The sequence below is a fragment of the Eurosta solidaginis genome, chromosome 3 (assembly GCF_040869045.1).
Source record: "Eurosta solidaginis isolate ZX-2024a chromosome 3, ASM4086904v1, whole genome shotgun sequence".
NCBI classification, from domain to species: Eukaryota; Metazoa; Arthropoda; class Insecta; order Diptera; family Tephritidae; genus Eurosta; species Eurosta solidaginis.
Genome location: NC_090321.1, coordinates 138,172,054 through 138,460,411, shown reverse-complemented (window position 1 = coordinate 138,460,411; position 288,358 = coordinate 138,172,054). Strand labels below are relative to the sequence as shown.

The following is a 288,358-nucleotide window of genomic DNA, read 5'->3' as shown; positions in this document are numbered from 1 at the left end:
ATTACAAAAATCCTCTTTTTCTGAAAAATCGGTTGTATGGAGGATATATGCTATAGTGGTCCGATCCGGTCGGTTCCGACAAATGTCTAATCGGACACCCAAATACACCTGCTCACCAAATTTTATCAAGATATCTCAAAAATTGAGGGACTAGTTTGCATACAAACAGACAGACGGACAGACGGACAGACGGACATGGCTAAAACAACTCAGCTCTTCAACCTGATTATTTCGGTATACTTAATGGTGGGTCTATCTATTTTCCTTTAAGGACTTACAATTTTCGGTTTCGTGACGAAATTAATATACCATTTCATTTTCATGAAAGGTATAAAAATAGGTAGGTAATCTGTGTGAGGATGCAAAGCTTCACGTTTTTTGTGGTCTGCATGTAAAAACTATGGCTACGAATCACGTATTTCAAAAATATATGACGTAAACGTAACTTTTTGATGAAATTTGATGAATCTTGAAGCTTCTAGCCGTAAAAAAGGGGTCAATATGACAGTTTATATGAAGTATATAATATATATACCACCGATCTCTATGATTTTTTCAGACAACAATATATGCTATATACGAAAGCATTTTGTGAAATTTGAAGCTTCTAACTGTTAAAACGGGGCAGAAATTGCGCAAAGTTTCTTATCTGAACAATCGGTTGTATGAGATATATACTATGTATATCACCAATCTCAATGATTTTTTCAGACATCAATATATGCTATACACGTAAGCAGTTGGTGAAATTTGAAGCTTCTAGCTGTTGAAATGGGGTAGAAATTGCGAAAAGTTTCTTATCTGAACAATCGGTTGTATGAGATATATACTATATATAGAACCGATCTCTATGATTTTTTCAGACAACAATATATGCTATATACGTAAGCAATCAGTGAAATTTGAAGCTTATAGCTGTTAAAATGGGGTAGAAATTGCGAAAAGTTTCTTATCTGAACAATCGGTTGTATGAGATATATACTATATATACAACCGATCTCTATGATTTTTTCAGACAACAATATATGCTATATACGTAAGCAATCGGTGAAATTTGAAGCTTATAGCTGTTAAAATGGGGTAGAAATTGCGAAAAGTTTCTTATCTGAACAATCGGTTGTATGAGATATATACTATATATATAACCGATCTCTATGATTTTTTCAGACAACAATATATGCTATATAAGTAAATATTCGGTGAAATTTGAAGCTTCTAGCTGTTAAAATGGGGCTAAAATTTGCGAAAATATATATATATATACTATATATATATACTATATATACCACCATATATATACTATATATACCACCGATCTTTATGATTTTTTCAGACAACAATATATGCTATATACGTAAGCATTCGCTGAAATTTGAAGCATCTAGCTCTTAAAATAGGGCAGTAATTACGAAAAGTTCCTTATCTGAACAATCGGTTGTGGGGGATATATACTATATATACGACCGATCTCATAAATTTTTTCAGGCAACAATATGTTCAATATACGAAAGTATATGGTGAAGTTTGAAGCTTCAATCTGTTGAATTGGGTAAGATATTACAAAAATCCTTTTTTTCTGAAAAATCGGTTGTATGGAGGATATATGCTATAGTGGTCCGATCCGGTCGATTCCGACAAATGTCTAATCGGACACCCAAATACACCTGCTCACCAAATTTTATCAAGATATCTCAAAAATTGAGGGACTAGTTTGCATACAAACAGACAGACGGACAGACGGACAGACGGACAGACGGACAGACGGACATGGCTAAAACAACTCAGCTCTTCAACCTGATTATTTCGGTATACTTAATGGTGGGTCTATCTATTTTCCTTTAAGGACTTACAATTTTCGGTTTCGTGACGAAATTAATATACCATTTCATTTTCATGAAAGGTATAAAAATTAAACAAATAATAAATAAAATTTTAAAAATATATAGTTTAATTTAAACTGATAAAACGGTAATAGATAAAGAAGGTTTCCTTTTTAGTATGCATCTCCAAGTTGAAAATATACGTAAAATTGTAAACGATATCAAAATTAACAAAAACAATTTACGATAATGGATATGTCCTATAGCATGGAAGACTTGTACGAAAAGTGGGCGACAAACTCCTTTGGGTTGTACCACGAGCACTACGATACAGGGTTGTTCAAGATTGTCATACGAATGCAGGGCATTTGGGCGTCGAAAAAACGTTGGAAAGATTAAAATCGTATATCTGGTTTCCACGGATGAGAAATTTTGTTAAACAATTCATTTTGTCTTGTATGGATTGTGCTTATAATAAACGTAAGGGGGGTAAAACAGAAATACAATATTACGATAACATCGAACCTATTCCATTTAGAACCGTCCACATGGATCATTTAGGTCCATTTCCGTAAAGCTCGAAAGCAAAAGAAAATCTTTTGATTATTGTCGATTTTTTACAAAGTTTACGACTTTATATCCTGTTAAAAATACATCGACGAGATATGTAATTGAAGCTCTAAACGAACTAAGCTGCTGTGTTGGTATGCCAGTACGTATTGTGACGGATAGAGGTTCCGCTTTTACGTCTCGTGAATTTGAAAAATACTGTTTCGAAAATGACATAAAACACATACTTACAGCAGTACGTACACCGAGAGCAAATGGTCATGCTGAAAGAACAAATCGCACAATTTTATCTATTCCATTGCCAATAAATTCTGTCGACAAGAAATGGGACGAAAACATACGGTGTGTACAATGGTGTATAAATACAATGAAAAACAGCACCACTGGTTGTACAGCTCATGAACTTTTATACGGTTACAAGCCACGAGACATTTTACGTAGTATAATCATTTTAAGTTTACACGGAAACGACGAAGCATTAAATTATGAACAGCTATTGAAAAATCTCGTTTCGACGCAAAACATGCACTCACTAGACAGAGTTTCCTAGTATTTTTATGTAAAAACACCTAACTGAAGTTTGAAATATTGTGGAAAAAATTCGAAATAATTATTTAAAAGTGCAGATTATAAATATGTAATCTATTTATACTTTTTTAATACTAGCTTTACCCGGCGTACGTTGTAACGCCCGAGATCGAATGAATGTGGCGTTATTTTTTCTGTTTTGTTTGTTAATAATTTAATTTATTGTTCTGTAAATTAATTGAATTTTGTACTCATATTTGGTGAAATCTTCTGTTAAAACATTTTATTCTTGTATCTTATTGTAATGCATGTGGGTACACAATAGTTTTGGTTTATTCGTTCGGTGCAAAGATAAACATTTTTTTTGGTGTTCCAACTCTAGAGCAAGCAACATATAGCTGGCCATGGGAAAAGCACGGACTCTAAATTTAAGACTGCAACAGTAAGCGATTGTCCTTGTGCTTTGTTGATTTTAATTGCAAAAGCAAGGCGTACAGGAAACTGTAAGCGCTTAAAATTGAATGGCAAATCTGTAGGAATCATTGGGATCCGTGGCATGAGCACATCTTCACTTTACTTTTACCGCTGATAATTGTTGCTTCGATTACATTCGCCATTAATTTCTAAGCGCAAAGTTTGGCTCCATTGCACAATTTTTGTGGGTTTAAATTCCGAAGAAGCATGATCGGTGAGCCAATTTTTAGAGTTAATATATGCGCAGGCATTCCAGGTGGTTCTAAAGAGTTTAGAAATTCAATTGGATAATTCACAATTTGATCTTCATCTGTAGCTGTGTCGATCGATTTATATTTCGCCACTTCACCAGGAAATTGGTTTTGAATGCGATCATTCATTTTGTTAACATGATCATTTTTAGGAGCTAGGATAGTTGTCCGCATAGCCAAAAAACAAAAAATTTTAATTTAAAATTCTTAATTCTGAAATATGAAAAACTTTCGTCTTGATCGAAGGAACCTACAGCCAAAATTTGGTGATGATTGAAGTGTGGCAAACACGTTTTCATAGGGATTTTATAGAAGATGTAGATAGACTGAAACTAAAAAATTTTTTTAACTACAGCAGATTACTAAACGTCCAAAAGGCATAACAGCCAAACTCAACAATGCAGTCAAACTTTAGGTGTTAAAATAACTTAAGTTTGTACGGAAGCCATAGTTCTGAAAAATCCCATTTATAAGGAAGGTGCCACGCCCTTTTTTCCCCATTCCATATTTTACTGGAGGTGTTAGGACTTAACGTCATATAGCTCCTTACCAATTTTCATTATCCTATCATTACTACATCCAGAGATATGCAGTATAATATATATTCCATTTGTATGGGAGGTGCAATGCCCCCTTTTTCCCAGTTCCACATTTTCTTGGTGGTGTTGGTGATTGACCTCATATAACTCCTTACTCAATTTCAATGTTCTGGCATGTATACTTTCAAAGTTATGCAGTACCAAAGATTCCATTTGTATGGGAGGTGCCATACCCCTTTTATATATCGAAATAATTTTTAGCCTAAAACCTTCCCGTTGATGGAAGGAAACTACAACCAAATTTGGTGATGATTGAAGTGTGGGAAATACGTTTCCATAGCGAATATACACACAGAATTTGATTTTTATATTCTAACGAATTTTGTGAAATTCCGCTTATTTTACACCTTCTGCTAACGTTCGTATCGCTAAACTGTTGAATAAATAACTCTAATATTCAATAATGCAAAATGGCCTTTATTAAAGTACTTCACAATAACATTGATACTTCACAACCAATAGCTTGCTTAAATTAAACTGACTGCCCATGCCTCAGCGGGTACTGCTTTTATAGTCTTCGGTTTCTCCTTCTAGAATTTACTACTTCTTTACCAGCTATAAATTCACCAGCTACAAACTACAGATGCACGTTTATAACTTATGCGCGTGTATATATGAGTGATATTTCGACCGATGATTACATACTTTTGTGAGTATCTCAGATATATGCATGTGTTAGTGCATATCTCTCCGCTTCTTGTATGTACATATGTGTAGACATAATGATTGATTTGTTTATGTAGATACAAGTGACTGCTTAGTATCTGCTTAGAGATTATGTTGTTGTTGTTGAAGCAGTGCTTCGCCCCATCCAACAGGTCTGCTATTCACAAATTGTCATCAATGTCCTCTAACGGGAATCCGAGGAAACTTGCTGTTTCAACAGGGGTGGACCATAATGAGAGAGGTGTTAGAGGCGGCGTTGGTTCCACATTACAATTGAAGAGATGGTTGGTGTCATGTGGGGACACGTAGCAAGCAGGGCATATATTTTGTATGTCGGCGCTGATTCTGGATAGGTAAGAGTTTAACCTGTTACAGTATCCAGATCGAAGTTGGGCTAGAGTGACTCGCGTTTCCCTAGCGAGTGTGCGTTCCTCTTCCCCAAGTTTGGGGTATTGCTCTTTGAGTATTGAATTCACCGAGCAATTCTTGACATAGAGGTCCGACGCCTGTTTATGGAGTTCACCAAGGACCTGCTTATGTTTTTTGGCTTCATACGGCTGTGATCTCAGGTTCCGTATTTCCTCATAGTGCTTACGGAGATGACTCCTTAAGCCCCTGGGCGGTGTTGGCTCTTCAATCAGATGTCTGTTGGGATGCCCAGGTTTCTGGGTATTCAACAGAAACTGTTTGGATAGCATTTCATTTCTTTCCCTTATTGGGACTATTCTCGCCTCATTATGTAGACGGTGTTCTGGGGGCATAAGGAGACAACCCGTTCTGAGGGCAGTATTTTGCCAGGCTTGTAGCTTCTTCCAGTGGGTAATCTATAGGCTTGGCGACCATATCGGGGACGCGTAGCATGCAATCGGCTGGACAATTGTTTTGTAAGTGGTAATGAGCGTTTCTTTATCTTTTCCCCAAGTACTGCCAGCAAGAGATTTGAGAATTTTATACAGCTCTGGATTTTTGGTACAATTGCGTCTGCATGCTCACCAAAATGTAGATCCTGATTGAACGTCACACCCAAGATTTTGGAGTGTAGGACAGTCGTTAGCGTAGTGCCATTGACGTGGACTTTCAAAATGGTCGACATTTGCGGCGTCCATGTTGTAAATAAGGTCGTCGATGATTTAGCCGGTTATAATGTCAGGTTTCGCGAGGTAAAGAAACTGGAGAGATCAGGGAGGTAGCCGTTTATTTTGTTACATAGCTCATCGATCTGTGGACCTGGGCCTGTGGCCATTATTGTGCAGTTATCCGCGTAGGAAACGATAGTAACTCCTTCTGGTGGCGAATGTAGCTTTGATATGTAGAAGTTAAACAAAAGTGGGGATAGGACACGACTCTGTGGGACCCCTTGTTTAACTCTCCTTGGTTTAGGTGCCTGCCGTCCACCCAGATAATTTGCGGTCCACCTTTTAAGACGTGGGGGAAGGGTATACCCATCCAGGTCTTGCAGTAACGTGCCATGGTCGACCGTATCAAAAGCTTTTGATAGGTCTAGCGAGTTAAGTGTCCGCGTGGAGAAAATAATAAAAAATTATATTTTTCTGAGCCGAGTTCCTTTTTGAATTTTTTTAATTTTCCGAACTAATTTACATTTTTATGCTTACATCTATTTATGCTATTTCTAAATATTGTTTGCTTGGTGATAAAGATGTTTACATGTTAGGTATAAGTTATCATAATGCTTTGTTACTTATGAGACAAACAAAGAATATGTTCTTTATTATCAGTTGAAGGTGCAAAGGGTATGTTATTGCTTACAGATATTATAAACAAAGAGTGTGTTATTGTTTACAGATATTTTAATTCGTAAACAATAACTATGTGTCTGTGTGTGGTATGTATGTATGTATATATGTATCTGTGTAGTGTATGTGTCAACGTCGTTAACTCTCCCCGGTGTTTAAAATGGAATGCCCCCATTTCAGATCTGCTGTAGTCGGAGGAGTTCGGCTTCATATGCTCTTTGGAATATTAAGCGTATCTTTTCCTCTAGTTGGTTTCGTTAATATTCGCTTAATTTTATGTATAAGTAAATTGTTAAGGTACACGTTATTATGAATAAAATAAGATACAGTGTAAGTTTTAATGGATTCTCTTCTATAGGTATAATATATTTATATAATTGTTGGATATTATTAAATTTATAATTCGAGTTTGATGCTAGTATTTTCAAGACATATAGTTACTTGTTCATTATTATGTGCGTGAATAACATTTTTAATTTCTTTTTTATGGTTCACATATGTTTTATTATCTATACTTGTAGAAATCTTAAACTGTACTAAATAACTCCCGTTTACTTTTAAACCATTCCAAGTATGTTCATTAGTTATTACAATATTGCCGTGGTCTAAAATTTGTATTGGAATGTTATTTTATTGTATTATGTTACATTGAGCTTGTTGATTTGATAACAGTGGATTTGTGCAGTTATCCTTTAAGTAATTTTTACATTTTGATACATTAATAAATTCGTTATTACATTTTGAAACTTTTTGTTTTAATTCATATTTTCCGTGTTTAAATGCTAAACGAATCACTTGATACAATTGACATTTATTTGAAACTACGGGATATTTGTATATGGTTATTATTGCGGTTTTAAACATGCAGACATGGATGTCGGAATATTCTAGAATATTAATTACACGAATATTATATATTTCGTTGTTGATTACTTCATTTATTTATTTCAAATTTAACGTTCCTGAATAAAAGTTTCCTACCTTAGAAAAATTTATTGTATTCGTAATACTTTCCAATTCTTTCAGGACTTCTGTCATATTTAGTTCCTCTGTAATATATTTAGGATCAAGAGTTTCAAGGATCTTTTCGAATTGTGAATTTATTTTACGTTGTTCATTATTATTTTCTATCAATTGGTTTAATCCTGTTTTAATTTCTATTAAGTCATCGTGATCTGGTGTCCCTGTTACAAATTTAAGTACCGAGCCTAAAAAATTAAGAGCTCTTTTAGAACGATATTCTGGTGATACTAATTGTGTTTTTAAAGTTTCTATTCTATTTATAAGTATTTCCTCTTGTTGTGATTCCTGTATTTTATAGTGTGACGACATAATGTTTTCGTATGGGGCTTATATATTAGATAAGTTTGCTATGTGATACAGGCAAGCTGTATTGTCAAACATATACACAGTGTCTGATTCTACAAGCACAAATTTCTTCCCTTTTAAGTCCGTTATTTTTTCGGAAGAGCAAGATGAAAGAATAAGTAATAATATAAATCCAGTAGCTTTCATGTTGCTTGCTTCCTGATATTGTCTTTGCGAATAATTTTCCCTTTTACTGTCAGAATCTTGTCATCTCGATCTTCTTTGACTTGATGTTTGATGTATTTTGCCGAGGTTTTATTTCTTCGATCTGTCCTGCTGTAAATCGTATCGCCTTCTTTGTAGTTGATAATCTTTCGATTTTTATTATGGTACCTTAAAAACTGGTGCTGCTTCTGTTCAAGTGTTTTACGAATATCAGGATATTTTTCGCGATTAAAAAACACGTCCTCAGGTTTATGTCCTGTACTTCAGTGAATAGTTTTGCTGTATTGGCGAACTGCGGTGTATAATTCGTCAGCGGGAGATGTCTTATTCTCTGCAGCTAAAGTTTGACAGAGTACGATAAGAGTGCCATGTAGCCGTTCAATTTGAGCATTTGATGTTGAATGGTGCACAGGCGTGACGGAGTGCGTTATTTGTAGTTGACTGTATACTGATTTTGCCACATTTCCTACGAATATGCTCTCGTTATCAGTCATAAGGTAATGGCGTTGGAGTAGACTTGTATGAGATCTTCCTCAATATACTCGTGACAATGTAATTTATTTTCTAGTTTTCGAATGAAACAGTATTTCGAGTTGCTTGTTGCATAAAATTTGTGGATCGTTGTAATATATCGTGTGTCTAAAATGGTCGGCAAATATTGTCTGAGATACGGTTTCTTTCTCTTCATTAGTTTTTATAATAATTATTTGGTTTTTGAATGAGTTGAATGGCTGTTTCACATTTTTCATTATTTCTGTTGGTGATCCTTGTGCGGAATGGGCTGAGCAATCCGTAGATGTGTTTATTTGTTGTCGAGAAAGCGCATATGCTACAAAATTTTGATGACCAGGCTTGTAAACTAATTTTTCTCCGTATTCCTCTATTAAATTTTTCCACCTTTTTAGTTTGCTATTTGGATTTTTTCCGATATAGAATAAATTAATGATTGGTGGTCTGTATAAATTGTCAAATCGGCTACTCCGTAAAAGTAATTTCGTAATTTTTGTAGTGCCCATACTATAGCTAAAAGTTCTTTTTCATTGGTACTATAACTTTGTTCGGTATCGCTAAGAAACAAAAGCGATAGGTTTTCTATTTTGGGCAAGTACAGCTCCCATAGCGAAATTACTTGCGTCAGTCCTGAGTTCAAAAGGTTTTGAAAAATCTGGTTGATACAATTCTACCTGTGCTTGTAATTCTACTTTAATTTTTTCGAAGGCCTGTATTGCAGCTTTGTCTAACAGCCCGATTCTAAACGAAAATTCCGTGCGAGCTTTTCCCCTTCTCCCATTCCTCGTATTCTAAATAAAAATTCCTTGTGAGTTTTTTCACTTCTCCCTTTCCTCCTATTCTGAACAATGTTCGAAAAAGCGGAAACCGGTTATAGAAGAAAAGTAGGTATTATGAATGAGAGGGAGAGGGAGATTTCTCTGCCATTTCATAGGAGTTTTTTCAATAGTTAAATTAAAGGGAATGCATCAAAATAGTTAAAGGAAATTGGTTCTTTTAAGAAAAATTAACTAGCTAGTCCCAAAAATTACCTCAATTCTTTTAAAGTTTTTGGTTCGGGGAACTTCTTTATTGTTTCGATTTTATTTGGGTCTACAGTCACTCTATTCTGTTTAATGATTTGTCCTAAGTATTCAACAGAATCTTTGAAAAAATGCGATTTTTCATTCAAGATCTTCATGTTGGTATTATGGAGTGCATTGATTATAGTGTGGACAAAAGGCATCCTAAAAAATTCATATTTTGAACCATTTACTGAAAATACTGTCTGTTTTCTATCTTTCTCTTTAATGAGGATTTGGTGGAATCCTGATTCTAAATCTATTGTTGAAAATATTTTTGATTACCCTAGACTTTGTATAGTCATGTTTACATCGGGTATCGGGTACCTATCTGTAGTTGTATGGGAATTTATTTTCCGGAAATCAACAACCATCCGTGTCTTGGGTCTGCCTTGGTCATCGGTGACCTTTTTAGGAACAGTCCATATAGGAGAATTATACGGGCTTTTGATTGGTTGAATAATTCCTTCTTTAAGTAATTTATTTATTTCACTTTTCACAAATTCATGGTCTGCCATAGGATAAGGGTATTCCTTAGTCCATATGGGGTCGTCCGAATGAGTTCTAATTGAAGCTTGAATTGTTGTTATGAATGGTAAAGATTCACTTATATAATCGTTTCTTTGCATAATTTGACAAATTTCCTTATTATATCTCTCATCATCTAAGGTGTAAAAAATTATTAATAAAGTGCTTCGCCCACATGCATACCGGCATAAGACCTAGGCCATGCCTGGAGATCCATCTTTCCCCACCGCAGCTTTCCGTCAACCGAAGTTGGATAACATAACCCCCCTGTAATTTCCTTTTTCACTTAGACCTGAACCCCCCTGTACTTCCGTTTCTATAGCATAGCCAACAACCACTATGGTAAATAACCACACGCTACCAACGACTGATGGCAAACCAATGCACAGTGTTTCGTGTAGAACAAGCTAGCTGGACAAAATTATTATATGAGATTTTCCGTTTCATATGCAGTCATTTATTACAACTACGTCATTTTTTTCAGCCATATGTTCTTTTTTTTAATTTTTTCCAAAATTTTACTTCATATGCATACATTTGCTTATTTCATATACAGTAACTCATGTGAATAAGTAACATAGATCCAAAAAAATTTAAAGGAGTCAAGAATATTACTTTATTGTACTTAAATTGAATGGACTACAAATCTCAATACACCAAAAAATTCTAAAAATTCGGAAAAAAATTTAAATTTTTTATGAAAATTCGTCGAATTCTTCAAACATTTTTTAAATATAATTTAGTTTTTGCTATAGATCGTGACAAATTTTCTTATAGGAAATTAGTTAAAATAAATTTGCGAAAGCGAAAATTGTAAGAATTGTCCAAAAAGGGGTGTCTACTTATTTATGTGAGTGACTGTACATATGTCCATACATGTTTTGTATTTATTTGATTATTTATCCTGGCACTACAATTTTTACAAAATTATTTTATAGTACCAGTCAGGAATGTAAAAGTGAATTACAATAATAATAATAACAATGTAAATATTTAAATTAATTGTGTGCAAATTACTTATTACAAAAACTTAAAAGTAAAGTATCATACAAAGTAGAAAAGACAATAGATTTAAATTAAATAAAACCTGATCCAACAAAAAGTTATAGGGAAGGTGATCTTTTGTTTGTTTAGAAAAAATAAATTTAATTGGACGACAATACATGGTAGAAGAAGGTCGAGGATTTTGCCAAACAATGTTACCTTTTTCATCCTGTAATTGAAGAGGAACGAAAGAAAATATAAAGAAAAACTCATCAGTGTCAGAACTGCATGTAAACTTTTGCTTATATGTACTATGGTCAGAGCTTCCATCGCAACCCCACTTGCTGATTAAAGTATACGGCAAGTTTGTAGGTAATAAACTAACAAAAACTTCTTGATTTGTTAAAACTAAACGCTCAACAGTTTTATCTAATACGGACTGGACTTTAATTTCCGTACGTGTTTCACCCATATCAATTTCATTGTGATAGCATTCTGCCTTAGCTTTTCTTAGACTATAAAATGATGGATAAACTTTATGGCCTGCCTTGATGCTCCACTTCCGAGTCGTTTTGTACCTATGAGTCGTCGACTTGCTATCTACGTAGTATGCTAAAGCTTCTACACTGCTCAAGCATATTGCATCAGGCTCACATGTCATTTTTGTTCCGGATATTTGAGTGGTTTCCTGTGATTTTTTTATAATGTTAGCAACATTTCTGTTGCCGGACATACGCGTTGATACTTCTGCCGCATAAAGTAATTCACCAGTACTTCTAGATTGCTAGAGGTCATCCACTCGACGCCGTTTGGTTTTTTCACTGCAGCTAACAAAGTCCTTCTTTCGTCTTCCGGGGCCGAGGTTACCTGAAGAAGTGGTTGGCTGGTCTGATAGCAACTTTGAATCCACCGTTATTGTAAATGTGAAGTCTGGACCCGAAAGTCACTCCGAGTTTTTATTCAAAAATCGCTCCTTATGTCTTCCAGAAGTGTTCCACTTTTAATCCAGCTTCGCCGAATATGCCGATATTTGTAAGCTTAAACTTTTTATCGAATACTCGGCTGCTTCGCTTAAATCGTACTTAAGTACAACAAAACTCAATAATTCTTTATATCTGGTTTCCTTCGAATGTTGAACCCAAATGTCAAAAAACTCCGTTCTTGGTACGGTTATAACTAAACTGCTTTGTGTTGTTGATTTTCCGACAGCGTAAATAGTTGATGATTGTTGTGCTGCCATCTTAAGTGTCGTTGATCGTTCTGATTTGTTATCAGTTGTACAGTATTTATATTATATTCAGGTATTGGCGTAGATGCTAACAAATGGGGTTGTTTTGTGTAGCGTTCCAGTGTGGTTATACTTGCATTAGGCTTGCTTTGTATGTACTTGTTTTTGTGCCTTGGTGACTGGTCCGGTAGGTTGTGGCAGGTTGAAGTCAGTGATCTTCGCCTTTTTGCTTTTGGTGTGCTCTTGTTGATCTTGCGCGTTTATTTTTGTGTGTTTTATGGCTACGTGTTTGTTCCCTGTACCTGGGAATTGGTTTTGCCGTTTGTAGATCAGCTTTAAAGGTTCAAATATCTCGTCGGAGCTGGTACGTACATACATCCTATTTTATATGTAGGGATAACTAAATCTACAAAAAAAAAAATAAAAATAGATGTGCAAAGAATTCGCAATGGTTTTTCTTTTGACTATTAGAGAATACTTCCGGCTATAACATATGTAAAATTTAGCCCGAATGTCCGCGGATGTACGTAACTTTTTTGTCCCTAAATTTAAAAATATAGAGAAAAATACCTTTTCTTCTAAATAACGGAACGCTAAATATATTGAAAATACTCTAATTGTGAAAGAATTACTATTAACAAATTTTACTTACCTTCGAGCTTAGAATCCATCAAAAAAATTATATAAAGTGTTTACTTAAAAGAAATATGAAGCTTAATATTCAACAACAATTTTTCAAATTAATCAATGCATTTTACGGCCACTCCTGCCTTCTTACTTCAATTACTCAATATATATGAGCAGAAATATCAAAAAAAAGCAAAAATCCCGTTATTTTGTTTGTTTTCTTTCATTTCTCATTACACTTTTCTTGGAATAAGAACTTTGTTTTTGTCCAGCTAGCTTGTTCTACACGAAACACTGTGCAATGGTGTGTTTCGTCAACACACTGCACGAGATAATCACAATAATGGTGTATTGGTTTCTCAACCAGTTTGCGGCACCGCCCATATAAACAGCGAATTTGCATTTTTGCAATTCAGTCCTTGCAGGTGAGCCAGCGGGAGTGGTTGCATTGTAAACTTTACCAAGTAGCGCAACTAACAGCTGATCACTCAAAATTTGCACACACACACAAACATCACTAATGGCCATATTACGGAAATCTTAGGGAACTGGCCACCGTGGTGTGATGGTAGCGTGCTCCGCCTACCACACCGTATGCCCTGGGTTCACACCCCGGGCAAAGCAACATCAAAATTTTAGAAATAAGGTTTTTCAATTAGAAGAAAATTTTTCTAAGCGGGGTCGCTCCTCGGCAGTGTTTGGCAAGCGCTCCGGGTGTAATTCTGCCATGAAAAGCTCTCAGTGAAAACTCATTTGCCTTGCAGATGCCGTTCGGAGTCGGCATAAAACGTGTAGGCCCCGTTCGGCCAATTTGTAGGGAAAAGCAAGAGGAGCACGACGCAAATTGGAAGAGAAGCTCGGCCTTAGATCGGTTCAACCTTGATGTCTGTATTTAAGTATGTACATTCTATCAATCGCTTCATATCTCACTGTTGATTTGAAGATAATTTGGAATCAATATCACATCTATCCGTAATCGTGTTAATGCAAAAAATGTCTGGAAAGTCAGCAGCACTATTGGTGATGTTACATTCATATCGGCACACAGCATAACTTTTGTTGCAAATAGGTTTACTGTTACTCGAGCCCATGCCAGTGCAAGGCGAACTTACAGTCGATAATAACATTTTTAATTATATCTGAATACTATTAATGGGGGTCAAAAAGGTCCCATCTATACTAGCTAATTTTATCTTAAATAACTTCAAAAAGTCTCGTCTTAAAATAACTGTCAGAGACATACAATAATCAGCAAGTACTTTTAATTCAACAATATTTATTTTATGATTTAATAATAAGGGATTGCCCGTATTGCTTTTTTTTTTTTTTTAATGTATGAAAACATTTTATTTGAAGCAATTTTTTAATTTTATAATTTATTTAATAATTTGGGAAAAATTCAAACAACGTGACATCAGGACGGACAAGGCGACAGCTGTTTCGATTATACCTTGTAAATCTCTTCAAAGCCTTTTCTCCCGGAAGTGGGAGTCGAACCCGCACTCCTACAATAGTTGAGATGGTTATAAACGCATTCAGCTACGTCATGCCTTAGTTGTTGTAAAGTTTTTCCCAATTACCTTCTTTTTGCATATTTTAATCTTTTACACATTGCTTACTTCGTATGCAATTATGTGTTAAAGCTATGCTTGGTACGGCGGTTTTCAAAAAAACTTTGGTTTTGTTGCTGTTTTTGTTCTATTTATAGAACTACAACGAATTAACCAATTTTGTCTGTTTGTATGATTTAATAATCGGGGATTGCCCGTATTGCTTTTTTTTTTTAAATGTATGAAAACATTTTATTTGAAGCAATTTTTTAATTTTATAATTTATTTAATAATTTGGGAAAAATTCAAACAACGTGACATCAGGACGGACATGGCGACAGCTGTTTCGATTATACCTTGTAAATCTCTTCAAAGCCTTTTCTCCCGGGAGTGGGAGTCGAACCCGCACTCCTACGATAGTTGAAATGGTTATAAACGCATTCAGCTACGTCATGCCTTAGTTGTTGTAAAGTTTTTCCCAATTACCTTCTTTTTGCATATTTTAATCTTTTACACATTGCTTACTTCGTATGCAATTATGTGTTAAAGCTATGCTTGGTACGGCGGTTTTCAAAGAAACTTTGGTTTTGTTGCTGTTTTTGTTCTATTTATAGAACTACAACGAATTAACCAATTTTGTCTGTTTGTATGATTTAATAATCGGGGATTGCCCGTATTGCTTTTTTTTTTTTTTTTTTTAAATGTATGAAAACATTTTATTTGAAGCAATTTTTTAATTTTATAATTTATTTAATAATTTGGGAAAAATTCAAACAACGTGACATCAGGACGGACAAGGCGACAGCTGTTTCGATTATACCTTGTAAATCTCTTCAAAGCCTTTTCTCCCGGGAGTGGGAGTCGAACCCGCACTCCTACGATAGTTGAGATGGTTATAAACGCATTCAGCTACGTCATGCCTTAGTTGTTGTAAAGTTTTTCCCAATTACCTTCTTTTTGCATATTTTAATCTTTTACACATTGCTTACTTCGTATGCAATTATGTGTTAAAGCTATGCTTGGTACGGCGGTTTTCAAAGAAACTTTGGTTTTGTTGCTGTTTTTGTTCTATTTATAGAACTACAACGAATTAACCAATTTTGTCTCAAACAACGGTGAAGAGCTTTGAAAAAGAAATTAATAAATTACTGAATTTTCTAAGTAGGAAGGAAAATGTATTTTTAATGGGAGATTTTAATGCGCGTAACTCTAGATGGGGTGATAATTTAAATATCCAAAGCGTACAATTTTGGCTAATGAAGTTGATAGGGTTAACTTACGATGTTTGAATGATGGATCTAAGACTTTTCCCAGTGGTGGATCGGTTCTGGATCTATCATTCTCCAATATGAATAGATATGTAAGGTGGTATTGTCATCAAGCTTATGTTGGAGGAAGTAGGCATCTTCCCATTGTAATAGAAATACCTAATATAGAAAGAAAACCTAAGTACTTTATATCTCAACATAAATTTAAAAAGGCATTAAATGAATTAACCTTCACTGATTTAGTCTTTTGAAAAAGCCTTTTGTGGTGCTAGGAAAAAATGTACTATTGATTTGAATAAAGTAAAACGAACTCCGAAAACCTGGTGGTGTGAAAAGCTTAGTACCTTATATAGAGTTTTGTTATCTAAAAGGAAAAAAGCGAATCTTACAAATAGAATAGTTGACACACAAGATGCAGTAAAGGCAATTGATGAATGGAAAGTAGCTGTTAAAGAGGAGGAAAGGAAAAATTTGTTAAGCAAAATTGAGGAAGTAAATTCAAATACAAATAGTAAAGAATCGTGGAAATTTATATCGAATATTAATGGTAGAGAAGGAAATAAATTTGATATTTGGAATGATGAAAATAATTCCAAATATTTACGCTTGTTGAAACATCAATCGATTCAGTGTATGAATGATATTGCTCCATTACTGGATACACAAATCTCTAATGATCAATTAGAGTTATCGTTTGACAACTTTATTACACATTTAGAGAAAAAGAAATCCACGGCAGGTGGGGCTGATAAAATTACATATGATAATATAAAAAATTTATCAACTGAAGTTAAATATAAACTTTTTAAACAGCTTGAACTTCATTTTCAAAATAATATAGTTAGAGATAGCTGGCGGATTATAAAAATTATACCTATTCCTAAACCAAATAAAAATCTAGAGGATATTAGAAATTTTCGTCCTATTTCTTTAATATCTGTAGTGGTTAAAAGTTTAAACATGTTACTGGAAGAAGAAATAGTTAAAATATCTGACAAATATGAAATTATACCACAAAAAAGTTTTGCATATCGTAAATTAAAATCGGCCACAATATAAATGAAATGCTTCATTTCATTGCGGACAAAAAACAGAATAAAGAAAAAGTAATTATAAGCTTTATTGATGCATCTGATGCATATAACTGTGTAAATCTTAACACACTGCCTTCTATTTTACTAAATAGTAATATCGATTTAAAAATGTGTAATTGTATTTTAAATTTGTTTTCGAAACGTGTACTTACTCTTGGTAAGCAATCCGTAGAAATAAACAATGGACTTCCTCAAGGTAGCTGTTTATCGCCTACACTTTTTAATATTTATACAGCTAAATTACATAACATTAATGATGATAATACTTTGCTTTTTCAATATGCTGATGATCTTGCAATTGTTTGTTATGGAAATAAGGAAAAAAATATTTTATATAATTTAAAAAATAAGATAAAAGAATTAAGAACTTTTTGTAACTCACTGCATCTTAGTTTCAATATTAGTAAAACCAAAATTATGTATATGTCAAAGATAAAGAAGAATTTTAATATATCAATTAATGGTACTCATATTGAACAAGTAGTGAACATTAAATTGTTGGGTACAACTGTTAGTTCTAATTCAACTATCAAGGATCATGTAGCCTATATAAAAAAAATACTATTTCTGCTAAAAATCTTATTAGAAAACTTACTACTATTAAAAATGGCATTAAACCTTCAACAGCTTTAAATATATATAAAACTTATGTTAGATCTAAAGCTGAATATGCATATACTACTTTTGAGAATCTTCCTAAAACATATAATACGCAACTTCAGACTGTACAAAATGATACCCTTCGAAGGTGTTTGGGGGTTCCACCCAACACTCCAATTTACATGAGATATGCGTTCACCTGCTAAAAGGGTCATATGGCTTACTGCAAAGGAGCTTATAAAACAATGGTTCATTAATCCGAATTTGAAATTAAATATACAGAATAACATACTCAATAAGTTAAGCTATAGTAATACATATTATAAATTTATTGATATTTTCAATCAAATTAATACTACTATAAGTTTTGAAAAACATTCAAATATTAAATTCATTGCGTCTGAGCTACACAGCTCTAAATTTCAATTCTCTACTACTGAACTTAAGTCTTTTTTCTTGGAAAAATATAATTTCTATCAAAATCTAGGTTTTCGGATATTGGCGTCGGTCACAGAAAGTAAGGTAGGTTGTGCGGTATATGATACTAACTTAATATTTCTTATTTATATAATCTCAATGACAATTATGCATCTATGTTTGGTTAACTTGTTGCCATTAGGCAAGCGATTATAATTTCAATTAAATATCATTTTAAACAAGTAAGGAAGGCTAATTTCGGGTGTAACCGAACATTACATACTCAGTTGAGAGCTATGGAGACAAAATAAGGAAAATCACCATGTAGGAAAATGAACCTAGGGTAACCCTGGAATGTGGTTGTATGACATGTGTATCAAATGGAAGGTATTAAAGAGTATTTTAAGAGTAGGCCATAGTTCTATGGATGGACGCCATTTAGGGATATCGCCATAAAGGTGCACCAGGGCTGACTCTAGAATTTGTTTGTACGATATGGGTATCAAATAAAAGGTGTTAATGAGTATTTTCAAAGGGAGTGATCCTTAGTTCCATAGGTGGACGCCGTTTCGAGATATCGCCATAAAGGTGGACCAGGAGTGACTCTAGAATGTGTTTGTACGATATGGGAATCAAATGAAAGGTGTTACTGAGCATTTTAAGAGGGAGCGGGCCTTAGGTCTATCGGTGGACGCCTTTTCGAGATATCGCCATTAAGGTGGGCCAGGGGTGACTCTAGAATGTGTTTGTACGATATGGGTATCAAATGAAAGGTGGTAATGAGTATTTTAAAAGGGAATGGGCTTTAGTTCTATAGGTGAACGCCTTTTCGAGAAATCGCCATAAAGGTGGACCAGGGGTGACTCTAGAATATATTTGTACGATATGGGTATCAAATGAAAGGTGTTAATGAGTATTTTCAAAGGGAGTGATCCTTAGTTCCATAGGTGGACGCCGTTTCGAGATATCGCCATAAAGGTGGACCAGGGGTGACTCTAGAATGTGTTTGTACGATATGGGAATCAAATGAAAGGTGTTACTGAGCATTTTAAGAGGGAGTGGGCATTAGGTCTATAGGTGGACGCCTTTTCGAGATGTCGCCATTAGGGTGGGCCAGGGGTGACTCTAGAATGTTTGTACGATATGGGTATCAAACGAAAGGTGTTACTGAGCATTTTAAAAGGGAGTGGGCATTAGGTCTATAGGTGGACGCCTTTTCGAAATATCGCCATTAGGGTGGGCCAGGGGTGACTCTAGAATGTGTTTGTACGATATGGGTATCAAATGAAATGTGGTAATGAGTATTTTAAAAGGGAGTAATCCTTAGTTCTATAGGTGGAAGCCTTTTCGAGATATCGCCATAAAGGTGGACCAAGGGTGACTCTAGAATGTTTGTACGATATGGGTATCAAACGAAAGGTGTTACTGAGCATTTTAAGAGGGAGTGGGCATTAGGTCTATAGGTGGACGCCTTTTCGAGATATCGCCATTAGGGTGGGCAGGGGTGACTCTAGAATGTGTTTGTACGATATGGGAATCAAATGAAAGGTGTTACTGAGCATTTTAAGAGGGAGCGGGCCTTAGGTCTATCGGTGGACGCCTTTTCGAGATATCGCCATAAAGGTGGACCAGGGGTGACTCTAGAATATGTTTGTACGATATGGGTATCAAATGAAAGGTGTTAATGAGTATTTTCAAAGGGAGTGATCCTTAGTTCCATAGGTGGACGCCGTTTCGAGATATCGCCATAAAGGTGGACCAGGGGTGACTCTAGAATCTGTTTGTACGATATGGGAATCAAATGAAAGGTGTTACTGAGCATTTTAAGAGGGAGTGGGCATTAGGTCTATAGGTGGACGCCTTTTCGAGATGCCGCCATTAGGGTGGGCCAGGGGTGACTCTAGAATGTTTCTACGATATGGGTATCAAACGAAAGGTGTTACTGAGCATTTTAAGAGGGAGTGGGCATTAGGTCTATAGGTGGACGCCTTTTCGAGATGTTGCCAATAGGATGGGCCTGGGGTGACTCTAGAATGTGTTTGTACGATATGGGTATCAAACGAAAGGTGTTACTGAGCATTTTAAGGGGGAGTGGGCATTAGGTCTATAGGTGGACGCCTTTTCGAGATATCGCCATTAGGGTGGGCCAGGGGTGACTCTAGAATGTTTGTACGATATGGGTATCAAACGAAAGGTGTTACTGAGCATTTTAAGAGGGAGTGGGCATTAGGTCTATAGGTGGACGCCTTTTCGAGATATCGCCATTAGGGTGGGCAGGGGTGACTCTAGAATGTGTGTTCGAGCGGGGATAAATGAAGCCGGAATTCCTCGTGAATTCCGGAAACGGGGAAACTATGGGAATCCGGTTCTTGAAACTCGCGATAATGAAACGGAAAACTTACCAGCTGTGCCTATCTGTCCAACAACAAACAGATAAATTAAATATCCAAAGATATAAAGTATATATTTATATATATATATGATAGCCTGTCGCACAGGCCTTTATTCAAAATATATGTAAATCAAAAAATAAATGATATGGTACAACACTCACCTGGTGGTCGCTGGTAAAAGAATAAGGAAGAGCCTATAGCTGTTCGTCCCTTTTATAGGCTGTAAGGAACTGATGCAATTTAATGGAACCGTTTTAAGTAGAGCAAAGTCCAAAAAAGGAAAAGAAACGCAACGAGTGTTTGCAGCGAGTTTCTACCAGCGACCTCTCCAGGTGAGGTTTAGGGATGATAAAGCAGGCTTTAACATGCCGCCCGCCTTGCAGCATCACTGCAATATAAATTCAATATTAATATAGAAACTTCATTATAAATTCAATTACGTATAAACTTCATTTTTTCTTAACGCTAAAGGTTTTGCTTGCCAGCTCAGTATGGGGTTACTCCGAATATGACAAAAACGGTGTTTTGAGCAGCCGGTCGCGTCGGGGTTGCAGGCCTAAATCCAGGACGGAGTATGGCTCCACACGTGTCTACTCTCAGAATCAGAGACACTGCGATTGAGCGGTAGAATGAGGGGTCTGCCAGGCGCAGCTTGTCGAAATCATCGGCGACACGCGCATCAATAGTACGCTCAGGGGCGCTCCTTACGAGGCTCCCAAGGACCTTTGCATGGATTTGCACCCTCTCACTCAGACCCTTCAAGATAAGCCGCAGTGTTCACTTTCATTCCGTGGCAGCAGATGGAGTCGTTGTGCAAGGCACCGAGATATGGTGGATATGGGTTGTCCAAGGTCGAGGATCGCGCGTACTGCATGAGTTCGTCCCTTTGTCATTACTTTGGTCACCACGGTAGGCATAAGGACAGAAAAACCCGTAGCGTTTCTGGCAGCTCATTGAATTCGCTCTCGAGCGTCTCTTAGCCCTCGGGGTGGACCTTGTTGTGCGACGCACCTTCGTTGGTGTCGCTGTGCTCGACGCTGGTGGGGCGAAGGAGGCGGCCGAGAAACTATGGACCGGATACCCGAAGGGGTTTTCTGAGTACCGGTGTTTCGGCGGTGACTGGCACAAGAGCATTTATCTGCTGGAGGTCTTCATCGCTGGCATCAATCTCCAGTATTTCTTCACTTGACTCCGACAGCTGTCGAGCCCGGTATGGTCGCGGTCGCTGACTTGGCCGATTTTCCACCTCGTCAAGGCCCTGTGGCACGTAATCCTCTCGCCGTGGTGTCTCCCATAGGTGGAGAAGGCTGTGATGCTGCTCATGGCATCGGTCACATCGCCCTGTTGACGGACAATTGCGCGTTACATGGCGCGGTGACAGGCAATTGGCACAATGGCGGTGGAGGAGGACGGCGCGTAGTCTATCCTCTGGTTCCATACGGCGCAGTTGGCGACAGAAGAGAAGTCGGTGGTTGTGCTGGCATAAGGGGCATCGATGGGTGTTTTTAGTATTGGCTCGGACCATTTTGGTTTGAACGACTTTTATCTAAGAGAAGAAAAAAGAAAGCTGAAAAGAGAGAATTGGTTACTTAGGGATTTCGATAGGTAGTAGGACTAATTTAACTATTGGCCGTGTAATCACACCACGGGCTGTGCGTATTTCTACCACCCGTACTCGATTATCTTGGCCTGGGAAAACCTTCACCACTCTAGCAAGTCGCCATTCATTAGCGGGTAAATTATCCTCTTTGATAATTACTAGATCGTTAACCTCAAGATTTCGTTGGGGGTGTTGCCACTTAACCCTCTTATGTAGCTCTTTCAAGTACTCTCCCTTCCATCGTTGGCAGAATCCTTGATGAATAGCTTTGAGCTTTTGCCATCGGTTGACGTTTGACATCGGTGTTCCTTGAACCTCTGGTGCTGCATTCGCGAGTATTTGGCTTCCAATCAGAAAGTGTCCAGGGGTGAGGGTTTCAATGCAGTCGGGGTTGTCAGACATCGGACTGATCGGTCTCGAGTTCAGACAGGCTTCTATTTTAGCCAGTAGAGTGGATAATTCCTCCATTGTGAATCGCATGGTAGTTGAAATTTTGTGGAAATGGGTTTTGAAACTCTTCACCCCTGCTTCCCATAGTCCTCCCATGTGGGGTGCTCCTGGTGGGATAAAATGCCAGTGGATTTCTTGATGGGCATATGACATATTGGTATGCCGAGCAGCTTCAGTCATGAAATTCCGAAAGTCTTGCCTTAATGCTTTGTTTGCTCCTACAAAGTTCGTCCCATTGTCCGAATACACCTGGTGGGGACAGCCTCGCCGAGATATGAACCGCGCAATTGCAGCCATAAATGGGGCTGTCGATTGATCGCTTGTTGCCTCTAAGTCTATTGCTTTCGTAGCAAAGCAAACAAACACGCAGACATAACCCTTCGTTACTAGGCATGCCCTGCCCGTATAATTTTTGATGTCGAACGGACCAGTGAAATCGATTCCGGTATTAGTGAAGGGTAGCGAGAGCTCCGTTCGTTCTGGCGGTAGTGCTGCCATCAACTGCTCACGTGTCCTTTTCCTGTAGATGAGACAAACTTTGCAATTATTTAGTATGTTTTTTATCAAATTTTTTAGCTTCACGATCCAATATCCTGATCGCAAAAGTCGTAGCATCAGTTGATTTCCCCCGTGTAGGGAAATCAAATGGGAAAATTTTACTACAAGCCGCGAAAACGCGCAGTCGTATGGGAGAATAATTGGCCAACGTTCGTTGTAGGATATCGTCGACAGCTCCAATCTTCCTCCCACGCGCATTATTCCATCCGCATCGAGGAAGTGGTTGAGGTTGCGGATGGAACTCTTTGAGCTCACGGCATCAGTTGAGGCTAGCATCCGATACTCTTCAGCGTAGCATCGTTTCTGCGTTAAACGAATAAGCCGGGCTTTTACCATCTTAATTTCTTCTGGTAAGATATCTGGGGTGCCCTTGCGGGGAGTTAACTTATGCACAGGATGCGTGTTGCGGTAGAACTGGAAGATCCGTGCGATGACTCTGAGGGCTCTCGAAAAGTTCGAAAATCGCTCCAGAAGATCCGGAAGTTCTTGAGCGCGGGTGGTATGAGCTCGGACAGCTCGTTGTTCTAGGTCCGTTTCCATAAGCAAGGCATCTGTTTTGCTTGGCCACTCCGATGGGGGCGCCTTCAGCCATCTGGGGCCTTGCCACCAGAGCGTGCTGTCCGCCAACTCTTGCGGAGTCACACCGCGACTGCCCAGGTCCGCTAGATTATCGCTAGATTCCACATGATTCCATCCCTCCACTCCGACGAGCTCATCAATTTTTGCGACCCGATTCGCCACGAAGGTTGTCCAACAGCACGGTGGCTTCTTCATCCAGGAGAGCACGATGGTCGATTCCGTCCATTTGTAGATGGTCGGCTGCGTAACGTCGAATTGGGGGAGCAAAGCGTGGATAAGTTCGGCCAGAAGCAATGCTCCACATTATTCCAACCGTGGTAAAGAAACGGTTTTAACTGGAGCCTCCTTGGTTTTACCTACCAGTAAACTGACATGAGGAGACCTGTTTGTTGTGCGGTCGTACACTCTAACATACAGGGCGGCTGCATATGACTTTTCCGAGGCTTCGCAAAAACCGTGGAACTCGATTTCATGCCACGGTGTGAAATGAATTGGAGGGTGGGGCCGTGTGTAGAAGTCCACGAAAGTGGGGAAAGCTTCTGACCGCCATTCACCTGGGAATGGACAGAGCGATTCTTTTGCATGCGGTTCAAGCAGCTCACTACTGCCGGTCGCTTGCGGCCAAGTATCCTCTGGGTAGCCGCTAAACACCCGTTTAGCGGTGAGCTAATGTGAGAAGGCGACAACCTGGCTAGGCCACTCTGACATAATCGGTTTAAGGGCTAGCCGGGGGAGATTTCATCGGCAGCGTCTGTACACCTCTAGGTGCGGCTGCAAGCGGGCGTCTGTCTTGGAGCAAGCGGCTCGCTATATAAACGTGCCAAGTAATATTTTCACCCACGCTGAGCGGGTTGTGCGCTGGGCTTGGGACCCGCCACATAAAACCATACTCCAATGAAATATAACAACAAGCCTCGGATAAATACACTCTCTATTGATGACGACCATGGCAAACGTTTGAAGGACAATGAATTGAGGGCATGCACCTGGAACGTCCGCTCCCTGAATGGGATTGGTGCAGATGCCCGGCTGGTTGATGTCCTCGTCAAAGCAAAATCTGACATCACCGCCATCCAAGAAATGCGTTGGACGAAGCAAGGAAGAAAGAAGATCAAAAATTGTGACATATATTGGAGTGGCCATGCGAATAAGCGCAGTTTCGGCGTCGGATTCGTGGTGGGAGAGAGACTTTGTCGCCAAGTGCTGGCGTTCACGCCTGTGGACGAGCGTCTCGCCGCTATTCGAATAAAAGCAAAATTTTTTAATATATCATTCATCTGCGCCCATGCGCCGACAGAGGAGAAAGACGATGAGGTGAAAGACACTTTTTATGAACAATTAGAACGCACATACGAGCGCTGCCCCCCCCATGATATAAAAGTCGTTCTTGGCGACTTTAACGCCAGGGTGGGCAAAGAAGGTGTTTTTGGCCCTACAGTCGGAAAGTTCAGCCTACGCAATGAAACTTCTCCTAACGGACTGAGGCTGACTGACTTTGCCGGTGCTCGAAACATGGTCATATCAAGCACGAGGTTCATGCATAAAAAGATACATCAAGCTACATGGCTGTCTCCTGATCGAAATACTCGCAATCAGATCGATCACGTTGTGATAGACGGACGGCATGCCTCCGATGTGCGAACGATGCGAGGACCTAACATCGATTCGGACCATTATCTCGTTGCAGCCAAAATACGCACCCGCCTCAACGCGGCTAAAAACAAGGAACAAAAAACACAAGGAAAGCTAGACTTCGAAAAGATTCAATCACAACAGACTGCCAATGATTTCGCAACTCGACTCTCACACCTGCTCTCTGAGGGCACAACTCATCCTGAAGGAATACAGGAGCAGTGGGAGCATATCTCCAAAGCACTTCATACTGCCGCCGAGGAAAAAATTGGTTACCAGCGGCCACGAAAAAACAACTGGTATGATGAAGAATGCCGCGTTGCAACCGAAAGAAAAGACGCTGCCTACAGGGCTACGTTAAAAGCGAGCGCGACAAGAGGAGTGTGTGAACGCTATCGTGAGTTGAAAAGGGAAGCGAGACGCCTTTTCAGGAAGAAAAAAGCAGAAGCAGAAAGGCGTGAGTGCGAGGAGCTTGAGCTGCTAGCCACCAGGAATAACGCCCGAAAATTCTACCAAAAAATACGGCGACAGACGGAAGGTTTTAAGACCGGGGCAAACTCCTGTAGGAATGAAAACGGCGACCTTGTAACTGAAGTCCAGAGAGTGCTTAGATTATGGAGGGAACACTTCTCTGCTCTCCTAAATGGAGGCAGCAATTCACCGCGCAGAGATGAACCCGATCCCGCAATCGATGATGATGGAATATATGTCCCCCCGCCCGATTATGACGAAGTTAGAATAGCAATAACCAGATTGAAAAACAACAAGGCCGTGGGCGCTGATGGATTGCCTGCGGAGCTATTCAAGTTCGGCGGCGAGGAGGTGGTAAGGCGCATGCAGCAGCTTCTTAGCAAAATATGGGCGGACGAAAGCATGCCCGACGGTTGGAATCTAAGTGTTCTTTGCCCAGTCCACAAGAAGGGGGATACTGCAAAATGCACCAACTATCGTGGAATCAGCCTTCTTAATATCGCATATAAGGTCCTTTCAAGTGTATTGTGCGAAAGATTGAAGCCCACCGTGAACCGGCTGATTGGACCTTATCAGTGCGGCTGTCTACCATCGACCAGATTTTCACAATGCGCCAAATCTTGGAAAAAACCCGTGAAAAGAGAATCGACACACATCACCTCTTCGTCGACTTTAAAGCCGCCTTCGACAGCACGAAAAGGAGCTGCCTATATGCCGCTATGTCTGAATTTGGTTTCCCCGCAAAACTTATACGGCTGTGCAAAATGACGTTGAGCAACACCATCAGCTCAGTCAGAATTGGGAAGGACCTCTCCGAGCCGTTCGAAACTAAACGAGATTTCAGACAGGGTGACCCCCTATCGTGCGATTTCTTTAATTTGATGCTGGAGAAAATTATACTAGCTGCAGAACTTAACCGCACTGGAACAATATACTATAAAAGCGTGCAATTACTGGCATATGCTGATGACATTGATATCATCGGCCTAAACACCCGCGCTGTTAGTTCTGCTTACTCCAAGCTGGAAAAAGAAGCGGTAAAGATGGGTTTGATGGTGAATGAGGACAAAACGAAGTACCTGCTGTCATCGAGCAAAGAGTCAGCGCATATGCGCCTTGGCAACCACGCTACTGTTGGCAGCCATAATTTCGAAATAGTAAAAGACTTCGTTTATTTGGGAACCAGCATCAACATTAGCAACAACATCAGCACTGAAATCCAGCGAATAATCAATCTTGCCAATAAATGCTACTTTGGACTAGGTAGGCAATTGAAAAGTAAAGTCCTCTCTCGGCGAACGAAAATCATACTCTACAAGTCACTTATCGTACCCGTCCTGCTATATGGGGCAGAAGCATGGACCATGACAACAGCAGATGAAGCGGCTTTGGGAGTGTTCGAGAGAAAAGTTCTTCGAAAGATTTATGGACCTCTACGCGTTGGCGATGGCGAGTACCGAAGAAGATTTAATGATGAGCTGTACGAGCTATACGCAGACATCAACATAGTCCAGCGAATTAAAACGCAGCGGCTGCGCTGGCTAGGCCATGTTATGCGAATGAAAGATGATGCTCCGGCCAAGAAAGTGTTTCTATCGGAACCCGCCTATGGAAGCAGAGGTAGAGGGCGGCCCCCACTCCGTTGGAAGGACCAGGTGGAAAACGATTTAAACTCCCTTGGTGTGACCAATTGGCGCCGGTTGGCGGAGCGAAGGAGCGACTGGCGCGCCTTGTTGGACGGCCATAACCGTTTAGACGGTTAAGCGCCAATTAAGTAAGTAAGTAAGTGAAATGAATCCACCGTGGAATTTTAATTTCTGAAATGTGGGTATATTTTTTTAGAAAAGTTTCCGATCGCCGGTGAGGGTCTGGAGGGAGGCTATCATCCCAATCAATCTTCGTAAGCCATATGTCTTGCATCATGATTTGGGCTTCTACTACTATGGGTCCTAACCATCCCGCGGGGTCAAATAATTTGGCAACATAAGACAAAACCTCACGTTTGGTGTAATTTGGTTTTGTAGGGATTTCCTGGACGCTAAAATGGAACATATCGTCTACCGCATTCCACCGTATACCTAACATCCTGGCTTCACTGAGGTCATCAATTTCCAGGAATTCCTCCTTTAGCAGGTGCTCCTTTGGTAACGCTGCCAAGGTCTCTTTCGAGTTTGACGTCCATTTCCGAAGGGGGAATTCAGCTCCTTTGGGAGTTTCTATGAGCTCGTCACGAGCTTGTAGTGCTGTCTCGCGGTCATGGGCACCTGCGAGAACGTCGTCGACGTACATATGCTGCTTCAAAATCCTGGAAGCCAAAGGGAAACGAACCCTGATATCGTCAGCTAACTGGAGGAGAGTCCTGATAGCTAAGTACGGGGCACAGTTTACTCCAAAAGTCACTGCGGAGTTCGTAGTCTACCAGCTCATCGTTCTGGGACTCCCGAAAAATTATCCTGTGAAACTGGGTGTCTTTGGGGTGTAACAGGATCTGCCTATATATCTTCTCGATGTCTGCATTGAACACATACTTAAAAAGCGCCATTTTAATAATAGGGCAGTAAGGTCGGCTTGTAGAACTGGGCCAGGGTAGAGAACATCATTCAGACTAACTCCATTCGACGTGGGACTGGAAGCGTTGAAGACCACGCGCACCTTCGTTGTTGTACTGTCCGGTTTGATGACTGCATGGTGAGGTAGGTAATAGGGAATTGGGGAGTTCCTGCCCTCCGTGGGCTTCACTGGACTCATATGCCCCAGCATGATGTACTCCCGCAGCACCCTATGGTACTCTTCCTTTAACTCCGGTTTTCGACACATAGCGCTTTCATTCCGGATGAACTGTTGCACTGCGCTGCTTCGCGAATGTCCAATATTGATGTCGTGAGAGAACTCACGTCGAAATGCTAATGCTACCATGTACCGTCCTTCATCTTTCCTGATCGTTGTCCTTACATAGTGGTTTTCGCAAAATTGTTCTTCGGGGGTAACGGACTTTTTGTTCGGAACTTGCTCTAATTCCCAAAACCGCGTTAACTGGGCGCTGGAAAATTCCGTATAGAGGGAGACGCAAGACTCTGAACTCGTTTGGAGGGGGAGCAGGGCTAGGCCAGTTAGGATCCAGCCAAACACTGTTTCTTGAGCTACCAAGGAGCCTAAGACATCCTTCTTTACACACCCTTTTATTACCGCGGGGTACAAGTCAGCACCGATAATCATGTCGACCTGCTGACTTTTGTGAAAGTTGACGTCGGCCAACTGCATCGGGGGGAGTTGACCAAGATAGGCTTGGTCGACAGAAAACTGGGGAAGACTACCTGTCAGTTGGGGTAGAATGAGGCCTCTTGCCTCGATTTGGAGCTGGGGGTCGACAGGTGATCCTAAAATGAATAGTGCTACTTTACGCACGTTTGCAGCGGACGTGGCATTGATGCCGCTTACCTTGGTATTTGCAGCGCGTGTTGGAAGTTTGATGCGTCTCTGGAGGCGCTCCGAGGTCCCTTCTGAACCCGAATCCAGAAGAGCTCTGGCTTCATATGCTACTCCATTATGACATACGTGTACCATGGCGGTTTCTAAAATAATATTCTTAAAATTCGCCGCGTATAACGCGTTTACATTCCCTGAGGTCGTTGAGTCCTGAGATGATTGAGTCGTATTAGGTTGGGGGGAGGGACTGGCATTGGATGGAAGTTGCCTGTTTCCATTTGGATTGCGATGCAGGAGTGAATGATGACGCTGATGGCAAGTCATGCAATTAAAGGTACTAGTACAATTACGTGCAACGTGTGAATGCGCGAGGCAATTCATACATAAATTGTACTTCCTTACTACCCTACAGCGCTCCTCTACCTTCATTGCTAAAAACTTGGGGCACGACTTCAGAGTATGGGGAACATTGAGGCACAGCCTGCAGCCTGCCTGCGAAACATTGCCGTGATTGGCTGATACCTTCCTTTTTTCGTGGGTGGATGTCGAGGACCAACAGATTGCTCCGCGGGAAACTCGACCCCCTTGAATGTCCGACACTGTCTCCAAGGTTTGGAACCTGCTCGTCAGGAAATTGTCCAGATCCTGCCACGCCGGAATCTCGCTTTTGTTGGTAATTCCCTGCTCCCATAAAGCTAGTGTTGCGTCCGGCAGCTTGCCGGATACCAGATAAATAAAGATTGCATCCCAGTTGTCGGTATCAATGCCATGCATCTGCAGTATTGAGATGCAGTTATTTACAGATCGCTGTAAATTTTTTATTTCAGTTCCTCGCTCTCCTGTCACAGATGGCAGATTAAATAATATTTTCAGCTGAGAATTGATCACAATTCTCTTATTTTCGAACCTATCTGCCACGCAATGGCAAAACCCTCATTCGTGAGTGGGGTTTTCTTCACAATATCCCTGGCCTCCCCCCGAGTTTTGTGATTTAGATGGTATAACTTTTCCACTTCACTTAACCGCGTATTATTTATATATATGGCCGTAAACAGATCCCGAAAGGATGGCCATGCAGTGTAGTCACCATAGAAAATTTCGGTGTCGCACGGTGGAAGTTTAACGCTGGAGCGCACCGTCAAATCAGGCTCGTGTGAGAGGTGATTTACCGTGGAAGATGGTTGACGGATGAGGGTGAGATTATGGATGGTCTCACCCATCAGGGCTGCGCATGTCAGATATGCTGTGTAGCAGTTTTGGTATTTAACCTTCGCTTCTCGCAAGGCCGCGAACCCGTCATCGTCGTCATTAAGATCTCGGGAATAGCTGCTGAAAGACTTTTTCACTGTATCCCAAAGGGCATTAAGTTCCTCCTTTTGAATTTCGAGGGAAAACACCGTGTGATGCGCCCCTGGAGATTCGTTGAACCGATTTTCAAACTCCAGAAGTGCATCACAAGCGCGAGAGAAATCCTGTGAGTTGGCCATGTTCAAGGACCCAGGATAAATAAATATTCGCAAACTGGTAAGATAGGTTGCAATTCAACCTCAGAAAAAGTCGGCCACTCTTCGTGGTCGTGTGGGTATGCAAGGGGGGTAAATTGCCTTTAACGCTGTTGAGGGGAGTGGGGAGCAAGAAAGGGAGTACTGCGTTCGCCGCAACGTAAGGGGCTTGCTAAACTAAGTACCTATCAGAAAAAATCGGCCACTCTTCGCGGTCGTGTGGGTACACAAGGGAGGTAAAATTGCCTTAACACTGCGGAGGGGGGTGGAAAGCTAGAGAGGGGTACTGCGTTCGCCGCAGCTTGAGGAGTTACTAAAACTATGTACCAATAAACTGTTTAAAATAGGCAAAGTTCGTGTGGGCCTTGAAAATGTTGCGCTACACAATATCTTTCCAATTCGGTGGGCCGTACGTGTAGGCCTTTAAAGTGGTGCTGGTCTGCTGAACCGATTCCAAAGCGGTGGGCCGTTCATGTGGGCCGATATCTACACAGACAGACGTGGGGAGGTGAATACAGTATAAATTATTTACCTGGCCTGTAACTGCCACACGTTTTCCTTCTATCTATGCCCGTTTTATAGCTGACCGTCTGAAATCTTGGACCGTGGCTGACCTTCTGCCTTTTGATGACTCCGTATAGTTTTACTGAATGCAGTAGGAGGGTTGATGTTGCCTGACAGCATCGTTTGCCGCCGAGTTGCCCTAGCTTCAATTTTTAACCCAACAAATTTCAATTTTTAAAAACTGGATTATCAAAAAAAAAATGCTACACTCGGTCAAATATGCTCTTGAGCGTTTTCAGTGGCTGTCACCCTCTTTTAACCACCTTTTGGGGAATCACTGCCCTGCTTTTCAGGGACTTTTGCACTCACACACACTTTTATTTTGATACTCTGCTTTTTTTTTTTTTTGGGGGGGGGGGGGTATATTCACCTCTTTTAAGGCACCTTTCCCACTTCACTGCCCTGCTTTTCAGGGACTTTGCTCACAAACACTTTTACTTTGATACCCTGCCTTTTTTTGGGGGGTATATTCAACCCTTTTAAGGCACCTTCCCACTTCACTGCCCCGCTTTTCAGGGACTTTGCTCACAAACACTTTTACCTGGTTACTCTGCTTTTTTTGGGGGGGTAGGTTCACCCTTTTTTGAAGCAGCTTTTTCAATTCACTGCCCTGCTTTTCAGGGACTTTTGCACATACACACAACTGGCCTAGTATGCTCTGCTTTCTTGGGGTATATTCACCCTCTTCTTAGGCACTCTTATCGCTTCACTGCCCTGCCTTTCAGGGACTTTACTCACAAACACTTTTACCTGGTTACTCTGCTTTTTTGGGGGGGGGGGGGTAGGTTCACCCTTTTTTGAAGCACCTTTTTCAATTCACTGCCCTGCTCTTCAGGGACTTTTGCACTTCACTCGCAACTGGCCTAGTATGCTCAGCGTTTTCTTTGGGGGTATATTAAACCTCTTTGAAGGCACCTTTTCTCACTCACTGCCCTGCTACTCAGGGACTTTGAATCACTTTCACTACTAAGGCTTTTTATTCACTGGCCACCGGTGGGGACTGTTCGCTTAACAGCCTTGTCGCACCGGTATTCTAATTGTGGTCCTGGCCACACTATTTCGGTGAGTCGGAGCGCAAACTGGTTGACGCTCACCTACTTATTGCATTTCCTTGTCGCTGACCTCCTTCCCGGTAGATTATACGGGTGATATGCTGTGGACGAAAAGCTGGAAAGGGAAATAAGCAACTAACGAGCAGCGTATGCCGTTTATGGTGTGATGTTAATAGATACACGTAAATTACAGTAGTTTTACCTTTTGTTCAGAACCAGTTACCTTCCTGTGTGAGCGGTCGTTGCCTTTACTCCGGGGTGCTTCCTTTTCTGTCCTGGTGAATTTCTAGATGATCGCGGCCGCAAAATGTCCAATAAAAACACGAATTTCTTGTGTTTTCTCCAGCCAACTTACCAAAATCGTTTTTCCTGGTGGCTAACTTCTAAATTTCAAAAACCAAATGTAAACAAGCAGCTTCTTAGGGCTCCATTACTGATACTTAACATAGACTTGACTTGGCTTGCGAACTGTCACAGTTCTGTTAAATGAACATTGCATGTTACTGATTACTCAAAACTTAACTTGACTTTGAAGTTTGTTGAATTTTGATTTTCTATGTAAGTTCTAAGTGACGTTTACATTTTGAGATGCCATTTGTTTGTTTCCATTTCATTTTGACATTTTGTCATACAAATTGACATTTATTTAAAAATAAATTTCAACGCTGATTATGATGCCAGATTTTATGCGCCAAGTGGAGTATAATCGTGGCTAAGTTGCCTAGTTTACGCCAAGTCAAGTCAAGTCTATGCTAAGTATCAGTAATGGGGGCTTTACTTGCACTGCTATTCACAATGAATTTTGGTATGGTGTGTTTGTTTGGTTTCCAATGGGACTTGGCAATTGTTGGTGGACAGGTTTTAAAAAAGCAACATTGTTGGAAAAGACAAAAGATATGAATTTTTGTTGTTGGACGCGAATAGGCAAAAGGAAAAACTAATGGCAGCTGGTTTTGTTCCCAAAAAAAATTAAAAATGTTTCAAGATCCGGCTCGAAGGACCATGTTCGAGCGGGGATAAATGAAGCCGGAATTCCTCGTGGAAACGGGGAACCTATGGGGAGCCGGTTCTTGAAACTCGCGATAATGAAACGGAAAACTTACCAGCTGTGCCTAGCTGTCCAACAACAAACAGATAAATTAAATATCCAAAGATATAAAGTGTATATGTATATATATATGATAGCCTGTCGCACAGGCCTTTATTCAAAATATATGTAAATCACAAAATAAATGATATGGTAAAACACTCACCTGGTGGTCGCTGGTAAAAGAATAAGGAAGAGCCTATAGCTGTTCGTCCCTTTTATAGGCTCTAAGGAACTGATGCAATTTAACGGAACCGTTTTAAGTAGAGCAAAGTCCAAAAAAGGAAAAGAAACGCAACGAGTGTTTGCAGCGAGTTTCCACCAGCGACCTCTCCAGGTGAGGTTTAGGGATGATAATGCAGGCTTTAACAATGTGTTTGTATGATATGGGTATCAAATGAAAGGTGGTAATGAGTATTTTAAAAGGGAGTAATCCTTAGTTCTATAGGTGGACGGATTTTCGAGATATCGCCATAAAGGTGGACCAAGGGTGACTCTAGAATCTTTGTACGATATGGGTATCAAATGAAATGTGTTACTGAGCATTTTAGAGGGAGTGGACATTAGGTCTATAGGTGGACGCCTTTTCGAGATATCGCCATTAGGGTGGGCCAGGGTGACTCTAGAATGTGTTTGTACGATATGGGTATCAAATGAAAGGTGGTAATGAGTATTTTAAAAGAGAGTAATCCTTAGTTCTATAGGTGGAAGCCTTTTCGAGATATCGCCATAAAGGTGGACCAAGGGTGGCTCTAGAATGTTTGTACGATATGGGTATCAAACGAAAGGTGTTACTGAGCATTTTAACAGGGAGTGGGCATTAGGTCTATAGGTGGACGCCTTTTCGAGATATCGCCATTAGGGTGGGCCAGGGGTGACTCTAGAATGTTTGTACGATATGGGTATCAAACGAAAGGTGTTACTGAGCATTTTAGGAGGGAGTGGGCATTAGGTCTATATGTGGACGCCTTTTCGAGATATCGCCATTAGGGTGGGCCAGGGGTGACTCTATAATGTTTGTACGATATGGGTATCAAACGAAAGGTGTTACTGAGCATTTTAAGAGGGAGTGGGCATTAGGTCTATAGGTGGACGCCTTTTTGAGATATCGCCATTAGGGTGGGCCAGGGGTGACTCTAGAATGTTTGTACGATATGGGTAAATAACGAAAGGTGTTACTGAGCATTTTAAGAGGGAGTGGGCATTAGGTCTATAGGTGGACGCTTTTTCGAGATATCGCCATTAGAGTGGGCCAGGGGTGACTCCAGAATGTGTTTGTACGATATGGATATCAAATTAAAGGTATTAATGAGGGTTTTAAAAGCGAGTGGCCCTTAGATGTATATGTGAAGGCGTTTTCGCGATATCGACCAAAATGTGGACCAGGTGATCCAGAAAATCATATGTTGGGTATTGCTAATTTATTTATATATGCAATACCACTAACAGTATTCCTGCCAAGATTCCAAACGCTGTTGATTTCGCCTTGTAGAACTTTTTCATTTTCTTCTACTTAATATGGTAGGTGTCACACCCATTTTACAAAGTTTTTTCCAAAGTTATATTTTGCGTCAATAAACCAATCCAATTACCATGTTTCATCCCTTTTTTCATATTTGGTATAGAGTTATGGCATTTTTTTTAATTTTTCGTAATTTTCGATATCGATAAAGTGGGCGTGGTTATGGTCGGATTTCGGCCATTTTTTATACCAAGATAAAGTGAGTTCAGATAAGTACGTGGACTAAGTTTAGTAAAGATATATCGGTTTTTGCTCAAGTTATTGTGTTAACGGCCGAGCGGAAGGCCAGACAGTGGACTGTGTATAAAAACTGGGCGTGGCTTCCACCGATTTCGCCCATTTTCACAGAAAACAGTTACCGTCATAGAATCTATGCCCCTACCAAATTTAAGAAGGATTGGTAAATTTTTGTTCGACTTATGGCATTAAAAGTATTATAGACAAACTAAATGAAAATGGGCGGAGCCACGCGCATTTTGAAATTTTCTTTTATTTTTGTATTTTGTTGCATCATATCATTACTGGAGTTGAATTTTGACTTAATTTACTTATATACAGTAAAGATATTAAATTTTTTGTTAAAATTGAGTTTTAAAAAAAGATACCTCAAAATTTACTCAAGTTATGGTGTTAACGGACAGACGGACGGACGGACGGACATGGTTCGATCAAATTTTTTTTCGATACTGATGATTTTGATATATGGAAGTCTATATCTATCTCGATTCCTTTATACCTGTACAACCAACCGTTATCCAATAAAAGTTAATATACTCTGTGAGCTCTGCTCAACTGAGTATAAAAAGTATATATATTTTGTGATAGTTTACAAGCCATAAAAGCTCTGAACTGTAATGTAACCACCAATTTTTTAATTGCTGAAATTCATAATATCATTAGTAATTCAAATGTTGAGGATATTGTAATTATTTGGGTACCTAGCCATGTGGGTGTAAATTGTAATGAAAAAGCTGATTTGGCAGCTAAAACTGCTGTAACAACTGGTACTACTCTGAATACTGATCTTACACCCAATGAAGCACTCATGAGAATAAGCAAAGCTCTCTGGTATGAGCTGAAAGAGGAAAATTTAGGTTCATGTAAAGATTGGCAAGTTGATATAATAAATTTTGTATCTATTAAAGAAAGAAATCCATGGTTCAAATCTAAAAAGTTTAATTTTAATACGTATGACACTAAACTATTAAACAGACTATTAATTGGACGTACATAAGGAAGAGACTATCTTAGCAAATTTAAAGCAAATATTTCAGATCAGTGTAATGTAAGTAATACTATAGAAACTGCTGAACATCTTGTTTTCCATTGCACCAAGTTTGATGGAGTAAGAAACAAATATAAAATTTTCAATAAATTTAATACATTAACTGAATTATTTTATACGAAGATTGTGGATAATTACAATGATTTGTTATCCTTTTTACATGAGACCAGGTTAGACAAGGTGCAATAGTTGTTATGGTATGCTGAAATGTATATTAAAAGGTACTAAAAGAAGTATATGTATGAAGATATATAAATAATTGGTTAAAGATTTTATAGAAATAATCAGTAACAAGTATTCTTGAAGATTTTATTTAACCTAAGTTAAACTAATATGTGAGGTTTTGCTTTCCCTGTAAACATTTTACTTTGTTTGAATTTTTTTTTATTTTTTTGTATGTGTTACTTTTGTTTTAAATATGTATTAAACTTTAAATTGATAACAAAATGTTTAAAAAGGGGAAAAAAAATTAAAAAAATAAAGAAAATTAATTAAAAAAAAAAGAAAAATTATAATCAAAAAAGATAATAAATAATTTAGAAAAAAATGGAAAAAAGAACAATTTACAATTAAAAAAATATGTATATATAACTATTATATATTAATTAAAAAAAAATAATAAATTAAAAAATATATATATATACATATATATAATTAATATGTATTCATCTTAGTTTTGATATATAAGGTTATTTTATGTCATATCAGGTTTTTTTCAAGTAAAGTATGTATCTGAGAATTTTTTGTGTTCTTTTATTGAAATATATTCATTTTATGTGTATGCCGCTCATTTTTGAGACCATCAAACAACTTTCTAATGAGGATATAGCATGCCCGCCATGCAACGTTTTAAAATCACTTCAGTTATCTACATTTTGTATATTTTGAGCTCATGTCATGCTAGCATATTGTTTAAGTACATGCATATCATATGATGTTCAAATGGCCTCGATTTTGGTGAAGGATTGATCAGCTGTTATATTTGATAGTATACACGAGTATAAATTTGAAGATTTCTCTAATTGCTGTACTTCATTATTCAATCAAAAGCGAAGAAATTCAAGACGCATTATTTAAATTGTCAACTTTTGCCTAAAACTGGATTTACAAGAAGGAAAATATCAAAGGAAACTTTTGTGCGACGGGTATTAACTTTGCGGCATGTGTTAGCTGCTTAGGCACATCTATATGTTGCAATTTCAAAAATGCAAATTGTCAAAAATTTTTGAATATAAAGATATTGCATGCGCGAACTTCGGTGGAAAGCAGCGGAGCGTAACAAAATTCTAGTAGGTCACTTTCATCACAACACAATTTTTAACATAATTTAATTATTAAATAACAAATACAGACAGTGGTAGTTTAACAAATTCTGCTGTGGTAAGTGGTGAATGTGACCTACTAGAATTTTGTGAAGCTTGCTTCACACGATTTTTCGTCTATGCAATGTCTCTATATTATATCGTTTCTGCTACCCTTTTACGTTTGTTAACCTGGCGATTTAAGAGGCAATTTAAGGGTCCTCTTGCGATTTATTGGAATTGGAAGATTCAATTCCCAAAACTAGAAAAAAAAGAAAGTCAAAAGGTTGAAATCTCGTGTCATGTGCAATTTATTCCGGAAACAGTAACTCTTAAGGTGCAAACAGATGAAAATTGTGGATAAGTATTGTATACAATGCAGATGAACTCCAAGAACAACTTTTGGACAACTTGGGCTGAGTTGAGTGAGGGAGATGAAATTGAGCAAAATGAAGAGCTTGTTGAGGATGCATTTTATGATGCAATAAATGAGAACAACACAAGAACTCAACTCCCTATTGGAAAATAATACATGGATGCTTATTGAAGGACCAAAAAACTAGAAAGTGATTGATAACAAATGGGTTTATAAGCTGAGAAGAGATGCTGAAAGCAAAGCACGTTTGGTTGCTAGAGACTTTACCCAAGAGTTTGGGATTGACTATGAAGAGACTTTTAGTCCAGTGGCAAGGTTTACTTCAACTTGACGGATTTTGGCTTTGACAGCAGTTCGTAAAATGCATCTTATGCAATTTGACGTAAAGACGGATTTTTTGAATGGCGATATAAGGGAAACTATTCTCATGCAACAGCCAAAAAGATGTGGTAATAGTCTAGTTGAGGGGTCGACTGCTAATACGCTACCAAAAATATCGAAAGAGGTGTCAGAAGACGCGTATTAATCTCGAGAACAATAATCCGAAGGCGGAAAAGAAAAATTGTATCTCTGTCCGGAGATATTTACAATTGAAGTTGGCGATTTTCATGTGGTTGTTGTTGTATTTGTACCCACAAAAAAATGCGGCGGCGGTAGCCACGGTTATACCACACACCCGGACTTGGCATGACGTAGCGCAGGGTTATTTTTTATAAGCGCGGCCGAAGGCCGCCAACGCACAAAAGTGTTCTACGTAAAAATACTATGGATCCCACCCCCGGTTTCGGAGGTACCCATGGGTCTTTTTTCGGTTTTTCGTTAATATCTTTTGAACGAGTTAAAATTTTTATTTTCCGCCTTCGGATTATTAATACTGATGTCAAGACGCGTCGTTTGACACCTCTCTCGATATTTTTGGTAGTGTATTAGCAGTCGACCCCTCAACTAGACTATTACCAAAGATATGATGACGGAAGTTGCCGTGTATGCCAATTATTAAAAAGTGTATATGGTCTTAAGCAGGCATGTCGGTGCTGAAACAAGACGTTTACAGTTTTAGTAAAAGTCTAGTTGAGGGGTCGACTGCTAATACGCTACCAAAAATATCGAGAGGTGCCAAAAGACGCGTATTGACCTGGACAACAATAATCCGAAGGCGGAAAAGAAAAATTTTATCTCTGTCCGGAGATATTTGCTGTTGAATTTGGCGATTTTCATGTGGTTGTTGTAATGTTGTCGTACCCACAAAAAAAAATTGTGAACATAAGTGTTTAGCGCGGATATAGTTTTGGTCTCCAAACTGGTGTTGGACCCACCCAGGGTAATTTTATTATAGCCGCGGCCGAAGGCCGCCAACGCAGAAAATTGTTCTACGCAAAAATACCTTAAATCCCACCCCCGGTTTCGTAGGGACCCGCGGGTCACTTTTCGGTTTATCGTTAATATCTTTTGAACGAGTTGAAATTTTTATTTTCCGCCTTCGGATTATTAATACTGATGTCAAGACGCGTCGCTTGACACCTCTCTCGATATTTTTGGTAGCGTATTAGCAGTCGATCCGTCAACTAAACTTTTACCACAGTTTTTCTTCAACATTTTGGACTTACGATATCAAAACAGGATCCTTGTGTTTTTAAGTGCAACACTAAAGACGGGAGTTTAATTTGGCCATATGACGGTTGCAGCCAATGTACAGGTTTACAAGTATGATATGTTTGAGAAGGAAACAATTCCTTTCTCTTTCTAACACACTACCGTTTGACACTGGAACCCAGTGGAACCTGCGTGGAACATGAGTTTGACACTGAACGAAGTGCCAAAATTATAGGGGTTGTTGTCGTAGAAAGCGATGCAGGGAAACAAAAAAAGGAGCGAATATCAGAAATGAGTTGCTGTGATAGTAATTTTTTTTCAACGAATTTAGTATCAAAATATAAAGTGCACTTATATGGGTCCTACAGAAAATTATACAAAGTCTTCGATTGGGGTACCTGAAGACGCGTAGTCATGCCAGCATTAAGAATACAAACACGGGTGCTAAGTTTTTCTATCCGTTGAAAAGTTTGTTATGATATCCATTGACTGAGTGTGCGATAGGCACATTCAAAGACAAAAGAGCAGCAGTGCTTGTGGCAAGGTGCAATGACCACGGCGTGTGCACTGGCGTTCAGACCCGGAGCTTCAGCTTCGTGGATTCCTTAACGTGATCACTGCACAGCACTACTCTCCCCAGTCAGTGGCCAAACAGAATAATTTAGTTTGCACACTGGGATACACTAGCATAAGGAAACATAGACAAACGCACTTGCATGCCACACTTCATCAATATGACATACCTACCTCTATGCATGGCAGCTCATTGTTGCAACGATTGGTGGCTGCCTCTGTACCCGCCCTACCATAGATGTTATTGAGGCCCCGATACATTACCACTAACTCCCGTGTCTCAAACCAAAGTAAACACAAATTATCTACCCATTTTAACAATTATTATTTTATCAAAATCAATCCATTACAATATAAGGGATCTTAGCTTAGTTTGCCTACTATTTCATAAAAATACAAAAATACAGGTGGCAGAACTGTAATGATTCCTATTGGTCTACTCGCTTTCTTTCTTTAACTTCAAATTCAATAAAAAGCTTTATACATATGTATGTAAATATGTATGTGTGTAGATGCAAAAAAACTCACTTTGCATAAACAAAATATTTATCATTAAAAACCATCGAATTTCACTTAAGTTGAAATTGCATTCGTATATACGCACATGCTTATGTACATACAATATGTATGTACAACAACAACAAAATAAATATGTTTTATGAAAAATATGTATTTAAGTAACATTAATAAAATCTTATAACTAGATATGCATATGTATGTGGTGTGCTTGAATATTTAGGGGCATCTAAAAAAAGTAGATATAGGTATATATTATATATATAAATATTTATATATATATTGCATTGCTACGTAGCATCGAAGGCCTTCACGCTTGCAGTTGCTGCATTAGGAATATTGTAAACATTCAAATATTCTTTTAAATATAAATTGCCCATCTATAATAAATTTGCGAATGACGGTAACCATCCGAATTCATACAAAATGTTTAAGAGAAATCGCAACAAAAAAATTATTTCGCTACAATTTGGGTTCAAACGACGTCATACAACTCTCTCTCAAACATGTTCAATCATCCTCATTCCTTACAATTTATATTTGTCGCATGTTTGAGAGGCTGCTGTACACGAACAACAACATAGGCATATGTTGATGAGCGATCGCCAGTTACATTACATACTCACGTTGATAATTATTATATGAGAAATGATTATGAAAATCTAATGGATATTTTAAATTTAACCTTTTTTTGTTTTCCACAGTGGGTTTAAATCTAAATGGGACTAAATCTAGGTATTATTTTAATTTAATTGAATAATCCTTCTTAGATTGATGTTTTTATTCGGAATTAATAATAATTTCAATTTCGCAACATCTTTCTCTCATATACATTCTTATTAGCAACCTTTTGCTCCAAGTTTTGTTGCATTTAATGACTCTTCTTTTCGGTATACTAACTTTTAACTTCTTCTTCTTCTCCGTACATTGTAACTATATGCCAAATTTTACATTTTTACATATTTTAATATTTATGCAAATACTTGAGAAGATTTGCTATTCATTTATTTTGAAAATTCCAAAGCTGGGGGGGAAAACTCGATCAAGCTGGACTTGGAGATAGGTCAAGAGTGGCCCTAGGCGGATCTCAGCAACTTTTGCAGCAACCCACATACATATGATACAACTTTTCTGCGGGGAATCCTCGAACGAAATCTGGTAGAATAAATAAAATACCACAGTTTTTGTATTTTTATTTAAGCTGGTATAGCATTAAAAAAGGGGAATTTTGCACGTATGGGTATATAAACTTATTTGAAAACTCCCATGTATATAAATGCGAAATTTAAAGATTAAATATCAAGGCTCCGGCTCGAAGTTGATGACTGCTTTTGTCTTTGTTGGTCAAATATACTTATGCTCACTCGCACTATTTAAATTGTTTAATTAACTTTAGAAAGCTTCACTTTAGCTTCACTTCTAACACCAAAAAAATTTATATCACCGCGACAACTTCACAAACTATGTTGCTTCCTTCAGATCTCCACAGGAAATGAAAGATAATTTTTTCAGGAAATAATATTAGACCCTTGCGTTTCCAAGATGTGTCGATAACTCAGTTCAAAACATATGTTTTTGACATGAGCTGTATTACTTAAAGTTTTGAAGTCTGAACAGTGGTGGCAAGGAAAATAAAACTATATCAAGCAAAAAAAAGTAGCTACAACTGAAACTAAAAAAAAAACGGAATTATTTTTGCGGCTTTGTACTATGGTACACATCCCCCCACCTAGAGAGCTGGTGCGGTGTGCCTTAGTTGCTATTCTGAATATCTTTCCTGTGATAAATTCCTCTTTTCCCTGTATCGATGTCCTCTAGCTCGTATATACAGTTGCCTTTTATCGCAGTCACTTTACATTTTACAAATTTTGGAGCAAGTTTCGCTGAGAATCTCTTAGAGGCATCGCTTTGGACAAAGCTGCGTCGAAAAACGAAATCACCGATCTTAAAGCGTTTGCCAGAGCTTCGAAGATTGTATCGTTTTGAGGAGTTTTCAAAGGCTGTTGAGATGTTTTCAGAGATTTTTTTCTTATGAGTTTCAGGTTGTCACTTCGTTCCAAGACGGTGTCGTCCAGGGTCTTGAGCTTCCTTAATAGTTCATAATCACCTGCATGTGACATCATCTGCTGTCCAAACAATGCAAAATATGGTGTTACACCGATCGTTTGATGATATGAACTTCGAAGTGCTTCAGCAATTTCAGAGATGTTCCTGTCCCAGTGTGATTGGTCCTTTTTAAGGTAAGCTCTTATACCTGCAATGATTGAGCGATTCACACGCTCGCTTGCATTGGCCTGAGGACTATATAGGGCCGTGTAAACATGTCTTATCCCACGGGCCGACAATAAGGTATTAAATTGTGTGGATCTAAATTGCTTGCCATTGTCACTCATTACAATTTCGAGAGTTCCGAAAATACTAAAGACGTTATCTTGGAGGAAGTCACATATAACTGAAGTGTTGAACTTTTTAACAGTTTGTAAAAGGGGAAACTTTGTCAAATGGTCTAACACTATGAATATTCCTATGTTTCCTTGCTTGGAGCTAGGGTAAGGTCCAAGGAAGTCAACATATAACTTTTGAAACGGTCGTTGTACCGTGTACTGTGCGGACATTGGTGGTCTTAGCGTAACATTGGGCGATTTGCTTTGCTTACATGTTTCGCATCGGCTAACGTAGTTCTTGACATCAACGGTCATATTTGGTCAATACAAATTGTTTCGCAATCGTTCCAATGTTTTGGCAATCCCACCATGACATTTATTTGGTGGACAGTGAGCGTTTTCGATGACCCCTGGAACTAGAGATGTGGGAATCCAAAGCTTTCAATTAAATGATTCCCTTTCAGGATTGCCATCGGGGTGTTCGGTTCTTTTATAAACCAAGTTGTCGATTACCTGAAGATCAGGCAAGCGGTTCTCATTTTGACGGACATGACTTATCAACGTTTGATAATCATCGGACAAAAATTAGGACGACTGTAAATCAACTAACGGACGGACCTCAATCTCACGGACTTCAGCTACTTCCTCAAAATTTTGTCGTGATAGACAATCAGGTACTACATTAAGGGAGCATTTCCTATGTTCTATATTAAATTTAAAACCTTGCAATTTGAGAGACCGACGCGCTAGTCGGCTGGATAAGTCAGTTTGTCGCATAAGCCACTGCAAGCTAGCGTGGTCAGTAACTATAGTGAACTCTTGTCCCTCTACATAGGCTCGGAATTTCTTCAAGCTAAGCAAAGCTGCTAGAGATTCGAGCTCTGTTACACTATAGTTACTTTGCGCTTTGTTCAACTTCTGGGAAAAGTATGATATAGGGACATCAATATTCTCAGCATTCTTTTGGACTAATACCGCACCAACTCCTAGCTTACTTGCATCACACTGGATGATGAAAGGTTTGCTATAATCGGGACTGGCCAAAACTGGTGCTGTACAAAGTTTTTCTTTTAAAGCGCAGAAAGCTTGCTGAGCGTCGTCGTTCCAGTCAAAACCTTTTCCCTTCTTTAACAAATTAGTGAGAGGACATGTCAATGCAGCGAAATTGTTAACGAATCGGCGATACCAGCCCGCCATTCCCAAAAACCGTCTAACTTGCTTGACGTTTGTTGGAACCGGATATTGCGTAACAGCCGAAATCTTTTCTGGGTCGGTACGTATAGTTCGTTGCCCACGATATACCCCAGATATTTCACTTCCTTTATGCAAAATTTACTTTTGTTGACGTTTATGGTCAACCCCGCTTTCCTTAAATGTAGAGCAACTTCAGCAAGGACGGACATGTGTGTGTCAAAATCTTCGGACACAATTAACAAATCGTCTAAATAGACGAAGACTTGGTTTCGTAAATTGGGTGGGATTAGGCGATCCATCAGGCGACAAAGTGCTTGTAGGGCGTTACAAAGACCGAAAGGCATGACAGGGTATCGGTAAAGCGGACGATTAGGTACGGTAAAACAGGTGTAATCTCGGGACTGTTCGGCTAGGGGAATTTGCCAAAAGGCGCGCCTTAAGTCTAGTGAACTTATAAATTTTGCCTTGGGTATTCTGCTAAGAATCCCGTCAATATGAGGTAGGGGGTAAGCGTCCTTCACGGTGACGCTATTTACTTTTATTGAATCATGACACAGACGGACTTTACCTGGCTTTTTCACTAACACAACCGGACTGGACCATGGACTATTTGGAGCTTCCTCGATTACACCTAACTTAATCATTTCATCAATTTCGGCATGTACGAGTTTCTCGACAGCTGGTGAAATTGGGAAATAACGCTGCTTTATCGGACGGACATTGGGTTCGAGCTGGATCTCGTACTCCAGTAAAGAAGTTTTTCCTAAGCCTTCTTTTTCGAAGCTTGGAAATCTAGTTTTAACTAAACTCAACTGATGCTGTTGCTCAACATTCAACGAAAGCGAGTTTTCGTCATTATAATTTTCATCAAGTGAAATTTCCGAAATAATATTCGGCGCAATTTGGAACTTAAGCCAGAAGTCGACATCTAGTATCAAATCCTGTGACATACTCGGTACAACAAAAAAAGTTATGATTTCTGTTTTATTTTTATATTTTACAGTAAGATCTATAGTACCGAAAACTATTTGGTTTTTGCCATCAGCTGTGCAGAGTGGAATTTGGTGTTTTCGTAAAGGTCGTTTGGAAACCTCCTTTGCTAACAAACCTCCTAGGCAGGACACCTGAGCTCCACTGTCTAGGAGGCCTAAGTGGTCGCTTTCCAATAACCTAACCTTGGCATAGGGCCTCAAATCACTTTCACTTCGCTGCAACGAACAAATAACCTTCTTCAAGTTTTTTCTATTTGTTTTAACTTTTATCCAAAAGTCTTTCATACGAGTTGAGGAACGTTTTGGAAATTCTGAGGTGTTATCATCAGGACTAAATATTCTTCTTCTAACTTCATTGTATCTCTTCAACCGTTCTTCGTATGGAATAATTTCTTTTCTTGACGGAGTTGTAAAAGTCTGAGAATCACCAGTGTGTATACTTGACGGTACACAACTGGTATATTTGTGGGTGTTATTGCTTTCTAGCGTTTGTTGTCGTTGCGAGGGATCTGTCGAGATTCCTCGCTCGCTTTGCAGTTTCCCGGGCTACACTTCGGGCATTTGGGACCATAAGTATTTGGTGCGCCACAACCATAGCAAAACAGCGTTCGCTCCTCAAGGCAGTCATAATATCTATGCCCCTCCTTGTTACAATTCCAGCAGCCAGGTTTTAGTTTGGACGCTAGCTGAGAAACTGCGTCTACCTCAACAAATTCACTTTGCATTATGGCATCATCATCGACTTCCAAGTCAAGGTAGGCTTCGCTAACCTGTCTCCTAGGCAATAGTCGAGAGCTGTTTGTTTGTGAAGATGGCGTCGTCTTCGCAATTTCATTAGCAAGACTCTCACCTTTTAAACAGAGCCTACGTAGTTCCGCCACAGAATGAATTGGTACAAAAAAAGTTGTTGCCGAATACATGGTCGCAAATTATGCTTTAAAATTTCAAGTAACTCTACCTCTGAAAGTGGGGTTTCAAGAGGTTCCGCGATTTTCAATATGGCGTTACGGAATTCGTCAAAACATTCATTTTGACCCTGCTTTCGAGCACGAATCGATTCTTTAATTTCGAAGTCACTCTTATGTTGTTGAAAATTTGTTCTTAACGCTTGGCAAAGAGCTGGCCAGGTGACACGTTCGACAGATCTACGGTATCGCCAGTACCAGTCTTAGGCTTCATTGATAAAAAGGCTTTGTATGTATTCACACAAAAGGTTGAAATTGCCGTTAAGCGTATCGATAACTAACAATTCTATTCTCGATAAGAAACTATCTACAGATAAACGAGACGTACCGTCAAACTTTACGTTCCAACTTGAAATTAATTGGGCTATTCTACCTATGTACGGTACGGTCGACATATCACTTAGCCGTATTTGGTCAATCTGGTTATGAAAATTGGTATTGGTATTATTGGGCAATGGAGGTACATCTCTAGGCCACACTGGAGTAGACCTATTTGGTGGGTGTTGAGTTGTGGACAAATTATCTGGTTGGCTTATGTCATTGCCTACAGGGACTGCTTGTGTAGGGTTAATATTTAACCGTTCTAAAAAACTGGATAAAGTGTTTTCTATCCACTGTTCTACCATTTGCCCTACGCGATTCTCTAAATCTTCAAAAACGGTTGCTGACCTCGCTAATACAATAGCCGAGACCATATTCCTAATACGAGCTTCGTCATCATTTACTGGTGGTACGTCACCTCCATGCGCTCCTTCAGTTGACAAGCTACTACCATTTGCTGCTCCTTGTTGCAGCTCTTGTTGTTCTTCCCTATTAGATTTTTGTAGGTTCCCACTTCCACTGGTATTACCTGCATTGCCCTGAGACATCGACTTCAATAATCTAGTGTTATATATATTCTGATTAAACTCCCTAGTTCGGCAAGGACCTCTACAAAGTGGACAAGAAGAATTGTTCTTAAGCCACGGCAATAGGCAGTTTCGGTGGAAGCGGTGGTCACACGCGGTAGTTAGTATATTATCCCTATTCGTAAAAGCCTTCCTACATAGAAAACATCCAGCCTGCAAAGGAGCGTGTTCGTCGCTGTGACGCAATGGCATGTTCCCACAAAAAGTCAAAAAAAAGGTATATGTATATTTGTACTCGCAAAAAAAAGATATTACCCTTTAACGCAGTGTTAAAAAAGGTAGTTTAACGCAAACAAAATTGTTTTTAAGAAAACCAAAAAAAAATCACCAAAAATATTAGAAGCTTTTTCGCTCGGTAAACGCAAAAAAAAAGGTTCTTTATCAAAAAATAACAAAAAATCATCAAAACTAAACTTGGTTTGAGACCATGGGAGTCTGTATAGTGGTAATGGGGCATAAAGGTTAAATTCGGCATATAGTCATATTGTGCTGTGACATGCAACATTTTGAGAAAGAAAGATCGGTTGTGACGTATTTGATTTACAATCACAATTTCCAAAATATTCAGTATTTCCCAAATACTAAACGAAAATAAAACAAGTAAGGAAGGTTAAGTTCGGGTGTAACCGAACATTACATACTCAGTTGAGAGCTATGGTGACAACATAAGGGAAAATAACCATGTAGGAAAATGAACCGAGGGAAACCCTGGAATGTGTTTGTATGACATGTGTATCAAATGAAAGGCATTAAAGAGTATTTTATGAGGGAGTGGGCCATAGTTCTATAGGTGGACGCCATTTAGGGATATAGCCATAAAGGTGGATCAGGGTTGACTCTAGAATGCGTTTGTACGATATGGGTATCAAATGAAAGGTGTTAATGATTATTTTAAAAGGGCGTGGGGCTTAGTCTATAGGTGGACCCCTTTTCGAGATATCGCCATAAAGGTGGACCAGAGGTGACTCTAGAATTCGTTTGTGCAATATGGGTATCAAACGAAAGGAGTTAATGAGTATTTTAAGAGGGAGTGGGCCTTAGTTCTATAGGTGGACGCCTTTTCGAGATATCGCCATAAAGATGGACCAGGTGTGACTCTAGAATGCGTTTGTACGATATGGGTATCAAATGAATGGTGTTAATGAGTATTTTAAAAGGGAGTAATCCTTAGTTTCATAGGTGGACGCCGTTTCGAGATATCGCCATAAAGGTGGACCAGGGGTGACCCTAGAATTCGTTTGTGCAATATGGGTATCAAACGAAAGGAGTTAATGAGTATTTTAAGAGGGAGTGGGCCTTTCTGGACCAGGGGTGACTCTAGACTTTGTTTGTACGATATGGGTATCAAATGAAAGGTGTTAATGAGTATTTTTAAAAGGGAATGGGCCTTCGTTCTATAGGTGTTCGCCTTTTCGAAATATCGCCATAAAGGTGGACCAGGGGTGACTCTAGAATGAGTTTGTACGATATGGGTATCAAATTAAAGGTATTAATGAAACGAAACGAGTTAATGAGTATTTTAAGAGGGAGTGGGCCTTAGTTCTATAGGTGGACGCCTTTTCGAGATATCGCCATAAAGATGGACCAGGTGTGACTCTAGAATGCGTTTGTACGATATGGGTATCAATTGAATGGTGTTAATGAGTATTTTAAAAGGGAGTAATCCTTAGTTTCATAGGTGGACGCCGTTTCGAGATATCGCCATAAAGGTGGACCAGGGGTGACCCTAGAATTCGTTTGTGCAATATGGGTATCAAACGAAAGGAGTTAATGAGTATTTTAAGAGGGAGTGGGCCTTTCTGGACCAGGGGTGACTCTAGACTTTGTTTGTACGATATGGGTATCAAATGAAAGGTGTTAATGAGTATTTTTAAAAGGGAGTGGGCCTTCGTTCTATAGGTGTTCGCCTTTTCGAAATATCGTCATAAAGGTGGACCAGGGGTGACTCTAGAATGAGTTTGTACGATATGGGTATCAAATTAAAGGTATTAATGAGAGTTTTAAAAGGGAGTGGTGGTAGTTGTATATGTGAAGGCGTTTTCCAGATATCGACCAAAATGTGGACCAGGGTGACCCAGAACATCATCTGTTGGATACCGCTAATTTATTTATATATGTAATACCTGCCAAGATTTTAAGGGTTTTTTTATTTCGCCCTGCAGAACTTTTTCATTTTCTTCTACTTAATATGGTAGGTGTCACAATCATTTTATAAAGTTTTTTCTAAAGTTATATTTCGCGTCAATAAAACAATCCAATTACCTTACCATATTTCATCCCTTTTTTCGTATTTGGTATAGAATTATGGCATTTTTTTCATTTTTCGTAATTTTCGATATGGAAAAAGTGGGCGTGGTCATAGTCGGATTTCGTTCATTTTTCATACCAAGATAAAGTGAGTTCAGATAAGTACGTGAACTGAGTTTAGTAAAGATATATCGATTTTTGCTCAAGTTATCGTGTTAACGGCCATGCGGAAGGACAGACGGACGACTGTGTATAAAAACTGGGCGTGGCATCAACCGATTTCGCCCATTTTCACAGAAAACAGTTAACGCCATAAAATCTATGCCCCTACCAAATTTCAAAAGGATTGGTTAATTTTTGTTCGACTTATGGCGTTAAAAGTATCCTAGACAAATTAAATGAAAAAGGGCGGAGTCACGCCCATTTTTAAATTTTCTTTTATTTTTGTATTTTGTTGCACCATATCATTACTGGAGTTGAATCTTGACATAATTTACTTATATACTGTAAAGATATTAAATTTTTTGTTAAAATTTTACTTTTAAAAAAAATTTTTTTTAAAAGTGGGCGTGGTCCTTCTCCGATTTTGCTAATTTTTATTAAGCGTACATATAGTAATAAGAGTAACGTTCCTGCCAAATTTCATCATGATATCTTCAACGACTGCCAAATTACAGCTTGCAAAAGTTTTAAATTACCTTCTTTTAAAAGTGGGCGGTGCCACGCCCATTGTCCAAAATTTTACTAATTTTCTATTTTGCGTCACGAGTTCAACTCATCTACCAAGTTTCGTCGCTTTATCGGTCTTTTGTAATGAATTATCGCACTTTTTCGGTTTTTCGAAATTTTCGATATCGAAAAAGTGGGCGTGGTTATAGTCCGATATCGTTCATTTTAAATAGCGATCTGAGATGAGTTCTCAGGAACCTACATACCAAATTTCATCAAGATACCTCAAAATTTACTCAAGTTATCGTGTTAACGGACGGACGGACGGACGGACGGACGGACATGGCTCAATCAAATTTTTTTTCGATCCTGATTATTTTGATATATGGAAGTATATATCTATCTCGATTCCTTTATATATGTACAACCAACCGTTATCCAATCAAACTTAATATACTCTGTGAGCTCTGCTCAACTAAGTATAAAAATGTATTAAATTGAGGTGGCATCTCGACGGTGAGTTCGAGATGTACTAACTAAAGAAAACTTGCATATATTTTTCTATCGGATTGTAGCAAACGTAAACGCCTGGTAAGTCAACTGGTATTTAGCCTTAATGACAAAAATTTCCAAAAAGCGTATAACATATTTTTGCAACAAAACCAAAAGAAGTGCTATGCTAAAACAATTCCCTAAACACGAAGTTTTAACGCGGTACGCATCTCAAGGCATCTAGCCTATAGGATGGTCAATTCCAGCGAAAATTCTTCGCATCCGTAAAAAACTGTTTGAACACAACAACAATCAAAAAAAATTCAAAAATTTATAAAATTTTAATCTAATAAAAAAAAATTCCAAAAGCAGACAGACTATTTGATTCAAGGAGTGAATCATATATATGTAGCCAATATTTAAAAAAAAACACACAAAAGTTGCTTTCCTCTATCGGGCTACACGTTGGGCGCCATTTTATCTGTTATGATATCCATTGACTGAGTGTGCGATAGGCACATTCAAAGACAAAAGAGCAGCAGTGCTTGTGGCAAGGTGTAATGACCACGGCGTGTGCACTGGCGTTCAGGCCCGGAGCCTCAGCTTCGCAGATTTCTTAACGTGATCACTGCACAGCACTACTCTCCCCAGTCAGTGGCCAAACAGAATAATTTAGTTTGCACACTGGGATACACTAGCATAAAGAAACATAGAAACAGAAAAAAAACAACAAACGCACTTGCATGCCACACTTCATCAATATGACATACCTACCTCTATGCATGGCAGCTCATTGTTGCAACGATTGGTGGCTGCCTCTGTACCCGCCCTACCATTGGCCCCATAGATGTTATTGAGGCCCCGATACATTACCACTAACTCCTGTATCTCAAACAAAAGTAAACATAAAATATCTACCCATTTTAACAATTATTATTTTATCAAAATCAATCCATTACAATATAAGGGATCTTAGCTTAGTTTGCCTACTATTTCATAAAAATACAAAAATACAGGTGGCAGAACTGTAATGATTCCTATTGGTCTACTCGCTTTCTTTCTTTAACTTCAAATTCAATAAAAAGCTTTATACATATGTATGTAAATATGTATGTGTGTAGATGCAAAAAAACTCACTTTGCATAAACAAAATATTTATCATTAAAAACCATCGAATTTCACTTAAGTTGAAATTGCATTCGTATATACGCACATGCTTATGTACATACAATATGTATGTACAACAACAACAAAATAAATATGTTTTATGAAAAATATGTATTTAAGTAACATTAATAAAATCTTATAACTAGATATGCATATGTATGTGGTGTGCTTGAATATTTAGGGGCCTCAAAAAAAGTAGATATAGGTATATATTATATATATAAATATTTATATATATATTGCATTGCTACGTAGCATCGAAGGCCTTCACGCTTGCAGTTGCTGCATTAGGAATATTGTAAACATTCAAATATTCTTTTAAATATAAATTACCCATCTATAATAAATTTGCGAATGACGGTAACCATCCGAATTCATACAAAATGTTTAAGAGAGATCGCAACAAAAAAATTATTTAGCTACAATTTGGGTTCAAACGACGTCATACAACTCTCTCTCAAACATGTTCAATCAGTTTCATTCCTTACAATTTATATTTGTCGCATGTTTGAGAGGCTGCTGTACACGAACAACAACATAGGCATATGTTGATGAGCGATCGCCAGTTACATTACATACTCACGTTGATAATTATTATATGAGAAATGATTATGAAAATCTAATGGATATTTTAAATTTAACCTTTTTTTGTTTTCCACAGTGGGTTTAAATCTAAATGGGACTAAATCTAGGTATTATTTTAATTTAATTGAATAATCCTTCTTAGATTGATGTGTTTTTTCATATTAATTAAATATAATTTCAATTTCGCAACATCTTTCTCTCATATACATTCTTATTAACAACCTTTTGCTCCAAGTTTTGTTGCATTTAATGACTCTTCTTTTCGGTATACTAACTTTTAACTTCTTCTTCTTCTCCGTACATTGTAACTATATGCCAAATTTTACATTTTTACATATTTTAATATTTATGCAAATACTTGAGAAGATTTGCTATTCATTTATTTTGAAAATTCCAAAGCTGGGGGGGAAAACTCGATCAAGCTGGACTTGGAGATAGGTCAAGAGTGGCCCTAGGCGGATCTCAGCAACTTTTGCAGCATTTTAGTAGAATTATGTTTTGATGGCGAAATGCATATGATACAACTTTTCTGCGGGGAATTCTCGAAAGAAATCTGGTAGAATAAATAAAATACCACAGTTTTTGTAATTTTATTTAAGCTGGTATAGCACTAAAAAGGGGAACTTTGCACGTATGGGTATATAAACTTATTTGAAAACTCACCATGTATATAAATGCGAAATTTAAAGATTAAATATCAAGGCTCCGGCTCGAAGTTGACGACTGCTTTTGAGTGTCTTTGTTGGTCAAATATACTTATGCTCACTCGCACTATTTAAATTGTTTAATTAACTTTAGAAAGCTTCACGTTAGCTTCACTTCTAACACCAAAAAAATGTATATCACCGCGACAACTTCACAAACTATGTTGCTTCCTTCAGATCTCCACAGGAAAAGAAAGATAATTTTTTCAGGAAATGGTATTAGACCCTTGCGTTTCCAAGATGTGTCGATAACTCAGTTCAAAACATATGTTTTTGACATGAGCTGTATTACTTAAAGTTTTGAAGTCTGAACAGTGGTGGCAAGGAAAATAAAACTATATCAAGCTAAAAAAAGTAGCTACAACTGAAAGTAAAAAAAAACGGAATTATTTTTGCGGCTTTGTACTAAGTTTTCCGCGAAAAACAGTTTGAAACCGTGGTCGACTGCAATAACCCGTCCAAAAATGTGCAAAGAGGTATGAAAAGACGCGTTTTGTCCTGATATCAATAATCAAAAGGCGAAAACATGTTCGGATTATGGAAACCATGGCCAAAACGCGTCTATTAATGGCTCCCTTGACGGTTTTGGTCGTGTTTTAGCAATCGTCACCGATAATAAAGTATCACAATTTGATAACTAAAATTGTCCAAAACATATGGATTTTAAATAGAGAAGTAATTAAGTGCTCGTTTGAAAGTAAATAAGGGTATTTCTTTGTAATTTTACAATTAAATTTTTACGGAGTTTTCATTAGCAGCTACTACACGAACAAGAACAAGCATTTTATCAGGTGAGCGTGGCTGTGTATGTGCGTGTTGCTACATATCCTACTTGTAAACCTTTACAATGGTTGCAGCAACAAATCGCGACCTTTAAAATAAAACTCTTCGAAGTAAAGTCCTTTTTAGGACTTGAAATTCAACGCACAACTGATGGTTCTCTTTTTATTGGTCAAAAAGCGTATGCCAATAAGGTAGTTACAAGATTTAATATACAAAATTCTTCTTTTGCAGTTAAACCAGCTGATAGTTTTACCATTTTCAATAGGTAGGTCACCCAAGTAGCTAATGAAAAGCCCTTTTGATGCCATAAAACCCGTCTGAACCTACTGAGTACTAAACGGATATATTTTACAACCAACCTGAGTTGTTTATAAAATCAACAATGTTTGCAATCCCTATTTCCGCTAATCTTGCTAGATCTTCCAAAAAAGGGCTCCCGAATGATCTTAAACGGGTTCTAGCTAGAGCCCGACATTTACACAGAAAATGCTCGGCAGTCTCTTTCTCATCTATGTCCTTACAACTTCTGCAGTGGCCATTGTGCGGAATACCCATCTTTTCCGCATGCGTGGCCCAGTGACCAGTGTAGACCGCTATAAGTCTATGGGTGCGGCCCTGTATCTCCCCAGCAGATACCTCGTTTTCCTTTCGTTGTAGTCCGACCAAATGGCTTTTGAAATCTCACAACCTGCGGTTAGTTTGCATGACCCTACCAGCTTTGAACTAGTGTATGGTGCAGCTATCGCCTTAATTGCTGCTTGACTGTCAGAAAGGATAGACACTTTGCAAGTTATGCTCCTGGCCTCGATCAGTTTAGAGGCCTGCCAAATTGCGAGGACTTCTGCTTGAAATACACTGCAGTATGACGGTAGTTTGAGCGACGTAGAAATTTTTAGGGAGTGCGAGAAGATACCACCTCCACCCCTAACGCCATCTTAGAGCCCTCAGTGTAGATTAGTATGCCGGTACCCACTGGAGCCGCTGCCCTATTCCAATCATTCCTACTTGGAATGATAGTGGTTATGTTGCCCTCAAACTGAAGTTTGCGGGGATTATAATCTATATCGGAATTTAGTATTCCCGTCGGGATTAGATTAAGGATGCTGTCATGCCCCTTCTGAGTATCTTTCCAACACCCAGACTGTCGTAAGTCTTAGTATATCTGCACCGCTATACATTTTATATTTCTTTATATAGTATGTGCATGTCAATCGGAAGCAGGTTTAAGATGGGGTCCAAAGCCGCAGTGGGGCAGGTGCGGCAGGCTCCGGTGGCCCCAACGCACGCTGTACGTTGGACTTTCTGTAGGCTGGTGATGTTGCACTTCTTGCTAAGAGCCTCCCACCACACTATAGAGCCATACGTCAGCACTGGCCGCACTACTGCCTCACACAGCCAAAGGACCATCTTCGGTCTGAGACCCCACTTCTTACCGAACATCGCTTTACAAGCATAGAAAGCGACGCATGTCTTCCGCACTCGCTCCTCGATGCACGCTTTCGAATTGAGTTTTGAGTCTATTGTTAGTCTTAGATACCTGGTACTGCTTGATAGTGTTAGTTGCTGTCCGTTTAACATTGGTAATTCAAAGGTAGGTGGTTTGTACCTCCTTGTGAAGAGTAGTAAATCCGTCTTCTCCGGATTTAGCCTAAGCCCACATCCCTGTGCCCACCTACTTAGTTCTGCCAACGCTCTCTCCATGATTTCACTCATCACTGAAGGGAAGGAACCCGAAATCAAGATTGCCACATCGTACGCCAAGACCTTCACACCATTTGCTTCGAGTTTTGTTAAAATAGCGTTCATGGTAGTAATCCATAGCAGAGGCGAGAGCACCCCACCCTGTGGCGTGCCTCTACTTATCTGCTTACCAATTTTTGCTCCTCCGAGCTCAGCTGTTATCTCGCGGTTGAGGAGAAGAGACGAGATCCAATTCCTTCCTCTGTCCTTCCGAGAGCTGATCTTATCGCGTCAGCCTTTACGTTACTTAAAGCACTCTCCACGTCCACAAACGCGACTAGAGTGAATTTTTTATGTATGAGGTATTTCTCCACCGTCCGCACCACCTCATGTAGCGCAGTCTCTGTAGATTTGCCCCTCAGGTAAGCATGTTGTGCCGTGGAAAGACGACTCTTACCCAGAAGTTCTCTTATATGAACATCAAGCAATCTCTCCGGAGTTTTTAGCACAAAAGATGTAAGACTTATTGGCCTAAAATCCTTGGCCAGTTCGTGTCCCCTTCTTCCTGCCTTAGGTATGAAGACCACCCTAGTTTTCCTCCACGAGAAAGGAATGTGGCTATAGCGCATGCCTGCAGAGAAAATATATTTTAGCTCCTTAAGCAAAGATTTTTGAGTCTTCTGCAGCATGATGGGGAGAATACCATCAACCCCTGGAAATTTGTATGGCGCAAAGCTGTTAATCGTCCAAGCGATTTTATAAGTTGGTCAGTAGACTCCTGCTGTTCCACTACTTCTAATTGAGCTACCTCTCCGGGGTCATCCGGAAAGTGAGCATCTATGAGAATGTCTAGTGTCTCAGCCGCTGATCCTGCCCACGCTCCATCAGCGCGCTTGAAAAAGGTCTTATTTGAATGACACCTGACAAGTGTGGACTCGCAATGTTCCCGCCGCAATTTTACTCTTGCAATGCGCATGGCTTTCTTGTATTCTCTCATGGAGGTCCTATACTGCTGAAAGTCACCCGTTGAATGGCCTACATTGAATACCTTGCTGGGATTCGACCTTATATCGCTAAGGTTCTTGTTCCACCAAGGAGGGAAAGTCTTCTTGCTCCCGGAAATCGGAAGGCAGCCCCTACCTGAAAACTTCTTTCCAGAGACAATTTTGAGTAATTTTGAGAAAAACGATACCCACCTTTTTAAGTTTCCCTATAGGGCGGCAGTTGGCAGCTTTATGTATCTGGCGGTGACTGCAAGACGAGATATAGCTTTTGCTGTATCGAATGTAAGTCGATATCTAACGCCAACTGAGGCACACATTAAAGCAGTAAAGCGAATATTGCGTTACCTAAATGACACAATGAGTATTGGCATTTTTTACAACAGTAGTAGTAATCTTAAGTTACGAGGTTACAGCGATGCACTCTGCTGGCGATACCCAGACAAGAAAATAAACTACAGGTTTGGTATTTATGATTGGTAATGGCGTAGTAAGCTGATCTTCAGTACGGCAGAAATGTATTTCTTTATCGACTACAGAAGCCGAATATATTTCTGCTTCTAGTGCAATTAAAGAGCTCGTGTGGGTCAAAAATTTTTGGTTGGATCTTGGTGGTTTAGACACGGTAGTGTTTTTTGTTGACAACCAGAGTGCTATTCGACTTATAAAGAATCCGAAGTTTCACAAAAGAAAGAAACACATTGACATGCGATATCATTATACATATACGTGATAAGTATGAGGAGAAAATGTTTGAACTACAGTAGCAACCTTTGCTTCAGTTGATCAAATCGCGGATGGTTCAACAAACGCTTTACCAAAAATAAAAATTTTCAATTTTAGAGATCAGTTAGGTTTGAGTCTGATGCATTCCTTAAATTTTTTTTAATCTTAAATATGAAATGTAACTAAAAATTGGGAGTGTTGAAATAGTTTGTATATTTCAGTTACATTAGCCGTGTTTTTTTTACACGCGTATACGTTTGCGTTTGCGCGTAAAAAAACGCTCATCCTCGCTTACCCTGCAAAAATTGTTGGATTACGTGTTTTGTTTTTCATGTTGGAGTACTCCCTGCAAAAATCGTTGGATCATGTGGGCCACTGGAGTACTTACCATTGTACTCCACTGTAATGCAGCAATGGACCAACTCATATTTCTTCACGAACACATTGTAAGCCGATCTTTGATCGTTTTTAACGATTTTAATCACTGCACGATGTTTATTGGACTGTGGGTACTCCATGAATTACTCTGATGTAATGCGGAGCTGGAGTATATGGTCCCATCCTAGGACATCGCAATGTTAATTGGACCATATTTTTTGTATGAATTGTGGTTAATTTTGGAGCAGTCGGTTGGTCCATAGCGAGTACTCCATGCATGCATGTTTGCAGGGTCTAACAACATTCATTTGCAATGCGTTTGCGGACCACCATCTGCCGATCATTGCTCGTGTCTTAACGACCGTGATGACGAACAGAGTTTGCCAAAAATAAAATATTGCATACAAATAACTGATAATAAAATTTTACTGTGGCTACTCTGATAAAATGCAACCATGCAACTGGTTTTATGTATACATACTATAGTATAGAGAAATATTCAAAGAGGATTTGTGTCGGAAAGAATTATCGGAGTGAATTTAATTTAGAAGACAATTTTATTGGTGAAAAATGAAATAAATAAAATAATTATAACCAAATATATAACGGTAAAATATGGAATACAGCGCACGTCACAAAAGACGTATTCAGAAAATGGAGAGGGAAGTTTGCGCGTAGATTGAAAAATGGAGGAAATACGACGCTCCAAATTGAAACTCCAAATTATGCCGCAGGATCAGAAGCTATGGAATTGGTCAGCTCTCCTAGCATAGCAATCATTTACAACTTTTATATTCTATACTAGGAATATTCTTATGTTATTTAGCATTTGCGTGAATAAAGAAACTAATATGATTTTTTTTTAAGCTACTATATTAGCTACTCCAAGGAGTAATGCTTTGAGAGCACTTTCTTAAGCAATCTCCTGTAGGTACTCCATTAGGTAATCCATCGAGGGTGGTTTAACGAGCACTCTTTTGCTAGTATTTCAAGGAGTAATGTTTTGAGAGCAGTTTCGCAAGTAATCTCTTGTCAGTACTCCATGGAGTAATGTTTCAGGATCAGTTTAGAGAGTACTGTTCCGCAGATACTCCATAGAGTAGTTTTTCTGGAGTACTTTGGCATATGATTCTCTGTGGGTGCTCCATGGAGTACTAGAGTGAAAGTACTTTGGAAAGTACTCTCACGTATGTACTCTATGGAATACTCACAAAAAAAGCGAGAGTGGGATCACCCACTCCTCTCCTAGGACATCGCAATGTTAAATGTAGCACATTTTTTGTATGACTACATATTAGTTTTGGAGCACTCCTATACTCCTAAAGGAGTATTCCTTACCCTATTTATGGATTACTCGCGTTTTTTGGTAGATAATGCTTAGGAGACCCATCTAGCGGCAACTAACTACATAACCTGTTGTACCGAACATAGAAAACACAGACACAAACCTCTGGTGGCCATAGTGTATAACATATAGCTGAATCGGTTCCGATGAATAGCAAACACACAATTTGTATAGGTGATACCATGACATAAAAAATGGAGGTAATTCCATTTAGTGTGACGTTAGCCACTTGACTTTTGCGGGGACAATGACAATTTCACCAAAAACAAGCTACCAGATTGAAAAAAGTTACGAATTTTTCTAATTTTGATGGATTTCATATTAACGAATACGACTAAATTACTTTCATGATGAGCCCCATGCCTTGGAAATATTTTAATACGAAATATCAGCCTAGAAAAGGTTTTTAATAAGTTTTTCGAGCTCCCGAAAATTGTTTTGGTGGAAGAAACATGGATCGAAATATGCAAAGCAAGGGAATATAGCCTTCTTAAGTGTCCGTACGTTTGCTCAGAACATTTTGACAAAACATACACGTTTGTCAATTGCTTGCTCAAAGGAGGTCCTTTTAAACCGACACCGTAATTTCTTGATAAATTGGCTACAAGTCCTCATTTTTCATTTTTATACCTTTCATGAAAATGAAATGGTATATTAATTTCGTCACGAAACCGAAAATTGTAAGTCCTTAAAGGAAAATAGATAGACCCACCATTAAGTATACCGAAATAATCAGGTTGAAGAGCTGAGTTGTTTTAGCCATGTCCGTCTGTCCGTCTGTCCGTCTGTCCGTCTGTCCGTCTGTCCGTCTGTCTGTTTGTATGCAAACTAGTCCCTCAATTTTTGAGATATCTTGATAAAATTTGGTGAGCAGGTGTATTTGGGTGTCCGATTAGACATTTGTCGGAACCGACCGGATCGGACCACTATAGCATATATCCTCCATACAACCGATTTTTCAGAAAAAAAGGATTTTTGTAATATCTTACCCAATTTAACAGATTGAAGCTTCAAACTTCACCATATACTTTCGTATATTGAACATATTGTTGCCTGAAAAAATTTATGAGATCGGTCGTATATATAGTATATATCCCCCACAACCGATTGTTCAGATAACGAACTTTTCGTAATTACTGCCCTATTTTAAGAGCTAGAGGCTTAAAATTTCAGCGAATGCTTACGTATATAGCATATATTGTTGTCTGAAAAAATCATAAAGATCGGTGGTATATATAGTATATATATGGTGGTATATATAGTATATATATATAGTATATATATATATATTTTCGCAAATTTTAGCCCCATTTTAACAGCTAGAAGCTTCAAATTTCACCGAATATTTACTTATATAGCATATATTGTTGTCTGAAAAAATCATAGAGATCGGTTGTATATATAGTATATATCTCATACAACCGATTGTTCAGATAAGAAACTTTTCGCAATTTCTACCCCATTTTAACAGCTATAAGCTTCAAATTTCACCGATTGCTTACGTATATAGCATATATTGTTGTCTGAAAAAATCATAGAGATCGGTTGTATATATAGTATATATCTCATACAACCGATTGTTCAGATAAGAAACTTTTCGCAATTTCTACCCCATTTTAACAGCTATAAGCTTCAAATTTCACTGATTGCTTACGTATATAGCATATATTGTTGTCTGAAAAAATCATAGAGATCGGTTCTATATATAGTATATATCTCATACAACCGATTGTTCAGATAAGAAACTTTTCGCAATTTCTACCCCATTTCAACAGCTAGAAGCTTCAAATTTCACCAACTGCTTACGTGTATAGCATATATTGATGTCTGAAAAAATCATTGAGATTGGTGATATACATAGTATATATCTCATACAACCGATTGTTCAGATAAGAAACTTTGCGCAATTTCTGCCCCGTTTTAACAGTTAGAAGCTTCAAATTTCACAAAATGCTTTCGTATATAGCATATATTGTTGTCTGAAAAAATCATAGAGATCGGTGGTATATATATTATATACTTCATATAAACTGTCATATTGACCCCTTTTTTACGGCTAGAAGCTTCAAGATTCATCAAATTTCATCAAAAAGTTACGTTTACGTCATATATTTTTGAAATACGTGATTCGTAGCCATAGTTTTTACATGCAGACCACAAAAAACGTGAAGCTTTGCATCCTCACACAGATTACCTACCTATTTTTATACCTTTCATGAAAATGAAATGGTATATTAATTTCGTCACGAAACCGAAAATTGTAAGTCCTTAAAGGAAAATAGATAGACCCACCATTAAGTATACCGAAATAATCAGGTTGAAGAGCTGAGTTGTTTTAGCCATGTCCGTCTGTCCGTCTGTCCGTCTGTCCGTCTGTCTGTTTGTATGCAAACTAGTCCCTCAATTTTTGAGATATCTTGATAAAATTTGGTGAGCAGGTGTATTTGGGTGTCCGATTAGACATTTGTCGGAACCGACCGGATCGGACCACTATAGCATATATCCTCCATACAACCGATTTTTCAGAAAAAGAGGATTTTTGTAATATCTTACCCAATTTAACAGATTGAAGCTTCAAACTTCACCATATACTTTCGTATATTGAACATATTGTTGCCTGAAAAAATTTATGAGATCGGTCGTATATATTGTATATATCCCCCACAACCGATTGTTCAGATAAGGAACTTTTCGTAATTACTGCCCTATTTTAAGAGCTAGAGGCTTCAAATTTCAGCGAATGCTTACGTATATAGCATATATTGTTGTCTGAAAAAATCATAAAGATCGGTGGTATATATAGTAGATATATGGTGGTATATATAGTATATATATATAGTATATATATATATATTTTCGCAAATTTTAGCCCCATTTTAACAGCTAGAAGCTTCAAATTTCACCGAATATTTACTTATATAGCATATATTGTTGTCTGAAAAAATCATAGAGATCGGTTGTATATATAGTATATATCTCATACAACCGATTGTTCAGATAAGAAACTTTTCGCAATTTCTACCCCATTTTAACAGCTATAAGCTTCAAATTTCACCGATTGCTTACGTATATAGCATATATTGTTGTCTGAAAAAATCATAGAGATCGGTTGTTTATATAGTATATATCTCATACAACCGATTGTTCAGATAAGAAACTTTTCGCAATTTCTACCCCATTTTAACAGCTATAAGCTTCAAATTTCACTGATTGCTTACGTATATAGCATATATTGTTGTCTGAAAAAATCATAGAGATCGGTTCTATATATAGTATATATCTCATACAACCGATTGTTCAGATAAGAAACTTTTCGCAATTTCTACCCCATTTCAACAGCTAGAAGCTTCAAATTTCACCAACTGCTTACGTGTATAGCATATATTGATGTCTGAAAAAATCATTGAGATCGGTGATATACATAGTATATATCTCATACAACCGATTGTTCAGATAAGAAACTTTGCGCAATTTCTGCCCCGTTTTAACAGTTAGAAGCTTCAAATTTCACAAAATGCTTTCGTATATAGCATATATTGTTGTCTGAAAAAATCATAGAGATCGGTGGTATATATATTATATACTTCATATAAACTGTCATATTGACCCCTTTTTTACGGCTAGAAGCTTCAAGATTCATCAAATTTCATCAAAAAGTTACGTTTACGTCATATATTTTTGAAATACGTGATTCGTAGCCATAGTTTTTACATGCAGACCACAAAAAACGTGAAGCTTTGCATCCTCACACAGATTACCTACCTATTTTTATACCTTTCATGAAAATGAAATGGTATATTAATTTCGTCACGAAACCGAAAATTGTAAGTCCTTAAAGGAAAATAGATAGACCCACCATTAAGTATACCGAAATAATCAGGTTGAAGAGCTGAGTTGTTTTAGCCATGTCCGTCTGTCCGTCTGTCCGTCTGTCTGTTTGTATGCAAACTAGTCCCTCAATTTTTGAGATATCTTGATAAAATTTGGTGAGCAGGTGTATTTGGGTGTCCGATTAGACATTTGTCGGAACCGACCGGATCGGACCACTATAGCATATATCCTCCATACAACCGATTTTTCAGAAAAAGAGGATTTTTGTAATATCTTACCCAATTTAACAGATTGAAGCTTCAAACTTCACCATATACTTTCGTATATTGAACATATTGTTGCCTGAAAAAATTTATGAGATCGGTCGTATATATAGTATATATCCCCCACAACCGATTGTTCAGATAAGGAACTTTTCGTAATTACTGCCCTATTTTAAGAGCTAGAGGCTTCAAATTTCAGCGAATGCTTACGTATATAGCATATATTGTTGTCTGAAAAAATCATAAAGATCGGTGGTATATATAGTATATATATGGTGGTATATATAGTATATATATATAGTATATATATATATATTTTCGCAAATTTTAGCCCCATTTTAACAGCTAGAAGCTTCAAATTTCACCGAATATTTACTTATATAGCATATATTGTTGTCTGAAAAAATCATAGAGATCGGTTGTATATATAGTATATATCTCATACAACCGATTGTTCAGATAAGAAACTTTTCGCAATTTCTACCCCATTTTAACAGCTATAAGCTTCAAATTTCACCGATTGCTTACGTATATAGCATATATTGTTGTCTGAAAAAATCATAGAGATCGGTTGTATATATAGTATATATCTCATACAACCGATTGTTCAGATAAGAAACTTTTCGCAATTTCTACCCCATTTTAACAGCTATAAGCTTCAAATTTCACTGATTGCTTACGTATATAGCATATATTGTTGTCTGAAAAAATCATAGAGATCGGTTCTATATATAGTATATATCTCATACAACCGATTGTTCAGATAAGAAACTTTTCGCAATTTCTACCCCATTTCAACAGCTAGAAGCTTCAAATTTCACCAACTGCTTACGTGTATAGCATATATTGATGTCTGAAAAAATCATTGAGATCGGTGATATACATAGTATATATCTCATACAACCGATTGTTCAGATAAGAAACTTTGCGCAATTTCTGCCCCGTTTTAACAGTTAGAAGCTTCAAATTTCACAAAATGCTTTCGTATATAGCATATATTGTTGTCTGAAAAAATCATAGAGATCGGTGGTATATATATTATATACTTCATATAAACTGTCATATTGACCCCTTTTTTACGGCTAGAAGCTTCAAGATTCATCAAATTTCATCAAAAAGTTACGTTTACGTCATATATTTTTGAAATACGTGATTCGTAGCCATAGTTTTTACATGCAGACCACAAAAAACGTGAAGCTTTGCATCCTCAGACAGATTACCTACCTATTTTTATACCTTTCATGAAAATGAAATGGTATATTAATTTCGTCACGAAACCGAAAATTGTAAGTCCTTAAAGGAAAATAGATAGACCCACCATTAAGTATACCGAAATAATCAGGTTGAAGAGCTGAGTTGTTTTAGCCATGTCCGTCTGTCCGTCTGTCCGTCTGTCCGTCTGTCTGTTTGTATGCAAACTAGTCCCTCAATTTTTGAGATATCTTGATAAAATTTGGTGAGCAGGTGTATTTGGGTGTCCGATTAGACATTTGTCGGAACCGACCGGATCGGACCACTATAGCATATATCCTCCATACAACCGATTTTTCAGAAAAAAAGGATTTTTGTAATATCTTACCCAATTTAACAGATTGAAGCTTCAAACTTCACCATATACTTTCGTATATTGAACATATTGTTGCCTGAAAAAATTTATGAGATCGGTCGTATATATAGTATATATCCCCCACAACCGATTGTTCAGATAAGGAACTTTTCGTAATTACTGCCCTATTTTAAGAGCTAGAGGCTTCAAATTTCAGCGAATGCTTACGTATATAGCATATATTGTTGTCTGAAAAAATCATAAAGATCGGTGGTATATATAGTATATATATGGTGGTATATATAGTATATATATATAGTATATATATATATATTTTCGCAAATTTTAGCCCCATTTTAACAGCTAGAAGCTTCAAATTTCACCGAATATTTACTTATATAGCATATATTGTTGTCTGAAAAAATCATAGAGATCGGTTGTATATATAGTATATATCTCATACAACCGATTGTTCAGATAAGAAACTTTTCGCAATTTCTACCCCATTTTAACAGCTATAAGCTTCAAATTTCACCGATTGCTTACGTATATAGCATATATTGTTGTCTGAAAAAATCATAGAGATCGGTTGTATATATAGTATATATCTCATACAACCGATTGTTCAGATAAGAAACTTTTCGCAATTTCTACCCCATTTTAACAGCTATAAGCTTCAAATTTCACTGATTGCTTACGTATATAGCATATATTGTTGTCTGAAAAAATCATAGAGATCGGTTCTATATATAGTATATATCTCATACAACCGATTGTTCAGATAAGAAACTTTTCGCAATTTCTACCCCATTTCAACAGCTAGAAGCTTCAAATTTCACCAACTGCTTACGTGTATAGCATATATTGATGTCTGAAAAAATCATTGAGATTGGTGATATACATAGTATATATCTCATACAACCGATTGTTCAGATAAGAAACTTTGCGCAATTTCTGCCCCGTTTTAACAGTTAGAAGCTTCAAATTTCACAAAATGCTTTCGTATATAGCATATATTGTTGTCTGAAAAAATCATAGAGATCGGTGGTATATATATTATATACTTCATATAAACTGTCATATTGACCCCTTTTTTACGGCTAGAAGCTTCAAGATTCATCAAATTTCATCAAAAAGTTACGTTTACGTCATATATTTTTGAAATACGTGATTCGTAGCCATAGTTTTTACATGCAGACCACAAAAAACGTGAAGCTTTGCATCCTCACACAGATTACCTACCTATTTTTATACCTTTCATGAAAATGAAATGGTATATTAATTTCGTCACGAAACCGAAAATTGTAAGTCCTTAAAGGAAAATAGATAGACCCACCATTAAGTATACCGAAATAATCAGGTTGAAGAGCTGAGTTGTTTTAGCCATGTCCGTCTGTCCGTCTGTCCGTCTGTCTGTTTGTATGCAAACTAGTCCCTCAATTTTTGAGATATCTTGATAAAATTTGGTGAGCAGGTGTATTTGGGTGTCCGATTAGACATTTGTCGGAACCGACCGGATCGGACCACTATAGCATATATCCTCCATACAACCGATTTTTCAGAAAAAGAGGATTTTTGTAATATCTTACCCAATTTAACAGATTGAAGCTTCAAACTTCACCATATACTTTCGTATATTGAACATATTGTTGCCTGAAAAAATTTATGAGATCGGTCGTATATATTGTATATATCCCCCACAACCGATTGTTCAGATAAGGAACTTTTCGTAATTACTGCCCTATTTTAAGAGCTAGAGGCTTCAAATTTCAGCGAATGCTTACGTATATAGCATATATTGTTGTCTGAAAAAATCATAAAGATCGGTGGTATATATAGTAGATATATGGTGGTATATATAGTATATATATATAGTATATATATATATATTTTCGCAAATTTTAGCCCCATTTTAACAGCTAGAAGCTTCAAATTTCACCGAATATTTACTTATATAGCATATATTGTTGTCTGAAAAAATCATAGAGATCGGTTGTATATATAGTATATATCTCATACAACCGATTGTTCAGATAAGAAACTTTTCGCAATTTCTACCTCATTTTAACAGCTATAAGCTTCAAATTTCACCGATTGCTTACGTATATAGCATATATTGTTGTCTGAAAAAATCATAGAGATCGGTTGTATATATAGTATATATCTCATACAACCGATTGTTCAGATAAGAAACTTTTCGCAATTTCTACCCCATTTTAACAGCTATAAGCTTCAAATTTCACTGATTGCTTACGTATATAGCATATATTGTTGTCTGAAAAAATCATAGAGATCGGTTCTATATATAGTATATATCTCATACAACCGATTGTTCAGATAAGAAACTTTTCGCAATTTCTACCCCATTTCAACAGCTAGAAGCTTCAAATTTCACCAACTGCTTACGTGTATAGCATATATTGATGTCTGAAAAAATCATTGAGATCGGTGATATACATAGTATATATCTCATACAACCGATTGTTCAGATAAGAAACTTTGCGCAATTTCTGCCCCGTTTTAACAGTTAGAAGCTTCAAATTTCACAAAATGCTTTCGTATATAGCATATATTGTTGTCTGAAAAAATCATAGAGATCGGTGGTATATATATTATATACTTCATATAAACTGTCATATTGACCCCTTTTTTACGGCTAGAAGCTTCAAGATTCATCAAATTTCATCAAAAAGTTACGTTTACGTCATATATTTTTGAAATACGTGATTCGTAGCCATAGTTTTTACATGCAGACCACAAAAAACGTGAAGCTTTGCATCCTCACACAGATTACCTACCTATTTTTATACCTTTCATGAAAATGAAATGGTATATTAATTTCGTCACGAAACCGAAAATTGTAAGTCCTTAAAGGAAAATAGATAGACCCACCATTAAGTATACCGAAATAATGAGGTTGAAGAGCTGAGTTGTTTTAGCCATGTCCGTCTGTCCGTCTGTCCGTCTGTCTGTTTGTATGCAAACTAGTCCCTCAATTTTTGAGATATCTTGATAAAATTTGGTGAGCAGGTGTATTTGGGTGTCCGATTAGACATTTGTCGGAACCGACCGGATCGGACCACTATAGCATATATCCTCCATACAACCGATTTTTCAGAAAAAGAGGATTTTTGTAATATCTTACCCAATTTAACAGATTGAAGCTTCAAACTTCACCATATACTTTCGTATATTGAACATATTGTTGCCTGAAAAAATTTATGAGATCGGTCGTATATATAGTATATATCCCCCACAACCGATTGTTCAGATAAGGAACTTTTCGTAATTACTGCCCTATTTTAAGAGCTAGAGGCTTCAAATTTCAGCGAATGCTTACGTATATAGCATATATTGTTGTCTGAAAAAATCATAAAGATCGGTGGTATATATAGTATATATATGGTGGTATATATAGTATATATATATAGTATATATATATATATTTTCGCAAATTTTAGCCCCATTTTAACAGCTAGAAGCTTCAAATTTCACCGAATATTTACTTATATAGCATATATTGTTGTCTGAAAAAATCATAGAGATCGGTTGTATATATAGTATATATCTCATACAACCGATTGTTCAGATAAGAAACTTTTCGCAATTTCTACCCCATTTTAACAGCTATAAGCTTCAAATTTCACCGATTGCTTACGTATATAGCATATATTGTTGTCTGAAAAAATCATAGAGATCGGTTGTATATATAGTATATATCTCATACAACCGATTGTTCAGATAAGAAACTTTTCGCAATTTCTACCCCATTTTAACAGCTATAAGCTTCAAATTTCACTGATTGCTTACGTATATAGCATATATTGTTGTCTGAAAAAATCATAGAGATCGGTTCTATATATAGTATATATCTCATACAACCGATTGTTCAGATAAGAAACTTTTCGCAATTTCTACCCCATTTCAACAGCTAGAAGCTTCAAATTTCACCAACTGCTTACGTGTATAGCATATATTGATGTCTGAAAAAATCATTGAGATCGGTGATATACATAGTATATATCTCATACAACCGATTGTTCAGATAAGAAACTTTGCGCAATTTCTGCCCCGTTTTAACAGTTAGAAGCTTCAAATTTCACAAAATGCTTTCGTATATAGCATATATTGTTGTCTGAAAAAATCATAGAGATCGGTGGTATATATATTATATACTTCATATAAACTGTCATATTGACCCCTTTTTTACGGCTAGAAGCTTCAAGATTCATCAAATTTCATCAAAAAGTTACGTTTACGTCATATATTTTTGAAATACGTGATTCGTAGCCATAGTTTTTACATGCAGACCACAAAAAACGTGAAGCTTTGCATCCTCACACAGATTACCTACCTATTTTTTATTTTATATTTATCTTAAAAATCGTTTAGATATGTTCAAATTTCACCAAATGCTTACGTGTATAGCATATATTGTTGTCTGAGAAAATCATAGATACCGGTGGTATATATAGTATATATCCCATACAACCGATTGTTCAGATAAGAAACTTTGCGCAATTTCTTCCCCATTTTAACAGTTATAAGCTTCAAATTTCACCGATTGCTTACGTATATAGTATGTATTGTTGTGTCAAAAAATCATAGAGATCGGTGATATATATAATATATATATGATGGTATATATAGTATATATATATAGTATATATATATTTTTTTTACGATTTCGGCCCCATTTTAACAGCTAGAAGCTTCAAATTTCACCAACTGCTTACGTGTACAGCATATATTGATGTTTAAAAAATCATTGAGATCGGTGGTACACATAATATATATCTCATACAACCGATTGTTCAGATAAGAAACTTTGCGCAATTTCTGCCCCGTTTTAACAGTTAGAAGCTTCAAATTTCACAAAATGCTTACGTATATAGCATATATTGTTGTCTGAAAAAATCATAGAGATCGGTCGTATATATATTATATACTTCATATAAACTGTCATTTTGACCCCTTTTTTACGGCTAGAATCTTCAAAATTCATCAAATTTCATCAAATAGTTACGTTTTCGTCATATATTTTTGAAATACGTGATTCGTAGTCATAGTTTTTACACGCAGACCACAAAAAACCTGAAACTTTGCATCCTCACACAAAGTACCTACCCGTTTTTTATTTTATATTTATCTTAAAAATCGTTAAGGTATGTAGATCTGTTCACTATATATTTCTTATCTTATACATCCGATTATTCGGAGATTACGAACGGGATAAGATTATTGTTCAGCCCCATTCATGAAAGGTATGAAGTCTTCGGCACAGCCGAAGACAGTCCCGTTCTTACTTGTTTTATTTATAGTATAATTCAAGCGTTGCGTATTAGGAGGGAATTGTTAAACCATTTTTAGGGAGAACATTACCCTGTAGCTCTGCAGGTTAGCCACTAAGTTATGAGAGTGTTTTTGCCCGTTGTACCAGGGGTCACATTGGAGCAGCCCCCTATATACACTTTCTGTGCCCTTTTAGCATTGACATAGATGTGCAGACTTTGGAGGTACACTTTTTCTCAACATGCCGTGAGAAATGTCCACTGTAGGGGCATGATAATAGAGCCATGCTAGAACAACAGGATTTTTCGTGTATTTTTTTTTCTGTCTAGGAGTCAAGGTGCCATAAAGATATGAGTCATTAACCTGTGTATGAGTCGTTATCCACTATTTTTCAATAAAATTGCATGTTTTACTGTATTTTCAATCGATATATATGCAAATAAATCGTGCTAAAGCATATTACTATTGTCTCAGGTGACCATTGCGTTTTCATCCTAAAGGAAATTTCCCTCTCGAAAAACCACAATTTCGCCTTAAACAGTAACGGTATGGCAACGCTTCTTGCAAAACAACAAACATTATGAAGATTCAAAAATCCCCAAATACGTCAAAAAATTTTTAGTGGAACTACCTTCTTTTTTGTATCATGGGTGATACATAGAATTAGTGTATAGGTGAAGTGAGTATAATGCGTATTGAAATTTAGGAGTATTAATTTCATGCGCAGCAATTTCAGAAGAGTACCTTCAAAAGGCGCGAGTCCTCCATAAATAGTATAAGGAATAGTCCTTTAGGAGTATAGGAGTGCCATAAAACTAACCTGTATTCATAAAAAAATGTACTCCAATTAACATTGCGATGTCCTAGGAGAGGAGTAGGTGATTCCACTCTCGCTTTGTTTGTGAGTATTCCATAAAGTACATACGTGAGAGTATTTTCCAAAGTATTTTTTTTTTTTTTTTAATAATGTTTATTTGTTTAATATTCATGAGCTTAGATACTAAAATAAACAATAGTTTCAGTTGTCTTGTTTAATATAGTTATACAATGACTCTAGACGAGTTCTCATGTACTTGACGGTCTTCATATTGATATAATATAACATTTTATTAATTTATACAATTTAAATGTTACTGCTTTAACTTGAAGCTTTTTAGGTCCTTTATAATTATATTGCAAAGAAAAAACATGTAAAAACAATGCCTGATTAGCTATTTATGGGAAAAGATAAAATGATAAAATCAGGTAAGGTAAAGTTATGTCGGATGTCCGGCATGAGTTAGTGTTTGTGGTTATATATTGTTTAGCCACCAGCATTGCATTTAAATTCTCGTGTACTTTTTAAACCGTTTGTATATACCGAGAATTTTCTATTAGAAAGCATATTATAAATTAATATTATTAACTGAAGGGGAAATTTATAACCAATAAGTCCTTTTATCCACACTTTATAGAAAGCCTTTTCTATGTCCAGGAAGGAAGCTCCTGTGACGTGTTTTTTATTCCAGTTCCAGTTTATTTCGGAAACGAGAAGGCTGATGGCATGAGTAGTTGAGTGCCCATATTTAAAACCAAATTGTTTGGGGCTTATTAAGTCATTGTTTTCAATAATTCTATTGAGATTTATATTTATTACTGCCTCGAATATTTTACTAATGTTTGGAAGCAAACTGATCGGACGAAGATTTTTAAGACTGTTTTTATCTTTGTTCTTTTTGGGTATAACTATTGTTTTGGCGGTTTTCCAAATGGATGGGAAGTATGCATTGTTCAACATATTGTTGAAAAGCGTACAATATTCTAGAATTATATCTGTTGGAAGATTTTTTAGGATGATATTTGGTATTTGATCTAAACCTGATGACAGTTTTCCCTTCAAATTCGCAAATACATCTGAGAGGTCATTAGTAAGAATGAAGAATCTTTCGGTTTGTTCTTTGGTAAGGTTATTTGCCCTTTTTTCTGCGCTAAATGTTGTTTTGGTTACCTCGATGCTATCAAATAAAGTTTTAGTCTTTAAAAACTCATTGAAGCATTCTTCAACCTGTGAATGGATTAGATTGTCAGGATTGTTTTCTTTTAAAGAGTTAATTGATTCAAGATGAACGCCAATTATATCAACTATATCTTTGTTATTTTTGTATATATACTAATGTAGCTGTTAGTTGTGAGGTTCTTCTCAATTATGTTACAATCTAGTACCGCTTCTTGTATGAGTGGGGATGGAGTAAAGGGAATACAAAGGTGACTGATGGTCTCACTCTGATTTGGAAGAAATGATTTTTTAATAGAAGACATTTTAGAGGGATCGTCAGTCTTGATATAAGATAGTTTGAGTTCGAGTTGCTTATTTATATGAATTTTGATGTTGTCCTGAATTAGCTTCTTTATTAGTTTTAGTTTAGCTTTTTCTTGTTGTATAGCACTATAGGAGCAATGTACTTGTAGGCAGTTATAATTTTTTATAATGGTAAGGGTTCTACTTTTTTCTAAAAGTAGAGATTTTAAAATGGGCGTTTGCCAGTGTGTTGGTGATGCTGCCAAATCTTCTTTTTGGCACATTCCTTTCTATGGCGGTTAGAATTATTTTGTTTAGTTTGTCTAAGTGATGGTCGATTTCAACGTTTTTCAAGTTCCTATTGTCTGGTGTCCGAGCTTGGTTTTGCAGTTCTAAACTTAGGGTGTTTTTGAATTTTTTCCAGTTGGTTTTTTATAATCCAACGTTTTTATAACGGAGTTATCCAGCATTGTAAAGAAGCTCGTGCTGTCTCTGCGAGCAATTATTTCTATGGCGTTATGGTCGCTGTCATAGTTAAAGCATCTTAGACAGTTAACCGTGTCGTTGTCTTTTTGTATGTCTAATCTGTTATCGGCAATACAGATGTCTAAAAACGAGTTAGATCTAAAGTATGAAGGAGATACGGAAGCGTACAGGTTGCATCGGTATTTTATCTCATTTGACATAAGCCAATTTCTAAGTGATTTGCCTTTAGGATTTTCTTGTGCATTTCCCCAGTCCGCATGCTTACTATTAAGGTCCCCTGCTAGTATGTAGTAGTGATTAGGTTGTTCAATATTTAGAGCTTCGAAAACTGTATTTATTTCCGTTTTAAATGCGTCGTTATTATTCCCCGCCGGATAATATGCTGCTATTATATACAAAATGTTATTTGGAGGCATGTGTATTTTAATTATGCAAGTTTCTAAGACTGTTAACCTATCAATTTTATGATTAAAAACTTTCGTAAACTTTATGTTATCTTTGATAAGTATCGCTGTTCCACCACCTATCATGCCTACCGACCTATCTTTCCTTGTTAAGTTGTACCCAAGAAACTTTAGTTTGTGTTTCGGGTTTAACTTAGTTTCATTGAGTAATAATATATCTGGATTTCTCTCCTTTAAAAATTTACTTAAGTCTAGTCTTCTGCTTAAATTTATAAGGGAGTTAACATCAAGAGAAATACTGTTTAAATTATATTTATTCAAAGTTTGTAAGGGCCTAACGCACATACAGAGTCCATTAAGCCATAAATTGCATCGACTCTGGCAGTCTGCAATTCTAATTGTTTCTGAAGGTTTGTAATTTGTTTACTTAGAGATAATATTGTATTTTTTAGTTCTACTAGAAATGAGTTTTGTAAGTTTAGGTTATTGGGAGTGTCAAAATTGACCTGCGCTACTCTAGCTGCGTTTGCATAGCTTATATTAGGATTAGTAAAATTAGAGTTGGTTGTGTGGGTAGCTTTAGCCGTAGCTAAACTTTGTTTTCTCAATCTAATTTTCTGCTGTAGCTCTTTATAACGCTCACAGCCTTTGTAGGATGCTGGGTGTCCATGCTTCTTGCATAGTACGCAGTAAGGATTTGGTTTTTCTGCAGAGTCTCGTCCAGGAGAAGGGCATTCTTTGCTGTTGTCCACTAGATTTCACGCATCTGGCTACCATATTGCAATTGGCAGCGCTATGGAAAAAGTTTTGGCAATTCCTACATTGTGGAATCTCGGGTCTGCGTAAATGTTCCCATTTGATACAATGGTATAGTATACATTTAATGGCCTTTAATTCATTCACGTTGCTGTCGGCGCTTACTTGAACCATGAATATAGGTAGCGATATGTTTTTCTCTGTCGATTTTTTGGTAGTAAATTGACTTACTTTAAGTATTTTAACGTTATCATTTTGATATTGACAAAGCTCATTAAAAATTTCTTCACATTTGGCATTGCCATTCAAGCCTTTCAGCAAGTATGTTTTAGTTTTTAAACATTTGGGTGTGTATGAATAGTATTTCACATTGGCTTCTTCAAGAACTCCGCGAACTCTTTTATAGTCTTCGAGATTTGTTAAGTAAATTGATATTTTATTTTGGTTGTGTTCTTTTATTTTAAAATTTTTTATCTTTAAACCATCTTTGATCAGCTCAATTATTTGTTTTGATTCTACATCAAATGTATTAATAGGTGGAATGTTTTTAATATTGCTTTTGTTTTTTGAATTTGTAATTGTTTTTGCTTCATTTTTGTTATTTACACTTGCAGGTGCAGCTTCGGCTGCTGCTGCGCTAGTTGATGGGTTACAGTCATTGTTTCGAGTATCAGCTCGTCTTTCTTCGCTGTTTTTGTTTAATTTGGTGGTATACACATATTGTTGAAATTTTTGGAATGCATCATTACACTCTTCCAGATCTTCATCTAGTATTGCATAGTAGTTGTTTTTGTAATTTTTTGACATCGTGTTTTCTGTCACACTATCATTTCTTCTTTTTCTTGATAAGTCATTATTTGCAGTATTTATTATTTTATTTAGCAAAGAGTCAAGCGCATTGCGCTCGCACATAATTATGCCTCACTATTTCCGCCGGTTTTAAACCACTATTGCAACTTTTGAAACAATGATTACGATATTAAATAAATTAAATTTTCTATTTTTGCACAAGGCAACAAGAAGAACTATATCCGAATACGTGTTGTTCGCTACGTAGTCACGATCAAACTCCTATTTTCCAAAGTACTTTCACTGTAGTACTCCATGGAGGACCCACAGAGGATCATATGCAAAGTACTCCAGAAAAACTACTCTATGGAATATCTGCAGAACAGTACTCTCTAAACTGCTCCTGAAATATTACTCCATGGAGTACCTACAAGAGATTACTTGCGAAACTGCTCTCAAAACATTACTCCTTGGAATACTAGCAAAAGAGTACTCGTTAAACCACCCTCGAGGAAATACCTAATAGAGTACCTACAGGAGATTACTTAAGAAATTACTCTCAAAGCATTACTCCTTGGAGTAGCTATGGAAGAGTACTTTTAAAACCATCGCTAGAGAAGAAGCCACCCAAAATAAAACATAAAATTTATAAAAAAATCATATTAGTTTCCTAATTCACGCAAATGCTTAATAACATAAGAATATTCGTAGTATAAAATATAAAAGTTGTAAATGATTGCCTTGTGGTGCTATGTTAAGAGAGCTGACCAATTCCATAACCTCTGATCCTGCGGCATAATTTGTTGTTTCAATTTGGAGCGCCGCATTTTCTCCAATTTTCAGTCTAAGCGCACTTTTCCCCCTCCATTTTCTGAATACGTCTTTTGTGACGTGCGCTGTATTCCATATTTTACTTTTATATATTTGGTTATAATTATTTTATTTATTTTATTTTTCACCAATAAAATTGTTTGTCTTTTAAATTAAATTCACTCCGATAATTCTTTCCGACACAATTCCTCTTTGAATATTTCTCTATACTATAATTAGGGGACTCATGAAAGCATATAAACTTATAAGGTGTAAAATTATATCCATTTACACATGCTGTTATATGAACGCACCTAGAAATACTCTTGATAAACTTGATTGTTTATCAGATGTATTATTGCCAAACAAAAATTGTTTGATTGTTAACAAATTAAAAAATGCCAGGATTAAGTGAAAAATCAAAACTAAAACGTCTTTACTAAGTTATTCTTGTAAATGACTTGCTGATGTTGGAGATTTCTGATAAAAATGCCTGCTGTAATGTCTGCAAGGTTGCATTCCTTTGAGTTTACCGCGTTTACACAATGAAATGTGCGCGTAAATTTATACAACATGTGTAAATGATTTTTCATACAAAATTTGACAGCTCGTGCGTAAACTAGATAAATTTATACGTTTACACACTTTATAAGGCATTTATACGGTTACATGAGTCCCCCTAATATGTATACATAAAACCAGTTGCGCGGTTGCATTTTATCAGAGTTGCCATAGGAAAATTTTATTATCAGTTATTTGTATGCAATATTTTACTTTTGGCAACTCTGTTCGATCGTCATCGTGTCGTGATCACAGTCGTTAAAACACGAGCAATGATCGGCTGAAGGTGGTCCGCAAACGCATTGCAAAGGAGTATTCTAACTCCAATATGAAAAAACTGGAACACGTAATTCAACAATTTTTGCAGGGTAGTAGTAGAGTTTGAAAACAAAAAAGAAACTAAATGATTCATAAGGATAATATTAAGGTTTACATTTTATTATTTTTAGGAACAATGTTATTGATGAATTTATGTTTTTATATATCAGTGTTGTCACACCAGATATAATTGATTGCACAATATAGATATACTATATTTTCCTCTCATTTTAGACTGTCTTGGCCATTTATTGTTCATGGCGATAATTAGTCCGATATGGTCGAAAGGGGTATCAACGGATGCGCATCACTGCCAGTTATAAGAACTCACTTGCGAAATTTAACTCTTCCTAACCTTTCGAAAGTTATTTAAAAACAGGCGAATCCGATACCAGCTTAACACGGATTTAGCATCACCAAATTCACCAAGCTATTAAAACGAAACACTAAAAGAAAATTTATATATTAAATTTAAATTCTAATTTTGCATAATTTTTTCAAAAAATTAATAAAGAACAATCAATTCAAATAAAATAACCCTAGTCGAACATATAGTCCTCAAAATGTCAAAAAAACCAAATTACCCGAAAAAGGTGCCGATTTTTTCAAAAATTCTTTATTCCGATTGGCTAAAGGAATAAGCGAAATCAGTGGTGAAGGCGCGAATAAATTGGCGGGACCTACATGCTTTATGCCGACTCCGAACGACATCTGCAAGGCAGGTGAGTTTTCACTAAGCTTTTCATGGCAGAAATAGACTCTGCTGGCAAAATCACTGCCCCGAGGCGACCCCGCTTAGAAAAACCAACTAAGTTGAGTTGTAAACCGTAATAGGGGCATAAGTTTTTACGGAGTATAAAAAAAAGATTTCCACATCTTTTAAGACCTCTTTATATGATAAAGGGAAGACCTCAAATGAGTTGCGAGAAACAGGTGGAGGAAGAAGACTTGATCTTCATTGGTCCTCCCAAGTGGAGCTGCGTGACGAAGTGGCCAAATAAGTCTAAGTCACATAATTTGCACACACCTTCATTGTGAACCAACCGCTCAAATTCACCTTTTTTCTTCTACCAATTTTATACAGTATTAATATTCCGAAAATTTTTTGATAGTTTTTTTGTTTTTTTTTTTTATAATAAGCGGAGTTGCGGTCGACTGCTAATTACTCGCTTCCCAAGGCCGTCGGTGCTATGTACCGGAGCGACTCGGGATTTTTCCCGACCAAGGACTGCCATTTCAGTGTAACCCCATTTAATTTGTTGCGTCCCTCCCACAAATTGTCATCCTCCCAGCAGCTCCTTGCAGCGGCACTGCTCCATATTCTCTTGCTCCGGGAAGGTATCGAACCCAATCTGGAACCGTCTCCTGACCCCGGTCCTGAGAAATGGTTTTGCTGCATCTGCCGGAAAAGAATCTTTTTAGGACGGTCATACTCTTGTCAGTGTGTCTCGTGTAATGGATGGTTGCATCGGACAGGTTGTTCTGGGCTAGATCCCAAAACCAGACGTCCACGTAACTTTTACAAATCTTTTGTGGCTCCTTGCTGTTCACGCCCTAGGACGTCCCGTAGTCTGCCGCGGCCTCGCGTTTATCATACACGACTCTGTGCAATATCATATATTTGATCCCGGCGTCGACCGCAGGGACAGTGTCTTAGAGCGTCAAGGCTTATCTGTCCGGTCAGGCGATGCAAACCTAGAAATCATCAACATCTACATCCCTCCTGCCACCTGTTGCCTCAGTGGATACCGCCCTAATATTAGCGCCTTACTAACTGCCAACAATCCCATTTTCTTACGCGATTTCAATGCCCATCACGATCTATGGTATTCAAACTTGCGGGCGGACAGTAGGGGTGAGATGTTGGCGGATCAAATAGAAAAAACGACGTTCTGCACAATAAACGGAGACGCCCCCACACGTATGGTAGGAAGCTGTCACAGTTCGCCGGATATTTCAATCGTGAGCGCAGAACTCGTAAACTGCGTCAACTGGCAGCCGATGGTAACATTGGCATCCGACCACCTGCCTATACTTATTTCGATCGAGCGTTCCGCCGACTTCATCGTCACAGAAAAACGCACTTTCATTAACTTTAAAAAAGGAAAGTGGGACGAATACAAATCCTTTACAGACAACCACCTTGCTGCCCTCCCTATCCCGACTGATGCCCGCCAAGGGGAGCATGCTTTCCGCAAGGTCATTGAATCCGCCTCGGCTCGTTTCATTCCAGCTGGTAGAATTACCGAAATGCGGCCCCACTTCCCGGCGGAGGCCGCAAGTTTAGCGTGAGAACGTGACCTTATAAGACAGCTCGATGCCGGCGACCCACAAAAAAGGGATATAAACCAACGCATCAGATTGCTTGTGGTTGAACACAAGCGGGCGAAATGGGAGGAGCACCTAAGAGGTTGTAACCTCTCTACCGGTGTAGGTAAACTTTGGTCCACCGTAAAGTCCCTATCGAATCCGACTAAGCACAAAGACAAAGTTTCCATGGCCTTTGGCGATAAAGTGCTGTCGCATGCGAAAAAATGCGCGAGCGCTTTCTGCCGACAATATATAATGCATTCTACGGTCGACAAAGATAGACATAGGGCCAACAGACACGCACATAAACATAAATTCAGCGCATCACCGCCAAAGAGCTTGAGGATGCCATCGGTCATGCTAAACCATCCAAAGCAGTGGGCCCAGACGGCATACCCATGCCGATGCTTAAAAGCCTAGGGAAAGAGGGTTTCAAATATTTAGCACATTCTTCAACCTGTCTCTTTCCACCTTTGTCATACACGAAAAATGGAAAATGGCCAAGGTGGTCCCGCTACTAAAGCCTGGGAAACCAGCTAACATAGGAGAATCGTATCGCCCGATATCTCTCCTATCGCCAGTAGCCAAGACGCTTGAAGCCATTTTGCTCCCCTACTTCAAAGCAAATTTGCAGCTAGCCTGTCATCAGCATGGCTTCAGAAAACTAAATAGCGCCAACAGCGCGTTAAATGCCATCAACACCCAGATAAATTGCGGTTTAAATCAAAACCCCCACCATAGAATAGTACTCGTTGCGCTAGACCTATCAAAAGCTTTTGATACGGTCAACCATGGCACGTTACTACAAGACCTGGAAGGGTCTACCCTTCCACCATGTCCTAAAAGGTGAACCGCAAATTATCAGGGTGGTCGGCAGACATCGGTGCAATTTAGAAACGAAACATCAAAACCAAGAAGAATTAAACAAGGGGTGCCACAGGGTGGTGTCCTCTCCCCACTTTTGCTAAATTTCTACATATCTAAGCTACCTTCGCCACCAGATGGAGTTACTATCGGTTCCTACGCCGATGACTGCACAATAACGGCTACAGACCCAGGCCCACAGATCGATGAGCTTTGCAACAGAATAAACGGCTACCTCCCTGATCTCTCAAGTTTTTTCGCCTCGCGAAACCTGGCATTATCACCGACTAAATCCTCCGCGACCTTATTTACAACATGGACGTCCCAAATGTCGCCCATTTTGAACATCCACGTCGATGGCTACTGACTGTCCTACACCCCAAAATCTTGGGTGTGACGTTTGATCAGGATCTACATTTTGGTGAGCACGCAGCCGCAATTGTTCCCAAAATCCAGAGCCGTAATAAAATCCTCAAATCCCTTGCTGGCAATATTTGGGGAAAAGATAAAGAAACGCTCATTACCACATACAAAGCAATTAGCCAGCCGATTGCGTGCTACGCGTCCCCTATATGGTCACCAAGCCTAAAAATTACCCACTGGAAGAAGCTACAGGCCTGCCAAAATACTGCTCTCAGAATCGCCACGGGCTGTCTTCTTATGTCCCCAGAACACCATCTACATAATGAGGCGGGAATACCCCCCATCAGGGAGAGAAATGAGATGCTAACCAAACAGTTCCTGTTGAATACCCAGAAAACTGGGCATCCCAACAGACCTTTGATTGATGAGCCAAGACCGCCTAGGGGCTTAAGGAGTCACCTCCGTAAGCATTTTGAGGAAATACGGCACCTGCGATCTCAGCCGTATAAAGCAAAAAAACACAAGCAGGTCCCTGGTGAACTCCACAAACAGGCGTCGGACCTTTATGCCAGGAATTGCCCGGTGAATCCAGTACTCAAAGCACAGTACTTGTGGAGGAGGAACGCATACTACCCAGGGAAACGCAAGTCACTCTAGCTCAACTTCGTTCTGGATACTGTAACAGGTTAAACTCTTACCTATCCAGAATTAACCCCGACATACAAAATGTGTGCCCCGCTTGCAATGTTTCCCCACGTGACACCAACCATCTCTTTAACTGTAATGTGGAACCAACGCCTCTAGCACCCCTGTCATTATGGACCACCCCTGTTGAAACAGCAAGTTTCCTTGGAATCCCGTTAGAGGATATTGATGACAATTTGTAGTCGGTCGCAGCTGTTAGGTGGGGCGAAGCCCTGCCACAACAAAAACTACAACAACTGCTAATTACTTACTTAATTGGCGCTTAACCGTTTCAATGGTTATGACCGTCCAACAAGGCGCGCTAGTCGCTCCTTCTCCCTGCCAACCGCCACCAATTGGTCACACCAAGGGAGTTTAAATAGTTTTCCACCTGGTCCTTCCAGCGGAATGGGGGCCGCCGTCTACCTCTGCTTCCATAGGCGGGTTCCAATAGAAACACTTTCTTGGCCGGAGCGTCATCTTTCATTCGCATAACTTGGTCTAGCCAGCGCAGCCGCTGTGTTTTAATTCGCAGGGCTATGTTGATGTCTGCGTATAGTTCGTACAGCTCATAGTTAAATCTTCTTCGCCACTCGCCATCGCCAACGCGTAGAGGTCCACAAATCTTTCGAAGAACTTTTCTCTCGAACACTCCTAGAGCCGCTTCATCTGATGTTGTCATGGTCCATGCTTCGCCACCATATAGCAGGACGGGAACGATAAGAGACTTGTAGAGTATGATTTTCGTTTGCCGAGAGGACTTTTCTTTTCAATTGCCTACCTAGTCCAAAGTAGCATTTATTGGCAAGAGTGATCTCATGTTGTTTCTAGTGTTGATGCTGATTCCCAAATAAACGAAGTCTTTTACTATTTCAAAATTATGGCTGCCAACAGCAGCGTGGTTGCCAAGGCGCATATGCGCTGACTCTTTGCTCGATGACAGCAGGTACTTCGTTTTGTCCTCTTTCACCATCAAACCCATCTTTACCGGTTCTTTTTCCAGTTTGGAGTAAGCAGAACTAATGGCGCGGGTATTTAGGCCTATGATATCAATGTCATCAGCATATGCCAGTAATTGCACGCTTTTATAGAATATTGTTCCAGAGCGGTTAAGTTCTGCAGCTAGTATAATTTTCTCCAGCATCAAATTAAAGAAATCGCACGATAGGGTGTCCCCTGTCTGAAAATTGTTTAGTTTCGAACGGCTCGGAGAGGTCCTTCCCAATTCTGACTGAGCTGATTGTGTTGCTCAACGACATTTTGAACAGCCGTATAAGTTTTACGGGGAAACCAAATTCAGACATAGCGGCATATAGGCAACTCCTTTTCGTGCTGGCGAAGGCGGCTTGAAAATCGACGAAGAGGTGATGTGTGTCGATTCTTTTTTCGCGGGTTTTTTCCAAGATTTGTCGAATTGTGAAAATCTGGTCGATGGTAGATTTACCAGGTCTGAAGGCGCACTGATAAGGTCCAATCAGCCGATTCGCGGTGGGCTTCAATCTTTCGCACAATGCACTTTACAGGACCTTATATGCGATATTAAGAAGGCTGATTCCGCGATAGTTGGTGCAGTTTGCAGTATCCCCTTTCTTGTGAACTTGGCAAAGAGCACTTAGATTCCAATCGTCGGGCATGCACTCGTCCGCCCATATTTTACGAAGAAACTGATGCATTCGCCTTACCAACTCGTCGCCGCCGTATTTGAATAGCTCCGCATGCTGGTTATTGCTATTCTGACTTCGTCATAATCGGGTGGGCACACATTTATTCCATCATCATCGATTGCGGGATCGGGTTCGTTATCCCTGTTGGGTAAATCGCTCTCTCCATTTAGGAGAGCAGAGAAGTGCTCCCTCCATAATCTAAGTACTCTCTGTACATCAGTTACAAGGTCGCTGTTTCCGGTCTTAAAACCTTCCGTCTGACGCCGAATTTTTTGGTAAAATTTTCGGCCTTTAATCCTGGTGGCTAGCAGCTTAAGCTCCTCGCACTCACGCCTTTCTGCCTCTGCTTTTTTCTTCCTTTGTTGCGCTCGCTTTTAACGTAGCCCTGTAGGCAGCGACTTTTCTGTCGGTTGCAACGCGGCATTCTTCATCATACCAGTTGTTTTTCCGTGGCCGCCGGTAACCAATTTTTTCCTCGGCGGCAGTACGAACTGCTTTGGAGATATGCTCCAACTGCTCATGCATTCCTTCCTTTTTACTGACGACAGAAGGAAAATTTGTAAGTAACACATTTCTTTTTTAATTAATTCAAAATGAAAATAACGAGTGCGCAACAATTCGAGGTTCTTGCAGCTGGGCTAGAAAAAATTGGAGTTATTTCTGATTTCTTTTCTATTGAGTAAGCTCCTCTTTATTATTTTCGTCACTAGAGCTTGCACTACTGTCATAATAAAGCATTTTTGTAAAATCTTGAAATGAAATATTTAAACAAATCTCAAATCGCGAAAAAGGATACAGAAATAGTAAAAAAAATCGAACAGCTGATCCAGAAATGGCAGAGATGGTATATTTTCCTTTCGTTTTATCGATAAATTGTCGTCGTCTCAACGAGCTTAGCCAAAACCGATTTGATGTCGAAGTGACGACGACGTCGATACGATGTGACGTCGACTGAAAAACGACGACGATGGTCCGAGTCGATGTTAGGTCCTAAGATTCTTGCCCACATCTAAAACACTGGATGCATGCCGTCCGTCTATCACAACGTGATCGATCTGATTGCGAGTATTTCGATCGGGGGACAGCCATGTAGCTTCATGTATCTTTTTATGCATGAACTTCGTGCTGGATATGACCATGTTTCGAGCACATGCAAAGTCAATCAGCCTCAGTCTATTAAGAGAAGTTTCATTGTAAGGGTGAACTTTTTGACTGCAGGGCCAAAGACACCTTCTTTGCATGGGCGCAGATGAATGATATATTAAAAAATTTTGCTTTTATGCGGATAGCGGCGAGACGTTTGTCCACAGGCGTGAACGCCAATACTTGGCGACAAAGTCCCTCTACCACCACGAATCCGACGCCGAAACTGCGCTTATTCGCATGGCCACTCCAATAGATCTCACAATTTTTAGACTTCTTTCATCCTTGCTTCGTCCAACGCATTTCCTGGATGGCGGTGATGTCAGATTTTGCTTTGACGAGGACATCAACCAGCCGGGCATCTGCACCAATCCCATTCAGGACGCGGACGTTCCAGGTGCATGCCCTCAATTTATTGTCCTTCAAACGTTTGCCATGGTCGTCATCAATAAAGGGTTGTCTTTTTATCCGAGGCTTGGTGTTACTTTTCATTAGAGTGTGGTTTGACGTGGCGGGTCCCAAGCCCAGCGCACAACCCGCTCAGCGGGGACTGCTAATGCGCGTCCAAATAAATCGGGAGGGGTGTCAAAAAACGCGATTTAACCTCAGTATCAATAATCCAAAGGCAGAAAAAAAAATATGTTTGCGTCTATCAAAACATATTCACGAAAACCTGAAAAATTACCCTATCTCAACGAAGCCGGGGTGGATCCGTAGTATCTTTGTGCAGAACGCCTTCCTGGGTGAGTCCTATCACCGGGGTCGGGATCAAAATTAAATCCGCGCAAAACCCCTTTCTACACATTTTTTGCCCGTGTAAAACTAAGTTACAACAGCCACATGAAATGTTTCAACCTTTATTGCAAATATCTCCTTTAACGAGCTAAAAGTTTCTTTTCCGCCTTGTCAAAGGAAAAATTATATAGGATGCTACAAAATCCTCGTCTAATGATTGATACACTCAATTAGCGGTGGTAAAATAATAAACAAAACAAAAAAACAAAAAGTTAGTTATATATATAAACTTACAAACGTCAAACCTTCGTGAGTTTTAAAATAGACAGCTATAAGGTCTATGAACTTTGTTTTTTTTTTTTCTGTTTGTTCTATATATAATAATTTAGGCTGAGTGCGAGTTTGCCTAAATTGCTACCTAAATAGAAAAAACCCCTAAATCACTGGAAATTGTCGGCAAGGCAGTGCAAATAAAAAGTTAAAATTTTTATGAGCATACTTTTCAACTTAATTCAAATGTCAAACTTAAAAAAAAAAACATTTCGATTTTTCATTTTTAGGAAGCAGCTTGATGCAGTTGTCTAGTAAAGCCTTAATGTTATCCGCCATAAAATAAGACGTTTTTTTAAATTTTCTGATACCATGTTTACACGACAATAGCGACCGACGTATTAGAACACGTTTTGTTTTTGAACCAATACAGAAAAAATGTTTCTTCACCAAAGAAATGCTTGGCTTGCGGTGTATTTTAATGTAAAATTAAATATTTCCACAATTTCTGTTTTCTTTTTTTATTTTGCGCTTTTTGAGTGAAGTTGGCTGCGATAGTTCTATATGTCAAACAATTTCCATAGTGTGTTTTATGACTTCATTCACAATAGAGCCGTTTTTTCTACTTTCAACACTACCTTTCATGTCGCTTATTGATTAGCCGACTTCACGAGAAGTAGATTAAATAAGCGAGTTAGTGTTATTGCTTTGAATGTAATCCGATGAATAAGCGAGTGTTCTTTTCAGACTTGCTTGGAATAGAATGCGCCTATAGAAAGTTACAAACGTCAAAACTTCATGAGTTTTAAAATAGACAGCTATAAGGTCTACGAACTTTGTTTTTTTTTCTGTTTGCTCTATATATGTATAATAATTTAGGCTGGTTGCGAGATTTCCTAAATTGCTACCTAAATAGAGAAAACCCCTAAATCAAAGCAAAGCAGTGCAAATAAAATGTTAGAACTTTTATGAGCATACTTTTCAACATAAATTCAAATGTCAAACTTTAAAAACAAAAACATTTCGATTTTTCATTTTATTGTTCTTAAATTTCTGTTGTGCAAAAAAATGCGCATGAATGAACCATTAAAAGAACCACATATTTGAAAAGGGGCGATGATCAATGTCCGATCGATTGTTGAGTATAGCGTAAAGGGGATCTCAAATGGCTTCTTGCTGACGCCCGCGTCATAAGAATTGGATCTTGACTATTTGGATTACGGTGGGCCCATTGGGCTAAAATAGTTATTGGCGCCATGCCCAATGACTTGAGATGATGGCAAGCGTCTGTTTGCATGTGCTCCACGACGTCTGGCATAAAAGGCCGTATAGTCTAGAGCCGCTGCACTTTCTTTCACTGCTATGTATGTATACTTACTTCTCCCTTGACCCCATAAAATTACTTGTAAAATATGCATTTTACAAAAATAACAACCTCTTAATTACAATTAAACTAACACAACATGAAATGAAATTTATTTTGACAAAAGACGTTAAGTTTATTGAAAAACGAAACTATAATGAAATTTTTTTCGTTTTTCATGAAACTAACATTAATGAAGTTTATTTTAAAATTAAAAAATATTATTCGTTATTTGTCGAGAAAGACTTATTTTTATTCACAGGTTTTAGTTTCTAACACTGTTATTATTTTGACGAGTTGTATGTTTATTTGTACAACAAACTTAAGTATCATCTTTGTCACGACCAATGTCCACCCAAGTTATTATATGTTGGCCATTTTTATCCAAATCATCAAACTGCAGATACTGCACGCTAGCGATTTCTACAACATCATTAATTATGCTATCATTTTCATTCGAAATCATTTGTGTTGCTTCATTGTAATCGCTTTTATTTGAATCTTGTGAACTATGAGAAATAAGTTCGTTTGTCTCTTCTCCAAAATCGATCAGGCTCCTCTCACTGGCCAAGGATAGTTTACCATTGTCACTAATTTGGGGCTGATTTATTATAATTCTATCATTTGTATGTCCTGCATGATTCATATGGGTTAACAAAAGTGGCTTCCGCATAAAACCAGCACCGCACTTAATACATTCATAAGGTTTTTTGGAGCTATGCACAAAGCGATGAGCATTTCGATTGGCACAACTATTAAACTCTTTACCGCATACTTCGCATGGGTATGGCTTTGTGTTTGCATGTATAAGCATATGTTTTTTCTTATGTTCGGGATAAACAAATGACGAACCACATATTTCACATTCGTGCGGTCGTACTCCCGTGTGTACTGCATTTATATGATATTGTAGCAAACGGCGCCGTTTGAAAGAACGCCCACATTGATTGCAATTGTGCAATTTTTCATTTAAATGCGTTGACTTTCGGTGTGTCATCAAATTTGAACGTTGTGCAAAGGCAGAATTGCACATATCACATTTATAAGGTTTTTCTCCTGTATGTATACGCTCATGATCTTTGATTTCAGCGCGCCGTGCAAAAGTCTTACCGCAAGTTCGGCATATAAACGGACGTTGACCCGAATGTACAATTTTGTGTACGTCCAAATTATGCTGCGAGCCGAAAGCCTTTGAACAAATATCACAAATAAAAGTTTTTTCGGCCGTGTGTAGCTTTTTATGATGTGTAAGATTTTGTAGGTTAAGAAATGCTTTGTTACATTTATCACATTTATATGGACGTAACCTTTCACTGTGAATTTTCATATGCATCTGCAAAGCATATTTTGAGGAAAAGTCCTTAGAACATATTGTACAAATATATGGCCTTCGGCCAGTATGTATATTCATGTGATCCAGCAATATTTTTTTACTGCTGTATATCTTATGGCATTCAGAGCATTCAAATTGAGAATTGGAGCTGATGTGACTTCTTTTATGCAAATAAAGCAGTTTGTTGTTGTCGAAAATTTTTTGGCAAATATTGCATTCATTTTTTTCGCTTGTAATATGTGTTTGCTCTATATGCTGTTTTACTCTGTCAGTAGAAAGAAACCCAGCTACACAAATTTCACATGTATAAAATTCTAAAGTATGAACTTGGGACAAATGCTCAGCAAATATATCCGCAGACATTGTACATTGATTATCACATAGTAGGCAAGCGAATAAGCTACCTTGCTGCTCGAAAACCATTTTGATTTCTTTGATTGGTATGTTCCCATCCACTTTATGCTCGTTGTCCAAATAGTCGAAATCAACTAGAAAATAAATTATAGTTAAAGATTATGAATGCTGACTTAAATAATACGTATAACTGTTGGTATATACTATGTATATCGACGGTCCCATGGAGTACTAACAATTTTCGTTATTCGCGAGAGAAACTAATGGCGTTTTCTTTCCTCGATAAAATGTTACCCCTCCTAAATTCTTGAACTAGATGTTGTTGTATTAACGGAGTGTTATCTATGTTGATGGGCCTTTGCCAGATATAGATCCGGCACGCGCCGGTAACAAGCACCATTAAAGTACTAGATCACCTAGCGCTTTGTAAATGGCTTTGAAGGTAAAGGAACCCCTTCTCTCAGTCAAAGCCAAATATTTTGTGAAAAGAGCATACAAACTTACTATAGTGCAAAGAACCAACAGAGTGACATTATTTTCATAAAAGAAAACGGCATAACACATTACTGTTGGTTGCTTCGAAAAATAAGTACACTCTTTATTTTGCTTGCAATTCGACGGGTTTTGGCTTTTTATACTCAGTTGAGCAGAGCTCACAGAGTATATTAACTTTGATTGGATAATGGATTGGAGATAGATATAGACTTCCATATATCAAAATCATCAGTATCGAAAAAAAAAATTTGATTGAGCCATGTCCGTCCGTCCGTCTGCCCGCTAGCACGATAACTTAATAAATTTTGAGGTATCTTCATGAAATTTGGTATGTAGGTTCCTGGGCACACATCTCAGATCGCTATTTAAAATGAACGATATCAGACTATAACCACGCCCATTTTTTCGATATCGAAAATTTCGAAAAACCGAAAAAGTGCGATAAATCGTTACCAAAGACAGATAAAGCGATGAAGCTTGGTAGGTGAGTTGAACTTATGACGCAGAATAGAAAATTTGTAAAATTGTGGACAATGGGCGTGGCACCGCCCACTTTTAAAAGAATTTAAAAGTTTTGCAAGCTCTAATTTGGCAGTAGTTGAAGATATCATGATGAAGTTTGGCAGGAACGTTACTCCTATTACTATATGTACATATGCTTAATAAAAATTAGCAAAATCGGAGAAAGACCACGCCCACTTAAAAAAAATTGTTTTTTAAAGTCAAATTTTAACAAAAAATTGAATATCTTCACAGTATATAAGTAAATTATGTCAACATTCGACTCCAGTAATGATATGGTGCAATAAAATACAAAAATAAAAGAAAATTTCAAAATGGGCGTGGCTCCGCCCTTTTTCATTTAATTTGTCTAGGATACTTTTAATGCCATAAGTCGAAGAAGGGCTTAGATTATAGGACGATAACTTTTTTCTGTGAAAAAGGGCGAAATCGGTTAAAGCCACGCCCAGTTTTTATACACAGTCGACCGTCTGTCCTTCCGATTGGCCATTAACACGATAACTTGAGCAAAAATCGATATATCTTTACTAAACTCAGTTCACGTACTTATCTGAACTCACTATGTATTGGTGTAAAACATGGCCGAAATCCGACTATGACCACGCCCACTTTTTCGATATCGAAAGTTACGAAAAAATGCCATAATTCTATACCAAATACGAAAAAAGGGATGAAACATGGTAATTGGATTGGTTTATTGACGCAAAATATAACTTTAGAAAAAAACTTTGCAAAATGGGTGTGACCCCTACCATATTTAGTAGAAGAAAAAGAAAAAGTTCTGCAGGGCGAAATCGAAAGCCCTTGGAATGTTGGCAGGAATACTGTTCGTGGTATTACATATATAAATAAATTAGCGGTACCCAACAGATGATGTTCTGGGTCGCCCTGGTCCACATTTTGGTCACTATCTCGAAAACGCCTTCACATATACAACTATCACCACTCCCTTTTAAAATACTCATTAACACCTTTCACTTGATACCCATATCGTAAAAACAAATTCTAGAGTCGCCCCTGGTCCACCTTTAGTGCGATATCTCGAAAAGGCGTCCACCTATAGAACTAAGGCACACTCCCTTTTAAAATACTCATTAACACCTTTCGTTTGATACCCATATTGTACAAACGCATTCTATTGTCACCCCTGGTCCACCTTTATGGCGATATCTCGAAAAGGCATCCTCCTATAGAACTAAGGTCCACTCCCTTTTAAAATACTCATTAACACCTTTCGTTTGATACCCATATTGTACAAACGCATTCTATTGTCACCACTGGTCCACCTTTATGGCGATTTCTCGAAAAGGCGTCCACCTATAAAACTAAGGCCCACTCCCTTTTAAAATACTCATTAACACTTTTCATTTGATACCCTTATCGTACAAACAAATTCTATAGTCACCCCTGGTCCACCTTTATGGCGATATCTCGAAAAGACGATCACCTATAGAACTAAGGCCCACGCCCTTTTAAAATACTCATTCAACACCTTTTATTTGATACCCATATCGTACAAACAAATTCTAGAGTCAGCCCTGGTCCACCTTTATGGCGATATCCCTAAATGGCGCCCACCCATAGAACTATGGCCTACTCCCTCTTAAAATACTCTTTAATACCTTCCATTTAATACACATGTCATACAAACATACTCCAGGGTTACCCTAGGTTCATTTTCCTAGATGGTGATTTTCCCTTATTTTGTCTCCATAGCTCTCAGCTGAGTGTGTAATGTTCGGTTACACCCGAACTTAGCCTTCCTTACTTGTTTTCCTTTCTTTTAATTTAACTTTAAGGTTTATATATCCGATAAAAACATTTTTTGTGGTCTGAAATTAGATTAGACTATCAAAAAAGTTTGTATAAATCTATCCACCAACGCATTTATGAGTAATTTTTAAACAGGATGACACCACAAGATGTTAATTTATAAAATAAATGTATAAAACAAAAGAAAATTTCCTCCCGTTTTACTGCTAAGAAATAAGTACTGTTATCTGAAATAAATTTTCCTATAAGTGTGTATTTTTGGAAAAGTACATTGTTAACTTGAATTAACAGCAAAATGATAGCTACTAGATCAAACGATGTTGTCTCTGATCAAGTGAACCACGCTGTATATATATTTCTTCTGTACGTGTGTTTGTGACTGAACTGCTCTTAGAGGACTGGACCGATTTTGATGAAATTGTGTATGTGTGTTCGAGAGGATGTTTCAGGCAAACAATTTGGTTTTCATTCTTATCTATCCGGAAGTGTACACATGGCCGACGTATTCTAAAAAAATGTATGGTGCGATTCCCTTGAAAATTATATTATACTAAAAAATCTAACGGTTGCTTGAAATTCGGTACAGGGGCACCTCTTTGATCAAGTTAATATTTGAGAAACTTTTCATTCCGGTAGGTCTACCTGGGGCCCACCTACTTTAAAATTTATGGTGCATTAAGCTCGAAATTCGGTACAGAGGTATTTCCTTGGCTAGCTTATTATTTGAGAAGCCTTCCTTTCCGGAAAGAAGACCAGGACATGACCTATCTTAATAATCGTATTTATATTGCGTTTTGCTTGAATTCGGCACAGGGGTACCTAGCCTAGCCTAGCTTAATATGTCAGAAGCTTTTATTTTCGGGAAGATAGGAAGTTGGCGACCTTTTTGAAAGACATTTATAGGACAAGATTAATATTTGGAACCCTTTCTTTCTTACAAGTGGATCTTTTCCAAATAATCTAATTTTTGATACGATTTGCCTGATATTTGGTTGGGGGGTACCAAGTGTTTAAAAAACTGTGTGAGCTGTTATGTTATTTGATTTTGCTTGTGATTGCGCTTTTGAGAAAAAGCAACAGTCTCAGTTCTAACACTAGCAAAAAACGAAAAGCGAAAGAAATGAAATGCCGTAAACATTCGTGCCTTCATATATTTAATTACTGATATTACTGCGGCTTTCCTCAGTGCCCACAGTCGCTGTAAAATTAATGGTTTTAATTTTAACAGTCGCAAAAATTAACAGTCTCAAAAAGCAGCAGTCGTGAAACATGAAAATCAACGCTTTTTGCAAACTGCAAGCGACTGATATTTTGCGTTTGGTTATGATTTTTGTTTCTAAGACGAGGCGATGCAGCGTTGTACGTAATACGCTGTACTTATGTATGTATATACGTATGTACATGCATTTCAATTTCAAGTATATTAAAAAAAATATAATATATGAGATATGTATTTCTGCATACATATGCACATGTGTGTATATTTTATTTTGAAAAATTTTAAATTTAAATAAAACACAATATTTATTATATATTATTATATTTAACTAAGGCCTATCAGCTCATTAAATTTTTTACAATAATAAGTACTTACAAGGCTATCAAAAATCAGCAATATTTTTAAATTTAAATTCATGTAATTGTTTTTAATTAATATATAAATAAATATTTATTATTTATTTATTCATATTTTAAATAAAAACAATTACATGAATTTAAAACAAGTGCGAAACTAAACATTAATTATCAAATAAAATTTTAGGTCTTTTTTCAATTGACTGCAAAATCATGCTTCCAATTGTTGTTACGAGCTCCCGACTTGAGTCGTTAACAATGTTTTCAGTTTTAATTTTTAGTTTCAGCCTCTGCGCATAAAAATTTGCATAGTGTAGTTGCTATTTTTGAAATTTTTGATAATTTTTTGATGATTAGCTTACCGCACAAAATTATACTAAATTTTTAAATATGTTCTTTTAGCAGCAATATTAACCTACGTACAACGCTGTATCACATCGTCTTAGAAACAAAAATCATAACCAAACGCAAAATATCAGTCGCTTGCAGTTTGCAAAAAGCGTTGATTTTCATGTTTCACGACTGCTGCTTTTTGAGACTGTTAATTTTTGCGACTTTTAAAATCAAGACCATTGATTTTATAGCGAATGTAGGCACTGAGGAAAGCCGCAGTAATATCAATAATTAAATATACGAAGGCGCGACTGTTTACAGCATTTCATTTCTTCCACTTTTCGTTTTTTGCTTGTGCTAGAACTGAGACTGTCGTTTTTTCTCAAAAGCGCAAGCACAAGCAAGTGTTCGTACTAATAAGTCGACGAACAGTAAAGTCTATGAAAATCGAAATTTTGGTGACTTTTACTATTCCGACTGCAGTTTTTTAAACACTGGGGGTACCTCTTTATTAAGCTTAATATTTTAGAAACTTTTCTTCCCGGGAAGTGTACCAGTGGAAGACCTTTTCGAAAAAAATTCTATTTGGTGTGCATTTAGTACATGGATTCCTCTTCGAGAAGCTTAATATTTGGCACACTTTCTTTGCGATAAGTGTACCAGGATGGAGCGATTTGTTTGAAATTTATAATTAAGGCAGCTTTTCTAATAATCTTAATTTTATATACAGCTGCGAGTACTGAAATAGTAGTGTGCACCTCCGGCTAACATTTTTTTAAATTACTAGAAAACCAAAATATTAGTGGCATTCATTTTATTGCAAAACTCAAGGACAATTTCATAAATAAATGTAGGGAAAGAGTTTTTATACATAGGCACTAACAAAAATAAGTCCAAGAAATATGTGTTTTCATGCAAATTACCGCGAGCAGCAAAACAGTAGCAACAAAACCTCTTAAATATGTATTAAATCGTTAATATTAATACTAAAATTAGCGTAGGTATTAAGTATTTGGTAGCATGGCCGTTATTTTAAATCACTGCTGCACATGGGTTCTCATAGTCTATGTGATGTTGACATCTTTCCTTTGGTATTGGCTGTCATGCGATGAGCACTACATCCCAAAGACCGTGGCTGGGGTTTTGGGATGCATCCTATACATCTATTTCAAGGTCAGCCTATGGGATTGAGGTCAGGAGATTGAGCCTGCCACTCCATGTCCTCAATTCCATTGCCCCGAAACCGCAACTCTGCCAACCTGCTTGTATGCTTCGCGTTGTTATCTTGCTGTAGTACCCATTCGAGTGGTATTTCTTTTTCGGCGAATGGGAGCATAACATCTTTTATTTTGGTATATAATAGTTTTTATACAAAATATTTGCCCCACACCATGATATGAAAAACATCCCGCTGATATGAAAAAAGAAATCTTTGCAATGTATCTCAGATGATATTCCATATTTGGTTGGCGTCTAACAAACTGCCGAGAGGCTTTACCACGGTACAAAACAACCTTTGACTCATCCGTTCACAAAATGTTCCTCCACTTCGAAATAGGCCAATCCAGGTGTTTTTTGGCAAAGTCTAGTCTACGTACCAAATGTTTTCTTTAAGCGGGTCCTTACGTTGACTCCTAGCATTGAGGTTATGTTCTCGGGACCGTCTCCTTACGGTATGCACACTTCATGGTATATGGGATAATTCTTCCAAACTTTAATAATTTCGCGTATGGTTTTTGATAGTTCATGCCTGCTTTCCCGACTTTTCAGCGTTATTTGATAAGTAATCGCGTTTCGTATCATCCCAGCCAAGCAATCAACAGCTTTATCCACTTCTTTGTATGTTTTCCTATATTTAATAAGGCCTTTAACAATTTCACGGTTTTCGTGAGTGCAGTGCACACTTCGTCCCACTAGAAGTTATAATAAAAATTTCTTTGTCTCTTCCGGCTAAATATATAATCAATAAATAGTTCAAACTTACTTTTTATCTCAAAAAGGTAATTATTTGTATTTGATCTTAAATTTTGTGACAGTATTTGTTCTGTGTTACAATTTCACTGCTCGCCTGAAATGCCATTCGCAACATAGATTGCTTCTTTAAAAGTTAAACCACTGCTCTTGAACGGTTTATATTTTGCACATAGTTAATGTATGCTTTAAGGTGTTATAATTTTGCATTCATTTGTTATTGAAAACTAAACATACAAATTTAATTACTGTTTTATTTTATGTTATTAACGAGACAAAAGTAAGTTATAGTGCGCAGGCAGATGTCGACCACTGACGGCCACGTCATATGCATTGATAAACGTCAAAATCCAGTGCTACATTTACATATATTTATCAGTGTTGCATTCAAATGCATCAATTCCTCCGTGACAACGAAGTGTACCCTGGCCCGTTCTCACACGATACATCATGTTGCCGCTTCTACCCTGGATAATACCAGAAATCCAAGGTGGACCTCTTGCACAATTGTTAGCATAAATGGTCGCTGAAACTGGGTACATTATTTCGGAGCGCTAGCAGTACCCGTTTGAGTGGATCAGGGTACAGTCCAAGCCAGTAATGCCCTATGCACCTTTCAAATAACAAGAGCGGGACGAGTGATTGTTAACTTTGAATTAATATTTTTATTATTTAAATTCATTATATTATTTTTATTATTTAAATTTACAAGAAGGTATATAAATATTAAAAAAACTGCGCGACGGCGGGAGGGCGATAATTTATTTATCGTTGACGAACGAGCGGGCACGATCGATGCGTTTGGGCGGGTAGTTTAATGTTAACTAAATAAGCGTATGCGCGGTGGTGGTCGGCAAGCACATCTGCGCTGTACTTGCGCTTGGCCGCACTGGCCGGGTGTTATCAGACGCAGGGGGACGGACTTAGTCCAAAAATTGGAACAACATTCAACATGCTCCCCCCAATATTAGTTAATAATTTTAAATCTCATTACATGATGTTTTTATATATGAGTATTTTTTCGGAAAGTCTTAAACAAGAAGTTATAGCAAATTAAAAAAATTTATGCATGGGAAAAACCACATTTTTACCGTTAACTCAGTTTCCTCATATTTTCTCAAACCTTGATTAATTTATTTATATAGTTAGGGTTATATACTATGCAATGTACTCGTTTTCATGGTTCGAGAAGGTTCGCGTTTTTTTTTTCTTATTTTAGTATTGCGAATCACTCTTTAATTTTGGGTAGAATTTTAAAACAGAAATATATATTTTTTTTTTTTATTTTAGTATTGCGAATCACTTTTTAATGCTGGGTAGTATTTAAAAACAAAAATATTTGATAATTCATTTTATACATTTAATTTTTTTATATTGAATTTACATTTAACAATCCAAAAAAGTTCAAATAAAAAATTTAGCTATTCCAGCTTGTTCGTTAGTTTTTTTTTTTTTTTGTTTATATGATGCTTACTGTTCCAACTTATTCGTTAGTACCAAAATAGTAATTAAAAGCAAAAATTATTCGATCGGTCAATAGTCAATGGAATCTCCAAATATACATATAGGTATATGACCAGAAAAAAAAACAACTAAAAAAAAATTTTTTATTATTTTACGTAAATGTTGCGTTTCATATTAGCATGTATATTTGTACCCAATTAAAACTGAGAAACTAAAATATTTAGTTTTCTGTATCATAGCCGAGGTTTTGCGGTAGGAGTAGTAGAGATTTCACTTCTTCGGATATTTCCTCATGCTTACTAGGTAATTCCGATCTTCTCGATGAAATAAATGGGTCAGAAGTATCTAACTAATTATTTAAAATACCCTCATTTGTGGCTTTGCTGCTAATTTTTCTTGCATGGTCCCGACGATATGCTCTAAAATCCTTATTTCTGGATTCAGCGGCTTCTTCGGACAACTTTCCAATAGGAATGGAACCAAAATGCTCTATTATTGAAGCTCCGTGTACTAAAATTTTATGCACACTTGAAGGCATGTAATACCATTCATATAGTTCGACGTAAACTCGAATGGTTTCTCTGGCGTACATGTTGAACTTTTGTACATCTATTGGACAGCCACATGAAAGTGTCCCTAATATTGTAGAGAATCTTTGAATGAGATTTTCATTAACACCAGTTATAGAGGCGGTGGTTTTAATGTCAGCGAAAAATCTTCTAGCGGTATTTCCATCATTCGTTGTACTGCGTCCTTGCTTTACCACGTCTACCAATAAACCAGTCTGATTTGTGAAAGAATCCTGTTCTGCTCTCCGCTTTTCTTCCAATTTAGATTTATTATCTCCTTTCGCTATCCATGATTTAAATTTTAATCGGTAAGATATATGAAGAATACACTACATAAACCGAATTCTGGCATGCAGAGTTCACATCCCATAATTGTAAATGTTAGTATCAACGTCTATGTTAAAAATTAAAGTGAGGTCATTCATCTCTTTACATATGTCACAACGCTGCGTGGATGTATCACTCAAAATTGATAAAGCTTTTCCATCAATCATGGTTAGTACTAATGAGTGACTGAATTTAACTTTTTCACATTTTGTTTCCGTTAAATTGTCGATTTCGAATTGAACGGCACTCATTTTTGAGTGATAGTATATTTGTTTTCTTCAATAATTTTCTTAACTTTTGTTTCATGGCCTACTATCAACTCTTTGTAACCTTTTTTATAGCAAGTAAATATAAGCGTCACTTTGATTTCATGACCAACTATTGACTCTGTATAACCTTTAAGATTCGTCGAGTTTTCGCGAATTTTGCATACATTTTTAAAATAAAATGTGTACATCTAGGTATTTTTTCCAATTTCCAGCAATTTTCGCTTCACTAAACAAATTTTTACTATTTCTCAATAAAAATATGTATCAAGGTCTAAGCTAAATTATCGCCCTCCCGCCGCACAGTGGACCGATATTAAAAAACTGGGACTTAGGACTTTAAATGTACATTTTCGTATTCCGTAATCTTTTTCCATAATTTATATTATATTATATTATATATAAAATTTTTTGGTAAAACCTAATTTAAACAAGTTATGCCACTTTTAGTAACCGGGTTTCATATCGACATACCCTAACGAGCATATGTGTACATCTAGGTATTTTTTTCCAATTTCCAGCAATTTTCGTTTCACTAAAATAATTTTTACTATTTCTCAATAAAAATATGTATCAAGGTCTAAGCTTCTGGGTTTATACAATTTTTCTTTTAGAATTGTTTTTTTAATAAACCATGAGCACTTGGGAAATGTCAAACAAAGTAATTGACAATAAACAAATCCAACATTATCAGTGTCTTGCAACAGATGACGCAAGGCTGAATAAATATGGATGGTAAGAAGGAATAGAAGTAGCAGTTTGTCAGTCAAACAAACCACCGTTGGCGTACTGATGATGAAGGCTTAGCACCCTTCGAAATGGATCTATCTGCGCAGCTATGGCAGTTTGTTTGAAAAATTTTCTACTTACTATTCCAAAAACAAAATAAATTTTTTCAATTATAGAAAAATTAAAAAAACAATAATTATTACAAAAAATTATTGTTCTGGCCTTGAGCTCGTTTCGAACCTTGAATTTTTCTTTTAGTGTTTTGAATTCTTATAACTGGCAGTGATGCGCATCCGTTGATACCCCTTTCGACCATATCCGTCCAATTTTCGACATGAACAATAAATGTCTTAGACAGTCTTAAATGAGTACAAAATATAGTACCGCGCCGGAAGCCGCCGCCGCGCCTATATTTTTAACATTCGTCGGCGGCGTAAAAAAAACGATAAAAATCGGCGGCGGCGGCGGCGTTTATCGGCACAGCTGAGCTGCACTTGCGCTTGATCGCACTGGACGGGTGTTGCCAGACGGAGGGAAACGGACTTAGTCCGAAAATTGGATCATGTCTTCAACACGATTTATTATTACTGCTGCTATGACAAGTTCTGTAATTACTGAGAACAAGTAATAAGGAATCTAATTGTCTAATCTAAATGTTGCAAACGCATTCAGCCACGTTATGCCTTAATTGATGTAAACTTATCTCAATTGCCTTCTTGGCAAGTTTTATTCTTTGCACAGTACATACTTCGTATATTATCATGTGTCAAAGTTATGCTTTTTTTGTTGTTGGCAGGTTTCTGTAGAGTTATTTACTTGTAATAAATATGCTTGTTATATTTTAAAATTTATTATTATTAGATTGTTTATTTTTAATTATCAAAAAATGAAAATATTTTTAGTTAAAGAAAAATTTCTTATGGAAATAAAGTTTAACAAGCCGGACCCGCGCGCATCTTGCGCCACCAATATAAAAGTCTCTTTTCAAATATCAACAGAAATCAGCTGTTATATCAATCAATTAAAACTTACAGCTTACGCTGCCATCTGGCGTATGATAGCCGCTGCCGGTAATGCAGTGCAAATATTCACAATAGTGCCATAGTAGAAATAGATTTCTTTTATTGTTTATTTTTAACAAATTATTTTAATAAAATATAGCTAAACAAAAGCTCTGCGACCAAAATTGCCCAAAGCTCGCTAATAGCTCGAATCTCCATCTTTACAACCAAAACTTTATTTATAGATTTGGATACCATATAAGAGCGAAAAAGGGGCCGTACATAAAAACAGCAATTAGAAATAATATATATGATTGTTTTTTGAAATATTAAATAGAAATATTTTAATTTCTATATTGGCGATCGTACCAACGGACCTAAATTTATCTGAGTCTTTTAGTGATTTATTTGCATATACTACCAATTTTATACATCAAAATGTCACAGATGTTATTACGGATGCAAGTGTCTTATCATATAATAGTGAAGATATTTACTTGAAGACTGCAAATTTCCAGGATACCGATATAACTAAATTTAAAGCGTTACAATATTCATTATTTTCGACAAGTTTTATTGAATTTTTAAGTGCTGTCTTCTTTTTCCTAACTGCCATATACATTATTAATGATAAACGACGCACTACGCAAACAACACTTGGCAATGCAACAAATCGAGATTGAAATGCACTTCCAACTAATTATACAAACAAAAGAAATAACAAATATATTTTAAGACACTTAGCACACCATAAAGCCAGTCAAGTCAACCAATAAGCAAATCAAGATTACAATCACATCCCTCACGCTCTGCTGAACATGTATGTATGTTAGCGAGGACGTATTGCTATAAAGACAAAAAACATATGACTGAAAAAGATATCAGTTTTACAATAACTAATTTTATTTTAGTAGTAATACACATACTATGTAAAGATGTATGTAAAATGAATGATTTAAAGATAAAATCATGTGTGCCTCATATAAGTGAGTGTGTTAGTAAAAACATATTTATACATACAAATTGTAAATTTCAATCATTATAAACAGCAAACTATCATATACAAAAGAAAATTCATGTATAATTAACTAAGGGAATGTGTACCCAATAAAAAAAATTATATACATATAAAAGAAGTTTTTTTCTTCAGTCTTCAGTCAAAATAATTCCATTTAGAATACTAATGTTACATAACTTAAAAATTTATATTAATTGGTTTAAAACAATAGTCAATTTATTATTTATATTAATTATGTACACTTTTTCTCCAGTTTATAATCAAAAGCATATATCATTAACACATGTAAGTAAATTTAGAACAACAGACATACACACTCCGTAATACAAATAAATTCATATTTAACCAACCTCATTTCCAATAAATTTAAATTTATCTGCCCTACAAACACGAATTTTGTTCACAAAGATGCTTTTAACGGACAGATAAACCTTAAAGTTTACTTGAGAAAATGGCCCTAAATGAAAATGGCCTAATTCATTTTAATCTATTTAATAATTTGGAAAAAAGTTTGAACAACGTGACATCAGGACGGACAAGGCGACAGCTGTTTCGATGCATTCAGCCACGCCTACAAAATTTACAATAAAATAATACTTATTGCAAACTAATAAAAGAAAAGGAGAAATACAATGAAAAATGTAAGTACAAATACAACATAAGCTTATATGTATAACTGAATCCACACAGCATTTAGGTGATTCAATTTTGAATTTCCCTAGATATCAATACAATTTGATTGCTGTTTCAGCTAAATAATGAGTTATCATATAATTGAACAAAAGAAATAATCAAATATGAATACTTCTGATGATCAAAAACTGAAAAGCATTTTTCGACCACTTTTTGGATTAATTTTTGAAATCCTTTGATGATTAAATTTTAATATTTCATAAAAATCAACAAATCATGATGATCAAAAACTGAATAAAGTTTTTCAATCACATTTTGGAATCATATTTGAATCAAATGTGTTTACTTTAGGTGATCAAAAATTTATATAATAAAAAATAAATGTAAGGCGCGATAACCTCCGAAGAGATCTAAGGCCGAGCTTCTCTTCCAATTTGCGTCGTGGTCCTCTTGATTTTCCCTACAAATTGGCCGGACGGGACCTACATGTTTTATGCCGACTCCGAACGGCATCTGCAAGGCAGATGAGTTTTCACTGAGAGCTATTCATGGCAGAAATACACTCGGAGCGCTTGCCAGACACCGCCGAGGAGTGACCCCGCTTAGAAAAATTTTCTTCTAATTGAAAAACCTTATTTCTAAAATGTTGATGTTGCTTTGCCCGGGGTTTGAACCCAGCGCATACGGTGTGGTAGGCGGAGCACGCTACCATCACACCACGGTGGCCGCAATAATTATACTCATTTTTAATTCAGCTTTCTGAATCTTTTCTGACTATATTTGTTGACTGAATAATGAATTTTATATTTGTTAAAATTTTACTTTTCATTGAGAATCTTATTTTTTCACATACACACATTTTTTCAATCATGAAGTTCAGAAAAAATATGTATATAAAAAGTGTATTATTAAGATATTCTTCAAAACAACATAATGCAAATGCTGCTCGTAACCGAAGATGTCCCGCACCATTTGTCCCAGAAAATACATAATGGTTAGACAATACAAAGGTTGTGAACTATTTGAACCCAAGGTAAGTGAAACTATCTTGACATACCTGGATACGGCTTCAACATCCCGTATGGTGTCGTATTTTAAGATGTTGACGATCATAAATGATGTTGGATGTTGCAGTCGCAGGTGTATATCGGTCGTTTGATTGCGGGTTACCTGTTTTTTTGTAGTATCGTATTTTGAATAAGATATGAAGAATAAATGCATGATAATCGCATTCAAAAATTATTCAAAAATCTCCACCAAAACGATTGAAATATGTTCACGAATATGATCAGAAAATTATTGTGAAAAGCAGTCAAATATTACTTTAAAACAATTAAAGCTCGAATTACAATGATATCAAATATGAATAAAAAGCGTTTCGAAATATGAATCATAAATGATTATTCAAGAATAATTGCATTTGGGGTACATTTTTCTCCCGACGATACATTAAGTTTCGAACAGAAAATGCTTTTAAATTTGAAGGTTTTTAATCATCTTGAATATTTTGTGATCAGACTTTTCAAAAAATGCTGGCTGGGAAAAAGAAAATGAAGAAAACTAAGATGAGAACACCATCAACTGTCCCGGTTGAAATAAGCGAGGATCGCAATATTGATCCATTCGCCAGGCGGTCAAGACTTGCGCAGTCGCCCCACGTTCCGCTCCACCCATTAGTGTGCCTTCGCATGGAATGCGCGAATCAGAGTCAGTGGCCAAAGGCGAAGCAGACAAAGAAAATGCTTTCCAGTGCCTCATAAGGCTTATAAAGGAGATGAATGAAGTTGTAGGAAGTGGGAAACGCACCATAAACCAAAATCTTGGGGATTTGGTCGAGGCTATTGCGATATCCTATGAACAAGCCACAGATGCGCTAAAGAGGACGAATAAGTCTTGCTGGGAAGTGAAGCAAGAGACTACCCCATCCTTGGCACAAAGCGTGCAACAGAAAAGTGCAAACCGAGGCCGTGAGTGCACCTCCGGGGGTACGCCATCACAAAGAAGAAAAAGAACACACAAAAGGCCTCAGAAGTCATGAGGAAGGAGCTTGGGCGACTGTTAAAAGGCATAAGCTCCCAAAGCAGAGACCGGCGATTGCTCATACTCAGACATCCTAAATGTGGTCAAAAATGAAGTCATTGAAAGAAATGAACACAATAGTTCACAAGATCCGCAAGACTTCTAAGGGAGAACTCCTCTTCCAAACTCAGTAGGCAGTCCGACAATTACCCTGCAAAACTTGAAGCAGCTGTAGGGCAAGCTCTCTGATGGAAAGCCGATGTCAACACCCTGGAACTTTAAAATGTCTTTGAAATGATATGTTTAAAAGTAATTATAAATAACGAATGCACATATTTATGTATTTTACAAACTCATACTTAAATATATGCGTAAGCAATGAAAGCGCATGTGAAAATCGAATTTGGGCTCAAGTGATGTGCAAAGGAGTTCAAACGGAATACTTTGCCTTTCCAGAGATTTCGAAGCTCATTCTCCACATCCACGCTCACAAAAGGTATATGGACTGCTTAAGATTGCGCGGATTACGAGCTTTTCGAGGCATTTCGGAAACATGAATTTTGCTAAAAACCAGTATGTATGAAAGTTATTGACAGCCTCCATACATCAACCTAACCGTAACTGTAAACAATATTGACTTTAATAATTTGATCAAGCTGCAAGCTCAAAGCCCTCGCTAAGAAACCAAATTGAACTTGAATTGACGATTCATTTCGCAAACATACAGTCTTAAGAAAACAAAGTTGTCTACTTAGCTGCAATTATGAATGGAATCGATTCTCAATTGTTGATTGGAACAAAATAATAATTCACACTGCAGGCTTAGACCGCTGTCTTAAAACAACACAAAATTGTCTTTTTTCAATTAATGCAACTGCAAATTTGCTCGTCTTTTTAGATGTGATTTATTAGTTAATATGCATTTTCCGTTCTTGATGGAAATTTCTAGAAAATCTACATATGTATGTATATCTTTAATTCAAGGCTAATTATGCACGCACTTCAACAACGAGCAGTGAATACACAAAATAATGTGACAAATTTTTTAATTCCATTTCATAAGAAGTTCATTCCATCTGAAGAAAAAATTGTTAAAAAAAGTTTTTGTTACTGTTCAAAATTGTCCACAATTCTTTTATAAAACTGACTCATTATATTTGATATAGAGGAACAAACGGCTCTAAAGAATTGCAAAAAAAATTGCCTACGACTCGCATACGCTATTCCTAACAAATTCAAAAAAGGCGTTACTTCCTACCGCAAACTGAGCTAATTATGACTTACATTCCGATCGTTCTCCAATGTTTATCGGATTTCGAGCATTTGGTCTGCTGTGATTGTATCAATATATGCATGTATATTAGACTGGACATAGTTTGTATGAAAAAAATTAAACGCTTAAGAAAATGCTGTACCGCCCCCCCAAATGTTTCCTTTGTATGTAGGTAACACAATTCCAAAATGTTGGGCAAATAACTTCAGGTTAAGGCGTGGCACATTTTCATTGAAAATGTCTAGAATCGAGCCATAAAAACTCGTTCGTTATTTCCATATTTATTTCTTCCATTTATTCAAATAATAAACTTTAAATCACCCCATGGTGCGTTTTGCGTCAATTGGAGCTTCAATCAACGGTCTAAGACAGTGGTTGTCAGCTAGTGAAGTAATGATTCGCGCTCACTTCACACATATTAGCCATCAACCTGTGTGTGAAACACGCGATATAGATGAAATAATAACGGTAGAAGAGACCTGTCTGGCGCTGAACACACAACTCGCAAGCTTCAATGGGAAGCCGTCTAGTGTCCGATATTTGCGTAAAGCATACGGCGGTATGCAGACTGCGACTATTTCTTTACCCACTGACTTAGTTCGGGAACTTACGAGTGGCGGTAAAGTTCGAATCGGATGGGTTTATTGTCGAGTACGAACGAAAGTTCAGCCGAACCGATGCTTTAGTGTCTCCAAATTCGGAAACAGAGCAAGAAACTGCGGTATCCAATCCGATCACAAAAGCGTTTGCTTTAAGTGCGGGGGCCAAGGGCACGCGACGAAATAATGCACTAACGCGCCTAAGTGGTTATTGTGCGCTAAAAGAGACCTCAGCGGCACAGACCATCACACTGGTGGCTATACGTGCCCAGTGTATAAAGAAGCGGTCCAGAAATTAGGACTTTTTTGAGATTATCGCAACTTAATCTTAACCATTGTGAAGAAGTCCATGACCTTCTGACACAAACTGTTTTGGAGTTGAAGACTGACATAGCCATGCTTACTGAGCCCTACAGAGCGAAGACTGCGAATTGGATACAAGATGAATTGAGCAAGGCTGCGATTTGATCCTGCAGACCGAATCCCCTATATGCAGAATTAGTACTCAAGGAACGAAGATACGTATGCGGTAAAATAGATGGCATTTATGTTTACAGTTGCTATATACTACCTAGCCGCTGGACGCGTTCGCAGAAATCGTTGGGAAAATAGCCATTGATTCGACTTCGCGGGAGCGTTTTGTCATCACGGGGACTTCAATGCATTGGCTATAGAGTGGGGCTCACATAGTAAATCACACCAAGGGAGGACTCTGCTCGAAGCATTTGCACGCCTTGATGTAGCGCTCTTTAACATGGGTGTGCAACACCCCTCCTCGAGAAACTGGTTCGGCTCCGTAATCGACATAACGTTTGTCAGCGCCAATTTCTACAGGTTGGCGGTGTGGAAAATCAACGAGTGCTTTACATAAAGCGAGCATTCAGCGATTGTTGTAGACATCAACCTTGGCGGGGGAGGGCGGCCCAACACACATCCACCCCTAAAAAGTAATCGTGGATATTTTATGTCAATAATATAACAACAAAAACAGATACGAGAGTTTAAGTCATTTAAATTTAAGTACATCAAAGTACATAGGTCTATCGGCGATTCCGTTGGAGCATCGTCCTACAGCGATTCAGGCTTTTTCTATTCACCTGAGTCACCTTCCCCGTTTTCCTTCATCTCTACCATAAAAAAAAATGTTCCATTAATATAAACTCTTCAGAGTTATTAATTTCCCTCCCCACAAAGAGATTGAATGGCTCCATCGGACTACAGTTTTTTTCAGCTGATGTTTTGACAGTCATTGACGGGATATAAATGTAGAGCCCGAGTGATTGAGAAGGGCCATTAGTCTATCTGCCTATTTGCTTTGGAAGGTTGAATTTTATCTTACTTGAGCAATTTGTATTGAGAGTCAATTTTCTTTCCTGTCTATAAAGCAACAACTACCTATATAGCCTACGTTAATTGAATGTAATTACAAACTATTGTAGTATAATACGTATACGCGCTAACAATGTAATTATTCTACGTGTATATTTGATATATTCTACGTCAATACGCTCATAGTATATTAGCTCTGATATATTTAAGTTGTGCCGATATGGCAACCTAATGTAATAAGCAAAGAAGGAAGAGAAACGAAAAGAATAAAAGAAGCAGTTGTATTGGGAGAAGAAGCTGCTGACATTGAGGTAGAAGCAAAAGCTACGGTAGCAGACCCACGAAAGATTTTCGCACGAAATTGCAAAAAAGCCGAGGAATTTTCATGACATTTGCTTTGGGATAACGATGATGCAAAATCGAAGGACAGCGTTTTTCAAGCAGTTGGAGTTGAAGCCGCCTTTAACGCTGTTGCTAACCATTCCGCCGACATTGAAAATATTTTCGCTGTACACCAAAATACATACACCGCAGCAATCGATGAAATTTTTAAGCTGCCGGGCAACGCACAAATTTGCTTGATGGTTACCATAGCAACGGGTAGTTGTGTGCGTATACTAAGAACCTCAGAATAGAAGCTGATGATCCCGTTAGCCACGCTGCCGTCAACGTTCATACCGCTGCCAACACCGCCGCCGACGTCGGAGCTCATTTCGTTGTACCAGAGAGGATAGATATAATAAGAGACGTCATTTCATACTTTCTGCGAAATTTATTTGTAGTGTCCCATTTGAGGGGTAATTTTAAATTGCTTCTACACATTTTCATGAGGTCTTTTTTATTGTTTTAAAGGATCTTATTAATTAACCAATTCATCCTCTTTCCAACAATCACAATATATATTAATATAAACTAAATTAATGTATTTAGCGACCATTTTGGTTTAAACAATAATTATTTTGCCGGCTTTAGGTCAATGTTAAATAAAACATATATGGTTTTGTTTATCACCAATATATTTCGGCTACACACCGGTAACCGTCTTCAGGGCAGACTGTTGACAAACATAAAACATTGAAATTATAATTAAAATCACATTTTTAACAAATATATTTAAATTTTAACATATAATAAAAATCAACATTAAAACAAAAAATTCTGTTTACATACATTTTATTTACACGTCTGCACTGCGTGAAGTGGAGTTGTGTACTGTCTGTTTGTCAGTAAATGTTTGTATAAGTGAGCGGAATGATGATCGGAGTCCGTTTTATAGTTTAATCGTCTATTAGTTGGAGTATTTATAATACGCAACATCTCGAGAGTGAAGCGCTTGCTGTATTGTTGCTCTTGTTGTAAGATCTTTGTGTTGTTGAAATCTGGCTCGTGCCGGCTGTTTGCACAGTGGGCCATAGTGCTGTTTTGTGGTTGTTAGTTTGGTGACAATATTTATAATCGGATTTATGTTGTGATATCCTAGTTTTTAGTTTGGACTTTGTTGTTCCTACGTATATACTTTGACAAGATTCGTCGTTATTACCGTTGCATGGAATTTCATACACCACATTGCATTTTTCTATTAACGGTACCGCTGATTTTGTTTGATTGAAAAATTTTTTTAAAGTATTCGTTGGTTTGTGTGCTATTTTTATTTTTTCTTTGTCTTAACATTCCGATGCAGTTAGCCGCTCTGATAATTTGGGTATATATGATACCGACTTATAGATCATGGGGTTTCTTGGTATATTTTGACTGTTATTACTTTTATATTTCCTTAACAATGTTTTGATTATTTTAACTGGAAAGTCTTTGTTCCTTAATAAATCCATTATTTCCTTCTCTATTTCTTTATGGTAAATTTCATCTGAAGTCTGCCTCATCCTTCGTATACAGCCCGTTGCCGTATTTATTATCATCGACTTCGGGTGCTTGGAATTGAAGTTGATGATTCGTTCTGGTGACGTCGGCTTCTTATACCATTTTAATTTTAGTTGATTGCCATATCTATTTATTACAGAGTCCAAATATACCAATTTTCCATCCTGTTGTTGTTGTTGTAGCAATGCTCGCCCCACCTAATAGCCGCGACCGATCACAAATTGTCATCAATATCCTCTAACGGGAGTCCAAGGAAACTTGCCGTTTCAACAGGGGTGGACCATAAGGAAAGGGGTGTTAGAGGCGTTGGTTCCACATTACAATTGAAGAGATGGTTGGTGTCATGTGGGGACACGTTGCAAGCGGGGCATACATTTTGTATTACATTGTATTTTTCTATTAACGGTACCGCTGATTTTGTTTGATTGAAAATTTTTTTTAAAGTATTCGTTGGTTTGTGTGCTATTTTTATATTTTCTTTGTCATAACATTCCGATGCAGTTAGCCGCTCTGATAATTTGGGTATATATGATACCGACTTATAGATCATGGGGTTTCTTGGTATATTTTGACTGTTATTATTTTTATATTTCCTTAACAATGTTTTGATTATTTTAACTGGAAAGTCTTTGTTCCTTAATAAATCCATTATTTCCTTCTCTATTTCTTTATGGTAAATTTCATCTGAAGTCTGCCTCATCCTTCGTATACAGCCCGTTGCCGTATTTATTATCATCGACTTCGGGTGCTTGGAATTGAAGTTGATGATTCGTTCTGGTGACGTCGGCTTCTTATACCATTTTAATTTTAGTTGATTGCCATATCTATTTATTACAGAGTCCAAATATACCAATTTTCCATCCTGTTGTTGTTGTTGTAGCAATGCTCGCCCCACCTAATAGCCGCGACCGATCACAAATTGTCATCAATATCCTCTAACGGGAGTCCAAGGAAACTTGCCGTTTCAACAGGGGTGGACCATAAGGAAAGGGGTGTTAGAGGCGTTGGTTCCACATTACAATTGAAGAGATGGTTGGTGTCATGTGGGGACACGTTGCAAGCGGGGCATACATTTTGTATGTCGGGGTTGATTCTGAATAGGTAAGAGTTTAACCTGTTACAGTATCCAGAACGAAGTTGAGCAAGAGTGACACGCGTTTCCCTGGGGAGTATGCGTTCCTCTTCCGCAAGCTTTGGATAATTTTCGTTAAGCACTGGATTCACCGGGCAATTCCCGGCATAAAGGTCCGACGCCTGTTTATGGAGTTCACCAAGGACCTGCTTGTGTTTTTTCACTTCATACCGCTGGGTTCTCAGGTGCACTATTTCCTCAAAGTGCTTACGGAGATGACTCCTTAAGCCCCTAGGCGGTGCTGGTTCATCAATCAGATGTCTGTTGGGATGCCCAGGTTTCTGGGTATTCAACAGGAACTGTTTGGTCAGCATCTCATTTCTCTCCCTGATGGGGAGTATTCTCGCCTCGTTATGCAGATGGTGTTCTGGGGACATAAGAAGACAGCCCGTGGCGATTCTGAGAGAGTATTTTGGCAGGCCTGTAGTTTCTTCCAGTGGGTGATTTTTAGGCTTGGCGACCATATGGGTGACGCGTAGCACGTAATCGGCTGGCTAATTGCTTTGTATGTAGTCATGAGCATTTTTTTTATCTTTTCCCCAAGTACTGCCCGCGAGGGATTTGAAGATTTTGTTACGGCTCTGAATTCTCGAAACAATTGCGGCTGCGTGCTCACCAAAATGTAGATCCTGATCAAACGTCACACCCAAGATTTTGGGGTGTAGGACAGTCGGTAGCGTAGTGCCATCGACGTGGATGTTCAAAATGGTCGACATTTGGGGCATCCATGTTGTAAATAAGGTCGCGGAAGATTTAGTCGGCGATAATGCCAGGTTTCGCGAGACGAAAAAACTGGAGAGATCAGGGAGGTAGCCGTTTATTTTATTGCATAGCGCATCGATCTTTGGGCCTGGGCCTGTGGCCATTATTGTGCAGTCATCGGCGTAGGAAACGATTGGGACTCCTTCCGGTGGTGAAGGTAGCTTAGATATGTAGAAATTAAACAAAAGTGGGGATAGGACACCACCCTGTGGCACCCCTTGTTTAATTCTCCTTGGTTTTGATGTTTCGTTTCTAAATTGCACCGATGCCTGCCGACCACCCAGATAATTTGCGGTCCACCTTTTAAGACATGGGGGAAGGGTAGACCCTTCCAGGTCCTGAAGTAACGAGCCATGGTTGACCGTATCGAAAGCTTTTGATAGGTCTAGCGCTACGAGTACTGTTCTATGGTGGGGGTACTGATTTAAACCGCAATTTATCTGGGTGCTAATGGCATTTAGCGCGGTGGTAGTGCTATGGAGTTTTCTGAAGCCATGCTGATGAGGGGCTAGCTGCAAATTTGCTTGGAAATAAGGGAGCAAAATGGCTTCAAGCGTCTTTGCCACTGGCGATAGGAAATATATCGGACTATACGACTCACCTATGTTAGCTGGTTTCCCAGGCTTTAGTAGCGGGACCACCTTGGCCATTTTCCATTTCTCAGGTATGACAAACGTGGAAAGAGACAGATTGAAGACATGCGCTAAATATTTGAAACCCTCTTTCCCTAGGCTTTTAAGCATCGGCATGGCTATGCCGTCTGGGCCCACTGCTTTGGATGGTTTAGCACGACCAATGGCGTCCTCAACCTCTTTAGCGGTGATGCTGATTGCAGACGCGCTGAATTTGTGTTTATGTGCGTGTCTATTGGCTCTCCGTCTATCTTTGTCGACCGTAGGATGCATTATATATTGTCGGCAGAAAGCGCTTGCGCATTTTTTCGCGTCCGACTGCACTTTGTCGCCAAAGGCGATGGAAACTTTGTCTTTGTGCTTAGTCGGATTCGATAGGGACTTTACGGTGGACTAAAGTTTACCCACACCGGTAGAGAGGTTACAACCTCTTAGGTGCTCCTCCCATTTCGCCCGCTTGTATTCATCCACAAGCTATCTTGTTTGGTTCAATAGATATGGACACTTATCCCTTTTAGTCGGTTAACCCCATCCACTTTGACGTAGAAATTGAACCGTTAACGATAGAACCTTGTATCAGCTTGTGGATTAATATACACATACAAACCTACCATCTGCAAAAACAAAATTCTATCTTGCTTGGTTCAATAGATATGGACACATATCCCTTTTAGTCGGTTAACCCCATCCACTTTGACGTAGAAATTGAACCGTTAACGATAGAACCTTGTATCAGCTTGTGGATTAATAAACACATAAAAACCTACCATCTGCAAAAACAAAATCGATTCTATCTTGCTTGGTTCAATAGATATGGACACTTATCCCTTTTAGTCGGTTAACCCCACCCAGTATGACGTAGAAATTGAACCGTTAGTGATAGAACCTTGTATCAGCTTGTGGATTAATACACACATAAAAACCTATCATCTGCAAAAACAAAATCGATTCTATCTTGCTTGGTTCAATAGATATGGACACTTATCCCTTTTAGTCGGTTAACCCCACCCACTATGACGTAGAAATTGAACCGTTAGCGATAGAACCTTGTATCAGCTTGTGGATTAATACACACATAAAAACCTATCATCTGGAAAAACAAAATCGATTCTATCTTGCTTGGTTCAATAGATATGGACACTTATCCCTTTTAGTCGGTTAACCCCACCCAGTATGACGTAGAAATTGAACCGTTAGCGACAGAACCTTGTGTCAGCTTGTGGATTAATATACACATAAAAACCTATCATCTGCAAAAACAAAATCGATTCTATCTTGCTTGGTTCAATAGATATGGACACTTATCCCTTTTAGTCGGTTAACCCCACCCATTTTGACGTAGAAATTGAACCGTTAACGATATAACCTTGGATCAGCTTGTGGATTAATATACACATAAAAACCTACCTATGGCAGTTTGTTTGAAAAATTTTCTACTTACTATTCCAAAAACAAAATAAATTTTTTCAATTATAGAAAAATTAAAAAAACAATAATTATTACAAAAAATTATTGTTCTGGCCTTGAGCTCGTTTCGAACCTTGAATTTTTCTTTTAGTGTTTTGAATTCTTATAACTGGCAGTGATGCGCATCCGTTGATACCCCTTTCGACCATATCCGTCCAATTTTCGACATGAACAATAAATGTCTTAGACAGTCTTAAATGAGTACAAAATATAGTACCGCGCCGGAAGCCGCCGCCGCGCCTATATTTTTAACATTCGTCGGCGGCGTAAAAAAAACGATAAAAATCGGCGGCGGCGGCGGCGTTTATCGGCACAGCTGAGCTGCACTTGCGCTTGATCGCACTGGACGGGTGTTGCCAGACGGAGGGAAACGGACTTAGTCCGAAAATTGGATCATGTCTTCAACACGATTTATTATTACTGCTGCTATGACAAGTTCTGTAATTACTGAGAACAAGTAATAAGGAATCTAATTGTCTAATCTAAATGTTGCAAACGCATTCAGCCACGTTATGCCTTAATTGATGTAAACTTATCTCAATTGCCTTCTTGGCAAGTTTTATTCTTTGCACAGTACATACTTCGTATATTATCATGTGTCAAAGTTATGCTTTTTTTGTTGTTGGCAGGTTTCTGTAGAGTTATTTACTTGTAATAAATATGCTTGTTATATTTTAAAATTTATTATTATTAGATTGTTTATTTTTAATTATCAAAAAATGAAAATATTTTTAGTTAAAGAAAAATTTCTTATGGAAATAAAGTTTAACAAGCCGGACCCGCGCGCATCTTGCGCCACCAATATAAAAGTCTCTTTTCAAATATCAACAGAAATCAGCTGTTATATCAATCAATTAAAACTTACAGCTTACGCTGCCATCTGGCGTATGATAGCCGCTGCCGGTAATGCAGTGCAAATATTCACAATAGTGCCATAGTAGAAATAGATTTCTTTTATTGTTTATTTTTAACAAATTATTTTAATAAAATATAGCTAAACAAAAGCTCTGCGACCAAAATTGCCCAAAGCTCGCTAATAGCTCGAATCTCCATTTTTACAACCAAAACTTTATTTATAGATTTGGATACCATATAAGAGCGAAAAAGGGGCCGTACATAAAAACAGCAATTAGAAATAATATATATGATTGTTTTTTGAAATATTAAATAGAAATATTTTAATTTCTATATTGGCGATCGTACCAACGGACCTAAATTTATCTGAGTCTTTTAGTGATTTATTTGCATATACTACCAATTTTATACATCAAAATGTCACAGATGTTATTACGGATGCAAGTGTCTTATCATATAATAGTGAAGATATTTACTTGAAGACTGCAAATTTCCAGGATACCGATATAACTAAATTTAAAGCGTTACAATATTCATTATTTTCGACAAGTTTTATTGAATTTTTAAGTGCTGTCTTCTTTTTCCTAACTGCCATATACATTATTAATGATAAACGACGCACTACGCAAACAACACTTGGCAATGCAACAAATCGAGATTGAAATGCACTTCCAACTAATTATACAAACAAAAGAAATAACAAATATATTTTAAGACACTTAGCACACCATAAAGCCAGTCAAGTCAACCAATAAGCAAATCAAGATTACAATCACATCCCTCACGCTCTGCTGCACATGTATGTATGTTAGCGAGGACGTATTGCTATAAAGACAAAAAACATATGACTGAAAAAGATATCAGTTTTACAATAACTAATTTTATTTTAGTAGTAATACACATACTATGTAAAGATGTATGTAAAATGAATGATTTAAAGATAAAATCATGTGTGCCTCATATAAGTGAGTGTGTTAGTAAAAACATATTTATACATACAAATTGTAAATTTCAATCATTATAAACAGCAAACTATCATATACAAAAGAAAATTCATGTATAATTAACTAAGGGAATGTGTACCCAATAAAAAAAATTATATACATATAAAAGAAGTTTTTTTCTTCAGTCTTCAGTCAAAATAATTCCATTTAGAATACTAATGTTACATAACTTAAAAATTTATATTAATTGGTTTAAAACAATAGTCAATTTATTATTTATATTAATTATGTACACTTTTTCTCCAGTTTATAATCAAAAGCATATATCATTAACACATGTAAGTAAATTTAGAACAACAGACATACACACTCCGTAATACAAATAAATTCATATTTAACCAACCTCATTTCCAATAAATTTAAATTTATCTGCCCTACAAACACGAATTTTGTTCACAAAGATGCTTTTAACGGACAGATAAACCTTAAAGTTTACTTGAGAAAATGGCCCTAAATGAAAATGGCCTAATTCATTTTAATCTATTTAATAATTTGGAAAAAAGTTTGAACAACGTGACATCAGGACGGACAAGGCGACAGCTGTTTCGATGCATTCAGCCACGCCTACAAAATTTACAATAAAATAATACTTATTGCAAACTAATAAAAGAAAAGGAGAAATACAATGAAAAATGTAAGTACAAATACAACATAAGCTTATATGTATAACTGAATCCACACAGCATTTAGGTGATTCAATTTTGAATTTCCCTAGATATCAATACAATTTGATTGCTGTTTCAGCTAAATAATGAGTTATCATATAATTGAACAAAAGAAATAATCAAATATGAATACTTCTGATGATCAAAAACTGAAAAGCATTTTTCGACCACTTTTTGGATTAATTTTTGAAATCCTTTGATGATTAAATTTTAATATTTCATAAAAATCAACAAATCATGATGATCAAAAACTGAATAATGTTTTTCAATCACATTTTGGAATCATATTTGAATCAAATGTGTTTACTTTAGGTGATCAAAAATTTATATAATAAAAAATAAATGTAAGGCGCGATAACCTCCGAAGAGATCTAAGGCCGAGCTTCTCTTCCAATTTGCGTCGTGGTCCTCTTGATTTTCCCTACAAATTGGCCGGACGGGACCTACATGTTTTATGCCGACTCCGAACGGCATCTGCAAGGCAGATGAGTTTTCACTGAGAGCTATTCATGGCAGAAATACACTCGGAGCGCTTGCCAGACACCGCCGAGGAGTGACCCCGCTTAGAAAAATTTTCTTCTAATTGAAAAACCTTATTTCTAAAATGTTGATGTTGCTTTGCCCGGGGTTTGAACCCAGCGCATACGGTGTGGTAGGCGGAGCACGCTACCATCACACCACGGTGGCCGCAATAATTATACTCATTTTTAATTCAGCTTTCTGAATCTTTTCTGACTATATTTGTTGACTGAATAATGAATTTTATATTTGTTAAAATTTTACTTTTCATTGAGAATCTTATTTTTTCACATACACACATTTTTTCAATCATGAAGTTCAGAAAAAATATGTATATAAAAAGTGTATTATTAAGATATTCTTCAAAACAACATAATGCAAATGCTGCTCGTAACCGAAGATGTCCCGCACCATTTGTCCCAGAAAATACATAATGGTTAGACAATACAAAGGTTGTGAACTATTTGAACCCAAGGTAAGTGAAACTATCTTGACATACCTGGATACGGCTTCAACATCCCGTATGGTGTCGTATTTTAAGATGTTGACGATCATAAATGATGTTGGATGTTGCAGTCGCAGGTGTATATCGGTCGTTTGATTGCGGGTTACCTGTTTTTTTGTAGTATCGTATTTTGAATAAGATATGAAGAATAAATGCATGATAATCGCATTCAAAAATTATTCAAAAATCTCCACCAAAACGATTGAAATATGTTCACGAATATGATCAGAAAATTATTGTGAAAAGCAGTCAAATATTACTTTAAAACAATTAAAGCTCGAATTACAATGATATCAAATATGAATAAAAAGCGTTTCGAAATATGAATCATAAATGATTATTCAAGAATAATTGCATTTGGGGTACATTTTTCTCCCGACGATACATTAAGTTTCGAACAGAAAATGCTTTTAAATTTGAAGGTTTTTAATCATCTTGAATATTTTGTGATCAGAATTTTCAAAAAATGCTGGCTGGGAAAAAGAAAATGAAGAAAACTAAGATGAGAACACCATCAACTGTCCCGGTTGAAATAAGCGAGGATCGCAATATTGATCCATTCGCCAGGCGGTCAAGACTTGCGCAGTCGCCCCACGTTCCGCTCCACCCATTAGTGTGCCTTCGCATGGAATGCGCGAATCAGAGTCAGTGGCCAAAGGCGAAGCAGACAAAGAAAATGCTTTCCAGTGCCTCATAAGGCTTATAAAGGAGATGAATGAAGTTGTAGGAAGTGGGAAACGCACCATAAACCAAAATCTAGGGGATTTGGTCGAGGCTATTGCGATATCCTATGAACAAGCCACAGATGCGCTAAAGAGGACGAATAAGTCTTGCTGGGAAGTGAAGCAAGAGACTACCCCATCCTTGGCACAAAGCGTGCAACAGAAAAGTGCAAACCGAGGCCGTGAGTGCACCTCCGGGGGTACGCCATCACAAAGAAGAAAAAGAACACACAAAAGGCCTCAGAAGTCATGAGGAAGGAGCTTGGGCGACTGTTAAAAGGCATAAGCTCCCAAAGCAGAGACCGGCGATTGCTCATACTCAGACATCCTAAATGTGGTCAAAAATGAAGTCATTGAAAGAAATGAACACAATAGTTCACAAGATCCGCAAGACTTCTAAGGGAGAACTCCTCTTCCAAACTCAGTAGGCAGTCCGACAATTACCCTGCAAAACTTGAAGCAGCTGTAGGGCAAGCTCTCTGATGGAAAGCCGATGTCAACACCCTGGAACTTTAAAATGTCTTTGAAATGATATGTTTAAAAGTAATTATAAATAACGAATGCACATATTTATGTATTTTACAAACTCATACTTAAATATATGCGTAAGCAATGAAAGCGCATGTGAAAATCGAATTTGGGCTCAAGTGATGTGCAAAGGAGTTCAAACGGAATACTTTGCCTTTCCAGAGATTTCGAAGCTCATTCTCCACATCCACGCTCACAAAAGGTATATGGACTGCTTAAGATTGCGCGGATTACGAGCTTTTCGAGGCATTTCGGAAACATGAATTTTGCTAAAAACCAGTATGTATGAAAGTTATTGACAGCCTCCATACATCAACCTAACCGTAACTGTAAACAATATTGACTTTAATAATTTGATCAAGCTGCAAGCTCAAAGCCCTCGCTAAGAAACCAAATTGAACTTGAATTGACGATTCATTTCGCAAACATACAGTCTTAAGAAAACAAAGTTGTCTACTTAGCTGCAATTATGAATGGAATCGATTCTCAATTGTTGATTGGAACAAAATAATAATTCACACTGCAGGCTTAGACCGCTGTCTTAAAACAACACAAAATTGTCTTTTTTCAATTAATGCAACTGCAAATTTGCTCGTCTTTTTAGATGTGATTTATTAGTTAATATGCATTTTCCGTTCTTGATGGAAATTTCTAGAAAATCTACATATGTATGTATATCTTTAATTCAAGGCTAATTATGCACGCACTTCAACAACGAGCAGTGAATACACAAAATAATGTGACAAATTTTTTAATTCCATTTCATAAGAAGTTCATTCCATCTGAAGAAAAAATTGTTAAAAAAAGTTTTTGTTACTGTTCAAAATTGTCCACAATTCTTTTATAAAACTGACTCATTATATTTGATATAGAGGAACAAACGGCTCTAAAGAATTGCAAAAAAAATTGCCTACGACTCGCATACGCTATTCCTAACAAATTCAAAAAAGGCGTTACTTCCTACCGCAAACTGAGCTAATTATGACTTACATTCCGATCGTTCTCCAATGTTTATCGGATTTCGAGCATTTGGTCTGCTGTGATTGTATCAATATATGCATGTATATTAGACTGGACATAGTTTGTATGAAAAAAATTAAACGCTTAAGAAAATGCTGTACCGCCCCCCCAAATGTTTCCTTTGTATGTAGGTAACACAATTCCAAAATGTTGGGCAAATAACTTCAGGTTAAGGCGTGGCACATTTTCATTGAAAATGTCTAGAATCGAGCCATAAAAACTCGTTCGTTATTTCCATATTTATTTCTTCCATTTATTCAAATAATAAACTTTAAATCACCCCATGGTGCGTTTTGCGTCAATTGGAGCTTCAATCAACGGTCTAAGACAGTGGTTGTCAGCTAGTGAAGTAATGATTCGCGCTCACTTCACACATATTAGCCATCAACCTGTGTGTGAAACACGCGATATAGATGAAATAATAACGGTAGAAGAGACCTGTCTGGCGCTGAACACACAACTCGCAAGCTTCAATGGGAAGCCGTCTAGTGTCCGATATTTGCGTAAAGCATACGGCGGTATGCAGACTGCGACTATTTCTTTACCCACTGACTTAGTTCGGGAACTTACGAGTGGCGGTAAAGTTCGAATCGGATGGGTTTATTGTCGAGTACGAACGAAAGTTCAGCCGAACCGATGCTTTAGTGTCTCCAAATTCGGAAACAGAGCAAGAAACTGCGGTATCCAATCCGATCACAAAAGCGTTTGCTTTAAGTGCGGGGGCCAAGGGCACGCGACGAAATAATGCACTAACGCGCCTAAGTGGTTATTGTGCGCTAAAAGAGACCTCAGCGGCACAGACCATCACACTGGTGGCTATACGTGCCCAGTGTATAAAGAAGCGGTCCAGAAATTAGGACTTTTTTGAGATTATCGCAACTTAATCTTAACCATTGTGAAGAAGTCCATGACCTTCTGACACAAACTGTTTTGGAGTTGAAGACTGACATAGCCATGCTTACTGAGCCCTACAGAGCGAAGACTGCGAATTGGATACAAGATGAATTGAGCAAGGCTGCGATTTGATCCTGCAGACCGAATCCCCTATATGCAGAATTAGTACTCAAGGAACGAAGATACGTATGCGGTAAAATAGATGGCATTTATGTTTACAGTTGCTATATACTACCTAGCCGCTGGACGCGTTCGCAGAAATCGTTGGGAAAATAGCCATTGATTCGACTTCGCGGGAGCGTTTTGTCATCACGGGGACTTCAATGCATTGGCTATAGAGTGGGGCTCACATAGTAAATCACACCAAGGGAGGACTCTGCTCGAAGCATTTGCACGCCTTGATGTAGCGCTCTTTAACATGGGTGTGCAACACCCCTCCTCGAGAAACTGGTTCGGCTCCGTAATCGACATAACGTTTGTCAGCGCCAATTTCTACAGGTTGGCGGTGTGGAAAATCAACGAGTGCTTTACATAAAGCGAGCACTCAGCGATTGTTGTAGACATCAACCTTGGCGGGGGAGGGCGGCCCAACACACATCCACCCCTAAAAAGTAATCGTGGATATTTTATGTCAATAATATAACAACAAAAACAGATACGAGAGTTTAAGTCATTTAAATTTAAGTACATCAAAGTACATAGGTCTATCGGCGATTCCGTTGGAGCATCGTCCTACAGCGATTCAGGCTTTTTCTATTCACCTGAGTCACCTTCCCCGTTTTCCTTCATCTCTACCATAAAAAAAAATGTTCCATTAATATAAACTCTTCAGAGTTATTAATTTCCCTCCCCACAAAGAGATTGAATGGCTCCATCGGACTACAGTTTTTTTCAGCTGATGTTTTGACAGTCATTGACGGGATATAAATGTAGAGCCCGGGTGATTGAGAAGGGCCATTATTCTATCTGCCTATTTGCTTTGGAAGGTTGAATTTTATCTTACTTGAGCAATTTGTATTGAGAGTCAATTTTCTTTCCTGTCTATAAAGCAACAACTACCTATATAGCCTACGTTAATTGAATGTAATTACAAACTATTGTAGTATAATACGTATACGCGCTAACAATGTAATTATTCTACGTGTATATTTGATATATTCTACGTCAATACGCTCATAGTATATTAGCTCTGATATATTTAAGTTGTGCCGATATGGCAACCTAATGTAATAAGCAAAGAAGGAAGAGAAACGAAAAGAATAAAAGAAGCAGTTGTATTGGGAGAAGAAGCTGCTGACATTGAGGTAGAAGCAAAAGCTACGGTAGCAGACCCACGAAAGATTTTCGCACGAAATTGCAAAAAAGCCGAGGAATTTTCATGACATTTGCTTTGGGATAACGATGATGCAAAATCGAAGGACAGCGTTTTTCAAGCAGTTGGAGTTGAAGCCGCCTTTAACGCTGTTGCTAACCATTCCGCCGACATTGAAAATATTTTCGCTGTACACCAAAATACATACACCGCAGCAATCGATGAAATTTTTAAGCTGCCGGGCAACGCACACATTTGCTTGATGGTTACCATAGCAACGGGTAGTTGTGTGCGTATACTAAGAACCTCAGAATAGAAGCTGATGATCCCGTTAGCCACGCTGCCGTCAACGTTCATACCGCTGCCAACACCGCCGCCGACGTCGGAGCTCATTTCGTTGTACCAGAGAGGATAGATATAATAAGAGACGTCATTTCATACTTTCTGCGAAATTTATTTGTAGTGTCCCATTTGAGGGGTAATTTTAAATTGCTTCTACACATTTTCATGAGGTCTTTTTTATTGTTTTAAAGGATCTTATTAATTAACCAATTCATCCTCTTTCCAACAATCACAATATATATTAATATAAACTAAATTAATGTATTTAGCGACCATTTTGGTTTAAACAATAATTATTTTGCCGGCTTTAGGTCAATGTTAAATAAAACATATATGGTTTTGTTTATCACCAATATATTTCGGCTACACACCGGTAACCGTCTTCAGGGCAGACTGTTGACAAACATAAAACATTGAAATTATAATTAAAATCACATTTTTAACAAATATATTTAAATTTTAACAAATAATAAAAATCAACATTAAAACAAAAAATACTGTTTACATACATTTTATTTACACGTCTGCACTGCGTGAAGTGGAGTTGTGTACTGTCTGTTTGTCAGTAAATGTTTGTATAAGTGAGCGGAATGATGATCGGAGTCCGTTTTATAGTTTAATCGTCTATTAGTTGGAGTATTTATAATACGCAACATCTCGAGAGTGAAGCGCTTGCTGTATTGTTGCTCTTGTTGTAAGATCTTTGTGTTGTTGAAATCTGGCTCGTGCCGGCTGTTTGCACAGTGGGCCATAGTGCTGTTTTGTGGTTGTTAGTTTGGTGACAATATTTATAATCGGATTTATGTTGTGATATCCTAGTTTTTAGTTTGGACTTTGTTGTTCCTACGTATATACTTTGACAAGATTCGTCGTTATTACCGTTGCATGGAATTTCATACACCACATTGCATTTTTCTATTAACGGTACCGCTGATTTTGTTTGATTGAAAAATTTTTTTAAAGTATTCGTTGGTTTGTGTGCTATTTTTATTTTTTCTTTGTCTTAACATTCCGATGCAGTTAGCCGCTCTGATAATTTGGGTATATATGATACCGACTTATAGATCATGGGGTTTCTTGGTATATTTTGACTGTTATTACTTTTATATTTCCTTAACAATGTTTTGATTATTTTAACTGGAAAGTCTTTGTTCCTTAATAAATCCATTATTTCCTTCTCTATTTCTTTATGGTAAATTTCATCTGAAGTCTGCCTCATCCTTCGTATACAGCCCGTTGCCGTATTTATTATCATCGACTTCGGGTGCTTGGAATTGAAGTTGATGATTCGTTCTGGTGACGTCGGCTTCTTATACCATTTTAATTTTAGTTGATTGCCATATCTATTTATTACAGAGTCCAAATATACCAATTTTCCATCCTGTTGTTGTTGTTGTAGCAATGCTCGCCCCACCTAATAGCCGCGACCGATCACAAATTGTCATCAATATCCTCTAACGGGAGTCCAAGGAAACTTGCCGTTTCAACAGGGGTGGACCATAAGGAAAGGGGTGTTAGAGGCGTTGGTTCCACATTACAATTGAAGAGATGGTTGGTGTCATGTGGGGACACGTTGCAAGCGGGGCATACATTTTGTATTACATTGTATTTTTCTATTAACGGTACCGCTGATTTTGTTTGATTGAAAATTTTTTTTAAAGTATTCGTTGGTTTGTGTGCTATTTTTATATTTTCTTTGTCATAACATTCCGATGCAGTTAGCCGCTCTGATAATTTGGGTATATATGATACCGACTTATAGATCATGGGGTTTCTTGGTATATTTTGACTGTTATTATTTTTATATTTCCTTAACAATGTTTTGATTATTTTAACTGGAAAGTCTTTGTTCCTTAATAAATCCATTATTTCCTTCTCTATTTCTTTATGGTAAATTTCATCTGAAGTCTGCCTCATCCTTCGTATACAGCCCGTTGCCGTATTTATTATCATCGACTTCGGGTGCTTGGAATTGAAGTTGATGATTCGTTCTGGTGACGTCGGCTTCTTATACCATTTTAATTTTAGTTGATTGCCATATCTATTTATTACAGAGTCCAAATATACCAATTTTCCATCCTGTTGTTGTTGTTGTAGCAATGCTCGCCCCACCTAATAGCCGCGACCGATCACAAATTGTCATCAATATCCTCTAACGGGAGTCCAAGGAAACTTGCCGTTTCAACAGGGGTGGACCATAAGGAAAGGGGTGTTAGAGGCGTTGGTTCCACATTACAATTGAAGAGATGGTTGGTGTCATGTGGGGACACGTTGCAAGCGGGGCATACATTTTGTATGTCGGGGTTGATTCTGAATAGGTAAGAGTTTAACCTGTTACAGTATCCAGAACGAAGTTGAGCAAGAGTGACACGCGTTTCCCTGGGGAGTATGCGTTCCTCTTCCGCAAGCTTTGGATAATTTTCGTTAAGCACTGGATTCACCGGGCAATTCCCGGCATAAAGGTCCGACGCCTGTTTATGGAGTTCACCAAGGACCTGCTTGTGTTTTTTCACTTCATACCGCTGGGTTCTCAGGTGCACTATTTCCTCAAAGTGCTTACGGAGATGACTCCTTAAGCCCCTAGGCGGTGCTGGTTCATCAATCAGATGTCTGTTGGGATGCCCAGGTTTCTGGGTATTCAACAGGAACTGTTTGGTCAGCATCTCATTTCTCTCCCTGATGGGGAGTATTCTCGCCTCGTTATGCAGATGGTGTTCTGGGGACATAAGAAGACAGCCCGTGGCGATTCTGAGAGAGTATTTTGGCAGGCCTGTAGTTTCTTCCAGTGGGTGATTTTTAGGCTTGGCGACCATATGGGTGACGCGTAGCACGTAATCGGCTGGCTAATTGCTTTGTATGTAGTCATGAGCATTTTTTTTATCTTTTCCCCAAGTACTGCCCGCGAGGGATTTGAAGATTTTGTTACGGCTCTGAATTCTCGAAACAATTGCGGCTGCGTGCTCACCAAAATGTAGATCCTGATCAAACGTCACACCCAAGATTTTGGGGTGTAGGACAGTCGGTAGCGTAGTGCCATCGACGTGGATGTTCAAAATGGTCGACATTTGGGGCATCCATGTTGTAAATAAGGTCGCGGAAGATTTAGTCGGCGATAATGCCAGGTTTCGCGAGACGAAAAAACTGGAGAGATCAGGGAGGTAGCCGTTTATTTTATTGCATAGCGCATCGATCTTTGGGCCTGGGCCTGTGGCCATTATTGTGCAGTCATCGGCGTAGGAAACGATTGGGACTCCTTCCGGTGGTGAAGGTAGCTTAGATATGTAGAAATTAAACAAAAGTGGGGATAGGACACCACCCTGTGGCACCCCTTGTTTAATTCTCCTTGGTTTTGATGTTTCGTTTCTAAATTGCACCGATGCCTGCCGACCACCCAGATAATTTGCGGTCCACCTTTTAAGACATGGGGGAAGGGTAGACCCTTCCAGGTCCTGAAGTAACGAGCCATGGTTGACCGTATCGAAAGCTTTTGATAGGTCTAGCGCTACGAGTACTGTTCTATGGTGGGGGTACTGATTTAAACCGCAATTTATCTGGGTGCTAATGGCATTTAGCGCGGTGGTAGTGCTATGGAGTTTTCTGAAGCCATGCTGATGAGGGGCTAGCTGCAAATTTGCTTGGAAATAAGGGAGCAAAATGGCTTCAAGCGTCTTTGCCACTGGCGATAGGAAATATATCGGACTATACGACTCACCTATGTTAGCTGGTTTCCCAGGCTTTAGTAGCGGGACCACCTTGGCCATTTTCCATTTCTCAGGTATGACAAACGTGGAAAGAGACAGATTGAAGACATGCGCTAAATATTTGAAACCCTCTTTCCCTAGGCTTTTAAGCATCGGCATGGCTATGCCGTCTGGGCCCACTGCTTTGGATGGTTTAGCACGACCAATGGCGTCCTCAACCTCTTTAGCGGTGATGCTGATTGCAGACGCGCTGAATTTGTGTTTATGTGCGTGTCTATTGGCTCTCCGTCTATCTTTGTCGACCGTAGGATGCATTATATATTGTCGGCAGAAAGCGCTTGCGCATTTTTTCGCGTCCGACTGCACTTTGTCGCCAAAGGCGATGGAAACTTTGTCTTTGTGCTTAGTCGGATTCGATAGGGACTTTACGGTGGACTAAAGTTTACCCACACCGGTAGAGAGGTTACAACCTCTTAGGTGCTCCTCCCATTTCGCCCGCTTGTATTCATCCACAAGCTATCTTGTTTGGTTCAATAGATATGGACACTTATCCCTTTTAGTCGGTTAACCCCATCCACTTTGACGTAGAAATTGAACCGTTAACGATAGAACCTTGTATCAGCTTGTGGATTAATATACACATACAAACCTACCATCTGCAAAAACAAAATTCTATCTTGCTTGGTTCAATAGATATGGACACATATCCCTTTTAGTCGGTTAACCCCATCCACTTTGACGTAGAAATTGAACCGTTAACGATAGAACCTTGTATCAGCTTGTGGATTAATATACACATAAAAACCTACCATCTGCAAAAACAAAATCGATTCTATCTTGCTTGGTTCAATAGATATGGACACTTATCCCTTTTAGTCGGTTAACCCCACCCAGTATGACGTAGAAATTGAACCGTTAGTGATAGAACCTTGTATCAGCTTGTGGATTAATACACACATAAAAACCTATCATCTGCAAAAACAAAATCGATTCTATCTTGCTTGGTTCAATAGATATGGACACTTATCCCTTTTAGTCGGTTAACCCCACCCACTATGACGTAGAAATTGAACCGTTAGCGATAGAACCTTGTATCAGCTTGTGGATTAATACACACATAAAAACCTATCATCTGGAAAAACAAAATCGATTCTATCTTGCTTGGTTCAATAGATATGGACACTTATCCCTTTTAGTCGGTTAACCCCACCCAGTATGACGTAGAAATTGAACCGTTAGCGACAGAACCTTGTGTCAGCTTGTGGATTAATATACACATAAAAACCTATCATCTGCAAAAACAAAATCGATTCTATCTTGCTTGGTTCAATAGATATGGACACTTATCCCTTTTAGTCGGTTAACCCCACCCATTTTGACGTAGAAATTGAACCGTTAACGATATAACCTTGGATCAGCTTGTGGATTAATATACACATAAAAACCTACCATCTGCAAAAACAAAATCGATTCTATCTTGCTTGGTTCAATAGATATGGACACTTATCCCTTTTAGTCGGTTAACCCCACCCACAATAGATATGGACACTTATCCCTTTTAGTCGGTTAACCCCATCCACTTTGACGTAGAAATTAAACCGTTAACGATAGAACCTTGTATCAGCTTGTGGATTAATACACACATAAAAACCTATCATCTGCAAAAACAAAATGGAAGCTATCTTGTTTGGTTCAATAGATATGGACACTTATCCCTTTTAGTCGGTTAACCCCATCCACTTTGACGTAGAAATTGAACCGTTAACGATAGAACCTTGTATCAGCTTGTGGATTAATATACACATAAAAACCTACCATCTGCAAAAACAAAATTCTATCTTGCTTGGTTCAATAGATATGGACACTTATCCCTTTTAGTCGGTTAACCCCATCCACTTTGACGTAGAAATTGAACCGTTAACGATAGAACCTTGTATCAGCTTGTGGATTAATATACACATAAAAACCTACCATCTGCAAAAACAAAATCGATTCTATCTTGCTTGGTTCAATAGATATGGACACTTATCCCTTTTATTCGGTTAACCCCACCCAGTATGACGTAGAAATTGAACCGTTAGTGATAGAACCTTGTATCAGCTTGTGGATTAATACACACATAAAAACCTATCATCTGCAAAAACAAAATCGATTATATCTTGCTTGGTTCAATAGATATGGACACTTATCCCTTTTAGTCGGTTAACCCCGCCCATTTTGACGTAGAAATTGAACCGTTAACGATATAACCTTGGATCAGCTTGTGGATTAATATACACATAAAAACCTACCATCTTCAAAAACAAAATCGAATCTATCTTGTTTGGTTCAATAGATATGGACACTTATCCCTTTAGTCGGTTAACCCCATCCACTTTGACGTAGAAATTGAACCGTTAACGATAGAACCTTGTATCAGCTTGTGGATTAATGTACACATAAAAACCTACCATCTGCAAAAACAAAATCGATTCTATCTTGCTTGGTTCAATAGATATGGACACTTATCCCTTTTAGTCGGTTAACCCCACCCAGTATGACGTAGAAATTGAACCGTTAGCAATAGAACCTTGGATCAGCTTGCGGATTAATATACACATAAAAACCTATCATCTGCAAAAACAAAATCGATTCTATCTTGCTTGGTTCAATAGATATGGACACTTATCCCTTTTAGTCGGTTAACCCCACCCAGTATGACGTAGAAATTGAACCGTTAGCAATAGAACCTTGGATCAGCTTGCGGATTAATATACACATAAAAACCTATCATCTGCAAAAACAAAATCGATTCTATCTTGCTTGGTTCAATAGATATGGACACTTATCCCTTTTAGTCGGTAAACCCCACCAGTATGACGTAGAAATTGAACCGTTAACGATATAACCGTTGATCAGTAAACAGTATTTTTTGTTTTAATGTTGATTTTTATTATTTGCTAAAATTTAAATATATTTGTTAAAAATGTGATTTTAATTATAATTTAAATGTTTTATGTTTGTCAACAGTCTGCCCTGAAGACGGTTACCGGTGTGTAGCCGAAATATATTGGTGATAAACAAAACCATATATGTTTTATTTAACATTGACCTAAAGCCGGCAAAATAATTATTGTTTAAATCAAAAAGGTCGCTAAATACATTACTTTATAAACACGGAAGGCACGCCGTAGGCATATAACAACAACAATGGGATATGCAACAATAAAACACAACTATGACAACTGTAAGGCAACAATCAACAAATTTCAATTGATCTCGAAAAAATTGGTAAAATTAAAGTGCAATATAAAATTTCTGTTAAAATGTAGAAAGTGTAAGGTTATTCCTAATTTTATAAAAAATACAACTAAATGTCATAAACTTTTTGTATCTGACTGCACTGCCCATACTGACATAAATAGAGTTTTAACCAGATATACACATTATTACCACAACAAAATATTAAGCTTGCTAATAAAACATAAACATGAAATATTGAGACGACTAAAACAACTGACGGAAACAACAACAATAACCCTTAAAGAGCAACTAGGAGAAAATCATTTTCAAGAATTTATGGATAGGGAGAATAATGTTTGGAAAAAACTTACAACAAAAGTAAAGAAGCACCAAGAAACAAAATTCGAAAAATTGCGAGCCAACCGCAACAACCTTTTTACCAACAACACCAATCATGAAGATTGGTTTATAAATAAAACAAATGTAGATGTACCACAAGAAGTAAAAGCTTTGTTAACGAAGGGACCAAAATTCGCCCTACCTACCAATAATAAGAATTTTCCTCTTTTTAAATACATAGCGGACGGAGAAGATTTAATACAAACTATACAAAACAAAGAGCAACAAGAAGAAGCGCGTATGAAATTCTCTTTGTAAGTGAAGAACCACACAACAACACATAAACCCAGTGCAATAGATAATGCAATTACAGATACAGTGGTACAGACGCGGAATTTCCTGAGCAAAAATAAAAACATTAGAATACTTACATCTGACAAAGGAAATAAAACGGTTGCTATGGAGATTGACGAATATAATAATAAAATGATGGAGATTTTATCTGACTTGACTACATATAGAATACAACGACAAGATCCTACATCACGTTTACAAATTAAGAATAATAACCTAGTAGATAATTTATTTAAAATTGCCTTATTTCGAAGGCGGAAAGAAATAAGCTTACCACATCAACGGCACTACCCCCAAGAATTTTTGGTCTACCCAAAACACACAAGGAGGGAACGCCACTTTAACCAATATGTTCAGTAATTGGATCACCATCGTACAGGCTGTGTAAATATATTGTAGATATACTGAAAAATATAACGGCGGAGTCCACATATAACATAAAAAACACATTAAATTTAAAAGAAAGAATAAATAACACTTATATTAAGGATGAGGTGAAACTTATATCTTTTGACGTGGTTTCACTTTTTTCAAGCATACCGGTACAGTTAGCACTAGATGTTATATCAGAAAAATTGCCAATTATACAACAATATACGAAAATACCGAAGAAAATTTTATGGAAATAGTTACTTTTTGCATTAAGGATAATCGATATTTCAAATATAAGGATACAATTTACACACAATTAAAAGGGTTACCGATGGGGTCACCATCTTCCCCAGTGATAGCCGACATAATAATGGAAAAACTTTTAGAAACTACATTAAGAAAACTAGGCCAGAAACCACGACTAGTCACAAAGTATGTCGATGACTTATTCGCAATAGTGAACGTAAATAATATTCAAAACACGCTCGAAGCGTTTAACTCCTTTAATAGACATATTAAATTCAAAATCGAAGAAGCACAGGATGGAAAATTGGTATATTTGGACTCTGTAATAAATAGATATGGCAATCAACTAAAATTAAAATGGTATAAGAAGCCGACGTCATCAGGACGAATCATCAACTTCAATTCCAAGCACCCGAAGTCGATGATAATAAATACGGCAACGGGCTGTATACGAAGGATGATGCAGACTTCAGATGAAATTTACCATAAAGAAATAGAGAAGGAAATAATGGATTTATTAAGGAACAACGACTTTCCACTTAAGATAATCAGAACATTGTTAAGGAAATATAAAAATAATAACAGTCAAAATATACCAAGAAACCCCATGATCTATAAGTCGGTATCATATATACCCAAATTATCAGAGCGGCTAACTGCATCGGAATGTTATGACAAAGAAAAAATAAAAATAGCACACAAACCAACGAATACTTTAAAACAATTTTTCAATCAAAGAAAATCAGCGGTACCGTTAATAGAAAAATGCAATGTGGTGTATGAAATTCCATGCAACGGTAATAACGACGAATCTTGTCAAAGTATATACGTAGGAACAACAAAGTCCAAACTAAAAACTAGGATATCACAACATAAATCCGATTATAAATATTGTCACCAAACTAACAACCACAAAACAGCACTTATGGCCCACTGTGCAAACAGCCGGCACGAGCCAGATTTCAACAACAACAGCCAGATTTCAACAACACAAAGATCCTACAACAAGAGCAACAATACAGCAAGCGCTTCACTCTCGAGATGGTGCATATTATAAATACTCCAACTAATAGACGATTAAACTATAAAACGGAATCCGATCATCATTCCGCTCACTTATACAAACATTTACTGACAAACAGACAGTACACAACTCCACGTCACGCAGTGCAGACGTGTAAATAAAATGTATGTAAACAGTATTTTTTGTTTTAATGTTGATTTTTATTATTTGTTAAAATTAAAGTATATTTGTTAAAAATGTGATTTTAATTATAATTTAAATGTTTTATGTTTGTCAACAGTTTGCCCTGAAGACGGTTACCGGTGTGTAGCCGAAATATATTGGTGATAAACAAAACCATATATGTTTTATTTAACATTGACCTAAAGCCGGCAAAATAATTATTGTTTATTAATATAAACTTCTTAAAAATGTGTAGAAGGCAATTTTCTAATACCCGCCAATTAGGTACATTACAAATAAAAATTGAAATGATGTCTCTTATTATATCTATCCTCTCTGGTTGTACCTAACAAAATCCGAACGGCTTATGCCAACGATGCCGCTGCCATTTTAATTGAAACCGCCGAAAACGCAAAAGAAGCCGTAGAAAATACAACCACCGCAAATAGGTTTGATTTGAACAAAATGTCCAATGTTTTGGATGAAGAGCTATTAGTTTTACGCAAACAGTATGACATTTTAAAATTAAAAAAAGAGATACGTTAGCTGGAAAATAATGACCAGCATCTATGCAAGCCAGCGCATAGAGTTTTTTTCCAAGAAATCGAGCACTCTATATTTAAGTCTGATGGTGACAATCGTATGTACAGTGCAAAAGATTTTATACGTAATATTGAACAAATTTTTGAGCAGGTCAAGGCAGATGAACTCTTCAAATTTTTGGCTTTGAGAAATTCTTTAACAGGCACCGCTGGATTGCTTTTAACTAAAGGGTCTGTGACATACGAAGAGTTGAAAGCGAATTTGTTAAAAGGGTTTGGCCATTCCGTTTCCCGTCAAGAAATCCACAAAGCTTTACAGCACCGCTGAAAGAAAAGCGAAGAAACCGTGCGAAGGTATTTTTTGGAAATGGAAGCGATTGCTCGCGGTAGTGATGTATCGGAAGATGAGTTGGTTGCATTCGTTTTACATGGCTTAGAAGATCGTACAATAAACTATGCATTATTTTGTAATGCAAAGAGCATCGCCGATTTGAAAGAGGCCGCTAACATGGCAGATCATCGTAATGCAGTACGAAAGCAGTCACCTAATATACAAAGTTACAACAAAAACAAAGTTCCGATCGAAATTTCAGCTGTAAATAATCGTTGTTACAATTGCTCCAAATTTCTTAAATATGATTGCCCATATGAAGTTCGTCCAAAGGGTGTACCTATGCTTTAATTGCTGGAAACTGGGGCATGATCACAAGGCTTGCCCGAATCCGAAATATGTTCAGCGTTTGAAGAAGAAGCAGCTACAGTAATGCAAACGAACGTTGTACAATCGGGGAATTTTACTAATTTTGATGTTGTTGTTGTTGTTGTAGCAGTGCTTCGCCCCACCTAACAGCCCCGACCGATCACAAATTGTCATCAATATCCTCTAACGGGAGTCGAAGGAAACTTGCTGTTTCAACAGGGGTGGACCATAATGAAAGGGGTGTTAGAGGCGTTGGTTCCACATTACAATTAAAGAGATGGTTGGTGTCATGTGGGGACATATTTCAAGCGTATGTCGGGGTTGATTCTGGATAGGTAAGAGTTTAACCTGTTACAGTATCCAGACCGAAGTTGAGCAAGAGGGACACGCGTTTCCCTGGGGAGTATACGTTCCTCCTCCACAAGTTTTGGGTACTTTTCTTTGAGTACTGGATTCACCGGGCAATTCCTGACACAAAGGTCCGACGCCTGTTTGTGGAGTTCGCCAAGGACCTGCTTGTGTTTTTTTTCTTCATACGGCTGGGTTCTCAGGTGCCGTCTTTCCTCAAAATGCTTACGGAGATGACTTTTTAAGCCCCTAGGCGGTGTTGGCTTATCAATCAGATGTCTGTTTGGATGCTCAGGTTTCTGGGTATTCAACAGGAACTGTGTGGTTAGCATCTCATTTCTCTCCCTGATGGGGAGTATTCTCGCCTCATTATGTAGATGGTGTTCTGGGGGCATAAGAAGGCAGCCCGTAGCAATTCTGAGAGCAGTATTTTGGCAGGCCTGTAGCTTCCTCCAGTGGGTAATTTTTAGGCTTGGCGACCATATGGGTGGCGCGTAGCACGTAAACGGCTGGCCCAAGTGCTTTGTATGTAGTAATGAGCGTTTCTTTATCTTTTCCCCAGGTACTGCCAGCAAGGGATTTGAGGATTTTATTACGGCTCTGGATTTTCGGAACAATTGCGGCTGCGTGCTCACCAAAATGTAGATCCTGATCAAACGTCACACCCAGGATTTTGGGTGTAGGACAGTCGTTAGCGTAGTGCCATCGAAGTGGATGTTCAAAATGGTCGACATTTGGGACGTCCATGTCCCAAATTATAAACGATCTTTTAAAAAAAGGCATCATCAGGCCAAGTGACTCACCATATGCATCACCGATTGTGATGGTTAAGAAGAAAAATGGTGATTTTCGTAAATGTGTGGATTATCGGACATTAAACAAATTTACTTTAAAAGATAATTTCCCAATACCTTTAATTGAAGACTGTTTAGAATATTTTGGGGGGGAAAAATTTTACTCTTCAGTAGACTTACGGAACGGGGTTTTCCATATTAATGTGAGTGAGGAGTCGAAAAAATATACCTCCTTTGTAACACCTGATGGCCAATTTGAATATAATAGGGTACCTTTCGGATCGAAAAATAGACCATTGGTTTTCCAGCGTTATATACGTCGGTGTTTGCAGGACTTGATAGATTCAAAGAAAATTGTAGTATACTTTGATGATATATCCATAGCATCGTACCATTTACAATCGCATACGGAATTGCTAACAGAAGTCCTTAAACGTCTTGCTAAGCGTGGATTAGAATTAAACGTAGGAAAATGTAGGTTTGCTTTTAAGGAGATAAAATATTCGGGTTATTCGATTAACGAGAATGGAATTAAGCCAAGTGATGATCATATTATGCCAATCAAAAATTATCCTATGCCCCGAAGTTTAAAAGAGGTTAAAGCTTGCTTAGGACTCTTCTCCTATTTTCGAAAATTTATTCCGAACTACGCGAAGATTGCTAATCCTCTAAAAAGTTTACTTAGAAATGGATCAAAATTTGAAATCAAGGATCTATGTGTAAAGCTTTTGAAGAACTTAAATCTAAGCTTATGTCAAAGTCAATTCTAACAATTATAACCCGAATAAAGAGACAGAACTTCATACAGATGTCAGTAAAATAGGTTTTAGAGCTGGAAAATTTCATCCGGTATTTTATTTCTCTAAGGCAACACAACCACAAATCTCACGTCTACATAGTTTTGAGCTAGAGACACAATAATACATGCGTTAAGATTTGATTGCTAGGAAAAGCTTTCAAGGTTGTTACGGATTGTAACGCGGTAACTTTAACTCTTAATAGGAAAACGTTTGTCTGAAAAACAAAACAAACAAACGAAACAATCGATGAGAGTTATAATAATCATACTGAAGAAGAGCTTAACGGTATTGCAGAGAATATCAAATGTCAAGTAGTTACACCAGCGGATATGAATGACTTAGACTTCATGAGACGAGCAGTTCAGAATAGAGACGAACACATTTTAAAACTGCGAGATATCTTAGAAACGGAAATTGTAGAATATTAAAAGTTACAGGACGAATAATCAGTGACCGAGGAACGTGTTTTACATCACTTGATTTTACTTCTTATCTTTTGAAATTGAATACTGTGCATGTAAAAATTGCCGCTCAGGCTAATGGACAGGTAGAGAGGGTTAATAGTACATTGAAAAGAATGCTGGCGAAACTAAGATGTTAGTCAAAGTCGAATTTTCGTTGAATAACTCCAAACATAGCTCCACAAAGTATACACCATCTCAACTCTAATTCGGGGTTAGCCAACGTGGAACTACCATAGACTATCACAGTGAACATTTAGAAAATAGGCAAAGGGCCATACGTAATTCATAAAGTGTTACCAAATGACAGATACGTCATTAGAGACATAGAAAATTTGTCAAATAACTCAGCTCCCATACAATGGTATTGTAGAAACATCTCATGTGCGCAAGTGGCTTCTTAAATAATCACCTTCCTTAAAAGAAAGTAACACTAATATGATTGTGGGCAATCATAAAGTCAGAATGGCCGAAGTATGAAAGCAAAAATATTAATAAAGTTAAATGGAAAAAATCTACGTTCCTTCAGATGTAAATTACATGTTATGTTAAGCTAATATTAGTTGGAAAATAGTGTGATGAGTGTGATGTATACATGCATCTTTTTGGTATTTCGTAGATGTAAGCATAAATATATGCTGATGCATTTAGAAACTGTTGTTGTTTTTAATAAGGTAAACACATTTTGTCAAAATAATCTAGAAACTATTCATACAAATTTTTTATCAGAATGGAATTTCTGACATTTTTTTAAATTCAGGAGTCTTTAGTTGTTCCATGTGCAATTTTTAAGCCGAATTTCAAAAGCAACGAATATCTGCATTTCGTTTTAATATTATACTGAAGTGTGAAAATAAGAATATATATTTCATTTGGCAGCTGGCTCAAAACCATTCAGGTTCCGCATCCGATTCGACTATTGATAATGATTTTTTGCCTGGTCCTTTGAACAGTGAGGAGACAATAAAAACGTCAAACAAAAATGTGGGTTATATGAATCCGAAATCGTAAAGTTTCGTGGTGACCCTGATGAAGGTTCATCTTCAAAAAGTCTTCCGACAATACCACCAACTCTGTATCAAAGTCCAGATTATTTAAACAACTTCGACATCAGTACCGTGAATAATGAGTTTTTGCGATCTGAAGAAGTCAACGAAATAATTCGTCGAGGTCCTAAAGTGTCCTGTTATTTTTCCACGTGATCGTCATGACGAGGCATTTCCTACCTCGTTTTAAAACAGAATCTTGCCAAATGGAGAGAAAGTGGAGCGTGACTTGTTGGTGTGGAATGCCAATAGCAATGCTTTTTATTGTCTACCATGTCCTCTGTTAAGCATTCGACCTAAAATTTGTTGTCCTGGCCGATATTCGAAATTGCAGGTAGGAAGAAGCTATACGATAAACTGCCAGCACACGAAAATACTCAAGATCACATTAAATGTTATATTCAATGGCGATCTTTACAAAATCTAATTCAAAAGGAGGCTACAATTGATACACTTATCAATGAACAGGTAATCACTGAAACTCAAAAGTGGAAAGCAATTTTATATAGAATTTTGGACACTACTTTATTTTTGGGTGAAAGATTCCTAGCTTTCAGAGGCGAAAGTATATACATATCTTGGTGAACGAAACAATGGAAAGTTTTTGAGCCATTATGATCCGATACTTAGAGATCATTTGGGGAAAGTTAGGTTTTCACAACAGCAGCACAAACTTTTACAAGTTCACCATCTTTCCCCAGACATTCAGAACGAGTTTATAGAAATTTGTGCAAAACACGTGAGGGAAACTATATTAGATCAACGCAATAAAGCCAAGTATTATCTTTGATACTACGCCTGATGCTAATCACGTTGAACAGACTATTTATTTTGCGCTACCTCCATTTCAATTCGAAATCAACAAATTTTACAATTCTAGAACGGTTTTTGGCTTTCGTGGATTGTAGCCAAAAAACTGCTCAGGAAATCGCTGATTTAATTTGCCATACTCTAGGTAAACATGAAAACGCAGCGGCTGCGCTGGCTAGGCCATGTTATGCGAATGAAAGATGATGCTCCGGCCAAGAAAGTGTTTCTTTCGGAACCCGCCTATGGAAGCAGAGGTAGAGGGCGGCCCCCACTCCGTTGGAAGGACCAGGTGGAAAATGATTTAAACTCCCTTGGTGTGACTAATTTTGCGCAAAATTTAATGTTTTTTTGCTGTCTGATTACTTTCTGAATTTTGACTACTGAAATTTGTTTCAGCCTGGAACACAGCAACGTCGGAAGAAGGCGTTATATCCAATCCAATTATGGAATATGTATAATATCACCAAATTGGGTAAAATCCGTACAAATAATTCTATCGAAAGGTGGCACCATGCCATTCGAAGTGCGTTTGGGACACACACTAATATATTTAATTTCATAAATAAAATAAATAAAATAAAATACGAACATGCAATAACAGAAACAAAACTGCAGCAATTGTTAGCTGGAGGCGAGCCATATCGGAAACGCAAGATAAAATATAAAGACTTCGTTTTTTTAATATTGTAAATTCATTTGAAAAAGAAACGCAAAAAGATTTAATTAATTACTTACTTGTTGTTGCACACAATCTAAAATTTTAGATTTTACTACTTTTTCTTTATACATAATTCCTTCCAAATAAATGAACGTTTCTGAATTTTGAGTAAAATTTAATGTTTTTTCTGTCGTCTGGTTACTTTCTGAATTTTGCCTTCTGAAACTTGACTTCTCAATTTTCACTTCTGAAATTTCACTTCTGAAATTTCACTTCTGCAATTTGACTTCTGAGTTTTGACCTCTGAATTTTCTCATTCTGAAAAAATGCGTTTCTGAATTTTTGTTTTCTGAATTTATGGGGGGCACCCATCTAGGTGCCTTATTAGCTGATTTGAAGTTGATCCGGAACCAATTGGAAACAATTTTAAACGAATGCAAAACAGTTGCTATTCAATTGAACATCTGGCCAAAGTTTCCGGACTCTCGAAAGAGAAACCCCAAAATGTGATGATTACGGATGATCCAGAGTCTGATTTTTGGTGATCGTTGATTCGGTAATTACTGGCATTACTGAACGATTTGCAGCTATGAGAAATTTGAACGAGACGTTTTCCTTTTTGTGGCAATTTGAAGACATGAATGAAACTACGGTTCGGGCGAGTGCAGCAAAATACAAGTCGGACGTTTCTCAAAGCTAAGAATGCGAAATAATTCACTTGAAACACATGTACGAAGCAAATTTTGATAAATGTATGTCACCATTGGAATTGCCAAATGCCACCTATGTTCAAATTTTTCAAATCTGTATACAATTTCTCCAAAATTTGTGTTGATTTACGTATCTTTTGCACTATACCTGTCACTGTAGCTAGTGCAGAACGTTCTTTCAGCGTCTTTGCAAGAATCAAAAACTTTATAGATCGTGTTCATCTAAAGAGCGAGTTTCAGGACTTGCCACGCTTTATGTTGAATCCGTTTTGGCAAGACAGTTAAATTTTGATATTATTATAAAAAATTTTGCAGCGAAAAAAGCAAGAAAAGCCACTCTTTGATATCCGAACCTTCTATATTGAATAATTAAAATTTATAATCATCATTATATTCATCAGAAATGTACTAAAATGTTACCGAATAACAAGAAAAGATTATTTGAAATAATATGTAGCTTCTAAAAGAGAATTTTATTTCTACGTTACAATAAATAAAACAGTATAAACAGTAAATATTCTGTGTTAATTTTATTTTTGGCTCTTACTCCAAAAATCATTTAGTTGAGTGGCAAAAATTTTTCCCGATGTAATGCATTCATGAATGAAACGTCATTAATTCAAATTAATCAAATGTATTAGTGCATTTTTTATAGGGGGCCCGTAAATTGTTTAGTACCGGGCCCGTATTTTCTCTCTACGGCCCTGCTTACGATTTAGGATGCAATAGCTAAAATTTAGTATGTAGAAATTATCCCGTGCATGCAAAAAACGAGAATTTTTCTTTCAACAAAGCGGAAAAATAATCAAAATTGATTATTTTTGATTATTTATAATTTTTTTTTTTTTGATTTTTTTCAATAATGATTCAAGGTTCGATTCGAGCTCAAGGCCAGAACAATAATTTTTTTCTAATGATAATTATTGTTATTTTTTAATTTTTCTAAATTTGAAAAATTGTATTTTGTTTTTGGAATAGTAAGTAGAACATTTTTCAGACAACCTGCCATAGCTGCGCAGATAGATCCATTTCGAAGGGTGCTAAGCCTTCATCATCAGTAGGCTTTAGGCATGCTGCGCTAACCATTTAGCTATACAGCGGTGGTTTGTTTGACTGGCAAATTTGCTACTTCTATTACTTTTTACCAACTATATTTATTCAGTGTTGCGCCATCTGGTGCAAATCACTGATAATGCTGGATTTTTGTTTATTTTCAATTACTTTGTTTGACATTCCCAAGTGCTCATGGTTTATTAACAATTGTTTTTGTTTTTATCGGCCTATTGATAAATGATTCAAGGTTCGATTCGAGCTCAAGGCCAGAACAAAAACTTTTTCTAATGATAATTATTGTTATTTTTTAATTTTTCTAAATTTGAAAAATTGTTTTTGAAAAGTAATCATTAAAAATAGAAAATAATGGCAAGTAATCACTAAATGGAGTTTAAAGAAAATAATCAATGGAACGGCTAATCATTACCATTAGTAATCATTATTTAATAGGTCTGGATACAACACAGCATTTGTTTGAATTTAAAAATAAATTATTGTCTGCGCACCATCCGGCATAACAAAAAAGTACAATATATATATGTAGGTATAAGAGTTAAAATCACAACTTTAATATAGATATATAGATGTATATCGTTTATTTATTTTTAATATAGTTCGAAATAGTTTGGCAAATAAATAGTATTTTTTGTGAAATATGTATATAGTTTTAGTCTTATATTTCAATCATTAAAGGGGAGGAGTTATGGGGAAACATATTGAGTAAAAAGTGCTGTCAGGAGAAGATATTTGTTTTGAGTGCGGAAATTGTGCTAAGTCATAAAATAGCTGCTGGCTTAGCATACATGATTTTTATTTATCTTTTTCAAAGCTTCTACACCCAAAAGTATTGCAACTAAGGTATCCTCATTTAAAGTTTTGAAAAATAAAAGTTATTTTAAAAATTATTCATTTTCGTTTCGTCTCCTGTAAAATTCGTAAAGAGTGACTTAGTACATTTTCACATTAAGGTAACGATATGTATTTACACAAAATTAAACTCGGTAAAGCGCCAATTGCATACCTAACGGGTGGTGTGAAATAGGCTAAATTCCTTTAGCACATTTCTTCGTTTTTAACTAAAAGTTCATGTTTTTTGAATTATGACATTACTGAAGTAATTGGGCGATATATGTATGGATAATATACGGCCACCGTGGTGTGATGGTAGCGTGCTCCGCCTATCACACCGTATGCCCTGGGTTCAACTCCCGGGCAAAAGCAACATCAAAATTTTAGAAATAAGATTTTTCAATTAGAAGAAAATTTTTCTAAGCGGGGTCGCCCCTCGGCAGTGTCTGGCAAGCGCTCCGATTGTATTTCTGCCATGAAAAGCTCTCAGTGAAAACTCATCTGCCTTGCAGATGCCGTTCGGAGTCGGCATAAAACATGTAGGTCCCGTCCGGCCAATTTGTAGGGAAAAATCAAGAGGAGCACGACGCAAATTGGAAGAGAAGCTCGGCCTTAGATCTCTTCGGAGGTTATCGCGCCTTACATTTATTTTTTTAATATACATATACATTGTATATGGGTGATATAGGCCTACTGGGGAACCGAGCACTCAAAACTAACTTCGGTAGCGCGCGAACGGCGTACCTCCCGGGTGGTGTGGAAAAAACAACTTTTCAATTCAATTTCAAGTAATTTCACCATAATTATATGTCAATTTCATTTGATTTTACATATCTTTTATATTTTTGTTTAATGAGCTCCATACCAAAACGTTATAATTACATTTGAAAAGTTTGTAGAAACTTTAAGAAAATTAAATCAAAAAGTATAACGTCTTATATCAAATTCAAAATTTTAATGAAAAATTTAAGTAAGCTAGACCAGTTTGCTATATTTCCACTCACTCCTTAACTATTAACGCATTATTGCACTACCTCCAAAACTGGATGCATAGTCCGAGTTGAAAAAATACAAGTTGGTCGAGTTTTGACCACAGGCGATACTAGTCATAAGTAAAGTGCTTAACGACATGCGAACATTTGCAGAAAAAGAGTACGTCGAATGCTGGGAGAGTAATCTGCATGGAGCTAAGGTGACCTACTCTTATTATTTCTTATTGGAATGATTGAGATCGAAGAATGAGTAAACAATTGGCCGGCAGATTGCATGCTACGCGCCCGATATGGTCGCCCAGCCTAAAGGTTACTCACTCGAAGAAAATACAGGCCTGACAAAATACTGCCTTAGAACCGCTACGGTCTGTCTTCTTATGTCCCCAGAACACCATCTACACAATGAGGCGAGAGAAATGAAACAGTTTCTGTTGAATACCCAGAAACCTGGGCATCCCAACAAACATCTGATTGATGAGGCTGCACCGCCCAGAAACCTGGGCATTTCAAAAGAAACTGTTTGGTTAGCATTTCGGTTCTCTCCCTAATGAGGAGTATTCTCGCCTCATTATGTAGATGGTGTTGTGGGGACACCCGCCCGTGGCGGTTCTGAGGGCTGTTGTTTAGTGAATGGTTCAGTCTGCAATGAGCAATTGGCGTGTCAACATCGAGTTTTGGTATCGCTAGTTGCGCAGCGAAAAATATATTCATCTATTTACGTAAATACATTTTATTAATATGAATTAATTTACCTAATTTAATATGAAAAAATGCAACAGGATCTAATAAACTGTAAATTTTATTTGAAAATGATACTAAAAATTCTCGAAAATTCGGCGAATTTTCATCAAAATTCTTAATTTTTCAGTGTATATATAGTTTTGTTGCCCATTTATTTCTAGAACAATCAGGTGTCAGCCTTAAATTCGTAATATGCTAAGATTTTCTTCCTTTTCTACCATGAATTTTAATTTATTGTCATATTCGTTTAATGTTTTAAGAATGATATCAACGTCTGTTCGTCGTACGATTGCGAAAATGTTATCTACATATTTCACAATAAATTTGATGTCTATATTGTGTACAGTTTTCAGCTCTAACGTTGTATATTCTAGAAGACCGTCCATGACAATGTCCGCGATTGTTGGCGAAAGGGGGTTTCCCATTGGCATACCGTATATTTGTGTAAATATTTTTCCCTCATACATGAAATAATTATTTTCTTTTAAACAGAAATCTAAGATGTTATGAAATGAGTTCCGCGAAATATTAAGTTTTTCTTGTATTGAACCAAATTTGTTCATTATTATTTTTGTAGCTAGGTATGTCGATATATTTGTGAATAAAGAGACAACGTCAAATGAAACTAGTATTTCATCATCATTTATATTTATATTATTGAGCCTATCTTTTAGATCGTACGAGTCTTTTATATTGTACTTTTCTGAAGTTAAGTCATTTAAGGTATTTCCTATAAATTTGGATGGATTGACATTGACTGATGATGCTATTGGTGTTAAAGGTAGGTCTGGCTTATGGATTTTCGGTAACCCGACAGGCGGGGTGCTATGGCGGCGCTACTGTTCATTTTTAATTTTTGTGTAGTGCTTATTATTTTGCTTTTGTGTAACTCATTTATCAATTGGTTGATTTTCTTCTGGAGCGTGTTTGTTGGGTCGTTTCTTAGTACTTTGCATGTATTTTTGTCTCCCAGTAGTTCGCTCATTTTCCTTTTGTAGTCTGCTTTGTAGAAAACCACCGTTTTGTTCCCCTTATCCGAGTCTGTAACAACTATGTCTTCCTTGTGCTTTTTTAGTATGATTTTTGTTTTGTTTAATGCTTCCAATATAAACTTCTGAGTGGTATTGCTCTTGATGCTTCGTTTGCTTTTAGAATTCAAAAATTGCGACATAGACAACAAAAAACAAAAAATAACTCTCGCATATAAACCAAATTGCACTTTGTCTTCGGTTTTCACAAAAACAAAAAGCCCGGTAGAGCTGCAAGAACAAAACAATGTAGTATATGAAATAAGATGTAATGGTAAAGAGAACGAACAATGCAACAAATTTTATATTGGAACAACAAAACGAGCCCTTGGAGTGCGACTGTCAGAACATGAAGCAGACATAAGAAAGAAGAAAGATAATACCGCGCTATCACAACATATCGCTTCCCAAGGCAGTCGGTTCTATGTACCGGAGCGACTCGGGATTTTTCCCGTCCAAGGACTGTCATTTCAGTGTATCCCCATTTAATTTGTTGCGTCCCTCCCACAAATTGTCATCCTCCCAGCAGCTTCTTGCAGCGGAACTGCTCCATATTCTCTTGCTCCGGCAAGGTATCGAATCCAATCCGGGTCCGTTTCCTGACCCCGGTCCTGAGAAATGGTTTTGCTGCATCTGCCGGAAAAGAATCTTTTTAGGACGGTCATACTCTGTTCAGTGTGTCTCGTGTAAGGGAAGGTTGCATCGGACAGGTTTTTCTGGGCTTGATCCCAAAACCCGACGTCCACGTAACTTTTATAAATCTTTTGTGGCTCCTTGCTGTTCACGTCCAAGGGCGTCCCGTAGTCTACGTCTAAGCGCCCCCCACTACCTTCCAGCAGCCCAGCTGCTCAGCAAGCCACAACTAGTACCCGCTGCTGCTCGCGCCCTGCGGCGCCAACAACTCAAACAGCTGCTACCACTCATAACTACTATCTTCGTAGCAGGGTTGGTAGCAATGCCGAGCATCAGCCCCTACCCCCGTCTTCTCCCCCCCTCCCCCCACCCATCTTTTGTAGGCAAGCGTGTAGGTCAGGGAAAAAGACTCTTAGTCCCTAACACCGTCTGCACCGTTTGCCAGCACAGAATATATATGTTTGCGAGATCCGCCCAATACAGCTCCTGCCTTGGGCTGTGCCACTTTCCTAGATGTTCTGGTCTCCGCGACGGCAACCCCCCGACGGGTTTCATTGCGCCACGTTGCCAGGTCGCAAACCCCAATCTACCGGGTACCCAAGGACGCCCAGTCCCAGGGCCACAACAGCAGTTGCGTCCTGGCCTTCCACAACCCAGGCGTAGTCACCCGTCACTTACTCCCAGAGTGGCGACGTCTCCCCCTATGCACTTCAGAATTCTGCAGTTAAACTGTAAAGGGCTAACCGGGAAGATCACGGAGATAGTCGATTTCATGAAGCGGCACAACATCCGCATTGCTGCGATTCAAGAGACTAACAGCAAGAGCTGCACTGCAAACCTGTTCTGGGTATAATGTCCACAGAAAATATCGCACGAGCGGAAATGGAGGCGGTCTCGCGTTTATCATACACCCTTCTGTGCAATATCATATATTTGATCCTGGCATCGACCGCAGGGACAATGTCTTAGAACGTCAAGGCCTATCTGTCCGGTCAGGCGATGCAAACCTAGAAATCATCAACATCTACATCCCTCCTGCCACCTGTTGCTCCAGTGGATATCGCCCTAATATTAGCGCCTTACTCACTGGCAACAATCGCATTATCTTAGGCGACTTTAATGCCCATCACGATCTATGGCATTCAAACTTGCGGGCGGACAGTAGGGGTGAGATGTTGGCGGATCAAATAGAAGAAACGACGTTCTGCACAATAAGCGGAGACACCCCCACACGTATGGTAGGAAGCTGTCACAGTTGGCCGGATATCTCAATCGTGAGCGCAGAACTCGTAAACTACGTCAACTGGCAGCCGATGGTAACATTGGCATCCGACCATCTGCCTATACTTATTTTGTTCGAGCGTACCGCCGACTTCATCGTTACAGAAAAACGCACCTTCATAAACTTTAAAAAAGGAAAGTGGAACGAATACAAATCTTGTACAGACAACCTCTTTGCTGCCCTCCCTATCCCGACTGATGCCCGCCAAGGGGAGCGTGCTTTCCGCAAGGTCATTGAATCCGCCTCGGCACGTTTTATTCCCGCCGGGAGTATTCCCGAAATTCGGCCCCACTTCCCGGCGGAGGCCGCAAATTTAGCGAGAGAACGTGACCTTATAAGACAGCTCGACCCAGGCGACCCCCAAATAAGGGATATAAACCAATGCATCAGATTGCTTGTGGATGAACACAAGCGGGCGAAATGGGAGGAGCACCTAAGAGGTTGTAACCTCTCTGCCGGTGTGGGTAAACTTTGGTCCACCGTAAGGTCCCTATCGAATCCGTCTAAGCACAATGACAAAGTTTCCATCGCCTTCGGCGATAAAGTGCTGTCGGATTCCAAAAAATGCGCGAGCGCTTTCTGCCGTCAATATGTAATGCATTCTACGGTCGACAAAGATAGACGGAGGCCCAACAGACACGCACATAAATATAAATTTAGCGCGTCACCAATTACCATCACCGCCAGAGAGGTTGAAGATGCCATTGGTCACGCTAACCCATCAAAAGCAGTGGGCCCAGACGGCATAGCCATGCCGATGCTTAAAAGCCTAGGGAAAGAGGGTTTCACATACTTAGCACATGTCTTCAACCTGTCTCTTTCCAACTTTGTTATACTCGAAAAATGGAAAATGGCCAAGGTGGTCCCGCTACTAAAGCCTGGGAAACCAGCTAACATAGGAGAGTCGTATCGTCCGATATCTCTCCTATCGCCAGTAGCAAAGACGCTTGAAGCCATTTTGCTCCCCTACTTCCAAGCAAATTTGCAGCTAGCCTGTCATCAGTATGGCTTCTACCCTTCCCCCATGTCTTAAAAGGTGGACCGCAAATTATCTGGGTGGTCGGCAGGCATCGGTGCAATTTAGAAACGAAACATCAAAACCAAGAAGAATTAAACAATGAGTGCCACAGGGTGGTGTCCTATCCCCACTTTTGTTTAATTTCTACATATCTAAGCTACCTTCACCACCAGAAGGAGTCATTATCGTTTCATACGCCGATGACTGCACAATAATGGCCACAGGCCCAGGCCCACAGATCGATGAGGTCTGCAACAGAATAAACGGCTACCTCCCTGATCTCTCCAGTTTTATCGCCTCGCGAAACCTGGCATTATCACCGACTAAATCTTCCGCGACCTTATTTACAACATGGACGTCCCAAAAGTCGACCATTTTGAACATCCACGTCGATGGCACTACGCTACCGACTGTCCTCCACCCCAAAATCTTGGGTGTGACGTTTGATCAGGATCTACATTTTGGTGAGCACGCAGCCGCAATTGTTCCGAAAATTCAGAGCCGTAATAAAATCCTCAAATCGCTTGCTGGCAGTAACTGGGGAAAAGATAAAGAAACGCTCATTACTACATACAAAACAATTGGCCAGCCGTTTACCTGCTACGCGTCACCCATATGGTCGCCAAGCCTAAAGATTACCCACTGGAAGAAGCTACAGGCCTGCCAATATACTGCTCTCAGAATCGCCACGGGTTCCCTTCTTATGTCCCCAGAACACCATCTACATAATGAGGCGAGAATATTCCCCATCAGGGAGAGAAATGAGATGCTAACCAAACAGTTCCTGTTGAATACCCAGAAACCTGGGCATCCAAACAGACATCTGGTTGATGAGCCAACACCGCCTAGGGGCTTAAGGAGTCATCTCCGTAAGCATTTTGAGGAAATACGGCACCTGAGAACCCAGCCGTATGAAGCAAAAAAAACACAACCAGGTCCTTGGTGAACTCCACAAACAGGCATCGGACCTTTATGTCAGGAATTGCCCGGTGAATCCAGTACTCAAAGAAAAGTACCCAAAACTTGTGGAAGAGGAACGCATACTCCCCAGGGAAACACGTGTCACTCTTGCTCAACTTCGTTCTGGATACTGTAACAGGTTAAACTCTTACCTATCCAGAATCGACCCCGACATACAAAATGTATGCCCCGCTTGCAATGTGTCCCCACATGACACCAACCATCTCTTTAATTGTAATGTGGAACCAACGCCTCTAACACCCCTTTCCTTATGGTCCACCCCTGTTGAAACAGCAAGTTTCCTTCGACTCCCATTAGAGGATATTGATGACAATTTGTGATCGGTCGCGGCTGTTAGGTGGGGTGAAGCACTGCTGCAACAACAACAACAACAACATCACAACATATATTAAACAGTGGACACGAAGCAGATATAAAAAACACCAAAATATTAGATATTGAGAAGAGAGGAAGAATAAGATACACCATGGAAAGCCTTCGTATATTGGAAAAAAGAGAACAGACTGTCAACATAAAGGAAAACACCAAAGACATTGGTGCAATCGACCTTTGTGTTTACAAAACACAAAACACAAATTAGTATGACAAATGTACCGAAACCTACTGGTACTGATACAGACACACATATATATACATGTGTATATTTAATTTTGTATAGACATTTTTTGCGTTAATTTATGTGAGTGTTTTTTTACATTTTTGAATTTGCCCGTGTACAGGGTTGTTAATTTTATACAAACAAAAAAAATTCTCTTTCTTTGCATAAATAAAAAAGATAAGCCCCAGAAGAAGCTAAGAATCGTTAGCGAAACGTCGGGCATCAAGTGAAAAAATCTCAAAAACCTGGTTTTTTTAATTTCACCCCATAAATCCATAATAGCCTACATACAAAAACAAAAAAGTACTCTAAGAACAAATAACTGGATCAGCTCAATAATAAAATAAAATTTGAGTTATTTATTCTACAGTTTAGCGATTCGAACGTTAGCAGAAGGTTAGGAATAAGGGGAATTTCCCAAAATTCGTTACGATTTTTTTATATTATTTTTATTCTATTCGAAATTTTAGTTTTGTGTCACACTTACATAGTAAATATTTAGCTTAATGTGAAAATGTGCTAAGTCACTTTTTTTGAAAAATTTTATTTTAGTGCAGTTTTAAAACTGAATTCAAAATACATCGAAGTCGAATCGAGATAAAAAAAGAAAACAATTCAAGCTTAAACTTATATAAGCTGTTATTAAAATTAATAACACTACTGAATCGTTTTGCTAAATGTATGTCCTAGTTATAGGTTCATTCATAGCATAATTCGTTTTATGAGTTATTTCGATAAATAATCTATTACGCCGAACATCACGCAGTGGAATATATGGAATGAACAAATTAGATAAATCAGAGCAATTCGTGCTAAAGTTTATTACATTATAGGCAAGCATGAGTTAGATAAAATTTCTTATGTCATGCAAAGCCTGAAGACCAAGCAATTTGTGCCTGCTGGTATATGATGGAAGGCCGTCTGACCAGTGAAGCATACGTAAAGCAATTTTTGTAAAAATTTTTTGAACTTTCTCAATTTGATAGGAGTTAGATTCATAGAAAGGATCCCATATTATTGAGCAATATTCAAGACCACTTCTGACCAAGAATATATAAAGTGCCTTCAACGTCGTAGGGTCCTTAAAATCACTGGTGTTACGTCTACTGAACCCAACCATTGCAACAAATTTTGAAACAATGAAGTCAATGTGACCAGTAAAAGAGAATTTGGAGTCAAAAATTACACCCAAGTCTTTAGTCTCTTGACAATGATTAAGAGATTTAGCATTTAGTTTGTAGATAAAGTATGTGGCAGTTGTCTTTATGGAATAAGATACAACCAGACCTTAATTAATTAGATGCCTATTTTAATGGCCAATGATTATTTCAATTGTTTTCCGAAAAAAGCAATTACTAATTGATTACCATTAGAAAAAAATCAAAAAAAAATCTAAAATAATCAAAAGTAATCAAATGATTTTTGATTTTTAAATGATTTATTTTTTTTATTTTTTTCCGCTTTGTTGAAAGAAAAATTCTCGTTGTACAAGTACATTTTAGGATGCAATAGTAAATCGTAAGCGCTTACCTAGGCGAATATATACATGCAACATATAGGGCGAATGGTATATGAGCGTTGATCTAAACATATTCTCCGGTAAGTATATACACATGTGCATATTTTACTACACTCATTATATAAAATAATGTGAGATCGAAAACGGCTGTTTTTCTAATTGCCCGACAATATGTAAAAAACATTTGGATTCATAGGTTGGCATCCAAAATCTTTCATTTAGCAACGATCATTTGTGGTTTCATCCTTAAGTCTAGCCAATTTTGTTATATCCAAAATAAATATATCCACTATTTTGGATTACGTTGCTATGCACTGATTATTTTGTATATAAAAGTACATTGGTGGATGTAACGGTATATCGTGAGCGCTTATCTAGGCATATGGTTACATACATTAGGTGGGTATGTATATGTAATTATCGTGTCTATAGATGTATCCGAGGAATACCTTGCGGGGGAGTGCGTATTGTTCTATGACAAAACAATATGCTCAAACAATAGGTATGAGTAATACTACTTAGGTTGATAGTTTCACTTCCAACTGGAGCGATCCTCTAACTTGTCTTTCATCATGATCAGTTGTCTAACCAAAGGTTGTTATATCTCAGATAAAATTAACATATGTCCATGTACATTATATTGAAACTTGTTTTTATTTCCTTATGATTACGTCTAGGATATTTCCTATAAAATTTTAAGTTTTGCATAGTGAGACATATTTTATTTACTAACAATGGAAATTCCAAACACATTTGTTTGCCTATCATACATTATTTTTTTGACATGGCTGGATATTTTCCAAGAATATATATACATATATACATTGTAAAGATCTATAAAAGCGGTCGACTGCTAATACGTGTCCTAAAAGACTTGGCTTGATCTCAGCATTAATAATCCGAAGAAAAAAACAAAAATTTTGAGTCGTTCAAAAGATATTAACGAAAAAAAATGTATGATACAGCTCTCTAAATGGGACGAAAAACACTCACATAGTGGCGATGATATGAAACCAATATTACTAAAATAAAGCGAACAATATGATAAACTTTGAAAACAATCAGTGCATAGCCATAACTTAATCCAAAATAGCGGATATATGAATTTTGGATACAAAACAAAATTGGCTTGACTTAAGGATGAAACCATTATTATTTTATATAATGAAAAAATAAATAAATGTAAGGCGCGATAACCTCCGAAGAGATCTAAGGCCGAGCTTCTCTTCCAATTTGCGTCGTGCTCCTCTTGATTTTTCCCTACAAATTGGCCGGACGGGACCTACATGTTTTATGCCGACTCCGAACGGCATCTGCAAGGCAGATGAGTTTTCACTGAGAGCTTTTCATGGCAGAAATACAATCGGAGCGCTTGCCAGACACTGCCGAGGGGCGACCCCGCTTAGAAAAAATTTCTTCTAATTGAAAAATCTTATTTCTAAAATTTTGATGTTGCTTTGCCCGGGAGTTGAACCCAGGGCATACGGTGTGATAGGCGGAGCACGCTACCATCACACCACGGTGGCCGCCAATATATAATGAGTGTAGCAAATAATGCACATGTGTATATATACCAATATTACTAAAATAAAGCGAACAATATGATAAACTTTGAAAACAATTAGTGCATAGCCATAATTTAATCCAAAATAGCGGATATATGAATTTTGGATACAAAACAAAATTGGCTTGACTTAAGGATGAAACCATTATTATTTTATATATTGAGTGTAGCAAATAATGCACATGTGTATATACTTACCTGAGAATATGTTTGAATCAACGCTCATATACTATTCGCCCTATATATTGCATGTATATATTCGTCTCGGTAAGCGCTTACGATCAGGCCCGTCGAGAGGGGGGGCCCAAGGTTTCAGAGGCGGCCCGCGATTTAGATGTACTAAGACATTTTTTTCAATTCAGGAGTCTTTAGTTGTTCCATGTGCAATTTTTAAGCCGAATTTCAAAAGCAACGAATATCTGCATTTCGTTTTAATATTATAGTTAAGTGTGAAAATAAGAATATATATTTCATTTGGCAGCTGGCTCAAAACCATTCAGGTTCCGCATCCGATTCGACTATTGATAATGATTTTGTGCCTGGGCCTTTGAGCAGTGAGGAGACAATAAAAACGTCAAACAAAAATGTAGGTTTACATGAATCCGAAATCGTAAAGTTTCGTTGTGACACTCAAATGTTTCCTTTGTATGTATGTAACACAATTCCAAAATGTTGGGCAAATAACTTCAGGTTAAGGCGTGGCACATTTTCATTGAAAATGTCTAGAATCGAGCCATAAAAACTCGTTCGTTATTTCCATATTTATTTCTTCCATTTATTCAAATAATAAACTTTAAATCACCCCATGGTGCGTTTTGCGTCAATTGGAGATTCAATCCACGGTCTAAGACAGTGGTTGTCAGCTAGTGAAGTAATGATTCGCGCTCACTTCACACATGGTAGCCATCAACCTGTGTGTGAAATACGCGATATAGATGAAATAATAACGGTTGAAGAGACCTGTCTGGCGCTGAACACACAACTCGCAAGCTTCTATGGGAAGCCGTCTAGTGTCCGATCTTTGCGTAAAGCATACGGCGGTATGCAGACTGCGACTATTTCTTTACCCACTGACTTAGTTCGGGAACTTACGAGTGGCGGTAAAGTTCGAATCGGATGGGTTTTTTGTCGAGTACGAACGAAAGTTCAGCCGAAACGATGCTTTAAGTGTCTCCAAATTCGGAAACAGAGCAAGAAACTGCGGCATCCAATCCGATCACAAAAGCGTTTGCTTTAAGTGCGGGGGCCAAGGGCACGCGACGAAATAATGCACTAACGTGCCTAAGTGGTTATTGTGCGCTGAAAGAGGGCTCAGCGGCACAGACCATCACACTGGTGGCTATACGTGCCCAGTGTATAAAGAAGCGGTCCAGAAATTAGGACCTTTTTGAGATTATCGCAACTTAATCTTAACCATTGTGAAGAAGTCCATGACCTTCTGACACAAACTGTTTTGGAGTTGAAGACTGACATAGCCATGCTTACTGAGCCCTACAGTGCGAAGACTGCGAGTTGGATACAAGATGAATTGAGCAAGGCTGCGATTTGATCTTGCAGACCGAATCCCCTATATGCGAAATTAGTACTCAAAGAACGAAGATACGTATGCGATAAGATAGATGGCATTTATGTTTACAGTTGGTATTTACTACCTAGTACGCCGCTGGACGCGTTCGCAGAAATCGTTGGGAAAATAGCCATTGATTCGACTTCGCGGGAGCGTTTTGTCATCACGGGGACTTCAATGCATGGGCTATAGAGTGGGGCTCACATAGTAAATCACACCAAGGGAGGACTCTGCTCGAAGCATTTTCACGCCTTGATGTAGCGCTCTTTAACATGGGTGTGCAACACCCCTCCTCGAGAAACTGGTTCGGCTCCGTAATCTACATAACGTTTGTCAGCGCCAATTTCTACATGTTGGCGGTGTGGAAAATCAACGAGTGCTTTACATAAAGCGAGCACTCAGCGATTGTTGTAGACATCAACCTTGGCGGGGGAGGGCGGCCCAACACACAGCCACCCCTAAAAAGTAATTGTGGACATTTTATGTCGATAATATAACAACAAAAACAGACACGAGAGTTTAAGTCATTTACATTTAAGTACATCAAAGTACATAGGTCTATCGGCGATTCCGTTGGAGCATCGTCCTACAGCGATTCAGGCTTTTTCTATTCACCTGAGTCACCTTCCCCGTTTTCCTTCATCTCTACCACAAAAAAAATGTTCCATTGGTATAAAATCTTCAGAGTTATTAATTTCCCTCCCCACAAAGAGATTGAATGGCTCCATCGGACTACAGTTTTTTCAGCTGATGTTTTGACAGTCATTGACGGGATATAAATGTAGGGCCCGAGTGATTGAGAAGGGCCATTAGTCTATCTGCCTATTTGCTTTGGAAGGTTGAATTTTATCTTACTTGAGCAATTTGTATTGAGAGTCAATTTTCTTTCCTGTCTATAAAGCAACAACTACCTATATAGCCTACGTTAATTGAATGTAATTACAAACTATTGTAGTATAATACGTATACGCGCTAACAATGTAATTATTCTACGTGTATATTTGATATATTCTACGTCAATACGCTTATAGTATATTAACTCTGATATATTTAAGTTGTGCCGATATGGCAACCTAATGTAATAAGCAAAGAAGGAAGAGAAACGAAAAGAATAAAAGAAGCAGTTGTATTGGGAGAAGAAGCTGCTGACATTGAGGTAGAAGCAAAAGCTCTGGTAGCAAACCTACGAAAGATTTTCGCACGAAATCGCAAAAAAATCCGAGGAATTTTCATGACATTTGCTTTGGGATAACGATGATGCAAAATCGAAGGACAGCGTTTTTCAAGCAGTTGGAGTTGAAGTCGCCTTTAACGCTGTTGCTAACCATTCCGCCGTTGCCGACATTGAAAATATTTTCGCTGTACACCAAAATACATACACCGCAGCAATCGATGCAAATTTTAAGCTGCCGGGCGACGCACAAATTTGCTTGATGGTTACCATAGCAATGGGTAGTTGTATGCGTATACTAAGAACCTCAGAATAGAAGCTGATGATCCCGTTAGCAACGCTGCCGTCAACGTTCATACCGCTGCCAACACCGCCGCCGACGTCGGAGCTCATTTCGTTGTACCAGAGAGGATAGATATAATAAGAGACGTCATTTCATACTTTTTGCGAAATTTATTTGTAGTGTCCCATTTGAGGGGTAATTTTAAATTGCTTCCACACATTTTCATCAGGTATTTTTGATTGTTTTAAAGGATCGTATTAATTAACCAATTCATCCTCTTTCCAACAATCACAATATCTATTAATATAAACGTCTTAAAAATGTGTAGAAGGCAATTTTCTAATACCCGCCAATTAGTTACATTACAAATAAAAATTGAAATGACGTCTCTTATTATATCTATCCTCTCTGGTTGTACCTAACAAAATCCGAACGGCTTATGCCAACGATGCCGCTGCCATTTTAATTGAAACCGCCGAAAACGAAAAAGAAGCCGTAGAAAATACAACCACCGCAAATAGATTTGATTTGAACAAAATGTCCAATGCTTTGGATGAAGAGCTATTAGTTTTACGCAAACAGTATGACATTTTAAAATTAAAAAAAGATATACGTTAGCTGGAAAATAATGACCAGCATCTATGAAAGCCAGCGCATAGTTTTGTTCCAAGAAATCGAGCACTCTATATTTAAGTCTGATGGTGACAATCGTATGTACAGTGCAGCAGATTTTATTCATATTGAACAAATTTTTGAGCAGGTCAAGGCAGATGAACTCTTCAAACTTTTGGCTTTGAGAAATTCTTTAACAGGCACCGCTCGATTGCTTTTAGCTAAAGGCCTGTGATATACGAAGAGTTGAAAGCGAATTTGTTAAAAGGGTTTGGCCATTCCGTTTCCCGTCAAGAAATCCAAAAAGCTTTACAGCACCGCCGAAAGAAAAGCGAAGAAACCGTGCGAAGGTATGTTTTGGAAATGGAAGCGATTGCTCGCGGTAGTGATGTATCGGAAGATGAGTTGGTTGCATTCGTTTTACATGGTTTAGAAGATCGTACAATAAACTATGCATTATTTTGTAATACAAAGAGCATCACCGATTTGAAAGAGGCTGCTAACATGACAGATCATCGTAATGCAGTGCGAAAGCAGTCACCTAATATACAAAGTTACAACAAAAACAAAGTTCCGATCGAAATTTCAGCTGTAAATAATCGTTGTTACAATTGCTCCAAATTTCGACATCTTAAATATGATTGTCCATATGAAGTTCGTCCAAAGGGTGTACCTATGCTTTAATTGCTGGAAACTGGGGCATGATCACAAGGCTTGCCCGAATCCGAAATATGTTCAGCGTTTGAAGAAGAAGCAGCTACAGTAAGGCAAACTAACGTTGTACAATCGGGGAATTTTATTAATTTTGATGTTGTTGTTGTTGTAGCAGTGCTTCGCCCCACCTAACAGCCCCGAACGATCACAAATTGTCATCAATATCCTCTAACGGGAGTCCAAGGAAACTTTCTGTTTCAACAGGGGTGGACCATAATGAAAGGGGTGTTAGAGGTTCCACATTACAATTAAAGAGATGGTTGGTGTCATGTGGGGACATATTTCAAGCGGGGCATACATTTTGTATGTCGGGGTTGATTCGGGATAGGTAAGAGTTTAACCTGTTACAGTATCCAGAACGAAGTTGAGCCAGAGGGACACGCGTTTCCCTGGGGAGTATGCGTTCCTCCTCCACAAATTTTGGGTACTTTTCTTTGAGTACTGGATTCACCGGGCAATTCCTGACACAAAGGTCCGACGCCTGTTTGTGGAGTTCGCCAAGGACCTGCTTGTGTTTTTTTTCTTCATACGGCTGGGTTCTCAGGTGCCGTATTTCCTCAAAATGCTTACGGAGATGACTTTTTTAAGCCCCTAGGCGGTGTTGGCTCATCAATCAGATGTCTGTTTGGATGCTCAGGTTTCTGGGTATTCAACAGGAACTGTTTGGTTAGCATCTCATTTCACTCCCTGATGGGGAGTATTCTCGCCTCATTATGTAGATGGTGTTCTGGGGACGTAAGAAGGCAGCCCGTAGCAATTCTGAGAGCAGTATTTTGGCAGGCCTGTAGCTTCTTCCAGTGGGTAATTTTTAGGCTTGGCGACCATATGGGTGGCGCGTAGCACGTAAAGGCTGGCCAAATGCTTTGTATGTAGTAATGAGCGTTTCTTTATCTTTTCCCCAGGTACTGCCAGCAAGGGATTTGAGGATTTTATTACGGATCTGGATTTTCGGAACAATTACGGCTGCGTGCTCACCAAAATGTAGATCCTGATCAAACGTCACAACCAAGATTTTTGGGTGTAGGACAGTCGTTAGCGTAGTGCCATCGACGTGGATGTTCAAAATGGTCGACATTTGGGACGTCCATGTCCCAAATTATAAACGATCTTTAAAAAAAAAGGCATCATCAGGCCAAGTGACTCACCATATGCATCACCGATTGTGATGGTTAAGAAGAAAAATGGAGATTTTCGTAAATGTGTGGATTATCGGACATTAAACAAATTTACTTTAAAACATAATTTCCCAATACCTTTAATTGAAGACTGTTTAGAATATTTTGGGGGGAAAAATTTTACTCTTCATTAGACTTACGGAACGGGGTTTTCCATATTAATGTGAGTGAGGAGTCGAAAAAATATACCTCCTTTGTAACACCCGATGGCCAATTTGAATATAATAGGGTACCTTTCGGATCGAAAAATAGACCATCGGTTTTCCAGCGTTATATACGTCGGTGTTTGCAGGACTTGATAGATTCAAAGAAAATTGTAGTATACTTTGATGATATATCCATAGCATCGTAGTATGAAAGCAAAAATATTAATAAAGTTAAATGGAAAAAATCTACGTTCCTTCAGATGTAAATTACATGTTATGTTAAGCTAATATTAGTTGGAAAATAGTGTGATGAGTGTGATGTATACATGCATCTTTTTGGTATTTCGTAGATGTAAGCATGAATATATGCTGATGCATTTAGAAACTGTTGTTGTTTTTAATAAGGTAAACACATTTTGTCAAAATAATCTAGAAACTATTCATACAAATTTTTTATCAGAATGGAATTTCTGACATTTTTTTAAATTCAGGAGTCTTTAGTTGTTCCATGTGCAATTTTTAAGCCGAATTTCAAAAGCAACGAATATCTGCATTTCGTTTTAATATTATAGTGAAGTGTGAAAATAAGAATATATATTTCATTTGGCAGCTGGCTCAAAACCATTCAGGTTCCGCATCCGATTCAATTATTGATAATGATTTTGTGCCTGGGCCTTTGAGCAGTGAGGAGACAATAAAAACGTCAAACAAAAATGTCAAAAATTTAGGTTTACAGGAATCCGAAATCGTAAAGTTTCGTGGTGACACTGATGAAGGTTCATCTTCAAAAGGTCTTCCGACAATACCACCAACTCTGTATCAAAGTCCAGATTATTTAAACAACTTCGACATCGGTACCGTGAATAATGAGTTTTTGCGATCTGAAGAAGTCAACGAAATAATTCGTCGTGGTCGTCAAGTGTCCTGTTATTTTTCCACGTGATCCACGTTTCTAAACAGAATCTAGCCAAATGGAGAGAAAGTGGAGCGTAACTTGTTGGTGTGGAATACCAATAGCAATGCTTTTTATTGTCTACCATGTCCTCTGTTAAGCACCAATACTTTAATTCGACCTAAAATTTGTTGTCCTGGCTGATATTCGAAAATGCAGGTAGGCAGAAGCTATACGATAAACTGCCAGCACACGAAAATACTCAAGATCACATTAAATGTTATATTGAATGGCGATCTTTACAAAGTCTAATTCAAAAGGAGGGTACAATTGATACACTTATCAATGAACAGGTAATCACCGAACTCAAAACTGGAAAGAAATTTTATATAGAATTTTGGACACTATTTTATTTTTGGGTGAAAGATTCCTAGCTTTCAGAGGCGAAAGTATATACATATCTTGGTGAACGAAACAATGGAAAGTTTTTGAGCATCTTAGAACTCATAAGCCATTATGATCCGATACTTAGAGATGATTTGGGGAAAGTTAGGATTTCACAACAGCAGCACAAACTTTTACAAGTTCACTATCTTTCCCCAGACATTCAGAACGAGTTTATAGAAATTTGTGCAAAACACGTGAAGGAAACTATATTAGATCAACGCAATAAAGCCAAGTATTATCTTTGATGATACGCCTGATGCTAATCACGTTGAACAGACTATTTATTTTGCGCTACCTCCATTCCAATTCGAAAGCAACAAATTTTACAATTCTAGAACGGTTTTCGGCTTTCGTGGATTGTAGCCAAAAAAACTGCGCAGGAAATCGCTGATTTAATTTGCATTACATGGCTAGGCCATGTTATGCGAATGAAAGATGATGCTTCGGCCAAGAAAGTGTTTCTATCGGAACCCGCCTATGGAAGCAGAGGTAGAGGGCGGCCCCCACTCCGTTGGAAGGACCAGGTGGAAAACGATTTAAACTCCCTTGGTGTGACCAATTTTGCGCAAAATTTAATGTTTTTTGCTGTCTGATTACTTTCTGAATTTTAACTTCTGAAATTTTTTTCAGCCTGGAACACAGCAACGTCGGAAGAAGGCGTTATATCCAATCGAATTATGGAATATGTATAATATACCGAATTGGGTAAAATCCGTACAAATAATTCTATCGAAAGGTGGCACAATGCCATTCGAGGTGCGTTTGGGACATACGCTAATATATTTAATTTCATAAATTTCATAAATAAAATAAAAAACGAACATGCAATAACAGAAACAAAACTGCAGCAATTTTTAGCTGGAGGCGAGCCATATCGGAAACGCAAGATAAAATATAAAGACTTCGTTTTTTTAATATTGTAAATTCATTTGAAAAAGATAAACGCAAAAAGATTTAATTAATTACTTACTTGTTGTTGCACACAATCTAAAATTTTAATAAAATTTTAGATTTTACTACTTTTTCTTTATACATAATTCCTTACAAATAAATGAACGTTTCTGAATTTTGAGAAAAAATTAATGTTTTTTTCTGTCGTCTGATTACTTTCTGAATTTTGCCTTGTGAAATTTGACTTTTAAATTTTCACTTCTGAAATTTCACTTCTGCAATTTGACTTCTGAGTTTTGACCTCTGAATTTTCTCTTTCTGAAAAAATGCGTTTCTGAATTTTTGTTTTCTGAATTTATGGGGGGCACCCATCTAGGTGCCTTATTAGCTGATTTGTAGTTGATCCGGAACCAATGGGAAACAATTTTAAACGAATGCAAAACAGTTGCTATTGAATTGAACATCTCGCCAAAGTTTCCAGACATTCGAAAGAGAAACCCAAAACGAGATGATTACGAATGATCCAGAGTCTGATTTTTGGTGGTCGTCGATTCGGTAACCACTGGCATTACTGAATGATTTGCAGCTATGAAAAATTTGAACGAGACGTTTTCCTTTTTGTGGCAACTTGAAGACATGGATGAAACTACGGTTCGGGCGAGTGCAGCAAAATTTGTCGAAAAATACAAGTCGGACGTTTCTCAAAGCTAAGAATGCGAAATAATTCACTTGAAACACATTTACGAAGCAAATTTTGATAAATGTATGTCACCATTGGAATTGCTAAATGCCACCTATGTTCAAATTTTTCAAATCTGTATACAATTTCCCCAACATTTGTGTTGATTTACATATCTTTTGCACTATACCTGTCACTGTAGCTAGTGCAGAACGTTCTTTCAGCGTCTTTTCAAGAATCAAAAACTTTCATAGATCGTGTTCATCTCAAGAGCGAGTTTCAGGACTTGCCACGCTTTTTTTGAATTTTTTGTTTTTTTTTTTTTAGCTATCTTTCCTACAGTGTATCGAATATGTTCATCAAATTTGAGTTTGTTGTCAATTACAATCCCAAGATATTTTATTGATTTTATTTGCTCTAACATTTCATCTTTCACCCTGAGCTGAATACTCGCAACTTCGCTTTCGATTTTTCGGCTAATAACCATATATTTTGTTTTACTCACGTTAAGTTTAAGTCTGTTACCACATAGCCATTTATATAAACTATCTAAGTCACACTGCATTTTTGTCAATGCAGTTGTTAAATTACTTTCACTTATTCTAAGCAGAGCATCATCCGCATACAGTTTTATGTTACAGTACTTTACAGCTTTAACAATATCATTAATATAAATCAAAAATAATAAAGGAGCCAATACAGAACCTTGCGGTAACCCTAATGGGACCGAAATTTCGTTCGATACTTCATCACCGATTATGGCTTTTTGTTTTCTGCCAGTCAAGTAATTTTGGAACCACTTTAATTCTTTACCCTGAATTCCCATGACTTTCATTTTCTGGAGCAAAATGTCTCGGTCCACTGTTTCGAATGCCCTTTTCAGATCCAGGAAAACGCAAACAGTGTCTTTTTTGTTATTTAGATCTTCCTTCCAGTTAGAGATCACTATATTCAGTGCCGTTTCTAAATCCCGATTGTTCACTTATTATTAATTTATTGTCTTCCAAGTAATTTTCTAAATTATTTTTTATAACTGTTTCCATAATTTTTTTATCACATGGTAGTGTATTTATAGGTCGCATTTCCTCAGGTTTATACGTATTTTTATACCTTTCATGAAAATGAAATGGTATATTAATTTCGTCACGAAACCCAAAATTGTAACTCCTTAAAGGAAAATAGAAAGACCCACCATTAAGAGTTGATTTAGCCATGTCCGTCTGTCCGTCTGTCTGTTTGTATGCAAACTAGTCCCCCAATTTTTGAGATATCTTGATAAAATTTGGTGAGCAGGTGTATTTGGGTGTCCGATTAGACATTTGTCGGAAACGGCCGGATCGGACCACTATAGCATATATCCTCCATACAACCGATTTTTCAGAAAAATAGATTTTTGTAATATCTTACTCAATTTAACAGATTGAAGCTTCAAACTTCACCATATACTTTCGTATATTGCACATATTGTTGCCTGAAAAAATTGATGATATCGGTCGTATATATAGGACATATCCCCCACAACCGATTGTTCAGATAAGAAACTTTTCGTAATTACTGCCCTATTTTAAGAGCTAGAGGCTTCAAATTTCAACGAATGCTTACGTATACAGCATACATTGTTGTCTGAAAACATACAGATCGGTGGTATGTATAGTATATATATGGTGGTATATATAGTATATATATATATTTTCGCAATTTTAGCCCCATTTTAACAGCTAGAAGCTTCAAATTTCACCGAACGCTTACGTATATGGCATATATTGTTGTGTTAAAAAATCATAGAGATCAGTGATATATATAATATATATATGATGGTATATATAGTATATATATATTTTTTTTTTGCGATTTCGGCCCCATTTTAACAGCTAGAAGCTTCAACTTTCACCAAATGCTTACGTGTATAGCATATACTGATGTCTGAAAAAATCATTGAGATCGGTGGTATAATAGTATATATCTCATACAACCGATTGTTCAGATAAGAAACTTTGCGCAATTTCTGCCCCGTTTTAACAGCTAGAAGCTTCGAATTTGACCAAATGCTTACGTATATAGCATATATTGTTGTCTGAAAAAATCATAGAGATCGGTGGTATATATATTATATACTTCATATAAACTGTTATTTTTGCCCCTTTTTTACGGATAGAAGCTTCAAAATTCATCAAATTTCATCAAATAGTTACGTTTACTTCATATATTTTTGAAATACGTGATTCGTAGTCATAGCTTTTACATGCAGACCACAAAAAACGTGAAGCTTTGCATCCTCACACAAAGTACCTACCTATTTTTATACCTTTCATGAAAATGAAATGGTATATTAATTTCGTCACGAAACCGAAAGTTGTAAGTCGTTAAAGGAAAATAGATAGACCCACCATTAAGTATACCGAAATAATCAGGTTGAAGAGCTGAGTTGATTTAGCCATGTCCGTCTGTCCGTCTGTCCGTCTGTCTGTTTGTATGCAAACTAGTCCCTCAATTTTTGAGATATCTTGATAAAATTTGGTGAGCGGGTGTATTTGGGTGTCCGATTAAACATTTGTCGGAACCGACCGGATCGGACCACTATAGCATATATCCTCCATACAACCGATTTTTCAGAAAAAGAGGATTTTTGTAATATCTTACCCAATTTAACAGATTGAAGCTTCAAACTTCACCATATACTTTCGTATATTGCACATATTGTTGCCTGAAAAAATTGATGAGATCGGTCGTATATATAGTATATATCCCCCACAACCGATTGTTCAGATAAGGAACTTTTCGTAATTACTGCCCTATTTTAAGAGCTAGAGGCTTCAAATTTCAACGAATGCTTACGTATATAGCATATATTGTTGTCTGAAAAAATCATAAAGATCGGTGGTATATATAGTATATATATATAGTATATATATATATTTTCGCAAATTTTAGCCCCATTTTAACAGCTAGAAGCTTCAAATTTCACCGAATACTTACGTATATAGCATATATTGTTGTCTGAAAAAATCATAGAGATCGGTTATATATATAGTATATATCTCATACAACCGATTGTTCAGATAAGAAACTTTTCGCAATTTCTACCCCATTTTAACAGCTATAAGCTTCAAATTTCACCGATTGCTTACGTATATAACATATATTGTTGTCTGAAAAAATCATAGAGATCGGTTGTATATATAGTATATATCTCATACAACCGATTGTTCAGATAAGAAACTTTTCGCAATTTCTACCCCATTTTAACAGCTATAAGCTTCAAATTTCACCGATTGCTTACGTATATAGCATATATTGTTGTCTGAAAAAATCATAGAGATCGGTTGTATATATAGTATATATCTCATACAACCGATTGTTCAGATAAGAAACTTTTCGCAATTTCTACCCCATTTTAACAGCTATAAGCTTCAAATTTCACCGATTGCTTACGTATATAGCATATATTGTTGTCTGAAAAAATCATAGAGATCGGTTGTATATATAGTATATATCTCATACAACCGATTGTTCAGATAAGAAACTTTTCGCAATTTCTACCCCATTTTAACAGCTATAAGCTTCAAATTTCACCGATTGCTTACGTATATAGCATATATTGTTGTCTGAAAAAATCATAGAGATCGGTTGTATATATAGTATATATCTCATACAACCGATTGTTCAGATAAGAAACTTTTCGCAATTTCTACCCCATTTTAACAGCTATAAGCTTCAAATTTCACCAAATGCTTACGTGTATAGCATATATTGATGTCTGAAAAAATCATTGAGATCGGTGGTATACATATTATATATCTCATACAACCGATTGTTCAGATAAGAAACTTTGCGCAATTTCTGCCCCGTTTTAACAGCTATAAGCTTCAAATTTCACAAAATGCTTACGTATATAGCATATATTGTTGTCTGAAAAAATCATAGAGATCGGTGGTATATATATTATATACTTCATATAAACTTTCATTTTTGCCCCTTTTTTACGGCTAGAAGCTTCAAAATTCATCAGATTTCATCAAATAGTTACGTTTACGTCATATATTTTTGAAATACGTGATTCGTAGTCATAGTTTTTACATGCAGACCACAAAAAACGTGAAGCTTTGCATCCTCACACAAAGAACCTACCTATTTTTTATTTTATATTTATCTTAAAAATCGTTTAGATATGTTCAAATTTCACCAAATGTTTACGTGTATAGCATATATTGTTGTCTGAAAAAATCATAGAGACTGGTGGTGTATATAGTATATATCTCATACAACCGATTGTTCAGATAAGAAACTTTGCGCAATTTCTTCCTCATTTTAACAGCTAGAAGCTTCAAATTTCACCAAATGCTTACGTGTATAGCATATATTGTTGTCTGAAAAAATCATTGAGATCGGTGGTATATATAGTATATATTTCAAATAACTGATTGTTCAGATAAGAAACTTTGCGCAATTTCTGCCCCATTTTAACAGCTAGAAGCTTCAAATTTCACCAAATGTTTACGTGTATAGCATATATTGTTGTCTGAAAAAATCATAGAGACTGGTGGTGTATATAGTATATATCTCATACAACCGATTGTTCAGATAAGAAACTTTTCGCAATTTCTACCCCATTTTAACAGCTATAAGCTTCAAATTTCACCAAATGTTTACGTGTATAGCATATATTGTTGTCTGAAAAAATCATAGAGACTGGTGGTGTATATAGTATATATCTCATACAACCGATTGTTCAGATAAGAAACTTTGCGCAATTTCTTCCCCATTTTAACAGCTAGAAGCTTCAAATTTCACCAAATGCTTACGTGTATAGTATATATTGTTGTCTGAAAAAATCATTGAGATCGGTGGTAAATATAGTATATATCTCATACAACCGATTGTTCAGATAAGAAACTTTGCGCAATTTCTGCCCCGTTTTAACAGCTAGAAGCTTCAAATTTCACCAAATGCTTACGTATATAGCATATATTGTTGCTGAAAAAATCATAGAGATCGGTGGTACATATATTATATACCCCATATAAACTGTATTTTTTGCCCATTTTTTACGGCTAGAAGCTTCAAAACATAACATTTCATCAGATAGTTACGTTTACGTCATATATTGTTGAAATACGTGATTCGTAGTCATAGTTTTTACACGCAGACCACAAAAAACCTGAAACGTTGCATCCTCACACAAAGTACCTACCTATTTTTTATTTTATATTTATCTTAAAAATCATTTAGGTATGTAGATCTGTTCACTAGATATTTCTTATCTTATACATCCGATTATTCGGAGATTACGAACGGGATAAGATTATTGTTCAGCCCCATTCATGAAAGGTATGAAGTCTTCGGCATAGCCGAAGAGAGTCCCGTCCTTACTTGTTTTTACTGGTATAATGGTCGACGTTTTCCATCTTTGTGGTACAATGCCCGTTTCTATGCTTTCATTTATAATTTTTGCATAAAAATAAGCTGTATACTCTATTGAATCTTTTAAAACTCCTTCTGATAAAAGATTTTTGCCACCAATTTTGTTCTTGAATAGCCGAACTATTTTGACAATGTCATCTGCTACAACTTTATTAAATTTGAACGTCGAGCTGCTCTCAGATACGGTTAAATTTAAATCAAAATGTTCGATACTTTGGTTTATTTCTAAAACACTGTTTACGAAAAAGTTATTGAGCTCATTCCCAATTTCGATCTTTTCTTCGATTTGCTTATCTAATATTTGAATTTTGTTTATTTTTTGATGATCTTTTTTCAGGTTTATGGTTTGCTTTAGATTTTTCCACATTTCTTTGCTATTATTTTTACTAATTAAGATTTTGTTTTCCATATATTTCGCCTTTTTCTTTTTATAAGTTTTTTGTATCTTTTGTTAATTTCTTTATAATTGTCCCAATTTCCTGTTTTCCTAGACTCATTTAAAAGATTATATTTAATTTTATTTAATTGTGTAAGTTCATGATCATACCACTTATTCATAAGTCTTACTTTCACTACTTTTTCAAATGTTAATCCTGTCATGCATTGTAGAATTGCATTGTTTACTATGTCTAATTGGGATTCTTTACTGGTTGAATCATTTATCACAAAACTGCATATCGCAACAAGTTAAGTAGATTTTCTTTATTATAAAGCTCCCATGAGGTAATTGTTTTTGTTGTTCTCATTGTATATGGTGCTGATGTATTAATTTTTATTTCTATCGTTTCATGATCTGATATTTTATACTTGTCCATGTTTTGACAAATAACATCATTCGATTTGAGTATAGAAGGTCGATTTTTGTTTCAGTTGTATCTGTGATACGTGTGTTGAAGAGTATTTTTTGGCTCATTGCCAAATCATTAAACATATCTGTTAATTTCTTGCTATATGTGTTGTTGGCATTATTAACGTTAATGTTATAGTCTCCAACCACGAAGCAATTCACACTTAACTCAACTTCTTCCAACAATATTTCATTTAGATAATCTAAGTCAGCATCACTCGTATTAGGTGAGTGATACAAAAACCCTATTTGCCATTTTTTATCCCACGCTTTTAGTTTTATTATGATGCACCAAATGTTATTATTAATGCTTTTATTATATATAACGTTGTATTTCATAGTTGTGAGCATATATTAAGACACATCCTGTGTGTCTGCTATGTGAGTCACATCTAATTACCGTATAGGCATTAATATGTAACTCTGCTTCTCTAATATCACCCGTGGCACATGTTTCCGAGCACAATAGTAACGCAGGTTTATGCTCCACAATAAGATTTTCTAGCTCATTTTTGTTAGAAATAATACTACATATATTTAAATAGATACATTTAAATTCAAAGCTTTTATTTTGTTGCTATTTCTTCGCTTTTTTCCTCTGCAGATAGCGTATATATGCAGGGCACTTAGTACTATAGGCACAGTGATCGACTTCAACATCTATAACTTTTCTTCTCACCAAGTCAAAGCAGTTAACACATCTTATGATGTTTGAGTTACACTCTTTAACATCATGCTGTTCACCACATTTGCTACATGCTTGTTTAAATGCACAATCACTAGCTTTATGTTGGATACCTAGCCATTTAAAACATCTAGGTACATGTATATGTTCAAAAACTCTACAACTGTCCCATTCAAATTTTATTCTCTTCTTCTCAATTAGATTCTCATACGTTTCACAATCTGTTTCTATAATAATATTATAGCTTTCTTCTCTTTTATTGCGACCTTCATAAACCTTAATAATTTTTAACTCTTTATAATCTTCAATAACGTTCTGTTTTTTTACACACTCAATAACTCTCATCATTTAATTTTGTTGAGAGCCCCACTATTTTTAACGCTCTCCGCTTTTTCGTTTCTCTCAATTTTTCCGTAGCATATTCTTGACCTATTTCTTTGTTTACTTTGTTTTGTACTTCTTCTACTGCTTCACTGTTTTTGCACTCAACTATTATCGCACCTTTATTTATGTTAGTAACAGTCGTTCGGTTGGTTCGATTACTTTTTTTAGTGCTTTCTTAGTTCCTTTTGTATTTTTGTTGTTTATAGGTTTAATAACTACTTTGTTTGCGTTTCTTTTTGCGATTTCTGCATATGATGATTTTGCATTTATTTGTTTCTTTTCAGCACGCATTTCACTTAATTTATCGCAGCTGCTGTTCAGACTCTTATGTATCTCAGTTATGAGCTCCTGTTTCAATATTTGGCATCTTTCACTAAATATTTGTTCTTTTACTGCATTTATTTCAACTGTAAAGTCATTTTTCATTTTTTGCATTTTATTCGTTATTGCATCCTCCACTATTTCTTTAACATCTGATCTTTTTAAGTTTTTTGATTCTTTTTTTCACTAGAATATTTTATTTCAATAAATTTTGTATTTATGTTTGATAAGCTACACTGGTTACAATACCATTTAATATTTAAATTTTCATTTAGAAATTTAGTTCTGCTCTTTTTAAATTGCTACACTTCACACAAAAAACATTATCACAGCCCCCAATGCATGTTAGCATATCTCCCACTTGCAGTGTTTTTGCTGTGCAATCTTTACACTCTAGCTGAGGCATCATTAACATTTTACTTATTTTTTTTTTTTTTATTTTAAGAGTCACTGTCTCAATAACTTATACGTTTAAATATCCAATTTCAATAATTGACTTTTTAGTTTATGTTTAACAGCAATTTATGAGATATATCTTTGCATTTACCACTAAATTTTAGCAAAAGCACAGAGCAACACATAACACGTCCGTTCTGATCGATGCTCTATCCATCTATTTGATACCCATAATGTAAAAACACATCCTAGTGTTACCCTGATGCACGTTTTGGCCTATATCTCGAGACCCTTCACAAATAGGTATGAAAACAACCCTGTAATAAAGCACTCATCAACAGCTTTCATTTGTTATCCATGTTGTATAAATACTTTCTAGGGGTACCCGGGTCCACGTTTTGGCCTCAATCTCGAGACCCTAGTCACCAATAGGTATGAAAACTACCCTGTACTAAAGCACTCATCAACAGCTTTCATTCGTTATCCATATTCTATAAACACATTCTAGGGGTACCCGCGTCCACGTTTTCGCTTATATATCGAGACCCTAGTTACACGCGGGTACGAAAAATACCCCGTATCAAAGTACTCATAAACAGCTTACATTAGATACCCATATTGTACAAACATATCCCAGGATTACCCAGGTCCACGTTTTGATCTCAAGACCGTATACAGAACGGGATAAAATTAGCCTATGCCTGTCTCCTGGTTCTAAGCTACCCCTCCACCAATTTTCAGCCAAACATGTTCATCCGTTACTTCCTCTTCAATCACTCTTTATCTATTAAAAAAGCGCATCAAAATCCGTTGCGTATTTTTAAAGGTTTAAGCATTCAAACGGACATAGGGACAGAAAAAGCGACTTTGTTTTATACTATGTAGTGATGTACATCCATACATACCTATAAACCTACGCCCGAAGTTAAATAACGCAGCGATTGCTATATAGCAGAGCCGGCCAAAAGTTGCACATTGTGCAATTTGAGTTCGTATTTTCTCACAGACACTAACGATGTGCGATCACGATCGTTTGCTTTCGCTTGTCACTCACTAAAATCAACAGTGAATGCAAAAGGAAAAGTCCATGCTACTTTTTGGGCACATAATAAAAACAATATGCTGCAATGTTAAAGTGACTTTTAATACGTTTTAGTTAGTATTATTAAGTTCCTTTAAACATACGTATTAATATTGACAAATTAAATATTAATAATTAATAATTATATTGATAATTTAATATAAGTAACCTTTTATACGTTCTACTTAGTTTTATTAATTTTTATACATTTTTTTTTATTGAATAACTTTATGTTTTGAAAATATATATTTCTATCTTTACATTTACTTTGTTTTATAGTTCTTTCTTAATGAAAAAGTGATTTTTTTAAGTAAATTTTGCATTGAAGAAACACCATACCTTCTTTTATAAAAAAGTTTTATCTGGCTAGCTCGACCTCCACGTTCTTAGTTATATGAATATAAATAAATATTGTTAGGATTAGCTTGAAATCAAATAACCAGAGTCCTTTTTAATTTCGAACTTCACAGTCCACATTTTCTTTTAGCACACTGTGGGGAGTTGTTACTCAATTTTTACACACACTTATGCAATTGTTTTAGTATTTGTGTGGCCGGCTCTGCTATATAGGTACGTACATATGTATGTGTCGCATCAAGCCTCACTCAAAAGCAATTAGCGCGGACAGTTCACAGCGAACAAACACACATACGCATTTTTTGATAAAAATGTTTCTTTTGTTTAAACAATTTGGCTGATATAAGAAAGGAATGAAGTAGTTTTTTGATGCAGATCGAAGGTAAATATTTCAAAGTTTTACTGAAAAGTAGAATTTTTTAAATCCATCCATCCTTTTATGAGTTATAGCTGTGTAAACAAAAACTTTATGATTTTTTACTACTTTTGGCAATTTGCCACGCCCCTATAATATATACCTTCAAATTATATTAACTATACCATCTGACGTAGCTAAGCATTCAAATGCAAAAAACCGTTTTAAAATCGGATCATTCTGTGTGAAGTTATGTGCATACATGGCATTTAGCGACTTTATTTTATAAGATTTATAGATTTCAATCATTAAAGGGGAGGAGTTATGGGGAAACATATTGAGTAAAAAGTGCTGTCAGGAGAAAAAATTTGTTTTGTGTGCGGAAATTGTGCTAAGTCATAAAATAGCTGCTGGGTTAGCATACATGATTTTTATTTATCTTTTTCAAAGCTTCTACACTCAAAAGTATTGCAACTAAGGTATCCTCATTTAAAGTTTTGAAAAATAAAAGTTATTTCAAAAATTATTCATGTTTTTTGAATTATGACATTACTGAAGTAAATGGGCGATATATGTATGTATAATATACATATACATTGTATATGGGTGATATAGGCCTACTGGGGAACCAAGCACTCAAAACTAACTTCGGTAGCGCGCGAACGGCGTACCTCCCGGGTGGTGTGGAAAAAACAATTTTTCAATTCAATTTCAAGTAATTTCAGCATTTCGGTTATCTCCCTAATGAGGAGTATTCTCGCCTCATTATGTAGATGGTGTTGTGGGGACATAAGAAGACAGCCCGTGGCGGTTCTGAGGGCTCTTGTTTAGTGAATGGTTCAGTCTGCAATGAGCAATTGTCGTGTCAACATCGAGTGTTGGTATCGCTAGTTGCGCAGCGAAAAATGTATGCATGTATTTACGTAAATACATTTTATTAATATGAACTAATTTAATATGAAAAAATGCAACAGGATCTAATAGAGAAACTGTAAATTTTATTTGAAAATAATACTAAAAATTCTCGAAAATTCGGTGAATTTTCATCAAAATTCTTAATTTTTTAGTGTATATATAGTTTTGTTGCCCATTTTTTTCTAGAACAATCAGGTGTCAGTCTGAAATTCGTAATATGCTAAGATTTTCTTCCTTTTCTACCGTGAATTTTAATTTATTGTCATATTCGTTTAATATTTTAAGAATGATATCAACGTCTGTTCGTCGTACGATTGCGAAAATGTCATCTACATATTTCACAATAAATTTGATGTCTATATTGTGTACATTTTTCAGCTCTAACGTTGTATATTCTAGGAGACCGTCCATGACAATGTCCGCGATTGTTGGCGAAAGGGGGTTTCCCATTGGCATACCGTATGTTTGTGTAAATATTTTTCCCTCATACATGAAATAATTATTTTCTTTTAAACAGGAATCTAAGATGTTATGAAATGTGTTCCACGAAATATTAAGTTTTTCTTGTATTGAACCAAATTTGTTGATTATTATTTTTGTAGCTAGGTATGTCGATATATTTGTGAATAAAGAGACAACGTCAAATGAAACTAGTATTTCATCATCATTTATATTTATATTATTGAGCCTATCTTTTAGATCGTACGAGTCTTTTTCTTACTTTTCTGAAGTTAAGTCATTTAAGGTATTTCCTATAAATTTGGATAGATTATCGCATGGTACATTGACTGATGATGATATTGGTCTTAAAGGTAGGTCTGGCTTATAGATTTTCGGTAACCCGACAGGCGGGGTGCTATGGCGGCGCTACTGTTCATTTTAAATTTTTGTTTAGTGCTTATTATTTTGCTTTTGTGTAACTAATTTATCAATTGGTTGATTTTCTTCTGGAGCGTGTTTGTTGGGTCGTTTCTTAGTACTTTGTATGTACTTTTGTCTCCCAGTAGTTCGTTCATTCCTTTTGTAGTCTGCTTTGTAGAAAACCACCGTTTTGTTCCCCTTATCCGAGTCTGTAACAACTATGTCTTCTTTGTGCTTATTTAGTATGATTTTTGTTTTGTTTAATGCTTCCAATATAAACCTCTGAGTGGTATTGCTCTTGATGCTTCGTTTGCTTTTAGAATTCAAAAATTGCGACATAGAAAACAAAAAACACAAAATAACTCTCGCATATAAACCAAATTGCACTTTGTCTTCGGTTTTCACAAAAACAAAAAGCCCGGTAGAGCTGCAAGAACAAAACAATGTAGTATATGAAATAAGATGTAATGGTAAAGAGAACGAACAATGCAACAAATTTTATATTGGAACAACAAAACGAGCCCTTGGAGTACGACTGTCAGAACATGAAGCAGACATAAGGAAGAAGAAAGTTAATACCTCGCTGTCACAACATCGCTTCCCAAGGCAGTCGGTTCTATGTACCGGAGCGACTCGGGATTTTTCCCGACCAAGGACTGTCATTTCAGTGTAACCCCATTTAATTTGTTGCGGCCCTCCCACAAATTGTCATCCTCCCAGCAGCTCTTTGCAGCGGGACTGCTCCATATTCTCTTGCTCCGGCAAGGTATCGAATCCAATCCGGGTCCGTCTCCTGACCCCGGTCCTGAGAAATGGTTTTGCTGCATCTTCCGGAAAAGAATCTTTTTAGGACGGTCATACTCTGTTCAGTGTGTCTCGTGTAAGGGAAGGTTGCATCGGACAGTTTGTTCTGCGCTTGATCCCAAAACCCGACGTCCACGTAACTTTTATAAATCTTTTGTGGCTCCTTGCTGTTCACGTCCAAGGGCGTCCCGTAGTCTACGCTTTAGCGCCCCCACTACCTTCCAGCAACCCAGCTGCTCAGCAAGCCACAACTAGTACCCGCTGCTGCTCGCGCCCCGCGGCGCCAACAACTCAAACAGCTGCTACCACTCATAACTACTATCTTCGTAGCAGAGTCGGTAGCAATGCTGAGCATCAGCCCCTACCCCCGTCTTCTCCCCTTTTCCCTCCTTTGTAGGCAATCGCGTAGGTCAGGGAAACTCTTAGTCCCAAACCGCGTTTGCACCGTTTGCCAGCACAGAATATATATGTTTGCGAGATCCGCCCAAAGCAGCTCCTGCCTTGGCGGTTCTACTTTCCTAGATGTTCTGGTCTCCGCGACGGCAACCCCCCGACGGGTTTCATTGCGCCATGTTGCCAGGTCGCAAACCCCAATCTACCGGGTACCTCAATGCTTGCCCAAGGACGCCCAGTCCCAGGGCCACAACAGCAGTTGCGTCCTGGCCTTCCACAACCCAGGCGTAGTCACCCGTCACTTACTCCCATAGTGGCGATGTCTCCCCCTATGCACTTCAGAATTCTGCAGTTAAACTGTAATGGACTAACAGGGAAGATCACGGAGATAATCGATTTCATGAAGCGGCACAACATCCGCATTGCTGCGATTCAATAGACTAAACTCACAGCAAGATCTGCACTGCAAACCTGTTCTGGGTATAATGTCCACAGAAAAGATCGCATGAGCGGAAAGGGAGGAGGCCTCGCGTTTATCATACACCCTTCTGTGCAATATCATATATTTAATCCTGGCATCGACCGCAGGGACAATGTCTTAGAACGTCGAGGCCTATCTGTCCGGCCAGGCGATGCAAACCTAGAAATCATCAACATCTACACCCCTCCTGCCACCTGTTGCCCCAGTGGATACCGCCCTAATATTAGCGCCTTACTCACTGGCAACAATCGCATTATCTTAGGCGACTTTAATGCCCTTCACGATCTATGGCATTCAAACTTGCGGGCGGACAGTATGGGTGAGATGTTGGCGGATCAAATAGAAGAAACGACGTTCTGCACAATAAACGAAGATGCCCCCACACGTATGGTAGGAAGCTGTCACAGTTCGCCGGATATTTCAATCGTGAGCGCAGAACTCGTAAACTGCGTCAACTGGCAGCCAATGGTAACATTGGCATCCGACCACCTGCCTATACATATTTCGTTCGAGCGTACCGCCGACTTCATCGTTACAGAAAAACGCATTTTCATAAACTTTAAAAAAGGAAAGGGGGACGAATACAAATCTTTTACAGACAACCTCTTTGCTGCCCTCCCTATCCCGACTGATGTCCGCCAAGGGGAGCGTGCTTTCCGCAAGGTCATTGAATCCGCCTCGGCACGTTTCATTCCCGCCGGGAGAATTCCCGAAATTCGGCCCACTTCCCGGCGGAGGCCGCAAATTTAGCGAGAGAATGTAACCTTATAAGACAGCTCGACCCAGGCGATCCCCAAATAAGGGATATAAACCAACGCATCAGATTGCTTGTGGATGAACACAAGCGGGCGAAATGGGAGGAGCACCTAAGAGGTTGTAACCTCTCTGCCGGTGTAGGTAAACTTTGGTCCACCGTAAAGTCCCTATCGAATCCGTCTAAGCACAATGACAAAGTTTCCATCGCCTTCGGCGATAAAGTGCTGCCGGATTCCAAAAAATGCGCGAGCGCTTTCTGCCGTCAATATGTAATGCATTCTACGGTCGACAAAGATAGACGGAGGCCCAACAGACACGCACATAAACATAAATTCAGCGCGTAACCAATTACCATCACCGCCAGAGAGGTTGAAGATGCCGTTGGTCACGCTAAACCATCAAAAGCAGTGGGCCTAGACGGCATAGCCATGCCGATGCTTAAAAACCTAGGGAAAGAGGGTTTCAAATACTTAGCACATGTCTTCAACCTGTCTCTTTCCACCTTTGTCATACCCGACAAATGGAAAATGGCCAAGGTGGTCCCGCTACTAAAGCCTGGGAAACCAGCTAACATAGGAGAGTCGTATCGTCCGATATCTCTCCTATCGCCAGTAGCAAAGACGCTTGAGGCCATTTTGCTCCCCTACTTCCAAGCAAATTTGCAGCTAGCCTGTCATCAGTATGGCTTCAGAACACTCCATAGCACCACCACCGCGCTAAATGCCATCAGCACCCAGATAAATTGCGGTTTAAATCAAAACCCCACCATAGAACAGTACTCGTAGCGCTAGACCTATCAAAAGCTTTTGATACGGTCAACCATGGCACGTTACTGCTAGACCTGGAAGGGTCTACCCTTCCCCAATGTCTTAAAAGGTGAACCGCAAATTATCTGGGTGGTCGGCAGGCATCGGTGCAATTTAGAAACGAAACATCAAAACCAAGAAGAATTAAACAAGGGGTGCCAAAGGGTGGTGTCCTATCCCCACTTTTGTTTAATTTCTACATATCTAAGCTACCTTCACCACCAGAAGGAGTCACTATCGTTTCATACGCCGATGACTGCACAATAATGGCCACAGGCCCAGGCCCACAGATCGATGAGGTCTGCAAGAGAATAAACGGCTACCTCCTTGATCTCTCCAGTTGTATCGCCTCGCGAAACCTGGCATTATCACCGACTAAATCTTCCGCGACCTTATTTACAACATGGACGTCCCAAGTGTCGACCATTTTGAACATCCACGTCGATAGCACTACGCTACCGACTGTCATACACCCCAAAATCTTGGGTGTGACGTTTGATCAGGATCTGGATCCGAAAATCCAGAGCCGTAATAAAATCCTCAAATCCCTTGCTGGCAGTAACTGGGGAAAAGATAAAGAAACGCTCATTACTACATACAAAGCAATTGGCCAGCCGTTTACGTGCTACGCGTCACCCATATGGTCGCCAAGCCTAAAAATTACCCACTGGAAGAGGCTACAGGCCTGCCAAAATACTGCTCTCAGAATCGCCACGGGCTGTCTTCTTATGTCCCCAGAGCACCATCTACATAATGAGGCGAGAATACTCCGCATCAGGGAGAGAAATGAGATGCTAACCAAACAGTTCCTGTTGAATACCCAGAAACCTGGGCATCCAAACAGACATCTGATTGATGAGCCAACACCGCTTAGGGGCTTAAGGAGTCATCTCCGTAAGCATTTTGAGGAAATACGGCACCTGAGAACCCAGCCATATGAAGCAAAAAAACACAAGCAGGTCCTTGGTGAACTCCACAAACAGGCGTCGGACCTTTATGTCAAGAATTGCCCGGTGAATCCATTACTCAAAGAAAAGTACCCAAAACTTGTGGAAGAGGAACGCATACTCCCCAGGGAAACGCGTGTCACTCTTGCTCAACTTCGTTCTGGATACTGTAACAGGTTAAACTCTTACCTATCCAGAATCAACCCCGACATACAAAATGTATGCCCCGCTTGCAATGTGTCCCCAGATGACACCAACCATCTCTTTAATTGTAATGTGGATCCAACGCCTCTAACACCCCTTTCATTAAGGTCCAACTCTGTTGAAACAGCAAGTTTCCTTGAACTCCCGTTAGAGGATATTGATGACAATTTGTGATCGGCCGCGGCTGCTAGGTGGGGCGAAGCACTGCTACAACAACAACAACAACAACATCACAACATATATTAAACAGTGGACACGAAGCAGATAAAAAAAACACCAAAATATTAGATATTGAGAAGAGAGGAAGAATAAGATACACCATGGAAAGCCTTTCTCTTTCTTTGCATAAATAAAAAAGATAAGCCCCAGAAGAAGCTAAGAATCGTTAGCGAAACGTCGGGTATCAAGTGAAAAAATCTCAAAAACCTGGTTTTTTTAATTTCACCACATGGATCCATAATAGCTCACATACAAAAACAAAAAAGTCCTCTAAGAACAAATAACTGGATAAGCTCAATAATAAAATAAAATTTGAGTTATTTATTCAACAGTTTAGCGATTCGAACGTTAGCAGAAGGTTTGGAATAAGCGGGATTTCCCAAAATTCGTTACCGATATTTTTATTTTATTTTTTATGAGGGTATCCTCTATTCTATTCGAAATTTTAGTTTTGTGTCAAACTTACATAGTACATATTTAGCTTAATGTGAAAATGTGCTAAGTCACCTTTTTTGAAAAATTTTATTTTAATGCAGTTTTAAAACTGAATTCAAAATACATCGAAGTCGAATCGAGATAAAAAAAGAAAACATTTCAAGCTCAAACTTATATAAGCTGTTATTAAAATTAATAACACTACTGAATCGATTTGCTAGATGTATGTCCTAGTTATAGGTTCATTCATAGCATAATTCGTTTTATGAGTTATTTCGATAAATAATCTATTATGCCGAACATCACGAAGTGGAATATTCGTGCTAAATTTTATTACATTATAGGCAAGCATGAGTTAGATAAAATTTCTTATGTCATGCAAAGCCTGAAGACCAAGCAATTTGTGCCTGCTGGTATATGATGGAAGGCCGTCTGGCCAGTGAAGCATACGTAAAGCAATTTTTGTTAACATTTTTTGAACTTTCTCAATTTGATAGGAGTTAGATTCATAGAAAGGATCCCATATTATTGAGCAATATTCAAGACCACTTCTGACCAAGAATATATAAAGTGCTTTCAACGTCATAGGGTCTTAAAAATCACTGGTGTTACGTCTACTGAACCCAACCATTGCAACAAATTTTGAAACAATGAAGTCAATGTGACCAGTAAAAGAGAATTTGGAGTCAAAAATTACACCCAAGTCTTTAGTCTCTTGACAATGATTAAGAGATTTAGCATTTAGTTTGTAGATAAAGTATGTGGCAGTTGTCTTTATGGAATAAGATGCAACCAGACCTTAATTAATTAACCGTAATTAATTAGATGCCTATTTTAATGGCCAATGATTATTTCAATTGTTTTCCGAAAAAAGCAATTACTAATTGATTACCATTAGAAAAAAATCAAAAAAAAATCTAAAATAATCAAAAGTAATAATTTTGATTACTTTTGATTATTTTTGATTTTTAAATGATTTATTTTTTTTATTTTTTTCCGCTTTGTTGAAAGAAAAATTCTCGTTGTACAAGTACATTTTAGGATTCAATAGTAAATCGTAAGCGCTTACCTAGGCGAATATATACATGCAACATATAGGGCGAATGGTATATGAGCGTTGATCTAAACATATTCTCCGGTAAGTATATACACATGTGCATATTTTACTACACTCATTATATAAAATAATGTGAGATCGAAAACGGCTGTTTTTCTAATTGCCCGACAATATGTAAAAAACAGTTGGATTTATAGGTTGGCGTCCAAAATCTTTCATTTAACAACGATCCTTTGTGGTTTCATCCTTAAGTCTAGCTAATTTTGTTATATCCAAAATAAATATATCCACTATTTTGGATTACGTTGCTATGCACTGAATATTTTGTATATAAAAGTACATTGGTGGATGTAACGGTATATCGTGAGCGCTTATCTAGGCATATGGTTACATACATTAGGTGGGTATGTATATGTAATTATCGTGTCTATAGATGTATCCGACGAATACCTTGCGGGGGAGTGCGTATTGTTCTATGACAAAACAATATGCTCAAACCAAAGAGGATAAATACAATAAGAGCCGTCACTCGTTATTTTGTGGCGAGTATCTCGATGGAAATTGAAAAAATTGATGCCGAATGTTTTCTGAGAGGGACATTTTTAATTGTCTCGCATTTATCCATGCCGTGTAGGCCCCTTGTGCAACTGTGATTTTTGGAAAGAGAATTAAATAAATTAATTAAATACAGTCGAAAAATAAACACAAATACCCCACGAAAATGTATAGAAGACATTTATGAACATCTCGCCCAAAAAAAAAGTAGCGACTACCTCTCAGTATACATCGAGTAAATGCCAAAAAAAAAACGAGTGACGGCTCTTATTGTATTTATCCTCTTTGGTAATACTACTTAGGTTGATAGTTTCACTTCCAACTGGAGCGATCCTCTAACTAGTCTTCCATCATGATGGTTGTCTAACCAAAGGTTGTTATATCTCAGATAAAATTAACATATGTCCATGTACATTAGATTGAAACTTCTTTTTATTTCCTTATGATTACGTCTATAAAATTTTAAGTTTTGCATAGTGAGCCATATTTTATTTACTAACAATGGAAATTCCAAACACATTTGTTTGCCTATTATACATTATTTTTTTGACATGGCTGGATATTTTCCATGAATATGTATACATATATACATTGTAAAGGTCTATAAAAGCGTTCGACTGCTAATACGTGTCCTAAAAGACTTGGCTTGATCTCAGCATTAATAATCCGAAGAAAAAAACAAAAATTTTGAGTCGTTCAAAAGATATTAACGAAAAAAAATGTATGATACAGCTCTCTAAATGGGACGAAGAACACTCACATAGTGGCGATGATATGAAACCAATGTTACTAAAATAAAGCGAACAATATGATAAACTTTGATTTCAAAACAATCAGTGTATAGCCATAACTTAATCCAAAATAGCGGATATATGAATTTTGGATACAAAACAAAATTGGCTTGACTTAAGGATGAAACCATTATTATTTTATATAATGAGTGTAGCAAATAATGGACATGTGTATATACTTACCTGAGAATATGTTCGAATCAACGCTCATATACTATTCGCCCTATATATTGCATGTATATATTCGCCTCGGTAAGCGCTTACGATCAAGCCCGTCGAGAGAGAGAGAGAGAGGGGGGGTGCCGGGATTTAGGTGTACTAAGACATTTTTTTAAATTCAGGAGTCTTTAGTTGTTCCATGTGCAATTTTTAAGCCGAATTTCAAAAGCAACGAATATCTGCATTTCGTTTTAATATTATAGTGAACTGTGAAAATAAGAATATATATTTCATTTGGCAGCGGGCTCAAAACCATTCAGGTTCCGCATCCGATTCGACTGTTGATAATGATTTTTTGCCTAGGCCTTTGAGCAGTGAGGAGACAATAAAAACGTCAAACAAAAATGTAGGTTTACATGAATCCGAAATCGTAAAGTTTCGTGGTGACACTGATGAAGGTTCATCTTCAAAAAGTCTTCCGACAATACCACCAACTCTGTATCTGATTATTTAAACAACTTCGACATCGGTACCGTGAATAATGAGTTTTTGCGATCTGAAGAAGTCAACGAAATAATTCGTCGAGGTCGTCAAGTGTCCTGTTATTTTTCCACGTGATCGTCATGACGAGGCATTTCCTACCTCGTTGTTAAACAGAATCTTGCCAAATGGAGAGAAAGTGGAGCGTGACTTGTTGGTGTGGAATGCCAATAGCAATGCTTTTTATTGTCTACCATGTCGTCTGTTAAGCACCAATACTTTAATTCGACCTAAAATCTGTTGTCCTGGCCGATATTCGAAATTGCAGGTAGGAAGAAGCTATACGATAAACTGCCAGCACACGAAAATACTCAAGATTACATTAAATGTTATATTCAATGGCGATCTTTAGAAAGTCTAATTCAAAAGGAGGGTACAATTGATACACTTATCAATGAACAGGTAATCACTGAAACTCAAAACTGGAAAGAAATTTTATATAGAATTATAGACACTATTTTATTTTTAGGTGAAAGATTCCTAGCTTTCAGAGGCGAAAGTATATACATATCTTGGTGAACGAAACAATGGAAAGTTTTTGAGCATCTTAGTACTCATAAGCCATTATGATCCGATACTTAGAGATCATTTGGGGAAAGTTAGGATTTGACAACAGCAGCACAAACTTTTACAAGTTCACTATCTTTCCCCAGACATTCAGAACGAGTTTATAGAAATGTGTGCAAAACACGTGAGGGAAACTATATTAGATCAACGCAATAAAGCCAAGTATTATCTTTGATGATACGCCTGATGCTAATCACGTTGAACAGACTATTTATTTTGCGCTACCTCCATTTCAATTCGAAAGCAACAAATTTTACAATTCTAGAACGGTTTTTGGCTTTCGTGGATTGTAGCCAAAAAACTGCTCAGGAAATCTCTGATTTAATTTGCCATACTCTAGGTAAACATGAAAACGCAGCGGCTGCGCTGGCTAGGCCATGTTATGCGTATGAAAGATGATGCTTCGGCCAAGAAAGTGTTTCTATCGGAACCCGCCTATGGAAGCAGAGGTAGAGGGCGGCCCCCACTCAGTTGGAAGGACCAGGTGGAAAACGATTTAAACTCCCTTGGTGTGACCAATTTTGCGCAAAATTTAATGTTTTTTTGCTGTCTGATTACTTTCTGAATTTTAACTTCTGAAATTTTTTTCAGCCTGGAACACAGCAACGTCGGAAGAAGGCGTTATATCCAATCGAATTATAGAATATGTATAATATACCGAATTGGGTAAAATCCGTACAAATAATTCTATCGAAAGGTGGCACACAATGCCATTCGAAGTGCGTTTGGGACACACGCTAATATATTTAATTTCATAAATTTCATAAATAAAATAAACAAGTAAGGAAGGTTAAGTTCGGGTGTAACCGAACATTACATACTCAGTTGAGAGCTATGGTGATAACATAAAGGAAAATAACCATGTAGGAAAATGAACCGAGGCAATCCTGGAATGTGTTTGTATGACATGTGTATCAAATGAAAGGTATTAAAGAGTATTTTATGAGGGAGTGGGCCATAGTTCTATAGGTGGACGCCATTTAGGGATATCGCCATAAAGGTGGATCAGGGTTGACGCTAGAATTTGTTTGTACGATATGGGTATCAAATGAAAGGTGTTAATGAGTATTTTAAAAGGGAGTGATCCTTAGTTCCATAGGTGGACGCCTTTTCGAGATATCGCCATAAAGGTGGACCATGGGTGACTCTAGAATGTGTTTGTACGATATGGGTATCAAATTAAAGGTATTAATGAGGGTTTTAAAAGGGAGGGGTGGTAGTTGTATAGGTGGTCGCCTTTTCGAGATATCGGCATAAAGGTGGACCAGGGGCGACTCTAGAATTTGTTTGTACGATATGGGTATCAAATGAAAGGTGTTAATGAGTATTTTAAAGGGGGTGATCCTTAGTTCCATAGGTAGACGTCGTTTCGAGATATCGCCATAAAGGTGGACCAGGGGTGACTCTAGAATTTGTTTGTACGATATGGGTATCAAATGAAAGGTGTTAATTAGTATTTTAAAAGGGAGTGGGCCTTAGTTCTATAGGTGGACGCTTTTTCGAGATATCGCCATCAAGATGGACCATGGGTGACTCTAGAATGTGTTTGTACGATATAGGTATCAAATTAAAGGTATTAATGAGGGTTTTAAAAGGGAGTGGCGGTAGTTGTATATGTGGTCGCCTTTTCGAGATATCGCCATAAAGGTGGACCAGGGGTGACTCTAGACTTTGTTTGTACGATATGGGTATCAAATGAAAGGTGTTAATGAGTCTTTTTAAAAGGGAGTGGGCCTTAGTTCTATAGGTGGTCGCATTTTCGAGATATCGCCATAAAGGTGGACCAAGGGTGACTCTAGAATATGTTTGTACGATATGGGTATCAAATGAAAGGTGTTAATGAGTAGTTTAAAAGGGTGTGGGGCTTAGTTCTATACGTGGACACCTTTTCGATATATCGCCATAAAGGTGGACCATGGGTGACTCTAGAATGTGTTTGTACGATATGGGTATCAAATTAAAGGTATTAATGAGGCTTTTAAAAGGGAGTGGTGGTAGTTGTATATGTGAAGGCGTTTTCCAGATATTGACCAAAATGTGGACCAGGGTGACCCAGAACATCATTTGTTGGACACCGCTAATTTATTTATATATATAATATCACGAACAGTATTCCTGCCAAGATTTCAAGGGTTTTTTATTTCGCCCTGCAGAACTTTTTCATTTCATTCTACTTAATATCGTAGGTGTCACCCATTTTGCAAAGTTTTTTTCTAAAGTTATATTTTGCGTCAATAAACCAATCCAAATACCATGTTTGATCCCTTTTTTCGTATTTGGTATAGAATTATGGCATTTTTTTCGTTTTTGGTAATTTTCGATATCGAAAAAGTGGGCGTGGTCATGGTCGGATTTCGGCCATTTTTTATACAAATACAAAGTGGGTTCAGATAAGTACGTGAACCGAGTTTAGTAAAGATATATCGATTTTTGCTCAAGTTATCGTGTTAACGGCCGCTTGGAAGGACAGACGGTCGACTGTGAATAAAAACTGGGCGTGGCTTCAACCGATTTCACCCTTTTTCACAGGAATAAGTTATCGTCCCAGAAACTAAGCCCCTACCAAATTTCACAAGGATTGGTAAATTTTTGTTCGACTTATGGCATTAAAAGTATCCTTAACAAATTAAATGAAAAAGGGCGGAGCCACGCCCATTTTGAAATTTTCTTTTATTTTTGCATTTTGTTGCACCATATCATTACTGGAGCTGAATGTTGACATAATTTACTTATATACTGTAAAGATATTAAATTTTTTGTTAATATTTGACTTTAAAAAAATTTTTTTTTAAAGTGGGCGTGGTCGTTCTCCGATTTTGATAATTTTTATTAAGCATACATATAGTAATAGGAGTAACGTTCTGCCAAATTTCATAATGATATCTTCAACGACTGCCAAATTACAGCTTGCAAAACTTTTAAATTACCTTCTTTTAAAAGTGGGCGGTGCCACGCCCATTGCCCAAAAAATACTGATTTTCTATTCTGCGTCATAAGTTCAACTCACCTACCAAGTTTCATCGCTTTATCCGTCTTTGGTAATGAATTATCGCACTTTTTCGGTTTTTTGAAATTTTCGATATCGAAATAGTGGGCGTGGTTATTGTCCGATATCATTCATTTTAAATAGCGATCTGAGATGAGTGCCCAGGAACCTACATACCACATTTCATCAAGATACCTCAAAATTTACTCAAGTTATCGTGTTAACGGACAGACGGACGGACGGACGGACATGGCTCAATCGAATTTTTTTTCGATACTGATGATTTTGATATATGGAAGTCTATATCTATCTCGATTCCTTTATACCTGTACAACCAACCGTTATCCAATCAAAGTTAATATACTCTGTGAGCTCTGCTCAACTGAGTATAAAAACGAATATGCAATAACAGAAACAAAGCTGCAGCAATTTTTAGCTGGAGGCGAGCCATATCGGAAACGCAAGATAAAATATAGACTTCGTTTTTTTAATATTGTAAATTCACTTGAAAAAGATAAACGCGAAAAGATTTAATTAATTACTTACTTGTTGTTGCACACAATCTAAAATGCTAATAAATTTTAATAAAATTTTAGATTTTACTACTTTTTCTTTATACATAATTCCTTCCAAATAAATGAACGTTTCTGAATTTTGAGAAAAACTTAATGTTTTTTTCTGTCGTCTGGTTACTTTCTGAATTTTGCCTTCTGAAATTTGACTTCTGAGTTTTGACCTCCGAATTTTCTCTTTCTGAAAAAATGCGTTTCTGAATTTTTGTTTTCTGAATTTATGGGGGGGCACCCATCTAGGTGCCTTATTAGCTGATTTGAAGTTGATCCGGAACCAATGGGAAACAATTTTAAACGAATGCAAAACAGTTGCTATTCAATTGAACATCTCGCCAAAGTTTCCGGACATTCGAAAGAGAAACCCCAAAATGAGATGATTACGGATGATCCAGAGTCTGATTTTTGGTGATCGTCGATTCGGTAATCACTGGCATTACTGAACGATTTGCAGCTATGAGAAATTTGAACGAGACGTTTTCTTTTTTGTGGCAATTTGAAGACATGGATGAAACTACGGTTCGGGCGAGTGCAGCAAAATTTGTCGAAAAATACAAGTCGGACGTTTCTCAAAGCTAAGAATGCGAAATAATTCACTTGAAACACATTTACGAAGAAAATTTTGATAAATGTATGTCACCATTGGAATTGCTAAATGCCACCTATGTTCAAATTTTTCAAATCTGTATACAATTTCCCCAACATTAGTGTTGATTTACGTATCTTTTGCACTATACCTGTCACTGTAGCTAGTGCAGAACGTTCTTTCAGCGCCTTTGCAAGAATCAAAAACTTTCATAGATCGTGTTCATCTCAAGAGCGAATTTCAGGACTTGCCACGCTTTGTGTTGAATCCGTTTTGGCAAGACAGTTAAATTTTGATATTCTTATAAAAAATTTTGCAGCGAAAAAAGCAAGAAAAGCCACTCTTTGATATCCGAACCTTCTATATTGATTAATTAAAATTTATAATCATCATTATATTCATCAGAAATGTACTAAAATGTTACCGAATAACTAGAAAAGATTATTTGAAATAATATGTAGCTGTTAAAAGAGAATTTTATTTCTACGTTACAATGAAACAGTATAAACAGTAAATATTCTGTGTTAATTTTATTTTTGGCTCTTAGTCCAAAAATCATTTAGTTGATGTGGCAAACATTTTTCCTGATGTAATCCATTAATAGTGATTCATGAATGAGACGTCATTAATTCAAATTAATCAAATGTATTAGTGCATTTTTTATAGGCGGCCCGTGAATTGTTTAGTACCGGGCCCGTATTTTCTCTCTACGGCCCTGCTTACGATTTAGGATGCAATAGCTAAAATGTATTTGTATGTAGAAATTATCCCGTGCATGCAACAAACGAGAATTTTTCTTTCAACAAAGTGGAAAAATAATCAAAAATAATCAAAAAAAATTTAAAAAAATCAAAAATAATTGATTATTTTTGATTATTTATAATTTGTTTTTTTTTATTACTTTTGATTTTTATTTTATTTTTTTCAATAATCGTAAAAAATCATGATTTTTTTTTTGATTATTTTTTTAATCAATTGAAAAGTAATCATTAAAAATAGAAAATAATGGCAAGTAATCACTAAATGGCGTTTAAAGAAAATAATCAATGGAACGGCTAATCATTACCATTAGTAATCATTATTTAATAGGTCTGGATACAACACAGCATTTGTTTGAATTAAAAAAAATAAATTGTCTTAGCACCATCCGGCATAACAAAAAATTACAATATATATATGTAGGTATAAGAGTTAAAATCACAACTTTAATATAGATATATAGATGTATTTCGTTTATTTATTTTTAATATAGTTAGAAATAGTTTGGCAAATAAATAGTATTTTTTATGAAATATGTATATAGTTTTAGTCTTATATTTCAATCATTAAAGGGGAGGAGTTATGGGGGAACATATTGAGTAAAAAGTGCTGTCAGGAGAAAAAATTTGTTTTGAGTGCGGAAATTGTGCTAAGTCATAAAATAGCTGCTGGGTTAGCATACATGATTTTTATTTATCTTTTTCAAAGCTTCTACACTCAAAAGTATTGCAACTAAGGTATCCTCATTTAAAGTTTTGAAAAATAAAAGTTATTTCAAAAATTATTCATTTTTGTTTCGTCTCCTGTAAAATTCGTAAAGAGTGACTTAGTGTATTTTCACATTAAGGTAACGATATGTATTTACACAAAATTAAACTCGGTAAAGCGCCAATTGCATACCTAACGGGTGGTGTAAAATAGGCTAAATTCCTTTAGCACATTTCTTCGTTTTTAACTAAAAGTTCATGTTTTTTGAATTATGACATTACTGAAGTAAATGGGTGATATATGTATGTATAATATACATATACATTGTATATGGGTGATATAGGCCTACTGGGGAACCGAGCACTCAAAACTAACTTCGGTAGCGCGCGAACGGCGTACCTCCCGGGTGGTGTGGAAAAAACAATTTTTCAATTTTCACCATAATTATATGTCAATTTCATTTGATTTTACATATTATTTATATTTTTGTTTAATGAGCTCCATACCAAAACGTTATAATTACATTTGAAGTTTGTAGAAAATTTAAGAAAATTAAATCAAAAAGTATAACGTCTTAGGTCAAATTCAAAATTTTAATGAAAAATTTAAGTAAGTTAGACCAGTTTGCTATATTTCCACGCACTCCTTAACTATTAACGCATATTGCACTACCTCCAAAACTGGATGCATAGTCCGAGTTGAAAAAATACAAGTTGGTCGAGTTTTGACCACAGGCGATACTAGTCATAAGTAAAGGGCTTAACGGCATGCTAATATATGCAGAGCAAGAATACGTCGAATGCTGGGACAGTAATCTGCATGGAGCTAAGGTGACCTACTCTCTTATTTCTTATTGGAATGATTGAGATCGGAGAATGAGTAAGCAATTGGCCGGCAGATTGCATGCTACGCGCCCGATATGGTCGCCCAGCCTAAAGGTTACTCACTGGAAGAAAATACAGGCCTGCCAAAATACTGCCTCGGAACCGCTACGGGCTGTCTTCCTTTGTCCCCAGAACACCATCTACACAATGAGGCGAGAGAAATGAAACAGTTTCTGTTGAATACCCATAAACCTGGCTATCCCAACAAACATCTGATTGATGAGGTTGCACCGCCCAGAAAACTGGGCATCCCAACAGAAACTATTTGGTTAGTATTTCGGTTCGCTCCCTAATGAGGAGTATTCTCGCCTCATTATGTAGATGGTGTTGTGGGGACATAAGAAGACAGCCCGTGGCGGTTCTGAGGGCGGTATTTTGGTAGGCCTGTAGCTTCTTCCAGTGAGTAGTCTTTAGAGCCCCCGCGGGTTAGGGAGTTATAATATACCCGCGGTAGGTATGACTGTCGTAAGAGGCGACTAAAATACCGAGGCTATGGCGACCCCCAACTCCTCATGGATATAGGGGGTGGGAAGGCGGAATGGCCTAGAAGGTCGCATGTGGTCATACCAAATCGTTCTCGAGATGGTCGGGCATGGTACCGGAACGTACCGGATCTGCATCCGACAAAGGACCATCAACATCGATAATACTCCCCAAGGCCTTCGGTGAGTGTCCTTATCGCTACAACAACAGTAGTCTTTACGCTTGGCGACCATATCGGGGACGCGTAGCATGCAATCGGCTGGCCAATTGCTTTGTAAGTAGTAATGAGCGTTTCTTTATCTTTACCCCAAGTACTGCCAGCAAGAGATTTGAGAATTCATTGCGGCTCTAGATTTTTGGGATATTTGCGGTTAGCGACCAGTCACAAATTGTCATCAATGTCCTCTAACGGGAGTCCAAGGAAACCTGCAGTTTCAACAGGGGGGACCATAATGAGGGGGGTGTTAGAGACGTTTGTTCCACAATACAGTTGAAGAGATGGTTGGTGTCATGTGGGGACACATTACGAGCAGGACATATGTTTTGTATGTCGGGGTTGATTCTGGATAGGTAAGAGTTTAACCTGTTACGGTATCCAGATCGAAGTTGAGCTAGACTGACTCGAGTTTCCCTAAGGAGTGTGCGTTCCTCTTCTGCAAGTGCAGGATTCACCGGGCAATTCCTGACATAAAGGTCCGACGCCTGTTTGTGGGGTTCACTGAGGACCTACTGGTGTTTTTTTGCTTCATACGGCTGTGTTCTCAGGTGCCGTATTTCCTCATAATGCTTACGAAGATTACTTCTTAAGCCCCTGGGCGGAGTTGGCTCATCAATCAGATGTCTGTTGGGATGCCCAGGTTTCTGGTATTCAACAGGAACTGTTTGGTTAGCATCTCATTTCTCTCCCTGATGGGGAGTATTCTCGCCTCATTATGTAGATGGTGTTCTGGGGACATAAGAAGGCAGCCCGTGGCGATTCTGAGAGCAGTATTTTGGCAGGCCTGTAGCTTCTTCCAGTGGGAAATTTTTAGGCTTGGCGACCATATGGGTGACGCGTAGCACGTAAAAGGCTGGCCAATTGCTTTCTATGTAGTAATGAGCGTTTCTTTATCTTTTCCCCAGGTACTGCCAGCAAGGGATTTGAGGATTTTATTACGGCTCTGCATTTTCGGAACAATTGCGGCTGCGTGCTCACCAAAATGTAGATCCTCATCAAACGTCACCCCCAAGATTTTGGGGTGTAGGACAGTCGGTAGCGTAGTGCCATCGACGTGGATGTTCAAAATGGTCGGCATTTGGGACGTCCATGTTGTAAATAAGGTCGCGGAAGATTTAGTCGGTGATAATATCAGGTTTCGCGAGGCAAAAAAATTGCAGAGATCAGGGAGGTAGCCGTTTATTCTGTTGCATAGCTCATCGATCTGTGGGCCTGGGCCTGCGGCCATTATTGTGCAGTCATCGGCGTATGAAACGATAGTGACTCCTTCTGGTGGTGAAGGTAGCTTAGATATGTAGAAATTAAACAAAAGTGGGGATAGGACACCACCCTGTGGCACCCCTTCTTTAATTCTTCTTTGTTTTGATGTTTCGTTTCTAAATTGCACCGATGCCTGCCGACCACCCAGATAATTTGCGGTCCACCTTTTAAGACATGGGGTAAGGGCAGACCCTTCCAGGTCTTGCAGTAACGTGCCATGGTTGACCGTATCAAAAGCTTTTGATAGGTCTAGCGCTACGAGTACTGTTCTACTGGTGGGGGTTTTGATTTAAACCGCAATTTATCTGGGTGCTGATGGCATTTAGCGCGGTGGGGTGCTATGGAGTTTTCTGAAGCCATGCTGATGACAGGCTAGCTGCAAATTTGCTTGGAAGTAGGGGAGAAAAATGGCTTCAAGCGCCTTTGCTACTGGCGATAGGAGAGATATCGGACGATACGACTCTCCTATGTTAGCTGGTTTTCCAGGCTTTAGTAGCGGGACCACCTTGGCCATTTTCCATTTTTCGGGTATGAAAAAGGTGGAAAGAGACAGGTTGAAGACATAAGTATTTGAAACCCTCTTTCCCTAGGCTTTTAAGCATCGGCATGGCTATGCCGTCTGGGCCCACTGCTTTGGATGGTTTAGCGTGACCAGTGGCATCTTCAACCTCTCTGGCGGTAATGGTAATTGGTGACGCGCTGAATTTATGTTTATGTGCGTGTCTGTTGGCCCTCCGTCTATCTTTGTCGACTGCATTACATATTGACGGCAGAAAGCGCTCGCGCATTTTTTCGAATCCGACAGCATTTTATCGCCGAAGGCAATGGAAACTTCGTCGGATTCGATAGGGACTTTACGGTGGACCAAAGTTTACCCACCGGCGGCCACCGTGGTGTGATGGTAGCGTGCTCCGCCAACCACACCGTATTCCCTGGGTTCACACCCCGGGCAAAGCAACATCAAAATTTTAGAAATAAGGTTTTTCAATTAGAAGACAATTTTTCTAAACAGGGTCGCCCCTCGGCAGTGTTTGGCAAGCGCTCCGGGTGTATCTCTGCCATGAAAAGCTCTCAGTGAAAACTCATCTGCCTTGCAGATGCCGTTCAGAGTCGGCATAAAACATGTAGGTCCCGTCCGGCCGATTTGTAGGGAAAATCAATAGGAGCACGACGCAAATTGGAAGAGAAGCTCGGCCTTAGATCTCTTCGGAGGTTATCGCGCCTTACATTTACTTATCTAAAGTTTACCCACACCGGCAGAGAGGTTACAACCTCTTGGGTGCTCCTCCCATTTCGCCCGCTTGTGTTCATCCACAAGCAATCTGATGCGTTAGTTTATATCCCTTATTTGGGGGTCGCCTGGGTCGAGCTGTCTTATAAGGTCACGTTCTCTCGCTAAATATGCGGCCTCCGCCGGGAAGTGGGCCGAATTTCGGGAATTCTCCCGGCGGGAATGAAACGTGCCGAGGCGGATTCAAAGACCTTACGGAAGGCACGCTCCCCTTGGCGGGCATCATTCGGGATAGGGAGGGCAGCAACGAGGTTGTCTGTAAAAGATTTGTATTCCTCCCACTTTCATTTTTTAAAGTTTATGAAAGTGCGTTTTTCTGTAACGATGAAGTCGGCGGTACGCTCGAACGAAATAAGTATAGGCAAGTGGTCGGATGCCAATGTTACCATCGGCTGCCAGTTGACGCAGTTTACGAGTTTACGAGCCTAGAATGTCGCATGTGGTCATAACAAATCGTTCCCGAAATGGTCGGGCTGGGTACCGGAACGTACTGGATCTGCATCCGGCAAAGGACCATCAACTCGATAACACTCCCCAAGGCCTTCGGGGAGTGTCCTTATCGCTACAATCACAACAACAACGCCTCATTATGTAGATGGGTTTCTGGGGACATAAGAAGACAACCCGTGGCGGTTCTGAGGGCAGTATTTTGGCACGCCTGTAGCTTCTTCCACTGAGTAGTCTTTAGGCTTGGCGACCATATCGGGGACGCATAGCATGCAATCGGCTGGCCAATTATACAACTATTATTTTTCAAAAAGTATATGGTGATGTCTACTATACTTTGACCTCGAGCAGGTTTTGCAGTTTCTAACAGCTTCTTTTACTTTTTTTCTAGTTTTGAAAAAAATTTGTCGTTTAAAATTTGCTTAACATCTTCCTGCGCTGAACGATGTGCGCGATTATGTTCTGTTATTATAGTCTCGGTTTGGTCATTTAGGTGGAAAACATCAGTTACAAAGCTTTTGGCAAACTTGAATTTTGTATTTGGAAAAATTCGGACTAAATCATGCTAAATGTGAGCTAAAACCGGTAAACTGCTATCTATTGCGTTTACCACGTTAGTGTTGACAAGGCCCAGAAGAATTCCTAACAGCGTGTGTTTATCACTAAAACGAATTATATGTCTCTATTACCAAAAATTATAAACGTACGTTTGGATGGGAACTCAGCTTCCTCTATAATTATTTTATTTTTATATCAATTTACTGACTTGGACCGCATCTATCTGGTAAGTTAGCGACTGTTACCTATGTATGAATAGTCGCAAAATCAGAATTTGAATGCTCTTCCATTATGTTAATTTGCTGCCGAGACAAAGCACCAGCAACATAATTTCCCTTTGCATTTGTGGTAAAGTAGCACCTATTCTTCATAATCATGTAACACGTATTAATTGTAGTGATCCAAGTCATGCCGCAAACAGAATTGAGGAAAAAATTGCAGTTCTCACTTTTGCAGAACTGGGAGAAGAATTATGTAAATTGGATAGCTTGCTATAATTCACACGTAAATCTGACTGTTCCTAATACAATTTTGCATTGTGTTCGTCCATGAACGCTTATGCTTTGCGTTTGCGTTTCTATCAGAAACTGCAAACGTTAAGGGCTGGTGATCTGTGAAGATGTTTAAATTGCGTACTCCGTAAAGAGTTTTTAGTGTCCACACTATGGCTAGGATTTCTCTCTCGTTTGTTGAGAAGTTTACCTCATTATACTTCAAGGTCCTAGATATCATAGTTACGGGTCTCCCTTCTTGTGATAGAACAGCACCCAGACCATGGTTAGAGGCGTCTGTTGTCAAATCAAAAGACTTTTAAAAGCAGGGTAAAAGAGCATAAAGTTTACTGATATCAAAATATTTTTCAAAGTATCAAATCTTTGGTAGCGATTTGCATCCAACATAATCTTGACTTTTTCAATGTATTAGCACGAACTCTGCCGTTTTCTCCCTTCAACATGTCCGTCAATGGCAACTATATATACTAGCAGAATCTTTCACAAAGCATCTATAATAGTTTGCTAACCCAAGGAAGGATCTGATACTGTACAAAGTTTCAGGAGCCGAGAAATTAAGCATTCCCTTAATTTTGTCTTGACATGTTTTAGTTATTCAATATCTTGAACATGTTGCTAATTTGTTTGTGAATATATTATTACGTCATCCATATAAACGTAACAACTTTTACCTATTTGTTCTCTAAGTACATCATCTATAGCTCTTTGGAATATACTGTTGACATTTTTTAGACCGAATGGCAGTCTATAAAACTCGTACTTGCAATTATTAACGAAAAAGGCAGTTTTCTCCCTATCTCGCTCTGCGAGCTCAATTTGATGAAACCCTGATTTGGTAAAGTTCTGTGACCGACCCATGTTAGCAAAAATTGATATAACGTTTGGTATGGGGTACTTATCTTCAATAGTTATATCGTTTAATTTTCGAAAGTCCACGACCAGACGTTTGTTCCTGTTACCTTCTTCATTTATATTCCCCCTGCCATCTGCTGACCAAGTGGCTATCGCCCTGATATCAGTACGCTACTCCGTGGCGAAACCCGTCTTATCCTCGGCGATTTCAGCGCTCACCACGATCTCTGGCATTCCAGTCTGCCAGTCGACAGCAGAGGCAGGCAGCTAGCAGAGCAAATAGACAATACAACTTTCTGCACGATAAACGGCGATGCCCCACTCACTTCACCCCAAGCGGGTTAGGGAATCAGAATATACCCGCGGTAGGTATGCCTGTCGTAAGAGGCGACTAAAATACCAGATTCAAGGGGCTGTGTAGCGCAACCCTTCAGGTTGCCAGCGCAATATATAGCTTCTCCAAACCCAATTGCCAACTTCACCTATCCGCGGCGAATCCTGTTTCACTAACAGACGAGGCTCTGGCGACCCCAAGCTCCGCGACCTTATTTACAACATGGACGCCCCAAATGTCGACCATATTGAACATCCACGTCGATGGCACTACGCTACCGACTGTCCTACACCCCAAAATCTTGGGTGTGACTTTTGATCAGGATCTACATTTTGGTGCGCACGCAACCGCAATTGTTCCGAGAATTCAGAGCCGTAATAAAATCCTCAAATCCCTTGCTGGCAGTACCTGGGGAAAAGATAAAGAAACGCTCATGACCACATACAAAGCAATTAGCCAGCCGATTACGTGCTACACGTCACCCATATGGTCGCCAAGCCTAAAAACTACCCACTGGAAGAAACTACAGGCCTGCCAAAATACTGCTCTCAGAATCGCCACGGGCTGTCTTCTTATGTCCCCAGAACACCATCTGCATAATGAGGCGAGAATACTCCCCATCAGGGAGAGAAATGAGATGCTGACCAAACAGTTTCTGTTGAATACCCAGAAACCTGGGCATCCCAACAGACATCTGATTGACGAACCAGCACCGCCTAGTGGCCTAAGGAGTCATCTCCGTAAGCATTTTGAGGAAATACGGCACCTGAGAACCCAGCCGTATGAAGCGAAAAAACACAAGCAGGTCCTTGGTGAACTCCATAGACAGGCGTCGGACCTTTATGTCGGGAATTGCCCGGTGAATCCAGTACTTGAAGAAAAATATCCAGAACTCGCGGAAGGGGAACGCATACTCCCCAGGGAAACGCGTGTCACTCTTGCTCAACTTCGTTCTGGATACTGTAACAGGTTAAACTCTTACCTATCCAGAATCAACCCCGACATACAAAATGTATGCCCCGCTTGCAATGTGTCCCCACATGACACCAACCATCTCTTTAATTGTAATGTGGAACCAACGCCTCTAACACCCCTTTCTTTCCTTATGGTCCACCCCTGTTGAAACGGCAAGTTTCCTTGAACTCCCGTTAGAGGATATTGATGACAATTTGTGATCGGTCGCGGCTATTAGGTGGGGCGAGCATTGCTACAACAACAACAACAACACCGGAGCGTACCGGATCTGCATCCGGCAAAGGACCATCACATCGATAACACTCCCCAAAGCCTTCGGGGAGCAACCTTATCGCTACAACAACAACAACAACATGCCCCCCACTCGAATTGCAGGTAATTGCCACAGCTCTTCTGACATCTCAATCGTCAGCGCAGGGCTCATAAATTGCGTTGAATGGCAACCGATCCTTACTCTAGCTTCTGATCATCTTCCCATAACCCTTTCAATTCACCTACCTGCCAATTTTATCACCTCTGAAAAGCAGACTTTCATTGATTAATTTGAAAAAGCCAATTGGGAAGATTACACAACCTTTTCAAATCAATTTTTTGCTGCTTTCACCATTCCGACTGATGTCCGGCAAGGCGAGCGTGCGTTCTGCAAGGTCATCGCTTCAGCTTCTGCACGCTTCATTCCGGCCGAAGCCGCAAATTTAGCAAGAGAACCTAGCGGGACATCTCAACCCTAGAGACCCCCAAATTAGGAGTCTTAACTTGGATATCATGCGGTTGGTAAATGAGCATAAACGTACCAAATAGAAGGGCCATCTAAAGAGCTGCAACCTCTCTGCGGGTGTTGGTAAATTGTGGTCAGCCGTCAAATCCTTGTCTAATCCTACCAAACACAACGACAAAGTTTCGATAACCTTCGGTGACAAAACTTTATCCGCTTCGAAGGAATGCGCGGGCGGCTTTTGCCGACAATTTATAATGCATTCTCCTGTAGACAAAGCCAGACGTCGCACAGTGGCGCCTCTGCCGTTAAAGCATGGCAAAAATCAAAAAAATCATGAAAGCGTTCGCTAAAGCTAATACATGTTTCTAATAGAGAATTTTCTAGGGATCAAGAATATACAACTGTTTTTTCACAGGAAATTATAGTTTACCAGGTAGAGCCGCTCAACTTTGACCAATTTTCAACATTGGGAAAAATTTGAAAGTTTCTACTTTTTCGTTGTATTTAAAATGGTTTTGTGAGTAAATAAGGCGGCCGGTTGTCATTTTCTTGTATAACAATTAAAGATAATTTAATTTAGGATTGAAACAAAAAAAAATTGTTTGTTTTTTTTTTTGTTAAAAGTTGGCGGATATACCTGTTTTTCGAAATGCCTATTTTTAGGCCCTTTTTAAAATTTTGATGGAAAAAAATAATGTTAAAATATGTGCTCCGTCAAATTAACAGTAGTTATTTGTGAAATATTCAGTTACCTAAATTCATAAAGTCTACCTGCGTCCAGCTGCGACTTCACTTTTTACATCAAATAAAGTTAAACAACCTTGGGCATAAATACGCGCCTGAGCAGGTATATATAGTTCAGTAAGGTCGTTTTTGTTATTGGAATTGTTAACAACATACATTTTTTTAGTTACGAATTGTATACCTGAAATTCATTTTAATAATTTGAGTAGGTATATAAAGTTATCCATCATACAATGCACATTATCATTCGTCTTTTGGAGATTAAGGAACTAAGTATTCTGTTTACTTAAAACAAGTGATTTTTAAATATAGTTCACAGTTTAATATTTAGTCAGATACACTCGAAGCCAAATCTAATATGTATCTAGAAAACTCCAAACTATTTGCGGTGTTTAAATCTACAAAGTCAAGACGGGACTTCGTTGAGGCTATTTTGAGAGAATTAGCGAGTGAAACAAGCATTAAAGAAAAGGAAGGCCTGGAAGAAAAAATTTGTTTACAATACATTATGATAGAAAGAAAATGGAAGGATGTCTATCGTAACAATTCAAAATTTCTAAATAAGCATGAAAAGTGGCTAGCTGACAAAACTTTTTTGGACGAAGAAACGCCTAGCACGTCAACCAATCCAACTAGAGGGAGACCAACAAAACCCATAGAAGAGTGTTCTACCTACACAAGGAAAAGAAAGCTGTCTGATACCACAAAAGCTATGGCCACGACTCATCTTTCAGAAGTACTGGCTATTAAATATAAAAAAGACGAAGAAAACGTGAAGTCTCATATAACAAAAGCAGTTGCGGTAGCAAGTCCAGTGCGACTGATGAGGATCAAAAACAGCATTCCCACACCACCAAATGCGCTACCTAGGAAATACACTCCCGAAGAAGCTTCGGCGCTGTTTATAGATCTCGGCTTAAAGAAGAAAAAATATATTATATTGCGTAAGTCATTATTGCAACGTAATGCCGATATTTTACCTGGATACAAAAAAATTACTCAAGCCAAGAAAGAAGCAGTTCCTCTAAGTCCCAAAATGACCGAAGTATCAGCTGAAAATGAGCTACAAAACTTAATGGATCATACGTCTACACGACTCCTTCAAAGTTTTACTGAAGGAAAGTTGAAATCACTGCCAAAGGAGCTAGCATTGATAACTAAGTGGGGTTGTGATGGATCATCAGTACAAAGCGCATATAAACAAAGAATAAATGTAGACGATGAAACAATACAGATAGTAATATGTTTATGGCTTCTATTGTTCCATTACGACTAAAAGATGAAGCTTCAGAATATTGGAAAAATCCACGTCCGTCATCAACTATATTGTGCCGCCCGATATTATTTAAATACGAGAAGGAATCTTCGGAACTCATAAAAGCTACAGTGAATGATATAAAAAAATCAAATTACCAAATTAGAACCAACAATATTTGAAATTGAAGAGGGGAATGTTATTAAAATAAAGCATGATTTTCTTCTAACAATGGTCGATGGAAAAGTTTTGAACTTAATAACAAATACGACATCTACAATGAAATATCCAATTTGTAAGAGCCAAAAGGACTTTGAAAATCTTGATTCAATAACTGAAGAACTAAATTATGAGTATGGAATATCTCCTTTGTATGCTAGGATAAGATGTATGAAATTTGTTTTGAAGCTGGCTTATACACTACCAAAACAAGGAGAAGTTTTCGACGACAATACAACAACAAAACAGGAGAAAAAAATAATTCAGGATGCATTCTATAAAGAGATTGGCCTTAGAGTTGACTGTCCAAAGTATGGATACGGAAATACAAATGATGGTAACTCGTCAAGAAGATTTTTTTAAAACGATGAAGTGACTGCGCACATAACAGGAGTTGATAGAGATATTGTGAAAAGATCGGGAGTAATTTTAAATATTTTAAACTGCCATGAACAAGTTTAAAAATAAAAATAAATGTAAGGCGCGATAACCTCCGAAGAGATCTAAGGCCGAGCTTCTCTTCCAATTTGCGTCGTGCTCCTCTTGATTTTCCCTACAAATTGGCCGGACGGGACCTACATGTTTTATGCCGACTCCGAACGGCATCTGCAAGGCAGATGAGTTTTCACTGAGAGCTTTTCATGGCAGAAATACACCCGGAGCGCTTGCCAAACACTGCCGAGGGGCGACCCCGCTTAGAAAAATTTTCTTCTAATTGAAAAACCTTATTTCTAAAATTTTGATGTTGCTTTGCCCGGGAGTTGAACCCAGGGCATACGGTGTGATAGGCGGAGCACGCTACCATCACACCACGGTGGCCGCCAAGTTAATGGACCCAAATTTGGAGAATATGCTTCTAAAAGTACAGAGTTGCTGCATCAAAAGTATCCTGAGAAAAAGCTTACACCAACGGTACATAAAATTTTAGTACATGTAAAAAATTTAATAGAGTACCAGTGCTTACCATTAGGAGAATTGTCTGAAGAAGCTCAAGAATCTAAGAACAAGGACTACAAAAGATATAGATGTATGAACACCTGCAAAGTATCACGAGTTAGACAAAACGAAGACTTTTTCAACATGTTAGCTATCTCTTCTGATCCAGTCATATCATCTATGAGGTATGTAAGAACATAAAAAGATCTTACAGATGCGTATAGCTCAGAAATGGCTGCTTTGTTAGATATATGTTCCAGTGACGATGACTATGTTAAGATAGAATAAGTTTCCCACTTCTTATCACAACAATGAAAAAGAGATTTACTAATCAATTTTGTTACTTTATTGAAAAATAATATATCTATGTACAAGTTAATTTTTTATTTCAAATAAAAGAATTAATTAATTTAGTAATTTATAAATATATACTCTTCGTTATTGCATTTCTCTGAAGTTTATCAAATTTATTTTAAAGCTTAGGCATTTCGCCTTCAAACGAGTATTAAATTTTTATAGAAATCAATACGTCTATCGAGTTTGGTACAAATTTGTAAAGCGGTTACTAAGATCAAACTTTTTAGCATATGTGGGCAGTGCCACTCCCCTTTTCCAAAATTCGTTGGCTGTTTAATCTTTAGCTCAAATAATATAATAACTTTTAGTTATTAATAAAATACATATTTGGCTTGTAAATTAAAAAAAAAAAAAATATGTAAAATTTTACGATGATTTTGAAGCGCCTTGTTATTGTGGCACCAAAAACGGACATTTGAGTTTTATAAGAGTATTGCCATTTAAAAGAAAAAATACGTCTATAGACTTTGGTAGTTATTGATTACGTGACTACTTAGATAAAACTTTTTATCATAAGTGGGCAGTGCCATGCTATCTTATCAAAATCATTAGTTTATCTTATTTAATGCCTTAATACGTCATTATAAGACAAATCTCATTTAATTTTTTTTTTATTTTTTACTAAAAACATTTTGTGTATATGTATTGTAAACTTACAATTTTTCTCTAATATCAATTACAAAAACATTTTGTTTTTGCATTTTTCAAAATTTTTCGAATTTGACGAATTTTTTTTGAAGCACCCTGTATCTGTGACAATCTGAGCTTTCACGCCTTTAATTGGTTCAAAAGTTACGATTTTTGCAAAGAAAAAAATCAAAAGGCGCCACTGTACGTCGTGCTAACAAACGAGCCCATAAACATAAAGACGACGTCCCACCCCGCTTCCCAAGGCAGTTGTTTCTATGTACCGGAGCGACTCCGGATTTTTCCCGATCAAGGACTGTCATTTCAGTGCAACCCCATTTAATTCGTTATCTCCTTTCCACAAATTGTCATCCCTCCAGCAGCTCCTCGCAGCGGGACTGCTCCATACTCTCCTGCTCCGGGCAGGTATCGAACCCAATCCGGGTCCGTCTCCTAACCCCGGACCTGAGAAGGTTTTTCTGCGTTTGCCGGAAAAGAATCTTTTTTGAACGGTCATACTCTTGTCAGCGTGTCTCGTGCAAGGGATGGTTGCATCGGACAGGTTGTTCAGGGTAATTATTTTAAATATTTTGTGGCTCCCTGCTGTTCACGCCCAAGGGCGTCCCGTAGGCTGAGCCTTAGCGCCCCCCCCCCACTAAATTCCAGCAGCTCCACTGCTCAGCAAGCCACTACTAGTTCCCCCAGCAGCTCGCGCCCTATGGTGCCTCCAGCTCATACGGCCGCTCCCACTCATAACTACAATCTACGTAGTAGAGTGGGCAGCAATGCCGTATATCAGCCCCTGCCTCGTCTTCTTCTCCTTCTTTTCCGACAGCAATCGTGTAGGTCAGGGAAACAGACTCTTAGTCCCTACCACCTGTAGCGGCAGCCAGTGGGTTAAGGCGATGGTAAGGATGTTCAAATATCTACGTATATATCTGTGTGCATATACCAGCATATCCACGTTCACATGTGTTAGTAACTGGTAGAAAGCAAACACATTCCTAGATGTTCGAACATGTATTTGTTAGTATGCGTGAAGTTTGTTCGTGAAAGTTTATGTCTGTCGTTTCCCGCCAAAAGAGGATTGTATGTATTGGTATCTTTCGTTCTTGAGTGAAAGTGGAGAGAAAGAAATGCTTTCGATCTATGGGGTACGATCGCCAAACGATGACAGGGCATGTCTCAAATGTAAAGTACATGCAAGTGAGTGCGGAAGCTACTAAAGTCGTTTTAAGTGGAAAAAAAGTCCTTTGTGAAAAAAAAAAATAAGTTTCGGTTTACGGTTGTTGCTAACCGCGTTATTGGCCCGTTAAGCACCGGCACACAAAAAAAAACTCGGTGTCCTGTACCCTATTCAGGTGAGTCAGTGAAACCCCCTTCCCCAGTCCCTGGTGCGTGTGGACTATTCGTGAACATAAATTAAATTGTTAAAATGCAAATTAAATAAAATAAAATTAAATACCTAAAATTCACAAAATTGAATAAATAAATAAAATTAAATGCGAAGATACTATGAAGTAATGAAATAAAATAAAATAATGAAAGTTAAATAAAATAAAATTTAAATAAATTAACTATAATTATAAAATAAAATAAAACCATACAACTAATTAAAATTAAATATCGTACATAAATACATAAAGTCAGACATCTGAGTAAAATCGAATAGATAACATTAAATATATAGATAAAATTAAGTAAAATAAATAAAATGAAATAAATAAACAAAATTTCATAAATAGGCAAAATGAAATAAGTAGGTAAAATCAGGTAAATAAATAAAATTACACAATTTAATAAAATTCAATAACTATAACAAATAAAGGATACAGTGGGCAAAACAAAGATAGAAGCTAAATAAAGTTCACATGCATCTAAGTGTTCCCTTTTTTGCGTTATGACCCAACCCCTGAAATTGTTTCTTTTCCCCTCGAATAGATCGCGGCGCTAAAGGTAAAGCCTGCCACATCTGCCACCACCATCGAGTCACAAACTCACACAAAGGCGGGGTAGTACTTCATACAGGAACTTGCCACACACACATATATACTAAAAAAATCAACATAAAAAGCGGGGTAGTAAGTTGAAGAAGACAAGAGGAAGCATACAGACGGTGCCAGGCTGAACATCAAAGGGGTAAAAGGGCATCTTGGCGCTCCCATCCTGGCACCGCAATCATTATTTGGGTGATATAGCGCAGCAGAGGAGAACAACGAAGGGGAGGAGCAAGTCTCGAGCCACCGCCGAGCAGAGAAAAAAAATTAATCGACATTTTTTAGGGTTTTTTTGAAATTTTTGTTAGCATAATATTTGCATTTCTTTTTTTTTTTTTATTAGACGGTTTAGTTTTCCACATTTGAGATTAATTTTGATTTGGTCATTTAAATTTGAGATTTTTTTTTCGGTAAATAATTTTAGTTTCCTAAATTTCTTTTGGTTCGGATATATATCCATACATATGTACACATATGTGTATATATGTAGATAATTATATGCATATCATTATGCCCTAACTTGGCCCCCCTGTTTTATCTTTTTTGTTGTTCATATTAATTTTGCCTTTTTTATATTTCTATTTATTTATTTAGTTTTGCCAAAAAAAAACAAAAAATCACAATTTCCTCTTTTTGTTCGTTTGCTGATCATTAGTCTTCATTCTTTATTTATCTCACCCTCTCCTTACTCATAATCTTTAGTTTACTTGCTTCCATTTTCAATAGTTTTCATAAAGTTTATTTTTTTGTTTATTTTTATCTGGTTAACTTTCACTCCTTTTAAATTACCTTTTCTTCTTCAGTTTTTCTCTACGGCATCACGATTCTCGTTTTGTTCAGCCACCTTTTGTTCTTTCTTTTTACTTAAATTAATTAAATATTTTTGCCCGCACAAGAAAGAAAAGAGGAAATATTCTGCTTTGATTCGGACCGCAACCGCATGCCCGAATAAACAAAATATCTTCTTTTCCATTGCCGGTAGTTGATTGGAAAACTTCCAACAAAAAGTCTCTTAGGTATATGATACATATGTATGTGCTCCCCCTCTGACGCAGGCGCCTTCGTTGCTGGTAAGATCGGTGAGTGATAATATTTAAGGTATCACATTTCTGAGACAATGCACTATGTATACATTTGCATATATATATGTATAAACCCATCTACCTTACAATAGGGAAGACTTTATTTTTGAATTCGCACAAACTACAGAGGCGGTACGATAATTCCTACTTTCGGATATCACTACTTTTATAAAATTTTCCTTTCATTTTTTTTTTTACCGCGGGCCGAACTTCTAAACTTTCATAACATCCCACAACAACTTGTGTTTAAATTGTTAGTACGTTATTCTCTTTTTTTTAAAAAAAAATTAATCCTTGTTAGTATTTGTTTATTCACAAGCAGATAAATAGATACATACATGCACATATGTATTATATATATATCCATTATTATTTGAAGTCCAGGTTAGGTATTAGTAATAAGTTAGATTAATAGATATTTCTTTTTTTGGATTCCAATTAATTTTAGATTTAGTTTCCATGAATTTGTAGTTCAATTAAATTAATTATATAATAAATTAATTGTAAAATTTACCGCTGAAATCGGATAGTTTTCTTGTACATCATTTGGCCTTACATTGAATGGGTTGAAGTCCAAATAATATGTCAGGCTAATTAGGCATAAATTTGGTGTGGGTGTTGCATGGGTGCATTATAGGAGACGTTGATGTGAGGCTAACGTGACGGACTAGACAGATTAGGGACATGGGACATTGACGGACGGACACATGTCAGGCTAAGGGGGCGTTGCTAAAGTCTCGGAGTCAGTGCAACGCCCAAGGTGGCGTCGAGGTTTTACGCAGAGTGGGAGGGATGACTCCACCTGACACGGACAGACCTTTTCTTCCAGCTTTCCTTTCCTTTTCATAGATTTCAGGCATGAACCTCTCTCATGTTTGTATAACTGTAGGTAAGGCGAGTGAGCAAAAACTCACCCCGCCCGACGAGCTAGCAGGGGCTTGCCAGCATGCCAAATGCCACCTCCGCCTTATCCCAACAGTCAGTTATACAACACACCTTTTGCACAGTCTGCAAGCACAGAATATATATGTTTGCGACATTTGCCCAATGCAGCTCCTGCCTTGGTCGGTGCCACTTTCCCAGATGTTCTGGTCTTCGCGACGGAAACCCCCGACGGGCTTCATTGCGCCGTGTTGCCAGGCCGCAAACCCAAATACACCGGGCACCCCAATGCTTACCCAGGGACGACCAGTCCCAGGGCCACAACAGCAATTGCGTCCTAGCCTCTCACAACCCAGGCGTAGTCACCCGTCTCTTAGGCAAGGTGTTTTCATTGATGCATGGAAAATCTCCTTTATTACGCCAATTTTTAAATCTGGCAATAAAAATGATATCACCAGTTATCGTCCTATTTCTAAAATTTCGACTATCTCAAAACTTTTTGAATGTATAATAAAAAATAAAATTTTCTTTGCCATTAGTTGTCTCATCTCGGTAGCCCAGCATGGTTTCATGTCGGGGAGATCAACTACCTCTAATTTAGCAGTTTTCACCGAATACTGCATTGAAGCTTTTAGTAACCGGGTCCAAGTTGACACCGTGTATACTGATTTTTCCAAAGCGTTTGATAAAGTTAATCATCGTATCTTATTATCGAAGTTACAGTGGTTTGGCTTCCACTCAAGTTTTTTAAGCTGGATCAAATCGTATCTCTCAAATCGATCTTGTTCAGTTGTAGTTGACGGGGTGTCGTCGTACACTTTCATTGCTTCTTCAGGCGTTCCTCAGGGAAGCGTTTTAGGTCCAATTGTTTTTGTGATTTTCATCAACGATATTACTAGTTGTTTCAAATTTTCAAAATGTCTCTTGTATGCTGATGACATGAAGATTTTTAGTAATTTACGTGTCCCGCTGACTCGTTGAAACTTCAGAGTGATCTAGACAATGTTGTAGCTTGGTGCCAGAAAAATATGCTTCCCTTAAATATTAAAAAATGCTCCCATGTCTCCTATTCCAAATCCCGCTCCTCTATCCCTACTTCATACTATATTGCAGGCTCACAACTAAGCATTGTTTCCAAAATCACTGATCTTGGGGTGGTCTTTGACTCGAAGTTTTCGTTTCAAAGCCATCTTAATTATATTATAGCTAAGTCTTACTCTATGCTGGCTTTTGTCAGACGTTTCAGCTCAGATTTCTCGGATCCGTATACCTTAAAAACTCTCTTTACCTCACTGGTGCGCTCGAGACTTGAATATGCTGTTATTATTTGGCGTCCGTATTATTCCTGTCATATAAGTCGCTTGGAGAGAGTTCAGAAAGTCTTAATAAAGTACGCTCTGCGCCCCTTTCATTTTGATCATCCTGTTCCGGTTTATGAATCTAGATGCATGCTTATTGGTCTCAAGACATTAAATTGTAGGAGAACCTTCCTATCTCTCACTTTCATTTTTAATTTAATATCTGGGGTGGTTGACTGGTTGGACTTCTCCTACTGTGAAAAAGGATTTAAAATGCTACTAAATGACCTGTTAAATTAGTTGGTAGTCTATCTTTACCTGTAACTAGTCTGTAAGAAATGTAATAATTTCAAGACTAAATAAATATTATTATTATTATTATTAAAATCCCCGGCCACCTTGTTCACGACGTGGAAGGAACAGATTTCGCAAATATTGGACGTACGCGTCGATGGTGTCGCACTATCGACTGTCAGTCACCCCAAGATCATAGGGGTAACGTTCGATAATACTCTAACCTTCAAGGCTCATGCCACCGAGATTGTCTCTAAAGTGCAAAGTCGCAACAAAATCCTCAAGTCGCTTGCCGGCAGCACATGAGGAAAAGATAAAGAAACTTTGCTAACCACGTACAAAGCAATTGGTCGGCCGCTCATAGGCTACGCGTCACCAGTTTGGTCGCCTGGTCTTAAAAATACACACTGGAAAAGGCTACAGGCCTGTCAAAATACTGCAATCAGAACTGCCTCCGGATGTCTCCTTATGACTCTCGAACACCATCTACATAGTGAGGCCAAAGAGCTCAATATCCCCGATCTTTCCGGTTTTTCACCTCGCGCAACTTGGCACTATCACCAACAAAATCCACGGCCACCCTGTTCACGACGTGGAAGGAACAGATGTCGCAAATCTTGGACGTACGCGTCGATGGTGTTGTTGTTGTTGTTGTTGTAGCGATAAGGTTGCTCCCCGAAGGCTTTGGGGAGTGTTATCGATGTGATGGTCCTTTTCCGGATGCAGATCCGGTACGCTCCGGTACCACAGCACCATTAAGGTGCTAGCCCGACCATCTCGGGAACGATTTATGTGGCCACATTAAACCTTCAGGCCATCCCCTTCCTCCCCACCCCCAAGATCCATGAGGAGCTTGGGGTCGCCAGAGCCTCGTCTGTTAGTGAAACAGGATTCGCCGCGGATAGGTGAGGTTGACAATTGGATTTGGAGAAGCTATATATTGCGCTGGCAACCTGAAGGGTTGCGCTACACACCCCTTGAATCTGGTATTTTAGTCGCCTCTTACGACAGGCATACCTACCGCGGGTATATTCTGACCCCCTTACCCGCTAGGGTGGCGTCGATGGTGTCGCACTATTGACTGTCAGTCACCCCAAGTGTAAGGTAACCCTTACGGTAAGTGTTGCGTGACCATAAAGTCAGCAATGCTTATTAAACACAACCATAATTCACAATAAGGGTTACCTGTCAAAGCAACATTCACAATGAGGGTTACCTTACAAAATGTCAAATTGAAAGACGCGAGATTTTTACGCGCATTCAAACTGACCGGTTGTGGGAAAAAATTATAGCTCACGAGAGTGGGAGAAGAAACTAATTTAATATATTTAGTATCGTGACGGTTCTTCTCTTTTCTTTTGTAATTTAATAAAAACGTTTTTAAATAAATAATACCAGTATAAATGTATACACAAAAATCAGTGTATGAACTATTTTATTCAAGTGGAAAAGTGGAAACAACGTGCGTGCAAAGATTGCAGCGAGCAATTGCACAAACAAAAGAAGAGGAAGACAGCAATTGAAATTTTACATGGAGACCATTTTGGCCAAGCCGGAATCGGTCTCGCCACATGGCGACCGTGATCAAGCCTGCGGTAAAAGCGGAATAATACCTCCTGGGAGGTGGGAAAAACCCCCCAGCATTATATACTAAATAAATTTTAAAGAATAATATGTGCGTGGTGGTGGTGCAAAAATAGCGCGTGGTGGTTGTGCGAAGACGGAAAATTTGCAAAATTACATGAAGTAATATCTAAATTCAACATGTATTTCACAAAAATTATAAAATTTCAAAAAAATACAAAAAAATTATAAAATTATAAAAAGACTACAAAAAAATTTTTACAAATTACAAAAAACTACAAAAAAAACTACAAAATCTCAAAAAGGTTACAAACAATTCTTAATAAAATTTCAAAAATACAAAAATCATAAAATTTCAAAAACTACAAAAAAATATATAAAATTTCAAAAACAACAAAAAAAGAAAGTATAAAATTTCAAAATCTACAAAAAAAATCATAAAGTTTTCAAAACCTACAAAAAAAAAAGTTATAAACTACAAAAATTAAAACAAAAAAAAAAGTGGACTTTTACAAAAGAAATCTACGAACGAAAGTTGGGGTGGTACATGCATAAATACATATATATGTATGAACAGAAATTTTAAACTTTTGAAAATGCTGTACCACGCCATAAATCATAACCACCCGCTACGTCTTTAAAACGCACTACCGTTAATAGCGGTAAAATCACGCCATTTACTCAATACCATCAATTCAACCAGAAAAGCATACATAACGAAAGTAATAGAGGAAGAAAAAACCAGTCGGAAACAGCATCACCTTGGACGGCAACAGCTACATCAGCAAGAAGCGAAAAAATACCAACAACAACTTACACCAGCAAGCAGAGAATACAAAGAGCGGTACATAGAGTAGATTAGAACATACGTATATATCTAATATTTCATTTTTGTGTATAAGTAGACACTTTTCTTCTGTATGTAATCTTCTTCAATACCTGTATACCATGCATGTAGCAAATCAATTTGACACCTTGCCTTTGTACATATGTACTTTTTCTATAAACATTTGTATACTATGCATGTAGCAACAAAAATTGAGACTTTGTTTCTAAATCTTTGTATACTACGCATGTAGCAACACATTTTTTTTTCTCTCACACTTTAACCAAATATTTAATATAAACATTTAAATATCGGAAACATTTTTTGAATGTACATTAAAAATAATTTTAAATATACGGCCACCACATGCATATTATCACGCATATATTACTATCTTCTTTCTTTTTCAAGCATTAATATGGAACTTGAATTCTTCGTAATAAATACAATCGGAAAAATATTTTTTCAAATTTATACATTTTTTTTTAAACCCATTTGAAACGCTAATTATACAGCAATCTTATATGTATCAAATCTTTTCGCCAAAATTTTGCGATAATTATTCAAAGCTAATCAATTTTGAAAATTCTCATTGACTTTAAATATCAATATAGACAGGTTACAGTCACATAATGGTAATGGTGAAAATTTATTTTTATCGGTGAAAACTTACTTTTTCTCTTTTTCGAATTACTTCTTCGGAAATTAAACATCTTAGATATTAACAATTTTTGTTGTTATATCGGCCTACTGATTTTAAGATCGCGGGTTCGAATCGAGCTCAAGGCCTAACAATAATTTTTTATCATTATTATTGTTATGATAAATTTTTTCTTAATTGAAAAAATTTTTAAATTAGAATAGAAGAAAGAAAAAATTTAGACAACTGCCAAAGCTCGTTGTATAGATCCATTTCGGGAACTGCTAAATTCCTTCATCGGCAACGTTTAGGCGCCGCTGCTATAACCATTCAGCCATCACAGCGGTTTTTTGTTTGTCTTCATTAATCCTACTTCTATTCTGGTTCGTGCCAATTTATATTCACAACACTGCGACATCTGTTGCAGAATGGCTGTGAAAGTTGGACTTGTTTGTTGGCAATGCTGCCATAGTGTCATATTTTATTGACACTTTTTCCCCGTGCTCTGGGATGTATTAACAATTTTTGTTGTTATATCGGCCTACTGATTTTAAGATCGCGGGTTCGAATCGAGCTCAAGGCCTAACAATAATTTTTTATCATTATTATTGTTATGATAAATTTTTTCTTAATTGAAAAAATTTTTAAATTAGAATAGAAGAAAGAAAAAATTTAGACAACTGCCAAAGCTCGTTGTATAGATCCATTTCGGGAACTGCTAAATTCCTTCATCGGCAACGTTTAGGCGCCGCTGCTATAACCATTCAGCCATCACAGCGGTTTTTTGTTTGTCTTCATTAATCCTACTTCTATTCTGGTTCGTGCCAATTTATATTCACAACACTGCGACATCTGTTGCAGAATGGCTGTGAAAGTTGGACTTGTTTGTTGGCAATGCTGCCATAGTGTCATATTTTATTGACACTTTTTCCCCGTGCTCTGGGATGTATTAACAATTTTTGTTGTTATATCGGCCTACTGATTTTAAGATCGCGGGTTCGAATCGAGCTCAAGGCCTAACAATAATTTTTTATCATTATTATTGTTATGATAAATTTTTTCTTAATTGAAAAAATTTTTAAATTAGAATAGAAGAAAGAAAAAATTTAGACAACTGCCAAAGCTCGTTGTATAGATCCATTTCGGGAACTGCTAAATTCCTTCATCGGCAACGTTTAGGCGCCGCTGCTATAACCATTCAGCCATCACAGCGGTTTTTTGTTTGTCTTCATTAATCCTACTTCTATTCTGGTTCGTGTCAATTAAGAAAAAATTTATCATAACAATAATAATGATAAAAAATTATTGTTAGGCCTTGAGCTCGATTCGAACCCGCGATCTTAAAATCAGTAGGCCGATATAACAACAAAAATTGTTAATACATCCCAGAGCACGGGGAAAAAGTGTCAATAAAATATGACACTATGGCAGCATTGCCAACAAACAAGTCCAACTTTCACAGCCATTCTGCAACAGATGTCGCAGTGTTGTGAATATAAATTGGCACGAACCAGAATAGAAGTAGGATTAATGAAGACAAACAAAAAACCGCTGTGATGGCTGAATGGTTATAGCAGCGGCGCCTAAACGTTGCCGATGAAGGAATTTAGCAGTTCCCGAAATGGATCTATACAACGAGCTTTGGCAGTTGTCTAAATTTTTTCTTTCTTCTATTCTAATTTAAAAATTTTTTCAATTAAGAAAAAATTTATCATAACAATAATAATGATAAAAAATTATTGTTAGGCCTTGAGCTCGATTCGAACCCGCGATCTTAAAATCAGTAGGCCGATATAACAACAAAAATTGTTAATACATCCCAGAGCACGGGGAAAAAGTGTCAATAAAATATGACACTATGGCAGCATTGCCAACAAACAAGTCCAACTTTCACAGCCATTCTGCAACAGATGTCGCAGTGTTGTGAATATAAATTGGCACGAACCAGAATAGAAGTAGGATTAATGAAGACAAACAAAAAACCGCTGTGATGGCTGAATGGTTATAGCAGCGGCGCCTAAACGTTGCCGATGAAGGAATTTAGCAGTTCCCGAAATGGATCTATACAACGAGCTTTGGCAGTTGTCTAAATTTTTTCTTTCTTCTATTCTAATTTAAAAATTTTTTCAATTAAGAAAAAATTTATCATAACAATAATAATGATAAAAAATTATTGTTAGGCCTTGAGCTCGATTCGAACCCGCGATCTTAAAATCAGTAGGCCGATATAACAACAAAAATTGTTAATACATCCCAGAGCACGGGGAAAAAGTGTCAATAAAATATGACACTATGGCAGCATTGCCAACAAACAAGTCCAACTTTCACAGCCATTCTGCAACAGATGTCGCAGTGTTGTGAATATAAATTGGCACGAACCAGAATAGAAGTAGGATTAATGAAGACAAACAAAAAACCGCTGTGATGGCTGAATGGTTATAGCAGCGGCGCCTAAACGTTGCCGATGAAGGAATTTAGCAGTTCCCGAAATGGATCTATACAACGAGCTTTGGCAGTTGTCTAAATTTTTTCTTTCTTCTATTCTAATTTAAAAATTTTTTCAATTAAGAAAAAATTTATCATAACAATAATAATGATAAAAAATTATTGTTAGGCCTTGAGCTCGATTCGAACCCGCGATCTTAAAATCAGTAGGCCGATATAACAACAAAAATTGTTAATACATCCCAGAGCACGGGGAAAAAGTGTCAATAAAATATGACACTATGGCAGCATTGCCAACAAACAAGTCCAACTTTCACAGCCATTCTGCAACAGATGTCGCAGTGTTGTGAATATAAATTGGCACGAACCAGAATAGAAGTAGGATTAATGAAGACAAACAAAAAACCGCTGTGATGGCTGAATGGTTATAGCAGCGGCGCCTAAACGTTGCCGATGAAGGAATTTAGCAGTTCCCGAAATGGATCTATACAACGAGCTTTGGCAGTTGTCTAAATTTTTTCTTTCTTCTATTCTAATTTAAAAATTTTTTCAATTAAGAAAAAATTTATCATAACAATAATAATGATAAAAAATTATTGTTAGGCCTTGAGCTCGATTCGAACCCGCGATCTTAAAATCAGTAGGCCGATATAACAACAAAAATTGTTAATACATCCCAGAGCACGGGGAAAAAGTGTCAATAAAATATGACACTATGGCAGCATTGCCAACAAACAAGTCCAACTTTCACAGCCATTCTGCAACAGATGTCGCAGTGTTGTGAATATAAATTGGCACGAACCAGAATAGAAGTAGGATTAATGAAGACAAACAAAAAACCGCTGTGATGGCTGAATGGTTATAGCAGCGGCGCCTAAACGTTGCCGATGAAGGAATTTAGCAGTTCCCGAAATGGATCTATACAACGAGCTTTGGCAGTTGTCTAAATTTTTTCTTTCTTCTATTCTAATTTAAAAATTTTTTCAATTAAGAAAAAATTTATCATAACAATAATAATGATAAAAAATTATTGTTAGGCCTTGAGCTCGATTCGAACCCGCGATCTTAAAATCAGTAGGCCGATATAACAACAAAAATTGTTAATACATCCCAGAGCACGGGGAAAAAGTGTCAATAAAATATGACACTATGGCAGCATTGCCAACAAACAAGTCCAACTTTCACAGCCATTCTGCAACAGATGTCGCAGTGTTGTGAATATAAATTGGCACGAACCAGAATAGAAGTAGGATTAATGAAGACAAACAAAAAACCGCTGTGATGGCTGAATGGTTATAGCAGCGGCGCCTAAACGTTGCCGATGAAGGAATTTAGCAGTTCCCGAAATGGATCTATACAACGAGCTTTGGCAGTTGTCTAAATTTTTTCTTTCTTCTATTCTAATTTAAAAATTTTTTCAATTAAGAAAAAATTTATCATAACAATAATAATGATAAAAAATTATTGTTAGGCCTTGAGCTCGATTCGAACCCGCCATCTTAGATATTACAAATATTTACATATTTTTCTCAACAAATACAGTGCCATCCAAATAGTTTAACAATTCCTTCGAAGTGTCACACGAATACAGTGTATTTCAAATATTTCAACATATTTTACATTTGCGACTCTTCAAACTGTGCATCATATACAGTGGCTTTCAAATACTCCAACAGTTTTTTTCTTTGCATTATTAAACGAATACAGTGCGGTTAAAATATTTCAACATTCACTTGCATTTACAATTCCTTCAAAGTAAGTCATGAATACAGTGCCTTCCGAATATGTGAATCTTCTTTACCATTTACCAATTAACTCATCGATTTTGAATATTTCAAATCTTCTCTGATTGTACAAAAAAAAAACATTTTTTTAAATTGCAAACCACAATTACTGAGTGAATGAATAGTTCCAAATTCATTTTTGTATAAACAGTGCCTACAGCGTTAATCTTAACATTTTTCCGAATTTTTTTTCATAAAACAACTTTTACTGCTACGGAGATAAACATTTTCAATAAATGTAATAAAGTTTTCAGATGTCAGTTGTCAAATGTCAGATTTTGATTCCAATTTCAAATATTTACGCTCTAATTTCACTAAAGTTACTAAACGAGTTTTAAATAACCGATCTATCTCAGCGAAAAAGTCAATAGAAAATGAAGATGCTTTAATTAAAAGCTATAACGAAATTATAATACAAGTAAATTCATATTTTGAAAATCGAAAGTTCAATAATCGAAAGTTTGTCAAAGTGCAGAGAACAACTCACTAAATGTTTTTCTAAAATTAACTGCAATATAAAAATACCCAAAGATCTTTCTGAATTAATACAAGAAAGCGAATCAAGTTCTGATTTTGACACTGAGGAAGAAATCTCTGACGCACCGACAACTTCAGCATACAAAGCTAGTATTATTAAAAAACGTACCGTATCTTTTCTCGAGGATTTTCCTGGATTTTCCAATTCACTTCACAACAAAATTTAGATACAATTAGCGAAGAACAACCAACAATGGCGACTCCAGAGCAAAAGAAAACTTTTATTACTATCTGTGCATCCATAATTAGAGAAAACTTCAGCGGCGATCCGCTTTCACTTGCATCCTTTATAGATAAAATAGTTTTGATAGAGGATTTGATGGATTAAAATTTGACAAACACTTTCATTTCGTTTATAAAATCCAAGTTAGAAGGAAAAGCGCGTGAGGCAATTCCAAATGAAGTAACAACAATTCAACAAATAAAAGATGCGTTAAAAGGTAGAATAAAACCTGACAACTCAAAAGTTGTTGCAGGAAAAATTGCATCTTTAAAAGTTTTAATAATAATCACTCGGAATTCGCCAAACGTATTGAGGAACTTTCCGATGCTTTAGAACGATCATTAGTTATAGAAGGAATGGCTCAGGAAAAAACGCACGAAATGCCAGTCGAACAAACCGTCAACGTTTGTCGACTTAATACTCGCTCAGACCTAGTAAAATCAATTTTAGCGTCAACTACGTTTACTGATTCTAAGGATGTAGTTGCGAAAATGATCGTAGAACAGAATAACCAAGCAAGTGAAAGGCAGGTATTAGCGTTTAGATCGCGTTATAACAGGCAAAATAGTAGTTTTCGAGGTAACTTCAGGTCAAATCAATATAATAGGAACAACATTTCGAGGTACAACAACAATTTTAATAGAAACAACAATTATAGGCATAATAACAACAATAATTATGGCTCGCGAGGTAATGGTAATTTTCGTAATAACAATAGCAGGCCCGTAAACAGAAACAACAGCAATAACAACAGTAACAACAACAATCGACGTTCAAATACAACAAATAACGCTAGTGTTCGCACTTTAAACTCCAACGGCCCTCAGGAGCGAACACTGGGGGACCAGAATCTGAATTAAATAACGTTTTTCAAAATAAATCAATTTATTGTCTAAACCTGAACTACACAGATTTTATCGAATTGAATTGCAATGACTCTTTTAAAACATGCACTTTCTTAGTAGATACACAGGCTGATATATCAATTATAAAACTTTCAAGTTTAAAACAAAAAACTTCTATAAATAACATCAATATCATAAATATAACGGGTGTTACGACAGATACAGTTTCAACATTGGGTACCATTAAAACAGAACTTTTTTTATTCAAATTTTTCAATCCCACATACATTAAATGTAGTAGATGACAAATTCAACATAACGTCAGATGGTATTTTAGGCAAAGACTTTTTGAAAAAATACAATTGCGTAATAGACTATGCAAACGAGAGCATAACAATTGGCATTGGCAAAAATATTCATAAAATTTCAATTTTACATAATACAACCGATAATACATTGGTAATTCCTCCTAGATGCGAAGTTTATCCCTTATTTAAGCTGAAAGAATCTATATATCCAGTTTTTATAGACGCACAGGAAATTTGTAGTGGTGTGTTCACCGCAAAGTGTATCGTTGACACTAACAATCCGATAATAAAAGCTTTAAACGTCACTGATGAGGTAAAATACGTAAGAAATTGTAACATAGTTACGGATGAAATCACCAAATAAAACGTGTATAAAATCAATGATATTTCAAAAGATTCGAAAAGGTCAGAGGAATTAAAATCAATTTTAGAAAAACAAATGCCAAATTATGCCAAACCAAAACTTCTCGATTTATGTCTAAAATATGATGACGTGTTTGCACTATAGACCGATCGTATGACGCTTAACAATTTTATGAACAGAAACTACGATTGACAGATACAAATCCTGTTTACATAAAAAATTACCGCTTACCGTATTGTCAGAGAGAGGAAATTAATAGACAAGTTGATAATTTATTACAAAATGATCTAATAGAACACAGTTATTCCAACTATAATAGCCCATTGATACTTGTGCCAAAGAAAAATCCAAATGGACAGAAATCATACCGCATGTGTGTCGACTTTAGAGCCGTAAACAAAAAATTGATAGCAGACAAATTCCCACTTGCACGAATAGGTGATATTCTTGATAATCTAGGCAGAGCCAAATATTTTTCTACATTGGATTTGTATTCAGGTTTCCACCAAATCCCATTAAATAAAGATTCTAGAGATCACTTCATTCAGCACTGATCGTGGTGCTTTTCGGTGGAAAGTTTTACCATTCGGTTTAAACGTAGCTCCGAATTCATTCTCACGAATGATGTCAATTGCCTTTTCAGGAATCTCTCCCAATCAAGCCTTTCTATATGTCGATGATCTCATAGTCATTGGGTGTAGCGAATCTCACCATCTTAAAAATTCAGAACAAGTCTTTCAAACATGCAAAAAATTTAATTTGCGTCTAAATCCCGAAAAATGGAAATTCATGCGTTCAGAAGTCACTTTCCTAGGACACAAATGCTCATCAAAAGGTCTACTTCCCGACGATCCCAAAATAATTGCAATAAAGAAATATCCGAAACCTTGTGATAAAGATGCAGTAAGACGATTCGTGGCATTCGCCAATTACTACCGAAGGTTTATACCAAATTTTGCTTCAATAGCAGCAGCTTTAAATAAACTTAGCAGGAAAAGAGTAGAATTTAAATGGGATGAGTCATGTGATACAGCATTTGAAAAACTTCGAAAATCATTAATTTCTCCTCAAATTCTCCAATACCCAGACTTCAAAAAGGAATTTATAATTACTGTCGACGCTTCAAAAATTAGTTGTGGTGCCATTTTAAGTCAAAATAAAGATGGCATTGACATTGGCAGAATACAACTTCACTATTGAATACATAAAAGGTAAAACGAACGTAGGAGCAGATGCACTCGCATCACAATAGAAGAAATTAAAAATTAAGGCAAATCAATTTTAGCAATACAGACAAGATCACAGGCAAAACAAGAACAATTAACGCAACAACAAATAGTCAAAGAAGAAAAAGTAAAACGAAACATAAAATTACAAGTTTATGATAATTTTTCAAGCAAATTTTCAAAGAAAATACCCAGAGTAAAATCACAAATAAATTATGATAAAAGTGGTAAAATTATGAATTTTGAGATAAATGCGCATTTAAAACACAAAAAAATTGAGTTAATTAAGGTTGCGTGTGCTAACAAAATAATACATTTAGATGAATTACTTTTGAAGCTCCAAAAAGAAGCTGGCAAGCGCAATATTAATATAATTGAATTGCAAAAAAATGATAATCTTTTTAAATATTTTTCGATATCAGATCTGAAAACCAAAAAAATATAAATGTAAGGCGCAATAACCTCCGAAGAGATCTAAGGCCGAGCTTCTCTTCCAATTTGCGTCGTGCTCCTCTTGATTTTCCCTACAAATTGGCCGGACGGGACCTACATGTTTTATGCCGACTCCGAACGGCATCTGCAAGGCAGATGAGTTTTCACTGAGAGCTTTTCATGGCAGAAATACACCCGGAGCGCTTGCCAAACACTGCCGAGGGGCGACCCCGCTTAGAAAAATTTTCTTATAATTGAAAAACATTATTTCTAAAATTTTGATGTTGCTTTGCCCGGGAGTTGAACCCAGGGCATACGGTGTGATAGGCGGAGCACGCTACCATCACACCGAACCCGTAGAAACTGTGACAGATGAAGACAAAAAACAACAACTGATAACAATCTACCATACCGACCCAATTTTAGGAGGACACTTCGGCAGCAAAAAAGTTTATGCAAAACTCAGAACCAAATATTATTGGAAAGGCATGACGCGCGATATAGCGAAATTTGTTAAAAACTGCGAAAATGTCTTTTGAATAAGGTTAAGCCAAAAACAAAAGAAAATTTAGTCATAACCGAAACACCCTGTAAGCCATTCGACATTGTTGTTATTGACACTATAGGACCTCTACCTCAATCCGATAATGGTAACAAGTTCGCTGTAACCATTATATGCGATCTTAGCAAATACTTAGTAACGGTTGCAATACCTGATAAAAGTGCGAAAACGGTTGCATCAGCTAATTTTGAAACTTTCATACTAATATATGGCATTATGAAAACAATTAAATCTGATTTAGGTACCGAATACAAAAATGAAATTTTTTCAGAGTTAACAAAACTATTAGAAATCGAACATAAATTTTCCACAGCGTACCATCACGAAACTCTTGGCACAGTAGAGCGAAACCACAGAGTTTTCAATGAATATTTAAGATCTTTTCTAAATCCCAATTTTCCCGACTGGGATGTTTACTTGAAATATTTCACTTTTCTTCATAACACAACAACAAACACAGTATTCGATAATAAATTCTCACCATATGAATTAGTCTTTGGCAAAGCAGTTAATTTACCAAAGGAACTGCAAACCGATAAAATAGACCCGATTTATAACATAGAAAACTATTCGAAAGAAGTTAAATTTCCCTCAATATTAACGAGCACAATAAAATGCTGAACAAACAGTTCTTGTTTAATTGTCACAAACCAAGATATCCTAGCAAACAACTGCTTGATTCAGCACCTCCTCCACGGGAATTAAGGGAACACGCCTTTGTCATGACGCGCCCGGTGAACCCCGTTATTAATATACAATATCCCATCCTGGCAAAAGAAGAAAGCACACTACCAAAGGAAACCGGTTAAACTCTTACTTGGCCAGAATCAACGCAGACATACGTAATGTATGTCCTGCATGTGATGTGTCCCCACATGACATCAACCATCTTTTCAATTGTAATGTGGAACCTACGCCTCTAACACCCATCTCCCTATGATCCGCCCCTGTTGAAACGGCCAGTTGCCTAGGACTCCCGTTAGAGGATTTTGATAACAACTTGTGAGTGGTCGTGCCCATTGAGTGGGGCGAAGCACTGTCAATACAGCAAAAAACAAAAACAACAACATTCTTCGTCAAATAGGTACTTTTTATCCAATGCCCAAATTGGGTTATTGTAGGGAGATCTGGATGGTCTGATAATACCATTATATAAGAGTTCTTTTACTTCTTTATCAACAAATTCTGCCACGCCAATAAAAAACACACCGCGAAGGTCGCTTCCCAAGGCAGCCGCTTCTATGTACCGCAGCGATTCGTGATTTTTCCCGACCAAGGGCTGTCATTTCAGTGTAACACCATTTAATTTGTTGCGTCCCTCCCACAAATTGTCATCCTCCCAGTAGCTTCTTGCAGCCGGACTGCGCCATACTCTCCTGCTCTAGGAAGGTATCGAACCCAATCCGGATCCGTCTCCTGACCCCGGTCCTGAGAAATTGTTTTGCTGCGTTTGCCGGAAAATAATCTTTTTACGACGGTCATACTCTTGTCAGTGTGTCACGTGCAAGGGATGGTTGCATCGGACAGGTTGTTCTGGGTAAGATCCCAAAGCCCGACGTCCTCGAAACTTTTAAAAATCTTTTGTGGCTCGCGCCCAAATACGTCCCGTAGTCTACGCCTTAGAGTCCTCCTTACCTTACCATACCTTCCAGCAGCTCTGCTGCTCAGCAAGCCACAAGCACCCGCTGCTGCTCGCGCAGTACGGCGCCACCAGCTCATACGGCCGCTCCCACTCATGTTGTTGTTGTTGTAGCAGTCCTTCCCCCATCCAATAGGTGCAACCGATGACAAATTGTCATCAATATCCTCTAACGGGAGTCCAAGGAACCATGGACCATAATGTGAGGGGCGTTAGAGGCGTTGGTTCCACATTACAAAAGTGGTAGTAGGTCGTGTGTACAGAACTATCGAGGAATAGCAAAGTTGTCGGCCATCCCAAAGTTGTTTGAAGCTACCGTTACCAATCAGCTAACATTTTCCATTTCTACTTTGATTGCAGAACCGCAACACGGATTCTGTAAAGGCAAATCTACCATTACTAATCTACTTGAATTCACAACTCATGTTTCTAAGGGATTTAGAGAAAATCTTCACACAGATGTTATTTATACTGATTTCATTAAAGCATTTGACAAAGTATCCCACTCCTTACTTATCTACAAGCTGGATCGGCTTGGCTTCCAACCTGGTCTCACCCAGTGGATCTCGTCGTATCTCTGCGGTCGAACGCAAAAAGTTATTTTTAAAAATACTTTTTCAAATGTCATCGATGTTCCCTCTGGCGTCCCACAAGGCAGCCACCTTGGTCCAATTCTGTTCTTGCAATTTATTAATGATATCTGTACCACTATAAAATATTCCAAAATCTTAATGTATGCTGATGATGTAAAACTTTTTAGGTCTTATGCGTCTATCGAAGAACGTCCCTTGCTTCAAGCGGATTTAAACTGCCTAGTTACTTGGTGCAACGTAAATTCAATGCCGCTGAACCTCAATAAATGCAAATTCGTGTGCCTATCTCGAAGATCTTTGCCAGCAGCCTCTTACGTAATTAATAATTTTTGTCTTCTATCAGTAAACTATTTTGAGGAGTTGGGAGTAACGATAGATGCTAAACTTAGTTTCAACCTTCATATTAATGCTACTGTCAATAAGGCTAGAGGTGTTCTTTCATACGTGAAACGGTGGTCCAAAGAATTTAGTGACCCTTATGTAACTAAAGCCCTTTTCATCACCTTAGTTAGACCGATACTAGAATACGGATCAATAGTCTGGAATCCACAATATCGAGTTCATGCAGATAGACTTGAATCAATACAAAATCAATTTCTACTTTTCTCTTTAAGGAATTTTCAATGGGACTCTGCGTATAATCTTCCACCTTATACTAGTCGGTTGAAGCTTATCAATCTTCCAACTCTTGCAAGTCGTAGAGAAATGCTAGGCGTTATATTTATGGCTAAACTCCTGAATGGACTGATTTCTAGTCCAATTCTTTTGAACGAAGTAAATTTCAACGTCCCATCACGGGTGTCAAGACATTACAAACCTGTTCTTTTGAGGCAGTGTAGAACTAATTTCGAATTAAATGAATCTTTTCGGTGTTTGTGTCATGATTTTAACACTCATTCTAATTCATTTGATATAACGGATTCACTTTTTACCATAAAGAAAACTGTCTTATCCTATCTTAACTCTTAACAAAAAAAAAAAAAAAAATCAAATAAATTAAAAATGTTCACTTATTTAACAATGTAGTATATATATGTATAATTTCTATGTAATTTCTAACTGTTATGTATAGTACTCAGCTGATGATTTTTATTCTGTAGCTGAGCAGTTTTAGATCTCGACGCTTAACAAACCTCCGCCTATCAACAACTCGGCAATAACAAATCCGTGCGTCATGCGGATGCGCCCCTCGCGCCGGTCGGGCGGGCTTTGGAGGGTTTAATCCGTTGGGTATTATTATTATTATTATTATTAAATAGATGGTTGTGGGGACATATTTCAAGCAGGGCATACATTTTGTATGTCGCGGTTGATCCTGGATAGGTAATAGTTTAACCTTTACAAACCGCGTTTCCCTGGGGAGTGTGCGTTCCTCTTCCGTAACTTTTGGGTACTGTTCTTTGAGTACTGGCTTCACCGGCCAATTCCTGGCATAAAGGTCCAACGCCGGTTTGAGGAGTTCACTGAGGACCTGCTTGTGTTTTTTTTTTGCTTCATACGGCTGAGTTCTCAGGTGCCGTATTTCCTCATAATGCTTACGTAGATGACTCCTCCTATTCCACAGCAACTGTTTGCTAAGCATCTCATTTCTCTCCCTGATGGGGAGTATTCTCGCCTCATTATGTAGATAGTGTTCTGGGGACATAGACAGCCCGTGGCGGTTCTGAGAGCAGTATTTTGGCAGGCCTGTAGCTTTTTCCGCTCCCACTCATAACTACAATCTCCGTAGTGTAGTCGGTAGCAATCCGGAGCATCATCCCCCGCCCCGTCTTCTTCCCCCTCTTTTCCGGCAGCAATCGTGTAGGTCAAGGAAACAGACTCTTAAGGGCCTATTACGGTATACAACTCAACTTAGTTGGGTTGTAAATAAAACAACTCAACTTTCAGACAACTCAACTCCTGTTTGGTATTACGAATTACAACTTATTTCAGTTGAAGTTGAATTGGTGCTGCCAACCTAAGAAAGTGATGATTTGACAGATAAATGAACAGCTGATCAATTTGTGGCGAAAATTTAAGCATTTGCAAAAGTAATTTTGTTATTACAAGATATTATATGATATGAAATCTATTTTGTAATGCCGAAAATGTTGGTGATTAACATGTCACGAATACGGAAAACATTGGCGTGATCATTCCAATCCCTTGGAACTACCAAGCACCAAGTAAGAAAATGTTTAAGTGACAAAAGATGAGCTTCAAATGAAGTTATTTTGCAGATTTGAATGGAAGCATTTTGCTTATTACTAAACACAATTAAGAACCATTTCCGCAAACGCGTTCGAGGGAAGGCTTTACCCCTATTTTAAAATTATGGGCCACACTCCGATTCCTTGCTGATGGCAGCTGTGGTGACTGGCAGATAGCCAAGAACAAATTTTCTTTCATTCGTTCAAACCGCAACACTGGTCGATTTCAACGTTATGGATAACGCAAGGATCCGATACTTATGTAAGATCGCTGACAATGACATTTCCATCTTCCCTTTTTTCTTTTAATCTTAAACTTAGGGCTTGTTGTTGTTGTAGCAATTTTTCGCCCCAACTAAAAACTGCGACCGATCACAAATTGTCATCAATATCCTCTAACGGGAGTCCAAGGAAACTTGCTGAATGGACTTCATTGCGCCATGTTGCCAGGCCGCAAACCCAACTACACCGGGTATCCCAATGCTTACCCAGGGACGTCCAGTCCCAAGGCCACAATATCAATTGCGTCCTGGCCTCCCACAACTCAGGCGTAGTCACCCGTCACTTACTCCCAGAGTGGCGACGTCTTCCCCTATGCACTTCAGACTTCTGCAGTTAAACTGTAATGGATTAACTGGGAAGATCACGGAGATAGTCGATTTCATGAAGCGGCATAACATCCGCATCGCTGCGAGTCAAGTGACTAAACTCACAGCAAGATCTGCTCTCCAGACCTGTTCTGGGTATAATGTCCACCAGAGAAGATCGCGAGAGCGGAAATGGAGGCGATCTCTCGTTTATCATACACCACTCAGTGCAAAGTTGGCAACTCTGAAAAGAGAAAGACGTAAATTTTGGATGCTCTTGCGAAAATTTTGTTAAATTATTAAGTAAATTGTTATCTAGAAAATATCTTGCTTAAAAACTAGTGTATTAATTGAAAATAAGCACAGGTACAAGGAAGCAATTGATGTAGTTGGCGAGGAAGGATGGAAGCAAGATGTTACAGGTGCAAAGGCACCATTCGGACAGAAGTGGCGAAAATCCGTTGTCAAGGCGTGTGTGGGAAATATTTCCATTTAACTAGTAAATGCGCTGGCTTGGACCAATACAGCGTAGATAAATTGAGTGAGGTTCCGATGCTTAGGTCTATGTGCGATGATTGTTTGCAGTACATAAGTAACGTTGATGACATCCTTAAAGATATGCAAATGGTTGTGAAACGAAATGGCCAAAAGCTAGCTGAATGTAGAAACGAGTTCGATATTTCTCTGAAGAAAAATGAAGACGAAATTAAGCAAGTACTGAAGGCAGTAGAAACAGCATTTGCTGAAAGAATTAAGGCAATGAAAAAAGCTCAAGAGACATGTGAGAAAAGTGTTAAAGAAGTAAATAAACTCCGTGATATAGCTGATGTTCTAAAGCAAAATAGCGAGCAGGTATGTAAGGTAATTGAAAACAACAAAGAAGATAACAAGAAAATGGTTGAAGCAATAACTAAAGAAAATGAGAAAATGTGTGCAGAAATAAAGAAAAATACAAATGGGGATGCCAGACTTTCATATGCAAACGCAGCAAAAAGTGCCAAATCAAAAAAAGAAGTGTTGCCATAGCTAAGAAATGTAGTTCCTCTAATAATTAAGACTAGTACCAAACAGGAAGTTGAAAAAACTAAAAAAGATCTTAACTCAAAAGTTGATCCCAAAGAGTTACAAATTATGAACATAGTGGGTGGACAAGATGGAGTGGTAATCGTAGAAAGTGCAAATAATGTAGAGAGAGAAAAAATAAGAAATGCCATTGAAAATAATAGCCGTGTTTTTTTTTTACACGCGTGTACGTTTCGTTTTCGTGTGAAAAAAAGTCCTATCCTCGCTTAGATAATGCTTAGGAGACCCATCTAGCGGCTGTGATTAAACAACTAGTTACAGCAACAGGGTGTACCGAAAAGCGGAGACACAACCCTCTGTTGCATCTCTGTGTATAACATATAGCTGAATCAGTTGTGATAAATAGTGAACGCGCATAGAATGCATAGAATTAGTACAGAGGGTGAAACATACACACATATTTCAGTTACATCTGAGTATAATGCGTAATGAAATTTAGTACTAATTTTATGCGTAGCAATTTCAGAGGTGTATTTAAAGTTTGTCGCTTAGCAGTCCATATAAAGTTTAAGCGTAAACGTATATAGATGAGAAAAAAAAACACAGTTAATATTGGAAATAATTATGAGGTGAGGATCCCTAAAAAAATTAACCCATCGGTTCTTATAACCGGAATAAGTTACAAATATAAGATTGAGGAGCTTGCTCAAAGAATTAAAAGACAAAATAATTGCTTAAGCCAAACCGACATAAAAATTACAAAGTTATAAATAAAAATGGAAATATTTACTACAATGCAGTTCTAGAATTGGATGTCAAAGAGTTTGCGAAGATATTAGCTAAGGAAAGGCTTAATGTAGGATGGGAACGATGCGAAGTCTACGATGCAGTGCAGGTTTTGTGTTGTTTTAAGTGCAAAGGCTTCAATCATAAAGCTAAAGACTGTAAAGAAACGAAAGTGTGTACTAAATGTCATGGCGCACATATTTCCAAAGAATGCAATGAGACAGCAATTAATAAATGTGTCAACTGCATTAGAGCAAACAAAGATCTGAATATGGTACTAGATATAAACCACGATACTATGGACAGATTGTGCCCTGTATATCAGCAGAAGCTGAATGTTAGGAAAAAACATATGGGATACTAGCAACAAACCAAATATAATGTGACTATATCACGGAAGACTAAAGCGTGTACTACACGTACTACGGAACGCTGTATGCTGCAGTGCATATATCTTAATAATAATAGTATTGTATCAAATAAAGTAGAACTGGAACGTCTTATCGAAGTTAGCAACCAGTCTTAGTAGTGTGCTCCGAAACTTGTACAACAGATAATATAATGGACTCCGAGTTAAATATTTCTACATATAAATGAATCCGTTGTGATTCACACAGTAGGCACACGGGTGGTGTGTTATTTTATATACATGAACAAGGAGAATTCAACGTTGAATGCAATAAGTCTTTCGACATGAACGCTTGGTGCATTATTATAAAAATTAAAATATGCGCTCTAAAGTGGAAATTTGGAGTAATCTATCACTCACCTAGTAGCAGCGATGCAGATTTTCTTAAAGATTTAAATGAGATCTTCACAGAGCACCTTAAAGATTCGGATAATAATCTAATTATTGGGGAATATAAACATGAATATACCATCCACGTACTCTAACCAGCTTACAAGTGGCCATGATACAAAGAGTTGATTTTAACACGAGAGTAACGGGGCACTATTTGCCAATAATGACCAGATCAAAATTGAATGTGCCAGTGAATATAAAATATCTAATCATGAGACAATCTGCTTTCAAATACCTACTTCAAAATATTGCAGAATGAGAAAATATTCTAATGCCGCCTGTTGGGAGAACTACAGCGCGGAGAACCTGATAAATCTGCTGCGGATATGTGATATAAGTTCTATATCTAATATAGTAATAGAAAATAGGGTTCAGGCTTTGAATGATATCTTGTCTGAAGCCATGCAAACGTTGACATACGAGAAGAGGATCAATATACATCTGCGAAATAAGTGGTACGACCGTGAACGAACAGTACTACATAAAAGAAAATTTTAATTATATAAAATTGCGATTAGCACAGGTCATTTGGATGATTATAATGCCGTTAAAAAAAATATATAAAAACTATAATAGTTAAAAAGAAGAAATACATGGAACATCAAGTGATTATTAATAAAGGAAATATGAAGTCCATGTGGAAATGTTTGAAAGATGCTGTGGAGCATGCAGACAATAAAGATCATATTAAAAAAATAGTATTTAACTGTGAATGTCTAGAAAATAGCAACGATATAGCTAATGTCTTGAATTGTTACTTTGTTCAGAACATAATCCAAATCAATGATAGTATTGAAACAATTGAACTTTTTGATGAAAGTGAAACAACCAACTCGGTAGCAACATTTGAGTTCACCAGTATCGACTTAGAAGATATAATGAACATCACAAAATCATTTAAAAACAAATATGGCGGTAAAAATCTATTGTCAGAGGGTGTTATCAAGGACTCTATTGTGTACATTGCACACTTATATAAGGACATTATAAACGAATCGTTTGATAGTGGCATTTTTCCCAGCTGCTGGAAGATATCCACAATAATACCAGTGGCAAAAGTAAAAAATACAATGAAACCTGACGAGCTGCGTCCGATTAATACCTTACCTATTGATGAAAAAATTATGGAAACAGTGGTGAAAAAGCAACTAGTAGCATACCTAGACTATCATAATATAATCATACCAGAGCAATCGGGCTTCAGGAAAGGCCACTCCTGCGAAACAGCATTGAACACGGTAACTGCAGAGTGGAAAGAGGCTGTTGCTGATAAAAAGGTAGTAGTATCTTGCTCCTTAACTTAAAGAGGGCGTTTAAACAATCGATCGAAATGAATTGCTGAAGTTAATGTATAAGGATCAAGGGAAAAGCTTTGGAATGGTTTCGTAGTTACCTGAGTAACAGAAAGCAGAGGACGGTAATTGGAGACGCAGTTTCATCGGTTTTTGATGTAAACATTGGGCTGCCACAAGGCTCAGTACTTGCTCCGATATTGTTTATAATTTACATCAATGATATAAAAACTTGTTTGAGAAATTGTAAAAGAAGTCTTTTTGTGGATGATGCATTAGTTAGCATTAGTGACAAAAATGTAGACTGCGCTGTCATGAAAATACAAGAAGACTTAAATAATTTATATAAGTGGCTGTGCAGCAGAAAGCTAAAACTTAATATTGATAAAACTAAGTATGTGATATTTCACAAGAACCATAATAACTTAATCTAATCTAGTCTGAAAATAAAAACCAATGCAATTGAAAGAGTAGATCAAATGAAGTACCTAGGTGTAATAATTGATGAGAAACAATGTTTCACAGAACATATGAATCATTTAGAGAAGAAAATTGCACAGAAAATAGGATTTATGTATCGAACATGTAAGCATATTAGCCAACATCACAAAACATTAGTATATAGATCAATTGTAGAACCATATTTTGTTTACTGCCCAACAATACTACTAGTAACAAATGATACGTTAATTAATAAGCTCCAAATACAGCAAAACAAAGCAATGCGTTTGATACTAAAATGCTCTTATAGAACATCAAAAAGTATAATGCTTCCTATGTTAAATTGGCTTAGTATTAAACAATTAATCTGTTATTACTCTTTGAAGTTTATACATTACATAACACAGGGAATGTTACCATATATACATATATATCTGTCTATTACAATAATTAGTCGACCGCTTTGTGTTTGCGTCGACTTTAAATAAATAAATTTAAAAAAAATAAATTATCTGAGTGATAGGATACACTACAATCATGAGATCCATAACTATGGAACTTGGAGTAGCAGAAATTTAAGACTGCCCAAAGTAACAACCGAGTTCGCAAAAAAGACCTTAGAATACGTAGGCTATAAAATGTATAATGAACTACCAGCAGAGATAAAATACTGTGAAAACGTTGTTAAGTTTAAAGAAAAACTATTTCTATATTGTAAAAATTTAAATATGTAATACTAGTTAAACAATGAATTTACTCATTTCTTTTTAATGAAATAGTTTTAAGAAACAATTATGAATTTTGTAAATTGTACTATACAATAAATTAGGCTTTTTTGGCCGTAATAAATAAAATAATAATAATAATATATATTTGATCCCGACATCGGCCGCAGGGACAGTGTGTTAGAACGTCACGGCTTATCTGTCAGGCCAGGCGATGTAAACGTAGAAACCACCAACATCTACATCCCTCCTGCCACCTGTTGCGCAGTGGATACCGTCCTAATATGAGAGCCCTACTCACTGGCGATAATCGCATTATCTTAGGCGATTTCAATGCCCATCACGATCTATGGCATTCAAACCTGCAGGCGGTCAGCAGGGTTGCGATGTTGGCGAATCAAATAGAAGAAACGACGTTCTGCACAATAAACGTAGGCGCCCCCACTCGTATGGTAGGAAGCTGTCACAGTTCGCCAGATATATCAATCGTGAACCGCCGACTTCATCGACACCGAAAAACGAACTTTCATAAACTTTAAAAAAGGAAAGTGGGATGAGTACAAATCCTTTACAGACAGCCGCCTTGCTGCCCCCCTAACCCGACTGATGCTCACCAAGGGGAGAGTGCTTTCCGCAGAGTCATTGAATCCGCCTCGGCTCACTTTATTCCCGCAAATTTAGCGAGAGAACGTGACCTTATAAGACAACTCGATCCCGGCGATCCCCAAATAAGAGATATATACCAACGCATTAGATTGCTTGTAGATGAACACAAACGGGCGAAATGGGAGGAGCATCTAAGTGGTTGTAACCTATCTGCCCGTGCGGGTAAGCTTTGGTCCACCGTAAAGTCCCTATCGAATCCGTCTAAGCACAATGACAAAATTTCCATCGATTTTGGCGATAAAGTGCTGTCGGATGCGAAAAAATGCGCGAGCGCTTTTTGCCGACAATATATAATGCATTCTACGGTTGACAAAGTTAGATGGCGGGCCAGGAGACGCGCACATGAACATAAATACAGTGCGTCCCCTATTACCATCACCGCCAAGGAGGTTGAGGATGACATGGATCATGCTAAACCATCTAAATCAGTGATCCCAGACGGCATAGCCATGCCGATGCTTAAAAACCTAGGTAAATAGGGATTTTAATATTTAGCACATGTCTTCAACCTGTCCCTTGCCATCTTTGTCATCCCCGAAAAATGGAAAATGCCAAGGTGTTCCCGCTACTAAAGCCTGGGAAACCAGCTAACATAGGAGATTCTTATCGCCAGTAGTCAAGACATTTGAAGCCATTTTGCTCCTCTATTTCAAAGCAAATCTACAACTAGCCTGTCATCAGCATGGCTTTAGAAAACTTCAAAACACAATCACAGCGCTAAATGCCATTAGCACCCAGATAAATTGCGGTTTAAATCAAAACCCCCACCATAGAACAGTACTCTTTGCGGTAGACCTATCAAAACCTTTGATACGGTCAAACATGGCACGTTACTGCAAGACCTGGAAGGGTGGATTCAAGGGGTTGTGTAGCGCAATATATAGCTTCTCCAACCCAATTGTCAACCTCACCTTCGAGCGGCGAATCCCGTTTCACTAACAGACGAGGCTCTGGCGACCCCAAGCTCCTCATGGAACTTGGTGGTGAGGAGGGAGGGATGGCCTGAAGGTTTAATGTGGCCATATAAATCGTTCCCGAGATGGTCGGGCCAGAACCTTAATGGTGCTGTGTTACCGGAGCGTATCGGATCTGTATCCGACAAAGGACCATCACATCGATAACACTCCCCAGGGCCTTCGGGGAGTAACCTAATCGCTACAACAACAACAACAACCTGGAAGGGTCTACCCTTCCCCCAAGTCTTAAAAGTTGGACCGCAAATTATCTAGGTGGTCGGCAGGCATCGGTGCAATTTAGAAACGCAACATCAAAACTAAGAAGAATTAAACAAGGGGTGCCACAGGGTGGTGTCCTATCCCCACTTTTGTTTAACTTCTACATATTGTTGAAATGTTACTTTAGAAAGCAACCCTGTTTGTGACAATGCATGTGTCTATGATCTAAATGTGGAATGTAGAACATATATGTCAACGAGTACTTATATACAAATTATCAGCTTTTCCTTACTACTTATTATATCGTTCATCTGTCAACGTCAAAATCGAGTTTTATTTCCAATAGGTTTTGGGCCCAGGCCCGCGAATTTGACTGTGCACATTGTTTAATAAAAAAACTTGCAAAATGAGCGCAATGTACCAGACTGAGAAGCTGGACGAGAATAACTTCGATTCTTGAAACATTCAAATGCCAAGTGTACTAGTACATGCAGAGCTGTGGAAAGTTGCATCGGGCGCATCAGTGAAGCCAGAAGCAGAGGAAGATGCTTTGGCCTGGAGTGTGCAGGATGAAAAGGCACTGGCAATGATAATGCTAAGTGTTAAACCTTCGCAGTTGAATTATCTTAAACATTGCACAACGGCAGCGAACGCGTGGAGTAGGCTTAAGGAAGTGTACCAACCCAGTGGTCCCGTCAGGAAAGTATCACTATACAAAAAGCTATTAAACCTAAAATTTTCAGATGCTGAAAAAATGTCGGTGTACTTGAATGCCTTTACGACGGTCATGGATAAGTTGGCTGAGGTAGGCATTTCATTTCATGATGAGCTAATTGCTATTATTTTGCTATCGAGTCTCTCAACAGATTTTGAAAACTTCGTCATCGCAATGGAGACAAGAGACACACTGCCAACGTTTGAAGTTTTGAAGATGAAACTTCTGGAAGAAAGCGAACGCAGAGTTAATAGCGACACACATACAACGCTTAGCGTCAGTGCTCAGCAAGCGTATGCAGCGAAGTCGGCGCAGGGCAGCGACAAGAAGCCAAGGGGTAAGCAATCAAAAGGTGTGATTTGCTTTCGTTGCGGTCAGCGTGGACACATAAAAACCAATTGTACATCGAAGCAAAGCGACGGTCCGAAACAGCAAAAGCAATATTCGTTTACTGTGTTAGCTGCATCGAATTGCAATTTGTTTGACAGAACGAAATGGTGTCTGGACAGCGGCGCAACAGCGCACATGTGTTGCGATCGCAATATATTCTCAGATTTTGTTGAGCATGAGTGGATTGCACTTGCAGGTGAAAACAGCATTAAATAAGAGGGCAAAGGCAGCGTGAAGATATCCACAGATATAATTACTACTAAACGATGTACTGTATGTCCCAGGCATGCGAGGAAATTGTATTTCTGTCGGTCATGCAGTTGAAATGGGCTGCACAGTAAGCTTCACCAAAAAGTATGCGGTAGTAAAAAAATACGGAGTTGATATTCTACGACTTGAACAGAACAACAATTTATTTATGTTTGAAGGTAAACACAGCAGAGTTTATGGTGCGATACAAAATAATGCAATTGTGTGGCATAATAGGTATGACCATTTAAATTATGCCAGTTTGACACAACTTAAACACAAATCGCTAGTGAATGGAATGGGTGAAGTAAATTTTTCGAGAAACCGATGTGGAGGACATGTATGGTATGTAAAATACATACACAATCTTTTCCAAACGTAGTTGAAAGTAGAGCAAAGAATTTGTTAGATTTGATACATACAGACGTATGAGGTCCGTTTGAGAAAAATACTTTCTCACCTTTATTGATGACATATCAAGGAGAATATTCGTATATTTTATGAAATCAAAGACTGAAGTATTCGATAAATTTGTGGCATTTTGTACAATGGTAGAATTGCAAACCGGCAAAGTTATTAAGGCTGTGAGAAGCGACAACGGCCGTGAGTTTGTGAATAATGCATTCAATGAATTTTTGAGAAGTATGGTATTACACGACACGAGTTGACTGTTCCCTACACTCCGCAGTAAAATGGTGTAGCGGAAAGGGCCAATCGCGCATTAGTTGAAATGGCTAGGAGTTTGCTTGTACATTCAGGTATGGATGAAACATTGTGGGCAGAGGCCGTGGCTACAGCGGAATATTTACGCAATCATGCGCCAACTAAAGCGCCAAACAATACAACCCCTTATGAAGCGTGGTTCGGCAAGAAGCCATCGGGTAAACACTTAAAGGCATTTGGCTGCGTAGCAGTCAGGTTGGATAAAACGCAACACAAAAATTTCAACAAAAGGGAAATATGTATAGGATGGTAGGATATTCTGGAGTGTCCAAAGCGGACAGATTGTACGATGCAGAGCAGCAGGCAGTTATTGAAAAGCGTGATGTGTTGTGCGATGAATGGAGCTGTGCTTAGGGCGCTGGTAATGACAAAAGAGTTTTTGATTTTGAGCGCCAGCAAAATATACATATAGAAGCTAGTAACAATAACGAAAATATTAGCGATACTAAAAACGCCGATAGTACTGATAATAGCACCAGCAGTGACAGTGACGAAAATGTTAGTGAGGCTAATAAAGCCGATAGTGCTGATTATAGCGGCAGCAGTGAAAATGACGAATTCTTAAGTGCAGATGAGCAGAAGGTAATCCCTGAACCGGGAAGGCCAAGGCTAGTACGTACGGGTAAACCGGATCGTCCGAAGAAGCAATTTAATGTATTGAATGCCATGAGATCGAATGAACGTGAAATTCCCCAAACATTTGAAGCTGCAATTAGTAAGCAAGCAACTTTGTGGAAAGATACAATGGAGCGTGAGCATCAGGCTCTCACGGCTAACAACACATGGTCATTGGTAGATGTGCCTGAGGGGCAATAGGTTATCGGGTGCAAATGGGTATACAGTCTCAATAAAGACAAAGACGGCAACATTGAGCTTTAGCAGGCACGTCTTGTGGCGAAGGGCTGTTCGCAGCAGTTTGGTGTAAATTATGTCGACACCTTCCCTCCAGTGTGTCGTTTCGAAACCATAAGGTTGGTACTGGCATTGGCGGCTCAATTAAAAACGCATTTGCACCAGATGGATGTATGCACTGCATACTTTAACAGCGAGCTCAGTGATGTCATTTACATGAAACACCCAAAGGGGTATATCAGCGATGACAATCAACATAAGATCCTGAAATTAAACAAAGCCATTTACGGGTTAAAGCAGAGCGGAAGGGAATGGAATTTCAAGTTGGATGCAACGTTGCGTGACTTGGGATTTATTCAATGCGAGAGCGAACGTTGTTTATATAGAAAAGATATAAAAGGTTCTTTGTCTAATCCTTGTATATGTAGACGATCTACTTTTAGCTTGCCAGTCAAAGGAGGAGCTTAGTAAGAGACAAAAGACTGTGAAAACGTTGTTAAGTTTAAAGAAAAACTATTTCTATATTGTAAAAATTTAAATATGTAATACTAGTTAAACAATGAATTTACTCATTTCTTTTTAATGAAATAGTTTTACGAAACAATTATGAATTTTGTAAATTGTACTATACAATGAATTAGGCTTTTTTGGCCGTAATAAATAAAATAATAATAATATCATATATTTGACACCTACATCGGCCGCAGGGACAGTGTGTTAGAACGTCACGGCTTATCTGTCAGGCCAGGCGATGTAAACGTAGAAACCACCAACATCTACATCCCTCCTGCCACCTGTTGCGCAGTGGATACCGCCCTAATATGAGAGCCCTACTCACTGGCGATAAGCGCATTATCTTAGGCGAGTTCAATACCCATCACGATCTATGGCATTCAAACCTGCAGGCGGACAGCAGGGGTGCGATGTTGGCGAATCAAATAGAAGAAACGACGTTCTGCACAATAAACGGAGGCGCCCCCACTCGTATGGTAGGAAGCTGTCACAGTTCGCCAGATATATCAATCGTGAACCGCCGACTTCATCGTCACCGAAAAACGAACTTTCATAAACTTTAAAAAAGGAAAGTGGGATGAGTACAAATCCTTTACAGACAGCCGCTTTGCTGCCCCCCTAACCCGACTGATGCTCACCAAGGAGAGCGTGCTTTCCGCAAAGTCATTGAATCCGCCTCGGCTCGCTTTATTCCCGTCGAAAGAATTTCCGAAATTGGGCCTCATTTTCCGGCGTAGGCCGCAAATTTAGCGAGAGAATGTGACCTTATAAGACAGCTCGATCCCAGAGAAGAGATATAAACCAACGCATTGGATTGCTTGTAGATGAACACAAGCGAGCGAAATGGGAGGAGCATCTAAGTGGTTGTAACCTCTCTGCCCGTGTGCGTAAGCTTTGGTCCACCGTAAAGTCCCTATCGAATCCGTCTAAGCACAATCACAAAATTTCCATCGATTTTGGCGATAAAGTGCTGTAGGATGCGAAAAAATGTGCGAGCGCTTTTTGCCAACAATATATAATGCATTCTACGGTTGACAAAGTTAGAGGGGGGGGGGGGGGGGGGGGGGGGGGGCAACAGACGCGCAAATGAACATAAATACAGTGCGTCCCCTATTACCATCACCGCCAAGGAGATTGAGGATGCCAACGATCATGCTAAACCATCTAAATCAGTGATCCCAGACGGCATAGCCATGCCGATGCTTAAAAACCTAGGTAAAGAGGGATTTAGATATTTAGCACATGTCTTCAACCTGTCCCTTGCCACCTTTGTCATCCCCGAAAAATGGAAAATGGCCAAGGTGTTCCCGCTACTAAAGCCTGGGAAACCAGCTAACATAGGAGATTCTTATCGCCCGATATCTCTCCTATCGCCAGTAGTCAAGACATTTGAAGCCATTTTGCCCCTCTATTTCAAAGCAAATCTACAACTAGCCTGTCATCAGCATGGCTTTAGAAAACTTCATAGCACAATCACAGCGCTAAATGCCATTAGCACCCAGATAAATTGCGATTTAAATCAAAACCCCCACCATAGAACAGTACTCGTAGCGCTAGACCTATCAAAACCTTTGATACGGCCAAACATGGCACGTTACTCCAAACCTTCCAGGTCTACCCTTCCCCCAAGTCTTAAAAGTTGGACCGCAAATTATCTAGGTGGTCGGCAGGCATCGGTGCAATTTAGAAATGCAACATCAAAACCAAGAAGAATTAAACAAGGGGTGCCACAGGCTGGTGTCCTATCCCCACTTTTGTTTAACTTCTACATATTGTTGAAATGTTACTTTAGAAAGCAACCCTGTTTGTGACAATGCATGTGTCTATGATCCAAATGTGGAATGGAGAACATATATGTCAACGAGTACTTATATACAAATTATCAGCTTTTTCTTACTACTTATTAAATCGTTCATCTGTCAACGTCAAAATCGAGTTTTATTTCCAATAGGTTATGGGCCCAGGCCCGCGAATTTGACTTTGCATATTTTTTTAATAAAAAAACTTGCAAAATTATTCCTTCCCTAACCCCAAATGTGAGTGGACGTGTCTGTGGTGAGCTAAAAACAAAGTGGTCAAAAAAAAGCAATAAGAGTGCCGTTTCAAAATTTTAAAGTAGGAAAAATATATATATAAAATTTTCTAATTTTGAGCAAGCTGCATATAAGCTTAAAAAGTAAAATAATTAAGGCCCTGTGTAAAAGTAAAGTAAAGTAACTAAAAGTAATTTTAATAAAAGAAAAAAAAAAAAAATTTATATCGCCACCTCAAGTATTAAGTGCATCATAATTTTATGTAAACCAACTTCAGGTGAGTTATCTGTTTGGCCCAACCCAAACTGTACTTAGCTGGTAGACTAGGACATCATTTATTTGGCCCCTTCTCCATTATGTTAAATTTTAACTCAAAGAAAAGCAAACCCGAAGCGGCGTCCTCGTTTTCCAAAACGACGGCGTCACCGGGAAAAGGCAATTTTGTATCGTTGAATACAAAAACTAATAAAACAAAAATGGGGAGGGAACCAAAAATGATCATAATCGTTAAGATGCAGAATTTTACTTCAGTAAAAGCCTCCTTAGCATCCAACGAAAAAAAATAGTGAGGTTAGGAAGAAGCTAGAGGAGAAAAGAACTGACACGAGGGGTGCCACCATTAATAACGGTACACAAAATACAAAACCAAAAAGTGCAGATACAGACATAGGTGACACGAACAACGGACCTAGACAAAACGAAAACACAAATACACATTCATGCGCAGAACAGGAAAGTACAGCCGCGGAAACCATTTTATACCCACTTGAACATACAGGTACGTATTTTGTGCTTGTCGACTCATCTGCGTGTGCAGAAATGACAAATGAAAAAACGACAAATGGCTTAAATCTTTTCAACATTTTAAAGCACATGAAAATAAGAGATATTGACCTTATTTATGCCTTAGGTAAAACTCTATACAAAATTCTGTTCAAAAGCGCAGCCGCAGCCAACAATTTTCTTTCAAACGCTAAGGTGAAAAAAAAGAACCTGAAAGCTTTTGTACCTAGATCAGCCTTCGAAACCTACGGAGTAGTTAGGGGCATTCCTACAAATTACGATGATAATGAAATAAAACTTCATGCACAATCTTCAGTTCCAATCAATTCGGTTAGGCGGTTTATGTGGAAAAACCATGACGACAGCACCCTGACAAGTACAAAAACAGTTAAGCTAGGTTTCATTGGTAAAGACATACCAAACGTGATAGTGTTAGACCACGTAATACTCCCAGTCGATTTTTATATTCGTCCCCAGCGCCAATGCCTAAAATGCGGCAGGCTTGGCCACATTAAAAATTCCTGCAAATCCAAAGAGAGGTGCATCAACTGCGGCCTCCCGGAATGTGACGAAGACATGTGCGTCAAAAAATGTATTCTCTGTGCAAGCACAGAACATATTTCAACTGACAAGGCAAAATGCTTAGCATGGCAGAAAGAACAAACCATAAACTGGGTAAAAAACGTCTCAAAAATGTCTAGGCGTGAAACTCTGGAAACGTACTTCGCGGACAGGCCCAACCGCTTTGACATCCTAGCAATCGACGACGAGGAATTTCCGAAACTCCCGGACACAAACAACACCACGAAAGACAGGGAGCGAACAATAAACAGGAAACTTACCAAAGTCAGACACAACACCTTTGCACTAAGAGGTAGCGCGGAAGGAAAAAGCAAAAGACCGTCCAATGAACATAGGGAAAAGATACAAACGGAAACAGTCTAAAATACACCAGAATACCTTAGGGGAAGGGTTACAGAAATAGAGACTGTTTCACGAGCTACTGGAAATTTTACAAAAGGAGGGGGTTAGGGAACATCTGGGAGGGACCTTAGATAAATTGACCAAACTGAAAGAAAAATTTCATGCCAATGCGCTAAACGAGGACATTATAGCTATACAAACAGGGACCGTAGTCCCACCAAACTAGGGCATCCTGACTGGCGCAATAAAAATTGTGCAATACAACTGTCAATCCGAAACAAATAGCAATGACGGATATGGGGGTGTCGCCATATTAAAAAAAAAAAAAAAAACAACCAAGTTCCTTTTCTCCACGTTCTTTCCTAACAGACCAAACAAAACATGGTTTCGCAATTGTAACTTAAAGCCTAGACAAATAAAAACTAAACAGAGTTCTCGTTGGAAGCACGCATGACGGTGCTTACTTACATAAAGTCGACATAACAGAATTTAACGTATGTGCATGTGGACACATCAACAACTATATCCACAAAACCTTAGAGTGTAGACTTCTAGAATACGCTCGACAGGTCTAAAGATTTTTACAGAGTGTACCAGCTTTGAACAAGTTTTCCAAGGGTTTGATCCAGATAAGATCACTCATCTTGCAGACTTTTTACCAAAGCAAAAATAACTTTCTGAATCAAACTGTTTAAAAATTGAAAAGAAAAACGGAAAAAACATTAGTATTATTATCAAACACGGATATCACCTGCAAAACATTGGTTTACCAAAGATGCTAGTACCGTCCACCGCATTCCATATACCCATCCTAATCTCCCAAAAACACAAGGAAAAAAATTATAATAATAAATAAAAATACTCGAATTGACGCACAAAAAGAATAAAATAAGACACCGTCTAAATGAAATATGGCAACATTGTTACTATCATTTTGCAATTACGGCAAATACGTTTGACAACCATTTATAAATAAAATAAATGTAAGGCGCGATAACCTCCGAAGAGATCTAAGGCCGAGCTTCTCTTCCAATTTGCGTCGTGCTCCTCTTGATTTTTCCCTACAAATTGGCCGGACGGGACCTACATGTTTTATGCCGACTCCGAACGGCGTCTGCAAGGCAGATGAGTTTTCACTGAGAGCTTTTCATGGCAGAAATACAATCGGAGCGCTTGCCAGACACTGCCGAGGGGCGACCCCGCTTAGTAAAATTTTCTTCTAATTGAAAAATCTTATTTCTAAAATTTTGATGTTGCTTTTCCCGGGAGTTGAACCCAGGGCATACGGTGTGATAGGCGGAGCACGCTACCATCACACCACGGTGGCACGCAACCATTTACAACCATTTGGTCAGCTAAAATAAATGAAAATATATCTACACGTTCGTGTAGCAACAGAATTACAATAAAAGGAATCCAATCATCAAAGTCTGCCAAAGTATCTGGCCAACAAACCCAAACCAAAAAAAAAAAAACTTGCAAAATGAGCGTAATGTACCAGATTGAGAAGCTGGACGAGAATAACTTCGATTCTTGAAACATTCAAATGCCAAGTGTACTAGTACATGCAGAGCTGTGGAAAGTTGCATCGGGCGCATCAGTGAAGCCAGAAGCAGAGGAAGATGCTTGGGCCTGGAGTGTGCAGGATGAAAAGGCACTGGCAATGATAACGCTAAGTGTTAAACCTTCGCAGTTGAATTATGTCCAACATTGCACAACGGCAGCGACCGCGTGGAGTAGGCTTAAGGAGTATCACTATACATTCACTTCATGATGAGCTAATTGCTATTATTTTGCTATCGAGTCTCTCAACAAATTTTGAAAACTTCGTCATCGCAATGGAGACAAGAGACACACTTCCAACGTTTGAAGTTTTGAAGATGAAACTTCTGGAAGAAAGTGAACGCAGAGTTAATAGCGACACACATACAACGCTTAGCGTCAGTGCTCAGCAAGCGTATGCAGCGAAGTCGGCGCAGGGCAGCGAGAAGAAGCCAAGGGGTAAGCAATCAAAAGGTGTTATTTGCTTTCGTTGCGGTCAGCGTGGTCACATAAAAACCAATTGTACATCGAAGCAAAGCGACGGTCCGAAACAGCAAAAGCAATATTCGTTTACTGTGTTAGCTGCATTGAATTGCAATTTGCTTGACAGAACGAAATGGTGTCTGGACAGCGGCGCAACAGCGCACATGTATTGCGATCGCAATATATTCTCAGATTTTGTTGAGCATGAGTGGATTGCACTTGCAGGTGCAAACAGCATTAAATCAGAGGGCAAAGGCAGCATGAAGATATCCACACAGATATGTGTGAATTACTACTAAAAGATGTACTGTATGTCCCAGGCATGCGAGGAAATTGTATTTCTGTCGGTCGTGCAGTTGAAATGGGCTGCACAGTAAGCTTCGCCAAAAAGTATGCGGTAGTAAAAAAATACGGAGTTGATATTCTACGACTTGAACAGAACAACAACTTATTTATGTTTGAAGGCAAACACAGCAGAGTTTATGGTGCGATACAAAATAATGCAATTATGTGGCATAATAGGTATGGCCATTTAAATTATACCAGTTTGACACAACTTAAACACACGCTTCCCAAGGCAGTCGGTTCTATGTACCGGAGCGACTCGGGGTTTTTCCCGACCAAGGACTGTCATTTCAGTGTAACCCCATTTAATTTGTTGCGTCCCTCCCACAAATTGTCATCCTCCCAGCAGCTCCTTGCAGCAGGACTGCTCCATATTCTCTTGCTCCGGCAAGGTATCGAATCCAATCCGGGTCCGTCTCCTGACCCCGGTCCAGAGAAATGGTTTTGCTGCATCTGCCGGAAAAGAATCTTTCTAGGACGGTCATACTCTGTTCAGTGTGTCTCGTGTAAGAGATGGTTGCATCGGACAGGTTGTTCTGGGCTTGATCCCAAAACCCGACGTCCACGTAACTTTTATAAATCTTTTGTGTCTCCTTGCTGTTCACGTCCAAGGGCGTCCCGTAGTCTACGCCTAAGCGCCCCCCCCACCCACTACCTTCCAGCAGCTCCGCTGCTCAGCAAGCCACAACAAGTACCCGCTGCTGCTCGCGCCCCACGGCGCCAACAACTCAAACAGCTGCTACCACTCATAACTACTATCTTCGTAGTAGAGTCGGTAGCAATGCTGAGCATCAGCCCCTGCCCCCGTCTTCTTCCCCCCCCCCTCTCTTCCGGCAGCAATCGTGTAGGTCAGGGAAACAGCCTCTTAGTCCCTCCGTTTGCACCGTCTACCAGCACAGAATATATAGGTTTGCGACATCCGCTCAATGCAGCTCCTGCCTTGGGTGGTGCCACTTTCCTAGATGTTCTGGTCTCCGCGACGGCAACCCCTCGACGGGTTTCATCGCGCCATGTTGCCAGGTCGCAAACCCAAATCATCCGGGTACCCCAATGCTTGCCCAAGGGCGCCCAGTCCCAAGGCCACAACAGCAATTGCGTCCTGGCCTTCCACAACCTAGGCGTAGTCACCCGTCACTTACCCCTAGAGTGGCGGCGTCACCCCTCATGCACTTCAGAATTCTGCAGTTAAACTGTAATGGACTAACTGGGAAGATTACGGAGATAGTCGATTTCATGAAGCGGCACAACATCCGCATTGCTGCGATTCAAGAGACTAAACTCACAGCAAGATCTGCATTGAAGACCTGCTCTGGTTATAATGTCCACAGGAAAGACCGCGAGAGCGGAAATGGAGGCGGCCTCGCGTTTATTATACACCACTCTGTGCAATATTATATATTTGATCCTGGCATCGACCGCAGGGACAATGTCTTAGAACGTCAAGGCCTATCTGTCCGGTCAGGCGATGCAAATCTAGAAATCTTAAACATCTACATCCCTCCTGTCACCTGTTGCCCCAGTGGATACCGCCCTAATATCGAGGCCTTACTCACTGGCAACAATCGCATTATCTTAGGCGATTTCAATGCCCATCACGACCTATGGCATTCAAACTTGCGGGCGGACAGTAGGGGTGAGATGTTGGCGGATCAAATAGACGAAACGACGTTCTGCACAATAAACGGAGACGCCCCCACACGTATGGTAGGAAGCTGTCATAGCTCGCCAGATATCTCAATCGTGAGCGCAGAACTCGTAAACTGCGTCAACTGGCAGCCGATGGTAACATTGGCATCCGTCCACCTGCCCATACTTATTTCGTTCGAGCGTACCGCCGACTTCATCGTCACCGAAGAACGCACTTTCATAAACTTCAAAAAAGGAAAGTGGGAAGGATATAAATCTGCAACAGACAGCAGCTTTGCTGCCCTCCCTATCCCGACTGATGCCCGCCAAGGGGAGCGTGCCTTCCGTAAGGTCATTGAATCCGCCTCGGCACATTTCATTCCCGCCGGGAGAATTCCGGAAATCCGGCCCCACTTCCCGGCGGAGGCCGCGAGCTTAGCGAGGGAACGCGACCTTATAAGACAGCTTGATCCAGGCGACCCCCAAATAAGGGATATAAACCAACGCATCAGATTGCTTGTGGACGAAACAAGCGGGCGAAATGGGAAGAGCACCTAAGAGGTTGTAACCTCTCTACCGGGGTAGGTAAACTTTGGTCCACCGTAAAGTCCCTATCGAATCCGACTAAGCACAAAGACAAAGTTTCCATCGCCTTTGGCGATAAGGTGCTATCGGATGCAAAAAAATGCGCGAGCGCTTTCTGCCGACAATATATAATGCATCCTACGGTCGACAAAGATAGACGGAGAGCCAATAGACACGCACATAAACACAAATTCAGCGCGTCACCAATTACCATCACCGCTAGAGAGGTTGAGGACGCCATTGGTCGCGCTAAACCATCCAAAGCAGTGGGCCCAGACGGCATAGCCATGCCGATGCTTAAAAACCTAGGGAAAGAGGTTTTAAAATACTTAGCGCATGTCTTCAACCTGTCTCTTTCCACCTTTGTCATACCCGAGAAATGGAAAATGGCCAAGGTGGTCCCGCTACTAAAGCCTGGGAAACCAGCTAACGTAGGTGAGTCATATCGTCCGATATCTCTCCTATCGCCAGTGGCAAAGACGCTTGAAGCCATTTTGCTCCCTTATTTCCATGCACATTTGCAGCTAGCCCCTCATCAGCATGGCTTCAGAAAACTCCATAGCACTAACTCCGCGCTAAATGTCATTGGCACCCAGATAAATTGCGGTTTGAATCAATACCCCCACCATAGAACAGTACTCGTAGCGCTAGACCTATCAAAAGCTTTTGATACGGTCAACCATGGCTTGTTACTGCAAGACCTGGAAGGGTCTACCCTTCCCCCATGTCTTAAAAGGTGGACCGCAAATTATATGGGTGGTCGGCAGGCATCGGTGCAATTCAGAAACGAAACATCAAAACAAATGAGAATTAAACAAGGGGTGCCACAGTGTGGTGTCCTATCCCCGCTTTTGTTTAATTTCTACATATCTAAGCTACCTTCACCACCGGAAGGAGTCACAATCGTTTCCTACGCCGATGACTGCACAATAATGGCCACAGGCCCAGGCAGATCGATGAGTTATGCAATAAAATAAACGGCTATATCCCTGATCTCTCCAATTTTTTCGCCTCGCGAAACCTTGCATTGTCACCGACTAAATCTTCCGCGACCTTATTTACAACATGGACGCCCCAAATGTCGACCATATTGAACATCGACGTCGATGGCACTACGCTACAGACTGTCCTACACCCCAAAATCTTGGGTGTGACGTTTGATCAGGATCTACATTTTGGTGGGCACGCAACCGTAATTGTTCCAAGAATTCAGAGCCGTAATAAAATCCTCAAATCCCTTGCTAGCAGTACCTGGGGAAAAGATAAAGAAACGCTCTTGACCACATACAAAGCAATTAGCCAGCCGATTACGTGCTACGCGTCACCCATATGGTCGCCAAGCCTAAAAACCACCCACTGGAAGAAACTACAGTCCTGCCAAAATACTGCTCTCAGAATCGCCACGGGCTGTCTTCTTATGTCCCCAGAACACCATCTGCATAATGAGGCGAGAATACTCCCCATCAGGGAGAGAAATGAGATGCTGACCAAACAGTTTCTGTTGAATACCCAGAAACCTGGGCATCCCAACAGACATCTGATTGACGAACCAGCACCGCCTAGGGGCCTAAGGAGTCATCTCCGTAAGCATTTTGAGGAAATACGGCACCTGAGAACCCAGCCGTATGAAGCGAAAAAACACAAGCAGACCCTTGGTGAACTCCATAGACAGGCGTCGGACCTTTATGTCGGGAATTGCCCGGTGAATCCAGTGCTTGAAGAAAAATATCCAGAACTCGTTCTGGATACTGTAACAGGTTAAACTCTTACCTATCCAGAATCAACCCCGACATACAAAATGTATGCCCCGCTTGCAATGTGTCCCCACATGACACCAACCATCTCTTTAATTGTAATGTGGAATCAACGCCTCTAACACCCCTTTCCTTATGGTCCACCCCTGTTGAAACGGCAAGTTTCCTTGGACTCCCGTTAGAGGATATTGATGACAATTTGTGATCGGTCGCGGCTATTAGGTGGGGCGAGCATTGCTACAACAACAACAAGCGAAAAAACACAAGCAGGTCCTTGGTGAACTCCACAAACAGGCGTCGAACCTTTATGCCGGGAACTGCCCGGTGAATCCAGTACTCAAAGAAAAGTATCCAAAACTCGCGGAAGAGGAACGCATACTCCCCAGGGAAACGCGTGTCACTCTTGCTCAACTTCGTTCTGGATACTGTAACAGGTTAAACTCTTATCTATCCAGAATCAACCCCGACATACAAAATGTATGCCCCGCTTGCAATGTGTCCCCACATGGCACCAACCATCTCTTTAATTGTAATGTGGAACCAACGCCTCTAACACCCCTTTCCTTATGGTCCACCCCTGTTGAAACAGCAAGTTTCCTTGGACTCCCGTTAGAGGATACTGATGACAATTTGTGATCGGTCGCGGCTGTTAGGCGAAGCACTGCTACAACAACAACAACAACAACTTGAACACAAATCGCTAGTGAATGGAATGGGTGAAATAAATTTTTCGAGAAACAGATGTGGAGGACATGTATGGTATGTAAAATACATACACAATCTTTTCCAAACGTAGTTGAAAGTAGAGCAAAGAATTTGTTAGATTTGATACATACAGACGTATGTGGTCCGTTTGAGACAAAATACTTTCTCACCTTTATTGATGACATGTCAAGGAGAATATTCGTATATTTTATGAAATCAAAGACTGAAGTATTCGATACATTTGTGGCATTTTGTACAATGGTAGAATTGCAAACCGGCAAAGTTAATAAGGCTGTGAGAAGCGACAACGGCCGTGAGTTTGTGAATAATGCATTCAATGAATTTTTGAGCATGGTATTACACGACAGTTGAGTGTCGAAAGCGGACAGATTGTACGATGCAGAGCAGCAGGCAGTTATTGAAAAGCGTGATGTGTTGTGCAATGAATGGAGCTGTATTTAGGGCGCTGGTAATGACAAAAAGTTTTTGATTTTGAGCGCGAGCAAAATATGCATATAGAAGCTAGTAACAATAACGAAAATATTAGCGATACTAAAAACGCCGATAGTACTGATAATAGCACCAGCAGAGACAGTGACGAAAATGTTAGTGATGCTAATAAAGCCGATAGTGCTGATTATAGCGGCAGCAGTGAAAATGACGAATTCTTAAGTGCAGACGAGCAGAAGGTAATTCCTGGACCGGGAAGGCCAAGGCTAGTACGTACGGGTAAACCGGATCGTCCGAAGAAGCAATTTAATGTATTTCATGCCATGAGATCGGATGAAGGTGAAATTCCCCAAACATTTGAAGCTGCAATTAGTAAGCAAGCAACTTTGTGGAAAGATGCAATGGAGCGTGAGCATCAGGCTCTCACGGCTAACAACACATGGTCATTGGTAGATGTGCCTGAGGGGCAATAGGATATCGGGTGCAAATGGCTATACAGTCTCAAGAAAGACAAAGACGGCAACATTGAGCTTTACAAGGCACGTCTTGTGGCGAAGGGCTGTTTGCAGCGGTTTTGTGTAAATTATGTCGACACCTTCCCTCCAGTGTGTCGTTTCGAAACCATAAGGTTGGTACTGGCATTGGCGGCTCAATTAAAAATGCATCTGCACCAGATGGATGTATGCACTGCATACCTTAACAGCGAGGTCAGGGATGTCATTTACATGAAACACCCAAAGGGGTATATCAGCGATGACAATCAACATAAGAACCTGAAATTAAACAAAGCCATTTATGGGTTAAAGCAGAGCGGAAGGGAATGGAATTTCAAGTTGGATGCCATGTTGCGTGACTTGGGATTTATTCAATGCGAGAGATAACGTTGTTTATATAGAAAAGATATAAAAGGTAATCTTTGTCTAATCCTTATATATGTAGACGATCTACTTTTAGCTTGCCAGTCAAAGGAGGAGCTTAGTAAGATCAAAGCGAAGATTGGCGAAAGGTTTGAGTGCGTTGATAATGGTTCAGTCCAGATGTTTTTGGGCATTAATATAGATCGAGATGGCGAGTTGGGCGAAATATCGATTGGGCAGCCACAGTACATTAAATAATTCTTAAAGCAACATCGTATCGGTGAATGCATACCGGCAGCACCACCACTGGTTGCAGGATTCTAGGTGGCATGCGACAGCGACACTCGTAAGAAAATGAACCCAACCACCTATCAATCGACAATTGGGGCGCTGATGTGGCTAGCGTTGTCAACGAGGCCTGACATCTTAATTCAGTAGCAAAATTGGCAAAGCGCAACAAAGACCCGCACAGTGAGCACCGGGCAAGCGTCACTCATGTGTTACGATATTTAGCAGCTACAATCAATATGAAATTGCATTATCGTGAATGCAAACAACCACTGTAAGGGTATGCAGACGCAGACTGGGGTGGTGATAAAGGTGGCCGAAGGTCTTACACTGGCTATGTTTTATTTTTGGCTGGTGGCGCAATATCCTGGAAGTCTGAAAAACAGGACTGCGTTGCTTTGAGTAGTACCGAGGCCGAATACCTGTCTATGTCATCTGCAGCAAAAGAGGCTGTGCACCGACCCTATTATATGGTGACAACCTCAGGGCTCAGCACTTTGGAAAGAATCCTGTGCATCATGCAAGGACGAAGCATATAGAAATCAGATATCATCATGAGAAATATAGTTGAGAGAGGCGATATCAAATTAGAATATGTTTCAACAAATGAAATGATAGCTGTTAACAAAAAATCTGTCAAAAAGGAAGCACTGCGAGTTTATGAAATTGTTGGGTCTTGAATAAATACAAATATTGTAACTACATCTACATTGAGAGGGACTGTTGAAATGTTACTTTAGAAAGCAACCCTGTTTGTGACAATGCATGTGTCTATGATCCAAATGTGGAATGTAGAACATATATGTCAACGAGTACTTACATTCAAATTATCAGCTTTTTCTTACTACTTATTAAATCGTTCATCTGTCAAACTCAAAATCGAGTTTTATTTCCAATACATATCAAAGATACCTTCGCCACCAGAAGGAGTTACTATCATTTCCTACGTCGATGCATAATAATGGCCACAGGCCCAGGCCCACAGATCGATGAGCTTTGCAACAAAATAAACGGCAACCCCCCTGATCTCTCCAGTTTCTTCAACACGCGAAACCACATTATCACCGACTAAATCATCGGCGATCTTATTTACAACATGGACGTACCAAATGTCGACCATTTTGAACATCCACGCCAATGGCACTATGCTACCGACTGTCTTACACCCCAAAAACTTGGATGTGACGTTTGATCAGGATCTACATTTTGGCGAACATGCAGCCGCAATTGTACCGAAATCCAGAGCCTTAATAAAATCCTCAAATCTCTTCCTGGCAGTATTTGCGGAAAAGATAAAGAAACGCTCATTACCACATACAATTAATTGATTTAGCGGAAGGCTATATTTCTGGTAACGAATTTTACCTGAAACTTTTTCTTAAAATACAAAAAATGAGTAAAAGTTAAGCGGATGACAAAGGGTGTTATTACATGTAAATTCGTTACCTTGCATATTCTTGAAATTTGAGTCTGTCAAATCTTCACATTTTATAGAATGACAGCCGTACTCTTTTTCGCTTTGAGCACCATTATTCAAAATTGAACAATCTTCGGCATCTCCGTTGTCTGTCCTCTCTTTTAATAAATCGGCTGAAGGTTCGTTAAAAGACATCTTTTCTTTTACAATAAAAAGCGATTGATTTTGATCTGATCTACTATTTTTGCTGTCTTCCTTTATATTGTCTTCGAAGACAAATAAACTGGGAGTTTCGTTTTCATACATTATATTATCGGATATTATATTATCATGAATCTGTTTAGAGTCACATCTATATCCAAAATTATTTTCGGCATTAAAATCAATTACTATGGGATCGACGTTATAGTTCTGCACCGTCTGATTATACGATGTGATTATTCGAATTCGCATTTGGCAGAACTTTTGAAGCAGTTTTTCGAACTCTAAGACATTTCTGTTACACGATTCACAAAGAAGCTGCAAACAAACATTCAATTTGAGATATACAATATGCAAAACTCAAACTTACAGCGGAATGTGTACTACTTTCATCTAAATCTTTGCCTAAAGCCGTTGACAGTATTATGGATAATGGATTATCAATTTCTCCATCATCGCGTAAACGGCTTTTAAATATCAGAAATGTTCCTTCCCCTTCAATAAAATTTCGATCGCACAGAAAGCATTTGGCATTCTCTATAATGAAGGCATCAGCATCTAATATACTTTCCTCAGCCGCTTCTGTTCGGCTATTTATGAGTTGCTCTTCCGGTGTTAGGACCATTCTAGACACATTTTCTTCCGCACAAACTAATATACTCGTCATATTAGGAGGGTTTTTTATCTCCTTTTATTCCCTATAAAAGAAAATATATGTCAATACTCCAGTTACTCACAAAAGACTTGCAACTATTTATTATTTTGGGTCGGATATACATTAAGGTTCCATTTGGTTTTATTCTGATGGTAAAAGTCTAGTTGAGGGGTCGACTGCTAATACGCTACCAAAAATATATAGAGATGTGCCAAACGACGCGTCTTGACATCAGTATTAATCGCATCCCAAGGCAGTCGGTTCTATGTACCGGAGCGACTCGGGATTTTTCCCGACCAAGGACTGTCATTTCAGTGTAACCGCATTTAATTTGTTGCGTCCCTCCCAAAAATTGGCATCCTCCCAGCAGCTCCTTGCAGCAGGACTGCTCCATATTCTCTTACTCCGGGAAGGAATCGAATCCAATCCGGGTCCGCCTCCTGACCCCGGTCCTGAGAAATAGTTTTGCTACATCTGCCGGAAAAGAATCTTTTTAGGACGGTCATACTCTGTTCAGTGTGTCTCGTGTAAGGGATGGTTGCATCGGACAGGTTGTTCTGGGCTTGATCCCAAAACCCGGCGTCCACGTAACTTTTATAAATCTTTTGTAGCCCCTTGCTGTTCACGCCCAAGGGCGTCCCGTAGTCTACGCCTATGCGCCCCCACTACCTTCCAGCATCCCCCCTGCTCATCAAGCTCATAGCCATGCCGATGCTTAAAAACCTAGGGAAAGAGGGGTTCAAATATTTAGCACATGTCTTCAATCTATCTCTTTCCACCTTTGTCATACCTGAGAAATGAAAAATGGCCAGGGTGGTCCCGCTACTAAAGCCTGGGAAACCAGCTAACATAGGTGAGTCGTATCGTCCGATATCTCTCCTATCGCCAGCGGCAAAGACGCTTGAAGCCATTCTGCTCCCTTATTTCCAAGCAAATTTGCAGCTAGCCCCTCATCAGCATGGCTTCAGAAAACCCCATAGCACTACCACCGCGCTGAATGCCATTAGCACCCAGATAAATTCCGGTTTAAATTGATACCCCCACCATAGAACAGTACTCGTAGCGCTAGACCTATCAAAAGCTTTTGATACGGTCAACCATGGCTCGTTACTGTAGGACCTGGAAGGGTCTACCCTTCCCCCATGTCTTAAAAGGTGGACCGCAAATTATCTGGGTGGTCAGCAGGCATCGGTGCAATTTAGAAACGAAACATCAAAACCAAGGAGAATTAAACAGGTGTGCCACAGGGTGGTGTCCTATCCCCACTTTTGTTTTATTTCTACATATCTAAGCTACCTTCACCACCGGAAGGAGTCACAATCGTTTCCTACGCCGATGACTGCACAATAATGGCCACAGGCCCAGGCCCAAAGATCGATGCGCTATGCAATAAAATAAACGGCTACCTCCCTGATCTCTCCAGTTTTTCGTCTCGCGAAGCCTGGCATTATCACCGACTAAATCTTCCGCGACCTTATTTACAACATGGACGCCCCAAATGTCGACCATTTTGAACATCCACGTCGATGGCACTACGCTACCGACTGTCCGAAACCCTAAAATCTTGGGTGTGACGTTTGATCAGGATCTACATTTTGGCGAGCACGCAGCCGCAATTGTTCCGAGAATTCAGAGCCGTAACAAAATCCTCAAATCCCTCGCTGGCAGTACTTGGGGAAAAGATAAAGAAACGCTCATGACTACATACAAAGCAATTAGCCAGCCGATTACGTGCTACTCGTCACCCATATGGTCGCCAAGCCTAAACATCACCCACTGGAAGAAACTACAGGCCTGCCAAAATACTGCTCTCAGAATCGCCACGGGCTGTCTTCTTATGTCCCCAGAACACCATCTGCATAATGAGGCGAGAATACTCCCCATCAGGGAGAGAAACGAGATGCTGACCAAACAGTTCCTGTTGAATACCCAGAAACCTGGGCATCCCAAGAGACATCTGATTGATGAACCAGCACCGCCTAGGGGCTTAAGGAGTCATCCCCGTAAGCATTTTGAGGAAATACGGCACCTGAGAACCCAGCCGTATGAAGTGAAAAAACACAAGCAGGTCCTTGGTGAACTCCATAAACAGGCGTCGGACCTTTATGCCGGGAATTGCCCGGTGAATCCAGTACTTAACGAAAATTATCCAAAACTTGCGGAAGAGGAACGCATACTCCCCAGGGAAACGCGTGTCACTCTTGCTCAACTTCGTTCTGGATACTGTAACAGGTTAAACTCTTACCTATCCAGAATCAACCCTGACATACAAAATGTATGCCCCGCTTGCAATGTGTCCCCACATGACACCAACCATCTCTTCAATTGTAATATGGAACCAACGCCTCTAACACCACTTTCCTTATGGTCCACCCCTGTTGAAACGGCAAGTTTCCTTGGACTCCCGTTAGAGGATATTTGTGATCGGTCGCGGCTATTGGGTAGGGCGAGCATTGCTACAACAACAACAACATCAAGCCACAACAAGTACCCGCTGCTGCTCGCGCCCCACGGCGCCAACAACTCAAACAGCTGCTACCACTCATAACTACTACCTTCGTAGTAGAGTCGGTAGCAATGCTTAGCATCAGCCCCTGCCCCCGTCTTCTCCCCCCCCCCCCCCCCCCCCTCTTTTCCGACAGCAATCGTGCAGGTCAGGGAAACAGACTCTTAGTCCCTACCTCCTTTTGCACCGTTTGACAGCACAGAATATATAGGTTTGCGACATTCGCCCAATGCAGCTCCTGCCTTGGGTGGTGCCACTTTCGTAGATGTTCTGGTCTCCGCGACGGCAACCCCCGACGGGTTTCATCGCGCCATGTTGCCAGGTCGCAAACCCAAATCATCCGGGTACCCCAATGCTTGCCCAAGGACGCACAGTCCCAGGGCCACAACAGCAATTGCGTCCTGGCCTTCCACAACCCAGGCGTAGTCACCCGTCACTTACCCCCAGAGTGGCGGCGTCTCCCCTTATGCACTTCAGAATTATGCAGTTAAACTGTAATGGACTAACTGGGAAGATTACGGAGATAGTCGCTTCCCAAGGCAGTCGGTTCTATGTACCGGAGCGAATCGGGATTTTTCCACACCAAGGACTGTCATTTCAGTGTGATCCCATCTAATTTGTTTCGTCCCTCCCACAAATTGTCATCCTCCCTGCTCCTTGCAGCAGGACTGCTCCATATTCGCTTACTCCGGGAAGGCATCGAATCCAATCCGGGTCCGTCTCCTGACCCCGGTCCTGAGGAATGGTTTTGCTGCATCTGCCGGAAAAGAATCTTTTTAGGACGGTCATACTCTGTTCAGTGTGTCTAGTGCAAGGGACGGTTGCATCGGACAGGTTGTTCTGGGCTTGATCCCAAAACCCAACGTCCACGTAACTTTTATAAATCTTTTGTGGCTCCTTGCTGTTTACGCCCAAGGGCGTCCCGTAGTCCACGCGTAAGCGCCCCCGCTACCTTCCAGCAGCTCCGCTGCTCAGCAAGCCACAACAACTAACTGGGAAGATTACGGAGATAGTCGATTTCATGAAGCGGCACAACATCCGCATTGCTGCGATTCAAGAGACTAAACTCACAGCAAGATCTGCATTGCAGACCTGCTCTGGGTATAATGTCGACAGGAAAGACCGCGAGAGCGGAAATGGAGGCGGTCTCGCGTTTATCATACACCACTCTGTGCAATATTATATATTTGATCCTGGCATCGACCGCAGGGACAATGTCTTAGGACGTAAAGGCCTATCTGTCCGGTCAGGCGATGCAAACCTAGAAATCATCAACATCTACATCCCTCCTGCCACCTGTTGCCCCAGTGGATACCGACCTAATATCAGGGCCTTACTCACTGGCAACAATCGCATTATCTTAGGCGATTTCAATGCCCATCATGATCTATGGCATTCAAACTTGCGGGCGGACAGTAGGGGTGAGATGTTGGCGGAAGAAGAGAAGAAACGACGTTCTGCACAATAAACGGAGACGCCCCCACACGTATGGTAGGAAGCTGTCACAGCTCGCAAGATATCTCAATCGTGAGCGCAGAACTAGTAAACTGCGTCAACTGGCAGCCGATGGTAACATTGGCATCCGACCACCTGCCCATACTTATTTCGCTTGAGCGTACCGCCGACTTCATCGTCAGTGAAAAACGCACTTTCATAAACTTCAAAAAAGGAAAGTGGGAAGAATATAAATCCTTTACAGACAACCGCTTTGCTGCCCTCCCTATCCCGACTGATGCCCGCCAAGCAGAGCGTGCCTTCCGTAAGGTCATTGAATCCGCCTCGGCACGTGGACCGCAAATTATCTGGGTGGTCGGCAGGCATCGGTGCAATTTAGAAACGAAACATCAAAAACAAGGAGAATTAAATAAGGGGTGCCACAGGGTGGTGTCCTATCCCCACTTTTGTTTAATTTCTACATATCTAAGCTACCTTCACCGCCGGAAGGAGTCACAATCGTTTCCTACGCCGATGACTGCACAATAATGGCCACAGGCCCAGGCCCAAAGATCGATGCGCTATGCAATAAAATAAACGGCTACCTCCCTGATCTCTCCAGTTTTTTCGCCCCGCGAAACCTGGCATTATCACCGACTAAATCTTCCGCGACCTTATTTACAACATGGACGTCCCAAATGTTGACCATTTTGAGCATCCACGTCGATGGCACTACGCTACCGACTGTCCTACACCCCAAAATCTTGGGTGTGACGTTTGATCAGGATCTACATTTTGGTGAGCACGCAGCCGCAATTGTTCCGAGAATTCAGAGCCGTAACAAAATCCTCAAATCTCTCGCTGGCAGTACTTGGGGAAAAGATGAAGAAACGCTCATGACTACATACAAAGCAATTAGCCAGCCGATTACGTGCTACGCGTCACCCATATGGTCACCAAGCCTAAAAATCACCCACTGGAAGAAACTACAGGCCTGCCAAAATACTGCTCTCAGAATCGACACGGGCTGTCTTCTTATGACCCAGAACACCATCTGCATAATGAGGCGAGAATACTCCCCATCAGGGAGAGAAATGAGATGCTGACCAAACAGTTCATGTTGAATACCCAGAAACCTGGGCATCCCAACAGACATCTGATTGATGAACCAGCACCGCCTAGGGGCTTAAGGAGTCATCTCCGTAAGCATTTTGAGGAAATACGGCACCTGAGAACCCAGCCGTATGAAGTGAAAAAACACAACAGGTCCTTGGTGAACTCCATAAACAGGCGTCGGACCTTTATGCCGGGAATTGCCCGGTGAATCCAGTACTTAAAGAAAAGTATCCACAACTCGCGGAAGAGGAACGCATACTCCCCAGGGAAACGCGTGTCACTCTTGCTCAACTTCGTTCTGGATACTGTAACAGGTTAAACTCTTACCTATCCAGAATCAACCCCGACATACAAAATGTATGCCCCGCTTGCAATGTGTCCCCACATGACACCAACCATCTCTTCAATTGTAATGTGGAACCAACGCCTCTAACACCCCTTTCCTTATGGTCCACCTCTGTTGAAACGGCAAGTTTCCTTGGACTTCCGTTAGAGGATATTGATGACAATTTGTGATCGGTCGCGGCTATTAGGTGGGGCGAGCATTGCTACAACAACAACATTACGGAGATAGTCGATTTCATGAAGCGGCACAACATCCGCATTGCTGCGATTCAAGAGACTAAACTCACAGCAAGATCTGCATTTCAGACCTGCTCTGGGTATAATGTCCATAGGAAAGACCGCGAGAGCGGAATTGGAGGCGGCCTCGCGTTTATCATACACCACTCTGTGCAATATTATATATTTGATCCTGGCATAAACCTTAGGGACAATCTCTTATAACGTCAAGGCCTACCTGTCCGGGCAGGCTATGCAAACCTAGAAATCATCAACATCTTCATCCCTCCTGCCACCTCCTGCCCCAGTGGATACCGCCCTAATATCAGAACCTTACTCACTGGCAACAATCGTATTATCTTAGGCGATTTAAATGCCCATCACGATCTATGGCATTCAAACTTGCGGGCGGACAGTAGGGGTGAGATGTTGGCGGATCAAATAGAAGAAACGACGTTCTGCACAATAAACGGAGACGCCCCCACACGTATGGTAGGAAGCTGTCATAGTTCGCCAGATATCTCAATCGTGAGCGCAGAACTCGTAAACTGCGTCAACTGGCAGCCGATGGTAAGATTGGCATCCGACCACCTGCCCATACTTATTTCGCTCGAGCGTACCGCGACTTCATCGTCACCGAAAAACGCACTTTCATAAACTTCAAAAAAGGAAAGTGGGAAGAATATAAATCTTTTACAGACAACCGCTTTGCTGCCCTCCCTATCCCGACTGATGCCCACCAAGGTGAGCGTGCCTTCCGTATGGTCATTGAATCCGCCTCGGCACGTTTCATTCCCGCCGGGAGAATTACCGAAATCCGGCCCCACTTCCAGGCGGAGGCCGCAAACTTAGCGAGAGAACGTGACCTTATAAGACAGCTTGATCCAGGCGACCCCCAAATAAGGGATATAAACCAACGCATCAGATTGCTTGTGGACGAATACAAGCGGGCGAAATGGGAGGAGCACCTAAGAGGTTGTAACCTCTCTACCGGTGTGGGTAAATTTTGGTCCACCGCAAAGTCCCTATCGAATCCGACTAAGCACAAAGACAAAGTTTCCATCGCCTTTGGCGACAAAGTGCTGTCGTATGCGAAAAAATGCGCGAGCGCTTTCTGCCGACAATATATTTATTTATTTTATTTATTTATTTATTTGTTAGTCTACAAATTTTAAAATTAATCAGACTAAATATGAATGAATGAATGAATATAAATGCGGATTACAGTGTAAAATTAACAAGCATACACAGGGAGCAAAATTATATTATAAAATATGTATATACATATATTATTGAATCAGCGGAATTTACTATCAGTGATGTCGGAATGGACGTGATTTCGAGCAGCTGATGTATATTTAACACACAATAGTAGGGCTGCGATGTGTGGGAGGTTGGAAAGAACGTGATTCCAAGCCACCCGCTCAAAGTAATTATTGATTATTAGTGCTGTCGGAATGGACGTGATTTCCAGCAGCTGGTGTATATTTAACACACAATGAGTAGGGCTGTGATGTGTGGGAGGTTGGAAAGGACGTGATTCCAAGCCACCCGCCCAAGGTAACTATTGATTATTAGTGCTGTCGGAATGGACGTGATTTCGAGCAGCTGATGTATATTTAACACCCAATGAGTAGGGCTGCAATGTGTGGGAGGTTGGAAAGGACGTGATTCCAAGCCACCCGCCCAAAGTAACTGGAGCAGGTAACAGATTTAGTTTAACATGTGATTTTGAAACAGTTATGAGTTCAAGGCAGTGAGTATATATTTTTTTATACTGTAGTGTCGCAAGTATCAATATTATTACAGTGATTGTTGAAATCTTGACACAGACAACGAAGAGGTTCATGTATTTGAAAATTCGATCTACAAGTATTTAAATATAGCGGTTGGAAATACCGAGAGGGCCTAAAAGGGACATTAAACGTCAACTCGCCAAGCAGAAATGGACTGTTTATCATCCCCCCCCCTATAGTTTTACCATAAATAAAACGCCAAGCATCTCCCTACGGAGTGAAGGCAGCTGTAAAAGTTTTAACCGGCTGCAATAGGGCGGTAGGTTCGTGTATGGATCCCAGGGCAAATGATTTAAAGCAAAGAGCAAAAATTGCTTCTGGACCGGTTCCAATTTTTCGCTATGAACCTGATAACGCGGGTTCCAGATAATGGAAGCATATTCCAATATAGGTCTTACTAACGATAAAAAAAAAAGAGTTTTAGTGACATAGGGGTCATTGAATTCCTTTGACCACCTTTTTACGAAAGCCAAAGTGCCTCTAGCCCTATTCACACACGATTCGATATGTACTTTGAAGTCCAGTTTAGGGTCCATTATAACGCCAAGATCAGTAAAGTTTGTGACTTGCTGAATGATATAATCGCCTATCATGTACTGATAGGTTTTAAAAGATTTCCTCGTGAAACACATAAACTTGCACTTCGGTAAATTTAGTGACATGACGTTCACGTCACACCACTTAACCAGGTTATTCAGATCCGAGTGAAGAAGTGCCCTATCTTCAGGTGAGCGAATGGGCATAACCAGTTTGACATCGTCAGCGTACATCAGCGGTATGCAGCGCTTCAAAACATTTGGGAGGTCATTAATGAAGAGCAGAAAAAACACTGGACCAAGGTGACTGGCCTGTGGAACTCCAGAAGATACATTGATGAAGTCAGACAAGCAATTGTTAAACACAACGTTTTGCTTTCTACCTACCAAGTACGAAGAGACCCACAAGAGAAGCCGCGATGGAAAGCCCAATCTATCGAGTTTTAGTAGGAGTAAGGAATGGGAAACTTTATCAAACGCCTTACTGAAATCAGTGTAAATGACATCAACTTCGCAGTTCGTCCTTAAGTTATTGGATACGTTAATGCATCCTACGGTCGACAAAGATAGACGGAGAGCCAATAGACACGCACATAAACATAAATTCAGCGCGTCACCAATCACCATCACCGCTAATGAGGTTGAGGACGCCATTGGTCGCGCTAAGCCATCCAAAGCAGTGGGCCCAGACGGCATAGCCATGCCGATGCTTAAAAGCCTAGGGAAAGAGGGTTTCAAATATTTAGCGCATGTCTTCAACCTGTCTGTTTCCATGTTTGTCATACCCGAGAAGTGGAAAATGGCCAAGGTGGTCCCGCTACTAAAGCCTGGGAAACCAGCTAACATAGGTGAGTCGTACCGTCCGATATCTCTCCTATCGCCAGTAGCAAAGACGCTTGAAGCCATTTTGCTCCCTTATTTCCAAGCAAATTTGCAGCTAGCCTCTCATCAGCATGGCTTCAGAAAACTCCATAGCACTACCACCGCGCTAAATGCCATTAGCACCCAGATAAATTGCGGTTTAAATCATTACCCCCACCATAGAACAGTACTCGTAGCGCTAGACCAATCAAAAGCTTTTGATACGGTCAATCATGGCTCGTTACTGCAAGACCTGGAAGGGTCTACCCTTCCCCCATGTTTTAAAAGGTGGACCGCAAATTATCTGGGTGATCGGCAGGCATCGGTGCAATTTAGAAACGAAACATCAAAAACAAGGAGAATTAAATAAGGGGTGCCACAGGGTGGTGTCCTATCCCCACTTTTGTTTAATTTCTACATATCTAAGCTACCTTCACCACCGGAAGGAGCCACAATCGATTCCTACGCCGATGACTGCACAATAATGGCCACAGGCCCAGGCCACCACGTTACAATCTCTAACTTCAACTGCAAATATCTCCAGACACAGATAAAATGTTTCTTTTCATTGTCGGATTATTGTTGTCGAGGTCAATACGCGTCTTTTGACACCTCTCTCGATATTTTTGGACGCGTATTAGCAGTGTCATGCTGTCGTATAGAATTACCAAAATCTCTTAACTTCAACTGCAAATATCTCCGGACAGATATACAATTTTTCTTTTCCGCCTTCGGATTATTGTTGTCAAGGTTAATACCCGTCTTTTGACATATCTCGATATTTTGGGACGCGTATTAGCACTCGACCCCTCAACTACACTTTTACCAAAGTTACTGAGGTATCACAAGCATTTTCAGTAGAATTTTAGGTAACGTTTCACAAGACGGTGCACCACCTAATTTTTATCGGAAATTATCAAAGGTGGTATCAAGAGACGCGCCTTGACCTCCGTTTTAAGAATCCGAAAGCGGAAATCTAAAATTCGTTCTCTGTCGAAAGTTATTCACAATAAACAGACCCCGGGAGCGTCCGAAATATGGGGCACGGGGGAATATTTTGAATAACGTGCCACGATTTTCAAACTTTTGTTGATTTGTAGGGGCAGAGGGGGTCCTAAAAATCACAAAATTATCATCCGCAGCTCTAGGAAATTCTTAGTTTATGAAATATAAGCTTTTTAATTTCCAAACTTAGTAAAATTTCAACTTAAGTCCTGCACTTAAAATTCGGGTCGCACATGTCGATAGCAGTATCAAAAGACGCGTATTTGCGTCAAGATTCAGAATCCGAAAGCAGAAACTATATTTCTTATCTCGTTTAAAAGTTATTCGCGGAAAACCCGTCGGTACTATTGTCGCTTTTTTTCGTTGTTGCAATTAAACAAATGACGGTGGTGAATAGTGTTGCCAGCTCCGCAACAATATCTTTTTATCTTGGTAGAACATTATAAGGTGTATTTTGTTTTTGTAAAACACTTTTAATAATTGTAGTTTAATATTACTTGGGGCAGCGATTTAGTTTAGCACCCCCCGAGTTCGGGGTTAAACTTGGTATCAAATGAAAGAGGGAGTTCTCCCGATCACAAATATATATAACTTAAAGTGCGCAGACTTATAGTTTACGAGTTATTTGATGATAAAATTTGCAAATTTACAAATTTCTATAGCACTCTCACTTACAATTTACACATCTTTTAAAAGCTTTATGCTCATAAATATCTATATAAATTGGCGACGATACACTTACATTTCATTTTAGTATATTTCACATATAATTCTTGCATTGTTTTTACTTAATTTAAATGTTTTTATTAAATAAATCGCGCTTTTGTAGCAACATTCACATTTATGTATGTATATATTTTATCGATGACATTACAAAGCTGTGCTGCCACATCAACAAAGAAAAAACAAATTAAATATTAACGTGCCACCTTTTAGTTAATAAAGAAAAAGGAAAATATATATTTTTACTACTATGCGGAAGAACATCACCGTGGCGGTAGCCACGGTTATACCACACACCCGGACTTGGCATGGCGTAGCCCAGGGTTATTTTAAATAAGCGCGGCCGAAGGCCGCCTACGCGGAAAGGTGTTCTACGCAGAATTACTGTGCGTGGCGCAGCCGGTGTTGGATCGGCTAACATAACAATAAACATAAGAGTTACTTGGGGTGCTGCGCAGAAGGTGTACTACGCAGAAGGACATCACCGTGTCGGTAGCCACGGTTATACCACACACCCGCCCGGACTTGGCATGGCGTAGCCCAGGGTTATTTTTTATAAGCGCGCCGAAGGCCGCCTATGCAGAAAGGTGTTCTACGCAGAATTACCCTTGGAATCAGCATAAAAATCTCTATAAAGTCCAATTTTTTATTTTTAATTTTTGGACAAATGTATGTATTCTGCACTTGTTCCAATTAAATACATTAATTTCAAATTATTCAGAGAATTACAAAACAAAATACATCGATAGTGTATGTTTGTTTGCATTTATGTCGACGTGTCACCACCTTATAATCTTCTACAAGTTAAAAAGATATTGTTGCGGAGCTGGCAACACTATTCACCACTTTCATTTGTTTTCGTTTGTTTAATTGCAACAACGAAAAAGCGACAATGGTACCGACGGGTTTTCCGCGAATAACTTTTAAACGAGATAAAAAATGTAGGTTCTGCTTTCGGATTCTAAATCTTGACGGAAATACGCGTCTTTTGATATCACTATCGACATGTGCGACCCGAATTTTAAGTGCAGGACTTAAGTTGAAATTTTACTAAATTTGGAAATTAAAAAGCTTATATTTCATAAACTAAGAGTTTCCTAGAGCTGCGGATGGTAATTTTGTGATTTTTAGGACCCCCTCTTCCCCTACAAATCAACAAAAGTTTGAAAATCGTGGCAGCTTATATAAAATCCAACCCATAATTTCCGTCTTGTAAAACGTTACCGAATTTTATACATAATTACGCATTATTGTAAAATTTAGTAATTTCTTTGTTTACTCTCCGCGAACACAATCATGCAGCCATCTCAACTCACAAATCACACACAGATCCCATCATGATTTAAACTAGTGTTGGGAATTATCGAGTTATTCGATAATTCACTCATTTTCATTCATTCGATAGCCAATTGAAATTCGTTCATTACTAATTTTTCGAGTACCCTCCCTTCAAAAAACGCGAGCACCCCATATATAGAGTAAGGAACACCCTTTGGGAACATAGGAATTTACCAAAACTAATCTGTATTCATACAAAAAATGTGCTCCAATTAACATTGCAATGTCCTAGCAGTAGATGGTCCCACTCTCGCTTTGTTTGTGAGTATACCATAGAGTACATACGTGAGAGTGATTTCCAAAGTACTTTCACTGTAGTACCCATGGAGCACCCACAGAGGACCAAAGTACTAAAGAGGAATTGTGTCGGAAAGAATTATCGGAGTGAATTTAATTTAAAATGAAAGTAAATGAAGAGGGGCAATACAACTTTTATATTTTATACTACGAATAAACATTTGTCAATGATGCCACTCCAAAGAAAAAAGGAATAGATCTGAATATGAGGATTTTTGACATACACTTTGGCGATTTTATAATTTCAATCATTTAATAAATAATTGTCGAAAAATATTCATTTCTTTAAACTTATTTTACAATAATACGACTAGTTAAAGTTAAATATAAACAAATCTAAGTAAAATTTACATTTTAATTAAATTAATTAGTCAAATATTGTAAGGCATTTAACTCACAGTGAAACCCAAATCTTCTTTTGAAATTTGAATAAATTGGACCAAGGATATAATAGCTAACATCATTTAGTTGATAAGGCTTATCTTACATGTCTGACGTTCAGGTTCTGTGATCAGAATCACTTGCTTGTATCGGGACTTCATATTTACAAAACCTGTGTTTAGTGATAAGTTTTGAATGGGAAATAATATTTGGTCTCCGCCTTCGAACTAAATATATTTACACTAAAACAAGAATTTTTATCCCTTTTCCCAATTTTTGAACGCTATTCTACGGTTGTAGGTCAAACCAAAGAGGAGAAATACAATAAGAGCCGTCACTCGTTATTTTTTTGGCATTTACTCGATGTATACTGAGAGGTAGTCGCTAATTTTTTTTGGGCGAGACGTTTATAAATGTTTTCCATACATTTTCGTGGGGTATTTGTGTTTATTTTTCGACTGTATTTAATTAATTTATTTAATACTCTTTCCAAAAATCACAGTTGCACAAGGGGCCTACACAGCATGGATAAATGCGAGACAATTAAAAATGTCCCTCTCAGAAAATATTCCGCATCAATTTTTTCAATTTCCAGCGAGATACTCGCCACAAAATAACGAGTGACGGCTCTTATTGTATTTATCCTCTTTGGTCAAACTAAAGTTTACCGGAATTTTTGGCCCGTATTTCGTTCTAGCTGGCACATTTTTTGTTCTGGCACCCGCTTCAGCTGGCGCGAGGGATTTATTTGTGATTGTTGCCAACACAAATTTCAGATAAATCCCTCGTGAGAGCGGAAAAAATGAGAGTCTAAACAAATGTTTCATATCAAGTCATCTTTGGAATAAAGAAACTAATATTTCTCTATACTATATTATGTACCCTGCAAAAATTGTTGGATTACATGTTCCATTTTCTTCATGTTGGAGTACTCTAACAATATCCCTTTGCAATGCATTTGCGGACCACCATCAGCCGATCATTGCTCGTTTTTTAAGTACCGTTATCACGACACGATGACGATCGAACAGAGTTGCCAAAAGTAAAATATTGCATATAAATAACTGATAATAAAATTTTACTATCGCAACTGTGATAAAATGGAACCGCGCACTAGAACACGTAATCCAACAATTTTTGCAGGGTAATTGTGCAGTTTATGGAACCCGCCGAATTTCGGGCTTTTTTTCGGGGAATATTTTGAATTAGGTGCCCCGATTTTCCAACTTCTTTTTTTTTTTGAGATGTGGAGGGGGTCCTAAAAATTACAAAATAATCATTCGGAACTCTAGGAAACTCTTAGTTTATGAAAAAAAGCTTTTAAATTCCGAAACTTGGTAATATTACAACTTATGTTTTGCACTTGAAATTCGCGTCGAACTTGTCGAAAGTGGTACCCAAAGACGCGTATTTTCGTCAAGATTCCGAAAGCAGAAATTATATTTTTTAACTCATTTAAAATTTATTCGCAAAAAGCCGGTCGGTACTATAGTCGCTTTCGTCTTTGTTGCAATTAAACAAATGAAAACATATGAAGGTAGTGAATAGTGTTGCCAGCTCAGCAACAATATCTTTTTATCTTGGCAGAACATTATAAGGTGGTGGCAGGTCGACATAAATGCAAATAAATATACACTATCAATGTATCTTGTTTTTGTAATTCTCTGAATAATATTAATTAATGTACTTAATTTAACGAAACGCAAGATTTTTAAGTAAACGTTTAAATTTTTTATGACAAGAATTTATTTGTTGTATATTTGCGCCGCATGCGAAAATTGTTTAATAAAAAATTGCGCGATTTTTTATTGAAAATTTTGATGTTTTATCATACGAAATGAAAAACCAAATGTTTTCGTATTTCTTGAACCAAAGCGCCGCAGGGGAAAATTTTTAATAAAAAATCGCGCGATATACCAATTTAAAAACAAAATGGTTTTGTATCTGTTGAACAAAATCGCGCGAAATTTTATTAAACATTTTCATGTTTTTTTTAACATACGAATTTAAAAACAAAATGTTATGTATTTGTAGAACAAAAGCGCAGTAGGCCTAAGTGAAGACAAGTCAAGGCAAGACAAGACAAGACAAGACAAGACAAGACAAGAGAAGAGAAGAAAGAAGAGAAGAAAAGTTAATTTTTAGTGACATTTCATTGGTCAAAACAGTGAGTGAATCAATTATTTGCAAGCAATTTTACGCATACAACTGAACCTGATTATAAACCCGAGCAATGTTAACACCCCAAATAATATTAGACTACAAATTATTCATAGAATTACAAAAACAAGATACATTCGCAGTTATGTTTGGTTGAATTAATGTCGACGTGCCACCACCTTATAATGTTCTACCAAGATAACCAAGATATTCAGCCCTATTCTTGAATCCATCGTATACTCGATTTTCGTAAATTCTACGAAAGTACGTTTACTGAATCCATCGTAAGTGCGAAATTCGTAGAAATTCTTCACTGAACACACTCGAACTGTCAAATCGTAGAGTTTCGTACAAATTTTCTACAAAGCGTTTCAGCTTGCGGGAAAAAGTAAAATCATAGAAAATTCAAAATAAAAAGGGATATTAAACAAAGTATATTATTAAAGTGTTATATATATTATTAAAAGTGATATATATGTATTAAATTACAATCTATTGTTATCAGGGCATCCGCGCCTAGATACAAAACGGACAAATGCCGCGGGAAATGATGGTGTACTGAGGTCAGTAGTGGCATCCAGATGAATTGCTCGTGTGGAAAAATACACGAAAAGGCAAACATACCCTTTGGATAGTCGGCATCCCCTGCCGCGGTAACTTTAGATGTCGAAGGGTCCGGTGAAGTCGACTCCAGTATTCGTGAATGCCCGGCTGAATGTCGTGCGTTCGTGAGGGAGAATACCCATAAGCCTGTTCTGAGCCCGTTTTCGATGTATGGTGCAAACCTTGCAACTGTAAATGATTGCCCTAATCATGGTTTTTACATTAGGTATCCAGTATTGGTTGCGTATCAGACGTAACATGAGTTGGTTTTCCCCATGCAGACTTTGTTTATGAAACATTAGGACTGTCAGACGGGATAACCTGCAGTTGTATGGGAGGAGGATTGGGTGGCGTTCATTAAAAGCTAAAGGGCGAATTAATGGTGACTTATAACCATAAAGCCATAACCAGATAAATCAGTTGATCGAACCTACCTTATGTAAAGGAATGTAATCGATTAATTGGCACCATTATAACGATAACGTCATAGCCAATCAATTGGTTTTTGGTTTCTCGCCATATCCATAACCAAAAAATATTTGAGTTGGTGACTTTATAACTTTTTTTAGATTTTCTTCATTGTTTTGGATACGTTATGTCTAAGATACTAATTTTTTGTGGAATATGTTTGTAATTTTTTGCGTTTTCATCATTTTTATGAACTTTTCACGATTTTTAGGTTAAGGCACAATTAATCGATCACATTGTGATGGTTATGGATATGGGTATGGTTACGACTATGGCGTTAGGGTTAAGGAAGTTTAATTTGGCTTTAAGTCCTGTGAGGCCCCGAGTCGCCCTCCTACCCGAATGATGCTATCTTTGTCTAAGTAGGGAGAGTAAGTGAGAGTATTGCACTTTTCCCTTCAATTGGTTTTCCGGCCTTCAAATCTTAATATTCTGGACTGTAATTTTGTTTCAGATAGATTTTAATTAAAAGTCGTGTAGTGGCCTTAACTCCATCAGGGGATATTAAGTGCAACATGACAGGGAATGAATTTTTTGTTTCGGGGTGAGTTCTTCGGTAGAATCTCATGAAATAGGACAGCACTCGTAAAGCCCTTGGTAGGTCCGAAAAGTGTTGGAGAGCATCGGTAGTATGTAAGGTTGTCTTTACGCAGGTCTTCGCTTTCTTTCCCTCTACGGAGGTTATGTAGTCACTTTCTGGAGCTGGCCATCAGGAAGTGTCTTCTTGCAGCCAAGAAGGTCCCTGCCACCACAACGAATTGTTGACCAACTCAGACGCAGGTAATCCTCTACTGCATAAATCTGCTGGGTTTGACTCCGAGTTCACGTGAAGCCAGTCTTTGCTACCGACCATGTCGATGATCTTGGTGATCCGATGTGCGACGAAGATTAACCAGGAACAGGGCGGCTTTCGTATCAATGCGAGTACGATAGTTGAATCCGTCCAAATGTGGACTTTCGCTGGTCCCAATTTGAGGTTCCTGAAAATTGATTCTGTGATTATCGTTAACAGCACGGCTCCGCAAAGTTCCAATCGTGGAAGAGAAGGAGTTTTCACTGGGGCTACTCGGGTTTTTGCTAGCAGGAGGTTTGTCCAGATGTCATTATCCATTTTCACATGCATGTAAACGGCTTCTGCATAAGCCTTCTCGGATGCGTCACAAAATCCATGGATCTCGATGTAGGTTCCTGGAGAAAAGTTGACCCATCTTGGTATCTTTATTTTATCGATCTCGTGGTATTGGTCGGTGAAGGTTTTCCATTGTTCCAACGTACTGGTCGATACTGGTTCGTCCCAAGCATGAGTATTTTTGCCACAATGACCAATGGTGCCAGCCATCCTAATGGATCGAAAAGTTTGGCGATTGCCGATAATATCGCTCTCTTCGTAATGTTTTCAGGGTTGTCCAGCGTCCCTGCTTTAAAATAGAAGAGATCTGAGTGGGCATTCCATCGAATGCCTAATGCTTTGACTGAACTGGTATCTTCGAATGCCAGGAAGTCCTCACTGAGCAGATCTGCTTTGGGGATGTCCCTTTGAATGTCCTCTGAATTGGATGTCCATTTGCGAAGTGGAAAGCCCGCCTAGTGTAGGACTTGACAAATTTCATCTACAACGGCGTGGTGGGGCAGGAAATAATTATCCGAATTGTCGGTGAGGTATTCTTTTCGATTTTTCTCATATGTCCGAGCGATCCATATTCTAACAACACTGGAATATACTCTTTACCTAAATCTTGGTTTTTTATTAACCACCCGTCATTCCGGAAGAATTGAGAGCATGCACGCTTCAGTGATGGTCCTAAATTAATATTATTCGGGTAATCCTGCCTGAATGGTAGTGACACGGTGTACCTTCCATTCTCACTTCGTTGTGTTGTTTCTTTAAATAGTTGTTCGCAGTATCTTTCATCTTCATTTAATATTTTATTTTGGGCACATTTTCTACATCCCAGAAAGCTTTCACTTGGTTGTCAAACGCAACCTCGTTATAGAATGGCATGATGTTCTCGTTGGACTCGGTGCTTCGATTCGACCGGTTAGTATCCAACCGAACACTGTCTCTTGAGCCAAGAGTGCATTTAGTACATTTCTTTTTATACCGCTCATTATAATTTGGGGATATATGTCTCCGCCAAGTATGAGGTCTACGTCTTCGTTGACGTAGAACCTTTTTTTTTTTGGGGGGGGGGGGGGGCCTGAAAAATGCCTAATGCACCATAATTGCTGCCGTCGCTGCAACCGTGTGTCCCTAGATTAAAAAACAGCTCTGAGTGTCGATTTAATCGCCACTGCTTCGCATGCGCATTTCTCTGCGCTCCCTCTCAGCATCCATCTAGCGTGTTATTACTATAAATGCCATTTTGCTCACTGCAGTCCAGCACTCTTTCCTGTTGTACATTTGTGATACTAAATTTCTCGTGGTAGGTTCCTCCCCAAAGACTCCTTGCAAGGCGAGTCTTTCCTCGTGGAAACGGGGGCAGTGGAACATGACGTGTTCTGCGTTTTCTAACTCCGTGGTACACCTTGGGCAATGAGGATCTTCTTCTATCCTACGCTTCCATAAATACTCTTTGAAACCGCCATGTCCACTCATTATATGCGTGAGATGGTAGTTCTGTTCGCCGTGCTTCCGCTCTTTCCATTGAGCAGCGTTCCAAACTAGCGTGAAGGGCCAACGCCCTTTACGCGAGTGCTCCCACCGTTCTTGCCACTTAGCTATTGTTTGTGTCCTTGCTCTTTTCTTGGCTTCTTCTGATGGTCGCTCGATATTAGTGTTATACAGATCGGCCATTTCGCTTGCTAGTAAGTCCACTAGGATTTTCCGGGTTAGCACCAGGACCATGTCAACGGACACCGTCCGATAAGCACTTGATATTCTTAAAGCAGCAAGTCGGTACGCTGCTAATATATATTTTTGATGGGTCCGTTTAGATCCATACCACACCGGTGCTGCGTATAGTATTATTGAGCTGGTTACTGCGGACAATAGCTGACGTGTAGCTTCGCTCGGACCACCAATGTTAAGCATTATTCGAATAAGTGCTCCATTAACTTTGGTAATTTTCTCCCCCACCGCTCTGAAGTGCTCTTTGAAAGTTAACTTAGAGTCAATGTGCACTCCTAAGTATTTTAGAGAATCCTTTGAAGTGATTTGATGATCCCCGACAATTAAGACTAGCTCGTTCGCCGACCGTTTGGAGCTTACTAATACCACTTCCGTCTTTTGGCTAGCCAACTCTAGTCCCGTATTGGTCAGCCATTCCTTTATTTTTGCTACGGCGTCATTACATAATGCTTGAAGCAGGTCCAGTTTATTGGCCACTACTACCACTGCAATATCATCAGCATATCCCATAATTTGCGTGATTTCTGGTAGATCAAACTTTATTCGATAAGCCATCTGGTCTTTCTAGAGTCAGCTGTAGGCGCTCACTAATTATACGCTCGAAAATCTTCCCCAGGGAATCCAGCATTCAAAGTGGCCTATTTGAGAATGGTTGGTCCGGCTATTTACCACGTTTCAGCAATAGGACAAGTCTTTGTCGTTTCCACGGGCGAAGGAACACGCCTTCTGGCATACAGGCATTAAAAAGATCAGTAAATAATGTAGCCCTAGTTGTGATCGCGACTTTAAGGGCTGTGTTTGGTACTCCATCGGGTCCTGGGGATTTGTCATCAGCAACTCTTTTTGCAGCGTCCAGCACCTCTTGCTCTGTAGTTTGCGGAATTTCCGTACTTTCTTGATCCTCGCTTGGATAAGTCCAACGATCTTGCGCCGGGAAAAGTGTTTCAACAATAGTATTCATCAGTATCGGGCACGTAGGTTGCGGTGATATCGGTGGTTTAACTTTGACCATCACAGTTCTGTAGGCTGATCCCCAAGGATCTAGGCCGACATTATCCAGCAGTTCCATAAAGCATAACTTCTTGCTCTTTTTTATGGAATTTTTAAGTGCCTTTCTTTGTGCGAGATAGGTGCTGTGTAACTCCGCATATCACGGTGATGAGCGTGCCCTCCGCACTACTCTTCGTGCTTTGTGACATTTTCTACGCTCTTCCGCAATTTCGTCATTCCACCAATATACCGGAGTACGCTGGGCATCACATGCCATACATAGCGACTTAGTGATTTGAACCGACTGGTTTTCCGCATGCGATCTTCGTACTATGGCGTCCTTCCAGATAATATCAAATATTTCTGGGTCGAAATGCTGCTGTTTCCATTTCCTACTTTTTCGATATTTTGCTGCTACCGTTCGTGGAGTTTCGAGCAGCTCTACGCTAATAGCTTTATGGTCGTTATGTGTGTAGACGTTGCTTATGTACCATTTTGCTCGTCTTCCTATTTCGCTACTAGCGAAGGTGAGATCTATAATGGATCGTCTGGTACCTGTATTGAAGGTATATATCACTGGTTCATTTAGGAGTTCTAGCTTCAAAGAAGTAAGGATTTCGAGAAGAACTCTCCCTCTTTCGTTGGTTCGTCTACTTCCCCACACAGATGATCATGCATTGAAGTCTCCACACACTAAAAGCAGGTGTTTACCTCGTGCTTCAATGGTGATCCCGTATATCAAGTCTTCGAACTCGGCGATGGTCATGCTCGGAGGGGCATGACAACTGAAAACGTATATACCGTTGATTTTTGCCCACGTGAATCCTGCTATCGTTGGCGTCATATTTTCCTGTGGCAGAAATTTCCCTGGTGCCCAAATTGAGGCTTTCCCTGCCGAATCTGAGTGCCAACCCTACTCCATCGGTGCGTTTTCGCAACTTGCAGCCTTATGACTTACCTGGCCGCATTTCCTGCATAAGCTAGACCTATCTACAGTCTCCTTACATTTCTGAACTATATGCCCGTAGGCCCAGTACCTTAAATAGCGTTTCTCTTGCTTGAGCTATCTAAGTCGGCAGAAAACCCATCCAAACCGGATTCTTATGAATGTGCGTTTTTCGGTGACGATGAAGTCGGCGGTACGCTCGCGCGAAATAAGTATGGGCAGGTGGTCGGATGCCAATGTTACTGCCAGTTGACGCAGTTTAAGAGTTCTGCGCTCACGATTGAGATATCTGGCGAACTGTGACAGCTTCCTACCATATGTGTGGGCGCGTCTCCGTTTATTGTGCAGAACGTCGTTTCTTCTATTTGATCCGCCAGCATCTCACCCCTACTGTCCGCCCGCAAGTTTGAATGCCATAGATCGTGATGGGCATTGAAATCGCCTAAGATAATGCGATTGTTGCCAGTGAGTAAGTCTCTGATATTAGGGCGGTACCCACTGGGGCAACAGGTGGCAGGAGGGATGTAGATGTTGATGATTTCTAGATTTGCATCGCCTGACCGGACAGATAGGCCTTGAAGTTCTAAGACATTGTCCCTGTGGTCAATGCCAGAATCAAATATATAATATTGCACAGAGTGGTGTATGATAAACGCGAGACTGCCTCCATTTCCGCTCTCGCGGTCTTTCCTGTGGACATTATACACAGAGCAGGTCTGCAATGCAGATTTTGCTGTGAGTTTAGCCTCTTGAATCGCAGCAATGCGGATGTTGTGCCGCTTCATGAAATCGACTATCTCCGTAATCTTCCCAGTTAGTCCATTACAGTTTAATTGCGATATTCTGAAGTGCATAACGGGAGACACCGCCACTCTGGGGGTAAGTGACGAGTGACAAAGTCTGGGTTGTGGAAGGCCAGGACGAATTGCTACTGTGGCCCTGAGACTGGGCGTCCTTGGGCAAGCATTGGGGTACCCGGATGACCTGGGTTTGCGACCTGGCAACATGGCGCGATGAAACCCGTCGGGGGGTTGCCGTCGCGGAGACCAGAACATCTAGGAAAGTGGCACCACCCAAGGCAGGACCTGCATTTGGCGGATGTCGCAAACCTATATATTCTGTGCTGGCAAACGGTGCGAACGGAGGTAGGGACTAAGAGTCTGTTTCCCTGGCCTACACGATTGCTGCCGGAAAAGAGGGGGGGAGAAGACGGGGGCAGGGGCTGATGCTCAGCATTGCTACCGACTCTACTACGATGGTAGTAGTTATGAGTGGTAGCAGCTGTTTGAGTTGTTGGCGCCGTGGGGCGCGAGCAGCAGCGGGGCTGCTGGAAGGTAGTGGGGGCGCTTAGGCGTAGACTACGGGACACCCGTGGGCGTGAACAGCAAGGAGCCACAAAAGATTTATAAAAGTTGCGTGGACGTCGGGTTTTGGGATCAAGCCCAGAACAACCTGTCCGATGCAACCATCCCTTGCACGAGGCACACTGAACAGAGTATGACCGTCCTAAAAAGATTCTTTTCCGGCAGATGCAGCAAAACCATTTCTTAGGATCGGGGTTAGGAGACGGACCCGGATTGGATCCGATGCCTTCCCGGAGTAAGAGAATATGGAGCAGTCCTGCTGCAAGGAGCTGCTGGGAGGATGACAATTTGTGGGAGGGACGCAACAAATTAAATGGGGTCACACTGAAATGACAGTCCTTGGTCGGGAAAAATCCCGAGTCGCTCCGGTACATAGAACTGACTGCCTTGGGAAGCCCACTTTCATAAACTTCAAAAAAGGAAAGTGGGAAGAATAGAAATCTTTTACAGACAACCGCTTCGCTGCCCTCCCTATCCCGACTGATGCCCGCCAAGGGGAGCGTGCCTTCCGTAAGGTCATTGAATCCGTCTCGGCACGTTTCATTCCCGCCGGGAGAATTCTCGAAATCCGGCCCCACTTCCCGGCGGAGGCCGCTAACTTAGCGAGAGAATGTGACCTTATAAGACAGCTTGATCCAGGCGACCCCTAAATAAGGGATATAAACCAACGCATCAGATTGCTTGTGGACGAACACAAGCGGGCGAAATGGGAGGAGCACCTAAGAGGTTGTAACCTTTCTACCGGTATGGGTAAACTTTGGTCCACCGTAAAGTCCCTATCGAATCCGACTAAGCAGAAAGACAAAGTTTCCATCGCCTTTGGCGACAAAGTGCTGTCGGATGCGAAAAAATGCGCGAGCGCTTTCTGCCGACAATATATAGTGCATCCTACGGTCGACAAAGATAGACGGAGAGCCAATAGACGCGCACATAAACACAAATTCAGCGCGTCACCAATCACCATCACCGCTAAAGAGGTTGAGGACGTCATTGATCGCGCTAAACCATCCAAAGCAGTGGGCCCAGACGGCATAGCCATGCCGATGCTTAAAAGCCTAGGGAAAGAGTGTTTCAAATATTTAGCGCATGTCTTCAACCTGTCTCTTTCCACCTTTGTCATACCCTAGAAATGGAAAATGGCCAAGGTGGCCCGCTACTAAAGCCTGGGAAACCAGCTAACATAGGTGAGTCGTATCGTCCGATATCTCTCCTATCGCCAGTAGCATAGACGGTTGAAGCCATTTTGCTCCCTTATTTCCAAGCAAATTTGCAGCTAGCCTCTCATCAGCATGGCTTCAGAAAACTCCATAGCACTACCACCGCGCTAAATGCCATTAGTACCCAGATAAATTGCGGTTTAAATCAATACCCCCACAATAGAACAGTACTCGTAGCGCTAGACCTATCAAAAGCTTTTGATACGGTCAACCATGGCTCGTTACTGCAAGACCTGGAAGGGTCTACCCTTCCCCCATGCCTTAAAAGGTGGACCGCAAATTATCTGGGTGGTCGGCAGGCATCGGTGCAATTTAGAAACGAAACATCAAAACCAAGGAGAATTAAACAAGGGGTGCCACAGGGTGGTGTCCTATCCCCACTTTTGTTTAATTTCTACATATCTAAGCTACCTTCACCACCGGAAGGAGTAACAATCGTTTCCTACGCCGATGACTGCACAATAACGGCCACAGGCCCAGGCCCAAAGATCGATGCGCTATGCAATAAAATAAACGGCTACCTCCCTGATCTCTCCCGTTTTTTCGCCTCGCGAAACCTGATATTATCACCGACTAAATCTTCCGCGACCTTATTTACAACATGGACGTCCCAAATGTCGACCATTTTGAACATCCACGTCGAAGGCACTACGCTACCGACTGTCCTACGCCCCAAAATCTTGGATGTGACGTTTGATCAGGATCTACATTTTGGTGAGCACGCAGCCGCAATTGTTCCGAGAATTCAGAGCCGTAACAAAATCCTCAAATCCCTGGGTGGCAGTACCTGGGGAAAAGAAAGAGAAACGCTCATGACTACATACAAAGCAATTAGCCAGCCGATTACGTGCTACGCGTCGTCCATATGGTCGCCAAGTCAAAGTACTACAGGCCTGCCAAAATACTGCTCTCAGAATCGCCACGGGCTGTCTTCTTATGTCCCCAGAACACCATCTGCATAATGAGGCGAGAATACTCCCCATCAGGGAGAGAAATGAGATGCTGACCAAACAGTTCCTGTTGAATACCCAGAAACCTGAGCATCCCAACAGACATCTGATTGATGAACCAGCATCGCCTAGGGGCTTAAGGAGTCATCTCCGTAAGCATTTTGAGGAAATACGGCACCTGAGAACACAGCCGTATGAAGCGAAAAAACACAAGCAGGTCCTTGGTGAACTCCATATACAGGCGTCGGACCTTTATGCCGGGAATTGCCCGGTGAATCCAGTACTTAAAGAAAAGTATCTACAACTCGCTGAAGAGGAACGCATGCTCCCAGGGAAACGCGTGTCACTCTTGCTCAACTTCGTTCTGGATACTGTAACAGGTTAAACTCTTACCTATCCAGAATTAACCCCGACATACAAAATGTATGCCCCGCTTGCAATGTGTCCCCACATGAGACCAATCTTCTCTTTAATTGTAATGTGGAACCAACGCCTCTAACACCCCTTTCCTTATGGTCCACCCCTGTTGAAACGGCAAGTTTCCTTGGACTCCCGTTAGAGGGTATTGATGACAATTTGTGATCGGCGCGGCTGTTAGGTTGGGCGAAGCATTGCTACAACAACAACAACAACCCGGATTCTTTGCGTATTAAGAACAGCCTTGGCATCATCCACTGTAAGGCTTATAAGTGCCGACTTCGTGCCACTGTACCCTGTGCGTATGCTTTTTATGGCAGTCATATCTGGAAGTTGCATGTTACATTGCTGGTGGAGGGCGTTGCAAATCTCCTCGGGCGTAGTCATCTCATCGAGATCTCTGCACTGTAGTGTGACCATTTGAGACTTTGTTATAACTTTCGCCGAGTCCTTTAGTACCGCTTCAATTTCTGCTTGGTACGCGCTTGTTTTTCCATCTTGCGATTTTTTCAGGTCCAGTAACAGCTCTCCTTTCGCCGTTCTTCTAATCGTTTTGACGTCATCACCCAGGGACTTTAATTCATCTTCTCACTTTACGCAATATGTAGGCGTACGCCTCATCCCCCGCCTGGGAAATGATGATTGCAGCCCAGCCTTAAATGCTTTTTTCTTGCTCTTCTTTTTAGCTAACTGCCACTCTCCCGTCTTTTGGGCTGCAGTTTCCTCTTTCCGCTCCGTCTTCTCTTGCGTTTCTTGCCTTCGTTTGTGACCACCCAGGTGCCCTGGAAAGACGTCTTTTGGTGTAATAGTGGGTTTTATCACGTTATTCTCCTTGGTCGAGTACGAATTGTCCTCGGTCGCTTTCCTGGGGGTGATGGACTTTTATCCTTGGCAATTTGGCTTCCACCAAAGAGCGTAGATTAATAAGAGGGAGCATTGTAGAGTCGTTCATTCTCCACAAAGTGGGACGGCTGCACCAGGAATACACCATACGTTTTGCTCCTGCTTCGTTTTCACCATCTGGATTAAAAAAGTCATGAGCCTGGGCATTCGCGCAATTTTAGTGGTGTAAAATGCATGGCGCCAGCGCCAATGCGGTGCCAGCTCAATGGTAGCTCATTGGCGCAATGAGTCCAAGCGAATTTTTGACGCTACTTAGTAGTGAGTGCGTAGTACATTTCACTTGCGCTATTGAGTGAAACGACTTTTGTGTGTCAGGCACGAGTTTGTTGTTATTGGCGCTACTGGCAATGATGACACTGAGCTGATGACGGTAGCGCTGGTAGTTCAGCTTTTGAATCAGAGAAAGAATTGATGACCCGTGTAAATTATTATGGCTTTGGCTATTTTTGGTTGTGTATTTGAACCAAATAAATGCTGCGGACATAACAACCGGAGTAATTTTTGAGTTTTATATTTTAGATTTAATGCACAATTAATATGGATATGTTTGAGCACCCAAATAATAAAAGTAGTATTGCTAAAGTGCTGCTTAGTTGATGGAATGTAGCTAATTTCCTAGCGATGATCAATAGATTGTCAACATTTCGTTCAACGAACGCGCGCAATTGCCACATCTGCTCAAATTTTCCAAGATTTTGCTTTGTTGATTTAACTTAAGCTGTTATGCCAATATTTTCAGGCAGCTTATTTCAAATAGGTAATTTTTCCAAAAGCAAAATAAATTACAGCAAAGATTACAGAGTTAAACAGCCTTAACAAATCAGCTATGTTGAGGCGGATAGCATAGCAAAAAGTATGGTGAATTCCTCATACAGCCGTCCCATAATTTCCACAAAGCTTTAGAACTCTACAATGTACCATCTTTTAATTAGAGAGTCTTTGCTTCCACGCAATTTATGATCTAAATTCTTTACCTCTAGGGCCGACTCGATGTACAGCACTTTTATTACGGAGGCCAAGCGCTTGATTTCCGCGTGTATATTATTACGCCGTTTGAAGAACTGCATTAAGTCCTCAATCGCCTTGCCTATCTTGATCATATTTTTTTCTCCAGGGGGGTTTTGCTGATTTAACGCAGCTGACGCCTGCTTAATTAGCTCACTTAATGTTGGTGTGCCTGTTTGAGCCTTGCTGTCGGAGCTCTTTTTGCAAAGCTTCGGTGCAGCACCCGGCGACAACGCTCCTTGCTTGCTTTCGGCCTCCGCTCCTTTGGGTTTCGTTACCACTTGCGACGAATTGTTAAGGCCCCGAGACGATGGGCCACGCCCTTCTGGAGAGCGAGGTAGCTTCCTTCCTACGAACGGATTAAACGCCATTTCTTTCTCCTGTGTTTGGTTTTTATTTTATTATTGTTGTTGCTCATCATTTATTTAATTGGATCCCACTTGAGGCCGCTATCTTGGTCCGAGTGTGCAGTTTCCTATATAGATCTCGTGGTTGTCTATGCGAAGGCAGGGAGGCCACGTGAAGGTTGACGCAGTCCCTCATGACGACGGCGTTCAGAGCCAGATCAGTATTAATCGAAGAGATCTCAACCGAACCTGCACCACCAACTTAATGATGACGGACTTGAAACGTACCCCAAGCCTGCCAAGGTTTTAACGGGACGGAGACGAATGGGACATTAACCGGAAAGTCATTTCGACGGTGTGTCAAGTTGTGTACTGAGATTTCCGAATGCCATAGTCGCCAGCCCTTAACAAAGATATCCAAGTCGTTGATTCCAGTATACCTTAATTAAGACCTTACTGGGATCAGTCTTAATGTGACCTTAAATTTACATATAATTTACCTCTTTACCTTCCTGAGTGTGTATCCCACGTCGTATAATTGCCTCCCTATCTAGGGTAGGTATTCCCTCGAAGCAACCCCGTACTAAGCTGTGGATGCTCAATTCAGGGCGGCATCTACTCGCCCTGTCACTGGAGGTTCTCAGGGTGCTTTAGGCCTTTTAAGCCAAACCCTCCTCACCAGCCGCTTTTGGTCGAGGGCTGGTTATTTGATATTCGCAGCTAACCTAATTAATAGGCCATTCACTGTCTGCCAGCAGTGACCCCCTTGGCCTGAGCTCAGCCTAACGTAGAGACTCTTGTCTGCCAAAACCAAGTCTGGGAATGCCTGCATAGCGTTTGATTCTTGCACTTTAGAAGTGGCATTCGCTATAAAACCAAACACTGTTTCAAGTGTCTGAAATCGATTAGATAGAAATTTGTCCATATCCTCCCGTTTTGTGATCAATGCTCCGCTCCCTTAGAGCCAACGTATTTTCTGGTAATTTTGTTGAGCATAAATATGTAATGATCGCATCCCAATTTGAAACATCTATCTGATGGGTTTTTAGGGATGCCAAACAATTATTTATGTCGCGCTGTAAAGTTTTAATTGAGCTGCCGCACTCGCTATCTATCTTTTCCATATTAAATAAAACTTGTAGTTGTGAGTTTACGAGGATCCGTTTATTCTCGTATTTCTCACATAGGTTTTTCCAGGCTGTCTCGAAGCCTTCATTTGTCAAGGGACATTTCTTGACGATGTCCTTTGCCTCACCTTGTGTCTTTTGGTTAAGATGTAACAACTTTTCTACCGGGCTTAGGCGACTGTTGTTTTTGTAGATGGCCGTGAACAGGTCCCGAAATGTTGGCCAAGATAGGTAGTAACCCTTGAATACCTCAGTATTGCAAGCTGGCAGGCGGATACTATGTTCGCGCGTGCGTTATCGTTCAATTCGAACCTCCTTTCCTGCTTCAATTTTGCTTGAAGTTCAGCCATGTTAGACATGCATCTCAGGAATGCGGAATATGCCGCCTTATGCTTGATCTTGACCGCTGAAATCTTTTTTGCTTTTAGCGTGTCAGAGTCAAGTAGCTCCTCGAGTGCGGTCTCTGTTTTTTCCCACTTCGTTTGCAGTTCTTTTTGCTGTATTGCTAGAGTCTGTACTGTGTTATGTCGTTAAAGTCGGCCTCGAACTCAGTCATTCGATCGGCCAATCTAACGTACGATTCCATATTTCCGGATGAAAAGTTGTGAGCGAATTAAGTGAGGAATATAAATTTAAATAAACCTGTGCGAATCACCCAACCAACAACTATTAAATTACGCTAAACTTTAGTTATTACTTTTAATTTGTTTATTTTTTTATGACGTTGCAGATTATGCTTTGCTGTAAACAGGGAGCGGGGGGAGCAACACCAAATGTGTATTGTGTGAAATAAAGGGGGCCACTCACCACTTCAACGTTCAATTTTATTATAAAATAAGTACGCGCGCTGGTATGAAACTCGACGAAAAGTGTAAAAATTTAATAAAAATCTTGTGCAAAAAGAAACTGCGTAACGAAAATTTATTAGATTAGTGCAAATTAGAGTGGCACAAAAGAAAATTGAAAAATTGCCGCAATCGAATGGCGTGAAAAATTTTTATATGAAAGTGAGGTTAGGTGCACCTCCTCCTTGTGCCGGAGAGCCTTACCGCTGGTAGGGGGACAGACCAGATAGTCACAAGGAATCTAACAACGTTAATATTTCGCGTTTGCACTTTTTACTTTTCGACACCGAAAGATTTTTTTACACTTTTCGCTGTTAAATCCAATCACTTAGGCGTGTGGCACTCAGAATATAAACATTACACGGTTTTTGTTTATTTTTGATTATACTTACTTACTTACTTAATTGGCGCTTAACCGTCTAAACGGTTATGGCCGTCCAACAAGGCGCGCCAGTCGCTCCTTCGCTCCGCCAACCGGCACCAATTGGACCCCTGGTCCTTTCAACGGAGTGGGGGCCGCTCTCTACCTCTGCTTCCATAGCACGGGTTCCGATAGAAACACTTTTTTGGCCGGAGCATCATCTTTCATTCGCATACATGGCCTAGCCAGCGCAACCGCTGCGTTTTAATTCGCTGGACTATGTTGATGTCTGCGTATAGCTCGTACAGCTCATCATTTAATATTCGGTACTCGCCATCGCCAACGCGTAGAGGTCCATTAATCTTTCGAAGAACTTTTCTCTCGAACACTCCCAAAGCCGCTTCATCTGCTGTTGTCATGGTCCATGCTTCTGCCCCATATAGCAGGACGGGTACGATAAGTGACTTGTAGAGTATGATTTTCGTTCGCCGTGAGAGGACTTTACTTTTCAATTGCCTACCTAGTCCAAAGTAGCATTTATTGGCAAGATTGATTCTTCGCTGGATTTCAGTTGATGTTGTTATTATAACCAAAAAAATTATGGCAAGAAATATTGCACTTACTTTTATTTCGCAATATGCTGGTTTGGCTTCAGTGTTTTGACGCTGATATGAAATAATAAACGTTCTCACACTTTTTCTTCCACTTTTTTGGTGGTATCGCTATTGATTGTGGCAAATAACTTCCGTAGGATAACCTTTTTGTGGTGCGGTCAGCTTTGATATTTTGTGTTGTGGACTGTAGTTTTAGGTGCTTTTAGTTCCAAATTCCTGGTGAGATGGGACCAAATGTTCGGCCGGGGTGCGTCTAGTCCTGGAGGTAGGTGGGCGCACCGTGGTAGATCTCAATGGGAAATTTGCGTTTGGAATAAAAATAAGAGAAGACGAGAATTTCTCGTTATAATATATGTGATTTATTGGGTAAATATATAAAATAGTGGGTCACAATATTACTTAGGCCGCCCCGGCAAAACCAAAGGAAAAGTCCGTCACACACATTATATTCGACATTGGTCACTTCCGGAACACATGCCAGCTTTTAGAAATCCCAGGAAAACGAACTGAGAGCTTTTGCGTTTTATTATTGGAAACAGCTTACAGCGACCCATAACCACCGCGCAGGAGCTTGAATGGAAGCTGAACAGCTCCACTTAGACATTAAAACAGCTTTCAATGAGAGTTGCCCCCAAGGAAAGATGCGTACACAACGCGATGTGCCTTGGTGGAACAAAAACCTGGGGCAGCTAAGATGCCAGGCAAGGAAGCTGTTCAATAAAGCGAGAGCTACGGGCGACTGGGATTCATACAAAGTCGCTCTAACATCTGTAATGGCCATCAAAGAAAATGTATACTTTTGCGTTTGTTACCTTCCTTTGCACATCAAACTTTGTCGCATGCGACAAAATTCAAGAAACGTGTGATTGTCACCCTGTCAGTTAGTATCGCGAGCTTACAAATAGCTCAAAATTTTAGAGCTACTAAACCTTGCAAAAAATGGGCATGTAAAATGTCAAAAACGGAAGCCAAATGTCTTGTATTCCGAGGGTATAAAAGGGCGCTCGACGCTACAGTTAGCCTTTTTACTTAATATCGCCAAACATCATACAGGAAGATAATCGGACCAGAGGAGTGTTCTATGCACGTGCAAGGTAAATAGTTAAAAATTTATAGTTTTCATGCAGGCAGATTTCAAGCAATTTTCTGCAATCCACAGAGATTGGTCCCATTTGGAAGTTCTCAACCTCATTGTTAAGGAAAACCACCACACCCGCAGTCAACATTGTAGTCCGCCGTGTGCAAATAAATTCTTGCCAAATCCCTAACGACTTGGCGTGGGTGTGGAAAAAATAGTTGGAGGAAATTTGTTGTTCGGAAATCCCAATAAGGAAACGCATGACCCCAGCTACACATAACCAGGAAGATTTCAAGCATAAGGGCGAATACCGCATACCAGGCACGCAGCATTCCTCATCAACTTTGTGTTTCTTTTACCTCGCAAAGTAGTGTGAAAATAACCAAATCTAAAAAACTCGTATGGATCTCGGAAAACCGGCCACATAGCGGCCATTAAAACCATAAAAAAATTATATAAGAAATATTTTATGAAAACCGTAGTGTGAAAAAAATAGAAAAAACAATTTTTGATAATGAATTTTTGCATTGATCATTAAAGAAAAAAAAATATATATATCGACATATATATATATAATATATCGAAAACCATAAGAAGAAAGTGAATTCCAAATTAAGCAAAGCAAAAGTGCTGCAGTAGTTAAAGGCGGTAATGCCTCCTATGTGAAATTTTCTTTTTTTCCTTATTAATCATTACATATTTATTATTAACCAATAATGAACTGCATAAAAGTATTCCATGCATAAGTTTGCCAATTAACGAAGTTTTGAGTTAAAATATCATACTTAGAGAATATGTAATCAACACAAGAATAGAAAAAAAGGATTTTATTTTAAACAATTTTTGATAAGAAATTTTTGCATTAATAATTAAATAAAGTAAAGAAAAAAAAATGTATGCATATGTACATATATATATCGAAGTACATAACAAGAAAGTGAAGTAAAGTTAGTCATAGCAAAAATGCTTCCACATTAGTTTGCATTTCACAATTAAAACCAAAACCAAAGGATATTGTGAAATCATTAGTAAAAGAAAAGATAGATTTCATTTAGAAAAAGGAAAGAAGAAACGAAGGAAAATTTTATTGTAGAAAAGAAAAGTTATTAAGTGAAATACGAAAAAAAAAAACAGACTGCAAATAACATATTTAAAAGAAACCAAATTTTACGTTTGGTTCAATAATATGGATTGTTAAGCCGAAACAATAACCATAATGAATGTAGTACACTCAATTTAACGAAAGCTTTAATCTCCAACAATTGACATAGAATCATAGATCCTGCATGATCATGGAAGGCCTTTCAGCGATGGAGTGCAAACGAATTTACATAACTATCACATTCTGTAAGTAAAGTATCCTTTGTTTACACTTACTATATTTTTTGTGGGTTTTGGGTGTCGTCTTAAGCCACGTCAAAGCAACCAACGTATGTACACTTGTACTTACATATGTACGCTCAGCGCATCAGCTGATATATAACTTTGTTAATATGAGCCGGTGCATTTGCTAATTATATGAACAAAGGTTGATACATAATTCTTTCGGGAACTGTTACTATACATGAGAAATCAAAACAAAGAGAAATTATCAATGAATAGAAACAGTCGATATGGGCTTATGATAACAACAGAAAAACCTCTTTTGAGGATTTTTCCTTTTTAACTTTAGGCTTCATGCGTATAAATGCCTGGTAGAAGATAATTTTTGAGTAAAGCTTTGGATAAATACATACATAACATAACACATTTTAAACAAGACAAAATACCCCCAAAAAAATCACATTAGGTTTTTCCTTCGTACATAGAAGTTTTGCAACGAAGTAATAATTTTTATATCTGATATTTTTGTTTTGTTTATTAAAACAATTTTGATAACAGAGGAAAGTTCACAATTCGAAAAATATGTAAATAGTTTAAAGATGATCGCTTTTTGATGTGTAAACACAATATCGAATAGATATCTTATATAGCATAATTCCTAATTATGTATATTTGTATGTAAGTGATTATAGGTTGTTATAAATATTTTTAAACAAAAGAGCAATACAATTTTATGGTTTTGTTCATGTACTTCATATTTTTTCCAAGAATGAATACAAATATTAAATGAGTTTGTAAAGAATACACCATGTGTTAAATTTATTGGTTTTCCTGGCGGCATACGGTGGCATAGGGAGGTAGGGAAAGTTGCTTTCTATGGGCATCTTCTTGAATCCTTTTTATTGCGAAGATCTTGGATTGGTAGGGTAGAGAAAGCGAATGTCAATTAACATCTTAGACATCGCTGATCAATCAATATGACTTACATTAGGGTGTTATCTTTTTCTTTTTAAAAATTTGTTTCTTTCTAAATTTTGCAATTCTGTTAGTATGCCCTATTACTTTTTTTTAGGAATCCTATTAAATAAAATTTATGGTAATGCAGTTGAAGTATGGCAAAAACCCACCCCACGCCGAAAGAGCTAAGACACCAGAGGATTCCGGCGGTCGCGACCCTTCAACTGTCAGTAGGTTCATATCCACAGCTCGGATACCAGTACTGAATGACCTTGCGACCTAATTTTTCTAGTGAAGCTTAAGGAGTTTTGATTTACTTAGTCATGTTTACAACAGATTGTTGGAAACATTTGCTTGTCGTTTTTGTGGTTAAGTTGGTGCCTGGAATATGTTTGTATGCTGTATTAGCGTTCACATACCGAATAATTTAATCCATAGATCGGCAGGAAATCTTTCTAACATCGGCTTTGTTTGAGTAGAGTAAATTTATATAAGTAATTCTCATCCAGTCTACAGTTTTTTTAATTTGGAGAAATCATTAGTCCTTTTGGTATAGACTTTTAAAAACTGTGGTACACATTTCCAGAATATTGCGTATTCGGCTCAGCGCGGATACCAGTACTGAATGTCCCTGCGACGTAATTTTTCTAGCCTAACCAAAAGTTTTGATTAAAACAAAGTTTTAGAACGAATGCTGTGGAGTGTTGTTTGCATATTAAGGGTCAAGTTGTTGTCTGGAACACGTTCGTATGCTGCAGTGGCGTACACGTGGCGAATAATTTGAGCCCAAAGTCTGTAGTGCAATACCTGGCAACGTTTTAGTTTTGTTAAGTGGATTCAATAGAAAACAAAAAACACCTGCCACCAGCCTATGCCAAAACCAGGAAAACACATTTTTCGATAATGCCCTTACAGCACAGTCCCCCGTCAGGTGCAGTTACCGATAACCAATGTGCTTATGTAAACAAGAAATAAATAACACCCATCCTTGCTATTTGCTAGTTTGCAAGCACGTCTTTCACAAACCTTGTCTTGAAAGTTGGTTAGCAGAGAATAGTCATTGCTTTCTTTGTACCCAGATAATTAACCAATCCGACCTTAAAGTAGTAGTTGGAAATTGCTCGCCTGGAGCAAAAACGAAAATCACCACTACTGATGCAAGTAATCGAGTCGTTACTCGAAATCTTTCCAAGACTTTGCAACAAACTCAAGCTACAAACGGAGCCGAATCACACGAGAGGCCTGGTACAAATGCCAGTGCCGCAGCTTCTTCTGCAATAGATGCTAATTATAGCACCAATCATACTGAAGCTCCTTCTAGAAACCAAGGTACTCGAAGACGAGGTAGGCCCAATCGGAATCGTAATTCCCGACAAGGCAACGAGTTCGACTACACAGTTATACAGGAAATGATAGAGCAAACAGTTACTAGGGTAATAACATCTTTGAATGTGAGCACGTCTCAGAATGCTCAGCCCAGTTCTAGCCCAACAAGTATTCCAGTTTTGCCCATAACTAGTGCTCATACCTCTGCTTCGACAGCATCGTTCACATTTACCAAGAAAACAGCTGACGTCATGCAAAAATGGAATTAACATTTTGACGGTTCCGTGGAAGACTTAGGAGTAGAAGAGTTTATATATCGGGTGAAATCGCTAACAGATGAAACCCTAGATAGTGACTTCACAGCCATGTGTAAACATATGCACATTTTGTTCGCTGGTAAAGCCAGAGACTGGTACTGGAGATACCATAAGCAGTTTAATCGTATCATTTGGTCGGATGGTCTTTATGTGCAAGGAGATGATTAGGTCTCGTAAGCAGAAACCTGGAGAATCATTCGTTTCTTTCCATGATGCAGTAGCGTCACTTATCGAGAAATCATGGAGATTTTAAAAAATAACGTACTCCCTGAAACTAGAGAAAAAACTATTATATCAACCTGTACACTCCGTAGGACACTTACGTCGTTTGGTACAGATGAGCGAAAACTTAACCAAAGAGCTCAGTTGTCGTGCCGATGGTGTTACAAAACCGCGACCTTTGGTTAGTCGTCGCCAAGTGAATGCCCTGGAAGAAACTAGTTCAGAACAAATAGAAGACATAAATATTGAAGGAGATTCAGCCGCAATTCGCAGCAATCATTCAAAAACTAAATGCTGGAATTGTGAAGAGGTAGGCCACATTTGGGAAGATTGTTTGACGGAACGCCGCATTTTTTGTTACGGTTGTGGCACCCCTAAAGTATACAAGCCACAATGTCCATCTTGTCTTCGAAAGGCGTCGGAAAACCGACAAACGGGTACATCCAATACCAGCCGGATGGGCCCGAGAGCGTGAATAAGCCAATTGTGGCGCACGAAAATAATTTCAAGAAATCGTTCGTAGATCCAGTTCCTTTTCATTGACGATCGTATGAAGAGAGGCTTAAAAACTATTTAGAAGTTAAGAATCGTCTGTTTAAGGACATCTCCCTTAATGCAAGTAGGCGCACGTTGCGCTTACGGAAGTTTTTTGAAAACGTTAAGAAAGACAAAAAATTATTAGATTCGACCATTTTCAGTAATCAGCATGATATGCGAAGTTATGCAGAAGTTTCGTTTTTAACATATAAAGAACTTGGTCTTTTAGACACTGGAGCAAATATAAGCTGCATCGGTTCAAACCTTGATTTTTCAAATATCCCCGAATAGGCCTATAAAATCGGAAGCAAAAACTGCCGATGGTGAAAAACAGCAAATTATAGGTGTACTTAATGTAGTTATGACCTATAAGTCTGTTAAGATGCCGATGATACTTTACGTTATACCGTCCATAAAACAGAAACTTATTTTAGGCCATGATTTTTGGAGAACCTTTACCCTTGCCCCTAACATAATAAGTTCCCTGAACTTGCATATAGATTCAAAAACAGAAGAAGACCCAAATCTGTGTCCTTTGAGTCTGCCAGAAATTCAGCAGCTAGAAGTAGTTAAAACCATGTTTCCAAACGCATCTAAAGGATTAGGCCGTACCTCCTTAATTCAACATCATATCGATGTAGGAAATGCGAAGCCGGTAAAACAGCGTTTCTATCCCGTTAGTCCAGCGGTAGAAAAGTTGCTTTATATTGAAATACGAAAAAAAAACAGACTAAAATAACATATTTAAAAGAAACCAAATTTTACGTTTGGTTCAATAATATGGATTGTTAAGCCGAAACAATAACCATAATGAATGTAGTACACTCAATTTAACCAAAGCTTTAATCTCCAACAATTGACATAGAATCATAGATCCTGCATGATCATGGAAGGCCTTTCAGCGATGGAGTGCAAACGAATCTACATAACTATCACATTCTGTAAGTAAATTATCTTTTGTTTACAGTTACTATATTTTTTGGTGGGTTTTGGGTGTCGTTTTAAGCCACGTCAAAGCAACCAACGTATGTACACTTGTACTTACATATGTACGCTCAGCGCATCAGCTGATATATAACTTTGTTAATATGAGCCGGTGCATTTGCTAATTATATGCACAAAGGTTGATACATAATTCTTTCGGGAACTGTTACTATTGTGGGGATAAATGATTTCCACATCTAATTAAACGTTTATTCAACTTTAAACTGTACGTTTATTTGTCAATAAAATCAAACTTAAAACTAGTACAAAATTTATGCGTGTTAATTTCAGAAGTTCTAGAAATAATGCTGCCACCCGTGACAGTGGTGTGTAGAGTTCCCACACTACTCCCCCCAAATGATGGCTTGAGCTGGTTGAAAGTCGAATTTAACCTCCGGAATGGAACTACGGTGTGGCTGTTAAGCACTGCAATGGCAGGCTTGTTGACGTGGCCGGTTCCTGAGGCGAATTTGGCTGGTTGAACACCCGTCTGTGTGGGGTATTGCCAAAGACATCGTCGCTTGCCAAATGTGCTGGTTTCAGTCGTTCGATGTTAACGTTTATTTCTCTGCCGTTGACGTCGATCGTGAAAACTCGTTCGTCAATCCTTTTTAAAATTTTATGCGGACCCGAGTATGGCTGGTCGAGTGATCGTTTGGTCGCGGCGATTCTTAAAAAGACGTGTGTACACGTCAGCAAATCCTTGTGACAGAAAGTTTTTTGGCGGCAGTGATGTGTTGTAGGGGCCGGTCTGATTTTTCGCATATGTGTGCAAAAATCTTCGAGAAACGAATTCCGGTGGAATGGTGAATCACCATTGATGAAAAACTCGCCCGGTACACGAAGCGTTGTTGTTGTTGTTGTTGTAGCAATGCTCGCCCCACCTAATAGCCGCGACCGATCACAAATTGTCATCAATATCCTCTAACGGGAGTCCAAGGAAACTTGCCGTTTCAACAGGGGTGGACCATAAGGAAAAGGGGTGTTAGAGGCGTTGGTTCCACATTACAATTAAAGAGATGGTTGGTGTCATGTGGGGACACATTTCAAGCGGGGCATACATTTTGTATGTCGGGGTTGATTCTGGATAGGTAAGAGTTTAACCTGTTACAGTATCCAGAACGAAGTTGAGCAAGAGTGACACGCGTTTCCCTGGGGAGTATGCGTTCCTCTTCCGCGAGTTCTGGATATTTTTCTTCAAGTACTGGATTCACCGGGCAATTCCCGACATAAAGGTCCGACACCTGTCTATGGAGTTCACCAAGGACCTGCTTGTATTTTTTCGCTTCATACGGCTGGGTTCTCAGGTGCCGTATTTCCTCAAAATGCTTACGGAGATGACTCCTTAGGCCCCTAGGCGGTGCTGGTTCGTCAATCAGATGTCTGTTGGGATGCCCAGGTTTCTGGGTATTCAACAGAAACTGTTTGGCCAGCATCTCATTTCTCTCCCTGATGGGGAGTATTCTCGCCTCATTATGCAGATGGTGTTCTGGGGACATAAGAAGACAGCCCGTGGCGATTCTGAGAGCAGTATTTTGGCAGGCCTGTAGTTTCTTCCAGTGGGTAGTTTTTAGGCTTGGCGACCATATGGGTGACGCGTAGCACGTAATCGGCTGGCTAATTGCTTTGTATGTGGTCATGAGCGTTTCTTTATCTTTTCCCCAGGTACTGCCAGCAAGGGATTTGAGGATTTTATTACGGCTCTGAATTCTCGGAACAATTGCGGTTGCGTGCGCACCAATATTTAGATCCTGATCAAACGTCACACCCAAGATCTTGGGGTGTAGGACAGTCGGTAGCGTAGTGCCATCGACGTTGATGTTCAATATGGTCGACATTTGGGGCGTCCATGTTGTAAATAAGGTCGCGGAAGATTTAGTCGGTGACAATGCCAGGTTTCGCGAGGCGAAAAAACTGGAGAGATCAGGGAGATAGCCGTTTATTTTATTGCATAGCTCATCGATCTCTGGGCCTGGGCCTGTGGCCATTATTGTGCAGTCATCGGCGTAGGAAACGATTGTGACTCCTTCCGGTGGTGAAGGTAGCTTAGATATGTAGAAATTAAACAAAAGTGGGGATAGGACACCACCCTGTGGCACCCCTTGCTTAATTCTCGTTGGTTTTGATGTTTCGTTTCTGAATTGCACCGATGCCTGCCGACCACCCAGATAATTGGCGGTCCACCTTTTAAGACATGGGGGAAGGGTAGACCCTTCCAGGTCTTGCAGTAATGAGCCATGGTTGACCGTATCAAAGGCTTTTGATAGGTCTAGCGCTACGAGTACTGTTCTATGGTGGGGGTATTGATTCAAACCGCAATTTATCTTGGTGCTAATGACATTTAGCGCGGAGGTAGTGCTATAGAGTTTTCTGAAGCCATGCTGATGAGGGGCTAGCTGCAAATGTGCTTGGAAATAAGGGAGCAAAATGGCTCAAGCGTCTTTGCCACTGGCGATAGGAGAGATATCGGACGATATGACTCACCTACGTTAGCTGGTTTCCCAGGCTTTAGTAGCGGGACCACCTTGGCCATTTTCCATTTCTCGGGTATGGCAAAGGTGGAGAGAGACAGGTTGAAGACATGCGCTAAATATTTGAACCCTCTTTCCCTAGGTTTTTAAGCATCGGCATGGCTATACCATCTGGGCCCACTGCTTTGGATGGTTTAGCGCGACCAATGGCGTCCTCAACCTCTCTAGCGGTGATGGTGATTGGTGACGCGCTGAATTTGTGTTTATGTGCGTGTCTATTGGCTCTCCGTCTATCTTTGTCGACCGTAGGATGCATTATATATTGTCGGCAGAAAGCGCTCGCGCATTTTTCCGCATCCGACAGCACCTTATCGCCAAAGGCGATGGAAACTTTGTCTTTGTGCTTAGTCGGATTCGATAGGGACTTTATGGTGGACCAAAGTTTACCTACACCGGTAGAGAGGTTACAACCTCTTAGGTGCTCTTCCCATTTCGCCCGCTTGTGTTCGTCCACAAGCAATCTGATGCGTTGGTTTATATCCCTTATTTGGGGGTCGCCTGGATCAAGCTGTCTTATAAGGTCGCGTTCCCTCGCTAAGCTCGCGGCCTCCGCCGGGAAGTGGGGCCGGATTTCGGGAATTCTCCCGGCGGGAATGAAATGTGCCGAGGCGGATTCAATAACCTTACGGAAGGCACGCTCCCCTTGGCGGGCATCAGTCGGGATAGGGAGGGCAGCAAAGCTGCTGTCTGTTGCAGATTTATATTCTTCCCACTTTCCTTTTTTGAAGTTTATGAAAGTGCGTTTTTCGGTGACGATGAAGTCGGCGGTACGCTCGAACGAAATAAGTATGGGCAGGTGGTCGGATGCCAATGTTACCATCGGCTGCCAGTTGACGCAGTTTACGAGTTCTGCGCTCACGATTGAGATATCTGGCGAGCTATGACAGCTTCCTACCATACGTGTGGGGGCGTCTCCGTTTATTGTGCAGAACGTCGTTTCTTCTATTTGATCCGCCAACATCTCACCCCTACTGTCCGCCCGCAAGTTTGAATGCCATAGCTCGTGATGGGCATTGAAATCGCCTAAGATAATGCGATTGTTGCCAGTGAGTAAGGCCTCGATTTTAGGGCGGTATCCACTGGGGCAACAGGTGACAGGAGGGATGTAGATGTTGATGATTTCTAGATTTGCATCGCCTAACCGGACAGATAGGCCTTGACGTTCTAGGACATTGTCCTTGCGGTCGATGCCAGGATCAAATATATGATATTGCACAGAGTGGTGTATAATAAATGCGAGGCCGCCTCCATTTCCGCTCTCGCGGTCCTTCCTGTGGACATTATACCCAGAGCAGGTCTGCAATGCAGATCTTGCTGTGAGTTTAGTCTCTTGAATCGTAGCAATGCGGATGTTGTGCCGTTTCATGAAATCGACTATCTCCGTAATCTTCCCAGTTAGTCCATTACAGTTTAACTGCAGAATTCTGAAGTGCATGAGGGGTGACGCCGCCACTCTAGGGGTAAGTGACGGGTGACTACGCCTAGGTTGTGGAAGGCCAGGCCGCAATTGCTGTTGTGGCCTTGGGACTGGGCGCCCTTGGGTAAGCATTGGGGTACCCGGATGATTTGGGTTTACGACCTGGCAACATGGCGCGATGAAACCCGTCGAGGGGTTGCCGTCGCGGAGACCAGAACATCTAGGAAAGTGGCACCACCCAAGGCAGGAGCTGCATTGAACGGATGTCGCAAACCTATATATTCTGTACTGGCAGACGGTGCAAACGGAGGTAGGGACTAAGAGTCTGTTTCCCTGACCTGCACGATTGCTGCCAGAAAAGAGGGGGGAGAAGAAGACGGGGGGAGGGGCTGATGCTCAGCATTGCTACCAGCTCTACTGCGAAGGTAGTAGTTATGAGTGGTATCAGCTGTTTGAGTTGTTGGCGCCGTGGGGCGCGAGCAGCAGCGGGTACTTGTTGTGGCTTGCTGAGCAGCGAGGCTGCTGGAAGGTAGTGGAGGGGCGCTTAGGCGTAGACTACGGGACGCCCTTGGGCGTGAGCAGCAAGGAGCCACAAAAGATTTATAAAAGTTACGTGGACGTCGGGTTTTGGGTCAAGCCCAGAACAACCTGTCCGATGCAACCATCCCTTGCACGAGAAACACTGAACAGAGTATGACCGTCCTAAAAAGATTATTTTCTGGCAAATGCAGCAAAACCATTTCAGAGTTCGATGCCATCGTTCCACTAACCCGATCGCCGCTGGGTGATACGCTGTAGTTCTGATTCGCTTGCCGCCAACCAAACGTGCAAGGGCTGTGAATAGGGCACATTCAAATTGCGTACCTTGGTCAGTCGTGAGCAGTTTGGGGCATCCGAAGCGGGCAGTCCAGTGTGAGAAAAATACTTTAGCGACCGTGTTCGCCGTAATATCTTTGATTGGGACTGCCTCAGGCCATTTTGTGAACCTGTCAATCATAGTCATGCAATACCTAAAACCCTGAGACTCCGGCAAGGGCCCAACCAGGTCCAAGTGAACGTGATCAAATCTTTCGTCAGGGTCAGGGAATGACGTGGGTGCTACATGTGTGTGGCGGCCTACTTTGGAGCGTTGACATGGAAGACAATCGCGGGCCCACTGCAAAACGTCTTTGTTCATTGACGGCCATACGCATCGCTGGGCTATGATTTTGACTGTGGCTCGGCCACTAGGGTGAGCTAGATTATGTAGTGCTTCGTAGATTTTTCGGCGTAACTGAAGGGGTATGAACGGTCTGATGTTGTTAGTTGAAACGTCGCAGTATACTATGAGCCGACCGGATCCGAAAGTGAGGGTTTGGAGCTTGAGTGAAGTTTCATTGCGAATTAGCAGCTGTTGCAGTTCGTCATCTGATTCTTGTGCGCGCGATAATTCTTCGTAGTTGATTATTTCCGGAAGATGTATGGTTTCAACATGTGAGAACGTGTCTGCTACATGGTTGACGGAGCCGGAGATGTGTTGAATATTAGTGGTGAACTGGCTTATAAATCCCAGCTGCCTGATCTGGCGTGGCGACGACTTGTCTGAATTTTGGCGGAAAGCGTAGATCAGCGGTTTATGGTCGGTTCTTACAACGAATTCGCGTCCTTCAATCCAATGGCCGAAATTTTTTATTGCCTCGTAGATTGCTGTTAACTCCCTGTCATACGTACTGTAATTTTGTTGCGCAGGCAATAGTTTCTTGGAGAAGAAGCCGAGCGGTCCCCAGGTGTTGGTGTGATTTTGTTCGAGAACGGCTCCTATTGCTGTGCTGGATGCATCGCAAGTGATTCGAATATCAGCAGTGGGTAACGGATGCGCCAAAACCGTTGCGGTTGCAAGTTGCTCTTTGATCGCAGCGAAAGCTTTTCGGAAGCGTCTGTCCATGGCACCGGTCTTCGGTCATTTTTCTTAGACCCTTTTAAGAACCCGTTGAGTGGCGCCAAGACGTTAGCGGCGTTTTTAATGTGGCGTCGATAAAAATTGATTGCTCCAATGAATCTTCTGAGATCGACGATTGTCTTCGGCTTAGGGAAATCGCGTAGTGATTTGACTCGGTCTGGCAACGGTGCTGAGCCCTGTGCTGTAATGCGGTATCCCAGAAAGTCGACGGCGGTTGAACCCAGTATGCATTTATCTGCGTTAATGCAAAGGCCAAGCTGACTCAGTCTTTGAAATACAAGGCGGAGGTGTTGCTCGTGCTGCTTCTCATTGTTTGACGCAATTAGCAGGTCGTCGATGTAAGCATATACGAAGTCCAATCCGGATAGTGCTTCATTTATGAAGCGTTGAAACGATTGGGCTGCGTTACGGAGACCAAATGGCTTACTGACGAACTCATACAAGCCAAACGGTGTGATTACAGCTGTCTTGGGGATGTCTTTTTCTGCTAATGGTATATGGTGGAACGCACGTCGGAGATCAATTGTGGAAAACAATTTTTTTTCTGCGAGGACGGTGGTATAGTCCTGCAAAAGCGAGATCGGATAACGGTCTGGTATGGTCTGCTCGTTTAGCCTTCGGTAATCTCCGCATGGTCGCAACTCTCCATTCTTTTTCCGAGCCATATGGAGTGGACTGGCCCAGGGGCTATTGGATGGTCTGGCGTGGCCTAGGTCGACCAAAATCTGAAACTCTGCTTTAGCAACTTTGAAGCGTTCGGGGCACAGCTGGCGTACACGTTGGACGCAAGGTGGCCCGGTGGTCGAGTGCTTGGTGGCCGCACGGATCGATGGATCATCCAGTAATTCAGGAAATTCCCTGAGGATGTTTGTGAATTTGTTCGGTTTATTGAGGGCCGTTATCGCTGTGATTGGTGCTGTTGTGTATGCACCTGTGCTGCGAGAACCCGAGTTGGGGTCTATGATACACCCCCGTTTGAGGTCGACTATTAGTCCGTGTTCGTGAATTAGGTCTGCACCGATGATTGGGTATGGTACGTTAGCCATACAAAAAATCCAATGAATTGGTCGACGGAGCCCTATATTGAGAGTCAGCTCCTTCTGTCCGTATGTTTCGATGACAGTGCCGTTGACAACCTGTAGTCGAAATTGGGTTGAGGTTAGTTTGCCCTGACGAGGAGGGGGAGTGACTGAAATGTCCGCGCTAGTGTCGACGAGGTATTTTGTGCCTGTTGTGCGGTCGTAAATGAATAGTCGGCGGGGTGTTGGTTTGCCGCCAGTGGTCGCCGAAACTACTGGGGGCAGCTTGCGTTTCCCTGATTCTGTGAAAATGTGCATGGTTGTGTGCATCTATTGGCACGTATCCCGAACCTGCGATGATAAAAGCAGGTGGAAGGTGGTGAGCTGTTGGCGTTTGGGCTTCGAGGTATGTTGGGTGCCTTGTTGGAGGACTTGTTCTATCTGCCTTCTTCTCCGAACGCAGTTGTCATTGTTAATTTTTCAACCTGCTTGGCTAATTTGTTGATTTGTTCTCGTAAACTGTTGCTTGTGTTATCAGCTGTATGCGCGACTGGCATAACGTAACGATTGTCGGAGTAGCGCTGAATTTCCATTAGCCGATTTGCCATCAGTGCGAGTGTGGCGTTATCAGGTTCGTTAGATGCAGCTAGTGCTAATTGTACCTGAGGTGGGAGTCGATCGAGCCAAATTGTGCGGACGAACGTAGTATCTAGTTTGTTTCCGCCCAGTCGATTGATCTCTGAAAGTAGTTCCGATGGACGTCGCTCGCCCAACTCAAGACCAGATAGAAGCATTTTGAATTTACGTTCCTGTGAAATACTATAATGGTTGACTAGAACTTGTTTAAGTGTATTATACTTATCGGTTTGGGGAGGGTTTGTAATGATACCCTCTACGATGATAAGGGCATCTTGATCCAGACGGCTGACTACCGCGTAATATTTCGTTGGATCGGAAGTGATTCTCCTGAGCTGGAACTGCGACTCGACCGCGGCAAACCACAGCTGCACTTGTTGCGTCCAAAATGGAGGTAAATCAAGTCGCTCGAATTTATCTATGTGTGTCGCCAGTTGTTGATTACCAACCGCTTCAAAAAATTCCTCGGCGCCAGCTCCACCTTGCAAACCAGCGTTATCGTTCTGGCTTTCTGATGCATTAGTGTTCATATTGAGTTTGCTGACCAATTATTGGTATATTTATTAAAATTGAAGGGGTCACCAATTATGTGGGGATAAATGATTTCCACATCTAATTAAACGTTTATTCAACTTTAAACTGTACGTTTATTTGTCAATAAAATCAAATTTAAAACTAGTATAAAATTTATGCGTGTTAATTTCAGAAGTTCTAGAATGTTAATGCGTGGGAACGAAAAAAGAAGTGTTCTTACTGAATACGATTGTAGTAACAAAAAGGAATAAGAAAAAGTACCAATTCCGAAATAATGCTGCCACCCGTGACAGTGGTGTGTAGAGTTCCCACACTATGTATATACATGCGCTTGTTGATTTGACTGCTTACGATCAAAGAAATCAAAACAAAGAGAAATTATCAATGAATAGAAACAGTCGATATGGGCTTATGATAACAACAGAAAAACCTCTTTTGAGGATTTTTCCTTTTTAACTTTAGGCTTCATGCGTATGAATGCCTGGTAGAAGATAATTTTTGAGTAAAGCTTTGGATAAATACATACATAACATATGAACTTTTCGTTTTAAACAAGACAAAACTACCCCCAAAAAAATCACATTAGGTTTTTCCTTCGTACATAGTAGTCTTGCAACGAAGTAATAATTTTTATATCTGATATTTTTGTTTTGTTTGTTAAAACAATTTTGATAACAGAGGAAAGTTCACAATTCGAAAAATATGTAAATAGTTTAAAGATGATCGCTTTTTGATTTGTAAACACAATATCGAATAGATATCTTATATAGCATAATTCCTAATTATGTATATTTGTATGTAAGTGATTATAGGTTGTTATAAATATTTTTAAACAAAAGAGCAATACAATTTTATGTTTTTGTTCATGTACTTCATATTTTTTCCAAGAATGAATACAAATATTAAATGAGTTTGTAAAGAATACACCATGTGTTAAATTTATTAGTTTTCCTGGCGGCATACGGTGGCATAGGGAGGTAGGGAAAGTTGCTTTCTATGGGCATCTTCTTGAATCCTTTTTATTGCGAAGATCTTGGATGGGTAGGGTAGAGAAAGCGAATGTCAATTAACATCTTAGACATCGCTGATCAATCAATATGACGTACATTAGGGTGTTCTCTTTTTTTTTAATTTGTTTCTTTCTAAATTTTGCAATTCTGTTAGTATGCCCTATTACTTTTTTTTTAGGAATCCTATTAAATAAAATTTATGGTAATGCAGTTGAAGTATGGCAAAAACCCACCCCACGCCGAAAGAGCTAAGACACCAGAGGATTCCGCCGGCCGCGACCCTTCAACTGTCAGTAGGTTCATATCCACAGCTCGGATACCAGTACTGAATGACCTTGCGACCTAATTTTTCTAGTGAAGCTTAAGGAGTTTTGATTTACTTAGTCATGTTTAGAACAGATTGTTGGAAACATTTGCTTGTC

The 288,358-nt window shown here is 38.8% G+C and overlaps 1 protein-coding gene across 11 annotated transcripts; it reads right to left on the bottom strand.

Annotated features, from left to right (window-relative positions):
- Window positions 1-85,713: 85,713 nt before the first annotated feature.
- On the bottom strand, window positions 85,714-254,365 carry LOC137244302 (zinc finger protein 623-like). 11 transcript variants are annotated; one of them, XM_067773114.1, is made up of 5 exons: window positions 254,242-254,365; window positions 242,103-242,430; window positions 241,561-242,050; window positions 241,480-241,491; window positions 85,714-87,313 (listed from the first exon to the last, which is right to left on the bottom strand). In XM_067773114.1, the coding sequence occupies exons 2-5, from the start codon at window positions 242,397-242,399 to the stop codon at window positions 85,815-85,817; spliced, it is 2,298 nt and encodes a 765-aa protein (XP_067629215.1). In that variant the 5' UTR covers window positions 242,400-242,430; window positions 254,242-254,365; the 3' UTR covers window positions 85,714-85,814. The 11 variants fall into 11 exon arrangements, with proteins under 11 accessions (XP_067629215.1, XP_067629212.1, XP_067629211.1 ...); XM_067773111.1 differs by having other exon boundaries at window positions 254,150-254,293; XM_067773110.1 differs by having other exon boundaries at window positions 254,205-254,272.
- Between the last annotated feature and the right edge of the window lie 33,993 nt (window positions 254,366-288,358).

Excerpts from the sequence above, each read along its gene's own strand:
- LOC137244302 (XM_067773114.1), bottom strand. The coding sequence starts at position 242,399 with ATGACGAGTATATTAGTTTGTGCGGAAGAAAATGTGTCTAGAATGGTC. Across the intron at positions 242,051-242,102 it reads AAAGTAGTACACATTCCGCT|CTTCTTTGTGAATCGTGTAA; the intron begins GTAAGTTTGAGT and ends GTTTGTTTGCAG.